Source organism: Mus musculus, chromosome 2 (assembly GCF_000001635.26).
Source record: "Mus musculus strain C57BL/6J chromosome 2, GRCm38.p6 C57BL/6J".
In the NCBI taxonomy this organism is placed as follows: Eukaryota; Metazoa; Chordata; class Mammalia; order Rodentia; family Muridae; genus Mus; species Mus musculus.
Window position 1 is genome coordinate 28,595,977 of NC_000068.7, and position 225,680 is coordinate 28,821,656.

Sequence of the window (225,680 nt, forward strand, 5' to 3'; positions counted from 1 at the left end):
GTATGTGTGTGTGTGTGTGTGTGTGTGTGTGTGTGTATGTATGGCAGGCATTTTCTGAGCATGCTCTGTCTTTTTCCTGCAACTCAGGTAGAGACTGATCTTCCAGCGAGGGGAGGGGGGGTTTGTCAACCGGCTTCCTGCATATGCTAATCCTATTGGTCCTTGTGCTATCCCACTCTACTCTACCTCTAGGATGGCCTCTAAGCATCCTGGGAGGGATTCCGCAGCCTGAGCCAGTTGTGACTGGCTTCCTTCATGTACTGTGGTTTCTATAAGGTTATCTGTTATAACACATGTCAGGGCTGGACAATATCCATCATAACGCACGTTTGCGTGCTCATTGTCAGTGGGCTTGGGGGTTGCCACCACTTTCTGGCTACTCTGGGTGTGCCAGGATTCTCCAGCCCAGTGGTTCTCAGTCTTCCTAATGCTGTAGTCCTCGTGTTGTGGTGATCCGCCCTCTCCAACCATAAAATTTTCATTGGTACTTCACAGCAGTAATTTTGCTACTGTTATGAATCATAATGTAAATATCTGTGTTTTCCAATGGTCTTAAGTGGCCCCTGTGAAGGGGTCGTTCTACCCAAAGGGGTCACGACCCACAGGTTGAGAAACACTGCTCTAGAGGCACAGACCTGACAAATGAACATCTATTATTGCTAGATTTGGTTACACAATGGTATATGCATCATCCAACAGTGACCATCTTCTCACTAGAGAGGCTGAGAATCGGAGCTGCCCAGGCCCCGGGACTGGGCTGTCCCAGCCTAGCACTGAAGACCTGCTGCTGTACTGCTGGAGAGCCACTGGTTTTGGTCCACCATGGAAGGCCAAAAAGCTGGCCTTAATGTCATTGAAGAATGGCAGCAATGGTGTAGATAACCTTCCATAGGAGTAGATGCAACTTGCTAGCAGAAGACAGAAAAATAAGCAGGTGAAAACCGAAAGCATTTTCTTCCTAGTATTTGGGCCTCTGGCAGGAGGGGCCACCCGTCCCTATTCAGGGTGGGTCCTATACCTACGTCAGTGGATGCAACCAAGAAAGTGCCTCATAGGTGTCCCCAGAGGTTTGTCTCATAGTTGATTCCATATCTACCAAAATGACAAACAAGATTTACCATCACAGTAAGCAATGTGTACAGGTGTGGTCTGCGTGTATGTCTGTGCACTATGTGCATGCAGTTCCGGCAGTGGCCAGAAGAGGGCCTCAGATCCTCTGGGACTGGAGATCTGGGAGGTTGAGAATTTCCACACCGGTGCTCAGACTAAACCTGGGTCCTCTGCAAGAGCAGCGGGAGCTCTTGACTGCTTACTCATCTCTGCAGTTCAGCATTCTATGTTTTGCAAAGTTACGCGCTAAGGCTCTGGAGAGCTTCTCTGGGCCAGCTCTTTCCCTTCTGCAGCCCCAGAAAACACAAATCCAGAAGAGGAAGCCATGGCAGAGACTGGGCAACTCAAGTCTGCAGGAGACATATGACAGGAAAGTCCTTAGGGTTGGGACCCTGGACAAGTGGATCTTGTGCCCTGCACACAAGCCTTGTGTTGAGCTTTATGACCATTTATATCTCCATTCCAGCAGTCACTGGTCCCCAAAGCCTGGGAAACAGAGGCCAACTCCCAGCCTGTCATCCCCACCTCTCCCTCTGTCTCCGGAGGTCCCCTTGCTGACTCTAGTTTGGAAAGCTAAGATACCATTGGTCTCCAGGGCTACCACAGTTCAGCTGGGAGCCACCTCCAGCCTCACCCCATCCTCCAAATACACCCATGGCCCCCACCCCTCCAGGTTGGGAATGACTTTCCCAGCCTGCGTGCTACCAGCCTGGTCCCTTAGGCCAGGCCTCACTTCAACACAGCAGCTGCTAAACTGACCAGAGAGGGTGTGACTAATGTTCTGCAAAGTTTGCAGGCTGAGCTGGTACAGGGACACCCACACCCTATCTGTGAAGGGCATTTGTGGGGTACCCTCCCTTCGAACTTTCTAGAAAGGCCCCCGCCCTTCTCTTCTTGCCCCGTGGACGGGGGTGGATGGCAACACCAGGGCTTCCTCTTTGCCCAGCTTGCTGGGCAGTGACAGAGCCACTTTCAGGGTCACCAAGGGCCATCCAACTGCTCTGCCTCTCCTCACAGATGTCCCAGCTTGTACCTGCAGCAGCCCAGGGCTTATCTGCACAGAGGTTTTGGGTGCTGGGGCAGACCCCTTATCTCTCAGCCAAGGGCCTGCCCTACAGTTGGGGCTTTGTAATCTGACATTGTGATTTCTCATCCTTGTTTTTCCCCCACTGAGGGAAGATTTGCTGTGTCATGCTGGGGAGGTGGTTGAGGGGGTTGGGGGGTCTAGGCAGCTGGAGGGCTCTGATAAGTCTGAGGCTGAGCTAAGGGGCGCTGGGGAGTGAGCAGGAGGAAACCCAGAGCTGACAGTTTCTAGCTAAGATTGACGTCTTCTATAGAGCTGCCCTGAGGCTGAGCCCAGAATCCTGAAGCTCTGCTTCAGTAGAGTACAGGGCAGGGCCCTGGGGTGGGGGTGGGGGTGGGGTGGGGGAATGCATGACTTCCATGCTGCTCTGCATGCTGCCATTGTCTGGACAGCGACAGTGGTCCTGGCGGGATGCATTAGATTATTTTGATATACACATTAATTGCACATTGATTGCCCTGGAGGGTAGTGCCGGGCCAGGCCTCTCAGGTGGGAACAGCTGGGGCAGATCAGAGGGGCCTGGAGGGGCCTGGTCTATTTGGCCAGTCTCCACATGTCTTCTTCACTAAAGGCCATCTTTATTTTAAGATCAAATTCCCTTGTGCTTCTTCCATAAACACCTCCCCGACTCTTAGGGCTGGGCTTAGCAACAAGCTTGGTCACTCAGAGACCTCCGAATATCCTTCTTCCCCGGGTCTTACGTCACAGGGAGCAACCCAGAGCAGAACCAGCCAGTCATAGGGTCTCTCCAACTCTTACAGGGAATTGTTTTCTAAAAGTCTGGGACCTGTCTGATGCCAGCCAATCCTCAAATGAGACCACGGGCTCCTGAGTCTCCTATCTGCTGGGGAGCAGAGCCAGTGGCTAAAAAAGCTGTGCCTGCCTGCCTCCCGCTCACCTCACCATTTCTCCTCTGTACACTTTCTGCTGAGTGCTCTGCCCTGGTTTCTAGTGCCCGATCCCCCAGCCTCTCCAGGACCTGCCAGTTGAGTAGGCCACACACAGATTTGGGGATTATGCTGGCCATGGGAAAGAGCAGACAGATCTGTCTGGTGAAGGCAGAGCCAGGGGCTTTCCCAGGACTCTGTATACCTCGTTTATTTCTGATTCCCTGAAGGCCAGTGTGCAACCACTGCCCTGAAGAAGGGGTGGGGGTGACAGACACCCTTGAGTCTGTGGCCACATCCCGTGCTGCTCCCAAAAGGGACTTTGGGCACAGGAAGAGCTGCCCACAGTGGTCGCTTTGGTCCCTTCCTGCTGCCCAACTGAGCTCAGAGATAAGTCTTTGTGCGGTCCGGAGAGGCCAGGGGCCCAGGCCTTCCCCAGAAATCATGTCAGAGTCCCCCATGTGGAGGAAGGGGTCTGAGGACCATGATAACCCCTCTATTTTTAAAAGATCCGGGAGGAAGTTCTAAGTCACCCTTGGCAGAAATAGCTCTGAGCTTCTGCCTGGCGCCTGTGGCTGCAGCTGGTGGCAGGGTCGAGTGAGGAGTGTGTCACAGTTGGGACCATCATTTAACGGCAGGGTGCCACCTGTGCCCCAGTCTGACCTGGAAGATTAGGCCTGTGCCCCCAAACTGGTGTTGTTCCTAAGGATAATATTGACAGCCACATTTATCGTGCCCCACTGCCTCATGGGAGGCGCTGAAATCATGACACAAGTTATGGAGGAAAAGATGCTCCTGAGACAGTGTGGAGCCTGGGTCAGAGCAGGATGGTTGGGAGAAACCAATATGACAGGAAGGAACAAACACTGGGGTAGAGGAACAGGAAGAACAACAGAGGCCCAGCATCAGGGACATTGACAAGCGCTGGCTTCAGCATACTATCTATGAATCCACAAGTGGCATAACCTTTCTGGCCTCAGTTTCCCTCCCAGGGAAATGGGATTAATGACAACAGCCTTCAAATGTGTTAAATATGCTTCTTGCCCCATTGTCTGGTGCTGTGTGAGTTCTTGAAGAATGTGAGACCTTAGCTTCTTATCAGCGATGCCAGGAAGGAGGTGAGCAGTGGAAACAGCAAGTACCACTTTTCTATTGTCGTGATCTTCATGGATCTCCGTGGTGTGGCTTCTTTCCAACAGGCAAGCTTCTCTTCCCCCACCGCTGCCACCTCCACCCTTCATTCTCTCGTTCAGGGATTGACAGAAGGGTCTGGGCATAGTGGCTCACCCGTCATCCCAGCACTCAGCAGGCTGAGGCAGGAGGATCAAGAATTGGAAGCCAGTCTGTCTATGGAATGAATTTGATACCAGTCTGGATGACATAACATGAGTCTGTTTCAAAAAGGGAAGAAAGATGACAAAAAGTAGTCTGCAGGTTGCTGGGGAGGCAAGGTTCAGAATTTCAGAGATGGCCAACGCGAGGGGTAACAAAGGTGACAAACCTAACCAAGGCACCCAGCTGTCCCCGCAGCCAGCGTCCCACATACGACACCATCCCCACTCTGAACCCCTTCGTACTCACATGTCCAGGGCTGTCCTTCCACACCCAGGGCTTTTGGTGAGGCCTCCTCAGGCCACCCCTTGACTTGGTGAGTCCCTGGACATCAACACCCTCACCCCTCACTGCACCTCTCTCACCAGCTCTGCTCCTTTCACCTCTGGTGAGAAGCTGAGATTGTTGGCTGGCATCCCGAGACCCTGACCTTTCCTCCCAGAAGGTTGCCTGGAGATGACAGACCAGCGATGGGTCTGCATGAGTGATGGTCAACTCGGTGAGACCATCATTGTGCTTTTGCAAGGGTCCTGCGTCCAGCTCTCATCACAACTCTCCTGGACGTGTGGCTTGCTCTCCGGTAACCCTAGGCACCTGATTGGGCCTCATGTCACCAGAAGGGGACCTGAAAATACAGACTGGTCTTGGGTTGGAAGGTCCAGCTCACCATGACCCCTCTTCCCAACAGGCAGGGAAACACAGCAGGAGCTTTCCCCCTTCATGTCTGTCCGTCTGTCTGTCCGTCTGTCTGCCTGCCTGCCTTCTCTTCCTTCTTTGTTTCCTCTTTTTTTTCTTTCCCTTTTATTGACTTTCTTCCCTCTCTCCCTTCTTTACCTTTTATTTATTTCAGACAGGGTCTCACACAGCCCAGGTGCCTCAAACTCCCTATATTTCTTAGAATGATGCTGAATTCCTGACCCTCCTGCCTCTACCTCCCAAACACTGGGAGCACCACCCTGCTCAGATCAAACTTAGGGCCTGAGCACCAACTGAGCTTCACCACCCCTTGCTCTTTCTCTCCCATGGATTCCTCTCCAAAACACTTTTTGTTAAAAAAAAAAAAAGGAAACCCCAGAAGAAAATAGCAAAAAGGATACTTTAAAAATTCACACTAAAGTTAACACCAACTGGGATCTGTGACTCCCTCCATGGCAGAGAACCGGGCTCAGTACAGCTGTGATGAACACCAGGAGTGACATCATCCCAAGTGACTTTCCCCTGTGTGTCCCACAGCCCTAGAGATGCTGGGATAGGAGGTCTTTGAGGATCCTCCCCACCCCCACCCCTGCCCTCTGCCCCCAGGCCTCCTGGGTCCTTGTCTTCACCCCTAGGTCTCTTCTCTCACTCCGAGGTTCAGGGTCTTTATTCCTGGGCAAGGATAAGCTCATCAGCAAAGGTCATAGCCTCCAGCGAGTGCTAGCATCCAGCAAGTGCTGGGCTGCACAGTCTAGTGGCTTTGCTAGGTGTAAAGTGAGCCAACTGTTACCTGAGAACTTGGAACAGAAGGAGGGGTGGCATGGAAAAGAACAGTGAAGTGGCCTCAATGTTCTGTGCTCCTTAAGTCTTCCTCTCATGTGTCCTGAGGCATGGGAACCTCCTAGAGAACAGGGTTTGTTTTGTTGTTGTTGTTGTTGTTGTTTTGTTTTGTTTTGTTTTCTCTAGAACTTGCACAGAAGCTGGGCCACAGCAGCCCTGTTTCCCTCTGGATGTCTGTGGCAGGGTCCTCAGCCTGTGCCTCCCTGGGACTCAGCTGTGACTGCTGGTTTCACAGCAGGTCAGGGTCCAGGAACACTGAGGCCTCGGTTCCCCTCCCAGTGCTTTTCTTTGGGTAAAGTGGTTGGAAGTCTCTTTCTCTCCTGTTTCACCCGTTTCCCGCGCTCTGGGCCACGGTGCCCCTGATAACACTTGGAAGGCGCTATCGACCCAGGAGTGTCCTCCCACCCAGCCCCCTGCCAGGCTCCATGCTGACAGTTGGCAGCCGGCACAGGCTGATAAACTTATCAGGCCAAACCTGAGCATGGCTAGGTCTGACCGTGTCCTGCCTCAGATTTCCCTCCAGTTGCCTTTCTGCACTCATGGTTCCCGAGAAGCACAGGGCCAGCCTGGCTCCTGGCAGGGCTCAACCCCAGCTAGATCTATGGGGGCCACTGGGGTGGCATCTTCCCAGAACTAATTCTGTGTGTCCTAGGAAGAGTCAAGTGTCCACTGTCCAGATCTCAGTTCCTAAGGCAGGGCCCTGCTCTACCTAGGAAATTCTGTTCTAACTGCCAAGGTTCCAGGTCCCTGTAGACATAAATTTACTAGGGACAACTAGGTATTGGTCCCAAATGACGGGATCTAGCACCTGCTAACAAGCTGATTCTGCGTCTGGGTCTGGGTCTGGGTCTGGGCCTGGGTCTGGGTCTGGGTCTGGGCCTGGGCCTGGGCCTGGGCCTGGGTCTGGGTCTGGGTCTGGGTCTGGGTCTGGGCCTGGGCCTGGGTCTGGGTCTGGGGCTGGGACTGGGGCTGGGGCTGGGGCTGGGACTGGGACTGGGGCTGGGGCTGGGCCTGGGCCTGGGCCTGGGGCTGGGGCTGGGGCTGGGGCTGGGGCTGGGGCTGGGGCTGGGGCTGGGGCTGGGGCTGGGGCTGGGGCTGGGGCTGGGCCTGGGCCTGGGGCTGGGTCTGGGTCTGGGTCTGGGTCTGGGTCTGGGGCTGGGTCTGGGGCTGGGTCTGGGTCTGGGGCTGGGTCTGGGGCTGGGTCTGGGTCTGGGTCTGGGGCTGGGTCTGGGTCTGGGTCTGGGGCTGGGTCTGGGGCTGGGTCTGGGTCTGGGGCTGGGTCTGGGGCTGGGTCTGGGTCTGGGGCTGGGTCTGGGTCTGGGGCTGGGTCTGGGGCTGGGGCTGGGGCTGGGGCTGGGGCTGGGGCTTGGGCTGGGTCTGGGGCTGGGTCTGGGGCTGGGGCTGGGTCTGGGTCTGGGTCTGGGGCTGGGGCTGGGGCTGGGTCTGGGTCTGCGTCTGGGGCTTGGGCTGGGGCTGGGGCTGGGGCTGGGGCTGGGGCTGGGGCTGGGGCTGGGGCTGGGGCAGGCCATCCAACATTGCTAAGGCAAAAGGAAGTGTGTCCCCCAGGAACCATGTAGCCATGTAACAGGAGCCTGGAGAGGCTGTCAGTTTGAAGGGAAGGGGTGGAACCTCAAATTAATATAAACCTCAAATATAAAGCTCAAGTTATATTTGAGCTGAGGGAGTCTTTTTTTAATCCCAACGATAGTGTTATCATTCATTCCTGTTTCAGAAAAATAGTGCGCGCACACACCCAGGAAGAGAGAGAGAGAGAAAGAGAGAGAGAGAGAAAGAGAGAGAGAGAGAAAGAGAGAGAGAAAGAGAGAGAGAGAAGACAGTGCACACACCCCCTCCCCTCAGCAGTGACCCCCCCTGTTAACACCTTTGAAGACTCCCTCCATGCGTGCTTATAACAAACAGAATAGTGTCATAAAGCATATATCTGTTTCGTGGGTGTGGTGCTTTGTCTGTCTGTCTGTCTGTCTGTGCATTACCTGTTTACCAAGTGCTCTCTGAGGTCCTGGGACTACAGTTACAGATGGTTTTGAACTACCATGTGGGAGCTGAGAATTGGAATCCTTTGGAAAAGCAAGCAGCCAATGTTCCTAACCATCGAATCATCTACCCAACTCTGTATAGTGATTTTTTTTCCTTTTTTTTTTTTTTTCCGAGACAGGATTTCTCTGTGTAGCCCTGGATGTCCTGGAACTCACTTTGTAGACCAGGCTGGCCTCGAACTCAGAAATCTGCCTGCTTCTGCCTCCCGAGTGCTGGGACTAAAGGTGTGCGCCACCACCGCCCGGCTAGTGATTTTTTTTTTATATTATGTGTATGTGTGTTGGTTAGTGTCCTGAAGTATGTATGAGCACCTTGCAGAGGCATCAGATTCCCTGGAGCTGTTGTTCTGAGGGATTGTCATCTGCTCAACAGGGGTGCTGGGAACCAAACTTAGGTTCCCTTCAAAAGAAGTCCTCCCTTTTAACTGCTGAGCCAACTTTCCAGCCCACCTGTGCTGATTTTTAAACTACCTTTCCACTTGAACCGGCTTCCTTTGTGAACGTGCTAATGCTCTTCTGTTTCTCAGGCATACACATACCCTAAACCCAAGGTTCTTTGACAAGTTGGCTTGCTCTCTTTTGCCAGCCTCCAAGAAGCCTGGACTAGCATAGCAGTAGCTTGGTGCTTCTCTTTTAGGCTTGTCTTCTAAAACATTCAACGGGCCCTGAGGATCAGGGGAGAATTCATCTTGGAGTCACTGTGGATGCTTATCTCACGTAAAATGGCCTAGTGTTGATTTGAGGCTTTATTTTGTTGTTTGTTTGTTCGTTTAATTTTGAGATTAAGATCTTTCATACTGGAGGCTGACTTTGAACCCTTTATTTAGCTTGAATTTCTGGTCCTCTGGCCCCTACCTGCTAAGAGCTGGGATTAGAGGCACGCACTGTGGCCTGATATTTGCAAACTGCCTTCACACCACCCCATGGATATTTATGTTCTACTGTTCCCCCCACCTACCCAGTTTTCCTCTTGTCATTGCTCTGTGACACTATAAGAGCTAACATGATGTGAATGATTGTGAGGTTGCTCAGGAATGATGAGAAATGATGAGTAAAGGGGCAGGAGAGACCGCCCTGCAAGGAAAAGCTGCTCTCGCAGAGAACCCGGGCTCCTGCCCCAGCCTCAGCACGGTGAGCTCACAACCAGCTGTGACTAAGTTCCAGGAGAACCCGTGCTGTCTCTCTGGCCTCTACAGGCACCTGCACATAAAGCCACAAATGAACATACACATAAAATAAAAATAAGTGAATCTTAAAAACAAAACAACGGGCTGGTGAGATGGCTCAACAGATAAGAGCACCCGACTGTTCTTCTGAAGGTCCTGAGTTCAATTCCCAGCAACCACATGGTGGCTCACAACCATCCCTAACAAGATCTGGCGCCCTCTTCTGGAGTGTCTGAAGACAGCTACAGTGTACTTACATATAATAAATAAATAAATCTTTAAAAAAAAAAAAAAACAAAAAAACAAAAAAAAACAAAAAAACAAAAAAAAAAAAAAACAAAACAACTAGGGAGCCGGGTGTGGTGGTGCATGCCTTTAATTCCAGCACTCGGGAGGCAGAGGTAGGCAGATTTCTCAGTTCGAGGCCAGCCTGGTCTACAGGGTGAGTTCCAGGATAGCCAAGGCTATACAGAGAAACCCTGTGTCGAAAAACCAAAAAAAACAAAAAACAAAAAAACAAAAAACTAGGGCTGGAGAGATGGCTCAGTGGTTAAGAGCACTGACTGCTCTTCCAGAGGTCCTGAGTTCAATTCCCATCAACCACATGGTGGCTCACAACCATCTCTAATGGGATCCGATGCCCTCTTCTGGTGTGTCTGAAGATAGCTACAGTGTACTCAGCATATATATATATATATATAATAAAACTTTAAAGACAAAACCAGTGAGAAAGGCTTGGGTATGGTTAGTCCAGGCTCTTTATCTCCTGTAAGTTCCTCTCCTCGCTTGGCGGGCTCAGGGGTTATGAGTGTGGAGGGGTGCCAGATCTCTGCTGTTTGAAGACTGCTGTGCTGTTACGCTCTGGCGCTTCTGCTCAGCCTTACAGACACCCCTTCAGACCAGTTCTTAAAAAGCACACTCTCGTTTTTTTCAGACTGTGTACCAGCCGTGTGGCCAGCTGGGGCTCGTAGGCCCTGAGGGTGCGTTTTTTTTTCTCTTTTATAGACAGGATGCACACCCATCGCTCCCCCCTAGGAGCATAATAAGTGTCAAGAGTTGACCACAGTTTGAAAACGTTTGCTGGGGCTCCTGAGTTGAGTTATGGAAGGGAAAGAAGAGTGTGGTCCCACAGGGGACACCATGGATGCGATGGAGAAGACCTGCTGCTCTTCTGGAGTGTTGGGGCTAGAGGGCCCAGCAGAGCTTGGTTCTCTCATGTCCTGTCCCCATCTCCTGCCTCCTGCCTCTCCTTTGTCCTGGGACCCTTTCCACTCCCCTCGGGCCACAGTGGTGCCTGCCTACCCCAGCCACCCCTCACAGCACGGCTCCCGCTTGTGCCTGTCTTGCCTGTCTTCAGGCCCACAGACAAGGATTCCTTGGCTGTATTTGAACCAAGAGAGCCAAGATTTTTCCTCATCCTCAGATCTTCCCCTCTGGAACTCCACCCAATCACCTGAGAGGACATATGGGGTGTCTAGGGCATGGACAGGGTGGAGTGAAGGCTCTCAAATCTGGGGACTGAGGTCACCCATGAAAGTGGGGTCACCATGAACAGCAAGGGCTAGGGCTCAGCTGGATAATGCTGGGTCACACCTGGGTTTTAGGGACCTTTCGGGGCTGTTCCAATGTTAAAGGTAGCATGAGCCTTGCCGCCTGGTCTTCCCCCATCCACTCCTCTTCTTGGGCAGCATGTTCCAGCTGGGGGTAGTATGGAGCCAACTCTGCCATTTGCAGCCCTCAGCTGACCTAGGGAACATTTCCATCCTTATCAGTGATTTACATGGCAGCCGTGGGGCAGGCTTCACCCATATTCAAAAGGAGTCCAGAGCCCAGCACTGGGGGTCCAGTGTCAAGCAGCCAACCAAGGAGATATTTTATACGACAGTCAACTGCCTAATGTGGCCAATTTGTTTCAATATTAAAATACTGGTTTTTAAGATATTTTTTATTTTTAAGTGTGTGTGTGCGCGTGTACACAGAAGTGCTAGTGCCCCTAGAGGCCAGAAGTTGGAATTATAAGCAGTTGTGAGCTACCTGATGTGGGGGCTGGGAGTTAAACTTGGGTTTTCTGCAAGGGTAGCAGCTCTTAAGCCCTGAGCCATTTCTATAGCCTGAGAGCATTTGTTTGGCTATTCTCCAGCGAGTAGCTGACTGATGCTCTGCACGGCCTCACCAGCACCACCTGGTACAGGTTCCCCCCCCCCAGACCTTTCCTGCCCCCCACAGAGGAGTTAGGGCTCCAGCCTTCTCCCACCTCCCACCATACTCAGCCGCTCCTGAGTCTGCAGCTGGAGGATTAACGCTTTGAAAGCTGGGGCTCCTAAGGTATGTGACCTTGAGTGAGGGCCACCCTGTCTGGGACAGGTGATTTCCACAGGGCTGGGTGGTGTCTCTTAGCTCATACAATGGTACAGGTGGTGGGAATTTCTAGCCAAATAGGAAGTGAGGAGGCGCCAGCAGGGGTAGAGAAAGAGGGTCTTTAACTCCAGTCAAATTCCAGTAGATGGGCGGGGCCCACCACACCCACTGACTCCACCTTCCTCAACAAGAGGTGTCTTGACGGAGACAGAGACTGTAGCTAGCCTATCCCTCACTGGACAAAACTGTCACAGGCCAGGCTGTAAGATACCTCCAGGCTTCCTCGGCCCCTGGGCTGCTGCCTATGTGAAACCCATCCTACGAACCCCACTTATCTCTGGGTACGGAGCTGCTCCAGCCCAGCCTGGGCCACCAACCTGGGCCCTGATACCTGTGCCCATACCACCTTGGTCTGTGATTCGAAATGGAGAGCCAGCCTACCCTGCTGTGAGGCTGCTGTGGTCCTTGCCCCTTCTGTGTTAGGGGCACCCTAGGGATAAACAAACTGACTGCCCCTGACCTCAACCACTCTCCACCTCAGCCAACCTGGAGGGGCATGGCCACCTGCTTCCCCTTCTCTGCTCACCTTTCTCCTGGCCCCACCCCGCCCCACTGCAGAAGTGGCTGAAACCTGATATTGTCTTGGTTTTGTATAGCAAACAAAACACATGTAAATCAGGTGTGTGTGTGTGTGTGTGTGTGTGTGTGCATGTGTATGTGTGTGTATACACATACACACACACACACACACACACACACACACACACACATACACACATACACATGCACACACACACACACACACACACACTCACGCAGGCTCAGAATACCCCCTACCTTCACACTTTATCTCCTTACCTGAGAAGTGCAAGATTCCTCCCCCCCCCAACCCCCCCCACACCCCTTTGCACACTAAGTGTGGCTTTGAGCCAGTTTCTTGCTTTTTCTGGGCAGGAAGAGCCTTATATTTGTTGCCAGGGGCCAAACATCAAAGTAAGTCAGTTCAAGAGGCCACGACTGGGTTGGGTTGAGTTGATGGTTCAGTAGGTAAAGAGCTTGACTTGCAAGTACCTGGACCTGAACTTGATCCTCTGTATGTACACACACACACACACACCCCACATGGGGTTAAATTGTGTTTTGTAGAGAAGCTATGTAAAGACAATGCACTTCTTTGGGTTTGGGGATTAGGAATTGACCCAAGGCTGCATACATTCCAGGCACACACTTTACCATTGCTATAGCCAAGCCCCATGGAATTTCTTTTCTGAACACCTTTTCATCTCCAAGAAGATGGCGTGAACCTCACTTGTCCCATCTGTAAAATGGGACAATGTCACATGCCTTGTAGAGAGTTGTATGGACTGGAGAAAATGTATTTAACCAAGGCCAAAGCTGTCTACAGAGGACTATGAGCAGTTCCTGGATCATGGGCAAGGGATACAAGTAGCTTAGTGTCAGAGAGAGAACCTCTGGCTGGGATGACCAAGGGAGGCTTCATGGAGGAGGTGGCATTGGCATGGCCTTGTTGGTGGGCAGGACTTTAAACAGGAATGCTGAGGGCTTGGTAATGCTTGCCGTGTGCACTGTTTTCCATGGGTAACCTCACAGAATCCTGCCGATATCCCGACCAGGACAGGACTGTTGTGATTATATGTAGCCCAATGAAGTTGAACTCCAGAGAGGTTCAGCGCCCCATGTGAAGTCACACAGCTTGTCAGGCTCTACTCCTGCCAAGTTTCCTTTGCCAAACTCACAAGGCAACACTCCAGAGGGCTCTGGCGAGTCCTTAAAGCTGCAGCCAGAGACAGATAACTGCCCACGGCAGCACTAGGCCTGTTCTTCTGGACACCTGTCATGGTGCTTCTCTCTGTTAGCTCCCTGTCAAGGCCCTCAAGTCCTCAGGCAGTCCTGGGGACCTAGTAGGAGTTTTACAAACAAGGTCACATGTAAATAAACCCACCTTTATTTACATTTACATCAACTGATAGGAGCAGGCTTCTACTATCATGGCTGATTTCATAGCCTCGTGGCTCACCTCAGGAGCCTGACTCCCAGTGGGCGGATGGATGTGGTGAGAGGTGGGGGACAGAGAGCACATCTGGCCGAAGCAGAGGGGCGCCAGACCTCTAGGCCAGGGGACAACTCTGACTGTGGCAGCCAAAAAGAGAATCCCTAAAAATTCAGTCACTAGACCCAGAGAAGCAAGCAAGAGGGTTTCTCTGTGGATCCTGGCTCTTGCCTGGTTTTGCCATGTCCACGAGGGCTTTGTAGCTGTCTGTGCTCTGGCATTGAATGAGACCAGAGCATGTCTGTGACTGCCTCAGTTCAGAAAGGCCCGAACTGACTCCCACATCAGCTGTGGTCAGAGGAGGAGTGTGGCTTGGTTGAGGTCATCCAGTCTCAAAAGAAGCAGAGAGGCTCATGGGCAATGCTGCTTCCAGGAGGACTGGGATCAGGATTGGAAAGGAGAGGCTGGCCTTCAGGCGAGACACACTAAAGCAGGCGGCCAACCGTCTCACTTGAGATTGTGTTGACTCTCACGGTGACGTCGCAGGTCCACCTTGCGCTGGAAGCCCTTGGTGCACAGCTCACAGCTGAACGGCTTGAAGCCTGTGTGCTTGCGGCTGTGGGTGATGAGGTTGGAGCTCTGGCTGAAGGCTTTCCCACACACCTGGCACTTGTGGGGCTTCTCACCTGGGGAAGGGACAAACCGCAGGTGGGTTCAGGTGGCAGTGCTAGGCGTGCAGCCACCACCCTGTCACACATTCGCTACTGGGTTTTTATGGCCAACCTTAGAAAATGGTGGAAAGTAGTTAAGTGTGATGGCCACACCTTTGATCCCAGCCCTTGGGAGACAGAGGCAGATGGATCTCTGAGTTCAAGGCCAGCTTGATTTATAGAGTGAGTTCCAGGACAGCCAGGCCTACACACAGAGAAACCCTATCCCCCAAAAACAAAAAGAAAAAAAAATAACAAATAACCCTAAACCAAACCAAAACAGAACAAAACAACAACAACAAAAAAGGAAGGAAGGAAGGAAGGGAGGAAGGGAGGGAAGGAAGGGGGGGAGGGAAGGAAGGGGGGAGGAAGAAAGGAAGGAAATGCATACATCTGTAACCCTCTCATCCTGAGGGAGAGAAATTGCAAGTTAGAGGTTGAGGTCAGCCTCAACTACATATTAACTCCAAGGCTAGCCTCAGCTACCTGAGTATTTGTCTCAATAAGCAAGCAAGCACACAAACAAGCAAAATGCTTTTCTGATGGGCAACACTGTCTACTTGATGGGACTTAGGTCACCCAGGAGACACACTGCTGGGAATGTCTGTGAGGAATTTGGGGGGGGCGGGGGCTAACTGAAGGTTCATCCTAAATATGGCAGCTGGCACTGTCCCATGGGCTGGGACTGACAGAATAAAAGGGGGAGAGCAAGCTGCACACCAGCATTCCGCCCTCTCCTTCCTAAAGCAGTGTGACCAGCTGCCTCATGCTCCTACCACTGAGCAGTCCTGCCGTGATGGACTCCGTCTCAAACTGTGAGGCCCAGTGACATTTTGTCAGGCATCTATGTCACCATAATGTGTCAGGTTACTGGTACAGTCTTTCTCTAGATTTCTGGCTTTCTCAGCTGGTCCAAGCTGGCACAGGCTGGCCCTTCCTTGATTCCTTGGCTGCGCAAGGCCGCTCACTCTGTAGAGTGGACAGAGTGAGCGACAGGGGGTGGAGAATCCACGCCCACGCTGGCCTTCTGCCCTCAGGCCTTTGTTGGCTTGGCTTTCCTGCCAGTGTTTCTTTACTTTGAGTGATTGTGCAGCCCTCCAGACCCTCCTCAAGGGGGCCTCTTGGCAAATGATGGGGGAAGCCAGGCAGGCGATCCTATGGCCTTCCCTCGAACTCGGCCTGGGTGCTCACCTGTGTGGATGTAGGTGTGTTTCTTCATGTCCGACTTCTGGTGGAAGCGCTTCCCACAGAACTGGCAGGGGTAGGGCCGAGTGTCCGAGTGGATGAGCAGGTGGGTGGACAGGGTGGATGAACGCTTGAAGGCTTTGCCACACATCCGGCACTCGAAGCTTCGCTCCTGCCGGAGGAAACGAGGCCCTGGGGGGTCAGGTGCAGGTGGGGCCTCAAGGCCCGGGACAGCCAAGGTGGGCGTAGGACTGGACCCGGCTGGGACGCCCTGAGAAAGAGGACACTCCGTTGGGGTGGCCTCGAGAACAGGGGTCCAGAGAAGCAGGAAGAACCCCGCCCCATTCCTGCTTCCTCAACTGAGGACTGAGGCTTTGGGCCTGATTTGCTTCCTCTGAAATCTCTCCCTGTGCCTTTCACAGTATACTTTTCAAAATAAGCCTCAGGGTGTGTTTGGTGACTGATTGATGAAGCAACTAAGTTTTTCAGGGATTCACCAGTAACGCAGAGTGAGTTCCTCTTAGCTAGTGACATGCTGACTCAATTTAGTTAGGATAGGTTCTTGGGTAGCCCAGTTTGGCCTTGAACTTATTATGTAGGCAGTGATAACTTTGAGCTTCCACCTCCTGAGTGCTGTTCTAGGCCTGCCATTCCTGGTTCATCTGGTGTTAGGGCTTCTGTGTACTAGGCAAGCACTCTACCAGCTGAGACCCTACTCCCAGCAGCCCAGCAGCCGTATGCTTGGGGCAAGCCCATTGTTTTCCTCATCTGTGCACTGGGGCAGTTCTAGCCTGGCCTGGTTGGTCTGTGGGAGGCTTCGAAGTAGAAGACAGAGCCAGCTTCCAGCCTGTTGCCGAGGGACGGAAGGTTCGAGGGTCACCTCCCACCACCTTTCCCACCTCCCCAGGTGTTGGTAACCGGCCTGTGTGACCCAGACAGAGTGCTGGTTAGTTACCTGTTCTGCTCTGGAAAGGAATGGGTCCCAAACAGAGATGGGGTGGGGGTGGGAGGGAGGACGTGTATTTAAATTGAACTCTAAAACTCTAAGAATTGAGGATGCCTGCGGGGCCACACAGAGCATAGGATGGCTTCTCACTGACATAACCCAGCTCCCACCCCTAAATCCCCAGTTCCTTCCAACTAGATGTGAAACCATTTCAGCCAATCAGAGACCCAGTATGTTAGATGACTCAGACCCAGGGAGACAAGTCAGGGAGTCTGCTCCTCCCCCACCTTTACTCCTCCCCCACCTTTGCTCCTCCCCCACCTTTGCTCCTCCCCCACCTTTGCTCCTCCTCCACCTTTGCTCCTCCTCCACCTTTGCTCCTCCCCCACCTTTGTCCCCTTCAGCCTTTGTCAGTTACTCACCTGTGAGTGGACGTGAGTATGCTGCTCCAAGCTCACAGCGTGGCCAAAGGTTTTGCCACAGACATCACAGGCAAAGGGCCGGGTTCCGCTGTGAGAGCGGCGGACATGCACTTCTAGCCCATGAGGGGTGGAGAACACCTGGGGCAGAGCAAAGAGTCAGGTCCCTGGAAGGAGGCAGGCCTGTGGTCACCCTGGCCATGGGCCTAACTCCAGAGCAGGATAGAGCAGGAGAAGGGCACCTCAGGCGGTCCGGCTGTTCTGCTGCACATCCCAGGGAGTCGCTCACCTCTCTGTGGCAGTTTCCTATCTATAAAATGGGGCTGTGGGAGGGAACCAGAAGGCTCCTCCATGAACATCTGGAGGACGAATAACCCATGGGTAAGATCTCAGGGCTAGGGGACTGAGAGGTAGCTCAGTTGATAGAGCGCTTGTATATTACACATGAGGCCCTAGTACTGCATTAAAGCAGGCAAAACTAGCTGTGGTGGTGAATACTTGAGGAGGTGGAGGGAGAAAGATAAAGAGTTCAGGGTTATCCTTGGCTACAAAGAGAGCTCAGGTCCAGCCTGAGCTACATGAGACCTTGTCTCAAAAAAAAAAAAAAAAAAAAAAAAAAAAAGAATGCCAAAGCTATCTAGGACCACGTAGATGCTGTTTCTGATATCTCCTTGTTGTGGACTAGGGTAGGTGTTTTGCTCTCTCTATATCCCCCAAGAACTTATTCATGTCAAGCAAAGGCAAGATGCAAAGGCAAGACAGTTAGGGCTTGGTCTGAATCCAGCATGGCCTCAAGATTCCCAGCATAAGGACCACCCAAAGCCATAAATAATAGCAGGGACAGCATCCTGGAGAGAATAGATGCTGAGCTGAACGGGGCCTGCATGCCCATTGCTCACCTTGTTGCACTTGACACAGTGGTAAGTGTCCATGCCTGGAGAGTAGCGGAGGCGGAAGTCCAAGGGAGACTCTGTGCTGGGCACGAGGGGGCTGCCGTACAGCCTCACGGAGCGCTCCAGGAAGGCGGACTGCATGGTGGAGGGGGTCTGTGTGTAGCTGTGGCTGTAGGAGGAGGCCAAGGTATCCCAGGAGAAGCTGGGCTTGTAGAAAGGGGGTGACTCAGAGAGTGGTGATTCCCCATCCTGGGGTTGGGGTGTCACGAGAGGCCCCTCTGTACAAAGACATGTGAGGGTAATTTATTTTAACGATTTGCCTTCAACTCTCTATATATGTTGTACCTGTGTATACCGTGTGTGTGCGGGTGCCCTCAGAGGCTAGAAGATGGTGTTGGACTCCCCAGATGGAGCCACAGGCAACTGTAAGCTGCCTTGTGGTGCTCAGTGACCATTCCTAACTGCCACCAGTGGTCTCTCTCTCTCTTTCTCCACCTCTTCCCTTTCCTTCCCTTCCCTTCCTTTCTTTCTCTCTCTTTCTTTCTAAATAGGGTCTCTTTCTATACCCTTTGCTGTCCTAGAACTCTCTATGTAGACCAGACTGGCCTTCAACTGACAGAGATCTGCTTGCCTCTGCGTCCCAAGTGCTGGGATTAGAGGCATGAACCGGCACACCTGGTTCAGGTTATTAATTTTGAAATAAGTTGCCCGGGTGCTGTATCTCTCCTGGTGACCTCCTGTTGAGGGTTCCAGTATGCAGCCCTACTGTGTACCATTGGTGTGAGTCTTCACTGCAGTTTCAGCTCCCTCCCCTGGGGGACCACCAGGCCACTGCCCTATGGACCCCCCAGTTGCTACACACACACACACACACACACACACACACACACACACACACAAACACCCTCATTTAGAGCAAATGCCTGTCCAGAAGTGTCCAGCAGATGCTGAGAGTCCAGACAGTGTCCAGTGACTGATGCTCCCCAATATCATTATCCTAAGAAGTGCTACTCCAGAGCCTCTGTAGGTGCTACCACTTTCCTCTGTGGCACCTGCAGGGGACGTGATGACCCTGGCTGGGTACCTGGGGCTGAGGCCATCTTGGGAAGGCTCTGGTTCAGCAACATCTCCCGCTCCTGTTTGATTGTGTTCCAGTCCAAGGTCTGGCTTGGAAGCGGTGTGCTGAGAAGAGGGCTGGCACTCTGGCTATGCTCTTTTGCCACTGTGAGGAGACAAGACCCAAGAGTCACCACCAGAAGCTCTGGAATGCCCTCAGAGAGCAAGGGGTACCATATCATGGAGAGGGGACCCAGGGACACCAGCCTGCTGCTGCTGACACCTCTGTTCAGAACAGGCAGAGGTGGGGGAAACCCAGAGCACCCTGACTTCAGATCTCAACTGGAGCCATAGTCCTTTCCAGGCTCTGAGTCCGATGCTCCCTCAACTCCAAAGGCTAGAGGAGATGAGTATTTATTTCATTCATTCATTTATTCACTTGTCCATTCATTCATTCAGTGACAGTTAGATACAGAAGAAATGCCACAGCATCATCAAGACAGTGCCAAGCAGGCATGAGGTGGGCCATATAGCCTAAGCTCAGACTCACCAGGAATTACAGCAGGAGGCCAGACCAGCTCATCACCCTGTGCCCGGGGCTGGTGGTAAGTGTGTGCCTTCTTACTCTTCACTAGAAAGGACCGTGGCATTTTTCTGCGTGCACGCCACACCTGCGGGGGAGGAGGGGCAATGGGAGTGACTAAGAGTGACAAGCGCTAGTCCTTTGGATCAAAGGCACACTATCCCATGCTGGCTTGTATAACGTTCCCCAAAGTTCACATCCACCTGACACCTGTGAATATCACATCAAGTTAAGATGTGCCTGAAGATAAGATAGGCCTTGCTCCCCAGATGTCCCTCCCTACAAGAAGAGGGAAAGCTGGGCGCAGGGAGAGTGACTTGTGTATCAAAAGCAGGGAGTAGAGCCAGGCCTCTCTAGGTTCCTGCTACCAAGAGCTCAGAGAGATCCATGAACTGATTTTTTTGGAACTTCCAGAAGGAACCAAACTTATTGACGCTTTAACTTTGATCATCTGGCTCCCCCAAGAACGGTGAGTTAGTCACAGGCAGAGTACATTCATGCTTAGAAACTTGAGTCAGCCTGGACTGTTTTGGCAAAGAGAAGGAAGGGCTGGCTAGGGTCCCTGAAGCAGGCACTTGTGGACCCCAGTTAGTGCTACTTGAAGGGCTGGGGTGCAGCTCCACTGCATATGACCAATTATGGCGGTGCCTTCTTATAGTCCAGCTCTTGGAAAGTGGACACAGGAGAAGCCACAATTCGAAGTCATCCTCAGCTAATATGAGTTCAGGGCCAGACTGGTAGAAACCCTGCCTCAAACAACAAATTTTAAAAGTTGTTCTTGAGGCCAGTTCAACACACTCAAGACACCACACAATCTGAGCTTAGATTTTAGATTGATGGCTCATGAAAAAGCCAGGTGTGGTGGTGCGTGCCTTTAGTCCCAGCTCTCAGGAGGCAGGGACAGTAGAACCTCCCTGAGTTCAAGGCCAGCCTGGTCTATAGATCATGTTTCAGGCCAGCCAGGACAAACATAGAAAGACCCTGTCCCAACAAAGCAAACCAAACTAAACAACAGTACTCTCTAAAAGAGAAGCTCATGGGGGAGATTTGGGCAGACTCGCCACTTCCCCAGGCTAATTTCCTTTACTTTAAGGTGTGCTACCCAGCCTGGAAGGCTGGTGAGCATCCCAGGTTCTCACAACCCAGATGTAGCAGGGGGGTGGGGTAGGGGGTGGGGCTGTGCTTAAAGGGACTTGAGGCTAGTGAGGCAAGTAGAGACTTAATTGAAGCCTGTATTGTCCTGCAGGGGGAGCTGCTGCAGTCAGCACCTAAGCCCGCAGTCCCCTCTCCAGAAATGGTGGGGCATTTCCGTCTATTAATCATGGAAAGAGACATGAGGAGACCCAACCACTTCATCTGGACATTCGGTCTCTGTGTGGATGAAGACAGAGAGAGGTGAATGTCTATCAACTCCGGTGTTGGGCATCAACATTTAACTTCTTAGTCAGGGACTGGGAGAGAACCGGAGGCCCAAATGAGTCAAAGGGTCTGCCCAGTTCCTAAGGTGGGAAGCATGCCTACCTCGCTAGATGTCTCCTGCCCAGTCCTCTAGAACAGCATCTGATTCCTCTCCCATTAATGGTTCCTATCCCTGTCCTAGCCTGTGCAGTGTCCCATGGCCCTGGGAGACAGAGAACCCCCGTGGAGTCCTTTATCTTCCCCGCACTCCAGACTCTTCAGGCTCAGAAAGCCTGGGAGGAGTCCCAGACCCACCCATGACCAGCCACTCACTGAAGGCTACATCTGTGATATGCCCGGCAAAGGCGGGAAAACGGATTTGGCCGCCTCTGAACAACAGTGAAGGCTAGGCGATAAGACCTCAGCTCAGACCAGGGTGGGAGGCAAGATTAGGAAAGACAGCTTAGAGTTTAGCCTGTGACAAGGGCGCTTGAGTCACCTCTGTCCCAGGAGCTGAACCTAAACCAGGCAGGAGAGGCCTTAAGTCCGCTGGGGAGTAGCAGGGGTTGGGATTGTTTGCAGGGTAGCTAGAACCAGCACTCCTTGCTGTGAAGCCTATATTTAGATCAGCTAAGAGGGGGCCTGATTCAATGTCAGTCAATGCTGGGAGCAAGAAATAGCCTTGAGCATATAAGGTGCATGGCAGATGCCTAGGCTAAGCCATCACAAGGCATCTCCATCCACTAAGGAAGAGCTGAAGGGGCCAGGAGGGAGGCCAGGCTCAACCCAGCAGGTGCACTTTTAAGGATGAACCAGAGAGCTGGCATAAGTTCAAGTCTCTGAACTCTAAAATGAAGGATGGGACTTAGACTCTTTGATCTTTTCCACTGACAGATTCTTAGTTCTCTAAACAAGACATTTGGAAGGACCCCTGCTCATCCTGGTACATATAGCAGCCGAGACCTTATCTTCCTGGGCCAGCCTTCCTCTCCTGCCCCCTCCCTCCCTGGGTTTCTCCCTTCTGCCCCCCCCCCCAGTCTTCACTTGAGGGACTCTAAATCCTGAGCAGAGGGAGGGGGAGTGGATATGTCTAGGCCCAGGCCTTCCATACTCACTGCAGAGGGACAACAGTTACTCAGTGTGGTCTGTGTGCCACAGGCTATCCCAGGCCTTTCATGCCAGGTCCTCACTGAGACAGTCACTACACAGTACACCAAAGAGGAAACCAAGCCACGGTGGCTGCCCTACTCTGTGCATTGTGTCCCAGGGGGCAGGGAAGTAGGAAGTGTCCTTGGTTGCAGGTGGGGATCTCAAGGCTTAGAGAGGGTACTGACTCTGAAGTCAGGACAGAGGCAGGCCCAGGGCTACTGTCCTGTTTGGATTTGACTTCTGACTCACCCTGTATCCCCACCACACCATCTGTGCTCCTCACAGCGGCCTCTGGTATAGATGATTGTATCAAAAGCAGCTGGGCGCGAGGACAAAAGGTCTTATTCCTCTGATCCCCAAAGACCCCACACAGAGTCCCAACTAGCTTCACCTGGAACAGACTTCCTTAAAGGCAGTTTTGCCCGTGGTCCAGTTAGAGGTGACCCTAGGTCAGCTGACCCAAACCCAGAGCAACACAGGACCAGGACCTCCATCCTACATTCATGAGCACTTACTGAATGCTTTATGCTTACGTGGGAAGCAAGAGGTCCTGGGCGTCTTGCTTCCTCCAACTGGGTTGCCTTAGCTCTATCCTTTCCCTTCTAGAGCATTCTTTTCCATCAGGACAGCTGAGCCTTGGTCAGACACACACCCCCTCCCCCAAGCCTACAGCAGTAGCCAAGAGTATCCAGAGAGTTTGCTTTTGGCCCTTGTTAGCTGAGTTAAGAAAGAAAGAAAGGGGAACCAATTACCTATAATGTAGTTAATTAACAACCACTCGGTTTTGATTCACACGAACCATTCTGAGAAAGAGCTCAGGGCAGAGATTGTGAAAGGCACTCGGATTTCTTCATAAAACAGAGACAGTGATGGTATCTGGGCTCCAGCAAGAGGCCCCTTGTGCCCCTTGTCATCATCCTTCATAAACCTTCTATCCAGACTTAGTCAATGGACCCAGGCTGGAACTGCAGCCAGAGCTGCCTGGAAGGCTGGAACATCCTGCACACCCAGGTTTTGAGCACAGTGGCTTCATCAGGATTTCCTGACTCCAGGAACCTTGTGCAACCCACGGGAGATGAGTCTGATTCTGTGACCGCGTGCACCACTAACCTGGGTTTGGTTTTCCTATCTCTCAGAGGAGACCGTTGGGCTAAGAGATTTCTAAACTTCCCCTTTACTCTAAAATCCCATGTACAATCTGTTGACCTTCAGCTAAGGACTGACCTACCTTGTCTGAGACACTGGTCAGTTAGGTTCCCTTTTCAGGAGGGTTGGGCAAGACTGGGCTGATTCTCAGGGTCAGCTACAGGGGACCCTTTGGACTTCCTTATGTGTCAAGACAGAAGGGAGGGAGGCAACAAACAAGCTGCAGGGCCACGTCATGGAGTCACGGCCAGGAGCCTGGGTCACCTTAGGGAACCTAAAGTCAGTGCCTGGCAGGTGGGAAGCCCAGGGTTCAGTAGCCATTACCACCAAATAAATATATAAATAAAGTGAGCGATGACTTTCAGGCATACACCAAAGCACAGAGTTCAGAGCCCCTGACCGTCTACGTTCACAGCAGCACCATCTGCAAGAGCTGAGAGGTACAAGTGTCCATCTAGGCAGGATGGATGAGCAAGGAATATAGCCAGGCCAAAGCACACAATGTGATCCAGACATCCAACTGAAGGAAACTTCAGCATGTGTGGCACGATGCACCCCACAAACATAGGGAGCAAGATAAGCTAGCCACAGAAGGACAAATATCTAGTTGTGCAGAATAGGCAAACTCACAGGACTAGATTTGAGGCTAGCAGGGGCTGGGTGCAGGAGAACAGTTATTGGTTAATAAGGATGGGGTCTCAGTTTCACAAAAGGACACGGCCTTGGGGATTAACACACGGTTGAACAAGATGAATCTTCTCGATAGTTAATGAACAGCTCTTAAGATGTGCTCGGCCTAGGGCCAAGCATCTTGAGTCCTGGATAAGTTCGAGGAAGTCAGGATTGCTTGAGCCCATGAGTTCTGGGTCAGCCTGGTCAAAAATGGAATAAAGTGGGTCAGTGAGCTATCTCAGTGGGTGAGACACTTGCCATGCAGGCCTGATGACTTACGTTCAGTTCCCAGAACCCACGGGGCAGAAAGAGAGCAGACACTGTAAAGTAGTTCTCTGACCTCCACATGCGTGCTGTGGCATGTGAGCCCCACATCTCTCTTACACGAAAAACAAACAACAACAACAACAATACTTTTGTAGTTCTTTTGAGACACTGGCTGTTCTGGAACTCTCTATGTAGATCAGACTGGCCTCAAACTCACAGAAATCTACCTGCCTCTGGCTCCCAAATGCTAGGATTAAAGGCATGCGCCTCCATGCCTAGTTAGTGATAGTAATCTTAAATTAAAAACAGAAAGGAGCCAGGCATGGTGGCGCACGCCTTTAATCCCAGCACCAGGGAGGCAGAGGCAGGTGGATTTCTGAGTTCGAGGCCAGCCTGGTCTACAAAGTGAGTTCCAGGACATCCAGGGCTACACAGAGAAACCCTGTCTCGACCCCCCCCCCAAAAAAAAAAACAGAAAGGAGAGATTAAAAAAATAATGAAAGAAAAGAAGAAAGGACTGGGGATGTAGCTCAGGACACAGTGACAGAGGGTGGAGGCAGAAGGATCAGAAATTAAGTTTTTGTTTGTTCATTTGTTTGTTGTTTGGTTGATTTTTTTTTTGTTGTTGTTGTTGTTGTTTTTTTACTATGTAGTGAGAAAGGAGAGAAGGAAGGAGTCGGGACCAGAGTGTACGTCCCATGCCCATGCCGAAGAACACCACGTAACTCAAAAGCAAAAAAAAAAAAAAAAAAAAAGGTCAGTTCTATGGACTTGTTTTACCACAATGGAAACAAAACTGGGCAAACAGCCCCCACACTCCCCACGGCCGGCTGGGACTGACACCAGAAAGGATTCAATGCAAACGCCTTCAGACGGAGGAGTCTCCTGCTATTTCTGCCTGCGAGCAGGCTCTGTGCCCCGGTGAAGGGAGACCTGGGACCTGCACCCACCTTTTTGAAGTTCTGGGAATGGTGAGCACCACTGGGGCGATTCCATCAGACCTAAATCATCCAGAGCCACCCAACTCCCCGAGGGACTTTCTACAGGTTGACCCCCAAATCAAAATGTTACCCCTCTCCTGATGGAGGGCTTTGCAGACTTGGAAGAGCACAGGTGGATAGGCACAGCTCTGCCAGTACCCAGGCTGTCCAACTCCACAGCTAGGGTGACTTGGCTTTCCCCACAGTAGTCTCATAAAAATGCTGGCTTTCCCAGGACCCAGTCACAGACCACAGCATCCATCCGTGGGCATCTCTGCAATGAGCCCTGTTTTCTAAGAAAACCACAACTCAAACTCACCTTTTCCTCTAGGTGAGAAGAGCTACAGATGCTCAAGGAGCCAAGAGCCTTTGGCAGTGCCTCCCCTCCATCATCCTGTGGTCTGCCTCACCTTGTCATTTCCCTTCAGTAAATTCCCAAGGAAAGGGTGTCTGACTCCCCTCCCCGGTGCTTCCAGGAACTTTTGAGAGGGTCATCAGAGCTACCAATCCCTTCTGAGATCCTGGCACAGGGCAGCTCTAGCCCAGGGGGACACCAATTTGGGCTCCTCTGGTGCCCCTAGAAAAGTGCTCTGTGTGTGTGTGTGTGTGTGTGTGTGTGTGTGTGTGTGTGTGTGTGTGTGAAGGGGGGGATTGACTTTGTGTATCTGGGTGAAGCCTAGCCCCCTACAATGAAGTTTCACAGAATTCGCAGGAGGAAAGCTCGGTGTTTGCGCTATCTTGGGGTATCGGGACTGGTCCATGTTCCTTCCTTCTTCTCTCCCCTGGTGATGAGCACTGCATCCAGAAGAGAGACTACCACAGTATTCTTCCTCTCACCTTAAAGGGAAGCAGACACCCTCCCTGCCTTGGGCACCCAGGACGAACTTTTCAGCGGAGCCCAGCCAGCACGGGTCTGGCAGCACTCACCGTCAGGGAGCTGTCCCTCTTCTGAGTTCTGCCCGAGAGCCACGAACCTCCACACTGTCCCTGGGGACTGCTCTCGGCTCGGTCAACGTTATGAGTCTCTGCACAGACAGACACTTCTCCTTTTCGTTTCTGTGTTTCCCGCCCCCCTTCTGTTCCCCTCCCTGATTTTCAATCTGATTATTTGTGTCAAAATCTGGCGGCTGCAGCGTCAGCCAATGACCAGAGCGCGAAAGTGCAGCCACATTTGCTTATCAAAACTTCACAGAAGCTTCTAACCCACTGGAAATTTCTCCAGAAACTTTCAGTAGCATTTGGGTGAAAGAGAGTGGCTAACTTATTAAAATGTAAAAGTCTAGCATTGACTTACAGTCCCTCATCCTTGCTTTAGATTTTATTTCTTTCCCTTCCTTCTTTCCCTCCCTTCCCCCTCTTCCCCTTTTCTCTTCTTTCCCCATCCATCTTCCTTTTCTTCCCCCTCTCCTTCCTCTCCTCCTCCTCTCTCCTCTTTTTCTCCCTTCTTCCTCTTGCTTCTCCTCTCCTAGATTCCACCATCACACACTTTCTCGCTGAGGCATTAGAGGGGCCCCTGTGTTTAAAGCTCTTGGATCCTGGGCCAGTACAGATCACTCTTAACCAACAGGATTCTGTCTCCCACTGAGCTCATTCTTAAAAAAAAAAAAAAATGGAGTTTCCCCCAGACAACCACAGACCAGCAGAACCACAAATAGACAGAGTAGAAGAACAACAAAAAAAGCAAGGTAGTGAATTTGGGGGCCTTGGAACCTGTACCTGGCAAAGTTCAAGTACAGATTGAATACCCAAGTACCACGGCCGGCGTGTGCTGCCATCTAGTGGCAGCATGAGAGACAGAGAGGTCAATGGGGGCCCCTCTGGGTACCCAGGCCAGCGCAGGGCATTTCACCCCATTTGAGCAGAGCCCCATTCCCTGGTCCCCACTTTCTTTTCCCTGCTCTGCCCCTTGGCCTCCTCCCGTTTGGGGATGACTGATTTATTCCAGGAAGTTTTGCATACAGAGAGAACTCCACCAAACAGCACTGTTAGCTGATTTGCATGCTCTTGCAGCCAGGACTGGAGAGATTACATTTCCCCCATAAAGAAAACAAACACGGGACAGGAAGCCCCGATTGAAACTGCAAGTCCAATGTTCAAAGTGTAGAGAAAAGAGATGTTTCGTTTGAGGCCTTTCTGCTGAGGGGGCTAACCCTGTGGCAGCGGCCGGAGGTCACAACAGACTCCCCAAGGGGACACAGGTCCAGACTGGTGGCCACAGATAGGAGACAGCTACACCCAGCCCTTGTTCTCTCTCTCTCTCTCTCTCTCTCTCTCTCTCTTTCGAGACAGGGTTTCTCTGTGTAGCCTTGATTGTCCTGGAACTCCCTCTATAGAACAGGCTGGCCTCGAACTCAGAAATTCGCCTGCCTCTACCTCCCAAGTGCTGGGATTAAAGGTGTGCGCCACCACACCCAGCCTTGTTCTCTCTTTATAAAACGTCTTGAGTATTCTTTGGGTGGTACACGTTACCAGCCAGCACTCGGTGAGAACTGAGTCACTATGCAGAAAACTTAATAGACCATACGTGGGACATTTTTAAACTGTTCCCTGACAGGGACCAGCCCTCATTTCTTGTCACATACACTTACACTTGACTGTCTTTCCTGCTGAGCCATGTCTCATTCAAATCCTCCTCTGTGGACATCTTTAATGGTTTTACACCCACTTCCCTCCCCATAACCTTCCCAAAGCTTTGGCTTTCTAAATGCACAATTGTTAGGCTGAGCTCTGGCCTCAAGCTGCTGTGTAGCACAACCAGTTCAACGGTGGCTCTGAAGCTGGCGCCACAGGGGGTGAGGCTCTGCCACTGAAGGATCCCAGGCCCGGGTGTCTTTTAGGCTAAGACTCCCACATTTTGTCCTTGGCATGACCAGGACACAGCCCCTTCATGCCAGGACCCCCACTTGGCATGACAGTCCTATACAGCCCTGACCCAAACCACCTTAGGTGGCCTCTGGAGCCAACACTGCTTCTGTAAGTGGTCAGTTTTGGAGGCCGTGCCTTCATTTCGTCCTTAAGGGATGGATGCCTCCAGAGATGTGGACACTCATTCACTTATTCAACAGCACTCCATGGATCTGTTTTTTTAAAAAAGATTTATTTATATTATATTTATTATTATATCTAAGTACACTGTTGCTGTCTTCAGAAGAGGGCATCGGATCTCATTACAGATGGTTGTGAGCCACCATGTGGTTGCTGGGATTTGAACTCAGAACTTTCAGAAAAGCTGTCAGTGCTCTTAACTGCTGAGCCATCTCTCCAGCCCCATGGATCTGTTCTTAAATGAGGTACTTCTTTTCATCTTCTTCCTCCTCCTCTTTTCCCTCCTCCCCCTCCTCCTCCTCCACCTCCTCTTCTTCTTCCTCTTCTTCCTCCTCCTCCCTTTTCTGTGCTTGGTCAAGGTTGGCTAACCGGTGCCCTTGTTGTACCCTCTCACATGCGGTAGGGGTAAACATATTCTAAAGCTGTGACCATACAGAGCAAATGACAGAAGACTAAAGGAATGCTTTTGTCCCACCAGTCCCTTTTAAACATTTTATTTTTATTTATGTATGCTAATATGGCTGCAATTGAGTGTTTGCATGCGTGCTCAGCACCCATGGAGGACAGAAGAGAGTGTCAGACCCCTAGAGCAGGAGATAAAAGCAGCTGTGAGCTACCTGGCATGAGTGGTAAGTGCTGGGGACCAGACTCATGTCCTGTGAAAAAGCAGCAAGCATCCTTAACCACTGAGCTTTCCCACCCCTCACAACCCCATCTATAGCAGCACCAAGCCATGGATGAAGAAACCAGAGAACTCCTGGTCCAGTCCCTGTCATCATTCTAGGTCTCATGGTCCAATGTGAATCTCGGAAGGGCATATTTAGACCACAGCAGGCTTTAGACAAGGAACCGGTGGGGCAGAGCAATCTGAAAGAAACTCACGGTTTGGGGTGACAAGCACTGTGATGCAAAGGTGGGAAAATGCAGAGTGAGCATGGAACTTTGGAACATGGACCCAGATGTGGGGGTCCAGTGAAAGAAGTACTTCTGTTTATTACTTATTTTGTGTATTTTATTTTATTTTTATTACTTTTATTTACGTATGGGGTTTTGCCTGCACATACGCCTGTGCACCGTGAACATGCAGTACTGGCCAGAGCCAGAAGAGGGCATCAGATCCCCCTGGATCTGGATTTACAGGAGGTTGTGACCTTGTGCTAGGAATCAAACCTGGGTCCTCTGGAAGAGCAGCTCTTAGCCACTGAGTTATCTCTCCAGCCCCCAGGAAGTGACCTCTAAATGGATGTCTGGGCTCAGAGGAGTGACTGAGAAGAGAAACAGCACAAAGAGCTAGGGGCCAGGACCTCAGGGAACTCACAGCCAAGTTCAAGTGAGAGACTGAATAAAGGGGAGCCCAGTGAGGATCGAGGAAACAAAGGCCAGGAAGAGGGTTATAAAAGCTACCCCGATTTCCCTTTACCTGCGGGCCTAAAACGTACATGTCAGAGCTTAGCAGCCAGTGTTTTCCACGATGTCAGCACTCTGTCACATAACAACTCACTTTCAGATGACAGTTGCAGAAACTCAAGACAAGCTACTAGCATTTTTGTTTTAGATTTATTGACTTCATGTGTTTGAGTGCTTTGCCTGCAGATATGTGATGCAGCATTTCTCTGCCAGCAAAGTGAGCCAATTCAAGCCAGATTAGATGCAGGTTTATTGGGAAGTTTCTTTCTGGAGAGTTCACTGGTCCCAAGGACTGAGGCCAGGGAAGTCATGGTGGGGAGAGAGAAGTGGAGGGGGAGAGAAAGAGAAAAAGGATTCGCTGGGAGAGAGAGAAGGAGAGAGAGGAAGAGACCGAAATGTCTGGATTATATAGGAAAGAACCTCTGGTGGTGGGGGCAAAGAGGAGCCCAGCCCCTGGGCTGGAAAGTTCAGGGTTGGGGGCAGGGTGTGCCAGGTAGGGACTGAGGGATGCTAGGAGAACCTGGAGGCCAGGTCTGCTTTGATATGTAAAATATGCATCTCATTCGCTTGTCCCAGGTCTGAAACCAAACATTAAGTATGCTCACTCTGTACAAGCCTAGTCCATGAGAAGAAATCATCGGGTCTCTTGAAACTAGAGCTACAGGTGGTTTTGAGCTGCCATGTAGGTGCTGAGACTTGAACTTGGGCATCCTTAGCTGCTGGGCAGCATCTCCAGCCCTAAGGTTCACTAATTTGACAACACCAGCATAATAGCCACGTCATGCCACTCCAGATCTGGTCGGATGCAGGTGCTGCTATGGTGAAACTGTCTGGATTCTCACCTGCCTTTGTTGTCTAGATGGGCTAATTACTTTGCTCATTGTTATGGCAAAACACATGAAGAGGGCAACTTAAGGAAGATTTGTGGTGGGAAGGAGGGACGGCAGCTGCATGAAGCAGTCTCTCACTGGACACAGAGAGAGCTGAATGCTTTTCCCTTGGTCTCAGTGACTTTCTAGGAAAGCCACCAGTGCAGCCTCTGTGACCCCACAACTCTTGCCCTTTTGCACATCTGCAAAGTTAGCTTTGGGATGCATTCTGCTACCACAGCTAGAGTGGCCACGGTGCATCTTGGGGAGTGAACCTCAGAAACACTTCCTAGGGCAGTTGCTTTTCAACACAGGATCTTTTGGCCATAGTCTCAGGTCAGATGCCCTCCTTTCACATGAATTTGCATTTTTACAAGTTGGAGCTTTTGATAGGTGGGGTCTTGCCTATTATCCCAGAAAAGAGACAAAGAAGGCTTCTCTTTAAGAAGTTGTTTTACTTATTGATGATGACGATGATGATGATGGTGGTGGGGTTGCATGCACACAGACATACACATGTAGGGCTGGTGAGATGGCTCAGTAGAAAAAGGCACATACCACACAAGCCTAGTGCACCAGAGTTCAATTTCCAGAATCTATATCGAGAAAAGGCTCTGTCTGTCTGTCTGTCTGTCTGTCTGTCTGTCTATCTAATGTGTGGGTAAGTACCTGCCATGTCACTTGTGTGAAGGTTATAGGAAGCTTGTGGGTATTGGTTCTCTGCTTCCACCATGTAGGTCCAGGAGACTGAACGGAAGCTGTCACGCTTGGTGACAGGCCCTTGATCAAACCATGAAGCTATCTCCCTGGAGCCAAGTCTTCTCTGTAGTGGTGCTAATCCTCTAAACAGCTGTTTTTCTTGTCTCTGCCTTGCCTGCATCTTTAAACTCATTCCTGCTCTTTTCCCCAAAGGGTTTTCCCCCACTTTTTGCTATCTTTCTCTGGTAGTGATGACTGAGAGCTGTGACAGTCACAATGCCATACCCTGAATGCTATGCCACCTTGACATTTCTTCTCCACCCAGACAACTTAGTCCAGTGAATTCAGCCGCAACCAAACTTTTAAGACACAAGCAGAATGCACCAAGGTTTATCCCCAGAAAGTAACAAATGGCTTCTAGTGTAGCTCCCAGCACAATCTTTGTTCACCTCTGTAACCTCATTGGCCAGGGCTCCACTCTCTGTGTTTCTGTTGATATTCTAGTCTTTCAAATTCCTGTCAGAATGGTCCAGTAAGCTCATGGAGTTCTCAGGTGTCTGAGGCTTCAAGCTCCAAATCTTTCTATATCCTTTAACAGACCAGTTCAGGAGGCTTAAGAATCACGTGATCAGATAATCACAGCCATGACCCCACTTCTGGTACCAATTACGTTGACTCACAGTTTAAGAAGGGGTACTGTGTGGAAAGGCTGGGGAGATGGCTCGTGGGTAAAGTGCTTGCTGTGCAAGCATAGAGACCCATGTTAAAAAAAAAACAAAAACAAACCAGGCATGGCGTTGTGCACCTGTGACCGAGCACTTGCTAAGCAGATGCAGTAAGATCCCAGGGGCACTTCAACCAGCCACATTAGCCAATCAGTGCTCTCTGGATCCAATGAGAGATCCTGTCTCAGACATAGAGAGCCGCCGAGGAAGACACTCAACATGATTCTCTGGCCTTCACATTTGCACACACAGAAAAAGAAGAATCTGAGGATAGACAGGCTGGCCCTTGCCCTCTGTGAGGCTTCCAGAGAGCTGGCTGAATCTAGAGAGCTGGGGTTTATCTTTATGTATTTTGGTGCTAGGAAAACACCCATATGCATGTGGTGCTTGAAGAACAAGATCAGTGGGTAGTAGGCAGAGAAGAGGAGACCTGGACTTGATGGCCGGGAGTGTGGGGTGGTGGTGGGTGGGCTGTGGCCTCTTCCAAGGCCAGGCTTCTTTTCAGGATCAGCTAAACCCACAGTGGGGAGTGCTATGGGCACTCTAGCTCCTAGAGAAGTAATTTACCATGTGGCCACACAGTGGCACTCTCTCCTCCTTTTGTTGAACAAAAAGTCTGAAAAAAATAATTTAGAGACACAGTTTGAATCACAAGAATAATATACGATCAAATAGAAATACAGATTTAAAATTCACTTCTTAATGGATATTTTTAATGCTAATGTCTTTTTAATTTCCATCTTTTCCTTTTCTTTCACTCTGTCTCCATCTGCCTGTCTCCTTTCTTTGCCTTGCTCCCCCCCACCCCATTCTTTCTCCTCTCTCCATCTTTTGCCCATCATGTGTGAGTGCCATGGTTTCAGTTCAACCTCATCATTACTGACATTTGTCTGTGTAGCCATGTGGCTAGAAGAATCTTCCCAAGGTAGAGAAATGGCTTTTCAAAGTCCTCCCACATCCCTCATGAGACAACATGAGAAAGAGCACAGGGCGGGCCCCTGGTCTACTGGACATGATAGGCAGGCAGAGCAGTGTAGTGGGGAGCCGAGTTCCAACCCTTCCTCCAACTCCTCCAGCAGCCCGTTTCTGGGTTTAGGAAGATTGTCCATTACCCTGCCCGTGCCACACAATGGCTTCTTACCTTAGAATCCAGAAAGTCTGTGGAGTTTCCTCAGGAATATTGAAGCCATCCCACACACAGCTGAAGGCTTGCCCTGATGCTCAGTGTGCAAGATCAGGTGTGGTGTTTATCAAGGGAGGGAGAGTGTGGGCTCCCTGGGTGGGCATCACAGAGAATGCAGGACCTTTACCCATAATTCCCTGTTTATGCCTTAGACTCCCTCACCTCAAGGGATGTCATTTCTGATTTTCTGTTGTTGTTTGCTTTGTTTTGTCTTGTTCTGAGACAGAGTTTTTCTGTGCAGCCCTGGCTGTCCTGGAACTCACTCTGTAGACTTGAACTCAAAGATCTCTGCCTCTCAAGTGCTGGGATTAAAGACATGTGTCACCACCATTGGGTATCACCTGACTTTTTATATTCAAGTGAGCTGCCCAGACATGAGCTGGCCAGAGCTCTGGACTCTCCTCTTTTGCCCGAGAAGTAGCCAGCTAAGCATGTGTGTATCATAACTCAGGGCAGAGCCAATAAACCTTCCTGTTGCAGGAGGCCAGTGAGAGCTGATGCATGGGGTGAGATTGAGGAGCCTGTTTGTGGAAGCTACTTCAGGGAAGGGCCAGACAGGCTGCCAACCTTGAAGGGAAACTGAGGCCCAGTGAGAGACCCCCTAGGTTACCTAGTATGGTGATTAATGTTGTCAACATGACAGAATCTAGAATTGGTCAGAAGACTTCTGGGTGTGTCTGTAAGGGAGTGTCTAGCCTGGGTTAACTGAGGTGGAAAGACCTACCCTGAATATGAGGGGGTGCCATTCCACAGGATGAGGTCCTGAACTGAGTAAAAATGAAAAATGCACTGGGCACCAGTGTTCTTTGTGACTGCAGGTGCAGCGTGACCTGCTGCCGCAAGCCATCTTCCCTGCGTGATCACGATACCCTCAGACTTGGAGAGGAAATCAGCCCTTCTCATCTCAAGCAGACTTTGCCAGGTGTTTGTGACAGCACTGAGAGAAAGAAGCAATCCACTTGGCTCCTAAGAAACAGCCAGGGCAGAGAAGCACCCCACCCCCTTCTCACCTTCTTTCTGAAGGCCTTTGTTTTATTGCCTATAATCTTGATGTCTCAATCTACAAAACATAGATTCCCACTGGCAATCGGCAGGGCAGCCAGCCTCCAGCTGTGGAGTATGGACTATATACCACAGCTGGATTTGACCCACACCGGCAGCACATGGTGAACAGGCCTCAGACTTAGCATCTGCAGAATGAGACTGGAGGATACTCCCACGGGTGTCATCAGGAGAACGTTGAACTGTAGTCAGCTCTCAGCTGACTTAACTGGCAGCTGACTACACACACATACACACACACACACACACACACACACACACACACACACATGCTCTGACCTTTTTCTCTTTAATCACATGTTTAGAGCAGCCTTGGTAGCTAGTGGTTGGGGGGAGGGAGGGAGGAAGGAGGACAGGGCAGACAGTGTCAGCCTGGGGCCAATCAGGCAGGCTGTGTGAATTTACATGGTGGGTTGATCATTAATGAAACACCTGGCATTTGGTTACTGCTCTATAAACTTCTAGGGACTTCCGCCTTTGCATTTGTCCCAAGAGACTCTGAGAAATTCCACCCTGAGGCTGTGGAGGCGAAGGAGAAAGAGAAAGTGGTGGGACTCTTCTTTGGCCCTAGGAAGCATTTTGGGATTTCTGGGAATATGGTTAATAGAATTCTATTCTATTATTCTATTCTATTCTATTCTATTCTATTCTATTCTATTCTATTCTATTCTATTCTATAACAGTACCAGTCCCCGGGCATGCTGACACCATGACCAAGGCCACATTGACCTAAGCAGGAGAGTGTCACTCCCTAGTGTACAGAAACACACACTGATAAAATGCCATCTCAATGGACCATACACAATGAAGTGTGTGGCACATGAATGAATATCACCTGTGCTTTGCCCATCTCTCTCTCTCTCTCTCTCTCTCTCTGTGTCTCTCCCTCCCTCTCTCTCTCCCTCTCTCTGTCTCTCTCTTTCTGTGTGTGTGTGTGTGTGTGTGTGTGTGTGTGTGTGTGTGTGTGTGAGAATGGGTTCCCTTATGTCTACCTAGTGGGGAGAAGGAGGGAGTTTTCATTGCAGGTAGAAGATGCAAAGCTTCAAAGTAAAGAATAAGACCTCAGAAGAGTGAATGTCCCTGTGCAGGGACTGTCCCCATCTGCCCCACGGGCTCCACTTCCATGCAGATCAGAGCTAGAAAAGGACTGGAAGACAGAGGCAGGGGTGGAGTCAACAAGGAAGCCAGGATTTGTACCCAGTTTGCATCTCTTTTTGCACGCAGGGGCTGCCATTAGAGAACCTCCTCTCCAGCTGGATTTGGTCAGAGTTCCCCAGAAGCAGGAGCATGGTCCTCTACCTTACTGTATGTTGCTTTTCAAATACCTTCTCAAGTCTTATGTATAAAATCCAAACAGAGAAGCAAACAAGCCACATCTCATGAACACTCTGGGTCATCTAGATTAGATCATAATGTCTGCCAGATCTGTCTTTTCTCTATACATCCACATAGACGTTTATGCAACGTGTTCAGTTCTGATAGAATAGTTTGAAAATAAAGACACCAGGACAGTTCACCCATATTTGAGTAGATTTCTCCTGAAAATAAGAGTAGTTATACAAAAGATGGGCATTTCCTAAAGCTGCCCAATAGCCAGCCACCAAGGTCACCGTCAGTTTCCAAAAGTTTAGTGCTCTTTGTTTCTTTGTTTCTTCCTTTCTTCCTTCCTTCTTTCCTTCCTTCCTTCCTTCCTTCCTTCCTTCCTTCCTTCCTTCCTTCCTTCCTTCTCTCTCTCTCTCTCTCTCTCTCTCTCTCTTTCTCTCTCTGTACAGAGGAAGTATGTACTCATCCATTGGGCCATGTGGAGGCCAGAAGACGACTTCAAGTATTTCTTCTATTAATCCCCACATTGGTTTCGATTGTTTGCTTTTGACAGGGTCCTTCTCGGAAACTGGAGCTCACCAGTCCAGTCTGAAATGTCCCTGACTCCTCTATCCATTCTCCACACCCCAGCAGACATCAAGATGAAGTACCTTCAAGTGCTGGGCTTCTCAGGACATGGTCTGCTCGCTTCTCCAGTGGTCCTTGCACAAGCCCATTAACTGATGACTGAGGCCAGGCTCTGTGACTCAGTTTCTCTCCCCTTTTGCTTTTCTTTGAGTACACTGTAGCTGTCTTCAGACACACCAGAAGAGGGCATTACAGATGGTTGGGAGCCACCATGTGGTTGCTGGGAGTTGAACTTGGGACCTTTGGAAGAACAGTCTTTTTTTTTTTTTTTTTGGTTTTACGAGACAGGGTTTCTCTGTGTAGTCCTGGCTGTCCTGGAACTCGCTCTGTAGACCAGGCTGGCCTTGAACTCAGAAATCTGCCTGCCTCTGCCTCCCAAGTGCTGGGATTAAAGGCGTGCGCCATCACCCAGCTTACTCAATTCTTTTTTTAATAAAGTTATAGCTACTGGATTGGGTTGCTTTGGAGGTTACACATACACATGCAAAAGCTCAGGGTTGGGTTCATGTCCCCTGTGTCTCGTCTCCTGTCCCTCCTAGTCAAGTCCTGACTGCTTCAGTGTTCTTGCTCTTCCTAGACTGGTCTTAGCAGGCTTCTGTTTTCCTGGCTAACTGCTCTTCTCCACCTTTGAAGTGTTGTCATCAGCAAGAGAGGTGCTGGGTGTGTGTGCTGTTGCAGTGCTCTTCGCTGAAGTCTACTGGAACACTTGCTGGGTAGTAGTATAATTGCCCTTAAATGTTCCTGTCTCTCTGCTCTATAAAGCTCACGGGTATCCCTCTCCTGGACTTCTGAGGGATCAAGTGCAGTCAACCATTATTCTGGAGGTTTCTGTGAGAGTACTTTGAATAAGATTAGCATTTACATCAGTGGACTAAGAGCAAAGAACATTTTGTGCCATGAAGTGGGTGGGCCATGACAAATTGGAGCAAGGCTGAGGAGAACAGACTCATCTCCATCAAGCTGGGGTAGGTTTGGCTATAGTTGGCCTTTGGACTTGACCTGCAACATTTTTTTTTTTCCTTCCTGTTTGGCAACTTGCAAACACACCCTGCAGAGTTTGGACTGCCCAGGCTCCATAATGGTGTGGAGCCAAGGATCTCTCTCTCTCTCTCTCTCTCTCTCTCTCTCTCTCTCTCTCTCTCTCTGTGTGTGTGTGTGTGTGTGTGTGTGTGTGTGTGTATGCATGTGCGTTCAGTTTTCCTAGATAACCCTTATACTCAGGATGCTTTAGAACCAATCAGTCAACAGTTGTTAAGAACCTTCATGAGGGGTTGGTACTCAGCTCAGTGATAAGGGAAGGGAAAGGGTGCTGATGAGACTGTAGATCTCCATTAAAAGTGACAGATGTGGGCTGGAGAGATGGCTCTGAGGGGAAGAGCACTGCCGGTTCTTTCAGAGGCAGTTCAATTTCCAGCAGCCACAGTGTGCCTCACAACTATTTATTCTGGGATATGATGCCCTCTTCTGGCATGCAAGCCTATGTGCAAATGGAGCACTCTTGCACATAAAATAAGTCTTAAAAAATAAGAAGGGGGGAGGCTGGTGAGATGGCTTAGTGGGTAAGAACACCCGACTGTTCTTCCAAAGGTCTGGAGTTCAAATCCCAGCAACCACATGGTGGCTCACAACCAACTGTAACGAGATCTGACGCCCTCTTCTGGTGTGTCTGAAGACAGCTACAGTGTACTTATATACAATCAATAAATAAATCTTTAAAAAAAAATAAGAAGGGACAGATGCTAGGAATGGGGAGTGAACATCTGAACAAATACAACATTTTCTCAAAATATTTCATTCTTTAAAAAGTAGATTTGAGAAGGCAGGCATGGGGCACACACATTTAATCCCAGCACTTTGAAGGCAGAGTTTGAGGCCAGCCTGGTCTACTTAGTAAGTCCCAGGACAACCAGGGATATGTAGAAAGAACCATGCCTCCTCCTCCTCCACACACACACACACAAAGTAGGTTTGAGGCTGGAGAGATGGCTTAGTGGGTAAGAGGCTACTCTTGCAGAGGACGAGTTCAGTTCCCAGCACCTTCGTGGCAGCTCACAATTGTCTGTAACTCCAGTTCCAAGGTATCCTACACCTTCTGGACTCCATGGTCACCAAGAATGCATATGGTGCACCAGTATACATGCAGGCAAAGCATATACTTACATTTAAAAAGTAGTTGTTCCTAAGTTGGGTGTGGTAGTGCACGCTTTTTCATCCCAGCATTTGGAAGGAAGAGGCAGGCATAAACTCTTGGTCTATATATTGAGTTCCATGTGTCCAGGGCTACATGATAACACTATCTCAAAACAAAACAAAAAGTAGGGCTGGTGAGACGGCTCAGTGGGTAAGAGCACCCAACTGCTCTTCTGAAGGTCCGGAGTTCAAATCCCAGCAACCACATGGTGGCTTACAACCATTCATAATGAGATCTGACTCCCTCTTCTGGAGTGTCTGAAGACAGCTACAGTGTACTTGCATATAATAAATAAATAAACAAAACAAAACAAAAACAAAAAGTAGTATATATATACACACACATTCTGGACCTGGGTGTGGTGGTGCATGCCTTTAGTCTCAGCACTAGGGAGGTACAGAGATTGGAAGATCTCTGAGTTTGAGGTCAGCCTAGTCTATAGAGGGAGTTCTAAGATAGCCAAAGCTACATAGAGAAGCCCTGTCTTGAAAAAAAAAACACAAAAATTAAAATGATTTATTTTTAATTATATGTATATATGTACATCTGTGTTGAGGAATGTGCTTGTGTGTGCAGATGCCCTTGGAAGCCAGAAGAGATTGCTAATCCCCTGGAGCTAGAGTCACAGGTCACTGTGAGATGTTATGTGGGTCCTCTGTAAGGGGAGCAAGCGCTCCTAACCATGGATCCATCCTTGTAGCTCCAGTGTAGCTGATTCTTTGTTTTATTTTAGACAGTATTTCTCTACATAGTCCTGGCTGTCCTGCTCTGTAGACCAGGTTGGCCTCGAACTCAGAGATCCACCCGTCTTTGCTTCCCAAGTGCTAGGATTGCTGTACTACACTCAGCAAGTAACTGATTCTTTAAGAATAAAATAATAACTGTTTTTATTGATGTTTATAGTCTACTTATCAGTAGTTTGTTTAATCTACGAGTGCTCTGTCTGAATGTTCACCTGCACACCGGAAGAGAGCATCAGATCACTTTATAGTTGATCTTGAAACATCATGTGGTTGCTGGGAAATGAACTCAGGACCTCTGGAAGAACAGTCAGTACTCTTAACCCCTGAGCCAGCCCCAGGGTATTTTTCATCACACAGCTGGTCCCCATGTCCCTGGATGTTATTTATTTGTTTGTTTGTTTTTTGAGACAGGTTTTCTCTGTGCAACTCTGAGTGGCCTGGAACTCACTCTGTAGACCAGACTGGTTTTGAACTCAGACATCTACCTGCCTCTACCTCCCAAGTGCTGGGACTAAAGTCATGTGCCACCATTGCCCAACTACTAGTTTGTTTTGTTTTAAATCAACTTGACACAAGCTAGAATCAACTGAGGGGAACTTCAGTTGAACAAACACATCCATGAGATTGGCACATAGGCAAGCCTGTGCGATGCTTTCTTGATTAATGATTGATGTGGGAGAGCCCAGCCCACTATGGGTGGTACCAACCCCTATGCAGGTGTAGAAGAAAGAAAACTGAACAAGTCATGGAAAGCAAGGCTATAAGCAGTATTCCTCCAGGTTGCTGCCCTGAATTCTATTTAGTGATGGAGAATGACATAGAGATGTAAGATGAAATTAACTCTTTCCTCCCTGAGATTTTTTTTGGTTCTAGTGTTTTCCCTCAGTATACACTTGTGAGTGAAAGTGCTCAAGGATGCCAGGAAAGGGTGTTGGATCCCCTGGAGTTACAGGCAGTTGTTCTGTGCAGGGGCAGCAAAGCTCTTAATTAGACCCCACATCTGGTTTTTTTTAAACCTTGATTTGAGATGTTTAAAGAGGGTTTTCTCACTGACTGGGAGCAATAGACAGTTATTTTTGGTGGGAGACGAACCCATACCACATTTCTCATGAATACAGAGCTGGGCTGAAGAAACAGAGGTGGGCATGGCTGTGGAGCAAGCTCGGGGCATTGTGCTGTCATGGAGGTCCTCATGGCTATTAACTTGGAGTTGAGTCTTGGAGGTGTGATCCAGGGAAAGACAACGTTCCTGGTCATGGTAGGCCTGTGCTTCTTGTCCAAAGCCGGTGTCAGCAAAAGCAATGTATTAAAAAACACAGTAACATCTTCCACCATGAGCAGGAGGCACAGCCTTGTCACTGGCAATGGCCTGTGTCCTATAAGCTGTCCTTTGTCTTTGGGGCTCTGGGTTTCTCGTTATTAAATCGGTATTCTTCTGGGTCAGGGCTCTTGTCTTCTCCAGCAAGAGTCTTGAGAGCTTTCTCTCTGCTGCCAGCTACTGTGGAGCTGTTGTCAGCTCCCACTCTACAGGGACCAGGGACTGTGGGGCTTTTCTACCCAACCCTCTTCTACTCCCAAGGGATTAGATCGCCCTCATGGTGTGCCACTATGCCTGGCTTTGTTATGTGGGTCCTTGGGGGTCAAATGTAAAGCTTTATGCTTCCACGCCAAAAATGATCTCCTAGGCCCTTCAGGACTCTGGGTTTTGTTTTTGTTTTTTTGTTTTTGCCAGAATTCTTGTATAGCCTCCCTATTCTGATTTAGTAAACCTAGAAAGAGGGGGAAAATATCTTTTTACATGCTTGTATTTAAACACCCAGGAAAGCACTTTTGTTGGTTAAATGACTTTACAAGAATTTTCTCCTTGGGGTGGGAGTGGGAGACAAAGCAATGCCTCCTAGAGACCCCTTCTAGAGTCTCAATAACCAAGGTTAGGCTCCACCAAATTTCACTGTAGTGAACCAATGAGTTTATAAGGCTTATGAGTCCATGGCTTAGGGATTATGGAAGAAGCGTGTGTAACCCTAGAATAGTCATAATAGAAAGTCTGTACCCAGTGTGAAAGACGGCTCCTCTGTGCCTCTAGATAAAGCCCTCTTCTCATTCTCTTCCAAGGTTATATTTTCTAGCCCATCTCGTCTCTGAGACCCCAAGCCAGGTGCACTTAGAGTAAGTTGCATATAACTGGCTGGAAGGAGTGACTAGATGTTCAGGTGAGGACCCAGGGACCCTCTCTGCCCACTCCTTCTATGAAGGAATGGAAAGTCCACAAGCCCATATGGGATGGTCTTTTACATGTTGAAGAAGGCAGTTGTGCTGGTAGGAAAGTTCCAAACAAAAGCTCCAGTCACATGTTCAAACAGGGGCCTGTCAGCTTAGCTAGAAGATGGGAATCTTGCCTTGGTGAGGCCTGAGCCATGCTTGATGGCCTGCGCTATGATGGCCCGGGCCACTACCACAAGTAGAAAGGGGGAGGGCAATTCACAGCCTCAGAAGAGAGAAGATGCTACGTGGACTAAAGTGACAGATGCCCACAGTCTGCATCAGATCAACACCATCTGCCCTCGCTGGCCACGGTTAGGGAGCCCCTGCCACAGGGAGGCTCTAGGGTGCTGTGTGCAATCAATTTTGAAGAGCCTGGATTGGTAAAACAGCTACTGGCCAGGCTGTCAATCTGTCTGTATTCTTGCCTCCCCTCTGGGGTCCCTGGAATCCATATCCTGGCAGCAATTACCACTCTTCTTCCAGGTACTATATAAACAGTAACCACTTAGCTATGACCCCTCTCCAACATCCCTGAGTTCAGCACCTCACAGTTCCCATCTGCCTGTGAGAACATTCCATCCCCATGAGGTCAGCAAGCTGAGGGAAGCAGGGCCAGGAGGGGAACCCCCATTCCTTAAACCCTGTAAGTCTCCCAGCCACTGGTGGTCTCAGAAATCTCTGAGCGCACTCGACTCCTCACACTGTCGCAAATATAAAGGCAAGAATCTGCTCTTGTGAAATGGCTTATACACCAGCGAAGCTGAGAGAACCCCAAGCCCTCCTCTTCCCTTTCCTCCGGGGCTTATGCTTGGGCAGCTGAAATGTGCAAAATGGATGTTCTGTCCACAGTGGGCACAGGTTGAATAAACTTGACAATAGCCGAGTGAGGCTGTGCACTGCCTATATTTTAAGGGCATCCTGGGTTTGTCCCCGCTCCTTTAGGCACCACTCCTTGTGCATGTGAGGAGACTAAGGCTTGCCCAGTTACTATGATGGGAAACCTGCATCCAAACTCTGTCTGGAATCTACAATGTCTCTCACCTGCCTCTATGACAATAGCAGAACGGGGGCATCCCGGCATCATTGCTACCTTTCTAGGAAGCCCGCGTGGCTCAAGGCCTCATGTTAAAAAGGTCATTTACTGCTCCAAGGACACCCACGAGAGATGGAAATAAGGGAGAAAGCTAGTGAGCCTAGAAAGAATGCATTTTTCTATTTCTCCCGGAGCACCCCTACCAGGAGTCTAACAGTAGTCTTAGCAAAACCCATTTAGGGCTTCAACATGCAGTCAGCCCCACTCACTATGTGGTTCTTCAGCACCTGTTTTCTTCTTCCAGGCCGTATTGAATTGGGACCCAATAAGTCTCCAAACTTATTTCCATAACTCACCGAGAATTTTCTTGCTGAAAAGGCCTTGTTCTTGTTTCATGTATTAGCAATTCCGCTAGGCTCCGCCCAACAGTTACCTAGCAACAGTTTGTGTCTCCACCCGCCAGGTACGAGCCAGGAGCCAGACATAAAAGAAGACCTCTCCTTACCTTTCCCTCCTCCCTTTTCTCTCTCCATTCTCCCCTCTCCATTTCCCCTCCTCCTCACGTGTCCCCGGCTGGTCCATCCCATCAATAAACCTTTTTAATATTAGGCCTGTCTTCTGGCTGATTCTTCAGGGGAAACATCTTGGCAGGGCCCGTTGAGGTGCTCGCTCTCGCCGCACTTTACTACTGCGGTTTATAAACCTCAACACCCGTGTCTGGGATCTTACTCTCTTTGCAGCCTCCTCTCCTACTTCTATTTCACAAAAATCAGCCTTTATGTAAAATCCAACCCGAGAGAAGGCAACTGTTCTGGCTAGGTTGTTTATTTGGTCAACTCAGCTTAAATTGGGATCATCTGGGAAGAGGTCATCTCAGCTGAGAAAATGCCTCCATCAGATCGGCCTGTAACAGAGGTTGAGGGCTCCGCCCACTGTGGGTGGGGTCTTGTATGGGAAGGTGGTCCTGCTTTGTATGAAGGAGCAAGCCAGGAAGCGTTGTTTCTCCACGGCCCTGTCTGGAGTTCCTGCCAGGACTTCTCTTCATGATGGACTACAAGCCGTGAGAAGAAATAAACGTTTCCCTCCCTACGTTGTTTTTGGTCATGGTCTTCATCACAGTAACAGAAAGCAAACTAGGACAGTAGCGCACTTCTGTAATCCAAGCAGTGGGAAGGGCTGAGCCAAGAGATTCTCTAGTTCAAAACTAGCCTGGGCTGCAGAGACTCAGACCCTGTCGCAGAAGTAAATAGAATTTCCACAGTGCTACTGAGTCTTGTGGTACTTTAAAGTACTTTGAGTTTTATTTATATTAAGGTGCCTGCCCCGCCTCTGCCTCCTCTCAATTATTATTATTATTATTATTTTTTTTAATGAGTTTAACTTTCTCTTTAAATAAGACAATTGGGGAAGGGGGCCAAGCTTGAAAAACAGTAACACTTATTTTGGCAAGATAGCAACCAAAATCTAAAGTACAAGCTATTATATCCAAATTAAAAGGCATTAAAGAATAAACCATAATATTGGGGAGAGGGTACACAAACACAAGATACAGTATGTCTAAACATCTTGAAATTATAATTTTAGGGTAAAAGTTGAAAAATTACGCTGTTTTAGCTAGAGATTAAGTGCACCTTTTTTCCTGTTTTTCCCAAATAGAATCAGAGTTTACGATTTAATCACACCTCAAAGCTTTTCTCTCAATACAAAGCAACCACTAAATACACACAAAATACTTATTTGTTAATAATTTCCCTGGCTTATCCAACGTGCAATGCACACGACTTGAAAGACTACAATTTGGGGGTGAGTGTACACAAACTCAATTATCTTAAGGACAAGGAGAGCCTCCTGGATGTATGCTTAGGAGAGAAGTCCTAGTTCCCAAGAAGGCCAGGCGAGGGCGCCATCTCCTCGAACTGGAGTTATAGGTAGTTGGGAGCTGCTGCCATTTGGGTTCTGGGAACCTAACCCTGGTCCTCTGTAAGAGCAACAAATGCTCTTAACGGCAAGGCCATTTCTCTAGCTTCCGCTTATCATCTTTCACTGGGTCTTATTATATAAGTTTAAGTATAATAAAACCCCAAACTCCAACCCAAACCAAAAAACAACAAAATACAGCAACAACAAACCAAAACAAAAAATACACAATGCCAGGTGGTGGTGGTGGTTGTGGCGGCGGCTGCTGGGGCAGCTGCGGCGGTGAACACCTTTAAAGCTAGCACCTTTAAAGCTAGGCAGAGGCAGAAGACTCTCTTGACTTCCAGGCCAGCCTGGGCTACAGAGCAAGTTCCAGGATGGGCAAAGCATAAAGAGAAACTTTGTCTTGGAAAACCTTAATAAATACATAATTAATTAAAAAAATAATACAAATAAGGAAAATAACAGCAAATGAAAACTATATACATTCTGATATCCCTCTAAAAAGCTTTGCACCACAGCCGGCAAGGTTTGAAAAGACTTGACACCTTGTCATGGCATGCAAGTAAATCAAGGTATTCTGACTTTACAACATAAACTGCATCCTCTGACTAAGGCTGGCCTCTACATGTCACTCCACAGACTCTTCTGCAAAGGAAAAAGTGGTGGTGGGGGAAAGCCCCATCCTTTTTGCTGCAATTGACAGGCTGTCCATCCAAGGGGATCCCAGAGGCTCATTTGGAAATAGGAACGCCTACAGGGAGACCCCAAAGGTGGCAGGTGTGCCAAAGACAGAGGGACCTGGCTCGAAAGGGCCAGCGCTCTCCACTGAGCCTAGCCCTGCCAGCTTGTTTTTGACTGTGCTTGTTCCGAGCGCGCGCCTCCTGTCACCATCACGTGGCCGCCCCTCCCCACCCCACCCCTCGGCCGGTCTCGTGGCTCCGCCCTCTGCGCCGGGACTTCTTTCGGCCTCCTTCAGAGTCACAAGATCTCTCAGTGGGCTCCCACCTTCACGATCCTTCCGCCGTCCCCGCCTCCACATTAAAATCTCTTTCGGTTTTATTTATCTCGGCCAGCTTGTATCGTCATAAGTGGTATATCCTGTCCTGTCTGGAGAGGCTGAGACTCTGGCCATCTGGCATTAGGCTCGGAGCGTAGTAGAGACCCGAATAGGGACTCTTTTTCATAGCGGAGGCCCCCGCCGCTCGAGACGCTTCACGCCAGGGGGAGGTGCTGCGCGTCCAAGATGGCGGCGCCCTGTAGGCTGGAGGGACTGTGAGGTAAACAGCTGAGGGGGAGGAGACGGTGGGTGAGTACGGGGGGTGTTTCCCCTTCTTTTCCTTGTGGGCTTTTCGGGGCAGCTCTGGCAGCGTGACCTCACGCTGTGGGGCGCTGCGGAGCGCGTTAGCCGAGTCGGGGGTCCGGGGAAGGGGGTTCGGGGAGCTTCTTCCTCGCCCTCATCGCGCGCTGGCTCCGGCAGGGCTCGGCTTGGGCTGCTGGGGCCCCGGGGAGCTGAGGCGGGCCTGCTCCGTCCGATGGCATGGCTGGCTGCAGCTCCGGGCCCGAGGTGGCCCCGCTAACCCGCCCCCCTCGCTTGCTGCGGTGACAGGCTCCCGCGGGGGTGCGCCGCGCAGGTCAGAGACCCCGGGCCCGGCACGGGGACCCGGGGGTGGGGTCGCGGCTCGAGCCTCTACTGCAGCCGCCGGGGCTGGGGGTGGAGAATGAATGAAGGCCGCCTGTGGGCACTGGAGGCTGCCCGGCGCCCGCCGTCTCGGGGAGAGTGTGCACGGCCGAGTGCTTGGCTCTGGGTGTACTTGTGGGTGTTTAATTGATGCTGGAAGACAGTTACCTCCAAGTCGGCAGAGGTGCTCGTTAGCGACAGCTACCTGCCCAGCCACTGCTGAACGCTCATTCATTCATTTGAGGACCTGGAGGACCCACTGCCTGCGGTCCCAGACACCTTTTTTAGAACCCAAGCACTTTCTTTGTGTTGTGGGTTAGAAGAGTTTGGCTTCTCGCGTGTTGGATTTGGAATGAGAGAGACGTGGGGATGGCGTGGAGTGTGGTCGGCCAGTAATCGCAACTATCGTTTTTTTTTGTTTTTTTTTTTGTTTTTTTTTTGTTTTTTGTTTTTTGGAGAGGGGGAATAGGGGGTGCCTGTGTGACCGAGCACTATTGAAAGTGCTTGGTAGCCATCCTGTCTTTGGTTCTGGACAAAGGAGAAGCAGTCTGCAGCCTTTCTAAATGAAGAAACTGAGGCCTGGAGAGAGTGGAATAATTTGCCCAAGGTCACACCCCCCTATTCTGAGACAGCACTGGAATTGAAGTCCGACTGGTTCCATTTGTCTGTTATTTGATTAAAGGTGGCCTATTATTAAGTGAGTGTAGTTAATCATTTGGCCAAGGTAGGGATATGTGTGTGTGTGTGTGTGTGTGTGTGTGTGTGTGTGGTGAGAGATTTTGAACAGGGTGCATTTGGTTTGTATGTCTTAAGCTTTTGTTTCTTACAGCACGGTGTATTTGGTAATCCAAATTTGGTTACAAAGTATTTTGTATTTTTCCATAAAACCGGTGGTATTCACTGAAAAAAAAAAGGCTGAAATCCTTACTTAAGAAAACGAATATGGAATTAGCACTTCACTTTACGTATTGTAAGCTGTAAAAGTACTAAAATAGACTAATGCTCTTCTGAGATATTTTGATTTATAACTTTAGGATCAAGTTGGAGTCATCTGCATTCAAACAGGCTGGGGAAGCGCAGTGGTAAATTCTAGGAAGCTTCACAGAGCCTAATCTTCTGGGAGCCTTTGATTTACTGAGCAACCCACCTGTGATTTTTAACTTGAGCGTCGCTGAATAAACCTGGGATATGCAAATAGGAAAACTGATTTAGAGTTTTGTAAGGAAATGCCCCTTTAACAGTCATACATCAGGCAAACGAGGCTGTTCAGACTTTTGTAACCACCTGGTGTAAATGTAAGGGGTATTTATAGAGGATGTGAACAGAAAATACCTTCTTACTAAAGTTAATATCTTCTCTAAAAACACCCTTACATCATGGGGCTAGAAGGGCAGATGATGTAAGCTTTCTTAGCTTCATGCATCTCTTGGTGTCATGAACACTTGGTATGCCCCTAAATTCCTAGGTAGAAGGAAGCAGGCTGGCAGTTTCTTGCATGTTTTCAATAAGCTGGTGTCTGCAGGCTTGTGTCTCAGCGCCACGCTTCCTCATTGGCTTACGAGCAGAGCTACCTGGTCCTGTGGATGCTGTGGTATGGTGCTTTCTGTGCAGACTTGTGAGAGAAAACTGAGCAGTTTGACCAGGGCAGAGCTAGCACAAACCTGAATATGTAATGGTTACAGGAGAACAGAATTGCCAGAAGCAAAGAATTCCAAATGAATTTACCTGACCCTCTGTGTGCCTAATATCTGTCCCCACAGTAGGCACACCTGTGTACTCTGTCCTTGAGGTTTTCGTGCATGGGGTTTTTTTGTTTTTGTTTTTTGTTTTGGAAGAAGTCTTCTTATGTGTTCCAAAAAGATACTTGATCATGGACTTAAAGTAACATTTTGGGTTATTTGCTTCTTTCAATTTTTTTTTAAAGATTTATTTATTATTATACATAGGTACACTGTAACTGACTTCAGACAGACCAGAAGAGGGAATCTGATCTCATTATGGGTGGTTATGAGCTACCATGTGGTTGCTGGGCTTTGAACTCAGGACCTGTGGAAGAGCAGTCAGTGAGTGCTCTCACCCGCTGAGCCATCTCACCAGCACGCTTCTTTGAATTTATAATTTATTGCAGAGGCCTTTCTTAAGCTATCTTCTAGCCTATTTGTGAAGTTGTGGTGACTTTGAACTTTGCACACAGCTGGGTTGATCTATTCTGTCTTCTTCAAAATTTTTGAGGCTGCAGGTATTATTATTATATTAGTTCCAGTGCTGTACTGAGTGATATTCACTTCTGGAACTGCCTGGGTTCTTTAATGCCAGGTTTCTGTGATTCCAGCTCGTCCTGAGCTTTAGTAAATACTCCCGAGTAATGAGAACTGGTGTTGACTCTATGTTAATAGTTCTATAATGACAAAGAAAATGAGTGACTCCAGGGCTGGATGGGACATTGAGGTTAGTTACCTTTAAACAATGCTTCCCTGTATGCTGTCTTATAAATCCCCCTTTTAAAGACAAGTCTTATTGGCTACAGGCATGAAAGAAAAGTATATGAATTAGTTGAGCATTTTGTTGTTGTTTTGAACATGTATGTTTAGAAAATGTTAGATCATCAGTTGATAACTATGTAATGGAGTTTTGTGTGTATACTCAATATTTTTGGTGTGCATACTCATTTAAATTTCACTGAGATTTCCCATAAAGTAATTTGATCTTAATTTTCTTTTTACTTCTTCAGTCTGTAGTTGCTAAAAAACTACTAATTTAATGTCAATTTTAATTAGAAAGAATAAAAAGATACACATTTTTACATACATATTTACATACATAAAAGTGACTTTAGGACTTTGTCAATTTCTTCTAGTCCCTCCTTTTTGAGGGGGGCATGGTATACAAGGAAATAGATATATTTTATAGCTACATGAGTTGAGATTGACATTTAATGAATTAAGTGTCTTACATGCACAGCATTATTTCCAAACAAGGCATGGTAGCTACTGACCTGAATCTTACAGGTCACGATGTAAATAAATAGGGCTGTAGGGTCTTGATGGTTGATCTTATCTTAAGCTGGTGATGCCATAGGGCAGAGCAGGGTGGTGATGGGAGGACAGATGCAGTGGTTTTCTGCCTGTGGGGGGTTAAACTTATGCTACATTGTGTCCCTCACAGAGAATAGTAGCAAATTTGTAAGTGTATCAGTTTTAAGTTACAGAATGGTTTTATTAGTGTTTCAAATACCTGCTAGTAAATGGCTGTGCTGCTAAACACTCTGTCCTCTGCAATACCTTTTGTTTAGTGGTAACATTGTTATAAAAGTTTGTTACGTGCCAAGCACAGTGAAGTGCTTTATGTCTGATCCCCTTTATTCTTCCAATAACCTTGAGGAGGCTAGGAAAGGCTTCTGAAACTTGCTGAGCTAGAAGATGAACTTTGATTGACTTCAAAACCCAAGTCTTAATGTTGTGTTGAGATAAACTGCCCAATTTGTTAACCTCCTAAACTAACCCATGGGTCAGTAGGGTCTTTATTTTATCTTACTTTTGTTTGTTTAGGCCAGTTCTGAGTTACTGGGTAGGCTAGGCTTTCCTTGAGTTTCTAATCCTCCTGTCTCCACCCCCTGATTTTTTGAGATTACTGTTATGCAGAGTCATGTTTGGCTAGGTAGTGGTTTTAAAACTTTTTTGTGCCTTTAATCCGAGCACTTGGGAGGCAGAGGCAGGTGGATTCTGAGTTCGAGGCCAGGCTGGTCTACAAAGTGAGTTCCAGGACAGCCAGCAGTGCTATACGGAGAAACCCTATCTCAAAAAACCAAAAAAACAAAACAAAACAAAACCTTTTTTTGTGGTGGGAGCAACTGAAAAAAATCTGTGAGCCAATATCTGCATTTGGTACCAGGTCACCCCAAAATGAATATATATAATGGGATTTTGGAACCAGTGTTAGAAATGTTATGAACCTTGCTTAGAGCCCAACTAGTCATTCTAGATTGCTTCCTGCTCTTAAAAACACAGTTAGAGACTAGAGAGATAGCTAAGTGGTTAAGAGGACCTGGGTTCAATTCCTGGCATCCACACATATAAGGGTTCCCAACCATCTGTAACTCCAGTTCCAGCAGATCTGACACAGTCTTCTGGCCTCTGCAGGTGCCATGCACAATTGTGGTACACAGTCATACATTCAGGCAAAACACATATTAAAAGGCAAAAACAAAGCAAAACAACAAAACCCCCCAGCAAACCCTATACACTTGGGCTTTTTCAACAACTTAAAAAAAAAAAAAAACTGGTAGGAAGGAAAGGCCTACTTTTTAAATTTTCTGATGTATTTATTTTATTGCAATACTGGGAGTTGAATGAAGGGACTTGGTACATGGCAGGTAAGGACTCTATCAACTGGGCAGCATTACTAGCCCCACCATTTACTTATTGTGTGCATGTCTGCGTGCATGTGTGTACACATACACATGTAGAGGTCAGAGTATAACCTCAGGTGTCATCTCAGGGACACCATCTCAGAGACAGGGTCTGTCACTGGCCTGGAACTGCCCGTTAAGCTAGACGTGCTGACCATTGACCTTAGGGTGCCTCCCTCTACCCCTAGAACTGGTCTATATGTGTGCCACTGCACCTAGCTTTAAATGGGTCCTGGGATCAAACTTAGATACACCTGCCTTCCAGGCACATTCTTCTCCAGGTTCTTAGTTACTTTTTATTTGACTAAGGGCATTTATACTAGAAAGCATTTAATTTGGGGCTCATGGTTCCAGAGAAGTCGGGTATATGAATACCATGTAGCGGAGCATGGCAGCATGCAGGCAAGCTTACATCTGATCCACAAGCACAAGAGAGGGAGAGAGGAGGGAGAGGTGAGGGAGAGAGACTATGAATGAGAAAGAACATGATAAGAGGGGCTAACTGTTAACTGGCAATGGTGTGGACTTTTGAAACCTCAAACCCTCCCTCAGTGACAACTCTCCTCCAAGATCTCCTACTACTTTCCAAACTGTTCTCGTACTGGGGACCAAGCCTGCTGCTGCTGGTGTGTGTGTGGGGGGATGGAGGAGGAGGCTGACTCTTTTTCACACTAGCTAAACTGTGTTGGATTCTCTGTGTTTCACTAGGAATTCAGCCTTAGGTACTATACTAGCTAGTTTTGTGTCAACTTGACACAGGCTGGAGTTATCACAGAGAAAGGAGCTTCAGTTGGGGAAGTGCCTCCATGAGATCCAACTGTAAGGCATTTTCTCAACTAGTGATCAAGGGGGAAAGGCCCCTTGTGGGTGGTGCCATCTCTGGGCTGGTAGTCTTGGGTTCTATAAGAGAGCAGGCTGAGCAAGCCAGGGGAAGCAAGCCAGTAAAGAACATCCCTCCATGGCTTCTGCATCAGCTCCTGCTTCCTGACCTGCTTGTGTTCCAGTCCTAACATCCTTGGTAATGAACAGCAGTATGGAAGTATAAGCTGAATAAACCCTTTCCTCCCCAGCTGCTTCTTGGTCATGATGTTTGTGCAGGAATAGAAACCCTGACTAAGACGGGTACCATACTTTAAAAGTCATCGTTCTGGGGATGGTGGTACACATCTTTAGTCCCAGCACTCAGGAGGAGAGAGGGAGGAGGTTCTCTGTGAGCTCTGGGCCTACATGGAGTGTTCCAGACCAGCCAGGGCTATGCAGTGAGAACTTGTCTCAAACAAACAAACAAAAATTTATAAAGACTTAGGCTCGTTGGGCTTGGCATTCAGTCTGTGATGGCACCTGGTGGGCCCCATTACATTTTCCCAAGATTTTTTCTCATAGGTTTTCCCTCTTATTGTCCCTTGTCATCATCACTTTCTTCTCCCAGGGGTTTCCTCACCGTATCCCATCACCACCAAGATTTAGCTCAGTATTATTTTTTAAATTTGTGTGTATGCCAGAGTGTGTATATTTGCATCAAATGTGTCCAGTTGCCTAAGGAGGCTGGAAGATGGCTTCAGTGACCTTGAACTGAAGTTACAGATGGTTGTGAGCCTTCATGTGATTGTTGGGAATTGAACTTAGGACCTCTGCTTGCTCTAGTCAACCCAACTTGCTCCGGCCAAAGATTTATTTATTAATATAAGTTCACTGTAGCTGTCTTCAAACGCACCAGAAGAGGGTATCAGATCTCATTATGGGTGGTTGTGAGCCACCATGTGGTTGCTGGGATTTGAACTCAGTACCTTTGGAAGAGCAGTCGGTACTCTTACCCGCTGAGCCATCTCACCAGCCCAACCTGGGTCCTCTTAAGGATAGCCAGTGCATGCATATATATCAAAAGATGGCCTAGTCGGCCATCACTGGAAAGAGAGGCCCATTGGACTTGCAAACTTTATATGCCCCAGTACAGGGGAATACCAGGGCCAAAAAGGGGGAGTGGGTGGGCAGGGGAGTGGGGGTGGGTGGATATGGGGGACTTTTGGTATAGCATTGGAAATGTAAATGAGTTAAATACCTAATAAAAAATGGAAAAAAAAATGTAAAAAAAAAAAAAAAAAAAAAGGATAGCCAGTGCACTTAACTGCTGAGACATCTCTCTAGAAGCCCCCCCCCCCCATCCCTGGCTCTTGACCTTTAGTGGTGCTGGGGTCACCTCAAAGGTTCATTGCCTAAGATTCGTACTCAGATCCAGGTCAAGGCTCAGGAACTTGTCTGCCTTCCTGTAGTTCTTGTTCCCCCCCTTTAAGAACAAGCATTTCTAGTCAGTTCCTGGGCACTGCTGGTGATGTGGGGACTACACTTGGAGAAGCACACTGCTCTGTGCTGTCAAGCCCTGTGCCTTCCTACCCTAGACTTTTCCTTTTTGTTTTTGTTGTTTGAGACAGGTTCTCACTCTATCCCACTGTAAAGTTTCACCCATCTGCACTCAGTAGTCTAAGCTAGCCTTGAGATTTTCATAATCTTGCCTCAGCTTCCTAGAGCTGCAGTTATATGCATGGCCTTCTATACTCAGCTGCCCTGGACGGTTTCTGTTTAGGGAAGCTCTGTGTGTTGACTACTTGAAATACGCATGTGGTATCTCTTACATATTTTGTTTTATTGTTTTTGAGACCGTTTTGCTCTGCTTCCCAGGATGGCCTGGAATTTGCTACAGTCCGACTGACTCTGCCTGATCACAGGTGTGCATCACCATGCCTAGCCTGCATGCAGTTTCTTGATATATAATTTTTGTTGATGCTAATAGTCAAATTAAACTATTATCTGACAGAAAAATATGCCTTGTGGAACCTAGCTGTGGCCCTGTGGGCCTGTGACTAGAGAACTTGTCACCTTTTGAGTTGAATGAGCTTTGTGACCTGTCCATTATCCACTAAAACTCATGGGACAGAAATTATAAACAGACAGCCTGGCATGTTGGAGCTGTTTTGTGCTGGCTTCTATGACCTCAAGAGATTCTACAGTTGCTAAGACTGTAAATCACACCCTTATCAGCAGCTCTTTTACCCTTTTTTTCTTTTGCATCCAGAGAGAGAGAGAGAGAGAAAGAGAGAGAGAGAGAGAGAGAGAGAGAGAGAGAGAGAGAGAGAGAGAGAAACTAAGTGTCTAATCTGTTTGGGTGCATTAGTGCTGAGAGCATTTGGTCCAATTGATAGGATATTACTCTTAAGTCACCTTTGCGTTCCTGAGCTAGAGCATATACAGCCGTGTAACATTATTGCTCTGTCTCAAAGATGATGATGCAGGAGTCTGTCTGAATTGCCTATAGGTTTTTATAGATAAAACCAAGATCAGTGAAGACAGGTTGCATTTAGAGATACCCTTATGGATACTGGAAGTTGCTTTTGTATATTATAGACCAGTGGTTACAAAACTCCCTGAGGTGATGATATACAATTAATCTATTTTATCTGAGCCACTGTCCTGACAAATGTAGTAAAAAGATTTATGCAGGGGCTAATCATAGCCATTGCTCTGGAGTTCATGTGTAATCTCAGACACATAAACAATGTGTCTAAAGATTGAAATTAATTAAGATAAATTGAAGCCGGGCGTGGTGGTGCACGCCTTTAATCCCAGCACTCGGGAGGCAGAGGCAGGCAGATTTCTGAGTTCGAAGCCAGCCTGGTCTACAAAGTGAGTTCCAGGACAGCCAGGGCTACACAGAGAAACCCTGTCTCGAAAAACCAAAAAAAAAAAAAAAAAAAAAAAAAAAAAAAGATAAATTGAGAAAACCAACCAGTGTTCTTTTCTCACCATGCTGACACACAAAGCCCTTGTCTTCCTCATGCCTACCTTTTATTTTTACCCCAAAAGACCTCTTATAGAAATGAAGTTACAGTCAGCACGACTTTTACGTCCAATATCAAGGAAGGAAGACTCTAAAGACCTGAGGGCATTCTCCTCTCCTCTTTTAAAGGAGTTGGAAGTGATGTTGCTCTTGGGTTCTGATGAGTGTTTCCATCCACACTACTCCCACAGAGTCTCATGTTTACATCTCCCTTTACTGACGTGAATATCATGCCCCGTAGAACTCCCCTCCCATGTCAAGATGTAAGTATAAATGAGTAAGTGAGCCCTTAAAAATGGAATACTGGTAGGTAGGCTCTAGTGTACCATGGAAAACTGATGCCAGTTCAGTCCCATTACTTTACTGTTAAGCGTAATGATAAAGAAACGAAGTCTTAATGTTAAGACTTGCCCCACTTGGGTTCCTGTAGTAGTTAGTAGTTGTCTAGGAAAGTGGCCTTAACTGGGCAGGCTGCAGGATCTCACCTTTCTGTATCCTAATGTTCTCCTCACCTTAAGCATTCTTTTCAGGTAGAAGATTCAAGTGGGATTACCTTATTAGAGGAAGGCAGTGTGACCGACTGACTGATGATTTTAGGGCTCTGAAGATGAGGGGCTCCCACACCAGCTCTGCTTTGATACTTAGTGGAATGGAAGCAGCTAGGTAGCATTTCTTACTTGCAGGGTCTGGCCAGACCTTTTGTAGGGCCAGTGGCCAGCAGCACTGACCACAGACTTTCAGTGGCCACTGAGACAGTTGGCATGGCTCCCTGAATGTGTGCCATGTGGTAATGTGATTGCCCTGTCACTAGGGCAGAGACTGTGTTGGAGAGGTGTTCAATCCTGTTGTTTGACTTTGACCAGCACTGTGCTTGGTCCTCCAGAGCTTGTCCTCTGCCCCATGGAAGTCTATGTCCATGGTGTGGAGCCAGGACTGGCAGTCAGAGATGGTGGTGGTATCCTAGGGAACAGACAGAATGGATATATTTGCCTTTTGTGTACTAGGTACCAAGATAGTCGTCCTGGGTGTCTCAAACATGTGACCCCTGTCCTCATGGAGTTTATAGTCTTCCAATCAAATAATCCCTAAACTTGGTCCTAAGAACCCATATATTTTGAAAAATGATTTAAGTTATGTATATATTTGTTTATGTATGTATGTGAGTACACACATCACTGTTCATGTATAGAAAGAAGTCAGAGGACAATGGGAAGGAGTTGGCTCTCTTCTACCAACCATGTAGGTCTTTAGGAATCAAAGTGCCTGTACCCTCTGAGCCATCTCACTAGTTCTGAAGGGCTCATGGTTTAAAACCAAACTAGACTATATTCATATACATACTTTTTTGACATGGATAATGAATAGCATGGATAGAAGTAGGGTAGAGGGGAAGGAAAGTAGATGCCACCGTTGAAATATTTTATTCCTGTCTGGTAGGATTAGACTTAGTCCGTGCTGTTGGAAGGCAGAATCAGGCTTTGTACATTTACCAGCTCCTGGGGCCAAGTGCGGAGTAGGCTGCAGTTGCTCCCTAGTGTGTCCAGCAGTTCCTCACACTTACTTACTGAGGTTGTAGGAAGGAGCAGTGCAGGTGCTGGTGGATCAGGAACCTGGCCTGACGGGCATGGCAGTGGGAGGGTAGAGAAGGCCTAGGAAGAATGAAGAGTTAGCTGAGGAGGGGTCAAGGTGGAATTTTTTAGGTATGTGGCTGGATGTGCCTGGTGCTCAAATGGGGGATCTGATGCCTTCTTGACTGAGGAATTTAAATGCTCTGAAGGCAACATAGCAGGGCCAAGAGGGAGTACAGCCTATGAAAGGATAACGATGCAGGCCCACTAAGTGCTCTGCTGACTCATCACTGTACCCACTCTTGTGAGGGCCTCACTGGAGCTCAGCATCCCGTGTGGGTGTTGAGGCTGAGGACATTTTCACTTCGTGGAAAGTAACCCTAGGCAAGACATTAATGACTTAGCGAACAGCCCAAGGCTATAGAGCTAGTAATAGGAGGGCTCCTCTAGAGCCACTGTGCCCTCTTGCTGAGAGTGCATAGGAGGGGAGGTTCTAGAGCTGCTCTCCAGAGCAGTAGAGGAGGTCGGTGCACTGGGAAGCAGGTGACCGCCTGCGAGGATGTTGGGCAGAGTTGTACAGACCAGTCTAAACTCCCCTCTGATCAGGTCTCAGGCTTTTCTTCACTTTAAGGTTACTGTAAATACTTATGTATGTGTTTTTCCCTTCAGTGACCATGAAAGATACCAGGCTGACGGCACTGGAAACTGATGTACCATCTGTCCCCAGAACAGGTAAGGTAGGCACTAGTCTAGTGGCTGGGGAGGACAGAAGGGAATGTTTCGCCTTGTCCATGGCACCCAGTGTGCAGGCGCTTCTTTGTTTTGGAGGCCTAAGTGTCTATGGTCTTAACTCCCTGCCAACACAAGAGCATTTATGGCTTGAGGTATCACCAGTGACCTCCTAAATGCTGTTTGATGCCAGGCTCTGATTGCCTAATACATAGTTTTTCATAACCACACAAGGTGTATTTCCATTTTACAGGAGAAAAATTGGGCTCAAAGATGAAAATCAGTTGTGTGAATAGCAAATTCTAGTTTTAGCCACTAATTGAAGCCTAAAGCAAGTCATTTAACCAGTTTTTAACCCTGACTGGGCCTTGGGAGTATACTTTGAAGTCTGTAAACAAACTTAATACCATCTCTAGGCTGTAACCTGCTGTGCAGCTTAGGCCCTTGGCCTTGGCCTTGTCATTTGTAGACTCTACAGGTGATTCTGATTTGCATCATGGATTGAGACTTCCTGAGTTAGCACTTTAGCATCTTGATGTGTTTGTATCTGTTCCTGGTCTTTTTTTTTTTTTTTTTTTTCTTTTTTTTTTCTTTCGAGACAGGGTTTCTCTGTGTAGCCCTGGCTTGCCTGGAACTCACTTTGTAGACCAGGCTGGCCTCAAACTCAGAAATTCACCTGCTTCTGCCTCCCAAGTGCAAGGATTAAAGGCGTGCGCTACCACTGCCTGTCTGTTCGTGGTCTTAAGTCAGCTTTTTTGAATAAATTATTTCTTCTGTTGATTTTTAAGAATTATGGTGTCAAAAAAAAAAAAAAAAGAATTATGGTGTCTCGAAGTTGAAGCTCTGACAGGTGTGCAGATGTGAGTTTAGTTTTAGTGATCTACCTGCCCTGGAGCACCAATCTTTAGTTTGTTAGCAAAGGTGCTATTCTAGTTGTTGTGATAAATCCCTGACAGAATCAGCTGGAGGAAGAGGAAAGGTTGGTCACAGTTTGAGGCAGGGAAGTTAAATGGTGGTAGGAACTTGAGGCAGCTGGTCACATTGCATCTACAAGTAAGAAACGGGGAGGTTAATGCTAGTGCTCAGCTCATTTGCTCATTTTTATCCAGTCTGGGGCCTCAGCCTACAGAGTGGCACCACCCACACTCAGTACATTTTCTGGGTTCTGTTAAACTTACAGCAGCATCCTCATGTTGCTGCCCAGAAGTGTGTTTCCATGGTGATTCTCAATCTCATCAAGTTGACAATGAAGTTTAGCCATTGCAGGTATCAGTTGTCTTGCTTGCGTGCTGCGCAGGAATCTGGGAAGATGGGCTGGCGCTTGTCTACCGTTTTCATACTTACACAGTAGTATGACTCATTCCATGGTCAGTGGTAGCTGCTAAGTCCACCCCCGCCTCACTGCTAACCGAGGATCAGAAAGTATAGTCAGACTTCATCACGAGGACTTTGGTAGATGGCACTCCACACTGAGAGTGGATGTGCCATTCTCTCAAGAGTGAGGACTCCTGAGGGAGACTCTTGGTTTTCAGTTCAACCATGCTCTTCATCCTGCCCCTTCTCACCTCACCATGTAGTCCAGACTGACCTCCATCCTCCTGTCTCAGCCAGCAGAGTCTGGGATTAGTGTTTGCCACCACTCTGGGCTGCAATGCCCTCTGTTTTAGTTAGGGTTTCCATCGCTGTGAAGAGACACCACGACCAAGGCAACTCTTACAAGGACAACATTGAATTGGGGCTGGCTTACAGTTTCAGTGGTTCAGTCCATTATCATCCAGGCGGGAGGCATGGCAGTGTTCAGGCAGACATGATGCTGGAGGAGCCAAGAGTTCTGCATATTGATCCAAAGGCAGCCAGGTGGAGGTTGAGCATAGAGACCTCAAAGCCCATCCCACAGTAACACACTTCCTCTAACAAGGGCACACGTCCTATTAGTGTGACTTCCCATGGACCAAATGTATTGAAACTACCATAACTCCTTTTAGAACTTCACTGAGTATGAACTCAGAGGGGTAAGCATTTTTCATTATGACAATTTCATTATTATAGCAGTCAGAATTAAAAAGTGTAAGATATTTGTGTAGCTGAGGTGCTTTTTGAACACAGAGTGCCAGTTTATCTTGTGATCACTGTCTGTTGTGCTTGTGGTGCCCCTTGAGCAGGGGCACTGGATCCTGTCATCAAGCCACATTCAAGGAAGTTCCCATTAGGTGGTTGTCCAGGGACTCACAACTTGGGAGGCCCCAGCCAGCCTGCAGTTTCACTCCCTAGCTGCTAGGGGGTGCTGGCCACCCGCAGTTCTTACTCCAGCAGTTTTTTGTTAGTAGGCTCAAAACTTAAGTGTGTTTTATAAAGAGTCTGGGCAGTGTTGTGCATGCCTTTAATCCCAGCACTTGGGAGGCAGAGGCAGGCGGATTCCTGAGTTTGAGGCCAGCCTGGTCTACAAAGTGAGTTCCAGGACAGCCAGGGTTATACAGAGAAACCCTGTCTCAAAAAAACCCAAAAAACCAAAAAAGCCGAGAGAGAGAGAGAGAGAGAGAGAGAGAGAGAGTGTGTGTGTGTGTGTGTGTGTGTGTGTCAAATTTGGCTAGTAAATAAAAAATATTTTTCTATTTATTTTTTCTTAACATTGTTTCCCTTCTTGTGTTTTTATTTGTTATTGTGTTGTTTTGTTTGTGGTGGTGGGGATGGAACTTAGGCTCTAAGATTAGTTAGGCAGGCTCTTTACCATTCAGGCATCCCAACCCTCTTACGTCCTGCAGGTTTTAGTATTGGTGGGTTTTTAAAAATTTTTTTGTTTTTTAATGTAAGGTTGAGGTAAATGGTTGATTCTTTATTTTTAATTCATCCTACAAGATGGAAAACGCTCCAGGCATCATCTTCCTCCTCCTCTCCTCTTCTTCTTTCTCTTCTTCTTTAGAGGGGTGGGAGGCAGAATGGCACAGAGTTTTTCTGTGTAGCTCTGGTTGTCCTGGAACTCAGTTTGTAGAGCAGGCTGGCCTTGAACTCACAGGGAGCCTCCCAAGTGCTGGGATTTAAGGCGTGTGCCATCACTACCCAGCATAGTTTTCTTCTTAAAAGACTATGAATTAAATGCAGTTTTTACAGGTTATTTTGTTTGTAATAATAAGGTTCAAAAATAATTGTGTGACATTTCTGTGGATATGCAAGGCTGGGGACAGCTCTGCAATTGTAAATGCTTGTCACACAGCCCGAGGGCTGAAGTTGATCCCTGGGATCCTCATTGTAGAAGAGAAAAACCATCTCCTCAAAGTGGCCTCTGACCTCCACTCCAGAGTGTGGGCCTGTGAGAGAGAGAGAGAGAGAGAGAGAGAGAGAGAGAGAGACACACACACACATACACACAGAAGCTAATATGGTCATTAGGATAGAATATGGCTTTTATATGTTATTTAAATTTTTACAAGTGGTTGGCTCAAAGAACATACACTATTATTTGTAAAGTTATCTAAATAAACTACCCATTTAATATTTGTATTATTAATTAATATATCAAGTGATTTAAATGTTCTTGATTAGGATTGGTGATGGAGTTCAGTGGTAGTGTTAGCCTATGATGTTCAAGGCCCTGGGCTAGATCTCCAGAACTGTTTTGAAACATAACATAACAAAACAAAACAAAACACATATTAACTCACTTTTTTATTTTCATAATTATACATTTCATACTCAAATTGACAGAATTTTGACCTACAAACTTACGTTCCATCATGAATGTTTTATTTAAGTGAATGTGCCGGTATGAACTGTTAAATCGTCTAATTACACTTCTTGTCCATTCCAGTAGTGTCCTGTAGCCAGGTGTGGTGTGAACCACTCAGCTAGTTGAACGCTGAGCTGCAGCCTTTCACAGACCAGCGCTTTGGCCTGTCATGAGTATGGAGACCGGAAGTCAGCTTTGCCGGATCCTGCTTTTCTTGCTGATGGGACTGGAATGTTCCGTGTGGTCAGAATTGACCAGCAGCTGTAAAGGGTCAACTTGGTTAAGGGTTTCTCATGATTAGAAAGTTTCTCTTATTTCAAGTGGTGCCAACAACCTCTGCTCCTTTAAATCAAGTGGTCAGAAGAGGCTGCTCAGACATGGTCCTCTGAGCAGAAAGCGGAAGAGACACAGCCACAGGGTGTGGAGCAGGTCTAGGAGTAGAGAGAAGACAAGCTCTGTAGGCGTGGCTAGCATGCAGAGAGCCACTCAGTCGCCTCGTGGGAGGAGGCCGAGGTGAGGGTGCAGTACCTGGCTGCATGACATGGGTGCTGTAGGACTCTGATTCCCCAGGGGAGCCTGCTGATGTTAAGTGGGAGCCATCCTGGTCCGCCTGTTTTCAAGCTCCTGCACACTGCGGGCAGAGGAAGGGAGGCCGCTGTGCTTTTGTTTCCAAGAGGAAGATGGCGGGGGCTGTGCTTGGGTGTGCAGCAAAGGGGATACAGAATGAAAAGGTTTACAGAGAGACACATGGGGTTGCCAGGGGATCCCTAAGACAAAGCAGAAGAGCAGGTCTGAGAGCAGGGCCACCTGTGTGTTAGTGTGGCACTCATTCACCGAGATAACGCACGACTAAAGGAAATGCTGCCTGGCCCTGTAGGATGCAGAAGTGGTTCAAAGTCTCCAGAATGTACTTTTCTGTAGTATGTCATCTCCATAGCTGCATGAGGACGGGTCTCACGTGTCCACTGTGCCTGTGGTGCAGGCTTTCTGCAGGCTGAGTGAGGTGTCTAACAGGTGTCTTCCGCTTTGCACATGCAGTGAGTACTGCTTGTTTCTTTGATGGAGCACATAGAGGTTCTCCTCACACCTGTCCTGTCCATCTTAGTGCCTTAGGCTTGTATTCCCTAAATCTAAGTTAATGTTTCAGAGACTGTGAGTTAGCTCTCATGAGGGCTTTCTGGAACTGTGGCTACTGATCTCACACAGAACCCAAGGTTTATAGTCTTTGGGATTAAAAGTTAGACTTTTAAAAAAGTATATTTTAGAACCACAGAGAAAAAAATTGTTGCTAAAAATATTCTAATGTTCTTTAGAATAAAATTTCATCTTTGCTTTCTGTAAGACTTTTAGCAAGAGAAGGTGCCACAAACCATTGTTCACCAAAATGTCATTTACAATTTGAAAACAGGCTAAGAGCCTGTTGTCCTTACACTGCCTTGGTGGTGGAGTGGACACCATCTTGGTTTGCTGTTGCATTCTGTACTGCCTCTTTTGCTGCTGCCTACACAGAATACAGAATCCTGCTAACCTTACAGGATAAGTAAAACCGAACTTGGGACAGAATATTTGAAATTTGTGCATTACATTCTTCATTATTAGCTGGAAGAATCTGTTGTGACTTTTGGGCAGTAAGTGCAGGTATTAACCAGGTAAATGTGTTCTTCTGAAGGTGGCCCAAAGCTGTCTCTGAACCTGCTGTGGTGGAGCCCAGCTAGTCAGTGAGGAGTATAGCAACCTTTGCTAAGTGCTCTGCTCCACACCGCATCCTGTCACTGAGCAGAAATGGCTACGGTGATATTATCTTCATTTATGAGCTTAATTTAATTTTAAAGGAGATAAAATATTTCTATTTTTAGTTTTAAGCTTTTTAAAAAAGATTCATTTATATGTAAATGTGTGTGTTTGAGTGTATATCTGTTGACCAATTTCATGCAGTTGGCTCCAGAGTCTTGAAGAGGGCTTTGTGATCAAGAATAAAATATTTATTGGGTTTCCCTCTCTATAATGTAGACGTGTGTGCCCATCATGTGATAGCAGTATCGGGCATATGTAGGGATGGTTGTTGAAAGCACATAGTACTTCCCATAAGAAGCAGACACTTGGTCTTTTTAAAGTGAAGCTTTGAAACCTGTCACAGATGTGTTTAGTAACACTTTGGGAATGAGCTGCTTTCTCTATGTAAATATAAAGGTAAGGCGGTAGTTGCTCCACCTCCTAGCACTGAGTTTGGCCAGGTGTGTCTTAGTAGTCCTACTGTGCAACCACTTGCCTATTACCAGCAGGTTTTATGTATGCAGTAGATGTGTGCAATAGATTTTAGTGTATATTAAATCTGACATAGTCCCTCGCTCACTCCACTGTTGGACTGGTGCCCTGACCAGCTCTTCCCACTTGAGCCATTCATAGTGTCATGAGAGAGGAGCACGGGCAGCGGCAGCTCTTCTCCTTAGTGGGGCAGGATTGAAGCAGTGCTAGCCAGCAGCCAGGTGGACCCCGAAGCAGAGAGAACGACTCCCATGTCTGTCAGCAGCACAGGTCTGCCCAGCATAGGCTCTGATGAATAGGGTTCTCTGGCTTGTTTTCCTGCAGGTTTTTAGTTTTTGTGGTGTCACATAAGTCATTTAAAACACTGTCCATATTCCCATTTTGCAGTCTGGTAGTGGCCCTAATGAAGAGCTGTGCAAACCTTTAGCACACGTCCTGGAGCCCACACAGCAGAGTTGAGTGAGAGAATGGCCCAGTTAGCCAACATTGGGGAGCTGCTCTCCATGCTGGACTCCTCCACACTGGGTGTGCGGGATGACGTGACAGCCATCTTCAAGGAGTCCCTCAATTCTGGTGAGTAGAGAATTGTTCTCTCTTGACCTGGAGCTGTGTGAGTTGGGGCCTGAAGGCAAATGCTAGTTTTCATCTTTCTTTCTCTCTCTTTTGAGACCTTGTTTCATTATGCATTCCAAATTAGCCTGGAACTTGTAAAACCCTCCTGCCTCAGCCTTCCAAATGCTGGGACATCAGGTGGGTCCTTCATGCCAATCTTATTAAACTGCTAGGCCAGTGTTTTAGTTAGTTTAGTTAGGGTTTTCTTGCTGTGAACAGACACCATGACCAAGGCAAGTCTTATAAATGACAACATTAATTTGGGGCTGGCTTACAGGTTCAGAGGTTCAGCCCATTATCCTCAAGGCAGGAACATGGCAGCATCCAGTCAGGCATGGTGTTGGGTGAGCTGAGAGTTCTACATCTTCATTTGAAGGCAGCTAGCAGAATACTGGCTTCTAGGTAGCTAAAATGAGGGTATGATAGCCCACACCCACAGTGACACCTACTTCAACAGGGCCACACCTCCTAATAGTGCCACTCCCTGGGCTGAGCTGAGCATATACAGACCACAACATTCCACTCCCTGGCCCCCATAGGCTTTTTCAAACATGAGTCTGTGGGGGCCATACCTAAACACAGCATAATGCAAAATACATTTAGTCCAACTTCCAAAGCCCCCATAGTCTATAGCAGTCTCAACAATGTTACAAGTCCAAAGTTCAAAGTCTCTTCTGAGATCCATCCAATCACTTAACTGTAATTCCCAAAGCAAGACAGGAAACCGGCTGGGCAAACTGCAAACTCTGCATCCCCATGGCTGATGTCAAAGCAATCTTCAGATCTTCTCTTCTCTTCTCTTCTCTTCTCTTCTCTTCTCTTCTCTTCTCTTCTCTTCTCTTCTCTTCTCTTCTCTTCTCTTCTCTTCTCTTCGGTTTCGGAACTCACTCTGTAGACCAGGCTGGCCTCGAGTTCAGAAATCCGCCTGCCTCTGCCTCCCAAGTGCTGGTATTAAAGGTGTGCGCCACTACGCCCGGCTCCAACTCCTTTTTCATCTTTGTTGACTGCAACAGACTTCTTTCTCCATTGGTTCCATTCCCTGTTAGCAGCTTTCCTCAGCAGATAACCCATGGCTTTGGCATCTCAAATATCTTGGGGTCTCCAAGGCAACTTCAGTGTTACCACTTCTTGTTTCAGTGTCTGGGATACACACATGATCTGGGCTCCTTCAAAGAGCTGGTGTCACTTCTCCAGCTCTGCCCTCTGTAGCACTCTCAGCTCAGGTTGATCCACTCTACTGCTGCTGCTGTTCTTGATGATCATCCCATAGTACTGGCATCTCCAATACACTGGAGACTTCCGCTGCAACTAGGCATCACCAATAGCCTCTCATAGGTTCTCTTCATGGTGCCAAGCCTCAAATTCTTTGCATGACCTTGTCAGTCCTGGGCCATCAACTACTGAGGATGCACCTTCCCCAGTGGCCTCCCATGATCTCTCAGGACAAGTCTCAGCTGTTCTTCATGACCCCTTCATGCTTTATAAACCAGTACCACCTGGGTGACTCTTACACATTACCAAGTCCAGCCGCAGCAACCTTGTCTATCTCTGGAACACAGCTTCTTTGTGCTCTCAGAAAACAGTACCCAGAAGATTTCACCTCAGTGATGCTGGTCTCTTCTTAATCACCACTAGTTTCTTAGCTCCAGCTAACCAGCATCAATTGTCCCAGTAATCCTTTCTATTCTGGACTCTAAAGCCAGAGCCACATTGCTGAAGCTACCAAGTTCTGCTGCTTGCTAGGGCTGGAACATGGGCCCCTTGTTTTGTTACATTATCACCAGCTTTCTGTTTTCCAACTCCTTCACTGCCTAAGCTTGGCTGTCCTGGATCTTGCTCTATAGACTGACTTTGAACTCAGAGATCTTCATGCCTGTCTCCTAAGCACTGGGATTAAAGGTGTGGTCCACTAAGCCTCGATTTATGTGTTTCTTCACCTAGAAGTGCTCTAGGCTGGCCTTGAGCTCAGAGATCTGTTTGCCTTTGCCTCTTGGGATTAAAGGCTTGTACCATGCCTGGACCTAAATTTAGCTGGGTAAGATCTTACTCCAAGGTAACTACTCCCTTATTTAACAAAGTCTTCCATATTCCTACTAGGATTGCCCATTCCCCATTTAAAGGATTCCATGGCTTTGCAAATCCAACGTCCTAAAATTTACATTCTTCCAAATAAAAGCATGGTCATGCAATAACCCAGTCCCTGGTGCCAACTTCTGTCTTAGGTAGAGTTTTACTGCTATGAACAGACACCATGACCAAGACAACTCTTAACTCTTTTTTTTTTTTTTTTTGGTTTTAGAGACAGGGTTTTCTGCCTCCCAAGTGCTGGGATTAAAGGCTTACGCCACCACCGCCCGGCTTGATTTGTTTGTCAAGACAGGATTTCTCTGTGTATCCCTGGTTGTCTGGAACAGGCTAGTCTAGAACTCAGGAGATCCGCCTGCCTGAGTGCTGGGAGTAAAGGAGTGTAGCACCATGGCCTGGCTTTGTGCCCAGCTTTTCCCGTGCTCTAGGCATTTGATTGCAGGTCCTCACACTTGTGCAGCAAGCACTCTACCGCCTAGCCATCTAACTACGGTAACATTTCTCTTTAGGCCAATACGGTTGGAATTATCCGATTAGTCTAATGACTTGAAAAAGGGCAAAACCAGTGCTACGTGCCTTTGGTTAATGTAAAAAGATGTCTCCTGCCTTTTCTGACAGCCACTGAGGGAAAAGGAAGTAAGTTTGATGAGTCGCTCTTTTTGTTTAGAACGTGGGCCTATGCTTGTCAACACGTTGGTTGATTATTACCTGGAAACCAATTCTCAGCCGGTATTGCACATCCTGACCACCTTGCAGGAGCCACACGATAAGGTGAGTACTGGTGGGCTATCGTGGCCGTCTGTATATTCTCAGTCACTGGAGGGTGGCCCTGAGCCACAGCAGCTCATCCATAGTTAACCCACAGATGAGGAAAATCTGAAAATTTACAAAATAGCATCGATTTCAGAGGCTTTTTTACAGATCTTGCTCTTTAAAGAAATCTTATAATTCTAGCACTATAGTAGATTAATGACATTTGAAATAAAGATTTTAAACCTGTGCTTTGAGTAGGGGTTTTGAACGTACCAATAAAGAAAAAGCCCTGAGTGCAGCCAGCCAAGTCTTGCATTTGCAAATGAAGTTGCTTACTCTAGGATTGCATGCTTTTTACATCACCTGCAGTGGCCTTCTTTACTCTGGGCCAGATTGCAACACCACAATGGCTCGTTTTATATTTAAGGCTAGAGCATATATGCTAGGGTGTTACAGTAGTAAGGCCTTCCACAGCCTGCCCTGGGCTTATAACCTTGGGTTGTGTGTGTGCAAGGGTGGCGAGAGAAGCTGTAATCCCTCCTCTTACGGGATCCTTTTTCATAAATTGCAGCTGTTCTCTCAAGCCAAGTGAAGAAAGCTTTGTTCACTAATGTAGTTTTGAAATGTCGGATTGGGCCTATTGAGCCCTAGCCTTCATGGGGTGAGCATATCTCCAGCCCATCTTTTGGTGCTTGTGTTAAAAATAAAGGAAGACTTGAGGCCTTGGAGTTTAGTTGATTGGTTAACTTCAGACACTTCCAGGAAAATTTCTCTTGATGTTTTACATTTTCAGCACCTCTTGGACAAAATTAATGAGTATGTAGGCAAAGCTGCTACCCGTTTATCCATCCTCTCGCTGCTGGGGCATGTTGTGAGACTGCAGCCATCTTGGAAGCATAAGCTCTCTCAAGCACCTCTTCTGCCTTCTTTATTGAAATGTCTCAAGGTAGGATATTTGTAAGGTTTTGAAGGAAATACATTTGTAAATATTGTTTCTGAAAAGTGACTTTCTACAAGTTTACAGGAGTTAGTTCTTCCTTTCGACCATGTGGGTCTCACGTACAGAGCTCAGGCTGTCAGGCTTGGTAATGGGTGCCCCGATCCACTGAGCCTCCTCCCTTGCCTTGGAGTGATTTGTTTATTTATTTATATTTTATGTGTATGTGTGAGTCCTGACATGTATTCCTGGTTAAGTTGTATATTATTGTGGAACCAGGCTGACTTTCAATTTAAGGCAATCCTTTTGCTTTAGCCTCCGAGCTGTTAGAATTGCAGGTATCAGCCACCATGTTTGGCCTATATTAGTCCTTTAAAAATTAGTGAATTGGACTGGGGATGTGGCTCAGTATTAGAGCATGCAGAAGGCCCTGGGTTTGGTTCCCAGTACTAGTGAGATAATAAACTGGCTCTCAATGTGCAATGTTCTTTAATCAGTTAACAGAGAGTCAGCATCTTAGGGGTTAGCCAGATGGTTGGAGATAGTGGTGTCCTGTGCCCTGTGCCCTGTATTTTGCGTTCTGTGTCAGCTGTTTCTTCCACTGTCATCCAGGGACGGGGATAGGGATAGGGGTCTTTCTTGAGGCTTTGGGATTCAGGAGTTTCAAGCCAAATTAAACTATCTCTCAGATGAGATGGTAGAGCATGGGAAATAGTCCCCAGCCTCACCACAGTGTCAGCAGGGCTCAGTGCTTCGTTTTGCTAAGTCTATTTCAGTGCTGTCCCTCAAATTCTTAGGGATCAGGAAATGAGCACAAGAGGGTCTTGAGATCTGTGACCTCAGGATTTGGACCCTCGTCCAGTGCTGAGCCTGATGTCGCCCTTCCCTTCTGCAGATGGACACTGATGTTGTGGTCCTCACAACTGGTGTCTTGGTGTTGATCACCATGCTCCCGATGATCCCGCAGTCAGGGAAGCAGCACCTTCTCGACTTCTTTGACATCTTTGGCCGTCTCTCGTCATGGTGCCTGAAGAAACCAGGTATAACTCCAGTGTCCTCATCAGGTTTCTCAAGGGAATGCTTCCGTAGTGGTAGCAGCCATGTGTATGCGGGAAGGAAGGATATTTGGTATTCACTACATAGAAGAGAAAACGTGTGGGTGCACTCACTGCAGGGCACATAGGAAATGGGGCTGGTGAAGCGCATTCTTTATGCTGTTGGTCAGAAAGGATTGTCAGAGAAACTGGGAGACAAGATGTACACCTTCCTGAATCTCATTAGTAAAACTGAGTCACAGCCTCTAACTCTGGGTGCTGTACAGCTGAGCTTACAAAATGCTTGCGTCCTGTGCTCATGTTTACAGCCACAGTGTCACAACTTCCATTGTGAGAACCTATTGGTTGTGCGTGGAAGAGGAGGAAGAGACCACCTTTAGTGTTCTCATTAGGACACATATGTCCAATGCATGGGATTTTCCCGTGGTAGATCATAGCAGTAGGCAGTATAACCCCATCGGAGTGATTCAGAAGCTGTCAGCCCATGAACTGCAGGGTTTCTGGTAATCCTAGTATGACATACTCATATTAGAAGATGAGAGATGTGTGGTCTGACTGCTGCAGCTTTCTGCACAGAGGCCTTTGAGCATCAGCCTGGTTATGCCTTCTTGGGAGAAAGAAAACTCCTAGAGAACTGGGGTTTCCATAGGATCTTGATAAGGCCAGGAATGGAATTATCCAAGCAGTTTAAACTAATTTCTGCTTTTTAGTTATAAATCTGCATAGCTAAGATCTTATCTTGGTTTTAAAAGTTTCTTACATGCTCATTCTACAAACCCTTACAAGTATATTTTGTGCTTGTAATATTTTGTACTTGTAAATACTATGTGTAGCCTGGAGGAGAGGAAGAGCCCTTTTCTAAGACACATGCTGAACCTGGCACGAGATGTCACCCAGACTGTAGGGAGAGCGACTGCTCAGAGCAGCTCAGTGCTGGCAGAGCATTTGGAGTCTTTTTTGCAGGGATGCTTGGAGAGGAGAAGGAGGAAGGCAGAGATGAGCAAATGCCCTTTCAGGTCATGTGAAGCAGATTGAACAAGGGCGTATGGTATATATCCAAATGTACATCTTTTTTAATCCCAGCATTCAGGAGGCAGAGGCAGGCAGATTTCTGAGTTCGAGGCCAGCCTGGTCTACAAAGTGAGTTCCAGGACAGCCAGGGCCTACTCAGAGAAACAAACCCGGTCTCGAAAAAACCAAAAAAAAAAAAAAAAAAAAAAAAAAAAAAGAAGTACGTCTTTCTTATCTTTCTGGAACTCAATAGGAGAGCTTCCGAGAGAAAGCATGCTGGCATCCTCGGATTCTTGTCTGTCCAACTGAGCCTACTGTCACTGATTTCCTTCCTTAGGCCATGTGACAGAAGTGTACCTGGTCCATCTTCATGCCAGTGTTTATGCCCTCTTTCACCGCCTTTATGGGATGTACCCATGTAACTTCGTCTCCTTCCTGCGCTCTCACTACAGTATGAAGGAAAACGTGGAGACTTTTGAAGAAGTGGTCAAGGTGAGTTCAAAACAACAACAACAACAACAACAACACAACCCTGTCCATTTAGTTAGTCCTTAGAGCTTTCAAAGAGGTACTTTAATAGCTTTTGTATTACTTGATAGACAGGGAAATTTAGATAAGAAATCCTTGACACCTACACTTTAAAACTTGGATAGCCACTAATCGTCTTTCTGAGTCCGAGTCAAGAGTTGTTGGTTTGTGCATTTTAGATACGCGGTATCATGCGGTGTGTGGTCTCTTGTGATAGGCTTCTCACCTTATTTCAGGGTTCATCTGTGTTGTAACATGTATCAGTGCTGCATTCCTTTTTGTTGTCAAATAATGTTCCATCATGTGGATTTGCCACACAACTTCACATCTATAATTTGTCAACCCAAACTCTTCTAGCCAATGATGGAGCATGTGCGAATTCACCCGGAATTAGTGACTGGATCCAAGGACCATGAACTGGACCCTCGAAGGTACAAAAACTAAATTAGTGACAGAATCTTTGAGTCTCTTAAGAGATTGAAAATGTGATCTACAGATACCTGTGGGGATACAGATATTCCACTGGTACAATGGGCTGGAACTTGAAATCTAAAACACTCCTCAGAGAGAGCTACTGACTCTGTGAGCAGAGCAGAGGCGGTGGCAGCTACTGCCTGTGCCTGGAAGCCCAGGAAGGTTGCTTTTTGTATTTGAGTGGGTTGGGAGGTTAATTGGGAAGCCAAAAACTAGGAGATTACAGAGAGTCCAGATCTGGAGTTATGAGCCTCCATGGGTCCCTTTCTCCATAAGCATTGCCAGGTGTCTGATTTCTCCCTTCCCAACCACCATGGGCCCTGCAGGAATTTCCAGGTGTTTCCTGAGGAGCTACTGGACCTGCTGAGTTGCAAGAAGCACGGCTCCTTCTGCCTGTCAGGCAGATTTACGATTCCCAGTGAGGGGATGGAAGCTTTGGGGCAGGGAGGCGTAGGGGGGAACTGAGCTAGGAGGTGTCAAGTCTCTGCAATTTTAAAAAGACTGACTTATGCCTGATAATCCTTATAAAGTTGTACCTCTACAGTCTACTTCTGTGGTGCAGCCTCAGTCAGCTTAAAGTAAGCTGTAATAGCATACAAACATGTTAGTTCTGTCTTAGAAGCTGTTCCTCTCTGCTCCCTGTCCACCCTGAGGTGGACAAGCAGCTGCTGCCTTGCCTTTATTCTCACTGTTCTTTCTGTAGTTTGCCGTATGTTTTGAGAGCTGATTGCTGTTAGATGAGGATAGAAGCATTGTCAGCCTTGGACCTGGCTTCATCTTCTTTAAGTGTGCCTCAGGGAAGTCATTGTAAGAGGTCACAAGTGCGGCATGGGGAGCACAGGCTATTTCTTCTAAGCTCCTCATTTACTTGTTTTGATTTGTCCGTTTTAAGTCATTGAGGCTTCTCATAAAGCTTTGGTGATTCTCTCGTGCTTGGGTGGGAAGACAGGAACTCTGCTGGTGAGGTTGGGGGTTGGTGTCTTGATCTAGAGCATTTCTGTGTGGATCTGAGCATCTAGGGGTCGATACCAACACTGGGATTGTGTTGTGAGCTTTCAGACTCCTAAAGGTTGTTCAGTATATGGGAGCTGACTGGTAGCTCGAAGCTTTGGCTTAGGACGTTGCTTTTGTGGTTGGACATCCCTGTCTGCTGCTCTCCAGACTTAGATACTATGCTCTCTGTCTTCTTTTTCTCCCTATGCTTTGTATTTGAAAATAGGTCTTTATTATAGATGGTGGGACGTCAGGAGATTGTACAGTGGGGTGAAGGTGTTCAGTCAGCCATATTAGCTGGGGACCTTCCCTCTCAGTATTGCACATAGCACCTCAGTGCCTGGCTCTGTCTGCTGTGATGAGGCAAGGGAGCCAGGAAGGAAACATTGAGAGCAAAGCCATAGAGCAGCCAATTGTGCATGGTTATGGGGCCAGGGTGACACAGTAAGAGGCACTCTGATATAGTAGAAATCTCTTGAAATGAAAATGAACTCCCAAATAAGTATTTCAGCTAAGGAGCTGGAGTAGAGCCGAGACTGGCTCAGCTGAACAGAGGGCAGAGGCAGGTGACAGAGCAGATTTGGAAGGTTGGGTGGAGTCCAATAGCCAAGGAAAACACGTGTAAAAGGAGAAGAGGACGCTTCCATGGGAGAATTTGTAAAAGAAATGTCCTGTAGTTGAAGCTTCTGGATTGAAGGTCAAGTGCACAGCTCCATCAGTGCGAAGGAATGCTGCCCAGCCTCAGCTTTGTGAGATTTCAGAACATCAGAAGAATAAACCTTTCAGAGAGTGCAAAGATAAAAATACTCAGACACTTAACCGGAACCGGAAGTCAGGGTAGTGTTAGCTTCTCAACCCTTCAAGGAGGTTCCGGGTAAGAGTTCTGTGCTGTGGAGCTCTTTTAGACAGGCCAAGACTCGGAGTTTTCAGTTACCCCATTGCACCCCCAGCTGGCTATGGGAGGGTGTTCTACCAAATGAGCCCAAGAAGGGTGGGGCTGGGTGTAGGCTGGTCAAAGAGGTGTCAGAACAGTGAGCCAGAGACTGACGCAGCTCCAGAAGGGAGCCCACTGAGGAGAGGGGACTAACTCTGGTAGATTGTGCATCTCATTATATGAGAGGAGCAGTGGGCATCAGTCTAGAGTGACAGGGTAGTTCAGTCAGCATTGGACACATCACAGACTGGGAGAAGGGAGCAATGCCAGGTCACACCACATGAGAAACTGTATCAGAGCCCTCCAGCCTGCTGGGATTGGTGCTTACGTAGTCTTAATAATTGTTTAACTAAATTTTGGAAGAAAAGAGAAAAAGAAAAGAGTTAACTTGAGGAGGAGGGAAAGAATGCATGGCAGTGATCCTGGTCCTCAGAGCAAGTTAATAAACGAGAAGCATAGAGTGCATTTGCTGAGCCTTGAGGAGTCGGGGAAGCAGTTCAGCTAGCAGAGCTGGAGGCAGTAGCCAGGGTAGTCACAGAGAACAGTGTGGGTACCTGTAGCATGGCACTGACTTGTTTCTGGTTTTTGAGACAAGGTCTCCCCATATAGTCCAGGTGGCACAGTCTCGTGTCTCCATCCTCCCTGGCACTGGGATCATAGGCTGTGGGGACTATAAGCTGCCATACTTCAGTGACTCTGAGATGCCATCAAATGCACAACACACATTTTATGTGAATCTGAGACGGATACCAGCTAAACAAATGTGTAGCTGATAAGATTGCAGTTTGCAATTTTAGAGACATTAAAATATAGACAGTCTATTTAAACCAGGGATGGTGGCCCACATTAACTTCTAGTACTAGGGTGGCAGAGGCAGGTGAATTTCTGAGTTTGAGGCCAGCCTGGTCTACAGAGTGAGTTCTAGGACAATTAGGGCTGCACAGAGAAACCCTGTCTCAAGAAAACTAAATACAAAATTTTTAAATAAATTTATTTAAGTATCATGGAAATACAGTGAATGCTTTTCTTGATCTTTAAATAAAACATTTAGAGCAAGTGAGATGGGCCAGTGGCTGAAGGCATCAGCTGCCAAGCTGAGGACCTGAAGCCACATGGTGGAAGGAGAGAGCCAACCCCCACAAGTTGTCCTCTGACCTCTTCAGGTGCACGCTATTACACACAAAAGAATTGTCAAAATATTTAACGGGGTGCTTTTCTAGCATGTGTTTAATCCTGAGCACTACAAACATAAGTAAAACATCTAATATTATTCTCTTTTATTTTTATTTACTTATTTCTCTGTCTGTGTGCATGCATGAGCCATGTGTCCGTGGAGGTCAGAGGACACCTTATTGGGATCATTTTCTGTTTCTGTCGTGTAGGTGGGTTCCTAGGCCTAAACCTGGGCAGTCAGGATTGGCGGCAGATGTCTACCTGAAAAGTCCTCTTGCCATTCATTTGGCTCTTTTTCTTTTTATAAGAAATCTTATTTCCTTTACTAAAATTAATCTTGTGTGTATATGTGTCCTGACTTGCTCCTTGCTAAATCACGGTGTAGTGATGCTGAGGGTGTGGAAAGAGGAGCCTTCCCCACTGTACCACCATACACGTAGGTACAGCTCTGTGCTCTACAAGCAACTTTGTGCTTGGTCAGTGCGCACAGTCTAAGTGTCCTTTTGGTTTGGGGCATCTGCAGAACATCTGGCAGACTCAGAAGAGATAAAAAAAGAAAGCAAGAGAATTAATGTTGCCTGTAATGCCAGGTTTTTATAGTGCTGGAGATTAAACAGAGGCCTTGCAGATGTTGAGCAAGCATCTATGACAGAGATACAGTCCAATCACCAGTTTATATGTTTTGGGGGGACATGTGTATATGGGGGTCTGTTCTCTCACTGTGTTTTGAGGCAGGGTCTTTGCAGGTTTTTGTCACTTAGCATACTGGCCCTGAGCTTCTGGTAGAGCCTCCTGTCTCTGTCTCCCATCTTGCTGTGGGACTACTGGGATGAGAGTTGAATGCTACCACATCTGTCTTTTAATGTGGGTACCAGGGGTCAAACTCAACCCTACTAGGCTTTCTTTTGGGGTAAATGCTTTACCTGCTGAGGAACTTCCTAGCCCCTCTAGTTCTTTGAATGTCAAAACTATCAGCCTATTTGTGGGCACTTATCGGAGCAGTTTTGTAAGATAGTCTAGAGTAATGAGAGTAATGAGCCCATTGGTTTTTAGGTACCTGCTGCTAAGTCTGAGGACCTATTCAGTCCCTAGGACTTGAGTGATGGCAGGAGAGAACTAACTCCACGAGCTGTCCTCTGACCTCACGTGTCTTGCTGTAGCATTGCCCCCAAATAAATAAATGAAATGAAAAAGAAATCTTTTAAAAAGATGTTATATTTGAGGCAGGTGTATCCTAGCACTTGGTATTGCCATAAATTTAAGGACAGAGTAAGTTTCAGGGGAGCCAGGGCCATAGAGTAAGACCTTGTCTCAAAAAACATAAGACAAAACCCCCAAACAAACAAAGAGATGGTGAGAGTCCTTCACCATTTGAAGGCATAATTGTTAAAATTGCCTTCAGTGAGGTGTATGGTTTACACACAATAAATTTAGTTTTGTTAAGTTTTGACAACAGCTGTGACCACAGTAAAAAAGATTTCCAAGGCCTGCAGCAGCAGCTGGCCTGTTGAAAGCCTGCTGCTCACAGTGTTGTGCTGACTGCCCTGCTGGAGGACAGGTCCCTTTGACTGGCCTTCTTTCTGTTAAAGCTGTGCTGTGGGGCAGCGGTGTCTCCTGTGGTTCTGTAGGATTTGTTGGAGAGCCTGAGGCTCACATGGAGGAATCTTAACAGTGCTTTACACGTCCTAATTAGTCACACAGTATTCCTAATCCAGGGATGTGTGGCTGGAGACCTTAGGTCAGCCTACTTCCTTGGTGCCTTCCAGCTCCTCCATTCCCTGATCACCTTCGTTTCAAAGCAGATACCCTGAGAGCCGTCTGTGTAGTTTAAGAGACTATTCTTTGTCTCTGTTGGTGATGTTTTTTTCTCTCAAATTGTTTTCTGTTAACATGATGAAACCATATTGACTAGGGGAAGTGGCTTGTTAACTGATGGCTAATTTTTATCCTAGTGCTGTCTCCTGTCTGAGTTGGCATGGTTGTGCCTCATTCTTTGCTAGTCAGTCCAGTGGCTGCCACTGAGCTAGCCTCTTGATTTAACTGATGTTCTTAGATGGATTATGCATGCCTTTCTTGACTTGTGTTGCCTTTTCTAGGTGGAAGACATTAGAAACTCATGATGTTGTAATAGAGTGTGCCAAAATCTCTCTGGACCCTACAGAAGCCTCGTATGAAGATGGCTATTCTGTGTCACACCAGCTCTCTGCTTGCTTCCCTTACCGTTCAGCTGATGTCACCACCAGCCCTTATGTGGACACACAGAATAGCTATGGTAAAAAGCAGTCTTCTGTCTGCAACTTCATCATTTACTACCTAGGGACTTCTGAATCGCATGAGAGTTTGCCTCTGTTTTGTTTGAATTATTTTCTGTCCTTCAAGCGTAACTGTTCTCACTGTCTTACCTAATAACGTAGCAGATCCCCAGATTAGACCACAGTAAGTGTCCAAGTGCTTACAGACAGTCCCTGTGTCATAAGAGATTCAGTCTCTGTGCTTCCATGGTTTGAGTGTCTGGATGCACAGCACTTCTTGGCGTTAGCTGGAGTGGAAGCTGCACATCAGACTGTCAGACATGTTGTACCCTTTAAATTATCCTGATACATAAGTAGAGTTGTGCCTGCCTAAACTTTCAACTTCCAAAGGCTATTTGAAGAATCTTTAAAGGCTGGAAGTGGTGCTACACATGTTTAATCTGAACACTCAGAAGGCAGAGGCAGTGCAACTCTGAGTAAAGGCCAGCAAGGTCTTTGTAGCCAGTTCAAGGTCAGTCAGGGATATGCAGTAAAACTGTCTCAAAAACAAATCAAAACAAAAATCAAAACAAAAACAAACCACAAGAATCTCTAAATGTTACTTTGTTCCCAGGGATGGCTAGGAGCCAACGGTTTTAAGCAGAGACTTGAATGGTATCAGATGGTCTAGAGGACTGTGATTGTTTATCACAGTGACCTGGCACTCTGTACTCACCCCTGTTTCCTTCCCTTTCATTTCAGGGGGTTCTACTTCCACCCCTTCCTCCAGCTCTCGGCTGATGTTGTTCAGTCCACCTGGGCAGCTACCTCAGAGTTTGAGTTCCCCATCAACACGGCTGTTACCTGAGCCGCTGCAAGTACGGTGCCACTCAGCATGCCTTCACCTCCTCTACCTTCCGGTGAAGTTGGGCTATTGGTCAAGATTTAGTATGTAATGGGGAAATTGCACACACAGTGTAAGTTTCAGGAGGACCCTTTAAGGACCCTTGACATGATCAGACAAAGCCACTGTTGCCACGTGGCACCTTGGAGCCCAGACACCTGAAATGCAACTTGTCTCGCGGTAAAGATTTCATAACATACTACTTGTAGTTGAAAATGCTGTGTCTAGCTGGGTGGTGGTAGCGCACACCTTGGGAGGCAGAGGCAGGCAGATTTCTGAGTTCAAGGCCAGCCTGGTCTACAAAATGAGTTCTAGGACAGCCAGGGCTACACAGAGAAACCCTGTCTCAAAAAAAACCAAAAAAAAAAAAAAAAAAGAAAAGAAAAGAAAAGGAAAGAAAATGCTGTGTCTAAGCTGAGCATTGACGGAAACCTCGTGCAGGATTCACTGCACCTTGTGATGCTGACATTCTGATTTGATTGTAGGCTAGTCTCTGGAGCCCATCTGCGGTCTGTGGTATGACCACTCCTCCTACGTCTCCTGGAAATGTCCCAGCTGATTTGTCACATCCGTATAGTAAAGCCTTTGGTACCACTGGTATGTGGATCTTAGGTGGACTTGATTGCTTGGTTTGGGCCTGTGTTTTGTGACTCTGGGGGCTATGTGGCAGTAATAAACTTGTTTTTGAAATTTAGTATTAGTTTCTGGGCTTCTTAGAATGAGTAAAGAAACAGACACTGAGGCTGATCTGGATTCTGAGAAGTTAACTGGATCACCATATTTGTAGTAGCAGCAGTGTTAAGGAAACAACAGTCTTTTGTTTTGTTTTGTGTCGTGTGGCTCAGCCTTTCTATGTCTTGTCCTTGTCTCTGAGCAGGTGGAAAAGGAACTCCTTCAGGAACCCCAGCGACCTCTCCTCCTCCAGCCCCACCTTGTCCCCAAGATGACTGTGTGCATGGTTCAGCAGCCCAGGCCTCAGCCACAGCCCCCAGGAAGGTGGGATCCTCAGTGGATTAGATCAGCTTTCAAATCAGTGTGGACCGCTGGGTGCCCTTCTCATGATCTTGACAGAACAGACAGCAGTAAGATACTGACCCCTTAGCATAGGTCACGGTACAGACCAGGCTCTCAAGGTACTGTATCCTCTGTAATGTGTTTTTAGCTTAGAAATAGGAAGGGGGAGGTGAGAAGCATGATTCTCCAGGAAGAAGCAGAAGTGGTGAGTTTTTATCAAATCTGAACCTTGAAATTATGTATATACCCGTAGGGAATGTAGCTGCATATTGTGGCACGTGTTTGACTCCAGAGGCTGAGGCAGGAGGATTATGAATTCAAGGCCAGTGAGACCCTGTCTCAAAAGAATCAACAAATGAACAAAATAAGAAACGTACTCAAACATGATTTCTCGCACACTGCAGGATGAGGGGAGTCCGTCCTGCCTTGTACCTGTTAGAGTGGGGACTGCACTGGCTGCTTTGCTTCCTATGGAGCAGGGTGTATCTGAAAGACAACTGGCTGACAGATGGTTTATTCAGGCCTCAATATTTAGCAGGAATTTTCTTTTTAATGGATTTTTTCAGATTTAGTACAGGCTAATGGTTTTTATTATAACATTTTCATTCTTATGTGTACTTTGCTCATATGTTCTTCTACCTGTCACAGTTTCTTAACCGATAAACCAAGCCTGTCACTTCAAGGTAAACAACTGACAATATCTACAGACAATTTTAAAATTCAACCTGCAAGTGAAAATAGGTCATTAAAAACCTTGTGCCTATTTGAAGCCAACCTGGTCTACAGAGTGAGTTCCAGAATAGCCATGGCTACACAGAGAAACCCTGTCTCGGAAAAAAAAAAAAAAATGGGGGGGAAAAAAACCTAAAAAATTTGTATCCGTATGTCTATGGCCTGCCATTGATGGTGCAAGCCTTTAACTGTAGCACTTGGGAGGCAGAGGCAGGTGGATCTCTGTGGTCAACTACAGAGTGAGTTCCAGGACAGCCAGGGCCACACAGAGAAGCCCTGTCTCAAAACAAACAAACAAACAAACCAACAACAGCAAAGCTGTGGTGCTTGCCATCAGTGCGAATTGTGTAAGCATTGAAGATCCGAGCTCAGGTTCTAGTACCCATGTTAAAAAGCAGGTGGAGCCGGGCGTGGTAGCACACGCCTTTAATCCCAGTACTTGGGAGGCAGAGGCAGGCGGATTTCTGAGTTCGAGCCCAGCCTGGTCTACAAAGTGAGTTCCAGGACAGCCAGGACTACACAGAGAAACCCTGTCTCGAAAAAACAAAACAAAAAACAAACAAACAAAGCAGGTGTTGCTGAGCAGACCTGTGTCCCCCAGCCCTGCTATTGGAGTAGGGGTATCACTGGGGCTTGGTGGCTACCAACTAAGTTCCAGGTTAAGTGGGAGACACAGGCTAGAGAAGGCAACAGAGAGTGATAATGCAGGTCACTGACATCCTATGGCCTCTGAACCCTGTGCATACACACACAAAGAATAAATACACAGTAGGAAGAGTTTGTGCTTTTAGGTTCCACACTATAGCTATGGTTAGAAAGTATGAGATGTAATATACATCTTACTGTTAGATATCTGTAAAGACCCTGGTTTTCTACATTTCAGCCAAAGTAACACACACAAGCATATCAAGAGGAAAATGTAGGTAGGCACATTCAACTGTAAAGAAATGAGAGTACAAAATGTGGCAGTTTTAAGTATTGTTTTAGAAAATGCATTTTTTCATAAAAGTGTGCTATATGCATTAACATAACATAGTTGTATTTTGAAGTTAGTAAGTTTTCTTTAATTTCTGTTTCAGTTTCATGTGAAACATTATTTTTGGTAGATTTAACCATACAAAAAGAACCTCCATATACATACATATATATATTATTTGTATTTATTTTATGTGTATGAGTGTTTGTGTGCCTGGTGCCCACAGAAGCCAGAGGAAAGCATCAGATACTTCTATGTAACTTACTGATCAGAGTTCTAGATGGTTGTAAGCTGCCATGTGGGTCCTGGAAGGCAAACCTCAGTCCTCTGGAAGAACAGCCAGTACTAAAGAGCATGGGCCTGACACACCAAAGCAAGTCCCATAGACCCACCCTCAGCAGTGCTGATGCTAGTCCTTCTGGGGACAGGGATCATCAAGGATCTTTTTTAAGATTCTAAAGGGATCTTGGAGTCCGGCAGTTCACTAAACTAACCTTTAAATTCTATTACTCTGCGACACAGAACATGCCCAGCATTTTCACTGTGCTTCCATTTCAGGAAGAAAGAGCAGATTCCTCAAGGCCTTACCTTCACAGACAGTCAAACGACCGAGGATTAGGTAAACTCCCTGGGTAATGATGGGCCTTGCTTGCCTCTTGGCATTGAACTCTGTAGCTTAAAAGCTAAGCTGGGTGGAAGAAGGATTTTCTGGGATAGCACCTATGCTGACTCCCAGGGGTATGAAACACCAGTATTAGAAGGTTGTCAAGCTACTGTCTAAAGTGCATCTTCTCTGAGCAGGTCAAACTAGGTAGTTTTATCTGTTATCAGAGACATTTCGGCCTGAGAACCATGCTTCTTATGGGGTTGGGTTTGGAACCTTTGCAAATGATGTGTAAGTTCTCCATCTTTTGTAGTGGTCCCAACTTTCTCTGCTCATCTGGAAGAACTGTTGCCGATGTGTATGTAGTGTCATGCCTTTGTGCTTCCAGGGTTAACCGTTTTGACATGAGTTGTCTCTCTCTCTCTGCAGAGGATCCACCTGGAAGCAAAGGTTCCGTTACTCTGAGGAATCTACCTGATTTCCTAGGTGATCTGGCTTCTGAGGAAGACAGTATCGAGAAAGATAAGGAAGAAGGTAACATTTGTGGGCGGCTACAAGGTGACAAGAGTGTCCTGTCTCAGACCTGAGCTTGAGAGTCATAATTCAGGCTTGCTTGACTTTTCTGTGTTGGGGTGAAAGGTGGTGTTGGCCCCAGCATGTACAGGGAAAGGAATGCCAACGAACGTTCCCTGTAGTGCACAAACGCAAGCCCACTCGCCTGGCTGAGTGTTTACAGGGCTCCCTTGTCTCCCCACCTTCATTTCAGCTGCAATATCTAAAGAGCTTTCTGAGATCACTACTGCAGAGGCGGATCCTGTAGTTCCTCGAGGGGGCTTTGACTCTCCCTTCTACCGAGACAGTCTCTCTGGCTCTCAGCGGAAGACTCATTCGGCAGCCTCTGGGACTCAGGGCTCCAGCGTGAACCCTGAGCCTTTGCACTCCTCCCTGGACAAACATGGGCCTGACACACCAAAGCAAGCCTTTACTCCCATAGACCCACCCTCTGGCAGTGCTGATGTCAGTCCCGCTGGGGACAGGGATCGCCAGACTTCTCTGGAGACCAGTATCCTCACTCCCAGCCCTTGCAAAATCCCACCTCAGAGGGGAGTGAGCTTTGGAAGTGGGCAGCTTCCCCCATATGATCATCTCTTTGAGGTGGCCTTGCCAAAGACTGCCTGTCACTTTGTCAGCAAGAAGACTGAGGAGCTGTTGAAGAAAGTGAAAGGAAACCCTGAGGAAGACTGTGTGCCCTCTACCTCCCCAATGGAAGTACTGGACAGACTGATAGAGCAGGGAGCAGGTGCGCACAGCAAGGAGCTGAGCAGGTAAGCCAGGCCATGCTGTTGACTTGACTGTTTTAGACAGCACAAGACCATGAGAACAGAGCAGAGCTACCCTGTCCACCTATACCCAAGGCAGCTTGTTGTCTTGTGTTTTCTTAGTCAGCCTCCTCTTCTGTTGCTTTTGCGTGTGTAGAGCCTGGGATGATCTGTGAGGAGGACAGTGTCCATGTGTAATGTAAATAAGTCTTCAGTGCAGGCCATTCTGTGCCTCTTCTGTGGGGATGCCCCAGTGAGGGTTTGCACATTGTTCTCTGGAAAGCAGACTCAAAATTGACGTGATAGCCAGCACTTGGGAGGCAGAGGCAGGCGGATTTCTGAGTTCGAGGCCAGCCTGGTCTACAGAGTGAGTTCCAGGACAGCCAGGGCTACACAGAGAAACTCTGTCTCGAAAAAACACAAAAACAAAACAAAACCAACTAACCAAACAAACAAGCAAACAAACAAAAATTGACATTATAATAGCTCAGAGTTGAGTAATACTGATTTCAGTATGTCCTTCTCCAGTCACAGCTTTCTGTTTTCTCTTGTGCTACTGATGAAAGATGAGATTGTCATCGTTCTCTCCAAGTTCAGGAGGCTAGATGCTCCACAGAGCACATGGGTTCCTGCAGGGTAGAACAACCTCGTCTTAGCAACTAAAACTTCAGCAAATATCTTTTAGTCTTTTTTTTTTTTTTTTTAAATCCCATCCCCTGTTAGAGGGTTCCAGGGACAGGAAAGAATTACCTGGCTAAGTTGAGTTTGACCCTTTTGCTACTGGTTCTTGGGAAATGTTAGTTTTGTTTCTTTGTTTTGAGATAGGGTCTCACTATGTAGCCAAGGCTAGTCTGGAACTCATGATCTTCCTACTGTGGCCTCCCAAAAGCTGAGATTACAAGGATGTATCACCATCCCCTGGCTAGTTTTTACCTTTTTTCTATATAATACCTTAAGATGAAATTTGACAAGGATTATAATATTTAAAACTCCTCTTACAAAATGAAATTTGATGTATTGGAGTCAGGTAAATGAACTGCAGTTATCTTAAGAGGCCGACAGTAGCTTGTCCAAGGAGAGTGATTCTGTGTCCATAAGGAGAGGGGTGGCAGGAGGACTTTGTGTTTTCCTACAGAGGTTGGCTGGAGAGATCCTGGGGCCCAACCACCAAGCCCGGGAGTTCAGTGTTAGGTCTGGGACTTGGCTATACACAATGAATTGCCTGTCCATTCCCAGCCACCAAGACTCCCTTTAGCTCAGTATAGTTGGAGTTTGAAAGTTTTCCTAAGCCATTGCAGATTCTGACCACAAGAATATGAGCTAAAGTTGAAACTCCCTTCACCCTGTCTGAGGGTATAGCTCCATTGATCAAGTGCTTGCCTAGTATTCATAAAGCTCTCCATTTGACCTCAGCACCATATAAAATGGGGCACAGTGCCTGTGCCTGCAGTCCCTGCATGTCGGAGATAGAGGCTGGAGGATTAGAGTTCAACATCATCCTTGACTGCAGAGCAAGTTCAGGGCCAGCTTGGGCGGCAGGAGACTCTCAAAACACCACCACCACCACCCGAAAGTCAGATCAATAACTTCCTGTGAAATCTTTTCCTAGGTTGTCCCTGCCCAGCAAGTCTGTTGACTGGACCCACTTTGGAGGTAACGTTGCTTCAGCACACATCCAGACCTACTTGCCCCTTCTTTGTCCCGAGGGTGCCCTGCTCTAATCAGGAAGGGACTTCTTTGGCTTATCTGCTTGCTGAGAGGATCCCAAGTGTTGCAGTCAGGGTTTGGTGCTTTTAGAGAGTGGCAAGTAGTGAGCTTGGGCATTTGGTGAGAAAGTGAGCGCCATGTTTGCTAGAGAAGATGGACTCAGTGGGAGTGTGCTAGGAAGTCTCCTGGGAAGCACAGCAGGAGGGCCAGCAGCAGAGAGAGAGAGAGAGAGAGAGAGAGAGAGAGAGAGAGAGAGAGAGAGAGAGAGAGAGAGAGAGGAGGTCCTGCCTCAGGAGGCCTCTTCTGCTACCACTTTTGATGCTTTAAAGGGAAGGAAAGTAGAAGATTCTCCGATCTCTCAAGAATGGTGGTGCTAGGAGCTATCAACTGACTGGGGAGTGTTGGAATTATGTGTACCTGTGTGTGGAGACAGTGCCTCTCACTGACCTGGTCTCTCACTGGCCTGGATCTCGCTAATGTATCGAGGCCGACTGGCTAGCAAGCCCCGAGGGTGCTGCCTCTTTTTATATGGGTTTGGATATAAACCATGCCCCCATGCTCACACAGCACTTCATGGTCGGAGCTGCCTTCCAAGACCCCAAGAATTACTTCTTAAGTGAGGCAATGGGAGGGCCTTGATGGAACTATGTGTAAATAGCCTTTCTGCCACCTTCCCTCTGCTTTAAAATCAGGCTCTCCTCCCTCAGATGAGCTCCGGACCCTCCGAGACCAGTTGCTTTTACTGCACAATCAGCTGCTGTACGAGCGCTTCAAGCGGCAGCAGCATGCACTCAGGAACAGAAGGCTCCTGCGCAAGGTGATCCGAGCAGCGGCTCTGGAGGAACACAATGCAGCAATGGTGAGCAGTCAGGGTGATCCATCCACGCACTGCTGTGTAGAGAGCAGCTGCCGAGTGGAGGTCCCAGCTCTGCCCTGAGTGGCCAAGGGCGGGCCACTTAGCCTGTGAGGAACAGATGTGCATGGCTAAATCTCATAACTTCTCCCACACTCTCAAGAACCACAAGAACAAGTGCCTTTGTGACTGCTTGGCATTGCGGAAGGAGTTTATTTTTCCTGCTGGTAAGCCATTTGTTTCATGGCACCGAACTGAAGGTGTTTGATGCCATGGATATAAAGCCAGCCAGACATGGACTTTAAGTGTCAGGTTTTACCTTAAGCCTTTGGGGTTTTTGTTGGGGGGTGGGTTGTTTGTTTGAGACAGGGTCTCTCCATATAGCTTGAACAGGAACTCACTATGTAGACCAGACTGGCCTCAAACTCACATAGACCCACCTACCTCTGCTTCTGCCTCCCAAGTGCTGGGATTTAAGGTGTGCACCACAGCAGGTGACTTGGGTTAAGCCTTCTGATGCCTCTTTACCTTTTCTGTAGATGATAAGTGATAGTGGCAGTCTGTGTTGTAGCCAGTGTGTTAACTCGTGCCAACAAGCATTTGTTCTGCCTGGCCCACAGAGTGCTCAGTCAGGGCCCAGCGCTTTAGAGGACTACCACACTGTGTATTCAAGGCCCTCCTCAGAAGGCAGCTAGGACTGTAGCAAGCATGAGAAGTTCCTTGAGGAAAGTTCTATGTGCTAATGTGCAGTTTGGAAAACTTTTGACAGTAGAGAGGCACCAGACCCATAAGTGTGTGATTAGAATTTCAGAGCAGTGTGTTGACTGTCAATGTTGGTAACGTGTTAACCTTGAGTGTCACTGCCCATGTTGGGTGACAGCTAAAATGATAGTGTCTCTGCCTTTGCTAGAAAGATCAGTTGAAGTTACAAGAGAAGGACATACAGATGTGGAAGGTGAGTCTGCAGAAAGAACAAGCCCGATACAGTCAGCTTCAGGAACAACGTGACACCATGGTGACCCAACTGCATAGCCAGATCAGACAGCTACAGCATGACCGAGAAGAATTCTACAACCAGAGTCAGGAGTTACAGGTACCAGGCGGGTAACAGAAGGCATGGTGTCAGCTGTGTCCTCACACCTCACTCAGCTTGCCTGAGATGAACACTATGCTCTGAAGTGACAAGTGTATTGTGTATGGAATGGATCCGAGGACAGAAGTCCCTAGCTTTCTCCATTCAGTGTTTCCCTAGTGTTCCCAACACCCTGAAGCCAAAAGAAACAACTAAGTCAGCAGTTCTCAACATGTGGGTCACGACCGTAGGAGAAGCACATATTTCTTATGGTCTTAGGAACTGACATAAACCACTCAGTAGCAAAATTACACTTGTGAAATAACAAAATAAATTTATATCTGGGTTCCTAGGACCATAGGAGATAGGTCAGGACCCACACATTGGGAGCTGCTGCTCTAAGGGATCTGAATGCTCTGTGGGGTTGATTCCTCTTGGCATAGTGGCTCAGAAACAGCACGCCTACATTTAAAATATTTTAGACTTCACTTTTAAATAGCCATGATTGCTAAGTCAAGTGACTCTGTTGTCATCACACAGTGCTTTGGCTTTGGGATCAGTAGACAGTGACACTTCATTTCCTCCTCCTCTCTGTTTTCTCATACTGCTTTTTTAGCACATAAATATTAAAAGCCCAGTGTTGCCGGGATGTGGCATTATCCTCACACTCGTAGGATAATTAATCTCTACCAATTAATCGGTAGTTCCCATGATGTCCCACAGATGTCGCTGTAGTACCCTCAAAAGAGTGAAAGGTCTGGGCCAGTTTCTGTGTAGTTGCATGGTCTGGACATGCAATTTTGGACTTGTAGGGATCAGGTCTTTGGGAAGGCCCCCCTCCCTTATTTTAAGTAGGAAGAGACTCAGAATCTCTCCCTTTAAACTGTAAAGTCTGATACTGATAGACAAGAGAGCAGTTGAGGAGCAGCGCATCCCCAGCTCTGCCTCTGTCCGTGGCTGTGCCGGTCTGTGCTCTTGTAACCTCATGGTCAACTGTCTTTGGTAGACAAAGCTGGAGGACTGCAGAAACATGATTGCGGAGCTTCGGGTGGAGCTGAAGAAGGCTAACAACAAGGTGTGCCACACTGAGCTGCTGCTCAGCCAGGTCTCTCAGAAGGTAAGATTAGACCCTCACCTGCTGACTCTTGCATCAGGCAGACAGGTATATTACTTGTATGTCTGTATTGGTGATCCAGCAGTGAGCGATTCTACCCAAAAACATTTGGCGACATCTGGAGACGTTGGTTCGAGTGGGAAGGACCCATGGGTATTGACCTCCAAGTGCAGTACACCCTCCAATGCAGACGGTCCTCACAACAAAAGTACCCGACGAGCTGAGGCCAGGCACATCCCATGGAACTCTTTTCAATGCCTTGTTTTTGAAGTCTGTTAAGGCTTTTGAACTGTGGCTTTCCATAGGTATTCAGTGAGATCTGTGTCATGTATTCAGAAAGAGGTTACTGGGGTACACTGGGGCTTTACAGAGCTGCCTCTGCTCCAGTGTTCTTGGGCCAGCTGTATTGAAGTGCATTCGTGTTGCTTCTGTGCAGAGAACAACCTCAGTGTGTTTCTGCTGCCCTTGGGCACCTTCTTCTCCATTATCCATGGACTCAGTGGGAATGGTTTATTCTGCTCTGCCTTGTACTGTGCTCCCCAGTAGTTACTGTTGCTGTCTGTTGCCTAGTTTTGCCATGCTGAACTTGCACTTTCTCACTTCCATCTGGCAGCTCTCCAACAGTGAGTCAGTGCAGCAGCAGATGGAGTTCTTGAATAGGCAGCTCCTGGTGCTCGGGGAGGTCAATGAGCTGTACCTGGAGCAGCTGCAGAGCAAGCATCCTGACACCACCAAGGTAAGTGGCCCGGGCACTGAGACACAAAACTGCACTGCCCGGCCCCGTGTTCTGCAGAGCAGCCAGGCCCAGCCACATTGCAGTGTCCAGGCACAGGAAGACATCATGTGCCCTGATGGGGCCGCTTTGCAGAGGTCCAGGCTACATGAATGTCAGTTACTGTCCTCCTATCTGGGACAGACTGACAAAAGTAACGGAAACAAGGAAAAGTTGACTGGTTCACAGTCAGGAGGGGACATGGAGGAGCAGTGTGAACAGGGCTCACACTGTCGCAGTCAGGAGGGGACATGGAGGAGGAGTGTGGACAGGGCTCACACTGTTGCAGTCAGGAGGGGACATGGAGGAGGAGTGTGGACATGGCTCACACTGTCACAGTCAGGAGGGGACATGGAGGAGGAGTGTAAACAGGGCTCACACTGTCGCAGTCTGGAGGGGACATGGTAGAGGAGTGTGGACAGGGCTCACACTGTCACAGTCAGGAGGGGACATGGAGGAAGAGTGTGGACAGGGCTCACACTGTCACAGTCAGGAGGGGACATGGTGGAGGAGTGTAGACAGGGCTCACACTGTCACAGTCAGGAGGGGACATGGTGGAGGAGTGTGGACAGGGCTCACACTGTCGCAGTCAGGAGGGGACATGGTGGAGGAGTGTGAACAGGGCTCACACTGTCGCAGTCAGGAGGGGACATGGTGGAGGAGTGTGGACAGGGCTCACACTGTCACAGTCAGGAGGGGACATGGTGGAGGAGTGTGAACAGGGCTCACACTGTCGCAGTCAGGAGGGGACATGGTGGAGGAGTGTGAACAGGGCTCACACTGTCGCTGTCAGGAGGGGACATGGAGGAGGAGGAGTGTGGACAGGGCTCACACTGTCACAGTCAGGAGGGGACATAGAGAAGGAGTGTGAACAGAGCTTACACTGTCACAGTCAGGAGGGGACATGGAGGAGGAGTGTGAACAGGGCTCACACTGTCACAGTCAGGAGGGGACATTGTGGAGGAGTGTGAACAGGAGAGATTCATGTGCAGCTCACTTCTCCTTTACATTTCTTCTGGGACCCCAGCCTATTAGATGGGCTGCCCCTATTTAAGATTGATCCTACCACTTCAGTTTGCTAGTCTAGACAATCTCTTACAGACAGGCCCAGAGCTTTGTTTCCATAGTGATTCTGTACCCATAAGTTGGTAAGACTGACCATCACACAGAGAAAGCATGAGATGTAAGTACTGCCACACAGGAGAGAGGGGAGATGGGGGCAGCCGGTCTGTCTGCTACCCCTTCAGGATCCACGGTGTATGCAGGATGCTCTGCCTCAACACCCACGCCATTTTGCTTCCTTCTCCTGAGACTCTGCTCCTGCTGATGTTCATTTGGTCCTGGTGTCAGCATGGAGACCAGTTAGTGTTTGTCAGTGTGCTGAGACAGACACTTAGATCACTGCACAGTCAGCCTCGGGCAGTTGGAAAGGAACTTGATTGGAATTTCGGTAGAGTATACTCTGGCATTCTGACACTGCTCTTCCATCAAATGCCTTTAGCACCCTCTGGTCAAAGTTCTATCAAAGGTCATCTGTGGTCTCCAAGTGGAGTGTTGTGTCAGAACCGAGGAGACAAATTGATGGGAGAGTTGCTTCTTAATTCTCAGCCTCCAGTTCAGACTCTGGAGGATGTCAAAAGTAGAACTACCTAGAATCCAACTATTAATTACCCTGGAGGCAGAATAGTTTTGAGAACATGTGGGTAACAGACCCAAGGACTCACCCCTAAAGAGCATGCTGAGCCATGCTTTTCAAGATAGGATATCCCTATGTAGTGTTAGCTGTCCTGAAACTGTCAGACCAGGCTACTCTTGAACTCACAGAGATGCACTTGTCTCTGCTTCCCATGTACTGGGATTAAAGATGATGCCACCATGTCTGACTGCTATTGAAACTGCTTTTTGATGCCTCTGGAGAGATGATGCATAGCTGGACTGGCTTCTGTTACTTAGAACCCTGAGACTGGCGGCAGTCATGTTCCCTCTTGGGAGCTGAAGTCCACTCGTGTTAGCTGGGATGCCTTCTGTTCAATTTCACAAAACAAAACAAAAACATTTGTTTAATCATACAGAGCTTTATTGCTTTATTTGACAGTAAATCCTAAGCCAGGTGAATTCCAAGTTGATCAAGATGGCAGTTTGGGGTCTCATGAGGAAGCCAGGCTCTTTGAACCCTTCCTCCTGCCATCTTACCCTGTTAGCCTTTTCTTCCAGCTAGCCGCACTGATATACCAAGTGCCCCACATAGGCCAACCCCATGGTATTCCCCTCCCATGGGTAGGTGTCTCTCATCAAGAAAAACCTTTTTCAAAACCTTTCTGCATGCTTCCTATCCTGCTTTCCTTTTCTGTTAGGTTTGAATGGTGCTTGTTACTGGCCTGGGAGGGCCTTGAGTAGACCAAGATCTGCCTCTGGGTGGGGAGCTGGGCTGCTGTTCTTCAGACCCATGGAGGAGGGGCAGGCATCTCACAAGCTGTGCAGGTAGCTGAGATGCATAGCCAGGGCTTGTTGATTTAATTCTTTGTGTGAGTATCTGTAAATAAGTACAGGCATCACTATTGCTGTGCAGGGTTGGGTCCAGGGCCCTGCAAGTTTCCAGTTCCTCTTATGATGGGTTGATATCGGCCCCAAACCGTTGCGCATCCTCCCACGTACTGTACCCCTCTGTAGGTCACATGTAAGGTAAACACTGTATAAGCAGCTGCTGAGCTGTGTTACTGACGAGAGCCCAGCACAGCACACTGAGTGAACGCAGTGGACACGCTGCATCTATGACTGCTGGGGTCTGTAGCTACGGAGCATGCCTGTGCTGCCTTGTAACAGAACTCAGCTGGCTTCTTACCTGGAACTGTACAGCACAGCTGGGAAGGCAATGTTTTCAGCCATTTCTGCCTTCTACACTCTGGAAAAATCTGATTTCCTGGTTAGCACTGAGGCTTAATGCCTTCTGGGAAGGTCACCTCTTTGTAACTTGCAATTTAGGCTTTTCTTAAAAACCTTGTATGGTGGAGGTGGGTGGGGGAGGGTGGTGCGAACACATAGTAACAATTATTAAGGAAAGCCTCCTTTCTACCTTTGTAGGGCACATCCGTCTATAGTTACTGTGGCTTTCCTGTGTGGCTTGGCTGGCAAACTTTGGCAGGTATCAAGCCTAAAAATGCTGCTTCTCCTGAGCAGACATGTCTCCTTTGTCACCATCTCAGCTGCTGTAGAAGAGGGGGAAAGGGTGAAAGATGGCAAATGGTCACAGTGCCATTAATCTGAAGCTACTGCTGTGCAGATGGCTTATTTTATTGTAAAGGCTTTATTCAGTGTATTGTGATAGGCAGGATCCTGTAGGCTGTGGTTCACTTTTCATCGTTTTTATAGTACTGTATGCAGCCTATAAACAGAGTAAATAGAGCTTTCTCTCGCAGAGTCCTGGCGTTATGTCTGAGGGTGTTATGGTCATCTGCTAAACATCGTAAACATGCTATGGTGATGTCTTTTGGTGTTTGAGATGGTTTCCTTAGGGAGAGACATCAAAAATGCCTAGCCAGCCTATTTGCCAGGAAGTCCTCCTCACTCAGCTGGGTCAGGGCTGAGTGGTGAGGGCACTGTAGAGTTACCCTGTGCACTTATCTGTAAGTACTGACTCCAGACCTTTTTATAGGAAGTAGAAATGATGAAAACTGCATATCGGAAAGAGCTAGAGAAAAACAGAAGCCACCTTCTCCAGCAGAACCAAAGGTTGGACGCCTCACAGAGGCGAGTTTTGGAACTGGAGTCTCTTCTGGCCAAGAAAGACCACCTTCTCCTAGAACAGAAGAAATATCTTGAGGATGTCAAGAGCCAGGCGAGGTGACTCACTGGAAAGGTGTGGGTGTTGGTGTGGGTGTGGCCCCTCCCGTATTCTGAACCATGCTGTCTTTCAGTGGACAGCTGCTGGCTGCAGAGAGCAGGTATGAGGCTCAGAGAAAGATCACCCGGGTGTTGGAACTGGAGATCCTAGACTTGTATGGCAGGTTGGAAAAAGATGGCCGCCTACGGAAACTAGAAGAGGACAGAGCAGAGGCAGCAGAGGCAGCAGAAGAGAGGTGAGTGCAGACACGTCAGGCTCTGTGGGAGGAAGGCAGGCTCTGCACAGCAGCTGGGCTGCCATCCTCTGCTCGTCCTTCTTGTTTGTTGGCTGTACTCAGTCTGCCCTCACTATTGCAGATTGTCATCCAGCATAGCTCCAGGTGTCACCTGGACTTCAGTGAAACTCTTACATGTAGCTGCTGTTACCCTGTCTCGAAAAACCAAAAAAAAAAACAAAAAAAACAAAACAGAAAAAAGGGGGTGATGGCTTGGTGGATAAAGGGTTACTGCTCTTGCAGAGGACCTCAGTTTGGTTCCTGGATGTAGGGAATCGGATACTGTCTTCTGGCCTCCTCAGGTTTCAGGCAGGCACATACATACATACATACATACATACATACATACATACATACATGAAATATTTAATTAGAGAAGGAGCATGTGGAGTTGGGACGCAAGTGTAATTTTGCATTTCCTCTGCAGTGCTGTGGTTGTCAGCTGCACTCTCTCTGGGTCTCTTACAGGCTTGACTGTTGTAGTGATGGATGCACAGATTCCTTGGTAGGACATAATGAAGAGGCTTCTGGTCACAATGGTGAGACCAGGACCTCCAGACCTGGTGGCACCCGGGCCAGCTGTGGAGGTAGAGTCACTGGAGGCAGCAGCAGCAGCAGCAGTGAGCTTTCCACTCCAGAGAAACCCCCGAGCCAGAGGTTCAGCAGCCGGTGGGAACCTGCCCTGGGCGAGCCCTCCAGCAGCATCCCCACCACTGTTGGCTCACTTCCCAGTTCCAAAAGCTTCCTGGGCATGAAGGCCCGGGAGCTGTTCCGTAATAAGAGCGAGAGCCAGTGTGATGAGGACAGCGTGACCATGAGTAGCAGCAGCCTTTCTGAGACCCTGAAGACAGAACTGGGCAAGGACTCGGGCACAGAAAACAAGACTTCCCTGAGTCTAGATGCCCCACACCCATCTTCCCCAAACTCAGACAATGTGGGGCAGCTCCACATCATGGACTACAATGAGACTCATCCTGAACACAGCTGAAGAGGGTCTGTCAGTGTTCATTTGCGTCTTTGTCGGCACAGAACAGAAGGTGTGAATGCACGGTCTAGGCTTCTGTTTCCAGGGTCTGAGCAGCTGCTTGTGCGGTGGGAATGGGACAGAGGTCCTTCTGACAGAGGGCAGAGAGTGGGATGGTGGCTTTTGGGTCTGGCATTGAGACGCTTCCTTCACCTCCCCTAGCCTTTCATTTACCCAGCAGTGTGTACTGATTGAGGGTCTGTGCTTCACTCTCTCCTCCCACCAAATGGTTATGTCATTTGAACCTGTGCAATATGAGGCCAAATTTCATCTTTGGGTCCAATATGCCACTCTGCTTTCCTGAGGTTCAGACAACTGGGTGGCTCTTGGGTAGACCAGGCAACTAGTGGCACTGCAGGTAAGTCCAGTTTGTCCCTTGCAGGAGGATAGAGCCTACAGAGCTGTCTTTACAGGAGCGTTCCCACTGCTTTTGGTTCTGAAGTTCAGCATCTAAGCCACAGATCTAGAGAAACTGGCTCACTCACCTCTGCCTTTTCTTGGCAGCTCTGATATGATTCCTAGAAGGTTCTGTGAGAATACCAGCTGCTTTGACAGTGCAGTTGCCACTGTGGAGGCCACACTGCCTTAACTCTCTGGAAAGCTCTTACCCCTCTGCCCCACTACCTCTTATTTATTTGGTATTTGCTTGAATGCTGGCACCATGCTGCCTGTGGGTGGGTGTACAGGTGTTCGTTCTGCAATCTGCAGACAGTGGGGAGTGGTCACTAGGAGAGGCACCTACGATGCCCGTGCTTATGTGGATGTGTGCCTCTGGCTGGTCATGGTTCCACCCTTCAGCCTGTTTGCCTCCCCTTGGTCCCCTCGGGTCCAGCTGCCTTGTGATGCTGCAGCAGACAGGCTCGGGAAGTCAGGGCCTCCTAGGAGCTTATGTGATGATCACTCTCGGCTGAGGGGTTGCCTCACCTTACTAGGTTCTCACAGCTTTTACACCAACTCCAACTTCAGGAAAGACCCTCCCTGGAGCTTCATATCAAACATTTCTGTTAGGAACAGCAGAGTAACTCAGAGTCTGATAAAGGCTGGTGGCCTATACCACTGCCTGGCCTCATGCTCACAAGAGGTGACATTGGTCACTGCCAGAACACAGTGGTGGCAGAATCCAAACTCAACCAATGCTCCTGAAATAAATGCTCGAAGTGAAAGAATTGTTGCCTGATATTCTGGCCCAGGCAAGGAGAGACTAGGAAGGAGCCATGAGCTTGGATTGCTTGTTTCTATTCTGTAAGAAGAGGGTTTAGCTACAACAAAGCTAAAAACAACAACAAAATGGTACGAATCTTACTGAATAGGAAAGTTTACAGCCTGAGGATGAAAGTCTGAAGTGTGGCAGTAAATATCCTAGCATCCCTAAGTAAGGCAAGACTTAACGCCCACAGGAAGGCGTGCCACTAACCCCTCAGACCAGCAGAGGGCAGCCACTGCCCCTGAACACTTGGAGTGTGGGTGACAGTGATGGCATGCTTTTTCATGTAGTTCTGCCCAAAGCAAAGCTTAAGACCCAGGATTCTCTCACCCAAGCCATTGGAGAAGTGGGCAGATTGACAGATCTCACAGGTAGTCACAGTTTCCAAGAGTTACCACCTCCACCACCAAGGTCTGTCAGAGAACAGAGCATTTAGGAAGAAAACTTAGACTGTACAGGTGATGAAAGTTTCTGGAGAGGAGCATGGTAAGGTAAGCTAACATGCAGGCTGCCATCTCCACAGACTTCACCTGGGCCTTCTGCACTTTCCTCCAACCTCTTCCCATACCCAGCGACAGAGCCTGAGCATCCTATGTGGCTTGAGTTCTAGAAGGCTGTTAAGACTTTCCCACCTAAGGTTGGAGGACTGTGCCCCTGAGACATCTTTAAGGCACTTAACCTAAACATTGACTCCTTTCAAAGGACTTCAGGGTCAGTGGGTGGTTGGGTGGAGGCTTCTGTTTTAGAGAGCAGTGACAGTTGACCTAGGAGTCAGTAGGTCACCTGGTCTAGTTGTGCGCACCAGGAAGCTTCTGAGGAGCAGCTGGAGTCCTGGGCCAAGGAGTAGAAACCCTGGTGGGTTTCATGGTGGCATAGTGTGGGGAGGGGGTGGGGGGTTGAATGGCCTTCATCCTGTCATCACTCGGACTGTGTGCTGTGCTTGCTAACGGGCTCCAAGGAAACTGGAGGCTGTGTCTCATGCAGTCCAGAATCTGTTAGAAGCAGCCCTACCATGTCACTGCAGTGTAGGAGATGGGTGCCCAGGAGAAGAGCTAAGTGCATATTTCTATGTAATATCCCTGCCTGCAAGCTAAGACTGTGCTTTAGGAGCCAGGGCAACATGGCAGGGAGCATGAGGAGACAGGCTCTAAGTGGCATCTCCAGGCACCAGCAGTGAGTGCTGACCTCTTTCGGGGGAAAAAAGGCTTAATCTTCTGGACTAAGCTGCAGAAGGTTCCAACTGTGTGACATGATTAGCAGGGAGTCACTCTTCTTAGAAGGCAAGCTGTCACAACCCAGGAAAAGTCTGGTAGCCACTGGTGGTTTAAAAAGCAGACAAAAGTCTCTCTGCCCCATGCTGCTGTAGCCAGTGACCAAGCACCTCCCAGGTTGGTGGTGGCACCATAGGTGACAAGCGATAGACTCAGGATCACTTGCAGAGTCTGTGGGCTCTAGTGCTCAAAGGAGAATGAGAAAATGTTAGTAGTCAAGGATAAAAGGAGCTGTGAGCTGACCACAGAGCTCAGGCTGGCAGGAAGCTTAGAAAGCAAGGGGTGACGACTAAGTGAGTGTGCCCAGCCAGCCAGGGGGCGGGGAGGGGGGGGACGGCGGAGGGAAGACCATACACCTGAGGTCAGAACTAAGTAGCAAAGGCATGCCACATGGTAAGGTGGGAGACACAGGACACCCTGGTAGAGGTGTGGGCATTGCACAGGCTCAGTTTGCACTGCAGCATGTGGTCTGCCTCAGCCAGAGGCCAGTGGCCCTGCAGCCGAGGACTGAGTCCGCTGCACCTTCGCCCCAGGGCCATGCTTTAAACCCACTGCCATGTGCACTGGAAACACAGCCAGTGTGAGGATGTTTGTGTCCACCCAGAGGCGCCTCATTGCCCTGGGTTTAGCCTGTAGGAGGGTGGGGGGACATCACTGGGCTGCTGCTTCCACCCTTGTTATTCAGCTTCCTGGTTTGTGAGCCCCTGGTGTGTTCAGGGGAGCAGTGCTTCTGTCTCTGGTATCACCCTGAGTTTTTAAATGCTGTATAGAAGAGCAGCAGTAGCTACAACAAACTGCATCCTAACCACTTTTGGTGTCAGAATGAAATTAATGGGGGCAGAGAGGTGTCCTTCCCTTCCCGGAGCCCCAGTATTATCCACCCCTGGATAAGTAGGCAGCCTGAGCCACTGGAGGATGGTCTTTCATAAGACCCCTGGGGATCAAGGGCTCCAGACTGACGCCTCCTCCTGCCTCTGCTCACACAGTGTCGGAAGGGAGAGGAGGACTTGATGCTGTTGACTCCCTGGCAAACCAGAGGCAGGCAGGCAGGCGTTTTTTTGCACTAGGAAGATTCAATGGTCACCCTTCATGAGACTGGACCACAAACATGATGCAGAGGAGCAGGTTTTGCTAAGACATAGTTTAGTTTTATAATCAATCATGGATGAAGCAGATATGGCTAACTTGGGAGTTTAAGGGGGGGTGTGATATTCCCATCAGTGAAAACGAATCAGATTTTAAAAAAAAAAAAACTTTTTAGTTCAATGGAAGTCACTTCTCAAAAGGTTTAAATGTTCCCACTAAGATATGATCTTAAAAGCATGTCAAACAATCCAAATCAGATGCCATAAATATGGGCTGCAGGAGAACATGGGACAGTCTCAGTGAATGGAATCAAAGGTTTGCTGTCTTTAGAATGTTCTAAAATGTCAAGGCAGTTGCTTGTGTTTAACTGTGAACAAATAAAGATTTATTGTTTTGCACTCCGCAGTGTTGATGGAGTGACTCTGTGCTGGCTGTGGGGACGTGTGGGTGAATGAGATGGTCCAAGGCACTGTGAGCAGACTGCATGGTGGCATGGACGGGGGTGGACGGTTAGTAACAGCTACTGGACTTGGGCTGGAGAACAAATAATTCATCAGTCTAAAACTCACGGCCCTACGTAAAAGCAATGTGTGGAAGAGGGCTACCTCCAATAGCATGGCTACCCTAGTCTCCATCCCAAGTCCTTCTGATGGAACCTAGCAGAAGCTTACCCTGCTCTTGGTCAGCTGTATTGTGATATGCCATTACCACCTGCTTGCCTGGTGCCCCTGCCCTTCAAGTATCGAGCAGAGGTAAGAGTGGGCAGAAACTGTACAAACTACAGGGCAGTGCTTCACCCAGGACATGTAATTACTGCATTGCTCATCTTTTTTTGTTGTTGTTGTTTTGTTTTTGTTTTGTTTTTTTTTTGAGACAGGGTTTCTCTGGGTAGCTCTGGCTGTCCTGGAACTCACTCTGTAGACCAGGCTGGCCTCGAACTCAGAAAACTGCCTGTCTCTGCATCCCAAGTACTGGGATTAAAGGTGTGCGCCACCACTGCCCAGCTGCACTGCCCATCTTAACAGCAGGAGACGGTGGTGGCAGTTTTTTGCTTGTGTGAATTGGTCTCTTGTCTGAATAGGTCTCTTACCAGACAGAGAGTTCACCCATGGAGAAGCCTGCAGGCTGGCCTCAGTGGCCTGAGCTTTCCAGAGGCAGTCTGCTCTGAAGGTAAGTGCTTGGCTTGGCTGCAGAGGCCTTGGTGATGTTCAGGAGGGCCCTTTGACTGTATGGCTACTACCCAGTGTCCTCTGGTGTCTTACAAGTACAGGGATTTTGTCGGGTAAATCCCAGGAAACCAAGCCAGGCAGAGAAGTGGTAGAACACTTTATTCTTGAATGTCTCCCCCTGAGGAAGCAACAGTACAGAAGCTATGTCGTCCCCTGTGAAGGGAAAAATCAACAGTCAGACCTCACATCTGTCAAGCTGAGATGCCAGGATTATACATCTTATAGTGTGGGTAGACTAGACTGCCATCAAGACCAGGCTGCTTGTCCTCCTCACGAGACACAAAACAGAATTCTTCTGACTTCTGCCATGGTCTCCCTCTCTCAACTAAAAGAGCAAACATCCCTTATTTTGGTCTCAAGACCTGAACACAAGTGAGCTCAGCCTTCTAATCCACACACTTGTTGATGAGAGACCTTCCAGCTCATCTTCAGTTTGCCTTTGTGGGTCAAAGAGCTAAGTGGGCTCCCCTCCAGCTGGCATTCTACAGAGCCAGAGGCCACAGTGTGGGCAGGAGGCCTGGGCATCAGCACATCGTCCTTCCTCTGGGACGCACCCTGCCAACACCATATTGTCTGGGCAGCTCCATGAGAGGGGATCCTTTCATCAACACGGAGGTCAAGAGGCGGAAATGTTAGAAGTGAAAGGCAAGAGAGAGATTCTCAATAGTGTATTGGCCCTAGCGAGAATGGATGACCAGTGGAAGCCAAGTACATTGACAGCAGTTACAGTTTCCCACCAGGTGGCCTCCAGGGTGGTCTCGGGGTGTCTTTGTCTTTCCCACTAGGTTTGATGCTCTCTTTTGCAAGCTGCCTATACTTGTGTTTTCCTAACCACTGCTGGGTAACCGTGGGCTGGGCAGGTCTGGTAGTGGCTGGTGCTGCGGTTGCCAGGTTACCCGGGATTTCACTCACATGCTGCAGCACTTTGCGAGGCAGCTTCTCAGAATGAGCAATCCACTCTTTCATAAAGTCCAGGACTATAGGGATGAGGCTGACCACGCCTCCATAGTGGTTCCTGGCCTCATCGCAGCTGAGGTGGTTAACCACTTCGTGCGGATACCTGCAGGATAGTGAGCAGGTGGTGAGACTTACTGAGGGAACTTGATCTCATGGACTAGAGGTGTAAGAACTAGACACACATAAACTTAGGCTCTGTCCTTATGTGTTCTGATTCAGAAAGTTCAAGGCCAAGAGCCCCAGGTACTTGTGGTATTGAATGGCAAGAGCTGCCCACTACCAGGACCAGGGATTGGTCCTTTGTAAAATACTGGGTACTACCTTTAACCCTTCTCACGCTAACATCTTAAGAGCCCATGGAAATGGCTCATGGCACTCCAGATCCTTCAGTATCACAATGGAATCCCAGGGGGATATAGCTCCAGTGTCCTTTCTGTAGTCATCATGTCACTAGTCTAGTTCTAAGTCCCAGGAGACCTTTTTTTTTTTTTTTTTTGTCCTCCTGTGTCTGTGACCCAGTTTTAAGTCATTTTGATTAAGTAATTCCAGTAGGTAGTTGGGGTCTAAGACTTGTATGAACTAGAGGCTGTGACCCGTGCCAGCGGGGTAGAGCTGGCTCAGAGGTCCCTGTCCTCTCAGCAGAGACTCTGCCCCGTGATGGACTTACTTGGCTCTGAGGCTGCTCAAGTCATTGCTTTGGCTGACCAGGGTTTTACATTTCTCGAGAAGGCTGTTGGTGACAGGGGTGCCAGAGTGCAGGGCCTCAAAGTGCTGACAGAGCTTGCTGAGCTCGGAGCAGATGTCCATGAACATGATCAGAATCCGCCGGTGGGTGGAGTTATTGCAGTAGTGTTCCATGTAGCTCTGCACCTGCAGAGGCCAGCATGTCAGGAGCTGGGGGGACAGAGGACACTACCCCAGGCTTCCATGATCAGAGCATTTGAATGTGCAGCTCATGACATACAGCTAATGTTTGAGTTCCAAGAACCATTGCAGAAACATACATTCCTAAGTCTGACCTCCCTTACTCGTCACCTAAGTCCTCCACACTAGGTAGGGACTTTTAGACATTCCCCAAATGCTAGAGGTCAGACAAGTGAAAAAGATCCTGCTTAGGTGCCACCAGAAGTAGCCTGACTGACTTGCCTCCTCATACAATCCCTTGGCTCCACCACCCTGCTTACCCAAACCACTGAGGAGGAGAAATAAGAAACCTTTGAGCTGGTTGTACTATATTCTAGAGTTAGTGTGCTTCAGGCCTGACTGGGGAGATGACTGTCCACAGACCAATGTGCTGTGCTCTCTACACCAACGCAGATCCAGAGAACAACTACAGTGTGTGGAGGGGGGGAGGGCGGGGACATGATTGGTGGGAAGCACAAGTTCATACCAGACCTCATAGAACAAGTATGCTTCCAGACCCCATGTGACTGAGCAGGTAGCATGGGGTCCTTGCCAAAAGGAGCCACTCAGCCTGCTGAGAACACTAATTCCCTGATCTGCTCTTTCACTTGCTTCCTTGGTGGGAGATTTTTTACCAGTTACTTGGGACCACCCAGGGATTTTGCATCTGAGCATAGTCCAGGTGAGATGAGTGGTCTCATCTGAAGGAAAAGCTGCCTCAGCTACAGGACTGAGTGATGGATTCAACCACGTCACAGCCAACTGTACTCTCTGGAGTGATGAAAAGGGCACAGCCACTTCCTCCACACTCCACACTGTCTCTGTCTAGACAGGGCCACTGTCTCTTAGTGATCTCAAGGGACCCCTCCCAAGCTTGAAAGGGGCAGAGGTCCCCAACAGCTCACCTATCCAGGCACCTGGGGTGGGGCTGCTTCAAAGTTCGGCCACAACACAGTGGCATCCTTGGGGACCCTAAGTGTTCAAGGGCAATCCCTTCTGAGCCTGATGTGGGAAGCTCCACCACGCAGGTGCTTAGGTAAATGGGACTTGGGCCACTATTAGAGATCGAAAACCTGCTCCGTGCCCTTGGAAGGCTGAGCCGCTGGGGGAATGTAAGCAACTGTTCTCTCAGTGGTGCGCCATGTAGCTCTGCACCTTCAGGGGCGGAAGCGTGGAGCAGAGACCATTCTGATAGTGGTTGCAGGGGTTGAGTTTCTTCATGTCAGCAGTTTTCAAGTAAAAAAAGAAAATTTTTACAGATTTTAGAAAAAGAATGTTGAAGAGTACCTTTGGCAAAGGTCGCCTGTTTCCTGGGTCTCCTTCTCCTGAGTACTTAGAACCGTCACCACACCCACCCCTAGACTCCTTCAAGTCCTTCAGGGGGCCTTGACTCCTTTTCGGTAGCCTTAACATTTTAGTTCTAGGGTCCAACCTGTGTATGCATTCTTCACTGCCCAGCAGGCTGGGGGTCCTAAGGTCCAGGAAGGCCTCCACCCCCTACGGAGTGAATTTGGACAATAGCTCATCCTTAAAGAAATGGGTTTAATAAAACGATGAGCCTCCCTCCACCAGTGAGCTGGGCCAGTTGCCAGTTTGTGGCAGAATCCGTTGAGAGGGACCATTCCCTACCAGCTCATCAACAAATCCACAGTGCTTAGCCTAGGTGACACCGGACATTTGAGTGCTTAGTATAGGCCATGGATTCTTTCATTAGATACGCCTTACAGGTGGGGAAACTGAGGCGTAGTGAAATATGGTCACTGGGTGGCAGGTTGACTTAGGCCCAAGCTGTCTCAGTCTCAAGCTGTACTTTAGTCGCTGTTATGTGCCTGGTAGAGAGGAATAACCGAGGGACCCTCTCCATCAGTTAGAATCCGAGTCTGCATTCCAACTCACATATGCCTGTCCTCTCTGGGGCTCCACTGTTCATGTTTGGGGTGAGGGGCAGGGCAGGGGAGAACACGCGCACACACACACACACACACACACACACACACACACACACACACACACACACACGCACACACACCAGCACGCCAGGCATCACCTGCTCGATACTGGAGATGGGCCGGATTTTGTCGTGGGCATTCTCCCGGCAGTGCTCCAGAGCCGCAATGAAGGTGAACTGTTGCTGCTGGAAGAGCTTATACTTCTGCTCGATGCTGCGGAGGGACTCTTTCACCTCATTCATTGTTGCTCTTAGGTCTCACAGGACAGAAAGGGTCTATTGGGAGGAAGAGGAGAGCCTTGAAGCCCCAGGGGCCAGAATCTCCATGCAGCTTTGGATGGAAGCATCCTCCCATAGCAATGTGTCCCTACTTTGTGGAAAAGGAAGCAGGGTCAGGCAGCCACAAGCTTGTTCTAAGTCCTTCGAGTTGTTCACCACTGCACCAAGTCTGACCCTTGTCTATTTGCCTTCCCAGGACACAGTCTGCCATGACCTGTGGCTTCCTTCACCCAGAGACAGTTTCTGTGGTCCTCAGTGTCTCCAGATCACAGAGTATACCCACATACACACACACACTATCTTGTGAGTGTGCGTGCACACAGCATCCGGGACCTCTCTGTGGCAGAGCCAGTGATTCAAGGACATGCCACAGAACCCCCAAACCAGCAACACATCAGTTTTTAAAAAAGAGTCTATTACAGTGAAGTTGATGAAAGTCTGGGAGAAAACCAGGGTAAAGAAAGAGTTAGTGCTTTGTTGTTCTGTGTGACTCTCTGCGTCTCTCTCTCTCTCTCTCTCTCTCTCTGTGTGTGTGTGTGGGGGGGCTTGGAGCAGGAGCCCCAGCCTCAGGTTTGCAGCTTTCCAGGGTAGGTAGGTGCGGGTGTAGACTCGTCCCCTGTCTTATATTAATTACCTGCATTGCCTGATTAGGAAGGCCAACTGTATGCAACCCGAGGGCCATCACTGATGTGATGCTGGATCCTCAAGCACTGAGGATCCCCCCTGAGCAGACATGGCAGGGGTGCCCTACTCCATGCTGTCATGGTTTACTGACCTCCGACAAAATGCTTATAGTCTTTAAGGAATGTCAGAGCTGGAAGGGACCTCAGCAGTCCCTAACCTGTAACTTCCAGGAGGTATTTGGAGACCTAGAGATAAGGGAGTCCCAGTGAGTGTGTGCCATCGATCCCAGGCTTCCTGATGTCTAAACAGCATCCTCACTATCCCACATCCCACCACCCTTCCATGGGTACACCCAGAGCCCAGGCTCCAGCATGCCAGCCCGTGTCACATGACCCAAGGCTATTCCAGGATGCTGGAAGTGGAAGAGGCCAGCCATGCAAGGAGAAGCGTAAGGGAGGCACATAAAGGAAGGGACATTGGTGGCTTCCTAGTGAGGACATTGAAACTAGGACAACACCTGTGACAAAATAAATGGCAGCCAGAGAACATAAGACCTGAGAACAGATTCTTTAGCTCTCACCTTTCTTTTTTTTTTTTTTTTGTTATTTTTGTTTTGTTTTTCAAGACAGGGTTTCTCTGTGTAGCCCTGGCTGTCCTGGAACTCACTTTGTAGACCAGGCTGGCCTCGAACTCAGAAATCAGCCTGCCTCTGCCTCCCAAGTGCTGGGATTAAAGGCGTGTGCCACCACGCCCGGCAGCTCTCACCTTTCTTACTCTCTTCTCTAGCCCTCCTTCTCTCTCTCCCTTTCCCCTCTCTCCATGTGGCCATGGCTGGCTTCTCTCTTTGTACCTTCTCTCTGTTTCTCCCTTCCTTTCTACAATAAATCTCTAAAACCATTAAAAAACAAAAAACAAAACAAAAAATCAAAAAACTGAGAACAGACCAGAACATGGCCTCTGTGGATGCTGGCCTGCACATCACAGAACTTGGAGATGACTAGAGGAGACCCTTTAAAGATCTGAGGGAGAAGCTAAACCCACATGGGAAGTGGGCAAGCCGGGATCTGTCATATCCCTGCTTGATTCAGGGTAGCTCTTTGATTGGACCCTCCCTCTTTTATATTCCTTAGAGACAAGATGACAGGGATCAGGTTGGCTGTGGCTGCTAAGGAACAGGTGGGCGGTGCTAGCAAGGATCTGGAAAGTTATCCACTTCTAGGGTCCCCCTCTAGCTGGACTTGGGGGGCCTCACTTCCACTCCTATCCCAGAGCAATGAGAATTAGCACTCATGGGGCTCCCTCCCCTGTGCTCAGCTCTCTGCCCATCCTCAGGGCTTCCAGGTTCTCCAAGGAAGCCATGCTAACTGGCTTGCTGTGCCCCACGAGCTCCCTAGAGCAAACCTGACTTAGTTCTTGATCCTAGCAACTTGTGACATGAACACGTCAGGGATGTCACAGAAGGGGATGTAACTAGCTATCCAAAGTGATTGGCCCCTGACCACAGGCCTCTGCAGCCAAATTAGAGTGGATGAAAGGCCTGGATGCAGGCGCTGCTCTCTCTGGGGGAGAAGGGAGGGAAAGGTGATTACCCCATAGGTTTGAGGCTTTAATTGATTTGTATTTTTCCAGGCTGCTAAAGAAGATTAGATCGCAGTATGAAAAGCGCCTAGGGCTTAAAATAAATGAGCGGAGACGAAAGCCACTTCAAAAATGTCCAGGAAGCACACTGAACCCCCCCCCCCCCAGTGCAAGCTGCAGTGTGGCTGCTGCTTTCTTTGTTGGGGAGGCCTCATCTTTGCTTCCCCAGCTGACAAGTCTACCGAGGCCTGAGGCCTTTGAGGAAGCAGGTCTCGGGGACAGAGGGCTGCGCTGTGGCTTTACATGGGCAGGTGTCATTATCCCAGGTCAGAACGCTAGCTCTCAGCCTTGAGGCTCCCTCTGATTTCATTCTCAGCCCCTGGGCAAGACTTTTCCCCTTTGCTAGGCCTTAGCCTCTGTTTCTGTAAAAGGTGGGGGATTGGATAGAAACTCTTCAAGCTATTGAAACTTCCTCTCTGTGCCCAGCAGCTGTCGAGGGAAGAAATCCAGAAAGAGGAAATGACTTGCCCAAAGCCACCAGCTAACTCCTCTGGCCTGTCTTATTCTGCAGTGTCTTGTCTGTCTTCGGAGCAGAAGGTTTTCATCTGACTTGACACTGCCTGGTGCTGTGGCCCCCGGAGCCCCTGAGAGCTCCTCCAGCTTGACCCATGCAAACAGGTGAGCTACAGGAGCAGGAGTGACTCGGTCCCCAGCACTTGCTGCTCTTCCAGAGGGCCTGGGTTTAGTTCTCAGCACCTAGATCTATTGGCTCACTGCTTGCAACTCTGGCTCCAGGGTTCCAAAGTCCCTTTCCCAGCCTCTGCTCTTCCTCTGTCCCACCCTTATACACATTAATACATAAAGATAAAACTTGTGAGACAGGAACGATTGTTGTCCAAAGTGAGGTGAGATTAAGATTAGTCTAAAGATTAAGTGAGATATCACTATGTACCCACACTGTCCACTCCCTATAGGCCAGTCACTGTCGGGGACTTCAGGGTAGTTGTGGGAGGAATGCCTGAGTGTTCCCCACTGCTCAGGGTAGAAACTTAGGCTCACTGTAAATCTGTCAAATTTACAACATCTAGAGTTGGACTTGTGGCTATCATCGTAGGCTGTGTGTACCTCCCTCTGGGTTACTACACAGAGTCCTTCCTCCACGATGCCACCCTTGCCTCTTCCACAGCTACACGCAGCTTTCCTCCCCCTAGGCCAGGACACCTCCACCTCTTTCTCCCCCACTCCCATAGTGTTTTCGACCCAGCTCGTCGCCGGCGCTCCATCCCCCTTTACCCTGGTTTGACTTGGACTGGCCTTCGCCTCACAGAGTGCCCAGAAGCTTGCAGTGCCTCCGTGGGTGTGCGGCCCCGAGGGCGGGAAGGCCCCTCAGGAAATGGGCGTGGGCGGGGTCGAGGCCATAGAGGCCAGGCAGGCTTGGCCGATTGTGACCACAGGTGCTATGGCAACCCGGTCACATGACTCGGCCGGCCGCCCAAACCAGGAGACCCGCCCAGTTTCCCCCCACCCCCACCCCCATATGATCTGGGCGCATATGACTTTTCCTCCTGTAGAAACCGGTCCCACGTCTGCCCCAGCGTCTTTCATTTAAAGATGGGGAAACTGAGATCCAGGGAGCAGGGTCAGCTTCCAGCGCCCAGATCCGCACAGTTGGCTACACCAGAAGCAGGATTTATTCTGTCATCCGATCCCCCATTGCTCTGTAGCTCCACAGGCGTTCTGGGGTTTGCTTTGTGGCCCTGGGGAGGGAGAGCCGACTGCAGATCAGGACCTCGGTGGATGGAATCCGGGACCAGGACTCGCCCCAGCTGAGGCGCTCACCGATGACGCATAGCTTGGCGTCCCAGCAACGCCGTTACTAAGGAGCGGAGCGCTGTCGGAAACATGGATGCAACCACAGCCCCTCATCGCATTCCCCCGGAAATGCCTCAGTACGGGGAAGACTACTACATTTTCGAGATGATGCAGGTGATCAGGCGCCCGAGGATAGGGAATACGGCTACCGGGCCGGGCCGGCAGCATGGTCTGGGGGGAAATCCCTTTCCTCAGTTTCCCCACCTGTGAAATGGCGCAGTAGTCTCCAGGGCCTCTTCTGGCATTGTATGGGAAACCTCAGCCGGTTCCTGAGCCCTGAGTCTTACCTAAGCTGGGCCTTGGAAGCCCTAACAAGCTAGGCTCACCCACCTCACTCCAAGACCAGTTAAAGAGATAAGCAACAGAAAAAAAGAAAAAGTCAGAGAAAGGCTTATTTCCTGTGACCACAATGGAAGGAGGAACACGTTCAAGAAGTTCAGTGACCTGCTTCCCGGGGCTAGTTTTGGGGTCCACACAAGTCTAGTGTGATCCCGCACCTCACTGACCCATATCTGTCTCCGTTCCACTCCCTCCTGCAAGGTGGTCTGACAAGTTGGAGGAAAACTTCCCAGGAGACCCGCCCCTCTGGCTGGTGCCAGCCTTTTCCTTCTCCTGGCATGAGGTTCCTGGGAAATTCCAGTTCCCAGGACCAAACCGATTGTCTCAGCCGTCAGGCAAAAGACACATGTGTTTTGTCTCATGAGGGTGTCTTTGACCCTGTTAGGACAAGTAGGGGACCGTATAAGTTTTAGATGGCATCCCTATCCAGGTGGTCTCCTCTGGGGCAGCATATTTTCTACATAGCCTCTATCCTCAGAATTGGCCTTTTGAAAGCCCTCGTCCCTCATCCCTTATACTAGCTCCCAGCTTGTCCTGGTTCCCAGGCAACTGTGGCCTTCAGCCAAACCATATCCCCATCTATGTGTGCTCCAGTTTTTGACTTGTGCTCTCCAGAGGTGAAAGTGACTTTTAGGGGCTGGACCGATGAGCTGTCTAACAGTCAGTGATTCTGGGGGCCGCAGGCAAACTAGAGCTCAGTTTCTAGTACCCTATACTGCAAGCCTAGCATGCACACGCGCACACGTGCGCACACACACACACACACACACACACACAGACAGAGAGAGAGAGAGAAGGAGGGGGACACCGTGCTGGCACATGAGCCCAGGCCAAGGAGCCTGAGTCTACTGAGCAAGCTCCTTTGGAAAGTGTTAATGGAGGGGAGACCAAGGAGTGGCCAGCCACAAATAAAACAGCAAATCTGGGGGCACGAGAGGGGTGATATATGATCCTGGCCTGCTTTCTTGTTGGATTGGTGGGGCGATAACCAGAATACTTTATCTTATTATCATTTATTTTCAAATAATCTTAGACTTGGGAAGTTATAAAAATGGCGTTCACCTCTTGTCTAGCTTAGGCCGTGTAACCTTGGTCTTCTCAAAGCCGTGAAGCAGAAGTGGGTGCAGTGCTTGAGCCTCCACTGCAGGCTTCTCCTGGATCTCACCCCCTTTCACCTGCTCTTGGGTTTCTGTGGTGGTGTGTACAGCTCTGTGACGTTTTATCAGATGTCTGTGGCTCTCATGGGATTCACAGATCCACTGCTGTTCATCCGTGATAACAGACTGTCCTCAGACTTGGCTTCTTTTTGTCTTGTCCTGAGAAGGACTCATGGCCTTATCAGCCCGAAGCATGCAGATGTGTTACCTGTGTAACCTCTTAGTCAAGAAGTGAACACAACATCTCTAAGCACAGAGCCAGCCCAGCTGTGCCACTGAACGAATGGTAGGGGGCTGGGGAAGGAGGGCTGAGGCCCCAAGAAGAGGAGGGACTTTCGGATGAGATCTAGAGTCTAAACAGGACTCCCCATTGGTGCTCTTGACTACTCTGCACCTCATTGTCCTCATTGGCCCTTCCTACCTCTCCTGCAGCCCAGCTGCTGTCAGCTCTCCAGTTCCCTGGTGTGCCACTCTGAAAACTGCTTCCTCTGACGTGTTTGCTCAGTTGGTTAAATGGCCAACATCCAGGACTATTTAACTGCTTGGCTGATAAGTATTCTGTCCCACTTTGGAGAGACTCAGCCACTAGTGAGGGCTTCGTTTCGTGGCTAGCATCTGCACTGGGTACCTACTGTAATTGTGTAGACAGGGAGGACCGCAAAACCCATGGAGTGTCGAGCAGGAATAGGAGAGGCAGGGAACAGAGGTACACATGCAGGCCTGTGCAGGAGCAGAGAGCAGCAGGGGTTTATCTGGTGCACTGAGAGCTGATGATCAAGAAGCCAGGTCAAGGAGCAAGAGGCGTTCTAGGCAGAAGACCAGCATTCACTGAGGCGCTGCAACAGGACAGCTGTGCAGGACCTCGGGAAGACTGTGCGGGAAACACAAAGGGAGATGAGGTGGGGACCTGACTGCTTGGGCTTCCTCAGGCTTCTGCTGCCAGTGACACCAGCAGATGTTCCAACAGGTGGTCCCCATGGCAACCAGGGTCCCTGCAGGTGTTAACCTCTTGATATCTGTTTGTGCCCACAGAACATGTTGGAGCAGCTCCTGATCCACCAGCCGGAGGACCCCATCAGCTTCATGATCACTCACCTGCGCAGGAACAATGATAATGGTGAGCACTCGCTCCAGTGTGGAGTAGCTGCCGCCCCCTCTACACCACACCATCCTGACTGTGGCCCAGAGCCTTCTGTCCTGCCTGTGCCTGAATGGGGATCAGAACAGAACAGGGAGGAGAGGTACTTTGACAAGTTGCAGTAGTTAATTGGAGAATGCCTTCTTTTTCTTTTTGAGCCTAACTAATAAAAATTCTCTTGCCAGGCTATTAAAATGCAAACCCCAGAATGGCCCATGTAATCAATTATTAATGCTTCCGCCTGCCCTCGCTGATGTCGCCTGTTGGGTTTAAACTCTCTGATCACTCCACTTGTCAGGTGAAGTTTGGTTTCTGGTCTACCTAGACAGCGAATACTTGGACTTTTCCAAGGGTCTCATTATCAGCACCTGCTAATGAGTTGCCGAGCTCCCCAAATCTCAACCAAAGGCAGGTGGCTAGACCCCAGGCTCGAGTGCAGAACTGGGAAGAGGAAGCCCTCCAATAAACAGGGCCCCTTCCTGCATCCCAGGGTTTAGATTTGCCAAGCCGAGAGAGGAGTATTCTGCCCCCGGTGAACCAGAGTCTTGATTGGTTGGTTGAATTTCTCACTGTTCCATTAGCAATTCTGAGGGAGCTTTATCTTACCAGTAAAGTTGACCTTCAGGGCTTTCGATGCCCCATGGTAAGACTGGGCTGCCTGTGATCAGAAATGATGATAAATTGTCTAAGAAAAATTAGGTTTGGGTTTAAGCTGGGGGTGGTAGCACTTTTAATCCCAGCACACAGGAGACAAAGGCATGTGGATCTCTGAGTTTGAAGCCAGCCTGGTCTACTTAGTCTACCCAGGACAGCCAGGGCTACACAGAGCAAACTCAATTTGAAAAACCAAAACAAAAAAGTTAGGTTTTAAAAAGGTCGAGAGAGCTGGGCGTGGTGGCGTACGCCTTTACGCCTTTAATCCCAGCACTTGGGAGGCAGAGGCAGGCGAATTTCTGAGTTTGAGGCCAGCCTGGTCTACAGAGTGGGTTCCAGGACAGCCAGGGCTACACAGAGAAACTCTGTCTCGAAAAACCAAAAAAAAAAAAAAAAAAAAAAAAAAAAGGTCGAGAGAGGAGGACTCGAGAGATAGCTCAGCAGTTAAGAGCTATACAATGTGGGGACTCTGGTTTGGATTCTGGCACCCCCATAACAAACTGAGTATCCCACAAATGCCTGTACCTTTCTTTCTCTCTGGGAGTCCAATGCCCTCTTCTGGCCTTGGCATGAACGTGGTCACAGACATCCACCCTGCACAGGTAGAATAAATCTTGTGATGCTTAAGCTATAATTGTCAACTCGACCCAACCCACTGTGGGCGGCACCGTTCTGAAGAAATCCAACTGAGCGTCAGCAAGCCAAGCAGGCAAGCAGGTTCTCCCTGCTCTTGACTGCGAATGTAATGTGACTGGCTGTGTGAGGTTCCTGCCTTGACTTCCCTTCAGTTCCCTTCAGCTGTAGCCTGGAATTGTAAGCTCTACTAACTATCAAATTAACTAATCTAACTGTAAGCTCTACTAACTACTAACTACAAGCTGCATTTTCTCATGGTAGTTTATGATTTAGTGACAGAAATGAAACTAGAAGAAATCTTTAATATATATATTTTTATAAAGGTAGAGAGAGCTGGCTCTGTGCTTGCAGATGCAGCCAGCTTACTAGCCTTTCCCACACACCTTGGTGGTAGTCAGAATGAGGGTCCTCTTTTATCCCAAGTCTAGCATGTGGACCTCAGCAGGGAGTTCTAAGGGAGCCCCAAGGCTCTTCCAGAGCACAAATGGTTGAGTCTGGGTATCCCAGCACTTGGCTGAGATGGAGACTACAGATTGAATGGAAGCTGAGCCATGACAGGAGGGTTGGAGAATTCTACTTCCTAGAATTCCATCGGCTTCTTCCAACCTCACCTGTCTTTCCTGGGACAATTCCTTCTGTCTCTTCCCTGGCTGACTGGCTGCTATGCTGTGCTGGAGGGAGCTTCTGCACTGGCCCTATCTGCTGTTGATATGAATGTCCTGCCTGGGTGAGAGTGCCTTTCAGGTGAAGTGGAAACTTAAGGGTTCTTTGGAGAATCAGATGTGTTGGATGGAGATCGGCAGTTTAGTTTATAGTTTAGCAGGCAGTAGCAGCTCAGTCCACTCATAAACGCCTCACAGATGCACCAGCAGTCCAGTTCAGTAGAGTCTGGTTAGCAGCAGTGGTGACACGACCTAGCAGAGACAGCCAGGCCTCAGCTTTTAGCTGAGACAGCAGGAGGGACCCAGAGGGACACCAGGAGACGTTCTAAACTGTGCCTCTCTTAGGGAAGCAAAGATCAGTGAAGACACGAGACTCACAAGTGTTGCACAGCTAGCTGTACAACAAGCTGAGCTCTGTCTCCATCACTCTGTGGAGTCCTGTTTATACCCTCCAAACATCACGTGTCCTCCATATGTCTTGCCTCAGCACATGTATCCAATCAGCCCAAGTCCACAGAGTCCAGACAAATGTAGCTTACCTATGCAATGTAAGGTGGACCAATACCTGTGTGTTGTTAGCAAAGATTCCTTCATCACGTGTTCTTTCACATGCTTGCTTTAGCAGAACATCCTTTCACTTGTGTCTGCTAAACGCCTTCATGAGTCTGCCTTAGCCTTTCACCTGTGTCCATTTCAGCTAAACACTCCTTCATGTGTTTGCCTCAGCAAAACACCATCCAACCGACTTTCCAAAGAACCCTTAAGTTTTCACTTTACTCAGTGTACTTGGGGGGGGGGGCGTTATTTATTTTCATTATTTGTGTATGAGTGTTTTGCCTGCATGTATGAGTTCACCATATACATGCAGTACCCACAGAGGTGCACGTAGTTGTGAGCCACCATGTGGGTCTTGGAAACTGAGCCCAGGTCCTCTCCAATAGCAGCCGGTGCTTTTAGTGTCTGCATTCTTGCTTCATACCCCCACTGTCGTGGGGGGGGGACCTTTTGAGCCAGTGGCCTAATCTTCTGTAACCTCGGCCTGGAGTAAGAGGCTGGACCGTGAGGCTGCTTCAGCCTTCTCTTCCTGTCTTAGTACCTCTGTGATGGCTCAGCTTAGCATTTCAGCATCAAATGCCCTGAAGTAGCTTGCTCTAGTCTCTGCATCTCCATTCTGGGCTAGCCTCAGGGTAATTGATGCCTGCTGGGCAGCCACCTCCTCCCTGTGTGACAATCTGCTTGTGGCCACCTACTACACATTTCCAGGGCTGTGACTTTGCAAAGACCCTCTGCTCCAGGCCTGTTTTGGGGACAGGGCAGCCTTCCACCTCATGGGGATGGGTGTCACTTTCCACCCTGGATGATCTTCAGGTCCCATAATCATGGCTTTAGCGGCTTAATTATATTCTAGTTCTCCATCTTACTCTCAGACCTGGTGAGCATTTTTGGGACATCTGTATCTGGTTAGGGACATTCACAGACTTTCATCCCCAGAAAAGCAGGGATAAGAGGGGGTGGTGAAGGAGGAACAGGAAGCCACCTTGCTGTTTCAACTTCTGGGGTGTCTCAGATAAGACATGCGAAATCAGCTTGAACCACACCCCTCTGGAGTTTAATGGGGTCCCAAGACATCCAACATGCATTTCCCCCTCTCTGCTGGGTGGCAGTAAGAGTAGCTTGCCTCCTAGGCACCAGAGCTCAGAACATGACTCCTGTTTCCAGGCATTGGAGCAGACTTGGGCACATGTGACACTGGCCAGTGACTGACATGGAGGCAGAAGTCATCGGGCCTGTGAGCGTGCACAGGCGGGAGGGAAGGAGCCCCACACTCGGGCTAGCAGCCCCTTTGCCTCGAGAAAAGCATTTAGTACAAAGTGAGCGTTTATGGTGGCCCTGGGCAATATTAGCACGGGCGGTGGAGGATATAATGGAGCAGTTCGCCTCTTATCAAACGCTTGTCCAGGAAAGCCTTGTATTAGAGTTCTGATACCTGAGGGGTTCCTTGTGAATTTTAAATCATGTTCCTAGTTAAGCCTCAAAAGGCTTCATGGATGGAAAGGTTCTTTGATTTTCTTTGAAGTGGTTGGAGGAATTTGATTACTCTTGGCAGTCAAGCCGCCTTTTATGACACTGTTTATAAATAATTACTCATGAGCTAGGCTGGAGTTTCAAGGTGTTAGATTTTAAGGAACCAAAATTAGTCACATAAGTGGGTACGAGGAGTTGGGAGGGGAGAAGGGCTACGATGTTCCTCTTTAAAGTGTTTCCTCAGGCGTGTACAATTTGGGTGCCACTTACAGGAGCCAGGAAGAGAGAGGAAGAGCCCCAGCCCAGGACCTTTACTAAGATAAACACACAGCCAGATGTTAAACTCAGTCCCAGGGTGCCCTCGATGCGAGATGAGTCTCCCTTCTTCTTCAGCACCAACACCCATGAGCCCTGATGGATTTGGCTGGTGGCATTCCAAAGGCTGGGCTAAGGCCTGTGCTCAGAGCAGCGGGTGCCCAGTAGGCTCACGCAGCAGCCCTCCATGCTCCCGGCTTTGTCTGAGCAGGCATTCTCTCTACAGTCTTAGCAACTTTCCTGAGTTCTAGAAGGAGACCTCTCTTTCTGCCTTTGGTTCCTTCCTCTGCTGCTCTCCAAACCCTAGACTGAACTTTGGCTTCAACCTTACCTTCACCTTTCACTGGACCAAGTGTCCACAAACCCACCTCATTTCCACACTTGGGCTGCAGATGGCATTTCCTACCTGCTGTGGTGTCTCTCACTAAGGTGGAGGCCCTGGGAGGCCTTGCCCTGGCCTGTGACTAAAGAGTAGGAATGGGCCCCTTGCTTCCAGACCTGAGCCCTGTCCTGACGTCTCAGATGCTGGGAAATGTCCCCAGTTCCTGTGACAATCTATGCCATGTGCTGCCCCTATTTGGCAGAGGCTCTGGATGGCAGTGGCTGGTGGCAGCCTCGGGGACCACAGAGCATCAAAGACAAAGGCTGTGGTGTCAGTGCCTAGAACAGTTGTGTTCTTTCCCCAAACCATTTTGAAGCCTTGCTTGAGGTGTCCTTCCTGGGAGGTCGCCCTGGCATGGCTCCTAGCTGTGTGGGATTCTTTGAGCCTCTTCCCTTTCACTACAGCATGTCTTGATGTGGCTACCTGAGGAGTCTTAGCAGACCCGTACAATGCTGACAAGCAAAGGGAACCCTTAGTAGGTGGCAGCAATGGTGACTCTCAGTGGTTACATCCAGAGCTTGGGACAGTCCAGATGGCCAGTGCAGGTGCTGCTGTGTTTGTGACAGTTTTGACCACTGACATGTGGATGAGACTTTGTTCCTGTCCCCAGGGGACTGGCCACTTTCTGAGAAAAGCCATGCCTGTTTCTTTCTTTCCTTCTTTCGTTCATTCGTTCGTTCGTTTGTTTTGTTTGAGACAGGATTTCTCTGTATAGCCTTGGCTGTCCTGGAACTCACTTTGTAGACCAGGCTGGCCTCGAACTCAGAAATCCGCCTGTCTCTGCCTCCCGAATGCTGGGATTAAAGGCATGCGCCACCACCGCCTGGCACCGTGCCTGTTTCTTAGGCCCTCAATGGAGCTTACACAGCTGAAGGAAAGCTGCTGCAGTAGCTTGACCAAGCCCTTCACAGTGTGACCAGGGTGTCATCTCAAGTAGGAAGAAGCAATGAGACCCTGGTATCTCCTGGGTGCAGGAGACAAGGACATTCTTGTCAGGAACATGACAAGTGAAAAGTGTGTTTGGATCATCTGGGAAAACCAGGCCTCTCAGCGAAAAGGAGGGGATCGTTTGGGACTCTAGAGGGATTCTCTGAGCCCCAGGGCTGTTAGGAAAAGCAGGGCCTATCCCAGCCTTTTGGAAGCAATGCTCCTGCGGGGTCCAACGGAGCCAAAAGTATCAGGGGAGTCGGGCCAGCAGAGTACTGTGCTGCCCAAGTTATTTGACTCACTGTGCCTAGCCTGCCCACTATGTGGAGACATGTGGAACCTCTGTCATGTCCTCTGGTCCTGTGCCACTGTGAGACTTTCAAAGGCGGGGTCAGGGATGGTGGTGGGAGGGGAGGGCAGGGGGAGGAGTCATCTCACACTCTCTCCCACCTTTTCCTTGGAAGTGAGAAGATACTGGGAATTTGGGCAGAGATCTATTTAAATGTAAGCAGTCTAGAAGGGTGTCCATGTGCTTGGCCACTAAACTACTGGTCTAAAAGGATTCTCTCTGGATCCACCTCTGTGTCTGTCCCCAGAGTACACAGTCATCCATGCCTCTCCACCACACGGAGTCCTTCCAGCCCCACGCGCACAGGAGAGCCTCAAGAGCATCAGGATAGACGGTGTGCATGTGTCTTAAGGCTAGGGGTTGGGATAGATGGTGTTCATGTGCCCTAAGGCTAAGGGGAGTCACTCTGGACAAGTAGGATGGCGGTGACATCAGACACTTCCTTGGCAGTCACATCTGGGCTTATGTTCCACTTGATTTTGCTTGTGCTCACGCCCTGGCCCTTTTCACTGTGGTACAGTTCTCTTGGCAGCAACTACTGCATGGTTTCTGAGATGACCCACTAGGGCTTCTGCAGAAACCAACACTGTCTCAGAGCCAGGACTTACAGCCACAAAGAAGCTGCCAGGGTTTTTAAAAATTTGCATAGAAATGCCTGCATTCCAAACAAAGACTTGCCCACCTTGGGTTTTATAAATCTGGCCTAGACACCACAGGTTTCTTTCCATTATTTTCTTCTGTAAAATGATGGGGTGGGAGGATACAATTTGCTAAATAAGAAGGCATAAATATATATATAAAAAAAAAGCATCAAAGGTCGATTTACATAAAATACAACTTTATTTGAAAGAATGTCCCCAAGACAAAGTCCCTGCTTAAAATGCTTTATGGTATTTGAAAATCCCAATTGTTTTTGATATTCATTAGTTTGGCAAACAAGTTACTGTGTCTGTGTCCCAGCGGAGATAGAAAAATAACCTACCTTGGTGATCGCTTACCTCTCTAAACACGGAGGATGCGTTTGGGGCTCGAGCATCTCCCAGCCTCAGTGTTATGAATGGCCATGTCACTGGCAGAGATGAAATCTGGGGAGGGAAGAAAGAAATAGGCCCAGAGCAACACGGGCGTGGGAGGCCACTTTGTCATGCCCAGAGCTGACATTCAAATCTTTTTCTTCCACAGTGCCGAAGGTTGTGATATTAGGTCCGCCTGCCTCAGGGAAAACCACCATCGTAAGTGCATTATATTAAATGTCGTTGTAGAACGTGTCGTTCATGCTCCAGTGAACAGGAGGCTGTGCACCGGCGACTTGTCCGCGTGCCTGCCCTTTTCCTCCTGCCCGCTTTCTCATTACAGATGGCAGCACATGTTTATAGTTAGGGTTTTAGTTAGGTGTCTTAGTTAGGGTTTCATTGCTGTGAAGAGAGACGCCAGGACCACAGCAACTCTTCTGTTTTTGTTTGTTTTTTGAGACAGGGTTTCTCTGTATAGCCCTGGCTGTCCTGGAACTTACTCTGTAGACCAGGCTGGCCTCGAACTCAGAAATCTGCCTCCTCTGCCTCCCAAGTGCTGGGATTAAAGGCGTGTGCCCTCACGAGCCCACAGCAACTCTTCTAAGGAAAACATTTAACTAGGGCTGGCTGGCTTACAGTTCAGAAGTTTAGTCTATTACCACCATGGTCCATAGCAGTGTGCAGGGCAGACATGGCGCTGGAGAGGTAGCTGAGAGAGAGAGAGAGATCAGCAGGCAGCAGGGAGAGAGAGTGGAGCCATGGAGCCTGAGCCTCAAAGCCTACCCCCCAGTGATACCCTTACTTCAACAGGGTCACACCTCCTAATAGTCCAGCTCCCTGTGAGCCTGTGGGGGATATTTTCATTCAAACCACCACGGATGAGAACTCCTGAGCCTTCCCTCAGCTGTAGCGGTAGAATGCATTTCTCTGTCAAGCAGCCTGCATCCCTTAGAGGCTTGGGTTATGGAGTCTTAGTGCTGACTGACTGTGACCTCAGGCTGTCCCCAAGCTCAGAGCATTCCTCCCCCAGCCTCTCAGTAGCTGTGATTACAGGCCTGTACCACTGTGTCCAGCTGCAGGTCCGGGTTTTCTTTTTCTAATTTTTATTACATTCTATTTATTTCACATGTGTTCATGTGTATACATGCGTGTTGGTGGTTGGGGGACCATACATGGGCTATTGTTTACATACTGAGGTCAGAATTAACTGCTAGGATTTGATGCTCTCTCTATTATGTGAGTCCCTGGGATGAAACTCAAGTCGTCAGGATTAGCATCAGGCACCCCAGCCCACCAAGCCAGCCCCTAGATGTAGTTTTTAAATGCCACAGATGGATTAGATTATGATAATCAGAGCTGGGACTCTTTTACCTTCTAAACTCATGTCACTGAGGGGTTGGGCTGTCCCTTACTGAGCTAGCACTTCACCTCAGAGGGGACGAGAGTAGGTGATTCTTGCATGAACGCCCAGCACATGCTGCACTATGAGGTCAGCACAGCTGTCAGCATCTGTCTGTGTGTCTCCTCCTAGTCAGTCTCCCTGAACCAGCCCCCTAGGCCGCCCTGGCCAGGAAGGACTGCACTTAGACACCTGCTGGGCTCTCACTGAGCTGAGTTCTCAGCAGGAATGGAGCACCCTGGGCTGAGCATCTCCTGTAGGTAAAGGGCTCCTCTCTGATCACTGGGAGAGAGTTGCTGGACAGAGCAGGTGTGGAACACAGAGGCCAGCCTCCACCTCTCCCTTGTGGTCCACAGAGCTCAGAAAGGCAGCCACTTGGACCACGGGTGGATGGCCACCCAGAGCCAAAATGGTGGGCAAGACAGGCAGACAGTGCAGATGAGAGAGAGATATGTCCACCTCCTGGGGCCTCTCCAGTTACCCACAAATGACTCCATTTTCTGGGACCAGCCTCCTCTTCTTTATCCAAGTTCTCGTACATGCCGGGCAAGTCCTCCACTGCTAAGCTAAGGTCCCGGCTCCAGCTCCTCAGACATCTTTTTTTCTAGTAGAATGTGGAAGGATTTGGCAGACTAAATTTTACTGTGGTTTGTTTTGTTTGTTTTTAGACAGGGTCCCTTTATTTGACCAGGTTGACCTCCACAGTTCTCCTGCCTCAGCTTCCTGAATGCTACATTACAGCCATGTACGACCATCCCCAGCTTTGAGTGTATGTGTGTATGTGTGTGTGTGTGTGTGAGCACACGCATGTAGACCAGAAGACAATCCTTGAGCATTGTAATACCATCTACCTCCTTTGAGACAGGGTCTCTCGCTGACCCGGAACTCATTACTAGGTTAGACTGCCCGGCCAGGGATCCCGCCTCCACCTTCACAGCACTGGCGTTGCAAGTGCCACCAAACCAGGAGTTGTGACATGGGTTTTGGGGGTTCCATTCAAGTCTCTCTCCTTGTGAGGAAAACACTTTATGGACTGAGCTATGTCCCCAGCCGGCAGAGTTGTAGACCTGAGGAGTGTGTTGTGACCACTCTCGTTCCTGCTTCATTCCCTCTTTCAGGCCATGTGGCTCTGCAAACATCTAAACAGCAACCTCATCACCAAGGAGAGCTTACTAGAAAGAGAGTTTTCCCGTCTGTCTGTGGAAGCCAAGAGTTACTACCAGGTTTACAAGGTAAGGTTGGCCCTGGACCAAGGGGCAAGGACAGGGGACAAGGCAGCAATGGCTTTACATCTCCACTTCCTGCTTGCTTGGCTAGTTTCCATTTTCTTTTTTGCATTTATTTTTATAAGATTTTTCTTATCTCTGCGTGTGTGTGTGTGTGTGTGTGTGTGTGTGTGTGTGTGTGCACATGTGTATACATGGTGGTGCATGTGTATGGAGGGCCAGAGGTTGATAGGTTGATAGTGAATTATTTTCTTGATCATTCTCCAACATGTGTTTGATTTTTGGTTTTGTTTTTGTTTGAGTCAGATCTCTCACTGAACCTGCAGCCCACCTATTAGACCGGGCTGTTCAGTTAGGGGTCCAGGTCTCTGCCTATTTTACATCCTTGTCTTGTGTTTCAGGACACTGTTCAGTCAAAGAGAACTGCAAAGACTTCCCCCCCCCCCCAAAAAAAAATTCCCTTTGGAGCAAGGAGTGAGGATGTGTCTTTTGGCATTCTCTGAGGTTCAGGTTCCCTCCTCCTCCTGTGGGACCCTCGGGTTTGCTGATAGTGAAGTGTACAGGCCACTTTCCATATCCCCTTAAGCCCCACCACCTCAGAGCCTATAGGCAGGGCCCATTCATTTGTCTAGTGCTCTGGCCACAGTCAAGGCCTCTTGGCCCTTCTAGTGCTTAGCCTCCAAACCACAGGAGCCAGATCCATCAGTCCCCAGCCTCAGCCAGCAGTGTGCTCACTCATGAGACAGAAACACAAGCCTGCCTGATCTTCCAACCGAACCATGAACTTGAGTCACCATTCATGACAAAGGATGCCTTTTTGCCAAAACCGAAGACTAAAGTGAACGCAGCAGATGGGAGACCCGATGTTCAATGCCCTGACCCCACCACTTGCCAAGCCACACGCACAGGCTGCAAGGGCTGTGAGCTGAGGGCAGGGCTGTGGTACTGCCAGGCATAGAAGAGCCTGGGATCAAAGTGCCAGAACACCCCAAGGGGCAAGGCTGCCCCCCAAGACGCCGAGGATACGTGACACAGCTTTTGGTTCATGCTGAACTTTATACTATAAAATATAACAAAGACACGCAGGAGCCATGAGAACCCTGTGGGCCAGGCCCTAGCTTCAGCTGCTCCTGGGCCGGGCCCCACAGCTTCTAGGATTGAATTCTCAACAGGAAGTATGCAACCCAGGCGAACTCCCTCCCCTAGGGCTCCCAGCTTCACTGGGAAACTATCTGTGGTTTGCTGCTTTCATTTAGAGCCAGTCTTCAGGAGCAGGAGCAGGAGCAGGCCACAACATGGGAAGGGAGATGAGAGCCCAGCGCAGCGCCACCCAATATAACTCCCCTCTGTCACTGCAGTTAATTGTGTTCCAGTTGCTGTGTCGAGGGCAGGGGAGGGGGCTCAGTCACATGTTGCATTGGTCCAGAGCTTGGAAGGCTGGGCTCAGGGAGGCCTTCCTCACGCTGGGCTCTTCCAAATGCAGTTCTCTACACGGTTTACCAAGTATTTTCCCCACGCCCCTGTATCCTGACGGCTGTGGAGCCGAGCATGACCTTCATCTAGAATGTTCTGGCCTCCGAGTGCTAGAACAGCAGGCACAGGCCATCAGGCTCCGCTTTGTCTCTACAGATCTCACATCTGGGGGATACAGCCCGCCCGCCCGCTGCTGGCTTCTGAGCTAGCTTGGTAGCCTCCCCCTAGAACCCAGGGCCCAGCACTTCTCGTCTGTCCCTGGGTGTCAATGGCTGAAGTCTGCCCCTCTCATTCCATTCCCTCCTTCCTCTTGTCCCCTGTCCCCAACCATTGCCTCTTCCTCCGACATCTAGAGGTGCCTGCTACCATTCCTTAACCTCCTGCTAACTTGCAGCTGCTGAGCTTTACAGAAGAGTCTGGAAAAATATGTTTTTTTAAAAAAAAACAAAACAAAACAGCAGCAAAGGACTTTTTACTTTTAAATTATACTCACACACGTGTGCACTTGCGTATGCTCAGGCATCAAGGCACGTGTGGCGGTCAGAGAACAGTTATTGGAAGTGTACATTCTCTTTCCACCCAAGAACTAAGCTCGGGGCATCAGGGTTGGCAGCACCTGCCTTTACCCACTCAGCTACCTCTCTGGACCTGAAAAAGGTTCGTAACCATTCTGACAGAGCTGCTGTCTGTGTGGAAAACAGACCAGGGGCTCCCAGTTCCTCCCTTTCTGCTGTACTGCTGGAGTCTGTACTGTGCACTAAAGTGCCCACCTAGGTGACCCAGGGACATTAGGGTCGCTGAAAATGGAGCTTGCTGGTGACCATTTTGAGTTTGTACCAATCCTGTGTGAAATAAGGTCCAATTCTTGAAGTTAAGTAGTCCTGGAGGCAGAACCAGGCCCAGCCCATACACCGGGCACCTCCAGGCAGCCAATAAGCATGCCCTCTCCAGTAAGGCATACTGGGGTGTCAATCCAGCCACCCCACCACTGGGCCCCAGAAGCTGCTCCAAGCAACACTGAATGCTGCCAGAGAGAAAAGGAAACGGGGAGCTGGCTGAAGTAGATGTAGTTAAAGCTGCCCCTATACAGCCAAGGAAGCAGACTGCCCAAGGTGAGGCTAGGCACTCACACCTGTGCTGGGAGGGGCTGCCCTCGGCTCTCTACTTGTCTATGCCTCTCCCCCCTAAGGCCAGGCCTGGGGGCTGGAGGGTGGGGATGCACCTTCGGGTTCTGGAAAGAGACGACCTGACTCCTGCAAAGACAGTTTGGCAGGGCCTCGAGAAGCAGCCCAGAAGCTCTTGTGATGATATGACACATCAAAGCTTCCATCCAGACAGCACAGTGGCAGGGAACAACGGCAGGGGGCACTTGGGATGGGCGCTGCTCAAAGCCACTACCAAGCCCCACGCTGGGAAGGCTTCCGGAGGAGGCAGGTACCCCACTCTGGCCTGCTGCCTTTCAGCCTCCTACTTTGACTGCTTGCATTCCCTGCGTTTGAGCAGGTGCCTCCTGCATTCCTATACCTATGTGAATACCGTATAGGTGGATGGCAGGAGGGAAGGAGGGGGACACTGGGAACTGCTCTGGCTGGGAGGAGCCTGGAAGAGACTAAGAAGAGGAAGTGCTATCTACCCAGTGCTACCTACCCACTCCTGCTACATTGCCAACATAGGGAGCTCCGTCGGAGACCTGGGAGGAAGTGGGCACCAGCAAAAGGGCAACTCACTTGCCAGTGGCTCCCCACCTAGCGGACCCTTTGATTCTGAGGTCACCTTAGGCCAGAGGTTCTTGTGAGGCCCCACTCTAGGAGCAATGGCATCACTTGGGGACATGTTGGAGAAGCAGATTCTCAAGTTCAGAACTTCCTGGCTGGGTTCCTGGAAAACCAGTGGCAGGGCTGGATGTGGCGCAGTCGACTTGCCTAGCGTGCATCAGGCCCTCAGTGAGCTGAGAAGGGCGACACTTGCCTGTAATCTCAGCACGTGGAAAATAGAAGGAGAAGGATCAGTTGTTCAAGGTCATCCTTGGCTGCATGGGAGTTGGAAGGGAGCCTGGGCAACATAAAACCTTGTCTCAAAAGAGCAGAGGCAGACAGTGGCACATGCCTTTAGTCCCAGCACTCAAGAGCAGAGGAAAGAGGACCTCAGAGTTTGCCAGCCTGGTCTACAGAGCAAGTTCCAGGGCAACCAGGTATACACAGAAAAACTCTTATCTCAAACCAAAACCAAACCAAACCAAACAAACAAAAAATGCAGAGGCTGTGGGAGGAGGCCTGGGCAGCTAAATAAGTAGGTAAAGAGCTTGCTGTGCAAGCATGAAGACCTGAGTTCAGGCCTCAGCACCCATGTAGAAAAGTCAGGCATGTGGCACTCTTACTTGGAGGGATGGGGAAGCCTGCTGCTTAGAGGTAGGCATGGCATTGGGTGGTAAAAAAGACAGAGGATGTGGAAGGGCTGATGTGGGCACACCTTTGACAAGGAGAATGCTTAAGGGCCCACGTCTGCCCCGAGTGAGCTCCAGGCTGGGGCCGGGGCCCTCACACCACGTGCCTTTCTTTCAGAAGATTCCCAATTCGATTCTTGTCAGTCTTGTCCAGGAGCGTCTGAATGAAGATGACTGCCTCAGAAAGGTAAGGCTGCCTGGCCCTGTGTGGCACAATGCTGCCCAGCTGGGGTGCTTACAGGCTAAGGGGGGAGGGGTGTGTCCATTTTCAAGGGTGGCTCTCAGAGGCTACAGAGAAGATAAAGCTCTGAACTAGAAGCTCCACAAAAGTCAGTCTGTGGTCATGGGTTTCAGGGTAACTGTGGGAGTTGACAAGTATGTTGGAGTGCCTATAGGGACAACTAACCCAATCTGAAGCCAACGTGTGTGGGGTAGACACAGAGAACCAGCTAGCGACACTGAAGTGACCAAGGTCTTTAGCTTTTATTTGTTTTTAAGATTTATTTATTTTTAGTTTATGTGTCAGAGTGTTTCCCCTTAATTTTGTATGTATGTGTGTGCACTGTGTGTGTGAAATGCTCATGGATGCCAGAAGAGGGCATAAGGTCCCCTGCCTGAAACTGGAGTCACAGACAGTTGTTGAGTTGGATGCTGGAAATTAACTTCTGGTCCTTTGGAAGAGCAGCCAGGGCTTTTACCCATGGAGCCATGGCTCCAGCCCCAGCTTTTATCCTTTAAATCATTCCTGCACAGTTTCAGAAAATCCGGTCCAGTGTTTGAGAGCTGGCCACAGGTAAGCAGAGTCACATTAAAAGAAATCAGAGGAAACTTGGGACAGAAGCATGTGTTGGATGACAGTTGTGCAGGTAGCTCCTGCCCCACAAGGCAAGGGCAAGGGTTTCATGCTAAGGAACACACAGAGCTGGGTCACCGTGTGCCTGGCCTTTCCAGTGTGAGCTGAGAAGCAAGGCCAGGGCCAGGAGCATGTGGCACATGTGATGACTCTCTAGTGACCCTGTTCTCTGGGGCGCGGCATGCACATTGGAATGACTAGGTGGCAGCATGGCAGTTACAACCAAGGTGCTATACTCACATCAAGCTGACCTCACACAGCACATTCTTTCTCCTCTCCTTCTGGTGCTCTAGTACCGCGTGCGTTGTCTTCTAGGACCCCAGGGCTCTGGTCCGTTTATTGTCTGTTCTTCAGATGGGATAACTTACATCGAGCTTTGTCAGTTCCTTAATTCTTCCTGTCCCATCTTCCTCCCACCACTGAGGCTTTTATTTGGGTTATGGTTTTCCTCGGTCCCTAAGGTCCAGATGGTTCTTTCTGCCTCCTGTTTCATTGCCAAGACACTGTATCTTTCCGTATTTTCTAGATTGGCTTAGAAAAAAAAAAAATTAGCTGCCTGGCGGTGGTGGCCCACACCTTTAATCCCTGGAAGGCAGAGGGAGGAGGATAGGATCTAAGTTCGAGGCCAGCCTGATCTATAGAGTGATTTCCAGGATAGCCAAAGCTATACAGAGAAACCCTGTCTTGAAAAATAAAAACAACAATTGAATTTAGCTGCTGCAGAGTCTTTGTTTTGTGAATGATTTCGGTCTCTGAGCCACACCCTTGCTGATAATGGTTTTTCCCTCCACATAAGTCAGTATTGGCCTTGATCTCCTTGGGCTGAGTGGGTTTTATCCTGGATGCTTTTTCACATCGTGAGACTCTGGGTCCTGTCGTCTGGGGAATGTTGACTTTTTGTCTTGGCGGGTAATGGACTCATTTGGGTTCTGTCTAACGTAGTCCACTCAGGCTGCTCTGGGATTTGGTTTTGACGAGGACCTGGCTTGTGAGGACGGCAGGGTCATGCCATCCCTTGCTGCCTCTCTACCACCCAGGAGCCTTGGGTGAGATGGAAGCCTTCATTTCTCAGCACATTTCCTTGGGATACTGTTGGGGAAAACACCGTGGTGGATGGGGGTGGGGGGAGTATGAGGCAATCAGCCACGTTGTGTTTATAGACAGGAAGCAGAGAGAGATGGCTGTTTGTGCTCAGCTCACTCAGAGTTCAGCCCACGGAATGACGCCACTCATGTTCAGGGTGGGTTTTCTCTGTTCAGTTAAGCCTTTAGAAATGCTCTCCTGGGGGCTGGTGAGATGGCTCGGCGGTTAAGAGCACTGACTGCTCTTCCGAAGGGCCTGAGTTCAAATCTCAGCAACCACATGGTGGCTCACAACCATCTGTAACTAGATCTGACGCCCTCTTCTGGAGTGTCTGAAGACAGCTACAGTATACTTAAATATAATGAATAAATAAATCTTTAAAAAAGAAAGAAAGAAAGAAAGAAAAAGAAAGGAAGGAAGGAAGGAAGGAAGGAAGGAAGGAAGGAAGGAAGGAAGAAAAAGAAAAAAAGAGAAACCAAATTCACATACTAGGGTAATAGAGGAAGAGAGGGTTAGCAGGACATGTGCTCCTGTTTCTTGGGACCTTGTCCCTGAACTCATTCTGTAGACCGGATGAGCCTTGACCTCAGAGAGATCCACTTGCCTCTGCCTCCTAGAGCTGGGGCTCTTCTGACAAGCTTTGCCGTGATGAGATCAGCTTCGAGCTTGCTGGCTCTATGTCTGTGTGGCAGGTATTAAGCTCTGATGTAACGGAAAAGCAGCTACATACAGGTGTCTGGAAGGGCACACTGCAGCCCAGTGAAACTTTACAAAAGCATCTAGGATTGACCAGGTGCATAAACTGGTCTGTGTTGCTGGAGTCACCCTAGAGGGGCCTGGCAGTCATGGCAGAGAGGACATGTCTATGGGGGTGCCCTGTGGGCTTCCTTGCCATCCTTCAGCCATAACTGCAGGGAAGCACAGAAGGTGGGAGGGAGACAAGGAGGTGAAGAGAGAAGGGGAGAGGAAGTTCTCCTTGGTGTCATGGAACAGGACAAACAGGCTAGTGTGGGAACCAAGAGGGGCATCTGGAGCCAGCTGAGCAGCTCTGAGAGTCACTGGCCTCTCAAGCCTCAGAGTAGACAAAACTGTACTGACTGATGAGAGTGTATTGATTGATTGATTCTCATGCCACTTCTTCCCAGGGACAGTGTTTCTGGTGTGGAAGCCTAGCCTGCAGTGCAGAGTCACAAGTGCCTCAGGCTGAGTTAGAGTGGTCTTGTGTGTCCTGGCAGCAAGACACATTTGCATGAACTCAGCGGCCTGTCTGTTTTATGTTAACACATTAGAAATGCAATAGGAAGGGCTGGAGATGACAAAACAATGAAGAATGCTTGCAGCTCTGCAGAGGACCAGAGTTTGGTTTCCACAATCAGGTAGCTCACTACTGCCCATAGGTCCAGCTCCAGGGGATCAAATCCCTTCTTCTGGCCTCCTTGGGTAGTTGCATGCATATTTGCATACATACATGCATACATATACATGTACACATAAATTAATAAACCTTTAAAACTGAAACATGGTTTCGGAGAAACTGGTTCTTCTGTGATTTCAGTTGTGTGTCTCAGGCTTGCCCTCCAAGATACAGAAAAGTCATGTAGCTCACTCTGGCACTGTATCTCTGATCCTTGTGCCCACATGTCCTAAGTGCTTGAGGTTAGAGACATGGACCATGGCACCTGGTCTGTGTAGAGCAGGGAATGGTGAGCCCAGGACTTTGCATATGGCAGACACTCTCTCTTCTACCTGAGCTGCATCCGTAGCCCAATGAAGTCTGATGTCCAGCAGCCCTTCTAGAGCCTATTTACAAGCGTGGTCTAAGCCTTCTTTCACAGGAAACCTGCAGTGTAGACCCATGTTCAAAGTCAGGCTTCCAGAGTCCTTGCCAAGAGTTCCCTCTGCCATCAGAATGATGACATTTCCTGTTATCGATCTTATTCCGTGTGATTACACTGTGTTGTGACTGGCACTGTTGACCACACAGATATTTATAATACTTATTGCCATGGTGACTGATGACAGGAAGAGCTTTAGCTGCCATGTCTCATGGCGGGCTCATTTGTGCTATTTAGAAAACCCGTGACCTATTGGTGGCCACCCTGATCAGGCTCACAGCACATGGGGCCAGGCTGAGGGCTCCATCTCTTGAAGTGGTTGCAGTTTTCCTCTGTGTGTGTGTGTGTGTGTGTGTGTGTGTGTGTGTGTATGTGTGTGCTCTCCCGAGTGTGCACATGCAGGCGATTGTGCCTGTGTGTGTGTATGTGTGTGTGTGTATAGGCCTGAGTTTGACATCAGTGTCGTCCTGGGGAGGGACCTCCTGTCATGGTTGGGATGTCTCCTGAGTCTTGGCCATCGTTCTGTCCGTGCTTCATGCCTCCCACTTCCCCTGTCCAACGATGGCACTGGCCTTGAAGACAGCGGTGTCTTCGTCTCTGACCTACATGTCTGTGACTGTGGTTGTGCCCCAGCCATTGTTACCTACAGAGGGAAGAACCACCTCTTTTAATTTGTTTTAAGATTTCTTTTAACCTTCAAGGGGCATCCGGAGCTGTTTTTCATCTCTTCCCGACGGAGACAGATTTCCAGGGTGAGGCGAGGCTTCTAATTATGAGCTTTGGTTGTTCAAAAGCAAAACAAACCCTCACCCAAAACAAGCAGGCTCTCTTGCTTTTTCGGGAGAAAAATGACACATATGCATATTCATTTATATGGTAATTATTATTATTTAGCTACACAGGGACTAGAATTGGTAATTGAGAGCACAAAAAGATCTCAGGAAGAGCGTGCGTTCGGGGAAGCGTAACCCATCAGGAGTCTGTAGTTAATGCCCTGTTTCTTTTCTTTCCCCTGCTTTTTTCTTCTTTTGCAATCTCTTTGAAGAATTTTATTTGAAGTGACCATCAAATGCATTAGAGAAAGAGAAATTAGCAGTTTGTTTGAGAACTATGAAAAGGCGGCAGCTCAACCTGCCAGAGATATAAGAGGTAGCCCCGAGGGACAGTCGTGTCCCAGAGGTCAGCGTGCCCACACCACTTCTTGAGGAAGGCGTGAGCTTGAGAAGTCTGCAGAAAGGCAGGGTCAGAAGCAGAGATACTGGGTGCCCCAGGCCCACATGTGGCTGTTCTGTTGGATATGGTGATTGACACTCTCTTTCCTGGTCCAGATTTCTGCAAGTGCCCAGACTTCTTCCCATGGCTTCCTTCATGTGGCTTCCCAGCATGAAGGGGGCTTTGGGTTCAATTCCCAGCGCTGCATCAAAAACCTGATGTGGCAGAAAGAAAACAAAAAGGGAATATATTTTTGGCCACAGAACATCCATTCAAATAGTTCAGAGCTCAGAGCATACCGGAGACCCTTCTCCTGGTCACCCTATGCCGCCGCCGCCACCACCACATGATTCCTCCCCTCAGGACATCTGTGGAGAAACCTGCCTTGGAAGCTCACCCTTCAGAAAATGCTGTTATACACAGAGGAAGCAGCTGTTTCTTTAAAATAAATAGGAATCTGGACATGGCACACATCTGTAACCCCAGCTGGTGGGACAGAGTCAGACAGATCCCTGGCACTTACTTATTAGCCCAAGAGTCTAGCAGAATCACCCTTCATATGCACACATGCACATGTGCAAGCCTCCACATGCACACATGCACATGTGCAAGCCTCCACATGCACACAGGCACATGTGCAGCCTCCACACGCACACAGACATCTGTGCACTTATACTTTTCCAGGCAGTGTCCTTAAGAGTCCCCCAGCCCTCCTTGGCAGGGCTGCCTGCTGCCAAATTCTGCTCTTGGTTTTCTACTTCCTGGTGCCCACATCTGTGTAGTTCCCTCCTCTGGAGCAGGTAATGTATCTCAGCAGACTGGAGAGGAGGTTCTCCTTGTTGACCATACAGAGAGCTACCACATTGGAGGAATGCCACAATCAGCCCCCATCGGCAGTAACGGGAGCCCTCAGTCACACAGCAGAAACAAATGGCTGCTGTCCCAGTCTCAATGACACAAGAAGGGAATCTCATCCTCTCTCAAGCCTCCAGATGTGTGTGTGTGTGTGTGTGTGTGTGTGCGTGCGCACGCGCAGTGTATACATACAGTATGTGCAGGCCTGTGTTTTCACGTGAGTGACACAATGCATCGATCAACAGGCACAAGTATTCCCATGCCTTAGCAGAGGAAAGACTGGGTCATCCTTGCACAAAATCATCTCTGGTCCCAATATTTCTCAGCCTTTGACTGTCCTCCTGGATCTGTTTCTGGTGACAGAACAGTGCCTGGCACAAGTGTATAAAGCCACAGTGACAGCAGCTGACCGAAAGCTCTGTTGTGGTGACCTGGAAAACACCCTCAGTTCTGGACCACTGGCCCTCAGACCACAGCCAAGTCCCCAGGCGCCTCTGTTCCTCTCCTCCAGTTATTTGTGTGTCTCTGTGTGTACGTGTGCATGCATGCATGTGTGTGCAAATGTGTGTGCACACGTGTGTGGAGGCTAGAGGTCATGCTCAGATGTCGTCCTCAGTAATTTCCATATTATTACCACCACCATCACCGTCATCGTCGTTGTCCTCATCACCACCATTTTAGGTGTGTATATGTACACACAGATGCCAGTGAACTCCAGGAGAGGACTGTAGGTTCCCTGGAGCTGGAGTTGTAGGCAGTTGTGAGCCACCTGATATCGGGGCTGGGAACCAATCTTGAGTCCCCTGGAAAAGCAGCAGGTGTTTAACCACTGAGCTATCTCTCCAGCCCTTCCAGCTTGAGATAGGGGCTTTCGCTTTTACCCGAGGAATTTGCCTGTCTCTGCCTTCCTGGCACTGGCCCGGCAGATGCTCCGCTGATAGAACATCTCACCAGCAGCCCTGGCTTCCCTTCTTGTAAAAGGTTTTAGGTAGATAATTTCTGAGAAGAAAAAGTATAATATAATATAATTCTGTATATATATATATATAAGTCAGTGCCTTGGTTAGGGTTTTATTGCTGTGAAGAGACACCATGACCATGACTTATTATTACGAAAAGCATTTCATTGGGACTGGCTTACAGTTTCAGTTTACTCCATTATCCTCATCATGGGAAGCATGGCAGCGTGCAAGCAGACATTGTGCTGGAGGATCCGCAGTTTTACATCTTGATCCACAGGCAATGTAGCTGGAGCATGGGAGACTGCAAAGCTCTGTCCCCATGTCGACATGCTTCATCTACCAAGGCCACGCCCACTCCAACAAGACCACATGTCCTAATAGTGCTACTCCCTCTGGCCAAGCATCTATACACAGGAGTCTATGGGAGCCATACTTATATTACCATAGTCGGTGTGATGGTCTACCTGTAATCCCAGCACTTCAGAAGCTGAGGCAGGAGGATTGCTGAGAGAGGCCAGCCTGGGCTACAGTATGAGATCCTTTCTCAAACAAACAGAAAGGATACTAAGAAAACAAGTTGGAATTCATCCGCAAGGCTTGTGGCTTAGCATAAGACATCTTGTTGGTTGAACCTTATTTCTGTTGAGGGAAGGAATAAATTTACCACATTGGGAAACTGCACAGCAGAGGGCACCACGGAAACATGAAAGATAGGCTCTGAAGAACTTGAACCCCAGGTCTCAGGATGTGCTGCCAGCCAGGGGTGTAGGAGACCAGGGTGAATGAGAGACTTGGAAACACTAATGGTGGGAACCTTTCATTTGGGCCTCACCAGAGAGCCCACCACCACCCATCTAAAGCACCCGGAGCAGCAGTTGCGCTGTCTCTGTGAAGGAACCTGAGTGCTCCACTTAAACTTTCCACCCTGACCACGTGGCTCGGGGGATCTTAACCACCACCCCCTCTCTGCCGGCCAGCAGCAACCTGGAGAGGGTTTTATTGCCATGGTGATGCGGAACCTGGGACACATCCAAGTGGCACCCCTTCCTTCCTTTCATCAGTATTTACAGAGCAGTGTCTCTGCCATCAGACTTGGGAATTCTTCACTTCCTAGAGCCTGGGGCACTCAGTGAACAGTGCACTGGGCATAGGTCCCCTCCCCCTCCCCCCGCAACCCTCCCCCCCCCCCCCCGCATTACAAACGTATCAGCTTAAAACAAGCCATGTAGTTGTAGTATGGCGTGTCTCAGTGAGTCGGATCTTATCTCAGCCACCTGCATCCTTTTTTTTGGGTCTACAATAAAGAAGCTACTGGGCACGAAGCTTGTGTCCACCTCTGCTGGGTCTGAGCCACCTCTCAGATACCTGGGCTGGAGCATGCAGAAAGGAAATGACCAGAGAGTCTCCCAGGCTTAGGGGCGTGGTCCCTGACAGTGATCGCTTCATTCTCAGTGCTCAGCACCAGGCACTGTCCTGGGGTCCACTTGAGCTGAGTTAAGGGATGCCATTGTTAGAGGAGCGGGGAACGAACCATCTGAGAGTGTCTTTGGGGTGGAAGATGGTGCTGGAGATCAGTGTCAGATAGGTGGGCAAATTCTAATCTCAGCACTTGGGAAGATGAGTGGAAAGGGAAAGAAGAAGGTGGGTAAGAGTGAGGGGTTAGGATAAGAAGGGAGGGGGAGAGAGGGGGAGGAGGGTCCTGCATACTTTCGGGTGGGCTTGTGGAATACCAAGAACCTTAAAGAACATTGTCAGGACCATGATCGAATGGGGTCAGTAGCACACCATACCTAGGAGGGCAGGTTTTTACACAGGAGGCTCTGAAGGGAGAACCAGCCATAGCCAGCCTCCTGGTCCTGTCCAGTTGACCCCAGGCTGGAGATTGGGATGAGTTGAAAAGCAACTGGGCATAATTCAAGAACCCAGGCACCCAGTGTTCTGATCACTGCATTTCAGACTGAGGGGTAGGGTTGGGGGCAGAAGTCACCCACAGTGAAGAATACAACTGCCACCTGGGAGGAAGTTCTCACAAATAGTGGAGAGCCAGCATTTGTTGGCACACACACACTGCCAGTGGCCCTGAACAAGTGACCCATTAGAGGCAAGGGAGGGCAGAGGGTCTGCAGTGAGGAGATTAACGTGCTTGGCCTACCAGCTCTCCAAAGGAAGCATGGCGCCCATTGCCCAGAGGAAGGGCAGGAAGTGAGTGCATGAGGCTGGTCTACGTGCTTGGGACAGAGCAGGCATCGGGTTGGGGGTACAGCCCAGTTGCCTTAGCATGCAGGAGGCCTACATTTGATCTCCCAATACTTCATAAAAGCAGGCATGATGGCACACACCTGTAATACCAACACTCAGGAGGTGGAGGCAGGAAGATCAGAAGTTCGAGGTCATCCTGGGATAGGTGAGATCCTGTCTCAGGAGAAAAGAGATGCGAGTCTGCCTCTTGGTGGAGGTTGAAAGCTGGTTGTGCCTCCTGCCCTGTGAGCCATGGAAATGTCTTTATTCCACGTAGAACCTAAACCTCCTTGGCGCTCACAGGTAAGTTTCTTTGAGACTTTGTGGGCAGTCATGACAATTCTGATTTCACAACAAAGTTGGGACACTGTTTCTGACTCTGAGTTTTATGTTTACTCGGTGTATTTCTAGAATCTCCACCCTCATTTTGGGTCATAAGTCATAGGTACTTGAAGGCAGAGATGTTACCTAAGCTGAGTGGCCCAGTCCATTGCCTGGAGCCAGGGACTACTGCCTGCTTTCCCTCCTTGCAGTGTTACTGGACAGACATCAGTGGCTGTCAGTCCGAGGACAAGGATTGCTCAGCCACCGTGGAGGCTCAAGGCTTGGTAGCTGTCACTGGCACACCATGGCACTGTGAGGCCTCTGTGCAGATGGAACTAGGGCGGAAAGGGCTGGAAACGAAGCGGAGGCTTGAACTCAGCTCAGAAAAAAGGCAAACACAGCTTGTGACTAGCACATTGCCAGCCCTCCTTGGAGGGCCCATGGAACCTCAGGCTTCGGCTTCGGTGAATGTGACCGGGTACTCACTAAGGACGTATGGGCAGATGTCTGCAAGCTGAGGAAGAGGGCACAAGAGGCTTCAAAATCCCCCTCCAGCCGCTGGCTGACCTGCAGTTTTTCCAGGAGTAGTGATGGGGGTCTGGTCAAAGTCATGAGAAGACAAAGGTTCGGGTTGACAGGGAAAATAGCTGTGCCCTCGAGTTCAGGGGGTTGGGAGCTGGGGTGGTTCAGAGCAAATGCTCACAGGAAACTGAGGCTGGGGGAAGATGGTTGTCTTCTGGATCAGAATCAGGTGAGTTTAGAGTGTTGTACCAATAGAGGGGAGCAGACATGCTGGGCACAGGCAGTGGGGAAGGTGGCTGGTGTGTGGCCAGTGCCAGCAGAGGGATGAGCTATTGTATTGTTGAACAAACCTATGTGCCCCCTCCTCCCCCCAATGCCTTCTCCAGTGCCTCATGGGGACTTTGGTTTCTCTGAACTATTTTAGGATACTAACAGGATTCTACCAGGAGAGTTGGGCTGTGTAAACAAAAGCAAACTCTGGGGTTATTTGGTCGGGGGAGGGGTTGTTTTAGATCTTCTCTCACTTTTTAGCCCAGGTTGATCTTGAACTCATAGCAGGCCTGCCTCAGACTCCTCAGCGCTGAGATTCTAGGTGTCTATTGTGCCACCCCCATCCCAAAAGGAAATGACTATGTTTTGACATCCAAAGGGTCCTTAGAAGCAGCTGATCATCCTGTTGGGCCCTGTTTTGCATCATGAGTAGCAGGCCCATTCATCCATTCTCAGCTAGTTGGGCAGAAGAACTAAGCTGAGATATACTGGACACCTGGAGACCCATCCCCCAAGCCCAGGAGCTGGCTCCGCTGACCTTTCCTGTATGGAATCACAATAGTGGTAGCTAAACAACCCACAAGGTTGGCGTATGGGATGGGGTGGGATGGGGTATAGTCAGGCATGAGTGAGCTTGCAGCAGTGAAAATCAACTCACCAGTTTCCTTGGCAGACTGAAGTATGTCTGGACCAGGTCCTGTTGGGGGTCTGGGGTCAGGGAGAAGGTCGGCCTCCCCTCCCCATGGGCCATTTCTATGTTGAGATTGCAGAACCAAGTAGAATTCCTTCTTGCAGGCAAATAGAGAAAAGAGTAGTCTACCCACCCGGGAGTATGATGTGAGCCTGAAGCTAGACAATAAGATACATATTAAATTCACGGCCAGTCTGGGTCACACACACAAAGAACAGTTCACGTTTCTCAAAATTATGACGGCCATGGTAAAACTAGAGAAGCAACCCCCCTCTTTACCCCCGAGCCATCTTTTCTCCTGCGTTGGGGAACACCTAGCATTTCGTTTAGAGTAAAAGGAGGGTGGTGGTGGGTTTCTGTTGCTTCTCACACTTGCCTGGGTAACTCAGACCCTGGACCAAGGGAATGTGACTGAAGTCCAAGTCTCAGGCCTCTGTTGGCCTCCTGGGGCCCCTGGAGGAGCCAGCAGGAGTGCCCCTCTGCCTCCAATGGAGCTTTCTCTAGCACTCCTCAGTTGGGGCAGGAGATAGCAGGGAGCACCCATACTCTGGCTTCTTTTTAAGGAGCCAGGAAAGGAGGGAAGCACATCACAGAGCCAGTGGCCCAGAGGGCAACCAGGCTTCCCACAGGCTTTGCTAATTGCGCTTTGATAAGTCAGGAGGGCAGAAAGGGCCAGTGTTGTGCACAATGCAGGCCGAGCCTTGCTGCGTCAGGCTGAGCTCTGCTGCGCCTCGACAACTTCCCTGGGCTGCCTGGCTTCTCTGTTTCCCTTTCTTGCAGCTGTGACATCTGCTCAGTGCCTGTCCCTCCTGTGATACCATGCCCCTTGCAGCTGTGCAGGCCCCCAGCTCTGTGCAGAGTGCCCTGAGCATACGGCCTTTTTGATGTGTGATAAAACAGAGCTGAGCCACGGGGGTATGGTGAGCTAAGGCATCGGAATATCAATTAACCTGCTCGGAACAAAGCTAGGGCTCCAGTGCGGAGCAGGCAACTCACCGAAGTGTCAAGAAGATGGATAATATGTCTAATTAGGGGTTGCCCGACACCTCTGCACCAGACCGGTCCCGGCCACTGGACCTGCGAACCTAGCAGAGCACAGTGGTGGCGATTGTCTCAGTGTCCCTGGTATGGCTGGCAGCAGTTGGTGTTCCCTGATTAACTACTTCTTGCTTTACTGAACATGTTCTCAGCTCTGACTGCCATTTCCCCTGGAAAGTGCAGCCTATTTTACAACTGTACAGGGAGCCACTGTGAGTGTGTGTGCTGAGGAAGAGGGCTTTCCGAGTGCCAAGCCTGGGGTTGCTTACACTGAGGCCTTTATCCAGCCACTGTCCCTCTAAGGGCAACTGACATAGACCCACATGGACTGCATAGGGACAGGGGTGTCCACACTGCCCTGTATGACAAGTGACTGCCTTGTCATAGGAGCCCCCTTCTTTAGTTTGTTTATCCTCGTAAGAGCAGACCTGAAGACCCCTTCCTTTTCCTAAGGTCTCCAACCCAAACAGGATGTTACCTACCATAAGCCCAGGAGTCAAGGAGGCGTCCCGTGTTGTCCCACTTTTTCCCAGTCATTGGGAGCCCAGCTTTTGTTTGTACAAAGTGGGTGAGCACTGTTCCTGTGAACAGCTGTGAGAGCTTTGGACTCACGCACAATGAGGCAATATTAATAAAATCAAATCTTTCTGGAAGGGCTTGCCTCTTCCACATTCCAGAAGTGACTCAAACCTGCAGTCCGGAAACTTGGGAGGCTTGGTACAGTTGGAGGGATGGATATAGCAGGTATGAGACCAGCCTAGTTACATATCAAGGCCAGATATGGTGATAAATACCTTTAGTCCCAGCACTCAGGGGTGGGGGGGTTGGGGTAGGGGCAGAGGCAGGCAGATCTCTGAGTTTGAGGCCAGCCTGGCCTACAGAGTGAATTCTAGGAAAGCCAGGGCTACACAGAGAAACCTTGTCTCAAAAAACCAGAGACCAAACCAAAAGGAAAAAGAAAGGGGGGGGGGAGAGAAGAAGAAAAGAAAAAAGAAAAGAAAAGAAAGAAAAAGAAAGGGGGGCTCTAAGCTGAAAAACCGACTCTTGTACTAGAGATCGCTGTAATTGGGCTCATGATTATTCCCCAATGCCCATCATAGGAAACGTGTGTGTGTGTGTGTGTGTGTGTGTGTGTGTGTGTGTGTGTGTGTGTAAGAATTTAGCTGAAGTACTGGAAGACTCCAGTCCCCTCTTCCACATCTGAAGGGAGGGGGCCGGCAGCAGCTTCGCCTCAGTCCCCGTGGCCACCCGCCGCTATAGGAGCCCCTTCTGCCCATAACAAGGTCAGTTGCCTATAACAAGGACTTGAGGGATCCAAAGGCTGTTAATTCTCTCTCTCTCTCTCTCTCCTTTGCTTCATTAGTTCGGAAACCAAGGCTCCGTGGCAGTATTTCCCTGTATAAAGAATTAATGAAAGCAGCTTGCCTGGTCTTTCCAACTTGCTTTAGGCAGTAAATTTGTTTAGCTTTTCATAAAACCATCCATGGAGGCTTTGTCACCTAAATATTTCAAGAGTGAAGAAATATGGGCATGATGGTGTGTGTATGTGCATATGTGTGTGTACGCATGTATGAATGTGCATGTACATGTGTGTGAAGGCCAGAGGTCAATATCCGATGTTATCCATTTCTTTCCACATAGGGTATTTTTGTTTGCTTGGTTTTTTTTGAGACGGGGTTTCTCCATCAAGCCCTGGCTGAACCTGGAATTCACTATGTAGATCAGGCTAACCTCAAAAGATCCACCTGCCTCTGCCTCCTGAGTGCTGGGATTACAGGCGCATGCCACCTTGCTTGGCTCCACCTTAGTTTTTGAGAGAGTCTCTCACTGAGCCTGGAACTTGCCATTTCAGTTCGACTGGCTGGCCAGTGAGCCCCTGAAATCCTTTTGTTTTGAGTTCATCAGAGCTGGGGTTTTAGGCACACCCTGACTTTTTATGTGTATCCTGGGGAATTCAGGCTTGGCCCCCAAGTTTGTAGAGCAGAGTTTTGATCCCAGGGAAAGACGCCATTCGCTCTCCATCTTGTAAGTCAGGATGTGGGGTGTAGTCTCACCCTGTCAGCCCATCTTGACCACAGAGACACTGACTCTTTAGGATACCTGGGAGGGTCTCTGAGAAGCAGAGGGCTTCTTCTGCCTCCCTACACTGTGAGATGAACTCAAAGCAGTTTGCTTACTTTCACTCTTACAAAGGTCACTACTGCTTTATCTGAGTTCCAAATCTAAAGGTGTAGTTGTGTGTGTGTGTAGTTGTGTGTGTGTGTGTGTGTGTGTGTGTGTGTGTGTGGTCTAACTCTAGACTCTCTGGACTTGAAAGAACTCTAGCAACTGTTAAATGCAAGGGCTGATGATGGACAGAAGAAAACAAATAGGAAGACGAGTCATTGGCTTCTGCATAGAACATCAGGTGCTCATGAATTAATCTACGCAATCAGTGTTATTCCCAAGTCCTCAGAGCCTCCGTCTTGCAGGAAACTCAACAAAAAAAATGTTTTGATGCTCACTTGAAAGAGTACATTTTTGAAAAAGGAGAGGAGGAAAGGTGTTCTATTAAATATAAAACAATAAATTATAAAATTGTGATAACTTTAAAGGTTAAACAAAAATAGCTTAGTAATCTACAGTCAGGAAGAGGTGACAGCCAAGTTCCTGCCAGCCATTACAGCTTGAAAAGAAAAGCCTCAGATGGGGAGGGCTGTTCTGAGCCAAGGTTGGGGCAGCTGGGAGCCTCAAGGCAGCAAAGTAGATCTTAGCCTCATGTGTTCACAAAAGAAAGCATCATTCTATTAAACTTTCAGGTTGAAACCATGAGAGATCACAGTTTAAATATAAGAGAATATTTACCTCCTTTTGTGGTAGGAAAGGCCTTTTTATGCACCCACAAACACCATAGCCCAAAACAGGGGTGCAGGCACCGACTTAACAAAAACCAGTGTGGAACACGAAGCGCGGCACACATTTGGCAGTCACAAGCAAACCCTGGCAAATGTGGCACCAGTCTGCCTCAAACGGCTGGGGTAGTGTTTGAAAATGTGGGTTTGTTTCTTAATGTGTAGATTAAAGCGGTCTGGGGTATATTATATTTTGTTGGACAGGTTTTCTCCCAGGGTAGTGTTGAATATTGGTAACTGTGTAGGGAAGGGAGACAGGTGTGACAGAGCTGGAGAGGTGACCCAGCAGCTGAGTGCTGCGGCTCCTCTGAAGAGCTGAGTTCAGACCCAGCACCGGCATCAGGTAGTTCACCACTCCATAACTCCAGCCTCAGGGAATGTGAGGTCTCTTTCTGGCTCCTTAGGGGCACACACACACACACACACGCACGCACGCACGCACGCACGCACGCACGCACGCACACACACACACACACACACACACACACACACACACTATTCTAGGTCGCTTTTATCCCACCTTCTCCCCACCCCCCAAGATAGGGTTTCTCTCTGTAGCCTTGGCTGTCCTAGAACTCACTTTGTAGGCCAAGCTGACCTCAGATTCACAGAGGCCCATCTGCTTCTGCCTCTGGAGGGCTAAAATTAAAGACATGCACCGCCATGCCTGGCCCAGGAAAACTCACTTTTAAGCTGGATTGAAGTAGGATGATGCACCTTTAGAAAATTCAACCTTCAGTCTGCTCGTGCCTTGTGCTGGCAGCCATTATAAAGGATGTGGGAGAAGGAAGCTTGCTCTCTGCCTGCCTGCTTGCTCTCACTAGCAAGTCTATTCCTTCACTGGCCTTGGAGACTACTTTCTGGTAGTCCAGTGTATACTGAAGACTGTCTGAGACATCCATCCTCGTGGACAAAACAATTATTAGATTCTTGGACTTTTTGCCCATTGTTGGGCAAGCTGAACCACAAGGCAGTGCCATTCTAACAAATCCCATATACATACATATCCCATATGTACACTTATATGTATATGTAGTATATGTATATGATGTATATGAATTCTTTCAGTTTTGTTCCTCTAGAGAACCCTAATACATTGTGTGTCCATGTGTGCATGCACGTGTGTGCATTTCCTGTAAAGGCAAGGGGTACCTCAGGGGCTCCTCTGGAACAGCATCGCTTTGTTATGTGAGACAGTTGTCGCTCGCTGTCTGTCAAGCCAGCCCCAGCCATGCACTTGTCTCCTCCTTCCAGGGCTGGGACTGGATTGTAAGTGTGCACTGCCATGCTTGGCTTTGAACCTAGTGACCCCTTATCTTAGCAATCTTATATCCCAGAAAAAATTCAACATGTGAAAGGGCTGTGCACCCAAAGATGTTCACTGCAGTGACGTTTATGATGGTGTAGTCAGGGTTCTCTAGAGTAACAAAACTTATAGAATGAATATATATGTATATAGTGTATATGTAAATATATATATATGTGTGTATATATATATATGTGTGTATATGTATATATATATATGAATATGATGTCTATATATGGGATTTCTTAGGATGACTTACAGGCCCTGGTTCAGCTATTCCAGCAGTGACTGACTGAATGAAAAGTCAAAGGGTTCAGTAGTTGTTTCATCCACAAAGCTGCATAACTCAGAGCATCTTCAGTAGATGTCAGATTCCTGAACAAGGCTCTAATGCTGCTGAAGGAATGGACTTGCTAGAAAGATTGAGAATTAAACAGGCAGAGAGAGGGGAGGGGAGGGGGAGGGGGGAGGGGGAGAGAGAGAGAGAGAGAGAGAAATTTCATTCTTTCATGTCCTTATATAGGCTTCCAGCCAAAAGGTAGCCCAGGTTAAAGGCGTGTCTCAGTCCAGGTTAAAGGCGTGTCTGTCTTCCTACCTCTGAGTTGTGTATTAGGAGCAGCTCTTTCAACTTCAGATTTAGCAAAAATCCCTCACTCATGTGCCCTCCATTTTCCTTTAAAATTTAGTTCATTCCAGATGTAAGCAAATTGGCAACCGATGGTTGCCATCGCAGATGGTGAAAAATGTTTACAGATTCGTGAAGCTGTGGGCAAAGCTGGCAGCATGGCTCAGTCACTTAGGGATGTGGTATAAACCTTCAAAAGCAGAGGCGGCGAAGGCCCATGCTGGCAGGGACACATGCTGATAGTAGCTGCGGTGGCTGCGGGAAGCCAGGACCTCAGTGCCTGCTATGCAGTTGTTCATGAGCTCTGGCTCCGAAGGTTCATGAGCAGCTGCAAAGGTGTTGCTGCTGTCAAGAACACTTCTTTGGCTTCAAAGATTCCAGCACTTGTTAGACCTTCTAAAACACAATGTAAAGTAGGCAGGGGCTACTCAGAGGGTAAAGGTGCTTGCTGTCAATCTCAGTGGCCTGAGTTCAATCCCCAGGACCCACATTGGGTAGAATCCAAGGACTAACTTTTGAAAATTGTCTCTGACCTCTGCATGTGTGCTGTGGCACTCCCACAGCACACACTCACATGCACACACTCCCACAGCACACACTCACATGTACACACTCACACAGCACACATTCACATGCACACACTCACAGTACACACATGTACACACTCACACAGCACACATTCACATGCACACACTCACACATTCACACATGCATACATACTACTCACCCACTCACATATGTGTGCACAAAATAAGTGAAGGTAAAAACCTACAGTGAAGAGCCTCTCCGTACTGTTTCTCTAGGGCTGGATCCTGGACGGCATCCCTGAGAGGCGGGAGCAGGCTCTGATGATCCAGACCCTGGGGCTGGCGCCCAAGCACGTCAGTGAGTAAACCCCTGGACCCTGCTGCCCTGAGCATGCACTGCTCTTTAGTGCTGGCACTGCCCATCCTCTACCCTGGGCCCAATCACTGCTCACAGGACGGTCTCAAGGGCCTGGAACCCAGCAAGAAAAGACATTAGGTGAAGTCCAGCCTCATTGACAGGCTAAATCTACTGAGGACTAGTCAGTAAGAAAAGCAGGGTTCCTCGTGTAAGGAATGTCCCTGCTGTGGGTCTCTTTAGGAAACGAAGGGAAGGAAGGGTGGCAGGGTCTGAATCACAGAGACCTCTACTCTATGATTTTACACAGTGAAAATTGGTGGCCAGGGACATATCCCACCATGGACTGGTCTCAGAATGGTTTAGTGCCATCTGGGAGATGGGTAACATGGGGGGGGGTGGGGTTGAATGTGATCACATGGCAGAGGACTCAGGCATGTGGCACCTGATCCCAGCACACCTGGTTTGTTCCTTTCTTCTCTGCCCAGTTGTGCTTAATGCTCCAGACACTGTCCTGATCGAGAGAAATGTGGGCAAGCGGATCGACCCTGTCACCGGAGGTACGACCCCACCCGAGGGATTCAAAGACTGGGAGAGAATGCCCCTGTCCCACTGTCTACTCTAGGCACCCAGGGGGTTGTCTCAGACTCAGAAGCCACCAGAAACAGAAATCCCAGAAGTCGGGGAAGAGGTCATCTTGGGTGAAGGCAGCCTTGTCCTTAGGAAATGGGACTCTGGGTATTGACTATGTCCAGAAGCTAGACTCTGCAGAGCTGGTCTTGGGGCTCAGGTTCATGCACGGGGGACATTGCTCAGCGGGGCTGGTGTCCCTCTTCCTGGGAAGCCGTGCACCCCACGTTGCTTGCTCTGTGTGTGGAGGAGTACGGTGTATGAGTTGCCTAAAGAACTACGAGTGCTGTGAATGGGATCTTAAGTAGCCACATCGACAGGGCTGGGGGACAAGGGGAAGGTGCCTTTCTTGGGCTTGGTTTTCTCTGGACTTGGGGTGAAAGCTCAAATTCTGTGAGGATGAATTGAGTCTGCAGGGCCCATCCAGGGCCTAGCACAAAGCGAGAACTCAGAGATCCATGGTTGCCCTCAGTTCCAGGCTGAGAGGAACCACTGTGTTTTTTCTTGAGGTGATCTGGAGTCTCTGAGTCATGGAGTCTAGATTGGCCTTGTGCTTGCTATGTAGGTGAGGAGGACTTTGAACTCCTGATCCTCTTGCCTCCATTATAGAAGGCCGAAGAAGAGGGAGGCACTTGAGGGACCCCAGCTTCGGAATGTTCTGGAGGGGGAATGGTATACTGGCCTTAGGTCTGAGAGAGTTGCCATGACTCCATCACGCCTGGTTTTTGCCATGCTGGGAATTGAACCCAGGGCTTTGTGGATTTGAAGCAAACACTTTATCAACTAAGCTACATCTGTCCCCAACCTCATCATTATTTGTTGTTGCTATGAGTAACAACTGATGTGATCCATGCGTCGTCGTTGTTAGTGAGACACTTGCTGACTGGGAATGGTCAGCCACATCCCTGGGCAGCACCAGGCAGGCAGTGCAGCAGAGCCTGCAGCAGCCATGGGTGCTTCTCTAACCCCGTGCCTCTCCCGGTGCAGAGATCTATCACACCACCTTCGACTGGCCCCCTGAGCCTGAAATACAGAACAGGCTGAGACAGCCGGAGGGCATCTCGGAGATCGAAACGGCGAAGAAGCTGCTGGAGTACCACAGGCACATCATCAGGATTCTTCCTTCTTACCCAAAAATCCTGAAAACCATCAGCTCAGACCAGCCGTGTGTGGATGTCTTCTACCAGGGTAAATACAACAGGCTTCCCACCTCAGCCCCACACGAGGGCTGGGGGCTGCTCTGAATACCTGACTACCCTCCCCGCCCCCATACCCTGCAGGCTGGCAACAGCAGTGGCTGTGTTATGTGGGCACCCTGGGAGGCAGGTCACTGATGGGCCATGCAGGGACACTTGGAGACCCCCCTCAGCCCTGGGGCTGATGTCTGACACCTGGGTGTGATTATATCCCCAGCCCACAGAGGGTTGACAGTGTGCGGGTATAAAGAGTGGGAGCGGCATAGTGGTAGTAAAGTTTTGAGGCCTGATCTTGAAGGAGAAGAAAGAGAAATAATTAAGACAAAAAACATATTCATCGACACAAAACAGGCAAGGTGACTCCATGAGCCAGAGTAAGGCACTGTCACACCACATAGCCATCCCCATACGTGACAGGCGCTCAAGGGCAGCCTCGCAAAAGTGGGCTATCTATAAATATTTTTTAAAAAAATTTAAGTTTGGATGTCTCAAAAATCCACTTATCTCCTTCTGTCTGATACAGGGGAGGGGGGAGTCATTTAAAGTGTTTTGACAAAATAAAATGACAGCAGACATTTGAGAGCCTTGATGGCCCCTTTCTCAGTCTCTTTCAAATCTCTTCAGGGAAAAAGAAGTTGAGGGGATGGTACAGCTCTCAGTTGGTAGGGTGCCTGAAGTGTTGGCTTCCACATAAGACCTGGCATAGCGGCATAGGCCTGTAATCCCAGGTCCTGGCAGTTACAGACAAAAAAGCAGATGTGCAAGGTCATTCTTGTTACGTAGAGATTTTTGAGGCCACACTGGGTGGGCTGCGTGAGACTGTGTGTTTAAAAAAGAAAGAAAAAAAAAAAAAAACATTTAAAGCTGAGTGTGCCGGCGCATCCCTGGAAAGCCATGACTTAAAAATGCCGAGGCAGGAGGGCCAGCAAGCTGAGGCCAGCCTGGGGAGGACAGGGTGATCCTGTTGCAAACATTTTTATCTTAATTTTAAAAAATCCACAGAGCTACGGGTGTGGCTTCATTGGTAGAGTGCTTGCTTAGCGTGCCCAAGGCAGTCCCTGCACTTGGGAGGGAGAGACAGGAAGATCAGAAATGCCAAGTCACCTTCAGCCGTGCATCAAATTTGCGGCCAATTAGGTCTACATGAGACCCTGTCCTAAAAGGCCAGTCAGGTAGTGTTTGCTTTGGGAGCAGCAGAGCCTGAGGCTACTCTCTGGCACCCATTCCACGAAAGGGGTGAGCGTCCAGGCTTGTGACCCCAAGGCTGGGAGGTACAGACAGGCAAAGGTACAGACGGACAGGTCCCAGCCTCACCTTCTGGGTTCTAGGCAAGTGAGACTTTGTTTCAAAAAACAAAGCGGATAGCTCCTGAGAATGTCCTCTGACCTCCACACAAATGTGCACATATGTTCATGTGCACCTGTGTGCAAGCAAACACACACACACACACACACACACACACACACACACACACACACACACCTCAAGATGAAAATTGTCATTTTGATTGGGTGCGGATTTCGGACACTCAGCCGTCTCTGCCAGCTCTGCTACCCTCTCTGGCTGGGGCTTTCTGCACACTCTAAGGAAGACCAGGCCCGCTGCCAGCTGCATTCATCAGTGGGCAGGCATCTGAGGTGATGCTGCCTGCCATGTCAGGTTGAGGCTGCCCTGTAATTTTCCAGAGCTCTGCATCTTGGAAAGATCTTTAGCAGCAAACATGTGCTCTAAAGCTAAACATCTACCACATTTATCTAATGCCATGGTTCCGAATTTACACATTAATTACTTCTAAATTACTTAATTAAATTTAAAAGTTCATGTGATCATTCATAAAGAATTCATGCCTGGAATTGTAAATAAAAACGTGAGCATCTAAATATTAATTATTATTAATTAATAATGCGGAGAGATAAATTGAAAATCAGGCTGCAAGATTCCCTCTGTGTTGTTTGTTTAATCTCTTCTCAGTGCATCCAGCAGCCGTCTATTTCCAAAAAGAATAGCTGGATGTGGAGACTGTCTGGGGGATCGTTACTTCTAATTAACTTAGTTATTTACTGTAAATTAAGCATCATTTGTAAGCTGGCCGCTTCACGGGGTAGTGGCTGTGCTTTTCAGAGGTGCTGGTTCCCGGAAGGCATGAGAGTGGAAAGCCAGGGAGAGTACCCTGCTTTGAGCTGTCCTGTTGGGGGCGTGGTACCCCAGCCACAGCTCTGAGAGGTGCCATGACTGTCTGTGAGAACAATGACAGCCCCCTCAAAGAATGGCATGGAATGTTTAATCAGCAGTTCACACGTGTGGCTGTGGTATGGTGTGCCCATGACAGAGGTGACTGCAGCATTGGGGTGCTCAACTTGAGCCCTCTGTGCTGCTAGTTCTGAGAAGATGGAGCTGTAAACCTTAATGAGCAGTGAGCTGGTCCTGTAATGGCGCCAGGTACAGGCCAGGGCAGACAGCTCAGCCAGTAGAGTGTTTATGTAAGCATGAGGCCTGAGCTTGGATTCCCAGCGCCCATGTTTAAAACACCCCCACATGGATACACAAACAGACACATGGAGACCCTTGTACATACCATACACGCAGCCCCCACGCCCCAAAGATTCCAAAGTCTGCACATGAACAAATCTTCCTGCTGCTCAGTTGGGCTACTTTTTGCATTTCCGTACAGTTCACCCTCGGGGGAAGACATTTGATCATTTCCAAACACATTTATTGAATATGGACAGAGGCCAGCGTAGGCTTCAAATGCCCCTCACACCATGTTTGGAAAAATCCCACAATAGACACACCTACCCATGCTTTCCTGAAGGAGACATGTTGACCCAGCACCTCCTCAGAACAGGATCTCCTTGACAAAGGAAGATTGGCAGGTGCCACTCACAGCCGGCCTTGCACAGACAGCCTGGGGGCCTCCTCAGGCCTTAGGGAGGAGACCTTGTCTTGAAGGCTAGCAGGGATTGGCCGAGTCTGCGGGCTCTTTGGTGGGCAGCTCTCTGGCAGCCTCTCTGCCTGTCTTCCCAGCTCCGCTGGTTTGGGTGGGTGCAGGAGGGGACTGCTCAGTGTGCGGTCCTCCCTGGTGGGTCCTCCCTGAACTTTCCGGAATCCTGAGCCTTCCCACAGAGAAGACTCCTCAGTGTTGACGTTCACCCCTGTCTTCCCACCTCTCCATCAAATGTCGGAGGTGCAGCTCGGTCAGGAGAGCCTGGCTGAGTCTGCCCACTCCTGTGACCTATTTCATTACTGCCTTTTTGGAGACTTGCAACAAAGTTAGTGTCCCTGGAGTGTGGCTGCACAAATTATTCTCCACTGATTCCTGAGTCCTTTAGAAGTCCCTGCACACCAGGCTCTCTCTCAGCCCGATGCACATATCAAAGCCTACGAGTGACACAAAGCCCACACCTCCCCTAGGAGACTAGCCTGGTCCTGTGGCTTCAGGTTAGAGGCTTGGGCAGGATGAAGGCTGGAACTGCCTAACTGAACAGTAAATGAGAATCGCTTTCATGCCTGGGGTCAGCATCCCACCTCCAACACACTCAGCCCCCATTCAAATTGGGGGCAAACAGCTGCCTGCCGCATGCTGTGGAGCGACGCCAGGGCAATGCTTAGAGATTGCATGACCCCCCCCCCCGGTGCACCTCAGTGCATGGACCTGGCTGTGCAGACCCCCCCCACTACCCCCCATGATTCCTGCATTGTCTGAATGTCAGGGGCACAGAGGTGTCCGGCTGTGCTGCAAGTGGGCAGAACCCCAGCAGAGGTGTGGGGCTGGCTTCTTTTCCCTTAGGACCGGGGTTTGATATTCTCAACTCTTGTTCTAGCTCTGACCTATGTCCAATCTGGCCATCGATGCAATGCCCCATTCACCCCCAAGGTGCTGCTGTGTGGGCCGTTGGGCAGCGGGAAGAGACTGCAGGCTACCCTTCTGGCCCAGAAATATGGCCTTGTAAACAGTAAGTATCTCACCAAAAGTGCTGCTTGCTGTCTTATGCCCACCCAGGCTTTGTGTGTTCCTGGCTGATGGGGATGAAGCAGTAACAGTGATTTTTCCTGTTCGTGGTTCTTAACCCTTCCTCTTAGCTCACCCATGTAGGGATAAGGTTTCCTTTAAAGGGCATTGCCATAAAGACATTAACCAATAAACCATGTTCAAGGCATACAGGGCTGGGCCATTTGCTTGCTGTCCTTTTTCACGTCCATTGAAGCACTCTTCTTCACTGTCTTTTCGGGGGCCACCCCTTACCCCCCCTCCCAATCCAGGTCAATGTGACAACAGACAACACTTTCTGCACCATAGGAAGACGTCTTGCTCTGCACAGTTTTAATAAATATTTTACCAGGCAGAGAGAAATATTGAAATCAGCTCTCGAGGTCTTTGCTGAGGTGGTCCCAGGCGGCCTTGGCTGCTGGCCTGCGTTAGTCGGATCAAGGGCCAGGAAGAAGAGGGAAGCTACTGCGAGCCCACAGAGTGGTGCTGGGAGCATTGAAGGTGCTGCCCCTGTGTGCCACAGCCCAACCAACTTCTCAGAAAGCTGCTTTACCCCCGAAATACACAAATGTTCACATAGTCCCGAAATAGTACACACATGCAAATATATCTAGAGCTAGATTATAAATCCTTTCGTTTCCCTCTTTTGTCTGTTAAAGATGTGGAGGGTGAGGTGGAGAGGCAACTGTGCCGTTACCCACACATCTCCAGGCTTCATTTCTTGGTGAGCTCTGGGTTTCCACCTCCCATTTCCCCTCAGCCTGGAGAACTTCCTTTAACATCTCCTTAAGATCTGCCAGCAACAACTTCTCCCTCCTTTCATATGTCTGAAAATATCATTTTCCTGCCTTCATTTCTGAAGAATGCTCGTTACATATAGAAGTCTGTGTTGACAGACTCAGTTGTGGGTTTCCCCCTCAGTACTTTGAAGGTGTCGCTCCACGTCTCCTGGCCTTCGTGTTCTGATGGGAACTCAGATTATTTTTGTGTCCTGTCACCCTGCCTATAGAAGCATCTTTTCTCCCCCTCTGGCGGCTTTTAGTGTTTTCTCTTTCTTGTTGGCTTTTAACAGTCTGCATACAGTTGCATAGAGGAAGGCTTACTTTGTGTTTATTCTTCCTGGGACACACGGATTTTTGGATATCGTATCTGTCACCAAAATCTGAAATTCTGCCACCACTGCTTCCTGGGTGTTTTGTGTCCCTCCCTCTCCTCCTCTCCTGTCTGCTGGGACTCTGACGACGAGTATGTTTGTCTGCCCAGCACTGGTCTGGGCTGCCCACTGTCCTGCTCTGTGCTCAGGGTTAGATTCAGCTGCTCCACTTTTCTTGCCTTTACCCACTGGGTACAGCCACGTTTCTCATTTACTAGGTTGTATTGTCCAGTTCCACAGATTCTTGTGTCATCCCATTTTCCTGGTTTCCACCGCTCTGCTTGAGGTCCCCAGCTGTTTATTCACTTCAACTATTTTTTTCTTTTAAGGTTGAAAATGCACTTTTGTGCCACTGCCCCAAAGCCTTGGTGGGCTAATTCTGATGCTATGATGTCCATTGGCCTGATCCTAGGGTCCATTTCCTTGCTTGCAAAGGTTTGCATGTTTCTGATTTTTCCAGTAATTTTCATTTTCATACTTGGCCCCTTTGGTGCTTGTGTCGAGAGTGGATTTTGTGCTTCTATATTGAGAATTTTAAGTTCAGGGCCAGTAGGATGGCTCAGCGGGTAGCCACTGGCTCACAGGCCTCATGGCCTGAATTTTAGCTCCAGATCCAACAAGATGGCAAGGAAAAACGGACTCCTGAGAGCTTTTCTTTGACTTTCACACATGCTAAGATGAGACCCTGGCTTAAAGGAACAGGCAGAGCGTGATAAAGGAGACTGCTTGATGCTCTCTTCTGACCTTTGTACACACACACACACACACACACTGGAGCTGAGGAGTTGGCTCAGTGCTTAAGAGAATTTACAGGACCTGAATTTGGTTCCCAGTGCCCATGTCAGCTGGCTCGCAACTGCCTGTAACTCCAGTCCTAGGACATCTCAATTAGGCATCTTCTGCCCATATGTGCACAGATACACAGGTTTATGAATCATTAAAAAACAACCTCTGGCCAGGCAGTGGTGGCGAATGCCTTTAATCCCAGGATTTGGGAGGCAGAGGCAGGCAGATTTCTGTGAATTCAAAGCCAGCCTGGTTTACAAAGGCAATTCCTGGACACCCAGGGCTACACAAAGAAACCCTGTCTTAAAACAATTATGGCTTTGGCTAGGGATGAAGTCTTCTGGAGTTTGGGGTGTTTGTTTTTGCATTCAGAAGTCACTGACCAAACTCTCCCCCGTGCTGGCCATGGATTGGAGCACGAGACAGAGGAGGACCAGAGAGAAAAGGTCCTGCTGCAGTGCGCAGGCAGCCAGGGCAGTGAGGAACGTGGCAGCCAGCAGGCAGCTCAGGCAGAGTCTTAGTTATGAGTTAATGTGCAGAGGATATTCCTCGGTCCTTTCAGGAACACCCCCGCCCAGCTCCAGGGCCCTTGATGAACAGAAGGGCTGGGTTACCACCATGCTTCCCAGCCTCCCTGCATCAACACACTGTGAATGTGTCCCCAACTGCATGCCACTCCTCCACTGCAACCCAGAGAGCACCGAGTCTGTGTAGCAGTTCCAGGTACAGCCAGGGCCCTGCAGGGGCCTCCCTGTCAGCGACAGGCTCGTTAGTGTCTTCCCGAGTGGTCCATTCTTAATGCTCTCTGGCAAATGCATTCCTTTTCATTCTCCTTCTCCCTCTCTCCTCATTTCCAGGTTCCTTTTTTTGATATTTACTTTCCCTTGGACACCCCACACCCTTTTATATATTTTTTCCAGCGACCTTTCCCACCCCAGCAGGCAGTGTGAGCCAGAGTGCCTTTTCTCTCATCCTTCCTTGTATTTAAAATTTAACAGCGTCTCCCCTCTTTTCCCCTCAGTCAGCTGCGGGCAGCTGCTGAAGGAGGCTGTGGCAGCCAAGTCAAGCTTCGGGGAGCTCATCCAGCCATTCTTTGAAAAGAGGATGACAGGTAGGTAGACCACTCTGTCCACTAACCGCCTCAGCCCAGTGGCTCCAGGGCAGGTGCTCTGGCCACCCGTGGGCATAGGGAGGGGATACAGATGCGCCATGGCTGTGGCTTGTTTTTTAGGGAACACCGAGTGGCATCCACTCCTGGTCCCGTGCCAGGTGAGTCACTGACTGTTTAGACCATTTCATTTCTTCCTGGTTAGACGGTTTACAGGGCTTACAGAGTGGGGTACCCAGAGCAGCTGCTGGAAGCCAGAAGGTCCCTAATTTTACAAATTCCAGGATGAATTCCAGAGGAAAGCTTGATAGGGAAATGGTATCAAATAGTCTTTCCAGTTCCCCCGTGTTGTCAATACTAGGAAAGCATTCGTGAATCTGACTCTCCAGAAGAGCATCTCAGAAGAGTTCTCAGGCCAGCTTCCCGGGGCAGTGCACTGGGCGTGGTGATGCACACCCGCAGTCTCAGCACTTGGGAGGTGATGATCACTCTCAGCTACATTATGAATTTAAGATTAGCCTGAGCTGTGTGGGACCCTGCCTCAAAATAATAATGATGATAATAATAATGATGATGATGGCTAGTGAGATGGTTCAGCGGGTAAGAGCACTGACTGCTCTTCCCAAGGTCCTGAGTTCAAATCCCAGCAACCACATGGTGGCTCACAACCATCTGTAATGAGATCTGATGCCCTCTTCTGGTGTGTCTGAAGACAGCTACAGTGTACTTACATATAATAATAAATCTTAAAAATAATAATAATAGCAGCAGCAGTTGGAGCAAACACAGTGGTACCTGATGTGTGTCTGTGAGTTCCACTTCTGCCCCATGAGTGCCAAGTCTCACGCTGCAGATATTTGGACTGAATGAATGAACAGGATGCCAGAGTCAAGTAGGTGGATAGCTGTGGCTTTTGCCCTGTACCATGCTGTTCATGACTGCGTGAAAAACCAGCTCCCCACCCCCACCAGCAAGCACCTAGGAGATCAGACCCGAAGAGAATGAGCAAGCCAAGGTCACAGAGGTAACAGCAGCTGTGGGTGAACAGCAAACCTTGACCCTTTGTGCAGCGTGTCTACATGTGTCCCCCAAAATATGAAATTACAAAAAAAGGCAAGCATTTGATGAGTCTCTGAGTTCACATCCCTTGTGTTATTCTACGAAGTGTTTTCTCATGTATACTAGCTTGACAGCATGCTAGATTATCCATTGATGGATTGAAGTCACACCCATTGACCCTGGGGTATTGAATACTGTGCTGGTGTGGATGGCTACCTCAGCATGTGCCTGCTCCCTCCATCTCTTAGCTGCCTCTGGTTGTCACCACCATGTTTGTCTGTGGTTGGTGATGTAATGGACCTTGTAGTTCAAGATAACACAAGTTTATTTTATTATGGAGGTCAGAAATACTGAACTAAAGGGTTGTGTCCTGGCTCTGGCAAGAATGTACACCTGGCATCTAAAGGCTTCCTGTATTCCTTGGCTGCTAGGCCCTCCTCCCATTTAGAAGCAAAACAATGTAGCCCCTCCCTTTCTGCGTAGACTGGACAGGCTTCAACTCACACAGATCTGCCTGCCTCTGCCTACTGAATGTTGGCATGAAAGATGTGCATGCCACACCGGGCTGTCCTTGGCTTCTTATCTCAAGGACGGAAAATAGTGACTCACACAGATGTGCAGAAGTAGAAAGGAAACTTCATTTAAAAGCAAAGCAACAGGTGGGAGGGTATGGGGGACTTTTGGGATAGCATTGGAAATGTAATTGAGGAAAATATGTAATAAAAATATTAATTTAAAAAAAAAAGCAAAGCAACAGTTCGGGTCAAAAGTACACTGTCCAGATAGGCAGTGGTCACATGTATGGCTAGTGTCCAGGGCTTTCTTTTTATGGGGTTTTCAGAGAAGTTTAGTAAGGAGCATAGTAAGAGCTGGTCTCTGCTTTGATGAAGAGATTTTAACCGTGTAAACCTTTGTTCACTGTGCATGCTCCTTCCCATGATGCATCTGGCTTTAATCACACTCACCAAGGCATAAGGTGGTGAATAGGGAACTTGCCCTAAAAATGTTCAAGGACACGGTTTTTCTTACTGCACATGCATCTAAAACCAGTGTGATCTGGCCCAACCCTCAGCCTGTAGTTGTTGGATTGTGTCCAGAGTATGTTTGAGTGGAAATGGGGTGTCTTTAAGGAAACACTAAGGGGAATGTACAGGTTAGTTTTGTCAGCTTAACACAAACCTTGACATATCTGGGAAGAGGGAACCTCAACTGAGAAGTTGCCTCTATCAGATTGGCCTGTGGGTTGTTTCTTGATTCTTGGTTGATGTGAGAGTCCACTGTGGACTCCCTAGGCAGCTAGAACTGGGCTGTAGAAGAAGGGTAACTGAGGAAGCCATGGAGAGAAAGCCAGTAAGCAGCATTCCTCCATAGCATCTGCTTCAGTTGCTGCCTCCAGATTTCTGCCTTGGCTTCCCTCTGGCATAGGCTCTATAGAACCTGGAAGCCAAATCAGCACTTTCCTTCCCAAGCCGCAGAATCCAAGCGAGGACAGGGAGTGGTGTATTTCCATCATCTAAAGCAGGCATAGGTGCAGCCTGGTGCAGGTGGGGGTTCCTAGGCTGCTTAACAGGTTGTTAGATACGTTGCCTAGAAAGAGGCAGGGGTGTGGTCCAAGCCAAGCAGAATCTGAGGTTGTTAAACCGTTCCTTGTGCTTGTTGCTTCAAAGGTGTAGATGTCTACTGGGGGCCGGAGGAGTGCTATTAGGCCTACCAGAAAAATAAGCTTTGCTCCTCTGTGAGACCAACAAGTAACCTGTCTTTAGTTGTGACCACCTTTTGGTTATAAGTGAGGTTGGCAGGGCTGACTAAGATCATTGTTCTGTGTATTTCAGGCTTTGTGGACTGCTGTGGCTGTGTTTCTCTTTGCCCAGTCTTTTCTCTCTCTCTCTCTCTTTTTTTTTTTTTTGGTCTTTATTTATTTACATCCAGATTTTATTCCCCCCATTCCCTCCCCCATCCACCCTCCGACTGTTCCACATCCCTCTGTCTCCACGAGGATGTCCCCACCCCACCCACAATCAGACCTCTAAACTCCCTGGAGCCTCCAGTCTCTTGAGAAGAGGCACCTTCTCACCAGGCAACGCAGACCCAGCATGGCAGTCCTTTGCTGTATGTGTGTTAGGGGCCTCATGTTGACTGGTGTGTGCTGCCTGGTTTGTGGTTCAGTGTTTTCGAGATCTCAGGGCTCCAGGTTATCTTTACCCAATCTTTGGTTTATTGCAGTGCTGGAGATAGAATCCAGGGCCTAGCACTAGGCCAGTGTGCTGCCCTACCCCTAGCCCCACCTCAGTGAAAGTCTGGGCTGTTTAACCAAGTTGCCTTGACTGCTTTCGAATGCTCTTAAGTGCAGTTACCAATTCTCCCACGAGGTCCTCATGCCTACTGTGTACGTCAGGTCACAGGCTACTTTTGAAGACTTGGTATTGTTGCTGGGGTAGGTGGTGGCTTGTCCCAGCCCCTCTGTTCTCAGGTGTCCTGGGACGAGGTTCTCCTAAGATGCCACTTCTTGCATCTTTGTGGGGTCCTGAGACACACAGCCCTCTATTTTCCATCTTTTTCCCTTCTCATCGGGAGTGGGTACCAAGCTTTCAACTCAAACAGTCAGATGCTGTACCTGAGGGATGGGGAGCAGTGTGGAGCTGCTTCCTCTCAGGAGATCTGGCCCATTTCAGCACACAATGGCTCCTTCAGCCTCCACCCAGACAAGCCAAGGAGGCCCTTCTGAGGGGCCAGCTGGCGGGCATGGCTTTTATCCTGATCCTGGGGCTTGTGACTGTGAGACAGGTGTGTGTCTCTCTGGGTGGCTCCCCCTTGGTGTTTGTGCAGTTTTAGCCCTTCATGGCTCTGTGTTTGTTTCGACTACACCACTCTGCATTCACTCTTCCTACACAACAACCATCACATCATACCTTCCCAACAGAAGCAATAAATGCTGCCGTCTTGTCTCACCAAGCCCAATCTCACAGGCGTGGCGAGAAGTGCATTTACACAACGTCACCATTCAGGGCTTTCATTAGTGGCTTCGGGGTAGCTGCCAAGCCAGTTGGAACTCTGGGTGTGAAGAGGGGACACAAGCACTGCTCGAGCTGGAGAGGCCACTCCTCACAAGCTGGGGCAGGAAGGTGGGATGGAACAAGGGACTGACTGACTATCCACAGCCACGCCTACTTCCAAGTCACTGCTATTTGACAGCCTGGAAGAGGCTGTCCAAGCACAGTGACATCTGTGATTAAAGAGGACCCGAGCCCACAGGTGTGCTAATGCTCAGGCTTGAGGAATGAAAGACGTGGTCTGGCAGTACCTAGGAGACAAGCCTGGCAGCACACCTGTGAGGGGTTGTCTCATTCATGGTAATTAATGCAGAATGGCTCACCTTACCGTGAACCGTGAACCGGAACAGTCCCTGGCTGGGACCCCAGACTGTGTAAGCAGAAGAAGGGAGCTGAGTGGCAGTGTGCGTCCATTGCTTTCTGCTTCGTGAGTGTGGCTGTGATGTCACCAGCTGTCTTAGTCAACTTACTATCGTCATGATGAGACACCATGACCAAAGCAACTTGGAGAGGAAGGGTTTTATTTGACCTATGCTTCCACATCACTGTTTATCATTGAAGGGAGTCAAGACAGGAACTCAAACAGGGCAGGAACCTAGAGGCAGGAGCTGATGCAGAGGCCATAGAGGGCTCTGCTTACTGGCTCTTCCCCATGGCTTGCTCAGCCTGTTTCTTACGGAAGCCAGGACTACCTACCCATGGATGGCCCCACCCACCATGGCGGGGCCCTTTAACATTAACCACTAATTAAGAAAATGCTTGCTGCTAGATCTTTTGGAGACATTTTTTCAATTGATGTTCCCTCCTTTCAAATGACTCTAGCTTGTGTCAAGGTGACACAAAACTAGCCAGGGCAAGCTATTTCAATCTCCTGCCATGATAGGCTGTACCTTGACCTATGAGTCAGAATAAACCGTTTCTTCTGTGAGGCAGATCCCATGAAAAGGCAGCTCTTAGAGCAGCAGGGGCCACAAAATAGAGATTTGAGGTCTGTCTGACATCACAGTCTTCCAGGACTGGGGTAAAACACCCAAAATGTCCACATCTTGGTGGTAGACCTGTGAGATGGATTCTCAGATCTTGTCCAAAATGAGTCCTCTGCTGAGCAGAGGCACAAGGCAAAAGGCCCCTCCCTCTCCCGAAAGAGGCTCTGTCATTTACAGTCTGAAGGTCCCTCTCAAATGCTAAAGGACAGGCACACTCTATCACACTTTAAATTCAGAAGAGGGAGATCACAGCTGCTCCTTACAGTGTGTGTGTGTGTGTGTGTATGCATGTATGTGTGTTTACATGTGTGAGTATATGTATGTATATATGTATGTATGTATGTATCCAGAGGGGAACACGTGTGTATGTGTGTACGCATGTGAATGTGGGTATGTATGTGTGTACTATATATGTGTGTATCTGTATGAGTGCATGTGTATGTATGTGTGTAAGTGTGTGTATGTATGTGTGTCTCTGTGTATGTATATGTGTGTACTGAATATGTGTGTATGTATGTGTGCATGTGTGTAAGTGTGTATGTGTGTAAGTGTGTATGTATGTATGTCTCTGTGTATGTATGTGTGTATGTGTGTACTGTATATGTGTGTATCTGTGTGTGTGTGTGTGTGTGTGCATGTGTGTGTACAGGAGTCTATGCAGGCATTTTAGATTCCTAGTCATATTCCAGTACCTCAGCCCTGAGTGCCAACAGCAGTCCTGGGAATGTGGGAATACTAAATTATGAATTTTTCCAAAGATTATCAGGACCCACAAGATACAGAGAGTTGGATTATCCAGGCACAGAGAATTATAAAAACAGAGAGACTGTCAAGAACTTTGTCACGTGACTGTAATCACAGCACTGCGGCACAGGGGGGGGGTCAAGAGTTCAAGGTCATTCTTAGCTCCGTAGCTTAAATTGGGGGTTTTGGTTTTGGTTTGTTTGTTCTTATTTTGTTGTTGTTGTTTGCTTTGCTTTGGTTTTGAGACAGGGTCTGTAGACCAGGCTGACATTGAACTTGGAAATCCTCCTGCCTCCTCCTTCCTAGTGCTAGAACTAAAGGTGTGTGCTACCGCAGCTGCCACTGCTGCCACTGTGGCCACCTGGCCCACTACCACTAGCTTATAGCTTAAGTTTGAAGCCAGCCTGGAGCTACATGAGAATGTGTAGCCAAAAAAGAAAAAAAAAAAAAAAAGTAAAAAGACAGATTGGTGACATTGTGGCCCAGAAGCTCCTGGGATCCCTGAGCTGATTGGCATCCGGGACCCATGTGATGCTGTAAGCACCCATAAGCACTCTGCTCGCTCCCGCTCCCAGCCTCCTAGTCACCTTTCCCGTCGACAGGGCCTCCTTGCTGTGGCAGGCTCAGGCCCTCTCGTCCCCCTGCTTGCCATGCATACACCAGAGCCCCACAGCTCTGTGGTCCCTGCCGCCCTGCAGCCCTGTCACTGGCTTAGCAGGGTGGGTCCAGATGTCATCTGCCCCCCATGGAACCACTTCCTCCAGTCCCCCACTGGGCTGCACGCTGTTGTGTCCCAGCTGTGACCTCTGCGGACTTGGTGATATTCTCTCTCTGTCCTTGCTGCCAACACCTCTCGCCTCTCAAATCAGCAGCAAATTAATAAGTGTACTATTCATTCTCCCAACTTCCCACATTTTCTGGGCGAAGGACTCCAGGGCTGCATCTTGGCTTGTCGTCAATCTCTTGATCCCAGCTCTAGGTGACAGTGCCACAGAGGGCCAGCAAGCTGCTTATCCTGTGCCCTAGACTTTGAAACATATAGCTCTGACCTCCCATTCTGACTTGAGCTTCAGCACACACAACAAATTTATTCCCTAGGGTTCCACGTGCGTCATTCTCCTCTGTTACAGCCTACGGGGCTCAGTCTGCCAGCCGGGGGTCTAGCTAGCATCAAGCACATTGCCTTTCCTGAGGGGCTCCTGGCGCTTCCACCTGGGTACGAAATGAGCAAAAAAAAAGGATCCCAGACTTTCAGAAAAGCAAGTTCTCCAGCGTTTCTAGATCATTTAAAATCAGATCTCATCAGCACCGACCCCTCCTCTGCCTCTGTGGAAGCCACAGCCCATCCAAGGCTCTTTCCTGAAAACCAAGTGCAGAGCTAAGAGGTCTCAGGGCGAGCTCACAGAGCAGCCATACCTCCAGGTGCTGTGGCTCCTTCCCCTGGCTCCGTTCCTACCAAAGGTTTCTGTTTCTCTGGACTTTCTGAATTCCAGGGATCGGGAACTTCCTCAGGAAAGGGGCCAGTGTGTCTTTGCCACCTGAGGGTCTGGCTCTCTAACCACAGGGCAGCCCCTCACCCGCTCACGAGGCTGTGCAGACTCACCTGGTTGGAGAGTATACCCTGCCTTTCTTGGGGGAGGGAGATGGGGCTCATTTCCAGACTGTGACATGCCACTGCGTCACCTCCATTCAGGAGGGTGGTGTTGACCCCTGATCTAGTCAGCAGTCTCATTCTTGGATACTGTTTGGGTTTTCCATGGAGGAGATTAAAAACAGCCAAAGGGCAGGGTGTGGTGGTACACAGCATTGATCCCAGCACTCCAGAAACAGAGGCAGGTGAGCCTCTGAGAGTTCCAGGCCAGCCAGGAGTGAGACTCTTGTCTCAAATGAAAATAAAACACCAACAAAAATCAGCCAGAGGCCTAGCTTGTCTTTGGATCTAGCCTTTGCCTTAAATGCGTAGTGGATTTATCTTGAGCTGTCTGCTCACGGCAGGCGTGGTCCCTTCAGGACCCTGCAAGGCAGGATGTGTCTCTTCAGTGGGGCTCATTAGCCCTGGGTTCTAGCTTTCCCATCTCCTGGCTCTTCAGGAAGAGCGAGCTAGAGCTATCCTCCACAGCTCTGCCTCGCTGGCTCTCGGCAGGCTTGCCATGGCTTCTCCTGCAACCCAGCAGTTAATGCAGCCTTCTTGTAGGAAGGCCCACCTTCCTTGTCGCGTCCCAGGCCCCTGCCCGTTTCCAGGGGAAACTGCAGCGATTTAATTGGCATAATAAAAATGGCAGTCCTAGTGTGTTTTGTTAGGAAAAGATCATTACCTAAAGTTACCGGCATTGTCTCCCACACAGCCTCTATTTCCTAAACATGTCTGCCTGGTAAGGTCCCTGGAGGTCTCATAGAATCCAAACAGAGGTGGGAGGTCTGACGGAGATCTGAGACCCTCACCTGAACAATCACCTAGCAAAACTAGCTAACAGAGCTTAAGCACACCATACCAGCCCATGCCAGCCCAAACAGGGATGGTTACAGCGATCCTGAGAGCATTCTGCAAGTCCCCGGTCCCAGGAGGCAACCTGCATCAGAGCCTAGTTGCAACGACTCATTTTGTTAAAACCGGGGAATTAATATTCTCACCGCTAAATGCACACGAAAGAGTCAACAATAGGCTGCTCTCTCCCCTTTTGTTTAAAACTTGCAAAGAGCTGCGGAGTTGAAAGACCACGCAAAGCCCGCGTCTGAGGAGGTAAGAGGATGCCGAAGCCTTGTTTGGAGCTTGTGCTTGCTGCAAGCTGCTTCCCGCCGAGGGGAGACCCTGGGGGACCTCTGCCCGCTCCCAGCCGCCTTGCAGTGGGCTGTGTTTGTACTCGCTGAAGACAGCGCAGGCCTCTCTAAATAATTTACCAGATGATTAATAGACTCACAGGGGCATAATTAGTGGAGGAGAGACAGCGGGCACAGTAACCGGCACACGCTTGGGGGAACAGCCAGCCTTTATTTTTCTACAGAAATTTTCTAGGGTGCTGGGCGTTTGAAGCTAAGTTGGGAAGAGCTCAGCGCCTCTTCGCTTTTGAAGTGGAAATAGGACAGTTTGAATCCGTCGAGTTTAATTTTTCACAAGCTTTAGGGGCCCCGCAGAGTAACTTCCTTTTTATTATTGAAAAAAAAAACCCACATTTTTCTTTCATTTTTCTGTGAGTGCACACCCACCCACCCCTCTTCTCGGTCTCTCGAGCGCGAGCACGCACACGAGCGCGCGCGCGCACACACACACAGAGGCGCACCCATACACTGAGTCTTAAACACACTAATTTACTTTTCTATTCAGCATGGGCTGCCTCCCCTAGGTATGTCGACCCATGTCCCCCAGTCCTCCCCCTGCCCCCAGGCCCCCAGCCAGAGGCCTTCTGGAGGGTGGCCTGAAGGTGGATTAATGGATGCCCCCTGTAATGTATGCATTCGCCAGGATCCCTCACCTCTGCCTGACAATGCGTTTGAAGTAGCTCCCTTTTTCAAATCAAACTTTTGACTTTTCTGCTGGGACTGCTACAAAGACTTCCTTATGGAAACTAGGTAGCTCACTTCCTCTCAGCCCAGTAGAACGTGGTGGCCAAGCTAGCCCAACAGGCCACTGGTATGAAAGTGCTGCTTGCATTTTGAGGGTCCAAGGGCCTGTTAGTGAGGATGGGTCTATAAAGGGGTCAGTACATGTGTGTGTCACCACCCCCAACCCCTGCCCTCAACAGGTTGTGCCTCTTGGAAGCCCAGTTGCTCATTTGTGGTTACTAGACTTTCCTTGCAAAGTGCACACTGTCTTTCTACGTGATCAAAATGACATCCAGTGTCACCAATGTCACCTTGCCACCACGAGCCAAGACATTTTCTGTTACGTGAGTAGTCCAGTGGGGGAAACTGAGGTAGCTGGAGATTCTCCATTCCTGAGTGCAAGCAGGAACAAGATGCCAGACAGCTCGCTGCCCCTGCTGCTTGGCACCCATCCCAGATTTCCCGCAGACTCCAAGCCTGCTTGCTGTGTATCAGGTATCCAGTGGATAACAAAACAAACCCAGACATTTCTAGGCAGTCCACGGAGACCCCAGACATGCAAAGTGTCCGCCGCCTCTGCTCTGACCAGAGTTTCTGGAAGCATCTCCTCTTTGGGGAGGGAGGGGGGCAAGGGGTGGGGAAGAGACCTCAGAGAGACATGAAACTGCGAGGCTCTCAGCTGTGAAATTGCCCTGGACAGGTTTTCCCTAGAAGCCCAGCCTGCCTCTCCCGGCAGGAAGCCCCGCTGTAGCATCTGGGTAGCCCCTGGCGTGGCTGGTGCTGCAGTCAAGCCACTCTCAGGCCTTCCCAAAGGCAGGGGTGGCTGGAAGCCCCTTTTCCTCTGGGAGTGTCCCCAGCTGATGGAAGCATCGTTGCATGGTTCTCGAGGGGGGGCCCCTGAAGCCTGAGCTGCTGAGGCCTCCTTACCTACAAACCCAGCTCAGGGGCACAGGGGGCAGCTAAGGAGCTCAGCACCAGCCAGCCCTGGGAGCCTGCAACTCCACACTTGTCTGTATTGCTCGGGGAGTGCCATTGTGGCAGCAAGGGGCAGTGGGTGACAGAAATCACTGAGTGCAGAGGGACCTGGCCAGGCTGGAGCTGAGGAGCGTGGGGCCTGAGAACAGAGAGGTCATCGCAGCCACGCGCAGGGATCCAGGGGCTGGGACTGAGGAGAAGGGACTCCATCCCTACCCTCGCCCGCCCTGACTTTGACCTTCAACTTCTGTCTCCTCCCAGAGACCTAAGCATTTACCTGCCTGTGTCTGCTCGTGGGTGGGGCTGGGTAGGCAAGGCCTCAGTGTCCAGCACCAGCATGCTCACAAGGACAGATCAGCTGATATCTGTGAACAAGAGAGTGGACACAGATGATGCAGCCCCTATGCTGGGGACAGAACCTGACCCTCTGACCTCCTGACCCCATAACCCCCTGACCCCTGGCCCCCTGACCCTCTGACCCCCAGCACCCAGATGTTACCCTCTGCTGCCTCTTTCTAAATGAGAAAGAACAAAACGGTGACTGCACAACAGTTGGATGTGAAGCCCAGTGATGCCCAGGTCCCACTCACTACCCTGCCGTGTAGTGACAGGGTCATCGCTATTGTGGTGGTGATATGAATACAGATGCATTTGATGTCCTGCACCTCTGGAGGTCAGAGGTCAATGTTGAGTGTCTTCCTCAGTCACTGATCCTGAAACTTACCAGTTAGGCTAGACTGGCTGGCCAGCGAGCTTCAGAGATCCATCCTGTCTGCGACTCACAGATGTGCACCGCTACTCACACTTTTATGTGGATGCTGGGATGTGAACCTAGGTCCTCACACTTGCACAGCAAGCACCTTACCCACCAAGCCATGTAGCCACCCCTTGTGGATGCATTTTGGATATCTTGTTCTTTTCCTGTGACAGCCACCTGTTTTGGATGCCTGGTCTCTATAGTAACCAGGAGCAGCCTGATACCCTCGTGGTCTGTTACCGTGTGGTAAGCTGGCCCACAATGGCCTAAGATGGAGGCTAGTTTATCACTGTCTTGATTTAGCATGAGGCTGTGGAATAGGGCCCCCATGGAGGGCTGGCCTCCACACTGTCCTGCCTTGGGGTTAGCCGACATGTCAATTCCTGAAGACTGCTGGCTGGTCTTCAGAGTCTTGCTTCTGGCTCTTCAACCCCTGGGCCTCTTCCATATGTCTTTGCTGGGGCTAGCATGCCCAACCCAGGTCTCTCATCGGTATGCTCTGTGCCTTGGGTGTGATAAGCATGGGACATGTGGGACTAGCCAGGCATCTCTCCCTGTAGTCCTATGTGGCTGGCTCTGTTTCTTACACATGTACTAACTTCAGGCTCCTCCAACCTTCCTATGCTGTGATTAGCTTCCCCTAGCACAGTGTGGACACACACACACACTGGTCGACCTGGTCTCACTTTCTCAGATCCTCTCAGGGACCATTAAAAATGTGAAGTGGGGGCTGGAGAGATGGCTCAGCAGTTAAGAGCACTGACTGCTCTTCCAGAGGTCCTGAGTTCAAATCCCAGCAACCACATGGTAGCTCCTAACCATCTGTAGTGGGATTTGAAGCCCTCCTCTGGTGTGTCTGAAGGCAGTAATAATGTACTCATATACATAAAATAAATAAATAAATCTTAAAAAGGGAGACAGAGGGAAAGGGAGAGGGGGGAGGTAAAGTGGGGTAAGACTAGCCGCTGAGTCCGAGTGCACGGTGTGGCCAACTGAGCATGTTCCCAAGTCTTATGTTGGGCTGCATGAAATTATAGAAGACAGAGACAAACTGAGACATCCCCCAGCTCTGGCTGTATCAGCACCAGCACCATGCGGTGTCATGTAAGAAGGCATCACAGAGCAGGGACTGATAAAAAGTAGTGGCAGGATGTAAGGAGTGAGAACCAGGGTAGACTCCAGAATCCACAGAGATCAAGGCTGACGTGCCGGTCTGGATAGGAAAGCATTGGCATTCCCTGCAGCTGCTGCCTTCCAAGCAGGTTGGTTCATTGTTAGGGAACATAGATGTGGGAATAGAGGCCTCTGGCAGAAGAAATTGTGCCATTTGCTGGAAAACAGATTTGCTGGAGATTCTTGTGGTAAATAAGCCAGACCCAGAAAGATAAATATAGACTCCTCCTCTCTCATATGTGGACTGCAGATTCATTTTTGAAAGTAGAATCAGTCAGACTGTTTGGGAAGGGGGGCCAGCAGAAGATACACTGATGGGTGTGGCTAGGCCACTATGCACTGATGAAGAAGGCATAATAAAACCCATAATTTTGTAAAAATTGGTTTGCACTATTCAAAAAGTAAAAGGCTTTAGAATCTAAACTTGCACCTGGTGTCTGAGACCTGGCAAGTCGGGCTGGTCTAGGATATGTAGCCAGGGAGACCTAAAGACTTTTGTCCGTGTGCAACTGCAGGGTGCAGCAGGTGGAGCAACCCAGGTATCTTCTAACCTCCCTTGCAGTTTTGGAAACCCTGTAGCTGTAGGCTCTCACCCAGGTGCAGTAACCAAAATTCGCCAGTAGGTGGCAGTGCATAATAAACAAACAGCACCTTTACCAGAAATACCAGGCGCTGGGTCCGGGTATTTCTGACTCACCACAGATCACCTTCGGGCTCACATGCCAGTCTTGATTCTGGTGACATTATAGAGAGGATTTTCAGGTCATCAGTGCCAGAGGCAGCATCATAAGGAAATGGCTGCTCTTCTTTCGTTTACTTGAACAAGATTTAAAGATTCCCAAGACCCAGGCTAAGCCTGGGAAGGCATCTAGCACTTTCCCTCTCTGGAGCATTCTGGTATATGGACTGGAAGTCAAACTAAAAACAGCCCTCTCCTCTCCATGGTCCTTGTTGCTGCTGCTGCTGTTGTCGTTAGCTCTCCCTATCCGACTACCTGGAGGTCTCTTGGTGACTGTGGGGGGGACAGAGTGGAGACCCAGGGAGCAGAGTACAGGAGGAGGGAGCCCTATTTTGGATGGCTTCCTTGAACCTAGACACCGGCATCTACAGTGTTCCAAGAAGAGCTGAGGGAGGAAAGAGATTACAGGAGTGAGGGTTGAAGAAAAGATGAGGGGTGTGTGGAGGGCCAGGAGTGGGTGCTGGGGAGGGGTGTGTGGAGGGCCGGGGGTCCCTGGGTACAGGTGGAGTGAGGGTTGTAAGGAAGGTGTGACTAGGCATTTGAAGTAAGTCTGTGAAGCTCTTTCTGAGGCCCAGGGAAGTTAAGAGACTCACAGAATGTGGAGACCTTGGCTTCCTGGTAGAATGGACTGCAGGGGGCACTGTGGTCTGCTAACACCCTGGAAGTTGATACTTGCAGGAAGCGGGATGTAAGTAGAGAGTTTAACCTCAAGCCCCTAACTCAAGACCAGAGGCTGCCCAGAGCCCCTGGGTATTGGTAGGTGCCCTTCTGGGCCCGAAGGCAGCTCAGCAACCCCATGTCAAGCACACCCACACCCAGGATCAGCGAACTGAGATTTTAATGGCCTAGAAAAGAAACGAAAAACAAAAAGCCAACCAACAAACCCCAGCCAGCTAATACCGCCTGGTGTGATGTCCTGGACTAATAGACCACTCACGTCTTGCACTCTGCTAACCTCCGTTGACAGGACGTTCTGGGGAACTAGCCCTTGGCAGTGGCTGGCATGAAGGGTAATATGTTAACTGTCAAGCTTGGAAATCAAGCCTGAGGCATCTAACTTAATGGTGAACGACTTTAGACTGAGAGAAATCTCTGAGAGAAGAGGATGAAGGATAAATGTGCCTGGTATCAAGGGGATTTTAAACTTGCAGCCGAGCAGCTCAGTGCAATCTGGTCTGGAGAGCCTGTGGCTGCTGAGCTCACAATGCGTTGGAACGTGTGGGCTTGGGCCAGCATGCCAGTAGCCTGCAGGCAACGAGACAGGTGTGAAGCTGAGGCACACAGAGGTACCTACAAGCCTTCTACAGATTCTTGGGCCATATTTGGGGTTTTCAGGATTCTCCCCTCCACACCCAGACCCTACCTGTCTGCTGGCTGAATGGGGGCAGGGCAGTGGCCCAGAGGCAGTGTCCTGAAGGGTCTGCCTCTTGTTCTCTGCCAGCAGTCTTCCTGGCTCCCTTCATCTCAGGCCACCTGAGACAGCACAGCCCATGCCCCAGAGGAGACCCCAAGTGCACTACACTAAGACTCCCATGGGAAAGGATGGCCGCACACCTTGGCTCTGTAGCTCCTCGGAAACTCTAAATTTTTCAATGCTCTGTGTTGTACAGGGATGCTAGACCTGGCCAGAATAATCCAAGATGGGCAGGTCTGGGTAAACCCCCATCACGCCAGCCTCCTGGCAGAACTTCCCAAGCTGGTTAAACAAGAAGTCAGGAGTCACCCAGGTGTGGGGCTGCCCCTCATGTGGGGGCCACCTGAGGGACCTAAGGACAGCCTTCTGGGAGAATCTGTCCCATGGAACAAGTTCACAGTGGCCAGTGGAACCTCCTGCCGATAGAAGCTTCCTCTTTTAGAGAGATAGCACACGAGACTAGGGACATGCGTAGGGTGTGCCTACATGAAGCATATATGAGGACGTGGAGCCAATCCCCGGCACAACGTAAACCAGCTATGATGATGGACTCTGGTATTCCTGGCACTTAGAGGGCAGAGGCAGGAAGGCGAGAAGGAAGCTCATCGATGTTTGTTAGTTACATAGTGAGACCCTGACTCAGGAAGGAGCGGGGGGGGGGGGGGGAGGGGAGAGGGCAGGAATTCTTTGGGGATAGTCGCCAGTGTGCTGAGATCATGGGAACAGTACAAGCAGTGAAGAAAAAAGTCCTGTCAAAGTAGAAGACCAAGACCCACATTCGTGGTGACATCCATGCACTCACACAAGTGTGCACACCGTGACAACCTCCCCCCGCCCCTTGTGGTTGCGCTGTGACCAGCTACTTCAAGTTCCTGCCTTGACTTCCCTGGTATAATGGTTTGCGACCTGGAATTATGAACTAAAAACACAAACCAAAACCAAACAGAAAGCCAAACCTTTAAGTGGATTCCTATTGAGCCTTGAGAGAGATCATGGCAGGGCAAGCTGCTACCCTATTAAAGCTCGGAATGGATAGCCAGGGGCTTTTGTTTGAGACAGAGTCTCCCTTCATAGGATGGTCTTGAACCCACTGAGATCCATCTGCCTCTGCCTCCCATGTGCAGGGAATAAAGGTGTGCGCCACTGTACTGGCTGGAAAGCCCCTAATCGAGGGAGATGCACAGCCCTTGGAGTGCAGTTGGTGGGTTGAGGCAGGGCAGCACCCAGCAAATGGTCATGGCAGTGAAGGCCTCTGGTTCACTGTCAGCCTGTGGGGCCTTGCGAGGCTTCAGGGTGTCCTCTAGGGCCATTTGCTGGACCACGGATGTTTGGTGAAAGGGGAACCTTGCAGAAGCTTCTGGAGAAACAGCCAAGCATCCCCCCGCTCGGGGCCCACATCCATGGCAAACAGCAGTAATATTTACCGAGTATTTCTGGGGAAATGAGTGCAAAGCGCAGGCGATGCCTTGCAAATTGCCAGGACGCAGAACATTAGCAACATGGAACATTTAATGAGTCTAGGAAGAGAGGTATGAGTTTCAGGAAAATGTCACTTGCAGCAATGTAAACAGGCTTCTCATTTCTCCCTGTGCTGGGGACTTGTTTCAGTCTCCAGGTTTAAGTGGAGCAGTGATTCTGGAGAGAGATCAGGTTCACACAGAGAAAACGGGAAGCTCTTCGTGAGCCCAGAGGGGTTGCTGGTGAACTCTAATCCACTGAGGCCAGTGGGACAGAACCTCAATACTATTGGGTGGAAATTAAAACACAGGGCCTGGAGTGCTCCCATGAGAAGCATTTGCCATGGCCCCAATCCTGTGGGCCCCCCCCTCCAAATTTATATGCTGACTAAGATGGTGGTGGGAGGAGATAAGACCTCAAGGGCTAATTACATCATGAGGATGTAGCTAAAAGTGTGTGCCACGTCAAGGAAGCTTGACAAGCTGACTTCAACCCCAGGACCCACACCCAGGTACTAGGAGAGACATGACTCCATATAATTCTTTTCTGACCTCCATGTGCATCCCTTGATAAAGAGACTCAGGGCTGGAAAGATGTCAGTGGCTGAAGACATCGGCTGCTCTTGCACAGGATCCAGGTTTGGTTCCCAGCTTCCACACTTGACTCACAATCATCTGTAACTCAGCACACCCTCTTCTGACCTCTGAGGGAACCAGACATGCATGTGGTGCACCAAAGACAACGCAGACAAAACACCCATACACACAATGAATTATAGGTAAATAGTAAATAAGAGATCCCTCTACTCAGGAGGCCTCGCCCACCACACTTGGGTCTGTCTGTCTTTGCAGCAGGATCTCTGAGAAGCCCAAAGGCATACTCTCAGTGGTCTTTCTTCTGAACATCTCTGTTTGTCTTGATCCTCAGACTTAAGCCTGTGCTAAAATACTCTATCAACATCCCACAGAGTGTCCATTATTCAAGAACCAGCAGGGAGCCTCTCAGCTAGAAAGCGCCCTCTTCAGACAGCAGTTTGCCCTAAGCTTTGCCTCTTAGCTTCCAGATCTAAGAGCCAAACTCTCCTCCCCGCTGTGTTTCTCAGTTCATGGGATCTTGCTTTAGCTGCCGTTACAGACCAAGATGGAGGATGGTGTCTTAAGGTCTGAAAGGTGAACTCTTGTTGTTGGACCACAGAGGTTCCAAGGGGGCTCTCCCTAAAGCTGCCCTTGCAGTAGCCCAGTGTGTGGCCCAGGAAGGTCAGAATGCTACAGGATGCTCTCTTATCTGTCTCCCTCTGCAGTTCCAGACAGTATCATCACCAAAGTTCTGGCTGATCGAATGGAGCAACAAGATTGCATCCAGAAAGGGTGGGTGCTGCACGGCTTCCCAAGAGACCTGGACCAGGCCCGGATGCTGAACTCCATGGGCTACAATCCCAACAGGTGAGCTGCCTCCCGCAGAGCCCCAGCCCCATCACATGGAGGCTCAGGTGACGGGTGCCATTGTTTCTGGTGCACGGTAGCAGACTGTGTCACCCCATCTCCTGCGTCCAACTCCCTTTGCCCTGTGAACACTGACAGGTCAAGGTTCAAATCCTGCTTGGCTTTCCTCCTTGCTTGCAGGTGTGGGTTTGAATTTTATTTAATGTGTGCTCTGGCTCCATTCATCCGCGTGCATGACCTGAACTTTGTGAGTGTTGATAAAGAATCAGTAAAATCTAACAAAACTCGGTTTAAAGCTCAAAATGAAAAAAACCTATACATAAGTAATTTCAGTTTGCTACTGATAAAGTTATTTCTCCACCAGTGAAATGAGCCAATTCAAAGCAGATTTTAAACAGCAACCATGTGACTTGCCTCCATCTCAGCTGATGACCTCATCAAGATGGAAGCAACCACAGGTCTGGCAGCCATTTTTACTGAGGTTAAAGGTGCATGCCATGTGACTTCACCATCTAAAGATGACCATGGGGGCATAAGGCAACAGTTATAAAACTTGCCGGTCCCTCAGGTTATCATTGCATCTCTTTTTAGACTAAGGAAGCAACAACTCGTCTCCAGAATATTTTGGATTGGTATGGATTTTTATATGATGATAAAAATTTAACCTTGTAAAGGTGTACTCAGATTAGCAAAAGCTGATTTAGAGATTTATACCAGGCAGCGTTTAGAGAAGGGGAGGGGGAGGAGGAAGGGAGAAGGGACAGAGGGGAACCAGGTTCAGCATCCAGGAGGCCCAAAAGTCCAGGTAACAAAAGTTGTTGAGTTGTATATGGAAGGGCAGCTGCGGGAAGGGCAGCCCAGACCCTGTGCTGGAGAAGTTTATGGTAAAGGGTCAGAGGATGCCAGCCATACCCTGTGTAACAGGTAGGGATTGAGGGATGCTGGGAGAACCTGGCAGCCAAGCTCACCTTGATATGTTAAATAGGCACCTCAGCCATTTGTCCTGGGTTTGAGAGGTAACAGTGCTTGACGGTCTTCGATCCACCTCCGTGCTTTCTGATTGCCACGTCTGTTTCCCAACATGACCACGCCATTGAGCCTCGCGTGCGTGCATGCGTGTGATGCTGGTTCTCTTTCCACTTTTATGGGTTCTGGGGCGCATACTCAGGTTGCCAGGGTTTCGTTTGTGACATATTTCAACACCATGTAGCGCGTGATCCTCTCCTACTGCCCTGTATTGTACCAGGGGGCATGGATTTGTTTTACGTGGCAGAGGGACGGCTCCCTCTGCCATGGGAATTGCCTTGGCTGATCAGCGCTCTGCAGGACCCTAGCCCACTGGAGACATGGCCTACGCTCTTCTAGGATGCACGCTCTGAATTCTGAGCCCTTTTCTAGAAGAGATGCTTGCTATCTGTTCTGTGCTGTGGAGATATCAGGATGAGCTGTTTTCATGCATTTTAACCTTTCCACCTTTGTTTGTTTGTTTGTTTGTTTTAAGAGAACAGAGAAGACATTGTTTCTGGCTTTTTAATTTGTTTTCTAGCTTCCTTCTAGAACTTTCTATATAAATGTTTGCATCTGTGGCTCTCGAGGTTCCCAGGTGGAGGTGATGGACCTCTCTTCCTTGCCAGTCTTAGTGTTGTCCCCTGTGGGGCAAGTGGAACCATGCCACGGGTCAGAAGAACCGGTATGGTGGAATAGATTTTAAAAACCTTGGTAAATCTCATAATTGAGAACAGTAGGCATTTAAATCAGTTCCCACCAGGTTTCTGTTATGGCGCACGTGACCATGACACCCCACTAAGAGGACCATGACAACTGGTCACATAGCATAGAGCCCAGAGTTCTCCATGCTAAGGAGATATCTAGATGGTCTGTCCAAGGGTTTAGCCAATGAGCTTCCCTTTGCGGGCATCCCTTCCTGGAAAAGGTATACAACCTCTAGTCCACCCTGAGTGAGCCGTATGCATTGTCATCTGCCATGAATAAACAGCAGGAACTGCCTCCTTCATCAAGGACTGCCTAAGGGGAGGCCCCCACCATCCAGAGCCACACTCGAGGCTCCCATGGAAGGCCTCTCTATGCTCCTGGCACTCTGCCTAAGCTAAGCCAGACTCTTGTCTCCTGCCGGGGAGCTCATCGCAGGCCTGTGGGCCCCACACTCTCCTCATGGTTCCCAGTGACATGTGTCTGGGTGCACAGGAGGATGGGAGTCCCCTTTCCTCAACTCTTTGTGGTTCCCCGTGGCATCTGGGTGCCAGAGAAACATGGGCTGGGACCCCTATCTTTGACTGTGTTTTGCCTCCTCTGAGCAGTGTGTAGGAGTCCCATGGGCTCGGCACCAGGTAGAGGAAGTAACGTGGCGAGGCGAAGTGCGGGATCACAGTCCGTCCCCTTAACCTTTTCATTAATCAGCATGCAAACTATTACATTTTATTATGATTTTTGCAACAAAACTATTTTTTGGTTGATTCTCTGGCCTCTCCTCTCCCAGTGTTGTACCAGGGGGCATGGATTTGTTTTACGTGGCAGAGGGACGGCTCCCTCTGCCATGGGAATTGCCTTGGCTGATCAGCACTCTGCAGGACCCTGGCCCCACCCCCTGCCTCATTTGTCGTTCCCTCCACAGCCCCCTTCTCACTGTCCTGTCATGTACGGTCCCACATCCATGTATGCATGCGCGTGAGCATGGACTCTGAATCTGGGTGAGAATGTGGATTTATCCCTCTGAGTCTGTGTCACTGACTTCACGAGAACGTTCATCCATTTCCTGAGAACTTCATTATCTCATTTCCTTTTGCACACTCAGCTGGTAGACATCTAGCTGGTCTCATTGTCATGTGGATATGGCAAGATAGACATGGATGCTCACGCATTCTGTGGTCGGATACACAGTGCTGTGGGTATACACCTAGCAGCGGTGTATTTGGGTCACATGGGAGATATATCTGTGATTTTTTGAGAAACCTCTGTACCGGTTTCCATAATGGCTTCACACATAACAGCCCCTCCAGCAGTGAATTAGGGTCCCTTTTTCCCTACATGGTATTAAAAACTTCTACACGGGCTGGGCATGGTGGTAAACATCTTTATTCCCTGCACACAGGAGGCAGAAATAGTTGTATATGTGTGAGTTGGAAGCTAGCCTGGTCTACATAGTGAGTTCCTGGCCCAGACCAACTAAGGTAACATAGTGAGACCATGTCTCCACGCCCCACCCCCACGAAAAGTTTCCTTACAGCAAAGCTAACAACAGACAATGACAGAATAGAAAAAAAAATGCCAGCTATACTTTAGACAAGACTTAACACACAAACACACACACACACACACACACACACACACACACACACACAGAGCCCAGATGAGTCCAAAATTATCAGATAAGCCCTCAAAGCCGTGTGAATAGAAGTTACAGAGAGGCAGGACAAAGGAGGACCAGGCACATCACTGCTGGGGACCCCTGACAATTCTGAAAGGGATTCTACAGCCATCAGTGAGCACCAGGGCAGAGCCACCACCCCAGACCTGCACAGATCCTGACCTGCAGAGGCTACCTCAGTGTTTCCAAGCACTCAAAGTTGTTAGGGTAGCAAGAGGAACTGACACAGGTCTGGGCACATGTGGGAAGTCAGCGATGCTGCTTCTGACCTTCAGCCATGTAGATCCCAGGGACCCGTGGGCCATCAGGCCGGTGCCTTTATCTGAGCCATCTCACTAGCCCTTTAACATGTCACGATGTCGGGTCATTAAGTATACGGTCTAGGCAGGAAGTGTTCAGGTCTGTACCCTCACCTCATTCTTACTGATGTCCGTACTTGTCAATGGTCTCATCCTTTAAGGACCAAGTGACTGTCAACTGCTCCTTAATATCACATTTTTTTTCCCTGTTGGTTTGCTTTTAGGGTTGGGGTCAATCCCCCCTCCATCTCTAAGCCACCTTCTCACCCCTGTTGTTTAAGTCACTCTCTCCTGGTTGTCTCCAGGGTTGCAGCTGTACACTGCCAGAGCTGGCCGCAGAGCCTTTCGGCTGGCTTTTATGGTTTTGTGTGGTTTTGCCTGTGTGCTCTGGTGCTGTGTGTATTATTTATTGTGTGAGGCACTTCTCATTGTTTGGTCAGGACATGGCTGCTGAGCACCGTGGTCCTGGACGGGACTTGAGGGGGTGGGAGCATGTGTTGGGAGTGTCTTTTCTGCCTGTGGCCTGGGGACCGAGTATAATCTTCAGAGGCACAACCCAAGAGTCCATTTTCCTGACTAGGCCCCATCTTCTAGAGTTTGCAGAACTTCCCAAAACAGTGCCACCCGTTTGGGGATTCGAGGGACCAACACAGGATCCTGCAGACAACTCCAGTTCAAACCACAACAGAGCACACTGGTGTATGGAAATAAGGAGTGCACTAGTGCACTTCCAGGCTTCCGTTTGTGTGATGCAGGGCCTCATGGGTCCTGGGCTGCCCTTGACCTCCCTGTGTAGCTGGGAGTGACCTGGAATTCTGATCCTCCTGTCTCTACCTCCGAAGAGCTGGGATTGCATATGTACAGCCTGAATATATAAAAAGCCCTGGTTTGTGTGGTGCTGGGATTGAACCAGGGCTTCATACAACGCTAGGCAAACATCCTAGCAACTGAACCACAGCCGCAGCCTGCCAGTCTCCATAGCTGTGTGGAACCAACATGCTGTGTTCTGGTCAAAGTACTGTAAATAGTTATCCGGGAAAGGGGGCTGACTTAACTGGAGGACTTAGCTCTTTGCTTGTTCGTTCGTCTGTTCGTTCACTCTTTCTCTCCTTACTTTCTGTTTCCCCCGAGTTAAATTATTATACCCAGAGCTTTAGGGCAGAAGCCCCAGCAGGCGAGGCTCGACCCCTGTCCTCTGCTCTCTTCACTGTGATAAACTCAGGACCAATAGGTCTTAGGGAGGAGAGTGTTTTGCTTCCATGCCCTGGTCATGGTTGATCATTCATGACTGAGGGAGTAGAGGCAGGGACTTAAGCAGGACCGAGGATGGGGGCTGCTTACTGGCTTACTCAGCCTGCTTTCTTATAGAACCCAGGACGACCTGCTCAGGGGATGCACCACCCACAGTGGGCTGAGCCCTCCCGCATCGCTCAACAAGCAAAAGAACATCACATAGACACAGCCACTGACAAATCTGTGGGAAACGTTTCCTCAGTTGAGATTCCCTTCTCCCAAGTGACTGTAGCTTGTGTCACGTTGATAAACAGTCCAGCTTTCCTCCCGGTATCCAGTAAGACACAGGGATAATGGTGGGAGACAGAGAAAGGAGGTGAAATAACAGTAGAGGGGGGAGGTCCAGCCACCTCACGTTCATCTCAGGATGCTGATAGGAGCTTTGGGTTGAACAGAGGAGGAGCAGGGGCACAAGAGTTAAGCAGCCTTGGGGGACATGTGCCTGTCACTGTCAGCTCAGGTCCCACAGTGGTTCTTAGGGATGACCCACCCCTGGGTGCAGCCGCTTGCAGACAGTTGTTCTCTTCGTGGGGCCTGGTCAGCCCCAGGAAGCTTTGCTGTTCCTGGAGTCCAAGGGTAACTGGAGCTTTAGGACAGTGTCTCTAGCAAAGGAGACACACAGAGCAAGGGCCAGTCTGCAGCTTGGCTCTGTGTAAGCGTTAGTCACAAGGAGTGTTGAGCTACCGTGCCTGTTTCATCTTCAAGGCGCAAGAGGCCGAGACACTAGTAACTAAAGCAGTTTGCTGTCAGCTTTTACAGTGTTCTGTCCCAGGTCCTGCCGTCATCTACAGGCCTCCAGCCACGGCCTCCCTATATATTAATTCTGATCCATCTTTGGTTTCAATGGATTATATGGAGTAATTTTCAGTAGGGCAGGTGAGCACCAAGTTTTGCATCCTTAAGCATGTCTCTTTGTGTCCTTCGTCAGCATCGTCGGGCAGAGTTCAGGGTCCCACACACACCCTGCACATTCAGCAGCACCCTGGATCATTTCTGCCCGTGACGTCATGTGGGGTCAAGGCCCTGAGGATGTTAGGGTACCATTCCTTCTTCCCACTCCCCACCTTCCCTCCCATCTTCCACCTTCCTTGTCCCTCTTCCTCTCTCCTTTTCCACCTTCTCTCTCTCTCCCCCTTCCCTTTTGCTCCTTCCTTGCTCCCTCAGCAGCCTTCCCCTCAGACCAGAGGTGCTAGGAATGCATCCCACGCTGGTGTGAGTGGATTCTCCCTGGTTGTGACACCTGCCTGCCGCCCGCCTGCCCGCCCGCCCGCCCGCCGGGTGCTTGGCTTCACCTCTTCCTGCCCCTGTCCCTTTCTTCTCTTGGCTTCACCTCTTCCTGCCCCTGTCCCTTTCTTCTCTTGGCTTTACCTCTTCCTGCCCCTGTCCCTTTCTTCTCTTGGCTTCACCTCTTCCTGCCTCTGTCCCTTTCTTCTCTTGTCTTCACCTCTTCCTGCCCCTGTCCCTTTCTTCTCTTGGCTTCACCTCTTCCTTCCCCTGGCCCTTTCTTCTCTCTTCCTTTCTTCTCCTCTGCTGGGTTTGCTCCTCATCATGGCTGCTTCCTCAATTCTCAAGGCTTCTGGTTTCCCCGTGGGCCTTTTCTCTTAACTCTTGGCTTTCTTCTCATCTTTTTAAAAAGCCTCCCCACCTTTGACTTCTTACTCCCATGGAGCCTGTCCGTCCTCTGTAAATTACTCCCATGGAGCCTGTCCGTCCTCTGTAAATTGCTCTGAGCACAATAGATAAGGTTTTATCTAACAGGCCCTCCTCATGTCTTGAGGAGCGATTTTCCATCTAAAGTGTATTAGTTGTCTTTTTGTTTTTTTACTAGCTGTTACCCCTTTCCTTCCCTCTCTGAGAAGTTCCTACATCCAAGGTAGATGTATTTGGTAAATCATCTGTCTTTGGAGAGGCCCATGTGTGCCTCTCAGCAGTGGGAGCTGTGTGGTAGGTCTGACAGACTCAGTTGGGCCGCCTTCTCCTTCAGAGGCTGAGAGAAGAGCAGCCGCCCTCTTTGGCTCATAACTCCACCTTCATCCAGGCCAGCACCTGACCTCTCCACACCCATAGATCCCCAAATAGATCCAAGGAACCACATGATTAGACAGGCTCACCCCAGGAGCCAAGGTCCCTAATGCACTTCATCACACATCCCTTTGTCCTCTGTGGACTCTGGGGATTAGGTCACATGACTGGCATCATGTGACTAAATGTGTAGCTTATGAAAAGTGGGGCCACAATAAAGGCTTCTGAACACACAAACAGAACATGAATCCATAATGAAACACATTCTGAGCCCAGGGTACCTCTGACAGTGCTCGCCCAGGCCACAAGATGTGAACTCATGCAGCTTTGGTTCTGAGCACACATGTGCTCTTTGCTTTGTGTACTCTATTATGCCAAACAACGCCAAAGAGCACTGCCTAAAACCTCTGAGGTGCAGATCTGAGGCTGTGCTGGTGCTATAAACTGCAGGGTTTGAGTGGCACCAATAGCTTCCTGCTCTGTGGAAGCAGTGGCTTAATTACAGGAAACGGTAGACGCTGGTAGATGCATCCCTACTATCGATCTTCAGCATGTGAGAAGTAGATTATTGTATTTGTGTTAGAACATTTGGATTTAAAACTTGATGTTTGTTTTTGTTTTGTTTTGTTTTTTTACTTAAGTTCATTTTTAAATTGTTAAATCAGGGCTGGGGGTGTAGCTCAGTGGATACAGCGCTTGCCTACCAAGCACCAGGTGCTAGGTTCAAACCCCAGAGTGGTATAAAAACTGGGTATGGTGGAACACACATGTTATGCAGTACTGGGAAGCAGAGGCAGGAGGATTAGAAGTTTGAAGTCATCCTCAGCTAGATAGTGAGTTATTAGCCAGCTTGGGCCATAAGAAGCTGTCTTTAGGAAGAAAACATCATTCAATAAGGCTGGCGATGGCTCTGCTGCTCTCACAAAGCACATGGCTCAGTTCCCAGCACCCGGTAGCTCACAGCCACTTGTAACTAATCACACAGAGCTGGGCAGTGGTGGTGCACGCCTTTAATCCCAGCACTCAGGAGGCAGAGGCAGACAGATCTCTGAGTTCGAGGTCAGCCAGATCTACAGAATGAGTTCCAGGACAGCCAGGGCTACATAGAGAAATCCTATTGGGAAAAAGAAAAAAAAGAAACAAACAAACAGACCAGGTCACTCAAAATATGTTGGCTTGAGATCGGGAAATGTAATTCTCAAGTGGTCAGTCTCACTCTGCCCAGTGACTGTCATCAGACAAACAAATGGGAAATGTTAGGGTGTGGGGAAGAAGAGCCTCAGTCGCCATTGGTGGAAGTGTGAATTGGCAGTGTGGAGGTTTACAGAAAGCTAAAATTAGAGTTACTCTGTGACCTAGCTATATCATTGATGAGTCCTGAGACTCCATATCCTGCCCCAGAGACACTCGCTCATCCTTGTTCATTGCGGCTCTATTAAAAATAGCTAGAGGTTGGAGCTAGCCTAGATGTCTATCTACAGATAGACTCATAATGTGAACTTAGTACTGTATTAGGCAGTCCTCTAGAGTAACAGAACTTATAGAATAAATCTCTTTGTATACACAGAAAGGGGATTCATTAGAATGATTTACACGCTGTGGTCCAGCTACTCCACCAATGCTGGCTGTGAACAGACAGTGCAAGGATCCAGTAGCTGCTCAGTCCACGGGGCTGGGTATCTCAGTTGCTCTTCAGTGTAACCCAGAATCCTGAAGAAGCAGGACTCGCTAGCAAGGCGAGGGCAAGCAAGCAAGGAGCAAAAAGCTTCCTCCTTCTGTGTCCAGTAGAGGAAGTGGCCCAGATTTGAGGTGGGTTTTCCCAGCTTGGGAGAACTGGATTAAAGGCACGTCTTCCTACCACATAGATCCAGATTAGGAATAGATCTTCCCATTTCAGATTAATCAAAAATCACTCACATGCGCTTTCCATTTTTGGGTTTTAGTTAGTTTTAGATGTAGTCAAGTTGACAACTAAGAACAGCCATCACAAGTATTATACACAGTGGAATTTTATCAGCTTTAAAGGGAAGTGAAATTATACAATTTACGAAAAAAGGGATGGAAGTGAAAATACAGTTTTTAAATATTGTATTTTTAATTCTGTGTCTGTGTGGGTATATGTATGTGAGCGAAGGTGTTCACAGAGAACAGATCCCCCACGCACTGGGGTTGCAGGCTGCGAGCTGCCACGTGTGGGTGCTGGGAACTGAACTTGGGTTCATTATAAGAGTGTTAACTACTGAATTTCTCTCCATCCTCCAGAAACTATATGATGAGGTAAGGTGATTCAGGCTCAGAAAGGCAAAGCATACCAGGTACTCACTCTCCTCTGCTCACCTTAGCTCCTGTTTTTATGAATATTCATTTTATATGGGAGTGGCAGAAGTAGGTGGCAGGGAATTCATGAGACCATAAGAAGATGGAAAAGACAGTGTGGGTAACAGAACACCTTTGAGGGACCAGAGGCAGGACATTCAGGAGTGCAGAGGGTCAGCCAAAACCTAGTAGGTATTAAAAATGGTACAGGAAACCCTGCTACTTTGCATTCTGGGATAAAAAAAGAAAGAAAGAAAGAAAGAGAGAGAGAGAGAGAGAGAGAGAGAGAGAGAGAGAGAGAGAGAGAGAGAGAGAGAGAGAGAGAGAAAAGAAAAGAGAAAAGAAAAGAAAAGAAAAGAAAAGAAAAGAAAAGAAAAGAAAAGAAAAGAAAAGAAGAAAAGAAAGAAAAGTGTCACTTTCCTGGTGAGGAAAAAGAATTTCCAACAACCTCCAAAATGACCCTAAATACACTTCTGCCATTTTGTTGATGTGAGGCAGCGTTCTCGGCACTGACTTTTATAAAATCAAAATATCCATCCATTCTGGGTCCTGTAGTATAAAATATTCTGCCAAGATTTAATTCTCATTTATGCAAATTTCTTTCCCTCTTTAATTAAAGATAAAATACATTTTTACTAAAGAATTGTTTTAAAATCAATTCCTTTATGGTTGATTATCAGTAAGTGTTTGGCTTGCATGTCTACTTTATTCTGGACCTATATACGAAGGGTCGCAGGGCTGTGTGAACATTTCTCAGGAAAAGGAGTCATGAGTGACAAAAGCTTTAGAAATCTTGGTGTGAGTCTCCAGGAGGCTAGCGGGTGCCAAGCCAAGTTTGGTCAAAAGCCCCTGGGACTAAGCAAGAGGGCGCAGAGACAGCAGCAGTCCATCCGTCCCCAGGGGGGCGTTGGGGGCAGGGTGTGTGACTACTGAATAGTCCTTTAAGGGAGGGGCGTACACAGATGTCACCAACAGCTCAGGAAGGGAACCAAGTGTTAGTGTATAAAGCAAATTACTTTTATGTCTGGACTTGGGACACTCACCCGGTACAGAAGGACTGACAAGGAGAGGGTGCCCTGGGCTCTGGAGCACACAGAAAGAATATCTGAGAAGCAATTTGATTTCAGGCAGGCTTGGATACATCTCCATTCACTATGGAGTTTTTAAAAAATTCCTCTCTAAGGACTGTGTACACAATTCTAATCTACTTTATTTGCTCCTAGGACATAAGACAGACAGGAAGTGTACTAAGATGTTTGTCTGTGGTACGATCCGCTCCTGTTCCCTGGTACACCGTTCTCTGTGCTCTCCCTCCTCCCTCTGTCCTCTGCCCTCCTCCCAAAACCTCTTTCCTTGACAGCCTCTCAGCTTTGAGAGGCTGAACATTCTGGTGATTAACTCAGAAAGGGATTTCAACCATGAACCGTTCCCTTCCCCCACCCCCAGATTCATCCAGGAAAGAGAAATGTCCTCAAATAAGTCCGGCTGGCGTGAGGACAAACACCGGAACTGTAACTCTGGTCTGGGTGTGATGTCAGTCATAAAACACTCCGGTATGGTGCTGCTGGCTTGACACTAGGAGGAAATCCTGGCAGAATTATAGCCATGAAGCCAGTCTAGGGATACAATACAGAAACCTATAACTCAGATACAAAAACAATCTCTGAAGGCCCACCAGCCACCCACCCTCCTCTTTTTTTTTTCCAGGAGGATTCAATGAAATTAGAATAAAATAAATTTACATATATATCAATTTTATTATTAAAATATATTCACACTAGTAAATAGAGTTATTGGAGAAGGGCAAGCTTGTCTGCGTGCCAGACTCAAAAATAGACCTCTTTGGCTTATCAGAAAACAAAGTTATTGTCTCCTCTCCAAATATAAATCTCCTTTTCGAGCCAATAAGTGCAGTATGTTCAAATGTAATGCTTTGTCAGGCTCCCACCTCATAAACCCACAGCCCATAATAGTAAATTACATTCCGCCGAGCCGTATCAATCTCTGTACTACCACCTCACGGTGAAGGAAGCCCAGCAATTGATGTGTCGAGAGGAAGGAGAAAAAGTTATTTGAGAACAAATAAAATGGGCTATAAAGTTTGTTAAAACGTAATAATAATAGGGGAGAGACAAAGAGAGCCGCTTCCAAGGCTGCACACAGAAGGCTGCCCTTGGCTTGCTGTGAAATAATTCATTTCCTGCTGCAAGTCTGCAGCCATGTGTTTTCTTTAAGATCCATGTTCACTATGCAGGGGGTGGGAATAGGCTCTGAAGGAGACCCGGAAGTTTGTGGCATCTCAGACAGCTGGGTATCTGAACCCCTACTTTTCCTTGAGACCTTAACCCACCCACCCCCATGGTCTCAGCCACAATCATGGATCCTGCAGAGGTGACAGAGGGGACCTTGATGGCTATGCCATTTAGCAGACTGCTAGCAAGGGTGTTTATTACAGCTGTCTTCTCCAGGGTCTCTCTATTCTATTGGATTAGTTTTAGGACCACCAGGAACACTCTAGAACGTTCCCCATCTGTAACTTAGACTGTACCAAACTGGAAACTACCATTTAGGTACCTTTGAGGAGTGGTGGGGTCTGAATTCATAGTTTTTATGTTTTCTAAGTTGTGTGTGTCTTGCATCCAGAGGTTGGCTTGTCTCTGCCAAGGCCAAGGGCTCTCTCCTTGTAGCTGTCAGCATCCTGTTGGTGCTGTAGCTGTCAGCATCCTGTTGGTGCTGGTTGCTGATGTTTTCTGCTAGAGCGACACTTCCCATAGCTGTTGTCTCCTAGAGATCAGCTGCTATGGAGAGAGAGGCCAGCAAACCAACCCTGTGTGCATGGGGCTGAGGCTACACCTCAAAGGCAGATGTCTAAGAGCCAGCCCTTCCGTACAGCCAAGCTTTCTTTACGTTGCCCTCATCCTGGTGGCCCATGTCTTAATTCCAGCACTGAGAGGCAGAGGCAGGTGGGTCACTATGAGTTCAAGGCCAGCCTAGTTTACATAGTAAGACCCTGTCTCAGTAAAATTTAAAAATGTATTTTATATGTATGGACTTTTGTATATATGTTTGTACACTACATGTGCCTACAGAGGCCAGATGAGACCATGGCATCTTCTGGAACTGGAGTTAAAGACAATTGGAGCTGCTGTGTAGGTGCTGGGATTGAACCTAGGTCCTCTGGGAGAGCAGCCTGTGTTCTTAACCATTGACTTTATATTATACTGGACTAACTAAGGCCATTTTCATGAAGTATACAATATGCGTTGGTCTACGTGCCTCGCTTTGCTATCCTCCACTTTCTCACCTGTCCCAGCTCCTGTCAGTCCCCTTCATTGCCCCGACAGGGCCCTTCCACTTTCATATCATCCACGTGGAAAGGATTTTGTGCAGAGAACACCCTTAGACCCAGCTCTGGAACTGTCACCAATCCCCATGGTGGGATTAGTGTTCATCACTGTGATCACAGTTATCCTCAGTTTCCTTCAGCAATCACTACTCTCAACTTCATGGCAGCCTGCTCTAGAGAATGGAGGGAACATGAGGGTGTGTGTCCATGTGTGTCTGTGTCTCTGTGTGTATGTGTTTGTGTGAGTATGTGTGTCTGTGGACATATGTGTATATGTATTTGTGTATGAATGTGTATGTATGTCTGAGTATGTGTGTCTGAGTGTATGTGTGTCTAAGTGTATGTGTGTGTGTATGTGCATGTGTGTGCATGTATGTACATGAGTGTTTGAGAGTGTGTGTATTTATGTGTATGTGTATATTATGTGTATGTGTGTGTGTGAGAGAGAGAGAGTGAATATATATATATATATACATATATATATATATATATATATATATAGTGTGTGTGTGTGTGTATGAATGTGTGTATATGTGCGTGTATGTTGTGTGTGTGTGTGTAAGGGATAATTGATATAAATTCTGTAGTTGCAGTAGACTGAAATGAGCTGGCTCCCACTGGACAGGCTCACTCAGACATGAATGATGCAGCTTGAGTTCTGTCATAGAGTAACTTGCACACACCCTCCCCAATTTGGGAATATTTGTCAATATTGAGTGTAAGCACATTGTTCAATGACAGTCACCATGCACTGTCTAGTCCCAGCTCTGGAGAAGTGGAAATGACTGAATCATTTCATGCCAAAGATGACTGCCCGTGAGGCGACACCAGCACGAACAGCTCATTGCCTTTATTATTATTATTTACTAATTAAGCAGGGCTCCTCAAGGCTTGGCTAGGCTCAAACTCCCTATGACAGTAGCCAAGATGACCTTGAACTTCTGATCCTCCTGCCTCAGCCTCCCAAGTGTTGGCAGCACAGGTATGAATTCCACACCCAGCTAATTCTGCAAACATTTAAATCCTGGAATATTTTGCTGTAATGTGAAATCTAGAACTGAATTGGCAGGTGGTTCATAGTCCTGGCTCTCTTGGTTTTATCTCAAGGCTTGTTACTGTTCATTCCCTGCGCCACGTGCCTTTAGAGAACAACAGACTGAAGCCCTTGGATAAGGACAGGGCCAAAGTAAGGATGCTATCATCCTTAAGAGGGCAGTAGTAAGAGCAAAGAAAAATTAAAATGCAAAGTAGAATTGCTTGTGCGAAGCACATGTGCTTGCTCTCTCTCTCTCTCTCTCTCTCTCTCTCTCTCTCTCTCTCTCTCTCTCTCTCTCTCTCTCTCCTCATTATCACTTGGTCCTTCCAGGAAGCTCTCACATCTCCGCAGCTCATCCTTATGTGGATTAGGGATAATAAACAGCCCATTAATGAAGGCCTGCATGAAGAAATGGAGTTGGACTCCGCAGCAGAGCTCCGCAGCTGGCAGAGGTTAATAACTCCATTACTGCAGCTCTACGCCTGAGCTGCCCGACCAGCAGGGTGTTAGCCTTATCTTACTCCTCATTAATTGAGCTAATAGAACCCGGGTGACCCTGGCTTGCTGCTGTCGTCACAGAGTCTGCCAGACATGGGCTGGAATACTTATCATCAACCAGACCGGGATGTCTCTGACTAGGTAGGGTTCCTTTCTTGAGGACCTGTGAGCTGCAAACCACAGCATAGAGCCAGTTGCTGCCTTCAGTCTTGCAGGCCTGAGCTTTCCTGCTTTGGCTTCATGATTGGAATTCTAGTACTTGAGACGCTGAGGCAGGGTCCATGAATTAAAGGCCAGCCTGGACTGTAGAGTGAGACCCTGTCTCAAGGAGACAACACACACACACACACACACACACACACACACACACACACACATTGACTTTGGAGGAAGTGACTGCTGTTTCAGCTAATCCCCTGGGGTTAAGGGTGCAAAGAGTCAAGTGTCCCCTTTGAGACAGAAATCAGGCGCACTCATAGCATGGGAGCCTCTGAGATCACACAGATACTGGTGTCCATCTGTAAAAAAAATGTGTATCCCCATCTTCCATGCCTGCAGGCACATAAGAGTAAAGGTCCTTTAGGGTCCAGGTGTGTCCAACCTGTGGCCCATGAGACACGAGACCAAGGCCAAGTCAGCTGTGCATTCAGCCTGCCACAAAACCTCCCTTGCCTGTGGGATGGATGTGTGCGTGTGCACCTCCCTTGCCTGTGGGATGGATGTGTGCGTGTGTGACTTGATTCTTTTTATTTTTATTTCTTAATGACTTATTTATTTCATGTATATGAGTGCCCTATTTGCATGTACACCTACACACCAGAAGAGGGCATCAGATTTCATTACAGATGGCTGTGAGCCACCATGTGGCTGATGGGGATTGAACTCAGGCCCTCTGGAAGAGCAGACAGCACTCTTAAGCACTGAGACACCTCTCCGGCCCCATGACTTGATTCTAAAATGTGATCTGTAGATGAAATTGCCTGCCATGTTGCAATGTAAGAAGTTGGACATGTCTGAGTGGTAGATATGACACAGTGACAGGCAGATAAATGGAAGCCCAAGCTCTGTCACTTACAGTGAGTGAGAGTGAGCTGCCAGGTAGAGGTCACACCTAGCCACAGATATCAGAGTTCACTCTAGGCTTCCTGTACACTGGCTAATTCAGTTCACTTCTAGGTTCCAGGCTTCTGATGCATGCAGGGCTCTGGTAAGGGCTGTGGCTTAGGACAGCTTATGCCCCTGTGTAATGTGGTATGCCTGGGCCTCTGTAGGACAGCTTATGCTGGTGCTGGTCCTTGACCATGTGACATTAAAGCTCACTCAGGAATCCAACCCCTCTCTGTATCCTGCAGCTCGTGACCTTCCTGTGCCTCTATGTGGCACCATGTGGGTTCTGGGCTGTCTCTTGTGCACTGTCTCTAGCATAGACCTTACAAGGCTGAGACACGGTCTTCTAGGGCCGCTGGCCCAGCTACAAAGGTGCCATGCCTGCTGTACTTGGAGATAGCACTGTGACTGACCTAAAAGTGACTCTCAGCCGTCGGCAGGAAACAGACTTCACTGTAGCAAAGCTAAGTGCCCCACTGGTAAGCCACTTCTGGAGGTGTTGGGGGACAGGGCTAGCCTGAAACAAGGCTCTGAAGTGCCTGAGCTCTGAGAGGTCTGAGGTCAGAGGGCAGGCTGCCTTGGGAGTTGAGTCTGGGGCTGAAGACTTAGGTATACACAGCCTTGGCAGTGAGGGGCCATGAGCCCACGGTCCCTGGGGTTGTAGCATTTTAATCTTTCAGTAAATCAGAAACAGAGCAGACAATGAGAATGCTCCCATTAGTCACCTGCCAAGAGACTGTTGGCTTTTTACCATTTATTTCCAATGTTTGTGTAAGAAAAAATTCTGGGGAAGAGGGCCCTGCGCAAATGGAGGAGGATGCACTGCTTTTTCCTGGGTTAAAACTTGATGACAGTCTGTTACTAGGTCCGTTGTCTATCTCAGAGAGCACAAGAGCAGAGCAATTACTTTGGAAGCAAGGATTTCAGAAATGTCTGCTACCTTTGGCCTTTACCTACAGCCACGAGGATTTTTGCAGAGTGTTAAAATCTGTGAGTCAAGACAGGCCAAGGTGGCCACAGTTATAGCTCTGTGGGCCTGATGTGGAAGTTGGGACTTGGGAAGAGTGCCGTGTGGTGTCTCAGCATGGTAAACAGCTGGAGAGCCTAGGAGAGCTAGCCTTCAAGAAATCAGGTAGTCTTAAGGAAGAGTCCCTGTAGACTGGCTTAAGAGACCCCGAAGAGCAGGGATTAGCGCACAGTTTTCTTAACCATGATTTTGTGAGCTAAGCCCTGGGCCAGTGATGTGCTTCAGTGGGAAAAGCACTTGTTGCCAAACCTGACGCCATGAGTTTAATCCCTGGAAGTCAAATAAGAACAGGGTGGAAGTCAGAGGTATATATTGAAGTTCAGTGCTGTTGGCCAGCTTTTCTGAATGTAGCCCAGGGGCATCCAGACCTACCTAGAGCATAGACCCCACTCTTTTGTACCCCCAAGAGGCCTAGGAGAGGTCCTTTGCTGTCCCTTATTCCTAGCATGCTGTCATGGTTAATCATCTTGATTAGATCCAGAATGTCAGACAGTTTCCTGGGGAAGCTTTACCTAGAAGCCCACAGCACCATCTCGTGGGCAAGCAACCCAGATGGACTGTAAACAGGAAAGCGAGCTGAACACCAGTGTTCATTGCTCTCTGCTCCCTGGCTGTGGATGCCTGTGTGACTAGCTGTCATGTGATCCTGCCTCCATGGCTTCCTCTCCAGAATGGGCTGTATCCTCAGACAGTGAACTGAAGCACTCTTCCTTACGTTACTTCTAGCCAGGTGTTCTGTGGTAGAGAGGAGAATGGTTGGTACAATTCTCCAAGTACATGTGCCATTGGGAGAGAAAAATGGATGTCGTGCCAGAAACTGCTAAGCCTCAGGGCCAGGAATTACCCCTCTGTCCAGCTTCAAGGCCCTGCCTCTTCTCTGGCAAAGCCGGCTCAATCCCCTCCCTCCATCGATTCCAGGCTCTTATTAGAGGTCCAGTGCCTTGCATCCAGCAAGAACCAGGTTGGCCCAAGATAGCTGTAAGACATCTGGGAAGATAAACAGGCCTTCTCTAGGGCAGAAGTCAGATCAAAGCAATCTCCTGCCTCAGGTGGAGACTGACAGGTGACCTTTAGCAGAACGGAGCCCAGGGTAGTTGGCATTTGAGTGGCGCCATGATAGAGATGCCCCCATTTGAGACAGACACGACGCTCAACCGTTAACTTAAATTCATTTCCTGGAGACGGGCACGCACCTGGCAATATCGGCCGACGTGGGGAATAGTGTTTGTTTTTCTTTACTCAGAGGAGGCTCAGGAGACATCAATGTGGACTTCAATTTCCAGCTTCCTCAGAGGTATTAAATAAAGTGCTGATCTGCTGAACCCAGCCTCCAGCGGGAAAGCCGAGGCCCCTGCCAGCTGAGGCAGCACGCGGTGGGCTGTGTGGAGCCGTCCTGCCTAAATATCAGCTAAACCATTTCACATCAAAAACTTTTAAGGGAGTCTCCCACAAATAAAATGCACCTTTGCTTTCTATGAGACTGTGAAACTCCAGGCACTGCAGTCCCTGTAGAGATTCCAGTCGTCCCTCACTCACATTGGGCCAGAGCCGCCGCCCCAGGCTGCCTGTCAGGCACAGCTTTCACTGGGTCTTCAATGTGACACCTCTGCTTTTGTCCTAGGCCACTGCCTTTGGGGAGGGTATTCCAGAAACAGAGACAGGGCCACATGCCAAAGACATTCCAGGCAGGAGGGAAGCCCCAGCCTGCTCCTTCCCACCCCACCCCCACTCCCATTTTTTTTTCCTGTTCTCATGTCTCTGCTCACCCACCTACTTCCAGTTCTCCTTTCTGATCCCTGTAGGGTTTCATACAAATCCTGCCGTTCCTAAAGGCCTAGCTCAAACACTGCCTCCTACAGAAACACTTGAAACTCTGGTCTCTCCAGGCTCCACGTGAGTGCAGAACTACACACATTGTTCTTGGTGTGACAGGTCAGTGGTCATGCCCATGGCATGCTTGCTCTGCAAATCCCACTTGAGTTCCCAGGACACAAAGGGAAAGGAAACCTGGTACGCTTTGCCATCATGTGTCTTCCCTTCGGGCTGGAGTGAGGAAGGTATGTCACAGTCCACATGCATGTGACATACCAGATTCTATGAAGAATAAGGGAGAGAGGACAAGAGAAGGGAGAGAAAGGGAACCTGTTGGCTGGAAGGTGGCCAGGGAAGGCCTTTGTGACATGGGACAGAGGCTTGCTGCGGTGAGACAGGTGTGTGACTGTGATATCTCATGCCTGTAACCTCAACAGTACGGGGTCAGAGGCAATAGGATTGTTTCAAGTTCCTGCTCAGCTTGGTCTATCTAGCAGACATGGCTCCTCCCAAGGCCTCTCTCCTGGGCTTTAGACTCCCTTCTAGCCACGTCCTCACATGATCATCCCTGTGCATACAGGGCCCAGATGTCTTGGAATGTCTGGGAATCTCTTACAGGAACACGTAGAGCTTGTTGGCTCAGCCTCTGGTTGCCGAGAGTAACTTAGTCACCCCTCCAAAGCCCTGTCTCTAACACAGTTGTCCTCTGAAGCTCCAGGAGCAGGAGCTTGCTCATATCAACCTCGGGGACACAGGTCAGCACATACTGAACACCCAGGGAGCTCAGGTCAGCATGTGCAGAACACCCAGGATGGGTCTGGGTAAGGCAGGAGCTGGGTGGGGGAGCTGGTGGACCTCCAGTTCCCACATGTTCAGTGTGGTAGTGTCCCTGGGTTCTAGAAGGAGCTCCCGCCTTGCTTATTTCTTTGGTGGTTCCAAATATGACATGAGTGGACAGTGGCCCTGGTTGTTCATATGCAGCAGTAGAAGGCTGAGAGCCTTGAGGGAATTTTGGTCTATCTAGAATGTTCTAGATAGATGGAGACCTGCCCCAGCCAACTCTCCTCACAGTGTTTCCAAGCGTATCCCTCCTCTCTCTGAGGAGCCCTTGGTACATCCCTCAGAGTTGCTTTGGGGTTCTTATTGACTGCTTCTTGTGAGGCTTTTGCTCTGCACCCTGAGCTAGCTCGCACTGTGTAGATGAGATGTGGCGAGCTTCCCCCAGCTCAGCTCTGGCCGGCTTGGAGAGGAGATCTAATATTGCTCACCCCACTTGATCCTGTCTCATTTGGTGTCTGTTTCTAGATCACGGGGCTTAGTGGCCTTGGTCCTTCAGTATTTGTGAGGTGACTTGGATTCTGTCATTGCTCTTGGCCTAACCCCACAGAGCCTCTGTACATTCCCCAGCGTGTTCACCAGGGCCCCCACACGGTGTCAGAGACCATTACCTGATCGTTATAAATCAGTCTGGAAAGCTGTTGCTTATGCCTGTTCCTAGGTTACAGACAGGGGTTGGGGACAGGGGAGACACCTCCCAACCTCCCAACCCATCTCTCCCTTGTCACTGTAAGCCCAAGATACTAGGCTGTCTTTTCTCTTTGCATGGCTCAAATAAGGAAAGCCACACCCAGAAGTGCCCTGGGTTCACCCTCCTCATGGCCCTGAAGAAGAGATGGAAGCTCAGAGAGCTGAAGCCGGTCCCCTGGAGCTACTACTACTGTTGGCTTCGGGCTAGGCCTCCGGTCCTAGCTGGGGCTTGGCAGTGGTCTCAACTGTTCTTCCTTTTACTGTTAAATGCCATAGTCTCCAGGTGAGGGGCAGAGCTGCCCACCAGCCTTCCCGCCCATGTTTGCTTCCCACCAGCCTTATGGCAGCCATGGCAGGTTGGATTGCATTTTACCTGGTGGAGTCTCCGTTGGTTGTTTTAGCTTTGTACCAGATGTGGCACAGGGCAAGAAGCTCTGGGAGGGCCGCCCTCCCTCCCTCAACAATAATTAGCCTTGTAAGACTAATGGAGGAGATCGTGTCTAATTACCCCATTGAATGCCCAATTATGCGATTAGCTATAAGCTAATGATGAAAAGAGCCTCTCATTTGCATAGCATTAAGTTAATTGCACCATAATCGGAGGGGTCGGGTGGGTGATGACGGCAGGATTGTGTTCTGAAAGGTTCCTAATGACCAGGGAGGACTGTCCGCTGACAGCTTTATTAATTAACAGAGATCCGGTTCCAGGCTGGAATGGCAAGTGGAAGTCGGTATAAAGGCTGGGCTTCTCAGAAATCGAGAGATGGGGGTGGTGGGGGCCTTGCTGCTGGTTCAGGGCCCCTGCAGGCAGTGTTCTGGAGAAGTCTTCACACCCTTGCAGGGCCCTTCTGGCTGTGCTTTCTGCACACTCCGGCCGCTCACGCTCACCTCCTCCCTGACCGACCAACCAACTGTGTGAGCCCTGCTGGGGACCCAGCACCACCTGTGGAGCTTCCCCAGAGGGTCCCCCTGCTGTTCAGCTGCTCCCCACAGTCTGTGGAGTCAGCACTAAGTCAGCCTGATTGTTCATGTTTGTCAGCGAGATTTTCAGAGTGTGGATAATCTTGAGAGGGCAATCAATCAATCAATCAATAAATAAATAGAAAGATTCCCAAAAACTTGGGCGGGTGGGGCTGGAGCTCAAAACCATGTGCCAGGGCAACATACAGGGCTCTGCTGTCTTGTGATTTTGATGTCTTCTTCCAAGGAGGTTCACGGTCATCCATCCCCACTGTCCAGTCTTCTCATTTTGTCTGCCACCTGGCCACTGGCCTTAGGGACTCTGTCTTGGTCACTGTTTGGTGAATGAGCAATGAAGCCAGTTGAAAGAGAGATGGCCTGGGCTGTGACCCAGTTGCTTCCTGGTGAGCTGCAAAACAGTAGCTTTAAACAAAGAGAGTCACTGGTACTTGCAGGCCAGCTTGCTCCTTCATCTACAGAATGCTGTAGTGCTATCAGTACCTGGAACTCCCTAAGCACCAGGACGTCTTACACTGCCCATGTCTGTTTAGTGGGCATCCAACTGCCCTCTGTTGGCAGAGGGCTCAGCGTTCTGTTTCTCGTGATGAATGATGTATTTGCATTTGATTTAGGCTTCTTAGGAAGAGTTCACAGAAGTAGGATCACTGTGCCAGTTCCAAAGCTAATTACTCTTTTAGTTGAAAGAGTCAGGGCTTGGAGAGCTGGCTCGGCGGTTGTGAGCACTTGCTGCTTGCTGCTTAGAGGACACGCATGGTGGCTCACAACCATCTGCTGCTCCTATTCCAAGGGATCTGATGCCCTCTTCTGGCCTCCTCAGGCACCTGCATGTGTGTGGTGTACATAAACTCCTGCAGACACACAGAGAGACATATAAATAAAAATAATATAAATAAATCTTCAGTTTAAAGTCTGGGGATTGATTGAAAAGGAAATCTTAAGAGAATAATTGAAAAAAAATTTTTTTTGAAGGAGGGTTTCTCTGTGTAGCCCTGCCCATCCTGGAATTCCCTCTGTAGACCAGATTGGCCTTGAATTTATAGAAATCTCCTACCTCTGCTTCCCAAGTGCTGGTATTAAAGGCATCAGCCACCACTGTCCAGCAAAAATTCATGATTTTAAACTCTAAGCTCTGAGGAAAGCAGTGTATCCAAAGGCCATCAAAACAGCACTCAGAACAGGAATGGACAGAGAAAAGGCCGCTGCCAGACGGCCCGAGGGTGATTCTTTGAGAGAATTAATAAAGTTGGTAAATATCTATAGGAATAGTATAAGCAAGTTTATAGTATTTAGAATAGACATCATTATACAATCCATATAGAACAGATTAAATTATTAGAAAAATTATATTGATAACTGCACAATAATTTTGGAAATATTGGCAAAAGGAAAATAATGTCTTAACATATTTACATATGTCTTAACAGTATTGACATAAGAAGAAATGGTAAATCCAAACAATCTCTCTCTTCTCTCTCTCTCTCTCTCTCTCTCTCTCTCTCTCTCTCTCTCCTTTCTGTGTGTGTGTCTGTGCTGTGAACGATCTCCTTAGCCCCTCCAGGTATCCTAACTACTTAGAACTACAGAATGAACTGAACCACACACATTTCTCCTCCCCTGAACACCAGGCCTATATGTTTTGAATACAGAAACAGACTAAGACATTCATGGGATCAGTCATCTTATGAATAAACCCTTTTCAGAAGACAGAGACTGAAGAAACACCCCACCATACATTTAACAACATTAATAGAAACTGTAAAACCTGATGGTAAAATAAGAGAGAAAAGATACGGACTACTGAAACACAATGTAATTCATAAAAGAGTTGCCAGCTCCTAAGCCAAGCATTAGCCCAGCACAATCCAGTCGCATATAAGACATCCAGGGACAGGACCAGCATCAGAAAATGAGACTTGAACGCATCATAGGAAGCCTGTTGGGGCATTACATCCCTGTATTCCCTTCTCAGGAGGCTGAGGCAAGAGGATCATGGGTTCAAGGCCAATCTGGAGTATATAAGAGGGCAAGCAGGCAAGCAGTCAGGCAGGCAAGCAGACAGGCAGACAGGCAGATTTACCAGAATATTAATTTAAAGGAAAAAATAGACGGCTATTTCAATAGATGGAAATGAAGCATTTGATAATATTAAATCCAAAACATCAATGGCTATAAATGAAAAGGAATTCTTAACCTGATAAGGATATTTTCCCAAACAATACTCTCTTAGTTAGGGTTTCCATTGCTGTAAAGCGATACCATGACTAAAGCAACTCTTATAAAGGAAAACATTTCATTGGAATTGGCTTACGGTTCAGAGGATTAGTCCATTGTCATGGCAGGAAGCATGGTGACATGCAGGAAGACATGGTGCTAGAGAGGGACCTGAGAGTTCTGGATTGGCAGGCAGCAGGAGTATAGAAAGAGAGACACTGGGCCTGGCTTGAGCATCTGAGACCTCAAAGCCCCTCCCCAGTGACACACTTCCTCTAGCAAGGCCACCCTCCAATAATGCCATACCCTAAGCATCTATGGAGGTCATTTTCATACAAACCACACATATAACAAACACAGACCTCATCGGGGACATGCTCAGAGCATGTGCTTTAAAGTTAAGCTTGAGACTATTCCCATTTCTAACATTTCTATGATGTATAACCAGATAGTGAAACATCAATAACATGACCGAATAACGCGGTCTACAAGAACCAGAAACCCCTATGTGTAGATTTATGTTTGTGTACATTAAGAAAACCCTGAAGAATCTATGACAGGGCTGAGGATGTGGCTCAGTTGGGACAGTGCCTGCCTAGCACACATGAAGCCAGATTCAGTCCCTAGTGCTGCAGACCTATAATCCTAATCATTTGGGAGCTGGGGGCAGAAGGACCAGATTATCCCAAGTTGTCTACAGAGCTGGAGGAGACAGCCTGTGCTACATGAGACCCAAGATAGCCTATGGACTTCTGCACTTACTATAAAGATACTATTTATAGGGGGAGGGGCTGGTGAGATGGCTCAGTGAGCACTTACTTTGCAACTTGATGGACTGATTTCAGTCCCCAGAACCTATGTAAAGGTGGAAGGAGAGAACTAACTCCGTAGAGTTGTCCTCTGACCTACCCACGTATGCCTCATACCATATACACACAGTGATAACTGTTCTAAAAGACCCCGTGTGCTGGATGTGGCGATGCACAGCTTTCATCCCTGCATCCAGGAGGTAGTGAGGGGCAGGTGCGTCTCTGGGATCCGAGCCGGCTGGGGCTGCATAGTGACGGTGGTGATGGGAGTGGATGTTTTGAGCAATGTGACTTATGTAAAAAAGCAGAGAATCAAGAACATTCCCGAAGGAAGGCCAAGTGGGAGGGTTCGCCCCGTTAAACACCAGAGCTGGCCTGAGATGTTAGGCACCAACGCTAGAGGAAATCCTAGGATGGAGTATAGAGCCCGGAAGCGGCTCGCACCCGTAAGTGCTCCTTAATGTGGACAGAGAGGCAGGGCCCCGTGTGAAAAGATGAGTTTCTCCGGGACTGATGTCAGAACGGTTGCGTGTGCACACAGGGAAGGCTAAATTAGACAAGAATTCATACAGAATGGCTGTCTTCCCCAGTCACCCACAAGCCAAAGTGGGAAAGAAAAAGGAGCATGGAGTTCTTAGAATGCAGAGGGAATGGCTTGCGATCTTGGACTAGAGAGAGCATCCTAAAACAGGCCTCAGAGAAGAGGACGGTGAGCCCCACAACCTGAAAGCTGAAGATTTCTACCCATCCAGAGGCTGGGTGTTCATTTCTATTCTCAATGTGTGGCAGAAGCAGCCGGGGATATCTGCTCACATTGTCCCACGCTCAGGGACAGACAGAGATGAGCTGGTGCTCCTGCTTCACTCAAGGACACCTCTCTGAGACACACTAACGAACGGAGGTCAACCTGACAGTCACAATTTACCATCACAGGACCAGCAAGATGGCTCAACAGGTAAAGCCGCTTGCCACCAAGCCTGGGGACCTGTGTGATTCTGGGACCCACATGGTAGAAGGAGAGAAACGAGGTCCATAGCTTATCCACTGGCCCCTACACGTGGCCTCCTCACAGGCACTCTACACACACACACACACACACACACACATACACACACACACACAAATGTAATTTTAAAATCTTAGCTATTTAACAGGTTGTGGTTTTGTTCCTTGGTGCAGGGCCTTTACTTCGTTCAGGCTGGCCTTGAACTTACGGTGTAGATGCAGGTATAGATACGGTGTAGACCTCGGATTAAATGAGGGAAACCCTCTCATCCATCCTCTCATCCCAGACCTCTACTCTCTTCCCCAGAAGTAGTCTCTTTTAACGGTTTCTAGAGCATTCCAGAAAATTCTTCTGCATCAGTGCAAATCTATGCACTTGTCTTTCTATGAGTGGACGTGTAAGTGTGCACAGGTCAGATTCCTCTTACTTTTCTGTAACCTGGTGTCGTTGTCGTGCATGTCCTGTGAATAGCTTGGGCGGGTCTCTGTCGGACTGCTTCCTTACTTTCACTCAGCAAAGGGTGCTCTGGTCAGCGCTCTGTCTGAATATTAAAATCCCAAAATGTGTTGTCCGTGACTACCGCTGACAGGCACAGAGCTCCTGATGTGCCTAGGGGACAAAGAATCATACAACTGAACGCGGCATGTGCTCTGGAGATGGCTGTTTCCAAGAGCCAAAGGCAGTCTGGATGTTTAGGGAGGCCAGGATGCAAGGCTTGAGATAGCCTGAGTGATGGCCTGGGGCTGGCAAGTCTGCAGCCCTCCCCAGGTTCACACTTCAGCTCAGCTGGATCCCCACCCCCAGGCTCAGGCTGGAGAAATGGCTGACAGCAGGAAACTTAAACTCTAGGAAGCCTAATTGTGGCCTCGGAGCAGTGATGCAGTGACAGGTTTTAAATATGTCAGTGTTTTCTCTAGGACTGGCTGTGTACCCACAGCAGTTGCTCTGTGTGTGTGTGCGCGTGTGCCTGTGTACTCACCCTTCCCTGTGGTTCATATAGAGAGGCCAGAGGTCAGAGTTGGGTGTCTTTCTCTATTGTCTTCCATCTTCCATTTAAAATTTTTTCTTATTTGATGTGTATGGGTGTTTTGCCTGCATTTATGTCTGTGCACCATGTGGAAGCACTGCCTGTGGAGGCCAGAAGAGCGTGTTGCATCCCCTAGAACTGAAGTTACAGATGGTTGTGAGCCACCACATGGGTGCTAGAAATTGAACCTGGGTCCTCTGCAAGAGCAGCAACTGCTCTTAATCTCTGAGCAATCTCTGTAGCCCTTCCACCTAATTTTTTTTTGAGACAAGGTCTTTCACTGAACCTGGAACTGGCCATTTCAGCCAGATGGGCTGGCCAAGGAGCCTCAGAGATCTGCCTGTCCGTACCTCCCAAGCACTGGACTTACTACACGAGCCACTTTTCCATGGGTGCAGGGGATTTGAACTCAGGTCTTCATGCTGTGCCGCCCACCAAGCTGATTCTGAATTCATGTCACTAACAGATATTTAGGCATCTCCAGAGTGACCAGGACACAGACCAGCTTCCTCTTTAGGCCCCAGCACACGAGCTGATGACAGCACAGACTTCTGGAGCTGCTGCTGAGCCCAGAAGCTTATGGGAAAGAGAGATCATAGCCTGGCTGGAGAGGAAACAGGAAGGGCCGAGGGCGAGGACAGAACCAGCCCCATCCGTCTCCCTAGCTTACTCCACCACAGAGTCTCAGTTTCTTCATTTGCAAAGTGGATCAATAGTGTATGCTGGGTGACACTGTGGAGGGCTCAAATGAGGCTGAGTACATAGAGAGTGATGGATTGCAGCAATTATCCATGGAGAGCAGGATTAACCAGCAGCTCCCAGTGTAGCCCAGATCGCTCCATCAGAGAACTGGTACTACTGTATGAAGAACGAGAAATCTTTTCGCCTCGTCCTCCCACCTCCCTGGCTCTAAGACGGCAGCCATCTTTCCTCAAGCGTACTGAGTGGGTAGACAGTCCTGTGTTGGAGGAGGCAGGGCCAGAGGCAGTCCTTCCGCAGCTCCATACCCCGTCATTGCCATCCCTAGCTATGGAGATCTTTCCCCGCTAATGGCCCTAACCCCTGTGGCTGCCCTGGATTGAAATGTCAGTCACTTTAGCTGCCCCTGGACAAACGTGTTCAGTTGTCATCTGCTGAGTGCCCACGGCAACCACTGTGGCATAATAGAGACAAACACAGCACCAAACTGGAACATGATGGGTCCGGAATTATGTATTTAATTCACAGTTGGAACGGAGTGCTCATAAAATCTTGATCATGATAGAGAGGCTAATAAACACTTCAGATCATAATGATCTGGGGGTGGGAGGGGTGGCTTGGTGAAGCAGTTAGTTTTAAAGTGGTTAGAGACAGAGAAAGTCAGCCAGGCAGAACTCTCCAGACACCAATCCAAGGAGTCGTCTCCGCGGGGTTGGTAATGATCTTGAGCAAGCCCTATTCTGGGTCTGTGGATGTTAGTTTGAGAGGCACACACAGCGAGGGCTGCGCTGCTGCTTGTGGACATTGCTCTGTGCCTTATGCTGCATGGTGGCAGGTGCAGCCTGCCAGAAAGCATCCGCCTTCAACAGCCTGGAGCAGGCATCACACAGTCTGAGCCCAGAGGGCAGCCAGGGGTGGCTTCAGCTTAGCAGGCCATGTACCATGGTGTGGAGCAGGGATGCAGAGTGAGGGTGTGTGGGGAAGGGGAGGAGCTGTCCAGGGTAGAGAATGTGCTCCAAACCACTGACCTGTTGTGGTCCCTCAGGAGGCTTAAAGCTGCTGTGTTGGTGGGGAAAGCTACAGCCCTGAAGACTTAGTACAGGTCCAAATCCTGTCTTGCACATACTAGCCACATAACTTTGGGCAGCTCACTCACCTTCTCTGCAAAGTGGGGTCGATGATGAGCACCCATGGTAAAAAAGTAAGTTACGAAAACTCATTCTGAGCTCTGAAGAAGCAGGCACCCATCATGGGCACCCATCATGGGCACCCATCATGTCACGTGGCCAGAATGATGTCATTGGGAAAGGAGGCATCAAGACTGGTGAATTTGCAATTCTCCTGCCTCGACTTCCTGAGTTCTGGGATCATGGCTCTGAACCATCACACCCAACTGAGACGGTACCTGGAATCATATTCAGCAGGGTCGTTGGCATTTTCGGGTGAGGGGGCAGCTCAGGTTTGGTTGTGCTTTGGAGAGGGGCCCCTGACCACTGATCCATGAGACTGGAAGGTTTCAAAGTTTATTCATTCATTAAACCCTGACTATGCCCTATGGTAAAGTCTGTGTGCCAATAGGGCCAGCTCTGGAGATGCAAAGCCCCACCCTCCTACAAACCTCCTCCCCCAGGAACTCTCTAAGTTGTCCGAGCACTTAGCCTCTCCACAGCAGGGGTAGCTCACAGAATACAGGAAAAGCTAACCGACAAGAAGCCCAGGAAGTTCAATGTCTCTGACACATGACAACAATCTGTTAGATAGTTTAGGCAGTTAACTCTAACCCAAATGTTGTGGTTCCCCCAAGCAAGTGCTGAGCCACGTCAGCTGGACCAAGGTGTTGATTAAAGATCAGCTTAGGTCAGAAGAGATGGTTCAGCTTTGAGGATTTCGCCTTTCAGTTGTGGGAGAGAGAAACAGACAGTGACTGGGAAAATGTCAGCCCATCATGTGAGACCCTCAGAGCTGGCAGAGAGGATCAGGGAGCAGCAGCCTTGCCGAAGCTTTTCCTTCCTAACCCAGCAGGAGAAGGAGGCAGTCAGGGATATGGTGGCAGAGGTGATAAGAGTCTAGCCTTGTTCAGCATCACTTTGATATCGGGATGGGGCTATGGGTCAGTGACATGCTTGTACAATTCTAGCACCCGCTTCTTACCTTCGTGGGCATCAGACACACACACACACACACACATACATACATACATACATACATACATACATACATACAGGTAAAACATCTAACAAATCTTAATAATAAAAGAAACCCCAAGGCTGATGGTTCCTGAGAAATAACATCGGGTACTGACCTCTGAACCCACCCCCCACATATACACATGCTAACCCACTTGCACGTGAGCCCCTATACAAGAACACAAATATACATGCACCCCTCACTCTTGCACTCCCACGCACACACAGTGTTCACGTATACATGTAGAGATCAGAGGTCAAGTTGCTCAGGTGATGTCCCCCACCTTTTTTGGTCATGAGACAAGGTCCCTCACTAGCCTGGGGCTCACTGATTAGGTGAGAAGAGCTTGTCAGGGAAGCCCTGTGAGCCGCCTGTCACTGCCTCCCTGGCTCATGGATGAAAGCATGCCCCACCACATCAGTTTTCTCATGATTCTAGGGATCGAATCAGGTCCTTGTGTTTACAAGGCAAGCATTTCACTGACTGAGATGTCTCCCCAGCTCAGGACTAAGGCTGGGAAAGCCATCCTATGTCTTGGGTGGATCCCTGGCCCCATGATGAACAGCAATTATGGAGGAATAGAAGAGAGAGCAGGCCTGTCCAGGCTACAAGCAGAGCCTGAGGAAGAGATGCCAGCTGCAGGTGACATGGGAGGGTGCTGCAAAGCCCAGCCACAGGCGACTCTCATGCAGGCCTCGTCGTCTGTCTCTCCACAACTCGGGAACTCTGAGAGATTCGTATCAACACTCTGGAGACAGGAAGGCAGAGGAAGTTTGTCTTGGAGGAAATGAAAAGATGCAGGATGGGATTCCACGCCCATGCCAAGCCCCCGTGGGTGCTGTCCTGTTGTCTCCTGCAGCAACACTGACTCTCTGTGTCAGATCTCCATACCTGAGGTCTATTGAATGCCTTTGGCTCCAACGCATCCTTCAGTGATCTCCTCTAAGAATCGACATGCTATAGTTGATGGACACTTACGGTGCCTACTGCATGTTAGGCACTGTCCCAGGCATAAAAGCAGGGGACAGTGAAGGTGCTTTCTGCCCCTGCAGGGGCTGATAGTAAACACAAACCATGTGTCACCATCTCCTGCTAGGAGGCTCCAGAGAGACAAAGTGAGACGTGTGAGCTCAGGGACACAGTGCCATCTCAGCAGAGACCTGGAGATGGGCCCGTGGCAACCCAGGACACGCACACCCAAGGCTGAGACTGGCCTGTTGTAATGGCTATTCCCAGTTGTCAACTTGACTCTACTGGATGAGCTACAGCCCAGAAATGGAGAGCACGCCTGTGATCCAGATCTTGAGGCTGGAAGACATAGGCTTTTGATCCAATTCATTTTTTTTAAAGATTTATTTATTTATTTATTTACTATATGTAAGTACACTGTAGCTGTCTTCAGACACTCCAGAAGAGGGCGTCAGATCTCATTGAGGATGGTTGTGAGCCACCATGTGGTTGCTGGGATTTGAACTCAGGACCTCCGGAAGAGCAGTCAGTGCTCTTAACTTCTGAGCCATCTCTCCAGCCCTTGACCCAATTCTTAAGACATAGTGGCCATGAAAAGCTTAGACCCAGGCAAGGTGGGTACACACCTTTAATCTCAGGAGAGAGGCAAGCATATCTCTGAGTTCAAGGCCAGCCTGGTACAGAGCAAGTTCCAAATAAAGAACAGCTTAGGTGTAGGCAAGGTGGTGGCACACACCTTTAATCTGGGCCAAACCTTCTGCTGGAGGTCTACATAAGGACATTGGAAGAAGGAGGCTTCACTCTTCTTTGCCTGCTTGCACTTCCTTGCCAGCACATCTGTTGGAACTTAATTCTTCAGGATTGCAGCATAAACCAAAGACCAGCTGTAACACCTAGCCTCATGGGACTGAGCAACTACTAGATTCTTGGACTTCCCATTCATAGCTGACCATTGTTGGGTTAGTTGGACTGCAGACTGTAAGTCATTCCAATAAATTCCCTTAATATATAGAGAGACCTTGGTGGCACATGCCTTTAATCCCAGCACTCGGGAGGCAGAGGCAGGTGGATTTCTGAGTTCGAAGCCAGCCTGGTCTTCAGAGTGAGTTCCAGGACAGCCAGGGCTACACAGAGAAACCCTGTCTCGAAAAACAAAAAATAAATAAATAAATTTTTAAAAATATAGAAAGACTTTCCATACGTTCTGTGGCTCTAGAGAACCCTAACACTGACTAATACATCTGTACAGAGCCAGGACCAGCAGAGAAACCTATGGCCAGGAGTGTGAAATGAGGACCAGGAGGGCTAGAAAGGCACATGGCAGACACCTGAGCTGAGCCATGTGAAAGAAGATGCTGCAGACACACACACAAAGGAAAATTTGTGGGTGCGTGGATAGTCCGAGGCCACAGGCTGAGCATCTGCAGCAGTGGAGAGGTGTGACCATTCTGGGTGCCACTAACTTGTAAAGTGACTCGATTCACATCCTGTGGATTTTATCTTAGTTAAAAATAGTAAATGACGAGGGCCAGTGAGGTGGTTCCACATGCGAAGGCCCTTGCTACTTAGTGACTGCTTGAGTTTGATCCTCAGGACCCACTTAGTGGAGAGGAGGACAGATGTCCACAACTTGTCTGCTGAACTCTGCAATACAGGCTATGACTCACATGTGTACACACACACACACCCACACACACAGACATGCATACACACAGATGTGCATACACACACACACACACACACACACACACACAAACTAGACCATAATTTAAAAACATTGTAAAGTGATGAAGCCTGACATGGGACACATACCTGTAATACTAGAACCAGGGAGGTAAAAACAAGAGAATCAGGAAATCAAGGTGGCCTGGGCTACTTAGCTAGATTAATGTGAGCCTGGGCTACTTGGTCAGATCAAGGTGAGCCTGGGCTATTTCAGTCTGTGACTCCAAAGCAAAATAAAAGGACAAAAACACAAGCGATAAGCAAACCTGCTTGAAGAGAAACTGAGAGTACATGTGTTAATACCACTAAGACCCTGCAAAGGCACTGCACTGGGGCCCAGCAGCCACGGGGCCTGAGACGACTTCCTGGTAGCAGCAACCTTCCCACCCAGAGTGGGGGCAGCTCCGTCATCTGCATCTTGCCTACATAGAACTGGGTGTGGGTGCTGAAGAGGGCAGGGCTCTTGGTAAGGGGTCTGTTTCACCAGAGAGTGTCCAGTGGTCACCACTGCACATTAGCCTGCCTGTACCAGCGATATGACCTGCAAGAGCTGGCTAGTTACTGCAAGCTCCAGCTCCCATTCTGATCTGGTCAGGGACAGCGGTACCCAGCGCCTGCAGGGAGAGGATTCTGCGAGGCACTGCTGCAGAACGTGGTCAGCTCACAGTCAGTGTACTGGCTGGTTTTATGTGTCAACTTGACACAGCTGGAGTTATCACAGAGAAAGGGGCTTCAATTGAGGAAATGCCTCCATGAGATCCAACTGTGGGGCATTTTCTCAATTAGTGATCAAGGGGGAAAGGCCCCTTGTGGGTGGTGCCATCTCTGGGCTGGTAGTCTTGGGTTCTATAAGAAAGCAAGCTGAGCAAGCCAGTGGAAAGCAAGCCAGTAAAGAACATCCCTCCATGGCCTCTGCATCAGCTCCTGCTTCCTGACCTGTTTGAGTTCCAGTCCTGACTTCCTTTGGTGATAAACAGCAAATGTGGAAGAGTAAGCTGAATAAACCCTTTCCTCCCCAAGTGCTTCATGATCATGATGTTTGTGCAGGAATAGAAACCCTGACTAAGTCAGCATTGAGATCGAAGGCTGGTGACCACTCAGACATGCCATGGGAAAGTTACCAAACCAAGGATTGTGTGCGCCGTCCACTCCCTTAGTTACAGGAACTTGTGTGCCCAATCTCTCTCCCATTCCTCTCTCCCTAATCTGTTGAACATTTTAATCTTTTTTTTTTTTTAAACAAGGTCTGATCATTCGTTACTGGACTTAGAAGTGGCTCTCGGAGAGGACAGCCCACATCACTTGGCAATCTGTTCCTGATGTTCTCACTGGCTCCCTTCATTCTCTTGGGCAACAGTTTAGTATGCTCGGCAGCCTCCTTGTTTTCTTAGTGTGCCGTTTGATGACTACAGCAATGTTTGTGTTGCAGGACAGTGGAGGAACAGGATGCTGAATCTAGGGAGTGTTGGTCCAGGGCTTCTTTCCACTCTGCTTTCTGACAGTGGCGGACATCAGCTTTAGAGACCCTGAAAACTCTATAAATTCTGCAGCTCCTCCGTCAGTTCAGTAATCTCTTCCTATTGACAGTTTTATTATTTTAAAACTAGCCAGATAACTCAATGGCTGCATGAAAAATTTCCTGCCCTAATCCTATCAGCCAGCTCCCTCCAACCTCCTCGCCCCGCCCCCCCTGCAGAGCCTGGTCTGAATTCCTCTTTCTCTGTGCCCCTTCTCTTCCTCCTGGGACTCAGAAGTCCCAGTTTTCCCCCTTTGCCCAGCAATTGGCTTCTGCCTCCTTTATTGACACAATCAAGAGCCAATCAGGGAACCTCCCTCTACATTCTACATCCTCCTCCTCTCCTTCCTCTCTCTCTCTCTCTCTCTCTCTCTCTCTCTCTCTCTCTCTCTCTCACGCACACACACACACACACACACACACACACACACACACACACACACACACGCAGGCACACACAGAGCAATCACCTTCCCTCTCCAGCTCTCAAAACGTCTTGCTTCATGGGAAAACCTTGTTTGTTGTTCCCACCACTGATTCTGACCACATAACCCCTCCACTCCTCCCCCAGAGCATCAGCTACTTCTGTGGCCATGCATTGCTCACAGAAAGTACAAAGCTTGTGTTCATCATCCACTTCAAGGAATTTCTGATAGCTGCTGGCCAGGAAGGAGATATTCAACTTCATCTAGACAAAGCTAGAAAGCGCCATGAAAAAGAATTTATTTCAATAATCTTCTTCCTCCTCCTCTTCCTCTTTTTTCTTTTTTCTTCCTTTTCATTTTCTTTTAATTCTAGTAAAAACACATTTTATTTTACTTTTAGTTTTTTACTTGTGGGAGGAAAGTTTTTGTTTGCTTGGTTGGTTGGTTGGCTGGTTGGTTGGTTGGTTTGGTTTGTGTAGTCCTGGCTGTCCTAAAACTTACTCTGTAGACCAGGATGGCCTCAAACTTAGAGATCCACCTGCCTTTGTCCCCCCCCCCTCAACCCCCCCGATCCCCAAGTGTTAGGATTAAAGTTGTACATCACCACTACCTGGGAAAGAGCTTATTTGGCTCACAGTTGCAGTCTATTACCAAGGAAATCCAAGAAAAGCCAAAGCAGGGTCTCAGGGCAGGAGCCAGAGGGCCGGAATTAAATGGGTACCAGGAGGAGTGCTGCTTGCTAGCTTGTTCTCTGTGGCTTGCTCAGCTTACTTTCTTACACAACCCAGGACCACCTGTCCCAGGATGGACCACCCCCAAATCGAGGTATTCACCCCACATTCCAAGCACAGGTAGATGATGTCTGATGCAGTGAACATGGAAGCAGCCATGGTGAGCAGCTCATTTGCTACCTTCCTGAGGAGACTCCGTGGGGAGGCACTGGGAGGGTGTTTCTTGACTGAATAATAACAGTAGTCCTGGGTTTTCCCAGCCCTGAGGCTTTGATCTGCACTAAGCTGTTCTCTCTTACAGCCCCTCTTACACCTGGCATTTGGGTCTGACCCGTCCTGCCTCTGTCTGCCCTCAGAATCTGGCATGCATGTGACCTTGTCTTTGTCTGTGTGCTTTTGTGGCAGAAGGATGCTGACTCCATATCAGGAGATTTTCTGGTGACAGGTGTCTCCCAGGCGAAGTATATCTTAGTTCTGTCTCTGTGGGGAAAGAAAGCACAGAGTATGGGCTTGAGGTCTGAGGTCCTGTCCTCAGCAAAAGCAAAACAAGAGCATTTTAATTCAGCAGCAAGGACAGAGTTTGGTCCAGTCACACGTGCCACGTCCACTGTGCTGTTCCTTTCACTTCAAATGGATGCTTTTCCCCTTTACAAGATAACCTGTGGGGGCTGGAGAGACGGTTCAGCAGTTCAGAACACTGGCTGCTTTTGTAGAAAAATTGGATTTAGTTACCAGCCGCTACATTGGGGTTCACATCTGTAACTCCAGTTCCAGGGGATCTGACGCCCTCTTCTGGCTTCCACAGGCACTGCACTCATATGATACACATGCATCCATACAGGCAAAATATTCATACATGTGCACTAAAAATAAATATTTTAAAAGAAATAAGTACAAAATAATCTTTTCAGGCTCAGGGTGCAGCTTGGAGTGGCAGAGCACTGGCCCAGAAAATAGTTCCCACCCCCAGCAAGAAACCCTACCTCCATCACAACACAAACAGACGTCTTTCTCTGAAGATTTTATGGCAAATGTTTTTCCTAACTGTTGAACAGTACAGCCGCATTGTAAACACAGCAAATAGGCCTATATAAAGGAGGTGGCCCCTCTGGTTGTTCTCATGCCTGTCCCCTGCCTCCATATTATTCTGATCTGCTGGGTGCTTACGTATCTGTCCAGGTTTACTTTCCTTGTTGAGTTATTGTAATCGACACCATTAACACAGCTTTTAATCTGTTCCAGGGGTTTTGCTTGGTTGGTTCTTTTGAGAGTCTCACACTGAAGCCTAGGCTGGCCTAGCTTGGCACACTGACACGTGTATTGGGTTTGCTTACAGAGTCCAAGTGAGGAGCTCAGTGTAGGATGGGTGACCCCTGAAGTCCCCACCCCACCCCCAGCATGGGTGCCAACGTCTGCAGCTATCTAGGTGTGCTTACCCCTTCTCTAGGCAACCCACACACGCTGCCCTTGCCAGCATCTCCTGGGACCAGGCCGTATACAGCTGGGATGGGGAACAGTGCCTGGCATCTCAGGGGAGGGTTTAAATGGCCCACCTCGCCCCTCCTTCCGTGAGGGAAACCAACAGGCCTTACCATAATGCTCTCTTGCAAGTAACTCGTGGCTGTGCTACACGATCGTGTGGTCTCCTCTTGTGCAGCTAATCTCTAACAGAAGAAATTCTGAGTGAACGCCTTCGGACCTCAGTTTCCCCATTTATGCAATAAGAATACCATTTGCCTTCCAGGATGGTATAAGGTAACATTTTTAAAACCTCTAAGGGAGTGTACCTGGTACATGATAGTTTGGTTGAATTTTTTTTTTTTTTTATAAAGATTTATTTATTTATTAATTATATGTAAGTACACTGTAGCTGTCTTCAGACACTCCAGAAGAGGGAGTCAGATCTCGTTATGGATGGTTGTGAGCCACCATGTGGTTGCTGGGATTTGAACTCGGGACCTTTGGAAGAGCAGTCGGGTGCTCTTACCCACTGAGCCATCTCACCAGCCCCCTGAATTTTTTAAGCTAGAATATGTTAAGCCCAGCTTGACCACCCATTGCTAGCGACCTTTCAGCAGAGCCCCCAAGTGAATATGGAAAATCAAGCTTTAGTTTGCGGGTGAAGTGGCTGCTGCTTGTGTCCTTGCCACCTGTGGTTGCTTGGTTTGTGCCACCCATCCAGGAGATACCCAGTGCACATCACCAGAGATCCTGCTGGCTGCCAAGGCTGTCCCTGGAGGTAGTGCCAGTTGCTTAATTTGACAGCTCAGTGTGATTGGGGGGCTAAGGCTGACCCTTGCTGTGGGGTGCTGGGAGGGAAACGGTGGAGAGAAGGGATGAGGCCAGGGCCCAGGAGGCAGGTTCTGCAAAAACACACTCAGCAGAAGCAGAACACGTGCAGCTGTTCCAAGTCAGCCCAGATGCTAAGCCTAGGGTTAGATCTATTTCTCCTCAACTCTAGGACCGTCCTAACCCTACCCTAGTGAGTAAGCGGCGACTTCTGCTTTTCCCAAGAAGGGTGTGACCATGATAAGTCTGTGTAAAGGGGAGGCTGCTGATTCTGTACAGCTCCTCCCCTCAGCTGGGTACCCGTACGAGCAAGCGTGTAGGGCTGGACCATGTTCTTGCAGGCTTTTAATTTGCTAATTTGCAGGTGTGATTGTGTGCATACATATTTCTGTGAGTGTGTGTGTGTGTTTGCATACACGAGTGTGTGTGTGCATCCACATGTAATTCTCTCACGTGATTTGGCTTGGAAGCCCAGAAATGACAGTATGATTCAGTCTATATGGAGGCTCTGACCATCTGAAGGGAGCTAGAAAACTTTGGGGTGGGTGAAGTCAGAAGGCAGACCCACCCCCGGAGGCATCCAACCGCTCCAGCTAGGATGTGAGACCCTCTCTCACCTCCTCTCAGCCCTCCCTCTTCTCTAGCACGCCGGCATCTTCTTGTGCTTGGGATGGGTACAGATGCTTTTTGCCTGTTTCCTTTCTTGAGCCCTTCAAGCATCCAGTGGCAAAAATTCAAGTTTAACTCCGAGTTTGCCATGATCTGCATTTAATGAAGCCCCGAGTGGCTGCGTTGTTCAGATGGACAAAGTCAGGCCTGAAGGAGACACTTAGAGTGGCAAGTGCCTCCAGGTGAGCTGCCCTGGGGAAAACCAAGGCTTCCACGTGACCTCAGAACCCCTCGCTGGATGGGTACTGCACTGGGGAGGGCTCCCAGGGTAGAAGCAATACAGGGGGTTGCAAAATTCAGTTCCCATCTCCCCTGAAAAAAAAGGGGGTCAAGTCCCTAGGGTCCCCAAGATCATGACATCAGCATGTGGAGTGAGTATCCCTAGTAAAACAAAAGACAATTGATCACGTTGTGAGCTCTTTTAATCACCTAATGGCTGGGGACCGTTGTCATGCTCGCTGGTCTAGGTTTCTGGTGAGGCCAGGCCAGACACTGTAACGACACCCAAGTTTTGGCCTAGCCTCTCCACATTACAGCCATAGGACTGACGCAGACAATTGAAGTATTTGAGAACAATGAAATATGCATGGCTATCTGTGACAGCCTCGCAAAGTCGGGCAATTAGCTGCGTAATCTGAGAGGGGAGCTGGCCCTCGGCAGCCCGAGGCTCCCCATTAGTTAAATGCATTTTGTAGTCCTAGCCCCATCAAATCAACTAACACTTCCTTTAATTGGCTCATGAATTATACAGCCGCCCCCCGCATTATCATTTAATCGCCTGTAAACATTCATAGGGCCCCACCAGTAAAGTGTATCGGCGCTCATTAATTCGTTAATTCCAGCAGATGGAAGGGGGAGATGGGACTAACGGTTTCGGAACAGAGTGCCTTGGGCAATGGAATAAGGGAAAAAAGGTGGGGGGCCACTTAGGTTTTTTTTTTTTTCAGGGCTGTCAGAAACTCAATCTGTGAGCTGTCAGCAGCTTGGACCAGTCCCCACCCCCTCCACGTCCTAGACTGTAGGGAAGTGACTGGTGGATTCATAGGGAGGCTTGTCAACTGGCTTTAAACATCAAGCCAGCGGGTAAACCGAGCCCAGTGTAAATTAATTCTTGTCTACGGCCCCCCTCTCTCTGTCCCCATGAATATTTCATGGCGGGCGGCATAAATATTAATTCTAATAGCTCTGCACAGTGGTTATTATTTCTGTTTTATGACAAATATTCATAAAATATTCAAGATCCTTTTTTAGAACATTTACACACTTGATTGTGAATTTTCCCAGTTTCCTGGGGATACTGTAAACATATTGGGGTTCTCTTGATGGACTCTCCCCCTTAATTAATACCACTGGCTATTAATATTTCATCAGGCTTGGTTTTGTGTTTTTTTTTTTCCAGAAGTAAAGCCTATTACGTTACAGAGCCAAAGGGTGTTTCCTTTCCTTTCTGTCTGTAGAGTGGGAGGTCTCTGGCCCCTCCAAGTCTCTGGCCCCTGGATGGGCTGACAAAGGACGGCCTCCTTGCCTTTATTTTCTAGACCTTATCTATTTCCTTTTAGCTGAGTGCTCTGGAGACAGTCCAACTTCCTGTAATGAAATTCTTCAGAAGAGGGCTGTTGCTGCTTTTATGCAAAGATTTAACATAATTTTGGAGTAATTAAAGTGTTGGTTTAAGAAAAAGAGTAGCAGATTCTTCAGGCAAGGCAGCCACCGTGTGTGTGTGTGTGTGTGTGTGTGTGTGTGTGTGTGTGTGTGAAATCTGCACTGTTTGTCTTTGGCCCCAAGAGGCAGCTAGCTGTGTACCATCCCATGTGAAGACAGTAAGGAGTCAGTCAGTCCTTGGGCAAACACAGAGAGCCCTGAGCAGTTAGATCCAGCCACACCCTGTGAGTTAAGCTGCTTTAGTGTTCCCTGTGCAATCCCTAAGTCTCACTGGAGGCTTCTGGAATGTTCCATCAACCTGGGGGAATGAATCATGGTTATTTGACACAGGAACACAGGGCAGCAATAGAGCATCCTGGAGTCTGATGGACCTGGAGCACAGTCTAGAGACAGCACACAACCTCTAGGCTAACCCTTGAATGCCAGGGCCACAGCGCCTATGTAGGTGTTTCTCCTGGTGGAGGGTAGGTGCCGTAACGTGTGATGTGCTTAGCACAAGTCTCTGGCACTTAGTGTTAACAAAAGTTTTTGATTGGAATGATGGTGTTGGTGATTAAGGTGATGATGGTGCCACTGTTAATGGTGATGATATCAGCAATGGTGATGACAATGTTGATGGCACTGATGGTGATGGTGGTTACGGTGGTGATGATGTGGATGGTGGTGGATGTGAATGGTGGTGATGGTGGTTAAAGTGATAATTAATGACGATGGTACTGGTGATGGCGATGGTGGTGGTAATGAATGAAAGATCAAAGATTCAAACTGAAGCCAAGAAGCAAAACACTTGAAATTATCAAGGAGATAGTCCTGGTGGGCAGTGGGACAAAGGAAAATACTGATTCCTCAGAATACAATGACTTTAGTAGGCCCAAGGAAAGGAGACTAGGGAGGGTAGGAATTAGCCTCTGTAGGTCTCAGGTCTCTCCCTTGCTGTTGTGATGGTAACCAGCATAGCTCTGGCCTCCTGAAGGCACAGAGCAGGAGTCACTGAAGAGTCATTCCCTCACTAACATACAGGGAAATAAGCTCGGTACAGAGAGGTTAAGAGCAAACAAACATCTGGATGCTAAGGGCAAACATCTGGATGCTAAGGGCAAACATCTGGAAGCTAAGAGCAAACATCTGGGAGCTAAGGACAAACATCTGGGAGCTAAGGACAAACATCTGGAAGCGGTCCCAAAGCCAAGTCTCAGCAACTTTTCAGCTGAATAACTTTGTCCAGAGCCTGGCTCTTCATGGCCCATGAAGTGTCAATGCCATCACAGTACCACTGCCTCCCAGGGTGTGGTGGGGATGGAGAGTGCATCCACAGGGTCCAGCTCAAGGAGTAAGAACTCCTTAGCCATGTGGTCCCCAGAGGCTGCAGCGTGTGGCAGGCACAGCAAGAACCAATGTGTTCCAACTCCTGAGACGCTACTCTGTAGCATTTTCCCAGCTCCATACTCAGTCTGTCAAATACGTTAGGAGAATTTACACTAGAGAAATGGGCAAATGCTGCCGTTTTTCAGGCTCCTCAGGACCCGCAGAAGCTAGCTAGCTCACCAGCAAACCATGAAGGACAAGGTGTGTGAGCTTTGTAGTCCTACCGTGGCAAGGGAGGGCTACCTCTATTATCCCAGCCATTGGGTTTGTTTTTGTTTTGGAAACAAGGTCTCACCACAGCGTCCAAGGTGACCTTAAACCCTTGAACTCACCAGCGTTGTCTTGTGTCAGTCTCCCAAGTAAGCGGTGTGTGGAACAGCACCACACCAGGTATTTCCTGGTCACTTTTGAGTGGAATCGGACAGTTTCCCCTCTGTTTCCTTCTCAGACATCTCACATGGCTGCCCTTAAAGCTGCTCAGGCAGCTGAAGAGGACCTTTGGCTTCTGACCCTCCTGCCTTCACCTCCTAACTTCTGGGGTAGCAAGCATGCGCCACTATGCCAATTTTCAGCAGTGCTGGGGACAGAACCCAGGGCCTCATGCAAGCTGGGCAAGCATACTATCATGTATCTCTATCCTCTGAAACCAATGTAGTTGTTTTCTTGTAATATACCACAAGTACATTTCTGTGTTGTGGACCCTTTGTTGTATTAATGCTTATAGATCAATATCTCCATGTTTCTTCATTTCAAAATCACGGTTGTCTCAAACAAGAGTATCCCACAAGGGACATGTTTCCAAACCTTTCTGGGTGGTTTTAACTGTCAACTTGAATTAACCTAATATCACCTGGGAAGAGAGTCTTAATAAGGAATTTTTTGAGATCAGGCACATCTGCAGTTGGGGTGGCTGTCTTGACTGTTAATTAATATGGAAAGACTCGGCCCACACGGGCATCACCGTTCCCTAGGCAGAGATCCCTACATAGTGTAAGAAAGAGTAACCTAGCTAAAAGCAAGCAAGCAAGCAAGCAAGCAAGCAAGCAGGCAGGCAGGCATGTCTTTATTCTCTGTGGAGACTGTGGAGATGATGTGACAAGTTCTTTCTAGTTCCTGCTGCTGTGAAATCCCTGTTCTCATTGTCTGTAACCAGGAACTGTAAGCTAAAGTGAACCCTTGTCTTCCCTGAGTTGTTTTGGTCAGGGTATTTTATCACTGCTCCATGGTTAAGAGCACGTCCCGCTTTTGCAGAGGACTGGGATTCGGTTCCCAGCACCAAGTTGGGAGCTCACAAATGCATGTAACTCCAGCTCAGGGGATCCAACACCCTCTTTCAGCCTCTGTGGGAGCCAGGCACGCATGTGGGAAGCATGCATGCATGCAGGAACTCACATATACATATTAAATAAATATATTTTCTTTTTTTAAAAAAAAGAAGACATACTCTCTTGTCAATGTTTGATGTTGGTCTAGCTGTAAAGGGCACATGGACCTGCAGCCTAATTGTATAAGTCAAAAGAGGTTAACCATGGCTGTCATTCCTTCAGGAGATGCCCACCTTCTTTTGAGTAAGAGTCTCTGACTGGACTAGAACTTGCCAAGTGGGCAAGCCTGGCTGGTCATAAGCTCTAGAGATCTACTTTCTCTGCCTCCACAGCACTGGCTTGTCAGCACATACTCTCGGGTCTCTCTGTCTCTCTGTCTATCTATCTATCTATCTATCTATCTATCTATCTATCTATCTATTTATCATCTATCTGCTGGCCTCTTGTCTCAGGAATGTAGGTCCCAGCCCTTTACTACTTTTCTGATCCAAAGCCAGTATGAGAGTGCACATGCCAGCCAGTGACCTCACTGGGTAAAACCCTACCCAAAAGGCTGAAAACTTCTGTCCCTCCACCATCCTCCTGTCCCTGCCAAGCCCCAAGGATGGCCTGAGATGTCTCGGGTTCCCTAGGAATCCTGCTAAGGGATGTGGCTTTACAGTTGGTCGCCAACTTGTCTTCTATTTTTACCTTAAATTCCTTTGCTTTTCTCCGTGGGAAAAGCTTGCAGAACTTCCTGGCTCTGACAACTGGCTTTTCCTTATTGTCTGGGGAGCTCCTGGGTGGCAGTATGCACAGGAGAGAAAAAAATGTTTTTCCTTTCTTCTCAGTTGTGAAGGAGGGAGATGTGTTAAGTGGGCTTTTAAAAAGATCTGGCTTATACTGGAGTATCCTGGGTCATGCGCCCCTCCACCCTTCAACTGGACTGCCGAGTTTGGAAATGCACTTGGTAAACTGCCAGGAGTGTGCACTAATTTATTGGTTAGCAGCAAGGAGAGTGAGTTTTGTTGCTTGCCCCCGGAGAGGCAGATTCCGGCAGGATAGGTTTGTGCTGTCAATTATGCACCAGTTTCAACATGAAGTGGCCAGCAGGAGCCCTTATCTTGACTGACTGGGAACTGGAGGTGAGAGGAGTTGTCACTGTTACCCAAGGCCCAACATAGGATGCTCAGGGTGGTAGGATCAGCTGATGAGTTCTTGCCCTTGATTTTTCAGGTAAGCATGTCAGAGTGAAACATCTGCAAAGCAAACACTTTAAAATCCTGGCCAGAGAAGCCTCGTGTCCAGACTCTCCTCTGCACTGCTCCTTTTGGACGCAGCCTCTCTCATCACTTAATTCCAGCAACCTTTGCAGGCTTTGACTGTGACCCAGGCACCTGCCGGGAGAGCCAGGAAGCCAACAGCATGGAGTCCAAGCTGTGCTTTGCTGTGAGATGGGGTCGGGACAGTTTGTGCACTGACAGCCAGCGTAGGTTTTAGCTGTGTGCATTTGCAGGGCAGGAAGGAAGCCTCAGCCCCTGTCCTGATCCGTGATGTACCTACAGGATGAACCTGTTGAAGTTTGAGTCTGGACTGAGCATCCTCCAGTAGGGTGCTAACCTGTAGTGGAGACCGTGAGGCGCTTCCAGGGTGCCATCACCAGAATGCACACAAAACGCTGGGCATGCTGGTGTGTAGCTGTAACCCTCGCACTAGGAAGGCTAGAATAGGGGCTTCCTAGCCACTCAGTGTAGCTGAATTGATGAGCTCTAGGAAAATGAGAGATCCTTATCTCAAAGAGGGTGGACAGAGTATCTTAGGATAACCCCCAAGGATGGTTTATGGCTTCCACACGCGCATGCTCAGCAGCTAAGAACACTTGCTTTGGCAGAAGATCTGGTTTCCAGTCCTACATGTTGACTCACAACCATCCATAGTCTCGTCCCGGGGCATCTGATGTTCTTATGATCTCTGTGGGCCTAGCAGGTGCATGTGTGGTATACAGACATATCTGTAGGCAAATCACTCATAAAATAGAAATAATTGAACCTAAAAGAAATCTGAAAAGAAAAACAACACCAACTAGCCCCTTCTGCTTTGTGCTCTGGGAACACCCTGAAATCTGACGATGAGGAGGAGGAGTACCTTGGCATCACCCTCTCCTTCCCTTTTCCAGATGGTGCTCCCCGTTGGTCAAGCAGTGTGCTCTGACCGTCACTTTGACAATCCAGGATGGCCAGGGACAGTCACAGATGGCCTGGATGGAGCTGAAAGGAGGGCTCCCAGGACAGAGGCCAACTTTTTGCTGGAAGGAGGAGGCAACTTGAGCCTTTTCCAGGAAGCCACCTCCAGATGCTCCGCTTTCCCTTTTAGATATCAGCTCTGGAGGTACTGGCACATGTGGACCGAGCACCTACACGTGTGTGCTGCCAACCGTGCATGGTGCTCACAGTTTCTTCCTTCCTTCCTTCCTTCCTTCCTTCCTTCCTTCCTTCCTTCCTTTCTTTCTTTCTTTCTTTTTTAATTTAATTTTTTTGTTTGTTTTGTTTTTTTAAGACAGGGTTTCTCTGTATAGCCCTGGCTGTCCTGGAACTCACTTTGTAGACCAGGCTGGCCTCGAACTCAGAAATCTGCCTGCCTCTGCCTCCCAAGTGCTGGGATTAAAGGCGTGCGCCACCACACCCGGCTTTAGTTTCTGAAATATGGATACAAATGTTTTATCTGATACTCGCTTTGCAAATATTTTCCCCATTCTGGCTTATATTTTATTTTTTAATGTATTTTGGTATACAGTTTTTTTTTTAAGATTTATTTATTTTTATTATATATAACTACACTGTAGCTGTCTTCAGACACTCCAGAAGAGGGAGTCAGATCTCATTTTGGATGGTTGTGAGCCACCATGTGGTTGCTGGGATTTGAACTTCGGACCTTCGGAAGAGCAGTCGGGTGCTCTTACCCACTGAGCCATCTCACCAGCCCGGTATACAGTTTTTAAAATCACATTTAGTGTGTGTGTGTGTACATGTGGTAGTGAGAGCAGATATCCTCCTGTGACCTATTTCAAGGGGAAAAGTTCCGTCTTTCGCCTTTTGCTTGGGCTGAGGTGTTTTGTTGTCTTGCAAGCTGATCTGCATTGTCTTCTGTCCTCATGCCCAGTGGCATGCACCTGCAGTTGTAACACCCAGGAGCTGGAGGCAGGAGGATTGACAATCCAAGGCCATTCTGGGCTGCATAGCAGTTGAAGGCCAGCTAGGCTACATAGTAAGACTCTGTCTACTTAGTCTAAAAATATGGTACTTTGCACTTTAAATGTAAGCTTGATTTAAAAAGCATCAGGCTTCCCATCCCCAGGTTAAAGCCCACTTAGCTGTAATAATGAATTATTCTTTTAATGTATTGTCGGACTTAACTCACTAATGTATGCAGCACTACAAACACTGTATTGTATTGGTGGTGCTCTGTGGCACTCTGAATTGGAGTCATTAAGAAACAGGTGTGTCCATATGAAGCCCGTGGGCTACTTGCAGCCTGGGTTAGTAACACATGAGTGTATGAACAAGTATAGGTGTGTATGTGTGCTTGTGTGAGGGTGTGTGAATGAGTGTGTGTATGATCGTGTCTCTGTGTATGTGTGTGTATGAGCATGTGTGTGCATGTGTGAGGGTGTGCGAGTGAATGAGTGTGTATGATCATGTCTGTGTGTGTGTATGTGTGTGTATGAGCATGTGTGTGCATGTTTAAGGGTGTGCGAGTGAATGAGTGTGTGTATGATCGTGTCTCTGTGTGTGTGTGTATGAGCATGTGTGTGCATGTGTGAGGGTGTGTGAGTGAAAGTGTATGTAAGAGTGTGTGTGTATGAGCATGTATGTGCATGTGTGAGGATGTGTGTGAATGTGTGTATGAGTGTGTGTGCATGTGTGAATGTGTGTATGCATGTGTGTGGCTGCATGAGTGAATGTGTGTATGAGTGTGTGTGTATGAGCATGTGTGTGTGAGAGGGTGTGTGAGCAAATGAGTATGTGTATAAGTGTGGGGGGAGTGTATATATGAGCATGTGTGTGTGTGTGAATGTGTGTGTATGTGAGGGTATAGGAGTGAATGAGTGTGTGTATGAGCATGTGTGTGCATTGTGAGGGTGTATGAGTGAATGTGTGTATGAGTGTGGGGGAGAGTGTGTATATGAGCATGAGTGTGTGTGTAAATGTCTGTTGGATGAGCATGTGTGTGAGGGTGTGTGAGTGAATGAGTGTGTGTATGAGCATGTGTGTGTGTGTGTGTGTATGTGCATAAGTATGTGTGTATGTGCAACAAGGATGTGTGTTGTAACTTGATTTGGTTCTTGAGTGTGAACTTTTTAGATGACATCATGTCTCAGTGTCAAGAGAGTGAATGAGCCTGACAGACAACAGTGCAGTAAGGAAAGGCTGGTCATGGCTCCAGCCTGCCAGCCTGCTGGGAACCAGCTCTGCCTGCTTCATGGGGTAGCTGCAGTTAAACTCAGCACCAGCAGGGTTTTCTGGAGACTGGGCCAAGATGGCCTTCAGGGAGGGGAAGTTAGGGTTTTACTGCTGAGAATAGACACCATGACCAAGGCAACTCCTTTATAAGGACAACATGTAATTGGGGCTGGCTTACAGGTTCAGAGGTTCAGTCCATTATCATATCACAGCAGGAGCATAGCAGTGTCCAGGCAGGCATAAGGCTGGAGGATCTGAGATTTCTACCTCTTGTCACTTCCAGGCAGCTAGGATGAAGGTATTAAAGCCCACACCCACAGTGACACACCTACTCCAACAAGGTCATACCTCCTAATAGTGCTACTCTCTGGGCCAAGCATAAACAAACCATCACACTGGGCCAGGGGAAAAGAGGTAAGTCCTGGGCATGTCTGTCCTTAGAAAGAACATCCGGCTCTGCTTACCTGTCTGGTGCTCAGCTGTCTTTTTTTCCACTCATATGTGGTCTAGTGCATGACAGCAAGTGTCCAGGTGTCTGTGTGTGACCACTTTTGGGAAAGTTCTGGAGCCGTTAGGAGTTGGAGCCTTGCTAGTAAAAGTCTGTCACTGGGGCCGGAGGCAGGCCTTGAATTTTTTTTTTTTAATGTAATACTGTTTATTTAACTTAAAAAAACATTTCAGCATTCTAAACATACAAAAAATAACAGAATGTTGCAAATTGTGTTTAGATCCAGAGGGATCTGGAACTTCCATTGATGCAGTAGTTCTTCCTTTTGCTGACAACGATGAGTTCTACAGTTTCTTTAAAAAATTTAAAATCTACTGCACTTAACTAAAGACTCCAAACACTTCTCATGCCAGCTGACCCCTCCCCCATCCACAAGTAAGAATATCAGCAGAATGCTATTCCACTATATACAAAAACAGACAACCTGGAACTAAATGGATGCCCACCGCAGTATCAACAGGTCCAGCCTCACAGTGCACACCCTGAGCTACGGCCCCTCCAAAAGGCATCTTCCCCTCACAGCCTCCACGCCAAGCAAGGAGCATCAAGAATCTGTCTGGGTTGTTTTGTTCTCTTTACAAAATATAGATATGTACAGTTGGCAACTCAGGATTTCTAGCCAATAACCATATAGCTAACGCTACCTTACCAGTTGAGAACAAAATGCCAGAAACATCTTCACATGCCTTGTCACACCAACAGCAAAGTGCCCTGAGGAGGATGCGAAAGTGCCTTGTCATTTTAAAAATGTTTGGAGCTATGTACATCTTTGATACAGTTTCAGGGCGCTCTGGACACCCACGGCCACTTCATGTAAACCACTGACACTTTAAGAAACTACAATATGATAGTGATCAAATTTTGTAATTAAACCTAACAAGGGCAATAGACACGACTCAAATAAGAGATGTGTCAATCACAGCGCTCTCCTACTCTAAGGTATTCACAAGGAGACAGTTTTATTAATCTTCTTCCTCTTCTTCTTCTTCCTCCTCCTCCTCTTCCTCCCCTTTCCTTGTCTACCTTTTTCCGGGCAACTTTAGCAGGACCCTTGGCCCCATCAAACTTGCCTTTAGACTGACAGTCAGCGACATCCTTCTTATGCTTCTCCTTCAGCTTTGCTGCCTTGGTGACGTAGGCTGCTTTTCACTGTCACTGAAGTTATTCCACATCTCACCCAGATTTTTTGTCACATCTCCAAAGGAGATGCCAGGGTTTGTGGATTTGATCTTGGGGAAGATTTTGGAGCAGAATAAGAAAAAATCCAGACAGAGGTCTTTTGGGGGAGCATTTAGGTCCTTCTTCTTTTTCCTCTTTAGTTGGTCCATCATAGCGTACTTTATCCGCCTTTGCCATTTCATCAAACTTTAATTTCTCTTTGCTAGACATGGTCTTCCACCTCTCAGAGCACTTATAGGAAAACTGCAGAGTTGACTGGAACCTCTGGGTTTTTCTTCTGTTCTCCCCTGCATGTCTGCACGAAGAAGACATAAGCAGACATCTTGCCCTTTGGTTTCTTGGGGTCACTTTTAGCCATCCTGACTGTCTCAGGCCTTGAGGTTTTAATGAACCATCTCAGCTTCCTGTCTGCTCTCTGCTTCCTGTCAGCAGAGATGATGTGAGAGCTGCCTGGTTCTCCAGCCAGCAGCCTTCCCCATCATGATGTCTGTGTCCTTGAACTGTGATCCAGAGCAAACGCTTCCTCCCTCCAGCTGTGTCCTGTCAGGCAGTAGGTCACGGCCTCAGTGGGTGAGGGTGACTGCCAAGCTAGATGGCCTGAGTTCAATCCCTGGGACCCACAAGCTGGAAGGAGAAATGGACTCCTGAAAGCTGTCTGCAGATGGTACCGGATGCTTGCACTCACAGATAAACAAACACTAAGGAACCCAGGAAGGTTAATCCTGCAGGCTCGGCTCTTCAAAGGAAAGAGTTGTTTCCCTGCCTTCCATCAATGCTGGGAATGGATGCAGTCTACCACCTGGTGATGTTTTGCAATCTGCAGGGCCAGGCTTCACCCAAATGCCCTAGACTATTATGTCTGTTTATCACTAACTTTTCCCCACTAAATATTGGGCTTTTTTTTTTCAAGCTTCTCAGTCCATAAAAACATCCTATGAGAGATGCCACGTGTACTTTACAACAGCCTAAGTAAGGTCTATAGAGCCAGGCCAACCATGACTCCCAGTCATTCTACCTGGATCCTTCTCTTGATCATCTCTATGGGAAAGGCTGTATGTGCTTTGTAGAGTTTCAATGTAAACCTGTCCTTAGCTTTTTTGTACACAGGACAGAGTTAACTGTCATTGGGTCTGGTGTCAGACTTTAGAAGTTCGAACCAGTGATGGCTCACTAAGTGGAGCTGAACTGAGTTTCATTCTTGCATCTCCACTAGAGCTTGCAGGAACCCCCATGGTTGTTCTCTGACCTCTAAGTACACACTGCAGTACATGTCCACTCATGACCTCCTCCAAAAAATGAATATATAAAAGGTTTTAAGAATTTTAAAAAAAAAGTAACTTTGGGTAAGTATTAGAGAGAAGCCCAGAGAAAACCAGCCGAAGGGAAAGAAATTTGCACACATGCATCAGTCACACTCTGAAGCGTCAGCCTCAGGCAACACTTGCTCCTAGTGTCCTGGCCACCTCCCTGATGGCTCTGAGCAAGTTGCCTTCTTCTGGAGGCCTCTGGGTAAGTCTGGGCTTGCGTTTCTCCCACTGTGCAGTCAGCAGGTGACCTGTCTGGCTTGGCTTGAATCTGCACTCCCACTCACAGCTGTGGTCATAGCAAAACCACAGGCACCCGAGAGCCAGAGGGGAAAGGTTTCTTCCAGCCAAGAGGAATGGAGCAAGGACACACTCGGCTGCCTCAGAAGTCTGGGCCAGACCCTCTCTGAAACATATATATGCCTACATGTGGGGAATGATGCCAGTCGCATCCTAAGGGTGTCAAAAGTATGGCCTGGGGTTCCTTCTAGTGACCATGGCAATAGTTCTTGTCTTAACTGTAGCAAGACTTAGTCTATGTAAGTAAATGAGTGACAACAGGAAGATCACAGGGCCACAGTGGGGGTCAGGGGGGACACCAAAGGAAGGAGGCAGCAGAAAGAAAGGGACAGAGTAGCCAGTGGGTGATTCTGGAAGGCTCTGGACTACTAGGCTATACCCTAGTTTTCTGGCATTAGGGTGTTATTGGCCTGAATAGTGAGTTGACAGAGAAAGTGGGTGGGGCTCTGGGCTCTAGGTGGGTTTGCTATGTATGAAAGTCATGTTGCTAGGTGTAGTCTCCCTAGGATTAGCAGGCCCAGGCTGTCAAAGCTTTGCCTGGCCCAGATAGTGACAACTGTGGCTACCATGGTCTCTCTCCAGGGTCTTCTTCCTGAGTGTGCCACTGGATTCCATTCTGGAGCGGCTGACGCTGAGAAGGACAGACCCTGTCACAGGAGAAAGGTTGGTCAGGGTTTCCTGGTGGCTGGTTGTGGAGGGCTGCTGATGGCCAGGTCCCCTGAGAGCCACCTCTTCATCTAAGCACTCAGTCCTATTGTGGACCTGCTGCAGGGCAGTGCTGCCTACTGCAGACAGAGGCAAGAAACAGGCTTGCTCAGTGAGTTCCTCTGGGAACGTCTTCTGGCTTCCTTAGGAGAGGGGAAAGGGAAGGGATATACCAGGCATGGCAGCAACACACTGGTGAAGTACCTGCCACTGTGTTCCTGGCCCCCAGCTGAACTCCTGCTTCAGAAATGGCTGCAGCAGATGGGTAGGCTCTAAGTACTGGACAAATCCTGTTTGAAAGGATGAAGAAGTACAGACGAAGTTGGGAAGATGCTCAGATGGCAAATGCTTGCCTCACAAGTATGAGGACCTGAATTTAATCACCAAGACACACACATGTATACACACACACATACACGCACATACATATACATACACATACATACACTCATAGAGAATACAGACACACCCCCATACACACAAAACAATAAGCCATTTGTGATAGTATATGCCTTTAATCCCAGCACTTGGGAGGCAGAGGTAGGTGGATCTCTTTTGAGGCTAGTCTGGTCTATACAGGGAGCTCCAGGCCAGCCAGGGCTACACAGAGGAAATCCTGTGTGGTGGCTATTCTTGGTTGTCAACTTGTCGAGGTCTGGAATTAACTAAAACTCAAGTGGCTAAGTGACTGGGTACACCTGTGACAGATTGTCTTTCTCCTCCCCTCCTTCTCTCCTCCTCTCCTCCTCCCCTTCTCCTCCCCTCCTCCTCCTCCCCTCCCCTCCTCCTCTCCTCCTCCTCTCCTCCTCCTCCCCTCCTCCTCCTCCCCTTCTCCTCCCCTTCTCCTCTCCTCCTCCTCCTCCTCCCCTCCCCTCCCTTCCCCTCCTCCTCTCCTCCTCCTCCTCCCCTCCCCTCCCTCTCTCTCTTTTCTCTTTTTGAGACAAGTGTTTCTTTGTGTAACAGCCTGGGGTTACACCTGCTTTGTAGACTAGGCCGGCCTGGAACTCACAAGACATCTGCTCAGTGTTGGTCTCTGCTGTTGTTAGATCTGGCAGGCAGCAGCAGCTGTAGCCAAGCGAGCCTTGGTGAGCGGAAGTCCACGGTGTTGAGCACATACTTAACCCCCCATCTCTGCCACAGTGGCCACTGTATTCATGGGCCCACTGGCCAATGACAAGGGATGGCTGGGGAAAGAGGCTGACTGTCCACAGAACAGGTCATCTTATCCACTTGTTTACTGACCTCCTCCTCAGCTGAAGTCACCTTTTGGTGAGCATTTACATGGGGCACAAATATCTTTACATCCTTCACCCATTTGGAGAGATCTATCCACATACTTCTTCCCCAGATGTCTTTCTCACCAGTATTCCAAGCGTGATCTTGCCAAGTTCCTGACCATCCAGCCAATCCATTAACTACAGTCCATGAATCAGTGAACAGTCACACATCTGGCCATTTCTCCTTCCAAACAAAATGTATGCCCATGTGTACTGCCCGAAGTTCTGCCCACTGTGAAGATTTTCCTTTCACGGGTATCTTCCAGGGTTGTCCCAGAAAGGGGCTGTAATGCTGTGCTTTTGAGTGGTCCCTGCATAGCATGGGAAACCATCAGTAAACCAGGCTCCAGTCTTCTTCCTCACCCCAAAAGGCATGCACACCTAGCAGCAGATGGCATTGTAATGGGAGCAAAAAACTACAGACATTTGGGCAACTTCTTCATGTAATGTGTTTGTGCCCCTAGGACCTGCTCAGGCCCATTCATATAGACACCATTTTCATTTAGTAACAGATTGCTGCTATGCACATCTCATGTTGTCTTGGTGGGTCAGAAATTACCTAGCTCATGGAGGGCAGCTCAGGTTGTGGTAACTTGGTAGTCCATTGTCAAATGTTTTATTTCCACTAAGGCCCAATAGCAGGCCAAGAGCTGCCTCTTAAAGGGAATAGCTGTCTGTAGCAATGGTAGAGACATGCTTCAAAATCCCAAAGGTCTCTCCTGTCACTCACCCATAGGAGCCTGCCAAAGGGTCTAAACAGCATCCTTTTCTGCCACCACCACCTCAGGTACCACTGGGTCTGCTGGATCATGTGGTCCAAGCGGTAGAGCAGTCCGCACAGCATTCTGGAACTGTTGAAGAGCATTCTCCTGTTCTAGACCCCAGTCCTGGCATCTGTTGGGGTTCTCTAGAGGAACAGCTATGGTAGAATGAACCTATGTGGGATTTGTTAGAGTGGCTTGCAGGCTGTGGTCCAGCTAGCCCACCAGTTCTCAACCTGTGGGTGGAGACCCTTTTGGGGGTCTGCATATCAGATAGTTACATTATAATCCATAACAAAATTAGTCATGGAGCAGCAATGAAATAATTTTACGGATGGGGGTCACCACAACACGGGGAAGTGTATTAAATGGTTGAAGCGTTAGGAAGGTCGGGAACCATTGATCCAACAGTACCTGTCTACCAATGGAAGATTCAAGAGTTGGTCTTCAGAAGATGCCAGAATCCCAAAGAAGTAGGCTCTAATGCCAGTGGAGGAATGAACTTGCCAGTGAGGGCAAGGGCAAGCAGGCAAAGAGAGCAAGCTCCCTTCTTCCATGTCCTTATATAGGCTGCCTGCAGAAAGTGTAGAAATTTAGTTCCAGGGAATCCAATGCCTCTCTTGGCCTTCAGCACACATGGTAGGTGGGGGCGGGGCACGGCAAAAGCAGGGAAAGGGGAGAATGAAGGAGCCAACGGGGCCTTTTGTGTGTTGTTTGCTTTGTTTTCAGGCGGGGTCTCACTACACAGCCCTGGCAGCCAGGAACTTGCAGAGCTCTACCTGCCTGGGCCTCTGAGCTCAAAGGGGGATCTGGTTCTTATTGTGACTTTACATCCTACACCGCCCCCACTGACCTCTCTCCTTACCCTGAGCTGGGATCACAGCTTCTTGTCTCAGGAGTGGGGTGCAGAGCTGGCGTTTGTGTCTGGTAGTCATTGTGACAGAGCAAGGGCACTCTAGTGTGGTCAACAGAGGACTGAGGGCTGTTATCATCTGCTTCCCACGTAGGTTCCACCTCATGTACAAGCCCCCTCCCACCATAGAGGTCCAGGTCCGCCTCCTGCAGAACCCCAAGGATTCAGAGGAGTACATCAAGCTCCAAACGGACCTGTTCTACAGGAACTCTGGGGATCTGGAGCAGTACTACGATCGAGCCATCATTGTCAACGGAGACCAGGACCCATACACAGTTTTTGAGTATATAGAGAGCGGGATCATTAATCCTCTGCCCAGGAAAGTTACCTGATATGTGCGAAGCCAGGAGCAAGCCCTGAAGACATTCAAAGCCCCTGCCCTCAACCTTCATCAGACCCCATCCAGCCAATAAAGATGCTAGTCACAACCTCTGATAGCCTTCTTTTTTTAATTAATTTATTTATTTATTATATGTAAGTACACTGTCGCTGTCTTCAGACACCCCAGGAGAGGGCATCAGGTCTCATTATGGATGGTTGTGAGTCACCATGTGGTTGCTGGGATTTGAACTCAGGACCTTTGGAAGAGCAGTCAGTGCTCTTAACCACTGAGCCATCTCTCCATCCCTCTGATAGCCTTCTTATGGGGTGTGAGAACACAGGACAGAAGGGGTGCTTGGCCAGGGGAGAGTGGAATGCCAGAGGCTAGGCCTTCTTCTAGAGTCAGATGTGGGTAAGGTCCACCTCATGGCCACCCCGTTCCACTATGGGTAACTAAGTGGGTGCTGTCTTAGGTTTTCCATTGCTGTGAAGAGATACCACGGCCAAGGTAACTCTTGTAAGGGAAAACTAACTGGGGCTGGCTTATGGGTTCAGAGGTTTAGTTCATTGTCATCATGGTGAGAAGCATGCAGTCAGACATGGTGTTGGAAAAGGAGCTGAGAGTTCTACATCTTAATCCTTAGGCAGAAGGGGACTGTTTCACACTGGGTACATCTTGAGCAGTCTCAAAGCCTGCTTCCATAGTGACACACTTCCTCTAATAAAGCCACACTTCCAACAAGGCCGCATCTCCTAATAGTGCCATTCCCTGTGGCCAAACATTCAAACATATCAATCTGTGGGGACCAAACCTATTCAAAGCACTATAGGTGCATTGGTCATGTTCAGGACCGGAACCAGTAGCATGGTTATGTATGAGAGAGGACCAGCTAGGCCAACAATGGCTGTCTGCAGTTTGGAAGGTCTGAGAATCTCATAGCTGCTTAGTCCACTTGGACAGATACTCCAGATGTCTCAAGCTGGTGCTGGATGCATGGAGGATTCCTGGAGAGCCACTGGTCTTCAGTCCACACCAGAAGGTCGGAAAAAACTAGGTTCTGACGTCAGTAAAGGATGGTAGGAGCAGCAGCAATAATGTAGATGCATCCACAAGCAAGAACTGAAGGCAGGCAGGCAAAGCAGGTCTGATTTCCTCCCACACAAAGCTGCTTCCCACTTGGGGTGGGGCTTCCCTCCTCAGCTCATCCTCTCAGGAAATACCCATTCAGAGAGACATGCCTCTTAAATGATCCCAGGTCCAGTCAAGTTGACAACCAAGTTTAATCATCACAGAGTTAAACTTACCCCTACTTGGCCCATCTTCCCTCACTACCAGTGGTAGAATGATAACTGCATCTGTCTCACAGCCTGTGCAGACACACACTCCAACACTGAGCAGGGTGTAATGGCACCCACCTGTAACCCCAGCACTTTGGTTACAGGTGGTGTGAGGAGCATTGAGAGTTCAAGGACAGCCTCTAGTTACATAGGGGGCTCAGGGTCATTGTGTACCACAGAAGACCCTGTCTTAAGAAGAAGAGTAACCTGGTACCCAGAGGAACTCTCTGGAATGACGGACATTGCTTCTATCTGCACTGCCCATGTTGGCAGCCTCTCATCATAGGAGGCTCCTGAGACATCTGTTGTATGGCCATGCCACTGAAGAGACATGTTTTAAGTTTCATTTAATTTTGACACATTTGAATTTAAACTGCCTCTCAGTTGGCAGCTGCCCTGTAAGGGGTGTGTGTCTGTGTGTGTATATCTGTGTATATCTATATCTCTGTGTGTCTGTGTGTGAGTGTGTCTGTGTGTATATATCTATGTATGTCTACCTTTGTGTGTGTGTGTGTGTGTGTGTGTGTGTGTGTGTGTGTGTGTGTGTGTGTAGCAGAGGTAGTATTGCAGGGCTATAGAGTAACAAGTCACCCCCTGCCCTCTGTATAGCCTACAGGCCCTTCGGGGGAGCTGGGATAGGGAGACCAGGGTTTGATGGTGTGATTGGAATTCTTTTCATGCCTCCTTCCATTGTCTCTCTCTACCTTTGGGATGGTCCCCAGTTAAGCCACCGTGCAGATGACTAAGGTCATCTGTCCCAAGGCTGACCCTACATCTAGGACTCTTGGGACCAGGCTGATCTGATTCTAGCACACCTAGGGCTCTGGGAAGGTCAGAGACCCTGGGCCCAATGCCTAAAGACCCTTCTAGCTTAGACAGCTCACAGCCCATCCAGCAGAGCTTGCCCCCTGGGCCTGCCTCAGCTCAGTCTCACAAGTCCAGGAGGTGCTTCTTGCAGGTCCTGCCTCCGGTCTGTGCTGAGTGTGCTCAGCTCCCATTTCCTTAGGCTGTGAGACACTGAGTGCCACCTCCCAAGTCTCCACCAGGGTCTCCCCACCAAGGTCCCCCGCAGTGCCCACCTTGAAACTTCTTTGTCAGTGCATACCCATTTTAGCACATGTTTAGCTTGCCAGGGCTCTGCAGGGTCTCAGAAAAGAATATTCTCAGTGTCATACTAAGAAACACATTAATAAAGCAAAATTAACTTGGTTGGATAGGTACTTCCTTTCCACAAAAAGTGTGTGCCACAACCTAAACCAACACGCTGGCCAAGATGGCCTCTGTCTTCTTTTGTATGATTATTATGTCTATATAGTTAAGCTCTAGACCAGTCAAGGCTTTATAGTAAGACTTTGTATTAGTCAGGGTTCTCTAGAGTCACAGAACTTATGGATAGTCTCTATATAGTAAAGGAATTTATTGAAGACTTAAACAGTCTGCAGCCCAATTCCCAACAATGGTTCAGTAGTAGCTGTGAATGGAAGTCCAAGGATCTAGCAGTTACTCAGTCTCACGCAGCAAGCAGGCGAAGGAGCAAGAGCAAGGCTCCTTTCTTCCAATGTCCTTATATTCTCTCCAGCAGAAGGTGTAGCCCAGATTAAAGGTGTGTTCCACCACACCTTTAATCCCAGATGACCTTGAACTCAGAGATTTAATCTTCTGGAATCCATAGCCACTATGCCTCAAGATCTCCATACCAAGATCCAGATCAGAAACTTCTATCTCCAAGCCTCCAGATAAGGGTCACTGGTGAGCCTTCCAATTCTGGATTGTAGTTCATTCCAAATATAGTCAAGTTGACAACCAGGAATAGCCACTACAGACTTGTCTTAGGTTACTGTTGGTGTGAAGAGACACCATGACCATAGCCACTCTTACAAAGGAAAACATTTAATTGGGGCTGGCTTACAGTGCAGAGGTTTAGTCCATTACCCTCATGGCAGGAAGCATGGGGGCACACAGGCAGGCATGGTGCTGGAGAGGTAGCTGAGATCTACATTTGGATCTGCAGGCAGCAGGAAGAGAGAGAGACACTAGGCCTGGCTTGAGTTTCTCAAATCTCAAATCTCCAGTGACACATTTCCTCCAACAAGGCCACACCTCCCAATAGTGCCACTCTCCGGGGAACCATTGAAACCACTACAAAGACTATCTCAAAAATAATTTAAGATTTTTAATACCTTTGCATAAGTTTTACATGGTAAGGGAGAATTATGGAATATTGGTCAATGGCATGCTAGCTGCCTTCGATAAAACATAAATTCTCACATAGGTAAAGAGGTCCCACCACCTGAACCTAGCCTCTTTGATCAGAGGAGATAGCAGACAGGAAGAGGGCCCACACTGGCTTAGGAAAGCTTTATTTCCCATAGTTCATTGTTTCCTCCTCTGCACATCATTCCGGGCTCCAGAGAATGTGATCTCACACAACCATGCTGTGGGACTGGACACTGCAGTGAGCAGATCCATGCATGGTCTCTGCAGGGATCTGCATCTGTGGCAGCATGATCAGTTGCTCACATCCTTAACCCTCCTTCCCTCTGCCCACCCTCCCGCTTCGTGGCTCGGCAGTTAAGAGTTCTTGTTACTCTTCTAGAGGACCCAAGTTCAGTTCCCAGAACCCATATAATTATGAGTGGCAATTCATAACCATTCAAAACTTCAGATCTAGGGAATCAGATGTCCTCTTCTGGTCTCTGTGGGTCCCTACACACACACACACACACACACACACACACACACTGAGTCACACGGCATCCACTGTCTGGAAGCACAGAGAGATGAACGCTGATACTTGGCTTGCTTCCTACTTTGTATTCAGTCCAGGATCTCCAAGCCCAAGGAGTGGTGCCGTTCATAGCCATGGAAAAGGTCCTCTGAAAACCCCCTCATAGACACACCTACTCCATGGTGACTTTTAACCTCATCAAGTCAATGTTAAAATTCATCATCAAGCTGGGTATGGTGGCACTCACCTTTAATCCTGGGCAGAAACAGGTGGATCTCTGTGTGTTCGATGCCAGCCTTGTCTACACAGTTAGCTTCAGGACAGCCAGAGCTACATAGTGAGACCTTGTCTCAAGAAAGAAAGAATAAAGTGGAGGAGGAGGAGGTGGTGGTGGAGGAGGAGGAGGAGGAGGAGGAGGAGGAGGAGGAGGAGGAGGAGGCTCAATGCCCTAGCAGATGAAGACTTGATTTCTAGTGCCCACATCAGGCAGCCCACAACTTCCTATTATTTTGGCTCCAGGAGGTTTGATGTCCTTTTTCCAGCCTCCATGGGCAAGACACTTGCACACACAGACATACATTCACATAATTTTTAAAAGTGTTTTTAGATTTTTATTTCTCTGTGTGTGCACATATGCGGTGTGTGTGCAGTTACAGGCGGTTGTGGGCCACCTAACATGGATCTGGGTCCTCTAGAAGAGTAGCAAGCACTCTTAACCTCGGGGACACTTGTAAACCACTGCCCCAGCCCTGTGCTTTATTTTTTAAATCTTAAAAAAAAAATAGCCACCAAAACAAGTGGTTTAGCCTGTTATCCTAAGATGAGGGTAAACAGCTACTGCCTTCCAGGATCTTGTGAGAAGCAAAGTGAACACACACAAAGGCAGTGACTGGTTTGAGCACACGGAACAGCCTTCTCATTTCCACAGAACCAGGAAGTCCCTACTTCAGCCTCAGAGGAGGGCATTGGAGTTCCGAGAAGTTAGACAGCCTGCCCTTTAGCCACCCACGGCAGTAGGGGAGACAGGACCAAAGTCTTCTGGTAATGACTTCTCAACTCTATGGGCTGGTGGGCCTGCTTTCCTTACCTGCTTTCCTGTTACAGCTGTCCAGGTGGCTGAGGCAAAGGCATCCTGGCTTTCAGACTTTCCTACATCACTTCTCTCCAGGGTGGGACCATCTGCAGGACCCATGTGCATTGGGGGAGTTCCCCTGGATTAATCTGCCATCCAGACATTGAAGTTCTGCAAGAGTTGGGCATCATAGGGCCTCACTGAGGTGCAGCCCGCTCATATTGGTATAGGAGGTAACTTTGGGGTGTGTGCGTGTTCCCCTCTTCCAGTGAGATCTAGTCCTTGGTTGTGGCTGCTGTGGGACCAGGACCACACCTGCCTTGCCTGTCCAGTCAGCTTCTCTCTTGTCTCAGACTCTACCCTCATCTCCCTTGCTATATCGTGCTGTCAAGAAGGGAAAGGATCTCGGATCTGCCTGGTTACAGGATAGTGAGACTTTGCTTGGAGAAAATGGGGAAGCAGGCTCCTGCCTGTCTTGTTCCCTCATCAAGTTTGATATTGTGAGACGAGAACTCAGATAGTCCGGACAGGTCTTGAACTCCCGATGTAGCCAAGAATGACTTTGAATTTCTGGTCCTCCTGCCTGCACCTCCCTTCCCAGTGCTGAGATTACAGGTGTGTACCACCATATCTGGTTTATTCAGCTTTGAAGGTGGAGCCCAGGGCTTCCTGCATTCGAGGCAAGCTCTCTGCCAACTGAACCACATCTCTCAGCCAGTAAATGATTACCAAGTCTCAGCCATGTCTCCAGGACTAGGTAGATAGTAGAGGGAAAAGGCAAAGTTTCTGTGCACATGGCTGCTATTTTCTATATAGAGACAGCAAAAGAGAGGGAGGGAAACAATCTGGTTTCTGACGGCGCCTGGGAACCATACCACCCAACGGTCCTATTAATACTTGCATCTGTCATCAGGCTTTCTTCTTCTTACCTAGGGCTGTCAGTCAAGGATCCTGTGCACTGTGGTAGGATTACAGCTAGTCTAGGGAGTTCCCAGATCAGAAAGGAGGCAATTTAAATGCAGCCAGACTCATGGGAGACCCTATGGAAGAGAAAGGCAGCTTAGATGTTGAGTTTTAAGGCACATAAAGAAGTTCGGGGTCATTAAAAAAAAGCCATATAGTTGACTACAGAACAAACTTTCATTTTTATTTTAATTTTTTTTCGAGATAGGGTTTCTCTGTGTAACCCTGGCTGTCCTGGAACTCACTCTGTAGATCAGGCTGGCCTCAAACTCAGAAATCCGCCTGCCTCTGCCTCCCAAGTGCTGGAATTAAAGGCGTGCGCCACCACTGCCCAGCTTCAGTTGCTAAATTAACAGCTATACATCCCGATCTTCCTCACAGCTAGAGAAGATGGTTCTAGGTTCCCTCATTACAAGGATAGGGCTCTGGGCATAGTAATACGCACCTGTAATCTCAGCCTTTGGAGGATCATGTATGTGTTCAAGGCCAATCTGAGCTACATAGTTAAGACCCTGACTCAAAAACAAACAGAACTTGGAGGTGGTGGTCCATGCTCTTTTTTGTTTCTCTCTCTCTCTCTCTCTCTCTCTCCTCTCCTCTCCTGTCCTCTCCTTTCCTCCTCCCCTCCCCCTCTCTCTTTTTGTGTTTTTTTTTTGTTCGAGACAGGTGTAGCCCTGACTGTCCTGGAACTCACTTTGTAGACCAGGCTGGCCTCGAACTCAGAATCTGCCTGCCTCTGCCTCCCGAGTGCTGGGATTAAAGGCGTGTGCCACCACTGCCCAGGTTGTTTTGTTTTCCCTATGTAGCCCTGTCTGTCCTGGAACTCACTCTGAAGATCAGGCTGGTCTTGAACTTAGAGAGATGCAACTGCTTCTGTTGGGATTAAAGGCGTGTGCCACCAGCACTTGAAAGGTAGAGGCAGGAGGATCTGAGTTTGAAGCCAGCCTGATCTACAAAGCCAGGACCATAGAGAAACCCTGTCTTGAAAACAAACAAACAAACAAACAAACAAACAAACAGAACCAGTGGATGGTAAGAATTACAGACTCATGCCTGGAAGGCATGGACATCAGTTCCGGGGAGCACCTTAAGCCCTGTGGCCAGGCCTGGATCTGAACCTTCCTAGGGTTCCTGATCGTTCAAGGCAGGATGGGTCTCGATCTCGACATTGCAGCACTGGTGCCTGTCACTGTGCACGCCTTCCTCAACTTCCAAAGTGTGTGGCTTTTTTGTGACCATCCAGCCTGTTCCCCAACCTCCCTCAGGAGCAGGGATTGGCAGTGCTGATCATCCAAGGCAGGAGGTGAGAGCCCAGCCTACCTGGAATCCTAGGCTGTGTGGAGGAGAGGGTTAGTGTCTGAACCAGAAGCAGCTTTGGCCGAGAAAAAGCAGTACAAGGTGTGGAAAATCAACTGCTCAAGCGCTTCCTTCCTCTTGGTGACGGTGAGAGACAGCGAGGGAAGGAACTGAGGCCGCCTGCCTCCAGTCAGGGCTGAATCTGCTAGACAGGTGCCTTATGTAATACCCATTTTATAGAAGGGAAGACTGACAATTTCATAACCCGAGCCCTGATCCCACTGTATCTGTTGCTAGCTGCTGCTGCATTTCCTTCACTGATGTCAGAACCGGATTCTTCAGGCTTCTCATGTAGACTGAAGACCATCATCTCTCCAGGCCTTCAATGTCAAAATGGGACTGCTGGGGCATTTGGCCTTATGGAATAAGCAACTACTGGGTTCTTGCTCTTTCCAGTGCGAGACAGCCATTGTTGGATTATTCTGGCCACATCCTAATTATATCATACATATCTGGTCGTGGTGTGTGTGTGTATGAATGTTTTATTATTAGGTTGACTTATACATATTCACTATATTTGTTAAGGTGCTGTGGCCTGTGCCTGTAACCCCAGCACTGGGGCAGATCCCCAGGGCTCACTGTCAGCCAGCTCCAGGCTAGGAGATGCATACAATGTGTTTTGAAGGCCCTGGTCTCGTTATGGTTTAAATCAAACAATACCTTCATTGTTCGGTTCACCTATGTCCCTCATCCCTAAAGATACCAGGGTCTACGGGGTCAGGATCAGACTTTGTAGCATTAACCTCCTGAGAACCCCGGTCACTTTCTCACTTGAGGGCCACCACCTATCTGTGCTGTCCCAGAACTGTTATCAGAAGGGTAGCGAGGGAATCCCATCCGTGACCCATCATTACTGACCACTTACTGTCAGCCCCAGCTGGAGCACAGCTGCCACTAGCCTCTCCCTGACCCCCGTGTCCATCTTGCCTTGGCTTTTGATGATGGTGTCTGCTCTCTCTGGAGGAGTGTTGCCTGCCTCACGTCTCTCTTCTAATCTGCTCCTCTCTGGCAAAGAAGCATTTGGGTCCCTCTTTTGACACTGTAATGAGGCAGCACTGGTGCCTGTCACTGTGGCTGCTTTAGGATCTGAGCCTTAGGCTAGCCATGTCTGTGTAGGCCTTCCTCAACTTTTCAACCATGTTGCT

At 48.8% G+C, this 225,680-nt stretch overlaps 4 protein-coding genes, 1 long non-coding RNA gene, 1 other non-coding gene and 1 pseudogene across 27 annotated transcripts; 4 read left to right on the plus strand and 3 right to left on the minus strand.

The window, feature by feature from the left end:
* Positions 1-13,473: 13,473 nt before the first annotated feature.
* Positions 13,474-26,006, minus strand: Gfi1b (growth factor independent 1B). Of its 2 annotated transcripts, none has more exons than NM_008114.3 (7): positions 25,873-26,006; positions 19,301-19,421; positions 18,779-18,916; positions 17,701-17,972; positions 16,805-16,942; positions 15,443-15,608; positions 13,474-14,227 (listed from the first exon to the last, which is right to left on the minus strand). In NM_008114.3, exons 2-7 carry the CDS (start codon positions 19,398-19,400, stop codon positions 14,049-14,051), a joined length of 993 nt encoding a protein of 330 aa, NP_032140.1. In that variant the 5' UTR covers positions 19,401-19,421; positions 25,873-26,006; the 3' UTR covers positions 13,474-14,048. The 2 variants fall into 2 exon arrangements, with proteins under 2 accessions (NP_032140.1, NP_001153878.1); NM_001160406.1 differs by having other exon boundaries at positions 15,443-15,707.
* Positions 23,694-26,227, plus strand: Gm52548. Its single transcript, XR_003954006.1, has 2 exons — positions 23,694-24,936; positions 25,277-26,227. It is a non-coding gene; the product is annotated as a predicted gene, 52548 (long non-coding RNA).
* Positions 26,228-45,016: 18,789 nt separating this feature from the next.
* Tsc1 (TSC complex subunit 1) lies at positions 45,017-95,196 on the plus strand. 12 transcript variants are annotated; one of them, XM_030251936.1, is made up of 24 exons: positions 45,352-45,668; positions 52,800-52,846; positions 56,193-56,255; positions 62,629-62,814; positions 65,606-65,709; positions 66,485-66,637; positions 67,524-67,668; positions 69,032-69,186; positions 69,580-69,653; positions 74,893-75,068; positions 75,790-75,905; positions 76,417-76,528; positions 76,809-76,927; positions 79,212-79,272; positions 79,687-79,791; positions 80,024-80,582; positions 82,186-82,229; positions 82,976-83,142; positions 84,047-84,229; positions 85,215-85,325; positions 85,936-86,058; positions 89,747-89,934; positions 90,009-90,170; positions 90,678-94,961. In XM_030251936.1, exons 4-24 carry the CDS (start codon positions 62,709-62,711, stop codon positions 91,195-91,197), a joined length of 3,483 nt encoding a protein of 1,160 aa, XP_030107796.1. In that variant the 5' UTR covers positions 45,352-45,668; positions 52,800-52,846; positions 56,193-56,255; positions 62,629-62,708; the 3' UTR covers positions 91,198-94,961. The 12 variants fall into 12 exon arrangements, with proteins under 12 accessions (XP_011237446.1, XP_006498284.1, XP_006498283.1 ...); XM_011239142.3 differs by having other exon boundaries at positions 45,401-45,668; positions 75,790-75,947; XM_011239144.2 differs by lacking the exons at positions 45,352-45,668; positions 52,800-52,846 and adding an exon at positions 45,017-45,343.
* Positions 95,197-96,103: 907 nt separating this feature from the next.
* On the minus strand, positions 96,104-103,675 carry Spaca9 (sperm acrosome associated 9). Its single transcript, NM_027283.1, has 5 exons — positions 103,606-103,675; positions 99,931-100,107; positions 97,648-97,850; positions 96,936-97,083; positions 96,104-96,176 (listed from the first exon to the last, which is right to left on the minus strand). The coding sequence occupies exons 2-5, from the start codon at positions 100,072-100,074 to the stop codon at positions 96,165-96,167; spliced, it is 507 nt and encodes a 168-aa protein (NP_081559.1). The 5' UTR covers positions 100,075-100,107; positions 103,606-103,675; the 3' UTR covers positions 96,104-96,164.
* Ak8 (adenylate kinase 8) lies at positions 102,299-217,189 on the plus strand. 10 transcript variants are annotated; one of them, XM_006498287.4, is made up of 16 exons: positions 102,299-102,315; positions 102,884-102,990; positions 104,037-104,298; positions 106,713-106,797; positions 113,016-113,102; positions 113,951-114,000; positions 116,299-116,412; positions 120,441-120,509; positions 137,831-137,912; positions 138,398-138,469; positions 139,527-139,727; positions 143,557-143,688; positions 146,684-146,773; positions 163,966-164,107; positions 213,684-213,764; positions 216,852-217,189. In XM_006498287.4, the coding sequence occupies exons 3-16, from the start codon at positions 104,215-104,217 to the stop codon at positions 217,087-217,089; spliced, it is 1,527 nt and encodes a 508-aa protein (XP_006498350.1). In that variant the 5' UTR covers positions 102,299-102,315; positions 102,884-102,990; positions 104,037-104,214; the 3' UTR covers positions 217,090-217,189. The 10 variants fall into 10 exon arrangements, with proteins under 10 accessions (XP_006498350.1, XP_006498351.1, XP_006498355.1 ...); XM_006498288.4 differs by lacking the exon at positions 102,299-102,315 and adding an exon at positions 102,550-102,638; XM_030252041.1 differs by lacking the exon at positions 102,299-102,315 and having other exon boundaries at positions 102,839-102,990.
* Mir3088 (microRNA 3088) lies at positions 137,302-137,375 on the plus strand. The gene has a single exon (NR_037271.1). It is a non-coding gene; the product is annotated as a microRNA 3088 (primary transcript).
* Gm13386 (predicted gene 13386) lies at positions 211,086-211,864 on the minus strand (annotated as a pseudogene).
* Positions 217,190-225,680: the final 8,491 nt, after the last annotated feature.

Coding starts and splice junctions, on each gene's coding strand:
- Gfi1b (NM_001160406.1), bottom strand. CDS start 19,400: ATGCCACGGTCCTTTCTAGTGAAGAGTAAGAAGGCACACACTTACCAC. Junction 17,973..18,778: donor CAAGATGGCCTCAGCCCCAG/GTACCCAGCCAG, acceptor GTCTTTGTACAG/AGGGGCCTCTCGTGACACCC. Junction 14,228..15,442: donor ACACACCTACATCCACACAG/GTGAGCACCCAG, acceptor TCCCTTCCCCAG/GTGAGAAGCCCCACAAGTGC.
- Tsc1 (XM_006498221.4), top strand. CDS start 62,709: ATGGCCCAGTTAGCCAACATTGGGGAGCTGCTCTCCATGCTGGACTCC. Junction 80,583..82,185: donor CACAGCAAGGAGCTGAGCAG/GTAAGCCAGGCC, acceptor ATCTTTTCCTAG/GTTGTCCCTGCCCAGCAAGT. Junction 86,059..89,746: donor AGCATCCTGACACCACCAAG/GTAAGTGGCCCG, acceptor ACCTTTTTATAG/GAAGTAGAAATGATGAAAAC.
- Spaca9 (NM_027283.1), bottom strand. CDS start 100,074: ATGAATGAGGTGAAAGAGTCCCTCCGCAGCATCGAGCAGAAGTATAAG. Junction 97,851..99,930: donor CCATCTCCAGTATCGAGCAG/GTGATGCCTGGC, acceptor TGGCCTCTGCAG/GTGCAGAGCTACATGGAACA. Junction 97,084..97,647: donor TTGAGCAGCCTCAGAGCCAA/GTAAGTCCATCA, acceptor ACTATCCTGCAG/GTATCCGCACGAAGTGGTTA.
- Ak8 (XM_006498287.4), top strand. CDS start 104,215: ATGGATGCAACCACAGCCCCTCATCGCATTCCCCCGGAAATGCCTCAG. Junction 106,798..113,015: donor GCGCAGGAACAATGATAATG/GTGAGCACTCGC, acceptor GTCTGTCCCCAG/AGTACACAGTCATCCATGCC. Junction 116,413..120,440: donor GTTACTACCAGGTTTACAAG/GTAAGGTTGGCC, acceptor CCTTTCTTTCAG/AAGATTCCCAATTCGATTCT.